The sequence below is a fragment of the Salvelinus fontinalis genome, chromosome 26 (genome assembly GCF_029448725.1).
Source record: "Salvelinus fontinalis isolate EN_2023a chromosome 26, ASM2944872v1, whole genome shotgun sequence".
NCBI lineage: Eukaryota > Metazoa > Chordata > Actinopteri > Salmoniformes > Salmonidae > Salvelinus > Salvelinus fontinalis.
This window is the reverse complement of record NC_074690.1, coordinates 45,958,620-46,178,562: the sequence shown is the minus strand read 5'-3', so window position 1 is coordinate 46,178,562 and position 219,943 is coordinate 45,958,620. Positions and strand designations below refer to the sequence as shown.

General features: G+C 44.8%; 3 protein-coding genes across 7 annotated transcripts; 2 read left to right on the top strand and 1 right to left on the bottom strand.

Moving 5' to 3' along the window:
• Positions 1-8,611: 8,611 nt before the first annotated feature.
• LOC129824453 (G protein-activated inward rectifier potassium channel 3-like) lies at positions 8,612-38,729 on the bottom strand. 5 transcript variants are annotated; one of them, XM_055884137.1, is made up of 8 exons: positions 38,595-38,729; positions 36,085-36,487; positions 35,433-35,643; positions 34,528-34,729; positions 28,545-28,737; positions 11,282-11,479; positions 10,576-10,706; positions 8,612-10,012 (listed from the first exon to the last, which is right to left on the bottom strand). In XM_055884137.1, the coding sequence occupies exons 2-8, from the start codon at positions 36,371-36,373 to the stop codon at positions 9,836-9,838; spliced, it is 1,401 nt and encodes a 466-aa protein (XP_055740112.1). In that variant the 5' UTR covers positions 36,374-36,487; positions 38,595-38,729; the 3' UTR covers positions 8,612-9,835. The 5 variants fall into 5 exon arrangements, with proteins under 5 accessions (XP_055740112.1, XP_055740108.1, XP_055740109.1 ...); XM_055884133.1 differs by lacking the exon at positions 38,595-38,729 and adding an exon at positions 38,218-38,582; XM_055884134.1 differs by lacking the exon at positions 38,595-38,729 and adding an exon at positions 38,292-38,582.
• A 252-nt stretch (positions 38,730-38,981) lies between these two features.
• Positions 38,982-42,211, top strand: LOC129824454 (eukaryotic translation initiation factor 3 subunit F-like). Its single transcript, XM_055884139.1, has 8 exons — positions 38,982-39,119; positions 39,499-39,569; positions 39,675-39,754; positions 39,943-40,080; positions 41,011-41,102; positions 41,270-41,406; positions 41,658-41,771; positions 42,029-42,211. The coding sequence occupies exons 1-8, from the start codon at positions 39,008-39,010 to the stop codon at positions 42,104-42,106; spliced, it is 822 nt and encodes a 273-aa protein (XP_055740114.1). The 5' UTR covers positions 38,982-39,007; the 3' UTR covers positions 42,107-42,211.
• A 5,976-nt stretch (positions 42,212-48,187) lies between these two features.
• Positions 48,188-193,252, top strand: LOC129824452 (uncharacterized). Its single transcript, XM_055884132.1, has 45 exons — positions 48,188-48,293; positions 65,009-65,500; positions 66,746-71,079; positions 140,001-140,064; positions 142,220-142,311; positions 142,509-142,566; positions 143,529-143,683; positions 144,151-145,018; positions 159,562-160,800; positions 161,294-161,473; positions 161,818-161,855; positions 162,234-162,298; positions 162,528-162,661; positions 163,006-163,101; positions 165,612-165,785; positions 166,170-166,323; positions 166,901-166,966; positions 168,355-168,578; positions 168,797-169,416; positions 170,496-170,982; positions 172,925-173,069; positions 174,518-174,574; positions 176,932-177,009; positions 177,925-178,078; positions 180,577-180,669; positions 180,911-180,997; positions 181,335-181,512; positions 183,653-183,825; positions 183,924-184,079; positions 185,131-185,267; positions 185,716-185,863; positions 186,123-186,268; positions 187,068-187,243; positions 187,406-187,553; positions 187,768-187,964; positions 188,187-188,421; positions 188,689-188,794; positions 189,172-189,379; positions 189,686-189,819; positions 189,916-190,071; positions 190,348-190,491; positions 190,832-190,953; positions 191,191-191,346; positions 192,470-192,490; positions 193,166-193,252. Exons 2-44 carry the CDS (start codon positions 65,118-65,120, stop codon positions 192,479-192,481), a joined length of 12,777 nt encoding a protein of 4,258 aa, XP_055740107.1. The 5' UTR covers positions 48,188-48,293; positions 65,009-65,117; the 3' UTR covers positions 192,482-192,490; positions 193,166-193,252.
• Positions 193,253-219,943: the final 26,691 nt, after the last annotated feature.

Below are 219,943 nucleotides of genomic sequence, written 5' to 3'. Positions count from 1 at the left end.
TTACTGTCGAAGGGTGAAGAAAGGATTTAATGAGTTGGGAGGGGAAAAGAGAGTGAGACAGAGAAATGGTTTGTTTGTGTCAAACAGACAGTCAGACAGAACATTTTGTATTTTTATTTAACCAGGCAAGTCGGTAAAGAACAAATTGTTATTGACAACGACGGCTAACCCTGCCAAACCACAACCCGGACCACGCTGGGCCAATTGTGCCCAGTGGGACTCCCAATAACGGCTAGTTGTGATACCGCCTGGAATCGAACCAGGGTCTGTAGTGATACCTCTAGCACTGAGATACAGTGCTTTAGACCGCTGCGCCACTCGGGAGCCCAAAACTTTCAAACGAAACAACAAGAGCAGACGTGTAGTTTCAACAAGAGTAGCTATTTATTTCCAAGAGCACTATTACAAATGTTTTTGTTGTTTTAGCGTAGGACATCTATGAGCGAATTCCTATGCATATTATAAGGGGATCAAAGTCTATACATTTGAGCGCTTAGAATTTACGCCCGAAGGGTGGAATTGAACCACTCTGCCGCTAAGCAGCTACCGGTTTGAAGCCTACACCTCGGACCTGCTCATCTGGACAAAAGGAGAGGAAAAGAGGGGATTTTCAGTCATGGCTGAGATGACAGATGTTTTAGATAGATATAAAACACTTCTCTCCTTATGAAGAAAAAAGGAGCATGAGAGGAGGTCAGCAAATCGTGGCAAAGAGTTTTCTGGCTGTGGATTGATATCCTGGAACTCTTTGCAGAACGATGACAGGCAAGCAACTTAGAAGTATGGTGTTCGCAGAACAAGGACTTTCTCCTTCACATCCATCCAGGACTATATCTGTTGCTTTGGTGTCTGGCAGTTGGATTTTCACCTGAGGATGGGGAAAAAGTTAATATACAGTACTAGTCAAAAGTTTGGACACATCTACTCATTCAAGGGTTTTTCTTTATTTTTTACTATTTTCTACATTGTAGAATAATAGTGAATCAAATCAAATGTTATTTGTCACATGCTCTGAATACAACATGTGTGGACCTTACAGTGAAATGCTTACTTACAAGCCCTTAACCAACAATGCAGTTTTAAGAAAAATATGTGTTAAGTAAAAAAAAAAAATAGATAAGTAAAAAATAGAAAATAAAAGTAACAAATAATTAAACAGCAGCAGTAAAATAACAATAGCGAGGCTATATACAGGGGGTACCGTTACAGAATCAATGTGCGGTGCACCGATTAGTCGAGGTAATTGAGGTAATATGTACACTTAGGTAGAGTTAAAGTGACTATGCATAGATAATAAACAGAAAGTAGCAGAAGCATAAAAGAGGGGTCTGGGTAGCCCTTTGATTTGCTGTTCAGGAGTCTTATGGCTTGGGAGTAGAAGCTATTTAGAAGCCTCTTGGACCTAGACTTAGGCACTCCGGTACCGCTTGCCGTTCGGTAGCAGAGAGAAGAGTCTATGACTAGGGTGGCTAGAGTCTTTGACAATTTTTAGGGCCTTCCTCTGACACCGCCTGGTATAGAGGTCCTGGATGGCAGGACGCTTGGCCCCAGTGATGTACTGGGCCGTACGTACTACCCTCTGTAGTACCTTGCGTTCGGAGGCCGAGCAGTTGCCATACCAGGCAGTGATGCAACAAGTCAGGATGCTCTCGATGGTGCAGCTGTACAACCTTTTGACTATGGTGGTCTACTTGAAACATGTTGGTATTACAGACTCAGTCAGGGATAGGTTGAAAATGCCAGTGAAGACACTTGCCAGTTGGTCAGCGCATGCTCGGAATACATGTCCTGGTAATCCGTCTGACCCTGCAGCCTTGAGAATGTTGACCTGTTTAAAGGTGTTACTCACATCGGCAACAGAGAGCGTGATCACACAGTCGTCCGTAACAGCTGATGCCCTCATGCATGTTTCAGTGTTACTTTCCTCGAAGCGAGCATAGAAGTCATTTAGCTCATCTGGTAGGCTCGTGTCACTGGGCAGCTCGTGGCTGTGCTTCCCTTTGTAGTCTGTAATAGTTTGCAAGCCCTGCCACATCCAACGAGCATCGGAGCCGGTGTAGTACGATTCAGTGTTAGTCCTGTTTTGATGCTTTGTCTGTTTGATGTTTCGTCGGAAGGCATAGCGGGATTTCTTATAAGCTTCCGGGTTAGAGTTCCGCTCCTTGAAAGCGACAACTCTACCCTTTAGCTTAGTGCGGATGTTGCCTGTAATCCATGGCTTCTGGTTTGGGTATGTACATACACCTTAGCCAAATACATTTAAACTCAGTTTTTCACTAATCCTGACATTTAATCCAATTAAAAATTCCCTGTCTTGGGTTAGTTAGGATCTCAACTTTATTTTAAGAATGTGAAATGTCAGAATAATAGTAGAGAGAATTATTTATTTCAGCTTTTATTTCTTTCATCATATCCCCAGTGGGTCAGAAGTTTACATACACTCAATTAGTATTTGGTAGCATTGCCTTTAAATTGTTTAACTTGGGTCAAACGTTTCGGGTAGCCTTCCACAAGCTTCCCACAATAAGTTGGGTGAATTTTGGCCCATTTCTCCTGACAGAGCTGGTGTAACTGAGTCAGGTTTGTAGGCCTCCTTGCTCACACACGCTTTTTCAGTTCTGCCCACAAATTTTCTATAGGATTGAGGTCAGGGCTTTGTGATGGCCACTCCAATACCTTGACTTTGTTGTCCTTAAGCCATTTTGCCACAACTTTGGAAGTATGCTTGGGATCATTGTCCATTTGGAAGACCCATTTGCGACCAAGCTTTAACTTCCTGACTGATGTCTTGAGATGTTGCTTCAATATATCCACATAATTTTCCGTCCTCATGATGCCATCTATTTTGTGAAGTGCACCAGTCCCTCCTGCAGCAAAGCACCCCCACAACATGATACTGCCACCCCTGTCCTTCATGGTTGGGATGGTGTTCTTCGGCATGCAAGCCTCCCCCTTTTTCCTCCAAACATAACGATGGTCATTATGGCCAACCAGTTCTGTTTTTGTTTCATCAGACCAGAGGACATTTCTCCAAAAAGTATGATCTTTGTCCCCATGTGCAGTTGCAAACCGTAGTCTGGCTTTTTTATTGCAGTTTTGGAGCAGTGGCTTCTTCCTTGCTGTGCGGCCTTTCAGGTTGTCCATATAGGACTCGTTTTGCTGTGGATATAGATACTTTTGTACTTGTTTCCTCCAGCATCTTCACAAGGTCCTTTGCTGTTGTTCTGGGATTGAGTTGCACTTTTCGCACCAAAGTGCGTTCATCTCTAGGAGACAGAACGCGTCTCTTTCCTGACCGGTATGATGGCTGCGTGGTCCCATGGTGTTTATACTTGCGTACTATTGTTTATACAGATGAACGTGGTACCTTCAGGCGTTTGGAAATTGCTCACAAGGATGAACCAGACTTGTGGAGGTCTACAATTTTTGGGGCTGATTTCTTTTGATTTTCCCATGATGTCAAGCAAATATGCACTGAGTTTGAAGGTAGGCCTTGAAATACATCCACAGGTACACCTCCAATTGACTCAAATTATGTCAATTAGCCTATCAGAAGCTTCTAAAGCCATGACGTCATTTTCTGGAATTTTCCAAACTGTTTAAAGGCACAGTCAACTTAGTGTATGTAAACTTCTGACCCACTTGAATTGTGATACTGTGAATTATAAGTGAAATAATCTGTCCGTAAACAATTGTTGGAAAAATTACTTGTGTCATGCACAAAGTAGATGTCCCAACCGACTTGCCAAAACTATAGTTTGTTAACAAGAAATTTATGGAGTGGTTGAAAAACGAGTTTTAATGACTCCAACTTAAGTGTATGCAAACTTCCGACTTCAACTGTACGTATGGTCACTGTGGGGACGACGTCAACGATGCTCTTATTGATGAAGCCAGTGACTGATGTGGTGTACTCCTCAATGCCATCCAAAGAATCCCGGAACATATTCCAGTCTGTGCTGGCAAAACAGTCCTGTAGTTTAGGATCTGCTTCATCTGAACACTTTTTATTGACCAAGTCACTGGGGCATCCTGCTTTAGTTTTTGCTTGTAAGCAGGAATCAGGATAGAATTATGGTCAGATTTGCCAAATTGTGGGAGAGCTTTGTACATGTCTCTGTGTGTGGAATAGATGTGGTCTAAAGTTTTTTTCCCCTCTGGTTGCACATTTAACATGCTGGTAGAAATGAGGTAAAACTGATGTAAGTTTCCCTGCATTAAAGACATCAAAACTATGAAATAACACATATGGAATCATGTAGTAACCAAAAAAGTTTTAAACAAATTAAATTATTTTTGAGATTTTTCAAAGTAGCCACCCTTTGCCACACACACACAGAAAGTGTACACAAGCAAGCCAACAACAAACACAATGATCAGTGAGACGTGGTAACTGTCTTGTCTTGAATGTTGTTTTATTTTTCTTGACGACTGCAAACTTGTCTCTGTCTCAAATGGCACCTTATTCTCTATATAGTGCACTACTTTTGACGAGGGCCTATAGGGCTCTAGTCAAAAGCAATGCATTATGTAGGGAATAGGATGCCATTTGGGATGTACATACTTAGGCTGTGGCCGGCTGTTCTGTGAGGTCATCAATCTGTCATCCCTCTGTCACCTCCTCATTCCAGATGGCATTACTGTCCTTCTTTGCATAGTCTGTTATACCTCCAAAATGGCACCCTAGTCTCTATGTAGTGGACTACTTTTGACCAGAGCCCTATGGGTCCCAGTCAAAAGTAGTGCCCATAAGGAATGGGGTGCCTTTTTGTCACTTAAGAGGTTGTTATTGCCCTGATATAAGCCATTTTGGTAAGTTGGTCAACCATTGTTTGTAAGTGCTGTGATAAAATACTGTGTAAAACAATGAATTTGAAGAATGAATCTGCACTGTATGTTTGTTAGCTAGCTAGCCAGCCATTCCGTAGATGTTTCAAATTAACTGCCAATATGCCAACATTTCATTCAAACAATGCTGTTTGAATGTTGTTTCATTCAAACAATGGCTGAAATCAGTGATAGGCCATCAGACTGCTAAACAGCAATCACTAACTCAGAGAGGCTGCTGCCTACATTGAGACCCAATCACTGGCCACTTTAATAAATGGATCACTAGTCACTTATACAATGCACTCTAAATAATGCCACTTTAATAATGTTTACATATCTTACATTACTCTTATCACATGTATATTCTGTATTTTATACCATCTATTGCACCTTGCCTATGCCGCTCGGCCATCACTCATCCATATACGTACATGTATATATTCTCATTCACCCTTTTAGATTTGTGTGCATTAGGTAGTTGTTAGGGAATTGTTAGATATTACTGCACTGTTGGAACTAGAAGCACAACCATGTTGCAACACTTGCATTAACATCTGCTAACCATGTGTATGTGACAAATACGTTTTGATTTGACTTAAATTGTAAGCAGCATACCACCCTGCATACCACTACTGGCTTGCTTCTGAAGCTAAGCAGGGTTGGTCCTGGTCAGTCCCTGGATGGGAGGCCAGATGCTGCTGGAAGTGGTGTTGGAGGGCCAGTAGGAGGCACTCTTTCCTCTGGTCTAAAAAATATCCCAATGCCCCAGGGCAGTGATTGGGGACACTGCCCTGTGTAGGGTGCCGTCTTTCGGATGGGACGTTAAACGGGTGTCCTGACTCTCTGAGGTCATTAAAAATCCCATGGCACTTATCGTAAGAGTAGGGGTGTTAACCCCGGTGTCCTGGCTAAATTCCCAATCTGGCCCTCAAACCATCATGGTCACCTAATAATCCCCAGTTTACAATTGGCTCATTCATCCCCCTCCTCTCCCCTGTAACTATTCCCCAGGTCGTTGCTGCAAATGAGAATGTGTTCTCAGTCAATTTACCTGGTAAAATAACGGTAAATAAAAAATAAAATGCAACAAGTACTGATATGCAGCCTAATAACACTCACAGCTCTCCAATAAAACAATCATTGAGAAATGTATGGTCTGTTCACATAGATTTTAGATGCTATTTATACAGACAACTGGCATAAAACCTATTTAACTGTATAAGGATATGACAATATTATAATATTTTTGTTATTATATTGACAATATTTCTATTACACAATTACTGATATAACACATGCCTTACTTTTATTTTCCTGCATAAGTAAAATCAGGAAATGCATCACCTATGCCTCTACTGCCATTAATTCCAAAATTAAACTGGTTTTGAATTTCTCCCAGACCACAATGGCTTCTATATTCCCCGCATTCTGGAACTTTTATGGTTTATGACATAGCCCCTCTAGTAATTGAATAGGATCTCTATGGTTTTGGCAGCTTATCTCAATGATGAACGTTAGCAATGCCTTACCTTACAATCATCTTCATAATCCTCGTCCTGCGTGGATAAGAGGGTAGAGAGGTCTTGTAGATTCTGGAATGATGACCCCCCCCGCCCCCCCCCATTTGTGAAATAATTCACGTACCACTGCTGGCTTGCTTCTGAAGCTAAGCAGGGTTGGTCCTGGTCAGTCCCTGGATGGGAGACCAGATGCTGCTGGAAGTGGTATTGGAGGGCCAGTAGGAGGCACTCTTTCCTCTGGTCTAATAAAATATCCCAATGCCCCAGGGCAGTGATTGGGGACACTGCCCTGTGTGTAGGGTGCCGTCTTTCGGATGGGACGTTAAACGGGTGTCCTGACTCTCTGAGGTCATTAAAGATCCCATGGCACTTATCGTAAGAGTAGGGGTGTTAACCCCGGTGTCCTGGCTAAATTCCCAATCTGGCCCTCAAACCATCACGGTCACCTAATAATCCCCAGTTTACAATTGGCTCATTCATCCCCCTCCTCTCCCCTGTAACTATTCCCCAGGTCGTTGCTGCAAATGAGAAAGTGTTCTCAGTCAACTTACCTGGTAAAATAATGGTAAAATAAAATAAAAAATAAAAAAAAAGTCTCCCTGGCAAAGTCAGTTACTGCTAGCATGTTGCAACAAACAATATCGCTGGATACTTACATTATCAAGCTAAACTTAATGGCTAATATATTTCAGTGTACCTAAAATAGGCGAATCAACTTTGTCTTAACAAAATACGTTCACAGCGACAGCATGATGTGCCAGTCCCAAAAACGGGGAATGTGTTGGTCGTACTGCTGTTTCCTGGGAGACAGTTGCGCGGCTTTTTTCCATGGAGACCGTGACGACGTCATCTCCTTTCAGACGAGTGGGAATGGCGAGAACCATAGAACGATACTATTACGTTCTAATTATATGAGTAAAACAACAACAGAACATGTCAGACTGGCACTCGTACTCAGATCTGAAATGACAGGATAGGTGAAATCCACGAGGTGAAGCAAATACCATATTTTTAAAACGTATTATTTTCAGATATACAGGAGTGCTTAGGAATTCTTGGTAATTCAGCACACCTCTCTTTGACCCTCTGGTCCTCAGAATTCATTTGACTCTGGTCCTCAGAATTCATTTGACTCTGGTCCTCAGAATTCATCCTCTTGTTAGTAAAACGTTTACTGTTGACAGGAGAACAAGAGGAGACAATAGGACGAGGTGGATAATTTTATAATAAGGCCGTTTAATCACATGTAAAGATATCTTAGTAAAATCTTGCAGCAAGGCTCTTTCTGTCTGACTCCTAGTGAATCGTCCGGGAAAGAGGCCAGTTTCCAGAATTGTACAGTACTATATAGACAACAAGCAAAGTAGGTAGATCTGCGAGTCCTGCCTTCCGATTGGTCGATCTGGGTCTTGGGTAGTCCTGATCAGGCCTGGTGTCCACGTTCCATTGGTTCCTGAGAGTTCTTTGTCCTGAGGTCCAACCATGGGTTGGGTGTGTCTGTGTGATTGTCATGGGGGAGGGGAGTTGTGGGTGTCGTGTATATGTCCAATGTGTCCAGCATATGTCCAAGAGAAAGAGGGGGTGTGTATGTTGTGTCAACTATAGCTAATGTTGAGAAGTTGTTAAAACAAGTTACCAATATCTAATACAATTTCTTACACTCTCCTCTCCCATGTTCTTCTCTCTCACTGGGTTGTCACTTGCTACTACAGCCACAATGTCAAAAATGGCTATATCATAAAAATGGATGAAAACAAAAATGAACTTTTTGGACTTAATTTAAGGTTAGTCATAAGGTTAGCAGTGTAGTTAGGGTTAGTTTTCAAATCATATTTTAAGAATAGAAATTGTAACAAATAGGTGGGGTTTTGCCATAAAGCTGTGGTAACTAGTGATGACCTTCTCCCTGAGCATGACCCTGTTGCCTAGGAAACAGCGGGGACCCCTCATTGTGCCAGCCAACAGGCCTGAGCTCTTCAGTTCCATCGTGAGGACAAGATAGGGATTTCATCCTAGGGATTGGTGAACTGGTGCACTAGTCTCTTCTCACAGATGCTGTGCCACATTGAGTGAACTGGCAACTTCTGATTTGTCAAGTATTGTCAATAGACTCTAACCCAGATTGTCTCACACAAAACAAATTGTTGGACAAATGGATTGACCGAAGTGAAATTGTTCAGTGAAACGGTATACCCCAAAGGATTAACAGTGGAAAAAGTACAACAAAGACCACATTGATAAAAGTGAGGGGCAAAGATGAATAAAGTTTGTGTGGAATACAGTTTATTAATTCTTATAGAATTCAATATTAAAAACGCTCACATATGTACACAGCAGCAGAAGCAGGAGTTTGGGCTGAGCTGAGCAGGACATTGGTGTGTTTACATCCTATGAGGCTATCGAAAGAAGATATTTCATTGTGCTACTTATATTCTATGTGAAAGCGCACGGAAACATTCCCAAGAGAGCAAATGCTTGGTTTTATCTCAAAGCTTGTAGGATGAATACTTCCACTACTCACCCTATTGGGATGGGGTCAGTGATAAGCTACAGTACTTGTGATGTGAACATTTTAAGTGAACACAGAAATGATTTTACATCTAAATGAGTCACAAAACAGAGGTTGTTTTAATGTCATCCATTCTTAATGTACACTTCTATATATCTTTTAAAACAATCCTTGTTTTGGTTTTTAGATACAGATGTAGAGATACCATTTCAATCTATTCCTTTATATCCTCTATACACGTTAAAGTGAAAAACATACATGGTCTCTTCTATCACAATCAACCATTATCTGTAATAGAGATTTCCTTTTTAAACATTGACTCTCCCATTCAGCCAACACGACATGCTTCTCTTTCTGTCTCTGAACGTTCCGGAGTGTTCCAAAACAAGCTGCTCTTTCTATGTCTCTGAACATTTCAGTATCTTACCTGGCTGAACATCCTCTTTCCTGACAAAGAATTGTCAATACTTCATTCGTTGAAATAACAGTGTATTAATTAATATCATGTATGTTGCCAGAGGTGATTAGAGCAATAACAATAGAAGATTGAATATAATTCTAGTATAGCACAGACGCTCGTGGTAAGAATGAAATATCATAAAGACAAAATGTAATTGATATAATTTGTCATTTCTAGTCAGTGTTATTAAATAAAGCAATGAAGTAGCAATGAGCCTTTTTAAACCACCCATCTCTCCCTTGGGAACAAATGTTCTATGGCTGTATACTATACATTAGCTAAAAGTAATTTACAGTACTGTAGTTGTGGGTCCTCCTGTCATGACATTGATTGAAAGTATGTCCCAAATGGCAGCCTATTCCCTATATAGTACAGGGCTTTGGTCAAAAGTAGTGCACTGTATAGGGGATAGGGTGCCATTTTGGAACTCTATCAGATCTACTTTAGGCCTCTGATTCTGACTGGTCGGTGGTGACACAACCATTCAACTCTCCTGGTCCTGACTGCTCTTGTATTCTAGTGATCAACGACCCCTCCTTTCCCATTGTCTAGCTGCTTTCCTGATTGGTTGGTCAGAGAAGATCCCTCCCATTTCTCTTCATCCAGTTTACTGGAGATTGACCAATACAGATGAGCCTCCAATCGGGCTGCCGTCAATGAGAGTTCGTGCGCTGAGCAGGAGGGAGTGCCCACCTAAGGGAAAAATAGATATGAGCTGCAGTTATCAGACACAACTTGAAAGAAGACTTTCAAAATCCGGGTAAAATCATTTGTGACACGACAAGAGTAAAAGAGGAAACACACCATTAGGGGTAAACAGTTCAACTGTGTTGTTTTGTTGTAGTGGTAGTGATGCACATAGCCAGGTACATGATTAAAAGCAGCTGTTCATATCCGCATGTTGAATCGCCACCGCTCGGCAACATCCAGCATGTGATTGCTAACACTTTTATTTATTTGTGTTTATTTATCTAACCTTTATTTAACTAGGCAAGTCAGTTAAGAACAAATTCTTATTAACAATGATGGCCTATCCCGGCCAAACCCGGACGACGCTGGGCCAATTGTGCGCCGCCCTATGGAACTCCCAATCACGGCCATATGTGATTCAGCTTGGATACGAATCAGGGACTGTAGTGACGCCTCGTGCACTGAGATGCAGTGCCTTAGACCGCTGCACCACTCGGGAGCCCCAACACACCGCGGCCCTGGCTGCTTTCAGCCTTTCCTCTTTCTGGAGTGTTGTGTGTTCTTACCTCAAAGGTTTGATGGAAGGCGCCATAGTCGATGTCAAAGAACCCTTCGGCCAGTGACATCATAGGGCTGAACCTGTGACCCCACTGGACCTCATCTGCCAGGTAAGAGCTCCGGGCCTGGCACGTCATACCTGGGGGTGCCAACACACACACCCACACATATAGTGAGAACACATACTGTATTAACCTTCCTTGGCAGCTCACCTTCAGCTACTATGATGACTAAGCAAATCTTTTCTCAGTGGGCGGTGAAGTCACTTCCACTTTCAAAGCATGGTGCACCCATAGGTATCATATAATTCACTGTGTGTGTGTGTGTGTGTGCAGGATCTCTGTGTGTGCACCACACTATACAACAGTCTCATAACAGATCATGAGAACAGGCAGAGGCATAGTTCAAATAGAATACAAACTGAATAAATATAGTGTGCGTATGTGAACTTGAAGAAGCTGTACACGAAATGTGTGGTCCGTTGATTCACTGCAAATGAAAAACAAATGAAGTGAAGTCGGTTGCCTGTCTTTTCTAGTGTGCGGTTTTTACACTTGTTTTTTTAATAGTTTGCCATTTGGGATTCAGGATATTGACTAACCAAGGGCCTCCACCATTCTTTCCAGGATGACGGCCCTACTGCCTTTGGGCCCTGGTCAAAAGTTGTGCACTATATAGAATAGGGTGACATTTGAGACGCAGCCATGGACTAACCTGTGGCCTCCACCATTCCCTCCAGGATGACGACCACTTCGAAGTCGTCTTTCTCCAGCTGGCCTTGAGACATGTCCCAGAAGGGCGAGCGGTGGTCAATCTCATGGGAGATGACCAGTGGAGACACCAGGAACAGGCGGTCGTCCCCTGTCTCAAAACCGACACTGATGTCTGTCTGGTCCAGAGGGATAAACTCACCTGGAGAGGGGGAGAGGAGGAAGAGGGCGAGAGGGGGTGAGATGGAGAGGGATGAAGGGGAGGGGGAGAGATGGAGAGGCAGGGCGAGATGAGGAGAGGGGGAGCACGAGAGAGCAGGTGAGAAGTGAGTTATAAGACCTTCGGGACTAGGTTTTTTCAGTCCAGGACTAGGATTAATCTGTGCACAGGAAATATGCCCTTAGTGAGCATATACTGTACCAGTAAATAGTTTGAACACAACTACTCATTCAAAGGTTTTTATTCAATTTGACTATTTTCTACATTGTAGAAAAATAGTGAAGACATCAAAACTATGAAATAACACAAATGTAGCCACCCTTTGCCTTGATGATAGCTTTGCACACACTTGGCATTCTCTCAACCAGCTCAATCATGAGGTAGTCACCTGGAATGCATTTAAATTAACAGGTGTGCCTTGTTAAAAGATAGTTTGTGGAATTTCTTTCCTTGTTGATGCGTTTGAGCCAATCATTTGTGTTGTGACAAGGTAGGGGTGGTATACAGAAGATAGCCCTATTTGGTAAAATACCAAGTCCATATTATGGCAAGAACAGCTCAAATAAGCAGAGAGAAATGACAGTCCATCATTATCTTAAGACATGGAGGTCAGTCAATGCGGAAAATGTCGAGAACTTTGAAAGTTTCTTTAAGTGCAGTCGCAAAAACCATCAACCGCTATGATGAAACTGGCTCTCATGAGGACCGACACAGGAAAGGAAGACCAAGAGTTACTTCTGCTGCAGTGGATAAGTTCATTAGAGTTAACTGCACCTCAGATTGCAGCCCAAATAAATGCTTCACAGAGTTCAAGTAACAGACACATCTCAACATCAACTGTTCAGAGGAGACTGCGTGAATCTGGCCTTCATGGTTGATTTTCTGCAAAGAAACCACTACTAAAAGGACACCAATAAGAAGAAGAGACTTGCTTGGGCCAAGAAACACGAGCAAAGGACATTAGATCGGTGGAAATCTGTCCTTTGGTCTGATGAGTCCAAATTTGAGATTTTTGGTTCCAACCACCATGTCACTGTGAGACGCAGAGTAGGTTAACAAATGATCTCCGCATGTGTGGTTCCCATCGTGACGCATAGAGGAGTGTCACGAATCCCGCAGAAGATGGTGCCTCTTCCTGCTCGGGCGGCGCTCGGCGGTCGTCGTCTCCGGCCTACTAGCTGCCACCGATCCCCTTATCTGTTTCAGTTAGTTTTGTCTGATTAGTATCACCGGTTTCTTGTTTTGGTTTTGTTTTGGGCTATTTAAACCCGGTAGGCCCGCCGGCTTTTGTGCAGGGTTGTTTTTCTGTTCATGGTGTGTGGATTATTGTGGATTCCGTTTTCCTGGACAGTTTCGTCCTATTTGTTGGACTGGGTATTTTATGCGCCCTTGTGTTTAGCGTGACCGTTACTCTGTTCTTGGAATAAAGATCCACGTTTTGAACTACCTTGCTCTCTGCGCCTGACTCCTCCACCCACTACTCCTAGAAGCCATTACAAGGAGGATATGTGATGGTGTGGGTGTGCTTTGCTGGTGACACTGTCAGTGATTTATTTAGAATTTCAAGGCACACTTAAACAGCATGGCTACCACAGAATTCTGCAGCGATAAGCCATACCATCTGGTTTGCGCTTAGTGGGACTATAATTTGTTTTTCAACAGGACAATGACCCAAAACACACCTCCAGGCTTTTACCAAGAAGGAAAGTGATGGAGTGCTGCATCAGATGACCTGGCCTCCACAATCACCAAATTGAGATCATTTGGGATGAGTTTGGGATGAGTTGGACCGCAGAGTGAAGGAAAAGCAGCCAACAAGTGCTCAGCGTATGTGGGAACTCCTTCAAGACTGTTGGAAAAGCATTCCTCATGAAGCTGGTTGAGAGAATGCCAAGAGTTTGCGAAGCTGTCATCAAGGGTTGCTATTTGAAGAATCTATTCAAATCTGCTATTTGGCTATTTGAAGAATCTCAAAATGCATTTTGATTTGTTTAACACTTTTTTGGTTACTATATGATTCCATATGTGCTATTTCATAGTTTTGATGTCTTCACTGTTAGGTTCTAATTCTCAGAGTAAAAACTCGATGGACACTATGAAAGCTTAAACCAAGTTTATTCTTCCCAGAGGATCAATACAGCTGCATTAGACAAGAACCTTTTCACACAAGCAGTGATATTTAACCCTTTCTCCTAGGCTGTCTCCTCCTACACATCTGAACAAACATTTTATCTTTACTGCTCGGCAGGACACAAAGTGATACGGGCCATAAACTTTTATTTCTCCCTTAACGTGAACTGACCTGATCTCGACCTGATCTCACTAATCCATGGCTCACTCCCCTTATCAATGCCTGCCACATGTGATCGCTTTCCCTACGCTCAATACATTCCAAGCTTAATAGCCCTCACCATATACCTTCCTCCTACAGATAGCCGAGGGGCTACACCAGAGGTTAATGGTTTTAGCACCCCTCATTTCTCTATTACAACTAATGATTAAAAAGGATTTAAAGTTCATAAATCCAAACCTAGCATCATTATTATTCTACAATGTAGAAAATAGTAAAAATAAAGAAAAACCCTTGAATGAGTAGGTGTTCTAAAACTTTTGACCGGTAGTATATATCAGTGCCTTCAGAAAGTATTCATACCCCTTGACTTTTTCACATTTTGTTAGGTTACAGCCTTATTCTAAAATGGATTAAATAAATTAAAAAAAACTCAGCAATCTACACAAAATACCCCATAATGACAAAGCGGATCACGGTTCTACAGAGATATCTCTCCCTCCTGCAGAGGGGAGAGGTATAGAGGGATTTATTGGGGGGGGTTATGATACCTCACGCCCATTTTAAATCTTAAAGCAGCAGACGAATCCTTTGTCCTTTAGTGTTTGGGACTGGAATGTCTGTTTGGGCCTTATGGAGAATCTACCTCAGAACTGTAACATGCAATAAATGGACTTTGGGACGTTATATTTCATTAGCCAAAATAGTGGTAAAAATGATAGATGGAATATGAAAATGAATGTCGATTTTGTTATGTTATTAAAAGTTAAATGAAGACGTTATAACAAAAACATTCTAACTTGAAGAGTTTTCATAATGTGTATGTGATGTTTACATACTTTATGTTGTGTAGAAAATATCCAGATGAAAGATAATGTTTTGGTGACAATAAGACTGTGATTTTAGTTGTCTAAACGAGATCATAGTAATTTATAATACCTTGCCTCGTAACTAGCTATGCCCCAGGGAACCCAGAGAGCGTGTCTGGGAACGCCCTTCCTACCCTGGGGTATAAAACATGTGAGTTAAGAATTTACATATCAGGCTAAGTTCACCACGCGATGCTGCTGAGGTTTACAACCAGTCGTGACCCCGAAATGCAACACGAGGTTGAAGACAATTTATTTTTCTGAACAATCAAGTTTCTGCTGGAGTAGCTACTGGATCTAAGAAGGTGAATTCAAGAAGGACCAACCGGTTATTCTCTTCACATCATCAGATGTCTACAAAGCCCTCCTACCCAAGCTGGAAGTGTCGGCACGGCTGATTAGCGTCCTAAGAAGCCCACTCTCACAGAACGAGTACAAGGAAACAGACGAACAAGAGAAAGGACATTGTGACATCTTGTGGACAATCAGAGACTTACACCTGAAGACGAAAGACCAGACCATCAGATATACCCAGCGGAGACCTTCAACACATAAATACATGCATTACAATTGAGCTTGTGCTATCAGTGACCCCAGTAATTGTTTAAATAATTCAGGTATGATATCATTTTACACTTTCTACATTAACTTAGATAAAGCAACGCTTTCAGGTTAATTAAAGTTGAATTCCCAAAGAGCCTAGACAAGTTTGATTTATCATTAAAATTATTTAATCAATCAAATTTGCTTTTGCAAGTTCATTAATAGCCCAACTCCCACATTACTGATCCAGTATTGATGAACGTTTATAAACTGATTTAAATCGTGTTTGCGGCTTCCAACTCAAAACCCAAACTTTACATACATTGAAATAACTGATAATCATAACAATGAGCAAGCTATCAGATGGGTTGCCCCCCATTCCCCCACTAATAAGTGAACCCTCAGCCATGGAAAGATTGATCGCTGACCCCAGCAGCGATACAAATCCTAACTATGCCGAGGGGCTGAAAATGTCAGATTTCGATGCCATAAGCGGAAAAACTGCAGAAATTGCAACAGACACTCTCCAAAATAGACCATCAGGCACATGCCTTGTGAAGGTTCTCTCCAGTTTAGCCCTAAACTATGCCCACCAGCAGAGATAAAGAGTGGTCCAATACCTCAGTGCCCAGCAGAGGTATTAGCAGGAATTTTTTACCTTCATTTAACTAGACAAGTCAGTTAAGAACAAATTATTATTTTCAATGACAGCCTAGAAACAGTGGGTTTCAGGGGCAGAACAACAGATTTGTACCTTGTCAGCTCGGGGATTGGAACTTGCAACCTTTCGATTACTAGCCCAATGCTCTAACCACTAGGCTACTCTGGCGCCTAGGGAAGGGACAGGTGAAGAGAACCAGGAAGTTGACGATAAAAGCCGACAAAGACAAACTGCTGCTAGCTGAGAAACTAGGTCTGAGAACAGATCAATTGAAAGATCTGGCTAACACTTATGACAAAGAACGTGAAAAAACTCTTGACCAAGTCCATATTCTATAGGAACAACTTGTTTTAGACAAAAATAAATACGATGACGTCCACGCAAAACTAGATTAATCTGACGAGCTAGCTAAAAACGGGGGCGAGCAACTTGATGCCCTGCAAACAGTTTGAATGGAACCACTCAAAGCAATAATGTTAAATTCCAAAAGCTGCAGATAAAAGACGATCAGTTAATGAACACAATGACCAAGTTGGATGACAGAACAGCGGAACTCCTTGAAGTCTCTGATTTAATGGATGATGAGAAAGCCCAGGTGAGAAAGTTGGAAAAAGTGACCTCTAAGCAAAAGGAGGACATCGCATCACTTAATCTCTCGCTCCACACTCAAGACCTTTCCCTGCATACCATGAGAGATACAGTTGAAGTTGGAAGTTTTCATACACTTAGGTTGGAGTCATTAAAACTTGTTTTTCAACCACTCCACAAATTTCTTGTTAACGAACTATAGTTTTGGCAAGTCGGTTGGGACATCTACTTTGTGCATGACACAAGTAATTTTTCCAACAATTGTTTACAGACAGATGATTTCACTTATAATTCACAGTATCACAATTCCAGTGGGTCAGAAGTTTACATACACCAAGTTGACTGTCCCTTTAAACAGCTTGGAAAGTTCCAGAAAAAGATGTCATGGCTTTAGAAGCTTCTGATAGGCTAATTGACATCATTTGAGTCAATTGGAGGTGTACCTGTGGATGTATTTCAAGGCCCACTTTCAAACTCAGTGCCTCTTTGCTTGACATGGGAAAATCTAAAGAAATCAGCCAAGACCTCAGAAAAAAAAATTGTAGCCCTCCACAAGTCTGGTTCATCCTTGTGAGCAATTTCCAAACGCCTGAAGGTACCACATTAATCTGTACAAACAATAGTACACAAGTATAAACACCATGGGACCACGCAGTTATCATACCGCTCAGGAAGGAAACACGTTCTGTCTCCTAGAGATTAACGTACTTTGGTGCGAAAAGTGCAAATCAATCCCAGAACAACAGCAAAGGACCTTGTGAAGATGCTGGAGGAAACAGGTACAAAAGTATCTATATCCACAGTAAAACGAGTCCTATATTGACATAACCCTAAAGGCCGCTCAGCAAGGAAGAAGCCACTGCTCCAAAACCACCATAAAAGAGCCAGACCACGGTTGCAACTGCACATGGGGACAAAGATCGTACTTTTTGGAGAAATGTCCTCTGGTATGATGAAACAAAAATACAACTGTTTGGCCATAATGACCATCATTATGTTTGGAGGAAGAAGAGGGAGGCTTGCAAGCCGAAAACACCATCCCAACCGTAAAGCACGGGGGTGGCAGCATCATGTTGTGGGGTTGCTTTGCTGCAGGAGGGACTGGTGCACTTCACAAAATAGATGGCATCATGAAGTAGGAAAATTATGTTGATATATTGAAGCAACACCTCAAGACATCAGTCAGGAAGTTAAAGCTTGGTCGCAAATGGGTCTTCCAAATGAACAATGATCCCAAGCATACTTCCAAAGTTGTGGCAAAATGGCTTAAGGACAACAAAGTCAAGGTATTGAAGTGGCCATCACAAAGCCCTGACCGCAATCCTATAGAAGATTTGTGGGCAGAAGTGAAAAAGCGTGTGCGAGCAAGGAGGCCTACAAACCTGACTCAGTTACACCAGCTCTGTCAGGAGGAATGGGCCAAAATTCACCCAACTTATTGTGGGAAGCTTGTGGAAGCTACCCAAAACGTTTGACCCAGGATAAACAGAACAGGGCTCCGTGCAGCCGAGCGGAAATGGAGGAAAACTCGCCTCCCTGCGGACCTGGCATCCTTTCACTCCCTCCTCTCTACATTCTCCTCTTCTGTCTCTGCTGCTAAAGCCAATTTCTACCACTCTAAATTCCAAGCATCTGCCTCTAACCCTAGGAAGCTCTTTGCCACCTTCTCCTCCCTCCTGAATCCTCCTCCCCCCTCCTCCCTCTCTGCTGATGACTTCGTCAACCATTTTGAAAAGAAGGTCGACGACATCCGATCCTCGTTTGCTAAGTCAAACGACACCGCTGGTTCTGCTCACACTGCCCTACCCTGTGCTTTGACCTCTTTCTCCCCTCTCTCTCCAGATGAAATCTCGCGTCTTGTGACGGCCGGCCGCCCAACAACCTGCCCGCTTGACCCTATCCCCTCCTCTCTTCTCCAGACCATTTCCGAAGACCTTCTCCCTTACCTCACCTCGCTCATCAACTCATCCTTGACCGCTGGCTACGTCCCTTCCGTCTTCAAGAGAGCGAGAGTTGCACCCCTTCTGAAAAAACCTACACTCGATCCCTCCGATGTCAACAACTACAGACCAGTATCCCTTCTTTCGTTTCTCTCCAAAACTCTTGAACGTGCCGTCCTTGGCCAGCTCTCCTGCTATCTCTCTCAGAATGACCTTCTTGATCCAAATCAGTCAGGTTTCAAGACTAGTCATTCAACTGAGACTGCTCTTCTCTGTGTCACGGAGGCGCTCCGCACTGCTAAAGCTAACTCTCTCTCCTCTGCTCTCATCCTTCTAGACCTATCGGCTGCCTTTGATACTGTGAACCATCAGATCCTCCTCTCCACCCTCTCCGAGCTGGGCATCTCCGGCGCGGCCCACGCTTGGATTGCGTCCTACCTGACAGGTCGCTCCTACCAGGTGGCGTGGCGAGAATCTGTCTCCGCACCACGTGCTCTCACCACTGGTGTCCCCCAGGGCTCTGTTCTAGGCCCTCTCCTATTCTCGCTATACACCAAGTCACTTGGCTCTGTCATATCCTCACATGGTCTCTCCTATCATTGCTATGCAGACGACACACAATTAATCTTCTCCTTTCCCCCCTCTGATAACCAGGTGGTGAATCGCATCTCTGCATGTCTGGCAGACATATCAGTGTGGATGACGGATCACCACCTCAAGCTGAACCTCGGCAAGACGGAGCTGCTCTTCCTCCCGGGGAAGGACTGCCCGTTCCATGATCTCGCCATCACGGTTGACAACTCCATTGTGTCCTCCTCCCAGAGTGCTAAGAACCTTGGCGTGATCCTGGACAACACCCTGTCGTTCTCAACTAACATCAAGGCGGTGACCCGTTCCTGTAGGTTCATGCTCTACAACATTCGCAGAGTACGACCCCGCCTCACGCAGGAAGCGGCGCAGGTCCTAATCCAGGCACTTGTCATCTCCCGTCTGGATTACTGCAACTCGCTGTTGGCTGGGCTCCCTGCCTGTGCCATTAAACCCCTACAACTCATCCAGAACGCCGCAGCCCGTCTGGTGTTCAATTTTCCCAAGTTCTCTCACGTCACCCCGCTCCTCCGCTCTCTCCACTGGCTTCCAGTTGAAGCTCGCATCCGCTACAAGACCATGGTGCTTGCCTACGGAGCTGTGAGGGGAACGGCACCTCCGTACCTTCAGGCTCTGATCAGGCCCTACACCCAAACAAGGGCACTGCGTTCATCCACCTCTGGCCTGCTCGCCTCCCTACCTCTGAGAAAGTACAGTTCCCGCTCAGCCCAGTCAAAACTGTTCGCTGCTCTGGCACCCCAATGGTGGAACAAACTCCCTCACGACGCCAGGTCAGCGGAGTCAATCACCACCTTCCGGAGACACCTGAAACCCCACCTCTTTAAGGAATACCTAGGATAGGATAAAGTAATCCTTCTAACCCCCCCCCCTTAAGAGTTAGATGCACTATTGTAAAGTGGTTGTTCCACTGGATATCATAAGGTGAATGCACCAATTTGTAAGTCGCTCTGGATAAGAGCGTCTGCTAAATGACTTAAATGTAAATGTAAATGTAAATGTAAATAAACAATTTAAAAGCAATGCTACAAAATACTAATTGAGTGTATGTAAACTTCTGAGCCACTGGGAATGTGATGAAAGAAATAAAAGCGGAAATAAATCATTCTCTCTACTATTGTTCTGACACTTCACATTCTTAAAATAAAGTGGGGATCCTAACTGACCTAAGACAGGGAATTTCTACTCGGATTAAGTGTCAGGAATTGTGAAAAACTGAGTTTAAATGTATTTGGCTAAGGTGTATGTAAACTTTCGACTTCAACTGTAAGTATGAGGCCGTCCCTGAGCAAGTGCGACACTCAGGTGTCGAAAATAAATACCCTAGGCTCCCAGGTGGACTCTGCGATGCAGCAGAATAACACACTTAGGTACCACCTGGAGGAACTCTAGAACAGTCACACGCTATCGTGGGTCTACCCAACCGAGCAACCTAGCTCGCATCCAGATCTCAGGGAACAAAGGAATGTAGACGACAGGAGATTTCAGACTTCACGTCTCTTAGGGGTCCCTCAGTCTTTTCCTCTTGGCCATTCGGCCCAGAGTAGCATGGCGCGTCCTTGCCTACAAAACCAATGCTTAGCTGTTCCTCTTGGCCTTTTGACCCACACTTCCCCACAGGGGGGTGCAGATGCTCCCTGCGCACTTGGCGGGGATCACCTTGGCAAAATCATCAGAAAGTTCTGCATCGTTCCAGAAAAGCTGACACTGAGACGTTCTTAGCAGACATAGAGGACGCCTTGGATGGCTACCCTAACGCTACAAATACCGACAGGCTTTACCTTTTGAAGTGAACGTTCAACAGACACGTAACAACATTAATCCGTCTACAACAAAAACACGTTCAAAACAACTACGTTAAACTTGCCACGGCTTTGAAAATATAATTCACTGGTTCTGCGACTCGCAAACACGACAGCTCGTTGGCTAACAATGCCAAACAAGCTTAGAATGAACACCCAGAAGCCTAATATCATAGGCTTTGTTCAGCTTACTTTGGCATGCTCACTGAAACAGGAATGGAAGAGCTGTTGCCATTCAAACAAATGTTTCTGTCGAACATGTATCCCAACTCCCTTAACTACTTGGGCCCTACTGCCCACGTTGGTTTGCCAATCTCTGCACTTCGAGAGCTTGCGAGCACAGCTTTTGAAGTCTTGAAAGCAAGCTGGGCTAAGAGCTCGGACAACTCGGTTTTCGAGCTTGGGTGGGAACAATCACTCCAATTGGAAGGTTTGGCATCAGGGACAGGTGCGTTAAAAGATGATGCACAAGGGGCGTGTCTACCAAGTAACCACCACAACGATAACCACCACAGTAACAATAGCTATGAAGAACGTCCCAAACCAAACAGTCCCGAAGAGATCGACCTGGCCGCTACGTCCCTGCACCTAACCCTCACATAGGGTCAGGACACAATGGTAACAAGCAGAACAAGGGCAACAAAGTGTTCAACAACGATCTAAACGTTAACCGAAACAATATAGAAGCTCTGATAAGAAATGTACTGCAGCGGAAGAAATTTGAGAAAGAGGACAAGGATGAGTCACCATGACTAGTAAAATTTGCCGGAGAACGAGTCTGCCGAAATTCACACCATTCACGAGGACGTTAACGTTCCCATTACCCCCGCCCTCACTCAAATCCCTGTCCAGGGACCGCTCAATCTAAACACAAGCCGGCAAGTTTTGTCTACAGACTTTGATACAGATGTGGAGACGCACAAGGTAAGCAGCGTTGCAAATAGATGATTCCTCTCCCATTCCGATAGAGGACCCACTGGGTCACAAAGGTTGGTTATCTGTCTTGAAAATCAACACAGATAACCAACCGCCCTGTTCTTCTAATCCACTCCACTTTGTTGGGGATATGACGAGAAAAACCAACTCGAACAGGCCATACCTTAAAACAGACTTAGAGAACTGATTGACCTGTGAGGCTCTGATAAAATCGGGCTCAACTATTTCTCTCATATCTGAAACTTTACTGGATGAACTCAAAAGGGCAGTGGACCCAGAAAAATGTTGGTTGAAAACGGAACGTTGTGACACGAAACTGAGGTTTCACTCAAGCTACCTCGCCTCTAACCGATCGGCTCCTACTTAAACTGAACTCAACAGTGTGTCACTGATCCTAGTCACCGAATGGATGCTGATTGGGATAGATGTAATTGACCGTTTGGTACCACTAATGGATTGGAAAACCAACAAGTCTGGTCACAAATAAGTATGCCAACTCTGTTGACTAAACCGCATTCTTCAAAGGCTACATTGTTGTGCAACGACGTGAGTTCGACGTCATCAGCTGACGTAACCCCGGTGAACTTGGTCATGAGTTCGCCATTGGTGGCAAATGACAAGGTGACAAGTTCAACTCGGAAATTAACCGAACATGAGATTTTCTTGTGTGGCTTGGGTGATTCACCAGCTGACACATACCGCCCTCCTCTTATTGGTGGCGTGTGCCCAAACGGCACTATGGTTGGGATGCCATACTGACAACCTGGTTGAAGTCATTTGGTCTTTGTTTTTCGACCCGGTGTGAATGGCATCCGGGCCGACTATTCCTGAAGCTTGCAAGGTGATAACTGAGTCCGCCATTGGTGAATCCTGCAAGAACCACAGAGGTTTCTGTAAGATTGAACCTGGCGCCCAGCTACCGGATGGAAGCTATCAATGGTAACCCGCTGTTAGAACTAAACACTAGATCCACTTGGTACAGAATCTAACTCAAATGGATATTTCCATTCCTCAGCACAATCAGCTAGGAACATTGATTGATTACTTCTTCCATGATTTTGAACTTGTTCCCGTGATTGGGACTCTTCTGTCCTCCCTAGACCTATGTGGCGAGGGAGGAACGCTTTTTACTTGTCCCTCAAAAGCAATCGCAAGAACTTCCATATTGCCACTTGATGTTTAGGCTGGATGTCGATTCTGATAACGAGCTGTTGATATACTCCATCATCACGGAGGACGATACCGCATCTCCTCCTGCATGTGAGGTAACAGCCGATGATTCCCTCCCCATTTACATGCCGTCACCACCTGATAGAGACCTGTACGAGGTCGCCTAGCCATATCCTGGTTTCCATGCACAGGTACTACAGCAACTGTCGGAGGCTAACGCACTTGTCAATGACACTGAACAACATCAGTTGAGGGAATTGTTTAACAAACACAATGAGATCTGGTTGACCAGACTCACTGGACTGCGGTGTTACGGCTATTCTTGTGGTGCTCCTACGTTTGTGAAACATTACAACATTCTCTTTGCAGCGTACGCAGCGGTACAAGAGATTATCGACTCCCTATTAGCTAAATGCATAATCAAGGAATGCAACAGCGCTCCCGTGTGGCCCGTTTTGAAACCAACAAGTAAATGGCGTCTTACCATTGACTACAGACAACTCAACAAGCTGGTTCCTTTGTCTTGTTGGCTAATGATACAGCTCGACCAAGAGTTGCCAAAGGTGGCAAACGCCAAGTACTTCTCCACCGTTGGTGTTGCGAATGGTTTCTGGACCATGACAAGTCGACCCTCGTGACCAACACAAGTTGGCTTTGTCTTTCTCGAACAAGCTCTTCACGTTCAATCGTTGCCCGTTGCCCGTATGCGAACTCCCCCTCAGAGTTCAACATCTTCCTGCACAAGGCTATGCCAGACGCAGCCTCCAGGGGGATGATAATCTATGCGGACGACGTTCTCATGAGAAGTGGGACTTGGTCACATCACCTCAACGAGATGGACCACATTCTTACCCAACTCGGGGCGGCAGGGGCTAAGTTGGCCATCATGAAAGGACAATGGTGCAGGACCAAGGTAAACTACGTTCTGGTGGGTGCTGAGGGCATCCTGCCACAGTCTAACAGAATCCAAGCAGTCCACAACATCAAAACATCGAATAGACCGCACCGAATAGACAGAAACCTAGCAAGTCAGAGATACTAAGAAAATTCTCAAGTATCCTCAGCTGATCCCTTCCAGGAGATCAGTACGTTGCACCTAACATATTTTCTTCTCTTCTCGGGCTACAAGATATACGTTTGTTGTCACTGTTGATATTGTCCTGCGCTGTGCTGTTCAAAATAGGAAAATCAGCTAAATTTGTTATGTCAAAACATTTGTTTACAAAAGCAAATAACTGAAATAATCAAACAATGTCTCTGATTTTGCATCTTTGTAGGATGGAGTTCCTTTGGCTGATCCTGACAACTCTGCGCCTTGGTCAAAACCAACCCAGCAGATTTAATCACGAGCGGACCCCCTATGGGAATCGTTCTCCATGATGATCCAGGACTTTTTATAACCAACTGCAGAGTACACACACGCCCACCTAGATGCAAAGAACGTGTACCGCCAACACATTCCACCTGCAGCGCATTTGAGTTGGCCCTGGGATGACTGGACCACGCAGGCAGATAAGCATGCCCAGCTAGACACTGCCCATATGTTGGCCCAACTCCTAAATGTCACAGTCACCCAGTCAGAACTAGCAGAGCCCAGACGAGAAAAACGATTTGTCTGGGCACTATTCATGATAGGTGCAGCCGTAGGGTCACTATTTGCTCTAGGTACCACTGCTGTCAACACAGTCAGTCTAGCCACAGTCAAGAGAAATGTTAGGGAGATGCCACTTATGCTGCAACAGCTGAAAGCATTGCAACATGTGGGGAAGTCTCTCCAGGACACTATTCTGGTGGTAAACACACACGCCACTCTCCTGAACAAAACCCTCCTGTCGGTAGGGAAGCTAGTAGAGGTCATGAACCATGACTATGCCCATGTTCAATTGGTTTGATTGTTATTGGAGGATTTTTTCCGTGAAGTTAGCTCTTCTATGGACCACTTGGCCATGTATAGAATCCCCTCATATCTACTGCCCCACTCAATGGTGCACGACATATTGACCTCAGCTACCACAACCACGATAAGGCCATTACAGTCACATTTGGCCTATAATCTGGGGTCGGCGATCACAATGCACGTTGATGTTGATCGTAATGATGTGGGATTTTTACTGACGCTGCCGGTTGTTGAACTGGAGAAAATCTATAGATTTAGAACCGTTCTAAATGTAGGATTTTGGCGCGACAGTACCCATGTGAAAATTGCCATCTCTGTCTCACCCCTAACCTGTTAATGTGTACTCTAACCAAAGACGTCCACTACCTCTGTCATAGCAAACCGTTCATCAGTGATAACACTGAGTGAAGAATGCTGTAGAGACAAACTAACAGCAAGTGATGGGGTCACTACCACACAAGTGGCGGTTGTAGGGAATCGATGGTTGGTTAACACCCCTTTTGCGTACGCCACTATGACTTACAGATGCCATGACTCAACCACCCAACTGAACCTCCCCAACCAGACTGTTTTTGTTAAGGTACCAGAGGGGGGCGATTATCTACATAGCCGACCTCGCTCTATACCAACTTCCCGACGACAGGATAGACACAGATATTGAAATGCCTGATGCTAAGTGTTCCCTTGAGTTACCACGAGCCATTCAAAACCAAATCCAGTATGAGGGACCAATGACTGTTGGTCTTAGCATACTGAATGAGGCCCTATTAGTTGACCCGACTGACTACAAGCCAAAAGATTGGTCTGTCACCCGCTCTTGGACGGTGCCGGACAGTATCCTGACTGTTACCATGATCCTTGGTCTTATTTCCCTTGGCGTGTGCACCTACTACGTACACAGGCGCACATGTGCAATGGAAGACCTAATGAGCTCTTATACCAGGATCACCCGTGGGACTGAAGCGATCCCAATTTTCGAAAGTTGTCAATAGATCCTGAAACCCCATCAGGGCATCCATCCACAGCATCCCCAGCCTCCTCTCCCGAATTTGCTAGGACAGCACCGTAATGTCCCCAATGTAAGATTTGTCATTCCTTGTAAGATTTGTCAATTTCCTTTGACACTTAGGAAGTGATAGAGCCATAAACAAGTTCCCCATACAACCACCAGTTACTGCCACAACACCACACATTTGGGTCAGAGATGTAATGATGTATTGCCTGAGTGTTGTGCGTTATTAACATCTGCCTAAGTTACTGCCTAGATCCACTAGCCGGGACAACCGAACGACGGGGCGGAATGCAGAGCCACAGCCGGACCTCCCCTGTCCATTCTGTGAACATCTGACTCAGTTGACAGCCTCTATTTCAATAGTAGGCCGCTATTAGCCTACAAAATCGGTGGAGGCTGTGGAGGGGAAATTGCAGAAATCCTACCAGGTTAAACGACCCGGGGGGACTGGTACAATGATCCACAAACCAGGACATCCAATGGTCATTCTTATGGTGGGTTGCAAAATGCAGGATCCTTCCAAGTTGAACCCACCAGAGGGGGACTGTCATGACTGGCCTGTGAGGATCGGGTTACAGTGGATCACGGTTCTACAGAGATATCTCTCCCTCCCGCAGAGGGGAGAGGTATAGAGGGATTGATACCTCACGCCCATTGTAAATCTTAAGGCAGCAGACGAATCCTTTGACCTTTAGTGTTTGGGACTGGAATGTCTGTTTGGGCCTTATGGAGAATCTACCTCAGAACTGTAACATTTGGGCCATTATATTTCATCAGAAAAAATGGTGGGAAATGGAATATGAAAATGAAAGTTGATGTTGTTATGTTATTAAAAGTTAAATGAAGACCTTATAATGACAACATTGTAACTTGAAAGGTTTTCATAATGTGTATGTGATGTTTACATACTTTATGTTGTGTAGAAAATATCCAGATGAAAGAGAATGTTTTGGTGACGATAAGACTGGGATTTTAGTTGTCTAAACGAGACCATAGCAATTTATAATACCTTGCCTCGTAACTAGCTACGCCCCAGGGAACCCAGAGAGCGTGTCTGGGAACGCCCTTCCTACCCTGGGGTATAAAACATGCTGCAGCCAAGGTTTACGACTAGTCGTGACCCCGAAACGCAACACGAGGTTGAAAACAAAGAAAACACTGCATAAGGTCCCAAAGTTGACAGTGCATGTCAAAGCAAAAACCAAACCATGAGGTCGAAGGAATTCCCAGTGGAGCTCCGAGACAGGATTGTAAAAACTTTATAACATTTTGCTAATTTTGCTAATACTTATGTAAATATCACATTTACATAAGTATTCAAACCCTTTACTCAATAATTTGTTGAAGCACCTTTGGCAGCGATTAAAGCCGCGAGTCTTCTTGAGTATGACGCTACAAGCTTGGCACACCTGTATTTGGGGAGTTTCTCCCATTATTCTCAGCAGATTTCCTCTGTCTTGTCCTGAAGCCATTCCTGCCTTGTCTTGGCTGTGTGCTTAGGGTCGATGTCCTGTTGGAAGGTTAACCTTCGCCCCAGTCTGAGGTCCTGAGCGCTCTGGAGCAGATTTTCATCAAGGATCTCTCTTTACTTTTCTCCGTTTCATTTTTCTCTCGATCCTGACTAGTCTCCAAGTCCCTGGCGCTGAAAAACATCCCCACAGAATGATGCTGCCACCACCATGCTTCATGGTGCCAGGTTTCCTCCAGATGTGACGCTTGGCAGATGTGACGCTTGGCAAAGAGTTCAATCTTGGTTTCATCAGACCAGAGAATCTTGTTTCTCATGGTCTGTGAGTCCTTTAGGTGCCTTTTGGCAAACTCCAAGTGGGCTGTCATGTGACTTGTAATGAGGAGTGGCTTCCACCTGGCCACTCTACAATAAAGGCCTGATTGGTGGAGTGCTGCAGTGATGGTTGTCCTTCTGGAAGGTTCTCCCATCTCCACAGAGGAACTCTGGAGCTCTGTCAGAGTGACCATCTGGTTCTTGGTCACCTCCTTAACAAAGTCCCTTCACCCCAGATTGCTCAGTTTGGCCAGGCGGCCAGCTCTAGGAAGAGTCTTTGTGGTTCCAAACTTCATTCATCCATTTAAGAATGATGGAGGCCACTGTGTTCTTGGGGACCTTCAATGCTGCAGACATGTTTTAGTACCCTTCCCCAGATCTGTGCCTCGACATAATCCTGTCTCTGAGCTCTATCAGACAATTCCTTGTCAACCGTGGGAGCTTATATAGACAGGTGGGTGCCTTTCCAAATCATGTCCAATCAATTGAATTGACCACAGGTGGACTCCAATCAAATCGTAGAAACATCTCAAGGATGATCAAAGGAAGCAGGATGCACCTGAGCTCAAATTTGAGTCTTATAGCAAAGGGTTTGAATACTCACTTAAATAAGGTATTTCAGTTTTTTAATTTCAATAAATGTTCAAACATTTCTAAACACCTGTTTTTGCTTTGTCATTATGGGGTATAGTGTGTAGAATGATGAGAAAAAAATATAATTTAATACATTTTAGATGAAGGCTGTAATGTAACAAAATGGAAAAAGTAAAGGGGTCTGAATACTTTCCAAATGCTTCCATAATATACAGAAATAGATTATGTGAAAAGTTATTCTGCATCCCAAATGGTACCCTATTCCCTTTTTGACCAAAACTAGTGCACTATATAGGGAATATGGTGCCATTTGGGATGCAGACCTTGTATGGCGATGGATGGTATGTTAGCCTCACCTTCCTGAGTCTGTTTAGACTTGATGAGTTTGGCCCTCATGTTGGCCCCTACAATGTGGGAGCTGCGCAGGTCCCCCACCCGGAACATCAGACACAGTTTGTCATCTCTCAGAGAGATCACTGCATTCTTAGAAAAAACCAGGGTCTCCGCACGCTTATTGGGCTGAGAGATCTTCACAAACATACAGCCCACCTGATCAAAAGATGAAAAAAAAGATTAGGCCCAGTGCAGTCAAAAAGTGATTTCCTGTGTTTTATATACTGAGTGTACAAAACATTAGGAGCACCTGCTCTTTCCATGACATAGACGGACCAGGTGAATCCAGGTGAAAGCTATGATCCCTTATTGATGTCACCTGTTAAATCCTCTTCAATCAGTGTAGATGAAGGGGAGGAGACAGGTTAAAGAAGGATTTTTAAGCCTCGAGACAATTGAGACATGGATTGTATCGTGTGCCATTCAGAAGGTGAATGGACAAGACAAAATATTTAAGTGCCTTTGAACGGGGTAAACTTTGAAGTGGGAAAACAGGCTACCTAAATATGGTTCTCAATCAGAGCCAACGATAGATAGCTGCCTCTGATTGAGAACCACACACGGCCAAACACAAAGAAATAGACAACATAGAACACCAGACATAGAATGCCCACCCAAACTCACGCCCTGACCAACCAAAATAGAGACATAAAAAGGATCTCTACGGTCAGGGCGTGACCCTCGCAGCGGGCCCCGGACAGGGGGGCGACTCTGGCTGCTCCGTACAGGAGGGAGACTCTGGCTGCTCCGGACAGGAGGGAGACTCTGGCTGCTCCGGACAGGAGGGAGACTCTGGCTGCTCCCGACAGGAGGGAGACTCTGGCTGCTCCTGACTGAAGCCCGTCGCTGGAGGCTCCGGACTAGAGGACGTCGCTGGAGACTCCGGACTAGAGGGCGTCGCTGGAGGCTCCGGACTAGAGGGCATCGCTGGAGGCTCCGGACTAGAGGGCGTCGCTGGAGGCTCCGGACTAGAGGGCGACGCTGGAGGCTCCGGACTAGAGGGCGTCGCTGGAGGCTCCGGACTAGAGGGCGACGCTGGAGGTGCTGGACTAGAGGGCGTCGCTGGAGGCTCCGGACTAGAGGGCGACGCTGGAGGCTCCGGACTAGCGTCCTTCGTTGGAGGCCTCGTGCCATAACTCCTCACTGGAGGCTTCGTGCCATGGACCCTCACTGGAGGCTTCGTGCCATGGTTCATCACTGGAGGCTTCGTGCCATGGATCATCACTGGAGGCTTCGTGCCATGGATCATCACTGGAGGCTTCGTGCCATGGATCATCACTGGAGGCTTCTTGCCATGGGTCATCACTGGAGGCTTCTTGCCATGGATCATCACTGGAGGCTTCGTGCCATGGATCATCACTGGAGGCTTCTTGCCATGGATCATCACTGGAGGCTTCTTGCCATGGATCATCACTGGAGGCTTCTTGCCATGGATCATCACTGGAATGGAGAGACACACAGGAGGCCTTGCTCTAGGTGAAGGCACAGGACTCACAAGGCTGGGGAGACATGCAGGAGGGTTCGGGCTTAGCACAGGCACAGAACTCACCAGGCTAGGGAGACATGCAGGAGGCCTTGTCCTTGGCCGAGGCACCGGATGCACTGGACCGTGTAGGCGTACTGGCGGTCTCGAGCGCAGAGCTAGCACAACTCTTCCTGGCTGGATCCCCTCTGTAGCCCGGCAAGTGCGGGGAGTTGGAACAGGCCGCACTGGGCTGTGCTGGCGAACCGGGAACACCGTGCGTAGGGCTGGTGCAGTATACCCCGGGCCGAGGAGACGCACTGGAGACCAGATGCGCTGAGCCGGCATCATCCCTCCTGGCTCGATGCCCACTCTAGCCAGGCCAATTTGAGGAGCTGCGATGTAACGCACCGGGCTATGCGTGCGCACTGGGGACACCCTGCGCTTCACCGCATAACACGGTGCCTGCCCAGTCACTCTCTCGCCACGGTAAGCACGGGGAGTTGGCTCAGGTCTCCTACCTGAGTCCGCCAATCCCTCCGTGTGCCTCCCCCTCCCCCCCCCAAAAAATCTAGGGCTGCCTCTCGTGCACTTTTCATCGAGCCAACTCCTCATAGCGTCGCCGCTCCGCTCTAGCTGCCTCCAGCTCCTCTTTCGGACGGCGATACTCCCACGGCTGTGCCCAGGGTCCCTTGCCATCCAAAATTTCCTTCCATGTCTAGGAGTCCATTTTCCCACGCTGCTTGGTCCTTTGGTGGTGGGTGATTCTGTAACGATTGTCGTCGGTAGAAGGAGAAGAGGACCAAGGTGCAGCGTGGTAAGTATTCATAATACGTTATTTTAATAAATATGAACACTCTAACAAAACAACAACACGACAAACGAACAGTTCTGTAAGGTGACGAAAAACACTAAACAGAAAATAATCACCCACAACTCAAAGTGGGAAAACAGGGTACCTAAATATGGTTCTCAATCAGAGACAACGATAGACAGCTGCCTCTGATTGAGAACCACACACGGCCAAACACAAAGAAATAGACAACATAGAACACCAGACAGAATGCCCACCCAAACTCACGCCCTGACCAACCAAAATAGAGACATAAAAAGGATCTCTACGGTCCCACAGTCATATATTACACGGTTTTAGTTTTTGTTGTCCTAGGCTACATGCTTGCTCGCTAGCCTAGCTTCCTTTCATGGGCAACGATGAGCCAGCTAGCTAACAGTAGCCTTCTACATCTAGCTACATACTGAAATTCCATCCTCTCACCCCATGGGTAGAATGTATGAATTTATGGTTGGATCAGAACCAATGTTATAATCATTGGCCAGTATGGAGAATTAAGTAAAACTCCACAAGTCATAATCCCTATCTCCATACATGGCTAATTTAGGAAAGGGACAATGTTAGCTAGCTAGCTAGCCACCAGAGGACAGCAACACAACGAGATGCAACAATTCATGTGTTTCTGTCAATGACATTTTGCTTTTGATGTGACTGGTCTGAAGCCAAATCCAAACTGGCTTCCCTTGACACTTTTTTTGTGCCAGGACCATTCACAGTTGAGCTCACTCAGTTTAGCTCAACTCTGATTGGCTATATATATTTTTTTTAATTATCAAGGGATGCCAAATGCTCGCTGGCTTCCCTTGCATACAGTGTTATGCTTTCATGCTTTTGTTATGCTGTCATGCTTTCCACCTGGCTACCCCTACCCCGGCCAACATCTCAACACCCCCTGCAGAAACTTGCCCAAGCCCGCCCCACCGCTTCTCCTTCACCCAAATCCAGACAGCTGATGTTCTGAAAGAGCTGCAAAATCTGGATCCCTACAAATCAGCTGGGCTAGACAATCTGGACCCTCTCTTTCTAAAATGATCCACCGAAATTGTTGCAACCCCTATTACTAGCCGATTCAACCTCTCTTTCGTATCGTCTGAGATCCCCAAAGATTGGGAAGCTGCCGTGGACATCCCCCTCTTCAAAGGGGGTAACACTCTAGACCAAAACTGTTATAGACCTATATCCATCCTGCCCTGCTTTCTAAAATCTTTGAAAGTCAAGTTAACAAACAGATCATGATAAGGGAATTTATATGCTTAAAGGTAATGATTAAAGAATTCCACCCTGAAACGTTAACTATTAGTGATTTATTAGTTTATGTAGCATGTATAATGAATAATTAAAGTACTAAGCGTAAGTCCAATAAGGTTCAGTAGAGACATGTGAGGGAGAGAAAGGTGTGTGTGTGTGTGTGTGTCTAAGAAAATACTGAGAACAATTCAACTGTGTTTGACCCGACCTGGCTAGAACACTGAGAAACTTATGATAGGACAGGGAGTCCTTTCAATGTTCCTCTAATCTCGGGGGGAATGGACCTGGTAGTGATAAACAGTGGATACAACTCACCTACTGTTCGTGTGTATGTATGTGCGTAGGATATCTACTGTTTGTGTGTATGTATGTGCGTAAGTAGGGAGTGAACTATAAAATGGATGTCTTTGTATTATGGACTTCAGAAAGTTCTCTGAATAAACTGTACGGACCTTTTGCATAAGCTGAGTCTTTGCCTAATTATTATTAAACCCAGGGTCTTACAAACCTTGGGGATTGGTCAAAGCTTAAAATAATTGTTAGTTATCATCATTGGGATTGATTTTTTCGAATGACAGATCACCGACCATTTCGATTCCCACCATACCTTCTCCACTATGCAATCTGGTTCACCAACTACTTTTCAGATAGAGTTCAGTGTGTCAAATCGGAGGGCCTGTTGTACGGACCTCTAGCAGTCTCTATGGGGGTGCCACAGGGTTCAATTCTCGGTCCGACTCTTTTCTCTGTATATATCAATGATGTCGCTCTTGCTGCTGGTGATTCTCTGATCCACCGCTACGCAGACGACACCATTCTGTATACATCTGGCCCCTCTTTGGACACTATGCTAACAAACCTCCAAACAAGCTTCAATGCCGTACAACACTCCTTCCGTGGCCTCCAACTGCTTTTAAATGCAAGCAGAATTAAGTGCATGCTCTTCAACCAATTGCTGCCCGCACCCTCCCGCTCGACTAGCATCACTACTCTGGATGGTTCTGACTTAGAATATGTAGACAACTACAAATACCTAGGTGTCTGGTTAGTGTAAACTCTCCATCCAGACTCACATTAAGCATCTCCAATCCAAAATTAAATCTAGAATTGGCTTCCTATTTTGCAACAAAGCCTCCTTCACTCATGCTGCCAAACATACCCTCGTAAAACTGACTATCCAACCAATCATTGACATTGGCGATGTAATTTACAAAATAGCCTCCAACACTCTACTCAGCAAACTGGATGTAGTCTATCACAGTGCCATCCGTTTTGTCACCAACGCCCCATATACTACCCACCACTGCGACCTGTATGCTCTCGTTGGCTGGCCCTCACTACATATTCGTCGCCAAACCCACTGGCTCCAGGTCATCTATAAGTCTATGCTAGGTAAAGCCCCGCCTTACCTCAGCTCACTGGTCACCATAGCAACACCCACCCATAGGACGCGCTCCAGCAGGTATATTTCACTGGTCATCCCCAAAGCCAACACTTACGTTGGCCTCATTTCATTCCAGTTCTCTGCTGCCAATGACTGGAACGAATTGCAAAAATCACTGAAGCTGGAGTCTTATATCTCCCTCTCTAACTTCAAGCATCAGCTGTCATAGCAGCTTACCGAGCACTGTACCTGTACATAGCCAATCTGTAAATAGCACACCCAACTACCTCATCCCCATATTGTTATTTACCCTCTTGCTCTTTTGCACCCCAGTATCTCTACTTGCACATCATCATCTGCACATCTATCACTCCAGTGTTAATGCTAAATTGTAATTATTTCGCCTCTATGGCCTATTTATTGCCTTACCTACCTACTCTTCTACATTTGCACACACTGTACATAGATTTTTCTATCGTGTTATTGACTGTATGTTTGTTTATGTGTAAATCCGTGTTTTTGCACTGCTTTGCTTTATCTTGGCCAGGTCGCAGTTGTAAATGAGAACTTGTTCTCAACTGGCCTTCCTGGTTAAATAAAGGTGAAATAAAAAAATGGGCAGCAACAATGTTCTACTCTTTTTGACCAGACAGCTTCAAATAGATGGGCTACAAATACAGAGACAGAAGGGCGCTGTTTCGCTCGCTCAAATGCTTTATCCGATGAGATACATTCAGCCTCTTGTGAATTGAAGGAAAATCATGAAACAAAGAGAAACGATACATAAATAATTGTTTCTATTTTTCTTCAAATGTTTTGAGGGGAAGCCTGGCTTCCATTGACATCCACGAATAGCCACTGCTATACAGGGATCTAGTCAAAAGTAGTGCACTACATAGGGCGCTTCTCAAAATTATTGTACTATATAGGGCTCTGGTCAAAAGTAGAGCACTATATAGGGAATAGGGTGCCATTTGAGATGCAGATCATGAGTCTCACCATGAAGGCGTTGACCATAGATCCCAGTATGGCCTGGAGCAGGAGCAGCATGGTTCCCACTGGACACTGGTCAGTGATGACACGGTAGCCGTAACCGATGGTGGTCTCTGTCTCAATGGAGAAGAGGAAGGCCGAGATGAATCCGTTCACGTTATTGACGCACGGTGTCCATGTCTCATCCTCCAGATGATCTAGATCCCCTCTGGGTGGGAGGCAGGAGGGAGAGTGAAGGGGAAAGAGGGAGAGAAGCAAAGAGGCGACAAAAATGTAGGATGTGAAAAAACTATCCATTGACTAATATACTTCCACTTGCTTTACAGAGAAGAAATGACATAATCTAGAGCAGGGTTCCCCAATAGGCAGTGATTTTATTTGGCGCCCAAGTTTTCAGAGCAAAATGTATTTATTATTTTTCATAATTTTCATTGTTGGACATAAAAGACTGTATGCCTAAATACATACAGTATGTGATTGTATCCCAATGTAATCAAGTTTTGAAATTATACTGTTTTTGTCAAATACTATATCTGTTTGGGATTCTTGCGGTCAATTTGCAGTGTACAAATGATTTATAATTATGTTCCGGGCTCCAGACCGTCCACTCAAAGACAAATCGGTCCACAAGCTGAATGTAATTGGGGACCCCTGATCTAGAGCGATTCTCTCAGACAGTGATACCATGGATGTGTCTGAAATGGCACCCTCCTCCCTAGTGCCCTACTTTTGATCAGGGCCCATAGGGGAATAGGGTGTATGGAGAATAAGGTGCCATTTGGGACCCATCCTAAAAAGTGCATGGGACTGAGCGGATAATAGGGAATAAGGTGTCATTTGGGACGCACACAAAGTGTCCCCTGTCATGCTCTGTATGAGTGCTGTCCTGGCCTGCTTTCTGTCTCTCTCACCTGAGGTACGCTATCAGGTACCAAATGGCTCCAAAGAAGAGCCAGGTGATGGCGTAGGCCATAACGAAGACGAAGAGAGAGCAGCGCCAGTTGAGGTCCACCAGGGTGGTGAAGATATCTGTCAGATAACGGTACGTTTCCCTCATGTTGCCATGCGACACGTTACATCTGCCATTCTTCTCCACATAGCGCTGCCTCTTACGTCTCTTAGCTGGAGAGAGAGAGAGAGAGAGAGAGAGAGAGAGAGAGAGAGAGAGAGAGAGACTACATTGACATATCGACAGCAGAACTAAAGGGACTTAGTAATAGGAAAACAGAGGGGTTGTTGTGAGAATATCCAAATCACTGAGGGAGAAACCAATGGAACAGCCATTTTACACAGGAGTAGGAGGAAGAGATGCTGGAGGAGGAGGTGAAACTGTGGAAGGAGAAGAGGGAGGGAGAAAGTACACATGTTTTGCCAATAAGCAATGCGTGAGTGTGGAGGGGGGAGGGAGAGAAAATAGTAGAGTGCATAGTCAATAACCCCCTATCTGCAGACTACTGTGGCACCGTATTCCCTATATAGTGCACTACTTTTGACCAGAGCCCTATAGGATGCCAATAGGGTGCCATTTGGGACACACTTAAAGTTAACAGCACCACTACTCACCCCAGCCAAATCGGCCCCTCTCCTTCTCCATCACCCGAGGCAGCTTCTTAACATACTCATCAGATGCTGCATTTGCCTGCCTCTCTGCCAGCTTGGACTTCCACGATCTGTTAGCGGAGGGCTGGGCGGTATCTGTCGTAACCACATGGCCCAGTTCCTCGGACACACGAAACACTCCGGTGGACACCATCACCTCGGTAGCCTCTTCCACCAGCACCTTCCCTTTCTCCACCACGGGGAGAGAGAGGGACTCTGGCCTCAAGGTGAAAACAGCGCTCTCAAGCGCCATCAGGGATGATGGTGTGCGTGTGTGTGTTCGTGTTCCTGGGTCCTCGATTTATTCCTATGGCAGACTCTGTCCGATGGTTATTGCCTGTTTAATTGGGTTCTGTCCATCAAGGTCCTGGGAAACAAAACAAGGATGGGGATATTGATTCCAATTATTATTGTAAGATCCTAGAAGAGTGGGGTATTTAAAGTGCTCTGCTTTCAGTAAATATTTTCTAATGGGACTGTGGGGCTAGTGTTGAGCAGAACTGATGTCCTTCACTATACTGATGAATTGTATCCCAAATGGCACCTTATTCCCTATGAGCCAGGGTAAAAAGTAGTGCACACTATAGTAACCAGGGTGCCATTTGGGGAACAGAATATGTCCCTCACTAAATTGTCCTCAATACCCAACCCATAAGTATTGACCAACGCCGATGTCTTTTGGGCATCTCTGTCTGGTCCTGTCCAGACCGGCCGTCTTTTACAAAATGTTTTTTGTTGTTGGTGCGGTTCAAAGTCCATGGACGTGGATTTTTTGATCGGCACCGGAAAAAAAATGAACCAATCATAGACGTCTACTCTACTGTGCTCAGTACAGCAGAGTATAGTACGGTATAATGTGCTGTATTGTACACTACTTTAGTCGAATGTACTCTTCTGAACTAAATTGTACTGTACTATACTCTACTGAATTAAACTCTACTGTACTGTACTGAATTAAACTCTACTGTCCTGCTGTACTGTGCTCTACTATACTGGATACAACTCTACTTTCCTGTATCGCACTGTGCTCTACTGTACTGAACTGTGCCGTACTGTACTGTGCTGTTCAAACTTGTGAAACACTCGATGTTTATGATTAGGACAGATTTTTTTCTGTTTTCACATTGATATTCGTCATTCAGCAGACAATCCAGAGCGACTTACAGTCAGTGCATTGAACTAACAACATATCACAGTCATAGCAATATTTTTTTGTTAACCGTTACTCAGAATGTTGTTAGTCCGTGGTCTGTTGGTTTATTCGTTAAGTCAGACTCCTTTGAACACAATCGTGGCAAGTTTTAATGCTTTTGAATAAGCTAACATATGTGCATGTGAGTGCATGTGGCAAATGGGAGCAATAATTCATACTTTATGTTACAATCTTCAATTGGCTCCTCTTTCGTCATGGATTTAAAAATTCGTTTTGGGCTATAATGTTTACTTCATTGAGAATGTGTGTGCAGTTGAAATTTGGCCATAGAATCAATGATCAAAAAATAAGTATTTTCAATGTCTGTAAATTACGCCTTTTAAACTTTCATTCTAAACCAAAAATGAACCTTATTTCAACATCCAGAAAATACGTTTTTTCACCTTCCATTCAGAACCTAAAATGACCGTAACTTCTATGTCTGGAAAATATGTATTTTCAACGTCATTTTGCATACTGGGATGTCTGTCCTTGATTGAACGTTATCTACTCAACCCATCCCATTACTTTTAGTCTAATAATCTATATTTATGGAATAGCTAATAATATAATGGGGGAGGGGAGTGTGTGTGTGTATGTGTGTGTGTGTGTCATAGATGTCTGTCTGTCTGTCTGTCTGTCTGTCTGTCTGTCTGTTATGGGACACAATGAATTACAGGAATATTTTAACGGAGTAAGAAGGCTATTCTTACTCAGAAAATGTACAATGTCACTTTTAATGTATTCTGTAATACATAGCTATAAGAACACAAAACAGCAATCAGGCAAATGTCATTCTAATATGAATAATCATCGTGTTTCATGTTAAAATGGATGCCTAAAGCGCTACCTTTAAGGTTATCCTAATATATTTTATCCCATCACTTTATTTATAAGGACCTTACATGAGTCGATGGTCCAGCAGTGAGCCTCGGAGATCGTCCGCTTAGGTTCAATCCTACCCATTTTTTATGTTTACCATCAGCTCTGATGATCGGGTAAGTGTTCGACGAAGCATCAGTTCAGTCTCTCCTCTCTCACCAGTAAACAAAGGCAACCCCAACCAAACGACTGTTTTTTGTTTTTTTAGATGTTATCCTCAATGGGAAGCGGGCTAATTATAGAAAAAAGCCCTTTAGTATTGACAAATAGCATATTATTGTATTTTCCTACTTTGTTTTCAAAGAGTTTAAGATGGTGGCAGTTCAGCTGTACAGATCATTGGGTACAGACAGTGCAAGCAGCACCACCGATCCGCGTCCGATAGAGTTGTATGACTCACTTAAGTTGTGCAGGTGTTAGATCATGGACGTGACGGTCGAGGGGATGCTGTCGTCATCACCGTCACTATTCTTCATTAGGCTTGCAGTAGGCTATACGGGTATTCGTGTTGTGGAGGATGGCGTTTTGGAATGAATGAATTCATATCAATTTCATGTGAAACAAACAATGTTTTTTTCCTGGACAGCCACATTGCCTAACATCATTTAAAATAAACGAATCGATAATATTTGGTCTTCCGATGCACTTAATTGTTAATCACATGTATTATAGTCTACTACTGTAATTATAAGTGTTTTTTAATATCGCGTCGCCTCTGTGTGCAATACGACCTCCAATGCAGCAGGTGACGCAACTTTTAATACTTGCAATATAAAACTACCGTAAGCGTAATTTTTTATTTTATTTCTCAAGATGTCGGTGTACGGACCTGTGGTGAAAATTCACCCTGTCGTTCTCGCCTCCATCGGGGACTCATACGAACGGAGAAATGAGGGAGCGAGTCGTGTGATCGGAACCTTGCTTGGTACTTTAAATTTACTCCGAAAAGTAGCTGTAAAGAAAATGTATTCGAAGCGCAGTGAATCCGGCATGTCTCGCTAGCTAATTGCTAGCTACAGCGGTATGTCTCGCTAGCTAGTTGCTAGTTAGCTAGCTAGCATCACTTCGTTGGGTGCTTGTCAATCTCACATCTTGACAATCATAGCTACTTAACTAGCTACCAAAGCTCTGATTTAACTTACCACTTTACCAAGTATTCTAACGTTTTAGCTTCTCTGCGCTACGAATGGTTTTTAGTTAACGTTGCTAGCTAGTTAGTAATATAGGTTACATGAAGTAGTTGAACGTATTTGTCCCCATAAGCACACTAGTATGACAACTTGTTGCATTCTTGTGTTCCTAAGGTACCATTGACAAGCACTCTGTTGAGGTCACCAACTGTTTCTCTGTCCCCCACAATGAGTCTGAAGATGAGGTGAGTAGAAACTGATGTCACCTATCGACCTCTGTAACGTAGAAATGAGTGAAGTTGGCACATGTGAAACCAGGAGTGACACTGTAGTCTTTGTGACGGCGACAGGTTGCTGTTGACATGGAGTTTGCCAAGAACATGTATGAGCTCCATAAGAGGGTGTCACCCAGCGAGGTCATCGTCGGATGGTGAGTAGGCCAATGTTTTCATATTCCCATCCAGTAAAGCTTTTGTCTCATGCCAGTACTAACAACGAATGACCCGATATTCAATCTAATGGGATAGGTACATTCCCTAAAAAAAAAAGGTGTTGTGACCAAAAGCCTATGCTGTAGATAAAACTCTGCTCTAAAGTGAATTCATTCTCCTTCGTCAGGTATGCCACTGGCTTTGAGATTACGGAGCACTCTGTGCTGATCCATGAGTACTATAGCCGAGAGGCCACAAACCCCATTCACCTGACCGTGGACACCGCCCTGCAGAGTGGCAAGATGAACATCCGCGCCTACCTCAGGTCAGTGACTTCCCTCGCAACCTTTCACTTCAACCAGTCGCACTTCTGTCTCATTACTTGTTTGTCCACCGAGAAGCTATTGCTGACGCAAAGGATTTCTTTAACTCTTGACTTCCTGCCCTCGTCTTTGTTTTTTTGTCTTTTGCTACGTTTGCATTTGCTGTTTCGTTGGTTTGCTTTTTTTCCTCTCGCTTTGAGATTCCTTACGTAGTTAAAAGTGGTTCTATAACAGGGGTTCTCATAGGTTCGCAGGAGGTCCACGACAGAACACATTTTGGCCAAGGATCTCTGGAATAAATTTAGAGGGTGTAATAACATTACATTACATTTAAGTCATTTAGCAGACGCTCTTGTCCAGAGCGATTTACAAATTAATAAAATCCAATAAGTTCTTAACATACTGTATGTAATACTTTATGCTCTTAACCCTGGGCAACATGGGCCTGGGAGGCTCACAAGGATATTGGCATCCACAGTACTCCACCAATTATATATTTTTCAACTCAATAATTAATATATTCCACCATTTAAGCTTTAAAACTGCAATGTTTTCTCTTGTCCTCATGGCAAGATGTGTAGAATTGCTGGATATTAGTTTTAAAAGCTGCAACAACAAAACATCTCTGCCCGTGACAAGATGTGTAGAATTGCTGGATATTAGTTTTAAAAGCTGCAACAACAAAACATCTCTGCCCGTGACAAGATGTGTAGAATTGCAGGAAATTAGTTTGCGGGAAAATGCGCTGCACAAAGTCATAGTAAAACTCCTTTATGATATATTTTTATATCACTCAAGTTGTTCTGATTGAGGGGGTTCCTGGTGAATTTGCTTTCACAAAGGGGGTCCCTGGCCTCAAAAAAGTTTGAGAATCCCTGCTTTATACGTTCAAATGAATCATAATTATTCCGTTGCTTTGTTTCCTCTGACAGTGCCCAGATGGGTGTGCTGGGAAAGACAGTCGGTGTGATGTTCACCCCTCTGAGTGTGAAATACAAGTATTACGACACCGAGAGGATAGGCGGTAAGAATGTTCTCTCTTTGCCATGTTTTCTATCCATTTAACTTTTCTATGTCCCAATTTGTGCCTTTCTTGGACATTGTTTATTTGTTATGTCATATGTTTAATTGGGGGGGGGGGGGGATGTAACACTCCTTGATAAATGGTAAATAATGGTCTTTATATTCCAGTTGACCTTCTCGAGAGGACGAGAGATGCTCCTAACACCACCAATGGGCTGACCTCTGACCTCTGCCAGGTTGGCGGGGCTGCTGGCCGGGTTCAGGACATGCTGGCCACGGTACTGACCTACATAGAGGATGTGTTGGTGAGTACATACACAGAGCCTATAAATGGCGATGCCACATGGCACCCTATTCCCTATGTAGTGCACTACTTTTGACTAGGGCCCGTAGTGCTCGGGTTCTCAGTCAGTCGTCTCTGCTTGCATTGCTATTGGAGTGATCTGTGTGTAGATGCTCGCTGCATGATATGTTATAGACTGCTCTGGGTAGTGTTTACAGCAACGATTACATAGCTTAGTTTTCTGAAACCCTTTTCTCTCTGTGGCTGTTTCAGTCTGGTAAACAGACAGCAGATAACAGTGTTGGACGTTACCTGATGGATCTGGTCAACAAAGTTCCTAAGATCACAGCAGAGGACTTTGAGACCATGCTCAACTCCAACATCAACGTGAGTATGCCTCCGTTGGATTCGGGCCTGTATTTATCAAGTGTCTCCGAGTAGGAGTGCTGATTTAGCATCAGTTTATGCTTTTTCAATGAATGAATACGATTTCATGGACTGCGTGGAGCTGTTCTGAAATCAGCACTCCTACTCTGAGACACTCGGCACGTAGAATTGATTCAGTTGAACAGCTCTAGTACATACTGTGTTTGTCCCTTGTCCTCATGGCGTTTGTGTGAATGTATACCTTTTACTATTTGCAGGACCTGTTGATGGTGACCTATCTATCGAATCTGACTCAAGCCCAGATCGCCTTGAACGAAAAAATCGTGGTACTCTGAGCATTGAGGGATTTGGGGTTGTTTACTACTTTTCTTTTTTTGGAGTTGTATTTAATTTCGTGTGTATATTCTTAAACTCAAATTAATAAAGGTGTTATAACAGTACCTAATTGCTATGGTTGCTTTTAAAACTTAGGTAATGTCTTCTAACTAACAAATTCCACAATGTCCTGAATAGGACAATGCATCCGTAGTTGTAGCATCATTTTAACTTCTGGAAAAAGTGAGGTCAGATACATTTGCTTGAGTGAATTCTATTTCCCCCTATGGGTGTTGTCACAAGAGATACAAATAGGGCTCAATACTGTATTCCGGTGTAGTTGCCACTTCACCAGTCCCCGGGATGAAATCTATCTTGTCCGCAAGGTGGCACTAAAGAGCTCAGGCCTGTTGCCTTGCACGGTGAGGTCCCTGCTGTTTCCTAGGCAACAGGGGGTCATGGTCAGGGAGAGGACAGAATATGGCAGAGGAGAGGATCAATGAATTCTGAGGACTAGATGGTCAAAGAAGGGGTCTGCAGAATTCCCAGTAACTATTTGGGATGCACATTTTGATATAATGGTCATCTTTAGTATCTGTCTGATTTTATGTACATCATATTTATGCCTCAGGCCCACCCTTTTTACGTAAGATTTCTCCCTTTGACTGAGATCAACAACAATGAAACGTCGTTCATGCATGCATGCATTCATTTCTTTGAATCTTGATTTAAAACAGTTTAGTCAAGTACACAAACAGTTCGGTCCTTTCCCCATCGTTACCATGAATACAGTTAGTATCGAGGGGCAACAGGGATACATTTAACAAGTGTTTACATTCTCATCCTAGTGGGATCAATGCTGCTGTGTTGTAAAGAGTAATATAATTATCATATACTGTTTAACAAATTACTTTGAGACTCTTAAATGTCCTTGAGTACCCGGAAAGCCATCCGCCAAATAAAATGTATTATAATAGCTGGCATGCAAACCCTGCTGTCATTATCTAATAAACTATTACAGTATTATGATGAGAGGAAGTGGGTTTCACTAAGTTTGAGTGTGTCCAAAATGCCAAGCGTATTCCCTGTATTGTTGACCAGAACCCTATGGCTCTAGGAAATAGGGTGTCATTTAGAATGTATCCTTAGTTGGAGCTTGAAGGGGATAGATGGTCAGGGTTGTCGGCAGCAGTAGAGTTGTGTAGTTATGGTCACTAAGTAACATACAGAACAGCTAAGAGTTCTGCATCTATCCATGGAGATTGTCCTTTTGTGGAGCTTTGAAAGGAAACTGGACTAACACAAGAATACCAGGGCCATGTGTCTTCATAAGGCTTTAAACTCCTTATACATACTGTATGCATCCAAAATGGCACTCTATGGGCCTTTGTAAAAAGCAGTGCACTATAAAGGGAAAAGGGTGCCATTTTGGATCCTCGGGTCACTGTCTCATTAAGCCTTGAGCACAGACTCATGAAACCCACAAAAAAGCTTATTTGGTAAACCATATTGCAGTTCTAAAGTCAATCTTACCGACAGTAGGCCCTAACTCTGGGTCTTTGCAATTTTCCCTCTTTTAGGGTAGTGGAAGCATCACACAAGTGAGGACTCATAATGTACCCATGAATGATTTTTAGTCTTTCTGCTCTTTAGATAATGCCACAAAAAGAGCTCTCATCCCAATTCCATAAAAAAAAATACTGCCCATCTGCCAGTAGTCTGGTTTCTATTATTTGTCCCCTGTGTGCTCCACAACCCCATATTTTCCATTCACAGGCACTACTTACATTTCATAATGAGAGGCCAATGTGTGTGAACCCTGCCAGGCCAAAGCTATAAGAGCAATGGAAATGTATGCTTCTGTTTGTGGAATGAAGTAAGGAAAGTCTCTGTTTGAATCTGAGATTTGGGGAGATTGTTGCTTTGCTTTAGCTGTGCCGGTTGTGAGAGAAAAATGCAGCACTTCTGGGGACACTTCAACCTCTCACTGGCTGTGTCCCGACCCGAATGGCACCTATGCACTGCACTACTTCTGAACAGGGACCATCGGGCCTGTGGTCAAAAGTAGTGCGTTATGTAGGGAATAGGCTTCCATTTGGGATGCTACTGCTATCTCCCCCTCCCATGGCTTATCTCCAAGGAATGCCAGTGAGTCACAGAATTCCAACTGGTAACAGAACTTTGGTGCTGTTTGGTTGGTGCCCCGTGAGGTGGCGATCTGTACAGTACTCTAGATGGAATTACGTTTGTATGCGTGGGACATTTCTCACCCGAGTGCTCATTCTTTGATTAACTATGTCGTGACAATTTAAAAAGGTCTTGAATACATGACATATATTACTGTGTTATACTTCCGTGTATACAGTACCAGACAGTGGGTGTCCTCAAAAGTATTTACCACGTCAAGGAATAAAACCCCTTGTCTTTTTGTTATGTCTTCATAGTACAAGTTAGTTCTTTGGTAGTTTCCCCATGATTTGGGCAACTGGAGTGTACTTTATTTTGCACGGGACATTTCTCCCAATTTGTAACAACGAGCGCTCATTTGAGAAGGATTTGACCCCATGGTCCATAGGGCTCTGGTCAAAAGTAGTGCACTATATAGGGCATTGTTTCCCAACCCTGGTCCTTGAGTACCCCTGACAGTACACATTTTTGTTGTAGCCCTGGATAAACACACCTCGTTCAGCTCTTTGAGGGCTTGATGATTAGTTGACAAGTTGAATAAGGTGTGCTTGTCCAGGGTTACAACAAAAGTGTGTACTGTTGGGGGTACTCTTGGACCAGGATTGGGAAATAATGATATAGGGAATAGGGTGCCATTTGAGACACAACGATGGTCTCCATATTATATGGTACTTATGTGATGATAGTTTCTAATGTTAGCCTTTCCGGGGTCCAAAACTGTCTATCAACTAGATAAACCACACGGCTCTACCAACTATTTGTAGCAAAAAACAAAATGGCAGCTCTATTTCTGTAGTCTCCTTTACTTCTAGATACACTATCGTTCAAAAGTTTGGGGTCACTTAGAAATGTCCTTGTTTTTGAAGGAAAAGCAATTTTTTTGTCCATTTTTAAAACAACATAACATTTATCAGAAATACTGTGTAGACATTGTAAGTGTTGTAAATTACTATTGTAGCTGGAACCGGCTGATTTTATTTGAATGGAATACCTACATAGGCGTACAGAGGCCCATTATCAGTAACCATCACTCCTGGTTTCCAATGGCACGTTGTGTTAGCTAATCCAAGTTTATAATTTTAAAATGCTAATTGATCATTAGAAAACCCTATTGCAATTATGTTAGCACAGCTGAAAACCGTTGTTCTGATCGAAGAAGCAATAAAACTGGCCGCCTTTAGACTAAAGTACCTGGAGCATCAACATTTGTGGGTTCGATTACAAGTTCAAAATGGCCAGAAACAAAGAACTTTCTTCTGAAACTCATCAGTCTTTTCTTGTTCTGAGAAATGAAGGCTATTCCATGCGAGAATTTGCCAAGAAACTGAAGATCTTGTACAACGCTGTGGACTACTCAATTTACAGAACAGCGCAAACTGGCTCTAACCAGAATAGAAAGAGGAGTGGGAGGCCCCGGTGCGCAACTGAGCAAGAGGACAGGTACATTAGAGTGTCTAGTTTGAGAAACAATCCAATCATAAATCTATACTATCGTTCAAACTGACTGAACTGTCTAGTTTGAGAAATGGACGCCCCACAAGTCCTCAACTGGCAGCTTCATTAAATAGTAGCCACAAAACACCAGTCTCAACGTCAAGAGTGAAGAGGCGACTCCGGGATGCTGGCCTTCTAGGCAGAGTTGCAAAGAAAAAGCCATATCTCAGACTGGCCAATAAAAAGAAAAGATTAAGATGGGCAAAAGAACACAGACAGACACTGGACAGAGGAACTCTGCCTAGAAGGCCAGCATCCCGGAGTCGCCTCTTCACTGTTGACGTTGAGACTGGTGTTTTAGGTTTTTGCCATTTGGGTCACATATTGTGTCTCCAGTCTTATACAACTTCCATAAGACCCAAGTGCTCTTTTGGCTTTGCGTTTCAACATATGAACTTCCCATTAATCAGAAGTGGTAATTTTGCATTGAAAGGATTTTATTACCCTGTAAATCAACCCTCTGTTCTAAAATAGGCCCAACATGGCTTCAGTTAGGGTTAAAGCACCCATGGACCGCCAGACATTGTGCCATGTGGCAGGAAACGGGTAAGGCTGAACGATTTCCCCTCTGTACTTTAATGATATGCTCCTGTTACAGAGTCAAACACTGCTAGCTAGCAGTATAGACCTGAGTTCAAATAATAATTCAAAACATTACAAATACTTTGAGCTGGTTTGAGCTTTACTGGCACAATATAACCAATAGAATAGTTTCAAATCTGTAAACCCTACCTTATCTGGCACTCCAGGCAGGGCAAAGGAAAAACTCAAAGTATTTGAAAGTGCTGGAAGAGATGATGCAGCACTCACTCGGAGCCTGGTGGTTCCTGTGGCGGGAGATACGGCTGCTTGTCATCGCCTAACCCAAATGGCACTCGATTCTCTTTGTAGTGCACTAGTTTTGACCAGGGACCATAGGGTTTAAATTAGTGCATGATATAGGGAATAGGGTACCATTTCAGATACATCCATCATCATGGAGTAAATGAGTCCAAATATACAAGTGAAAGACTAATACGCACTACACTCCAGGCTACTAGACCCTTTCTACAGTAAGAGGAGAGACTAATATTCCCCTCTACAGTAAAAAAAGAAAGAGACTACTAGACCCTTTCTACAGTAAGAGAAGAGACTAATATACCCTCTCTAAAGTAAAAACAAAGACTACTGGACCCTCTACAGTGAGAAGAGACTAACATATCCTCTCTACAGTACATTATATTCCTCTCATCTGAGAACAGTACTGGTACTGTACTACTGACTAGCACTGTACCACTGACAACATTCATAAAAAACCATGTACTATCAGAGCCCAGTTTTCCACAGACAGCACAGCAGCATGTTCCCTCAGTGCTAATTTGTAACTGTATGGCAGTCAGAGAGCTGAAACATGCCCTTGGTGGTGCATGGCGGATGGTGATGACTCGCCAGTGAGTGTCCCCCCCTCCCGTCCAATGCCAAGACAGCTTGGTTAATTAAATGCACTCTGTTCAGACCTTCCTTCCTGTGCCAACTGTGACATACTGCACTTAGAGGGAACCCGTGTGTGCCATGACAGCCTCACCGCTCTCTGAAAGATGTGTTTTTATTACAGACCAGCCAAGTGTTACTGTAAAGCTCTGAAGGCAGATAGAAACAAAGTGTGGATCCCAAATGGAACCCTAGTCCTTATATAGCCCACTACTTTTGTCCAGGGCTCTCGTTAATAGTAGGTCAAAATTGTAGGTCGAAAGTAGTGCACTGTGTAGAGCATATGGTGGTATTTGTGATGCAAGCTAAGACAACGTAGGCCTACAGTAAATAGCAGAGGGAGGGGATGGAGGACTTCCAATCCAGTCATCAGAAAAGAAAAGCTTTCTTTTCCCCACTTTTACGGTGTGCGATCGGAAAGAACATCAGAGAGCAAAAGGACACATTTACACTGCTGATTGGAAGATGAAGTTGCGTTGTATTGTTTTTCAGTGGCAGTATAGTTCATAAATGGCACTTTATTCTTTATACTGTATAGTGTACTACTTTTGACCAGACCTTTTCAAAAGTAGTGTACTATATAGGGAATGGATGTCATTTGGGACAGTAAGACTTGGTGTCATTTGGGACACAGAGATTTGGGATGCACGTTACATGGGCAAGGTGCCCTAGCTGTGGCTAGTATGCGGTGTGCTCCCTGTCTGTATGTGTATGTGCATACCCATGTATACCCACCATGTATACTCATGTATACACAGTACCTGCATGTATTTCAATATAAACACACAATGATATGGGAAACATTTATTGCTGCCTCTGGCAAGAATCAAAAAAGTTATTACACAGTTTGGAAGAAACCATTTTGAAATCCCTTTTTAACGAACAACGAACGCACAGTGTAGCGGCTGGTTTAGCGCGTGAGAAGAACACACTCCACCCTGGCGACGCGTCCTCCCCTATCGTTACGGGCATGCTCAGCAGAAGGGCTGTGCAGTGCTCTCAGCGACTGAAGCTGGGCGCAGGGGAAATGCAACCGCCGCGCCAAACATCTTCCAGGTAGGATGCGTATCTATGCCATTAAGCGTTTATAACGATCTCGCAAATATGTATGCGTTTTTTGTATACTAGGAGTATTCTTTACCATGCAGATGTTGTTTTTTTCAGGGGAGGGGCTGTCTATTTTTGCTTCACGTACAAGGTAGCGCAGGGTGGCTGTTTGAGTCTTGGTAAATACACACACACTCAGCTAAGACGCATCTGCAAAAGCCTTAAAATTAACGGCGCTTTAAATTTGCACTCGGAAAATGTTCACCCTTTGGTGAATTAACATTTAACAACGGTTGATGGCGAGATCTGAATGTGTATTTTATAACATGATGGGTGTATTTCGGGGAGCATGTACAATTGCAATGGGGTTATGATTTTGGCTAACGACTGTTCGCCAATGCACGACCGCTCACATTTTCAACTTGCAAGTATCGATCTTTTTTTCTTTTCATAGGCGCTAGTAGCCTATATAGCCTACCTGCAGTAACCTATAGCCTACAGTCTAAAGCAATGTGTTTTCTGTGGAGTGCAAAGCAGACTTGAGAAATCATTCTTTAACAGGTCAATTTTAAGTATAGGCTGTATCCGTTAACACTGCATTATAGCAAGGTTCTATAGAGTAGGTCATACCGTAGCCTACTGTATCTACCTAGTCTACATAGTAGCAGGATCTGTTATTGATTGGCAGTGGTGGGATATAGTAGGCCTCACCTGTTTCAAATGATAATGCCTCCATAGAGGCATGTGGAATCAAATATCTAGGAAAAGGTCCAAACATAAATACTGGGTTTCAACTTAGATGGCAAAGTTCATAAACCCGCCTACGCCGTAGGTCCGGTATACAGGCCTGTTTGACTTTTAGGTCTCCAATAAAACGGCATGGTAGATTTCCATCATAAGGTAAGAGTTAGGATGCATGGTGTTGCAAGGGCTGCGTCCCCAATGGCACACTATTACCTAGATTGTGCACTATTTTTGACCAGCGCCCATGCCATTCTGGGATGCAAACCTGGCAACAGTGGGGCCTCACTCAACATAGCCAGGTGAGCTGAGGGAAGGGGAGGGGAGGAAGAGGTGTGTGCCAGGTCAACAGCAGACAGTAACTCTGGCAACCTCAGCATTGCCATTTTACCCTGCATGCATTGAATCAGTCAGGGTATCAGTCTGTACCATATGCCATTGCCTTTTCTGCTGGAGTTTGCATGGCGTTCCTCTTCCAGTAGTGACCTTGCTCAACAAGGCACTGCTTAGTGCACTATTTCAGTGCACTATTTTTGACCAGAGCCCTAGGGCCTGGTTAAAAGTAGTGCACTATATAAGGAATAGGGTGCCATCCGGGATGCAGTTACTGAATGGTTTCAATATAGCCACATCTCTCCATCAGCTCCTCAAAACTAGTTTCTCTCTGTAGGCTACACTTTGTTTGGTCTGCTGGCTTGTTTGACCATGGCAGCAGAGAGAGAGAGAGAGAGAGAGAGAGAGAGTAATTGAGCATCTACTTTCCATTGTGTCAATTTAGACTTGCCATATTTACTCTTCTACATTGTGCCTGGTGTGTGTGCTGGTTTCCAATGGAAACCCTTGAGATATTGTGTGTGTTATTGTAGAGAAGCAGGCAGGCAGCAGGTGCTTCAACTGTTTTGACACCACACACAAGGGGCCTGGAGTCATTAAAGGGCATGTAGGCTATTTTAGATGTTGGAGATGTTATTTATTTATTTACTCAAAGTTCTACCTCAAGTGCCACCTTTGGGGTGCTTACTAGAGACTCATAAAGTGAGTCCCAAAATGGCACCCTGTTTCCTGTATAGTGCACTACTTTTGACCAGAGCCGTATGTGCACTATATGCAGTGGTCACAGCAGTGGTCACCAACCTTTTCTGAGTCAAGATCACTTTCGCAGTCAAAAAGCAAGCCGAGCTCTACCGCTCAGATAAAAAACAACAACATGGAAAATGTAAGCCTATACAACATTAATAAAAACAGTCTGTAGGAATGAAATTTGTACAGTAGTGCTAATACATTAGCACAGCATTGTCACGCCCTGGCCTTAGTATTCTTTGTTTTCTTTATTATTTTAGTTAGGTCAGGGTGTGACATGGGGAATGTATGTGTTTTTGGATTGTCTAGGGGTTTGTAGGTTAAATGGGTCAGTGTCTTGTCTAGGGGTTTTGTATGTCTATGGCTGCCTAGATTGGTTCTCAATTAGAGGCAGCTGTGGTTCATTGTCTCTGATTGAGAGCCATATTTAAGGCAGCCATAGGCATTGGGCTTTGTGGGTAATTGTCTATGTAGAACGTTTGTAGCTTTTTTGTATTGCACGTACGTTTGTAGCTTCACAGTCGTTTGTTGTAAGTGTTCGTTTCGTGTTTCACTCCTCTCTAAATAAAAGAGCATGTATTTTTCACACGCTGCGCCTTGGTCCACTCAATATCCTCAAGTCGATCGTGACAAGCATATTGGCTATATTCTAGGCCTGCCAATATTGATCTTCTCATATTCTCATATTATATTTCAAAACTCGAGCTTTGATAACAAAATATATCACTTGTTGTATGACTTGTGAGGCATAGCTGAAAATAAATTGAAATAATTAGCATTTTATTTTATTTTACTGGACTAATGGTACGGTAGCTGCCATCTGTTGGTCAGTCTCAGCGGAGGGGGGGAGAGAGCAGAAGAGGGTCTGCCTCTCATGGTCCCTGTTCTCTTTTCCTCCGGTGAGACTGACCAGAGGGGATACCGTCTTCCCGCTGGTGGCTAAACTCGAGTCGCACTTCATTATTTCTGCCTCATGCACAAATTCATGTTGTTCATATAACCAGAGAAAGTGAACTATTCCTTGACATTAAAATAAACATGAGGAAGTGTTCATAAAAAAACGCAGGCCAATCGATACACTTGGCTACCAATCCAGTGCAGCTTCAGCGCGGGAGTCTGGAGAAGTGCGTTTTATAAAAACAGTGTTGACAGTGCTGACATGAACTTGAACATACAGCTCTTTGCTGTATTCTTTGACAGTTTCTCTCTGATCATGGTTTTAAAAGTTTGATCTAGCCACAGTTCTCCTGGTCCGCCAGGTAGGCGGAGTTGTGTCCCTTCAGACAAATTAAATGGTTCAGAATGCGAACGCTTTGCCTACCCGTTGCGCAGGGTTTCTGAATCAAGTTTTCCCTCCCGGTAAAAGAGCAAGCCTTTATCGTTGGCTTGTCTGCATAAATGTTTGGTGACTGACTAGGAATGCCGAGATGATTGAACAGTCGATCGCAAACGACCGGTTGGTGACCACTGCTTTACAGAAAAAATACATGATTTCACATGTGGAAAATGTGCAAAACAGGTGTTTTTGGAACACCTCACGTCGTCACGCTTTCACATGTAGTTTCACGTCATCACACGTTGCTTTACATGTTACATTATCTTCACATGTGATCGCATGAATGCATGTGTTTTTTTCTGTAAAGGGTAGGGAATAAGGTGCCATTTGGGACATATACAATGTTTTTTAAATTATGAATGTGCCAAGGTCAATTCGAGGTCATGAACATTTGCCCGAATTATAAGTAGACTGAAACTGAAAAAAACGTAATGTAAATAGTGCATAGCAAGTGAGAAATTATGTGGATGTACATAAAATGTACAGTGATATGACCCTTAGTGGTCCCGCTGGTTCAAGATGAAGATAAAGTGAAAGGGTGCATCCCAAATGGCATCCTATTCCCTTTATAGTGCACTACTTTTGACCAGGGCCTATAGCGGTCTTGTCAAAAGTAGTATGCTATATGGGGAATAAGGTGCCATTAGGGATGTATCCACAGATTTATTCCTGCATAATAAATAATTGTAATAACTTGTATCATGAAAATGCAGATAAGAATCAGCCCTGCTAACCACAGTTTGAAGGTTAAATGTTTCTCCATTCTATGACTATATTATGAAACACTAAACCCACACCGTGGCTACCTTTCCCCCCCCCCCCCCACCAACTACGCCACCTAACTAGAGTCTTGTTTAAAATGAGCAACTAGACTTTATTTGTGTCCCATCTGGCACCCGTTTCCTTATATAGTGCACTACTTTTGACCAGGGGAAGGACCCATAGGTCTCTGGTCAAAGTAGTGTAGTGTATAGGGAATAGGGTGCCATTTGGGATGGAAGCTTTGAGTTGTTTTGATGCCCTACCAAAAGTGCTACACGGACATCTGTTGCTGACTTCTCCACTGCTTTGGGTTTGAAATTGTGTGCATTTGTTTATGGCCGAAGCCATCTGTTTCGAACAAGCAGCTTCCATCTGTTTTCGAACACGCAGTTTAAAACGAGCAATCTGGAATCGCTACGTTGATACATTTCTCCGCCGCCATCCCTTATCTTTCAACCAAAAAAGTGGCAGGGTGTACACTTTGGTTTTTGTTTGCATCCCTGATGGCTTTGCAGTGTCGATCTTGTTAGAAAAGTGTTTCTCAATCCATTCCCGTGGGGCCCACAGGGTGTGCACATTTCTGCTCCAGCCCTGCACCAACACACCTGATTGGGGTAATCACCAAACCCGTATTAGTTGAATCAGGTGTCTTAGTCAGTAAATGTGCTACCCTGTATTGAGGAACACAGAATAATGTTCAGTTACCTGTTGCCATGTACGACCGGTTAAAATATCCTTTCATGTTGCTGTCATTGAAAAATGGTGTGTAGTCCTGTTAAAGGGACAGTTCAACTTAATTATCAACATTTTGGTCACCGAAACTATAAAAAATAACATGTTTTCCTGTAAGCAGTCTATGGACAGGCTAAGACAGCAATCCATGATTTGGTTTAGTTTACCTGGAGACTGTCTTCGAAGGCTAACTTAAAGTGAAAGGGGGATACCTAGTCGGTTGTACAACTGAATGCATTCAATTGAAATGTGTCTTCCGATTTTAACCCAACCCCTCTGAATCAGAGAGGTGCAGGGGGGGGGGGCTGCCTTAAGGGGGGGCTGCCTTAATCGACATCCACGTCATCGGCGCCAGGGAACAGTGGGTAAACTGCCTTGCTCAGGGGCAGAACAACATATTTTTACCTTGTCAGCTTGGGGATTCGATACAGCAACCTTTCGGTTTCAACCTTTCGGTTACTGGCCCAACGCTCCTACCTGCCAGGCAACCATTTTGTAATTTGTGTGAACTACCCCTTTAAGTTGCACTTATACATGGGTAGCAATAATGTAATTACACTAGTAACAACATTTAGCATCAATGTTGTCAGTAGTTATCACAGCGCAACAGTGCAACTCTTTTAATCTTCTGGGTACCTAGAAACTATTCTGTCAGCCTGGAGAGTCGCTGGCAAAGAGTTTACCTAGTGTGCATCCCAAAGTGCACCCTATACTTTATTTAGTGCACTACTTTTGATCCAGAGCCCTATGGGATAGATTCAAAGTGGATTGTAATTATTGGCCTGTCCAAGCACTCATATTGCTTTTGACTTGAAATTTGTCCCTTGAGTACTGACTTTTTCATGAAAACTGAATGGCAAGCCACCATTTACATCTAAACCGGATCACAGCATTTTTTGCTTTATAAGCCATGCCACTGACATCTCCAGGCTGGCTGAGTCTGCGACATGCACTAATTAATTCATCAGACAAACGAGGCTGTTTGTAGGGACGTCAAACATTCAACCTGCTGCACAGACCCCGTGGATGCTCTCGTCTAGAGCGCCTGGTGAAATTGTGCTCATGAGCAGTTTTTTTTATGTCTAAATGGGTAAACTAATTAGAAAATATGTGATTCTTAAAAAAAGCTGTGAGTTTGTTTAATTTGCTATCATCCCAAATTAAGATGTTGAATTATTTTGCCATATCTAATTAATGTATATTGCGCCACTTTCCATGATGTGGACAGTATGTGTTACTACATTACACAAGCTGACGTTTTGACCACATCAAATTGGGGTAGAATTGCACATCCTTTTTACCTCAGATTGGGTGTTAGTATAAAAGTTGCATCGCAGTGCTAGAGGCGTCACTATAGACCTGGGTTTGATCCCGGGCTGTATCACAACTGGCCGTGATCGGGAGTCCCATAGGGGCGGTGCACAATTGGCCCAGCGTCGTCTGGGTTAGAGGAGGGTTTGGCCTGGGGGGCTTTACTTGGCTCATTGCGCGCTAGCGACTCCTTGTGGCAGGATGGGCGCCAATAGGCTGACCTCAGTCATCTGGTGACTGGAGCCCGTTGGGGAGATGCAGCGATGAGACAAGTTCGAAATTAGGGTGAAAAAGGGGGTAAAAAAACAAAAAATAAAATAAATAGTTTGTGTTTACTAGACTATATTACACATTCTGTTAAAATCAGACTCCAAAGTGATCTGTTCTTGCAATTTGTATGCTATGACATTTGATATTTAGATATGATCATAGTTTGGATGTAGTGAACTACTTTTTCAAGTTACTTTAGTTAATTAAACTATATTTTTCTTAAGGGGAGCTTTAGCGTAGCTTCACTTCTAATTGGTCAATTATATTTTCAGAGTAGCTTCGAACACTGCTCCCGAGCAATGTTGCAAGTCACTCAACCAGGACAAACACAATGTTTTGGGATGTATTTCAAAAGTTTTCTTACTGTACAATACCCACTTTTCAGTTGATATGTTTCTTTCATGTCAAACATTGAGGCATTTCTTTTATCTGGCAAGACAATTTAATATTATTAAAATGACTGGCACTAAAATTATTCTCAGAAAGAAGAGCAACAAGTATTCAAATCATAAAATATATTTTAAAACTTTTCTTTTGAACGGCATCTGTTTATTACAACCCCTGCTGTGCTAACCTGGAAACAGATTGATTTTGGCTGAGTCAGTCAGAGACAGAGAAAAAATACACAGCCATTCAATAAATACTGAAAGGAATGTGTTACAGGTTTGCGTCTCAAATGGCGCCCTATTCCTTATTTAGTGCACTACTTTTGATGAGAACCCATAGTCTCTGGTTAAAGTAGTGCAGTATGTAGAGAATAGGGTGCCATTTGGGAAACAACACACTGGAAACGCACTAAACTACTATTCATTCTATTCAGTGCTCAATCTATTATAGGAAATACATTTTCACATAATATACTAATTATATTTTTTAGAAGAGACTTCAAGAAAATTACTTCTAGGTTCAAGAAAATGACTGACCTCCGGTAGTTTGATCGCTAGAGGTAGTGCCTGGTGTAACTTGGCCGTAACAGGAACATGTACAAAATACAAATAGTCTACTGTCCGCCATCCAGTGACCTAATCAGACATAACAAGCTCTGAAACTGTGTGTGTCCCAAATGACACATTATACCATAACCAAATTGCACCCTATTCTCTAAGTAGTGGGCGGCAGGTAGCCTAGCGGTTAAAGTGCTGGGCCAGTAACCGAAAGGTTGGACCGTTTGGGACAGGCTTGACAGAATGTTACCTGGTTCCTGTCTCTCTCCCCTGTTTGTTCTCCCCTACATATACAGTGCATTCGGATAGTATTCAGACCCCTTCACTTTTTCCACATTTTGTTAGGTTACAACCTTATTCTAAAATGGATTAAATTCATGTTTTTCTTCATCAATCTACACACAATACCCCATAATGGCGAAGCAAAAACAGGTTTTTAGAAAAGTTTGCAAATATATTAAAAACAGAAATACCTTACAGTATTCAGACCCTTTGCTATGAGACTCAAAATTGAGCTCAGGTGCATCCTGTTTCCATTGATCATTCTTGAGATGTTTCTACAACTTGATTGGAGTCCACCTGGGGTACATTCAATTGATTGGACATGATTTGGAAAGAGACACACCTGTCTATATACAGGTCCCACAGTTAACAGTGCATGTTAGAGCAAAAACCAAGTCATGAAGTCGAAGGAATTGTCCGTAGAGCTCCGAGATGGGATTGTGTCAAGACACAGATCTGGACGTAAAGGTAACGTAAAGGTAATGGCGGACTGAACGAAGCTATGTAGAGCACCTCAAGATAAAACATAATATTCGAAATATCTGCTAAATTAGACTAAAATATTAGCACTAAATAATCTGGTGGGTGATAACCTTCAATCTGGATAATAACACAAAACAAATCCTAAGACTAGAGACATTTATCGACAAATATTACGAAAACAAGCAACACCCAAACATGACGGAGAATAAGACAGGGGAACCGAATCAAAAACGAAAACGTGACTCCTCAACCGACACGGATGATCTAATATTCTCAACACCGGCAATGGTAAAGGTCGAAACCGATCTGTTAAAATCAATAAATGACAAACTGGGTATACTTGAATTAGTTAGTAAAGATATAAAAGAGTTGAAGGCAAGCCTAGAGATGAGTGATGAAAAAGCTGCGACATTGGAGAAGGAAACACACGCGCTAAAAGGGACGGTCAATAAGATTGAAACCGAAATGAAGGAATTTAAAAAGGAGAACAACGTTCTGAAGGAATGCTTACTGGACATACAAACTAGATCCATGAGAGAGAATTTGGTACTTACAGGTATCCAAGAGAAAGAAGGAGAGGTTCCTGAATCTGTAGTTAAAGAGTTCCTTTTTGCAGCGCTTCAGATTCCACGCGAAGTTATCGATAAGATCCAACGTGAACGTGTACACCGCCTCCGACAGAGAGGGCAGAGGTACGAACGCCCAATCGTTGCCAAATTTGCTTAATTTAAAGATAAAATACTGGTTAAAAGCCTGGGTAAAAGACTTGCTGGGACCAAAATTGGCATGAATGATCAGTTTCCGAAAGAAATTGCAGAACGGCGCAAAGTTCTGTATCCAATTTTCAAAGAAAATAGATTAAAAGCGAAACGAGTAGCTCTCGTCGTTGATAAACTATATATTGATAACCAGTTGTTCAGAGACACAAAGATTACTCCATGGTTATTTTAAAAATTACAAAGTTCTCATAGATGAGGAAAATAAACACAATTCAAGCCCGGTTACTGATTGTAACAATACAATACAAAATATAGCTTTTCTATAAATCTTCACATATAACTAATTGAACACAAGCACTATTTCTACATAGTGAAGATAAAAACTAAGTAAACAGAAGGCACAGTATGTGTGGATGGTGTGGTGTGTGTTTATTTTTATTTGTTATGTTTGGAAAGTTGAGTGAGTGAGTAATGAAATAGTTGCATATCCCAGAGCCAGTGTATTGCTGTGGGCCGGGTATGAGAGGGCTTTCAATGTTGTTCAAATGATGGATATACTTTTATAATGAATTATACGTCTTATTTATTTATTGTCCTATCATGGGGAACTACATTTTTAAAATAAATTATATCTAATTATTTATTATCCTATTTTAATGGTACGGTCCATGGCCCTATACCCTAGACACCCACATGAATGGCCCAGATACTAAGGAGAAGTCCCTAACTGTTTTATGTGCATGCTGTAAACGGTCTGTATGCAGCCAAAATGAGGACAGGGACCATGAGCAGCACTGCCCCCTCAAGATTCTGAGCCTGCTTGGCAGGGTTGGTCCTGCAAAGCCAAAGCCCCCTAAAGGGAGAGCATAATAAACAAGGAAATTCTCAAAGCTGCTAATGAGAACCTTGACGACCTTGTACCTAGCCGGTGGGGATTCCGGTGGGGTGCCCCCACCCAGGCAGTGGCAGTGCTGGCAACACTAGCTGCAGTAACCCATGGGGAGGGGGTCACACTCGGACATTCAGAGAGGGGGTATATTATTGTGGTCCTGGTGGCACGAAACCAATCGGACTGCATGGAGATGCTTGGGAACATGGTCAAAATGGATGACTGTATTGTGGGTGTTTCAGGAAGAACATTTACATATGACCTCCATCATCTAGGATGAGACAATGGTTAATATTATCTCTACATTTATGCTCATTTTTTGCGCGGTCTTGCAGGCCTTCTCATGCAGCTGCAACTGCAAGTACATTTGTAAATCATGACCCATCTTGAGTTGGGCTCTGGGATGGTGCAATTGTTGAGAGGGTGAGCTTATGGTTGTGTGGGGGTAAGGGCTGAATGTGTGTGGGTGTATGTGTGTATCCCACAACTGTTGCGAAGGAAGAAGTAAAAGATGTTAGAGGATGATTCACAGCAATATGTAATAAAAATTGAGGTGAGGGCGATGGAAATGCATTTGGCAATGGATCTGCTTCGGTTCGGTGGATGGTGCTGTGTGCACTTTTTGAAGGATGGATCCCAGTCGGTCCGGGGCTGTGCGATGCGGGGGGTCGGGGGTGGTCTGCCGGGCATTGGGATGACAACCCAACTCGAGATGGGGGATTTTGGCGGGTGGAATAGTGGGGACCAATTGGAGGTTTGCTTAGTGGAGATGCAAATGTCATGGTACAACTATATAGACACTCAATCATTATGTTACTTTTTAATATGATGTTTACGAACATATATTTTGATAAAAATAATTGAAAGGTGTGTCTCATTATGGTAAGTGGTGAAATAAGTATAGCCAGTTACAATTGTAATGGCTTAGCAGATAACAAGAAAAGACGATCAGTATTTACCTGGCTAAAAGAGAAGGATTATAATATCTACTGTTTACAGGAAACCCATTCGACAGTTTTAGATGAAGTTTTGTGGAAAAAGAACTGGGGGGGCAAAATATATTTCTCCCATGGGCAAAGAAATTCAAAAGGGGTGATGGTTTTAATTAATAATAACTTTGATCCAAATGTGCAACTTGTCCAAACAGATCCTCAAGGTAGATGGATTATTTTAAATATGTTATTGGACAATAAACATATATGGCTTATTAACCTATACGGTCCGAATAATGATGATCCAAGCTTCTTTGACAATATATATAAGAATGTATCAACTCTACAAGCAACACTAGACTCTATTATTATAGTGGGAGATTTTAATACGGTCTTAAATACCTCTATGGACCGGAAAGGAAATCACACTACAAGCTATCACCCTCAGGCACTTAAGGAAATCAGGAATGTCATGGATATATTGGAATTAGTGGATATATGGAGACTTAAATACCCTGACCTAGTGAGATATACATGGCGGAGGCTTAATCAAGCTAGTCGCCTTGACTACTTTCTTATATCATTCTCTCTGGCACCAAAAGTTAAAAAGTGTTTGATAGGGGACAGAATGCGGTCGGACCATCACATAATTGGCATATATATTACTCTTACAGAATTTCCACGTGGGCGAGGATATTGGAAATTTAATCAAAGCCTACTAGATGATAAATTGTTTAGAACTAGGACAGAAGAATTTATAACTGACTTTTTTTAGACATAACATAGGTACAGCAGATCCCCATATTGTATGGGACACTTTTAAGTGTGCCTTTAGAGGCCATGCAATTCAGTACTCATCTATAAAACAAAAGCAATTTCGATCAAAAGAGTCCATATTAAAAAAGGAAATTGAAGGACTAACAGTACAGTTAGATAACAATAAAAACGGTACCATAGAGGCACAGAATAAGTTAGAGGAAAAACAAAAAGAAATGCAGGAACTTATTCAAGAAAGATCCAGTGTAATATATTACAAAAATAAAGCGAACTGGATGGAATATGGGGAAAAATGCACCAAATTCTTTTTCAATCTTCAATATAGAAATGCTACCAAAAAAAACGTATTAAAACTTGTTACAAATGATGGAGTCACGCATGATTCACCAAATTATATTTTGAAAGAGGAAGTAAAGTACTTTAAGAATATATTTTCGTTTCAGGCTCCTCCATCTCCACTAACTGAAACTAATTGTATGGATTTTTTCCCTAATAATAATGTAAAATTAACATCTGTACAGAAAGACTCATGTGAAGGCCTAATTACAGAGGAGGAACTACTTGATGCAATTGGGGCCTTTAAGGATGGGAAAACTCCAGGACTGGATGGCATACCAGTGGAAGTATACAAACATTTTTTTGATATACTCAAAGGACCATTATTAGCTTGTTTTAACCACTCCTATATAAATGATAGATTATCAGACACGCAACAAGAAGGTGTGATATCATTATTACTGAAACAGGACCCAAGTGGTATATATAATGATCCAGTCCATTTAAAAAATTGGAGACCTCGTGTTGTGATGCAAAAATCCTAGCAAAATGCTTGGCGCATAGAATAAAAAAAGTTTTGTCAGATATTATTCATCCTAATCAGACAGGTTTTTTACATGGACGATACATTGGAGATAATATAAGGCAAGTACTGGAAACAATAGAACACTATGAAATATCGGGGACACCAGGCCTGGTTTTCATAGCTGATTTTGAAAAGGCTTTTGATAAAGTACGACTGGAGTTTATATATAAATGCCTAGAATATTTCAATTTTGGGGAATCTCTTATAAAATGGGTAAAAATTATGTATAGTAACCCTAGGTGTAAAATAGTAAATAATGGCTACATCTCAGAAAGTTTTAAACTATCTAGAGGAGTAACACAAGGTTGTCCACTATCGGCATATCTATTTATTATTGCCATCGAAATGTTAGCTGTTAAAATTAGATCAAACATTAATATTAAGGGATTAGAAATCCAGGGCCTAAAAACTAAGGTGTCATTGTACGCTGATTATTCATGTTTTCTTTTAAAACCACAACTAGAATCTCTCCACGGCCTCTTAGAGGATCTAGATACATGTGCTATCCTCTCTGGATTAAAACCAAATTATGATAAATGTACCATATTACGTATTGGATCACTAAAAAATACACATTTTACATTGCCATGTAGTTTACCAATTAAATGGTCTGACGGTGATGTGGACATACTCGGTATACAAATCCCAAAAGAAAGAAATGATCTCACTCCAATAAATTTTTATAGAAAGTTAGCAAAAATAGATAAGATCTTGCTACCATGGAAAGGAAAATACCTGTCTATTTGTGGGAAAATCACCCTGATTAACTCTTTAATCATATCACAGTTTACCTATTTGCTTATGGTTTTGCCTACACCTAGTGACCTGCTTTTTAAATTATATGAACAAAAAATATTCAATTTTATTTGGAACGGCAAGCCAGATAAAATTAAAAGGGCCTATTTATATAACGAATATGAATTCGGAGGGCATAAATGATTAAATATTAAAGCATTAGACCTCTCACTAAAGGCATCAGTCATACAAAAGTTATACTTAAATCCAAACTGGTTCTCTAGTAGATTGGTACGAATGTCTCATCCTATGTTCAAGAAGGGCCTTTTTCCCTTTATTCAGATTACACCTGCTCACTTTCGGTTGCTTGAAAAGGAATTAATCTCCAAAATATCTTTATTTTTTAAACAAGCCTTAGAAAGTTGGTTGCAATTTCAGTTTAATCCACCTGAAAGGACGGAACAAATAGTACAACAAATCTTGTGGTTAAATTCAAATATAGTAATTGATAAAAAAAACTGTATTTATCAAAGAAATGTTTAAAAAAGGTATAATTTTTGTGAATGATATCATAAATAGGACTGGTGGAGTAATGTCACACATGCAGCTAACACAGACATATAGAAATGTCTGCTCTACCCAAAATTACAACCAATTAATTGCAGCATTACCACAAAAATGGAAGAGGCAGGTGGAAGGGGATAAAAGTAAGGAACTTGTATGTCGGCCTTATATTAAAGAACATAAATGGTTAAAGAAAAGTGTGATAAATAAAAACATATACCAATTTCATTTAAGGACCAAAAAACTTACAGCTGTGCCATATAAATTGCAAAATAGTTGGGAAGAGATTTTCGATGTACCCATTCCATGGCACATGGTTTATGAATTGATACGCAAAACAACGCCGGATTCAAAACTTCGAATTTTTCAATTTAAATGATTGTACAAAATTCTTGCAACTAATAGAATGTTATATATATGGGGGATACAATCTTCCCAGCTCTGTAGATTCTGCTGTGAGGAGGCAGAGTCATTAGACCATTTATTTTGGTATTGTCCGCATGTAGCTCGTTTTTGGTCACAGGTCCAGGAATGGTTGAAGAATTGCAACATTTGCGTAGAACTAACGCTACAGATAGCAATACTGAGGGATTTGAAAAGCCATAGTCAATCAATCAATAATATAATAATTATTTTAGCAAAAATGTTTATTTTTAATTTACAATCCGTGGAAGCTATGAGAATAGGAAGATTCAAATCTTTTGTGAAGCATCACAGCACAGTTGAAAAATATATGGCAAATAAAAATCCTAAATGGATGATGTTGGAAGATAGATGGGAAAGGTTGAGTGGAGCTGAAGGGTGGGACTAATAACAAGATAAACAATGTAGGGCATACGGGATCTGTGAAATGTGTATAGGTGCGGAGCTATTGTGAAATAGCACAGTTACAAGTGGAAATCAAACTGGATGGACAACAGAAATAGAGGAAGGACTAAGAACAAACAAGAGAGAACTATTATAAAGTAGACTGTGTCTGTAAAATGTGTATAAGATGTATAAATAGAAGGTAAAAACAGAAATGTTCATCAGTTTACTCCAATTGGGGGATCGGTGGTAGGGTTTGCGGGGAATAATAATAAAGGTATACTCTTTAAAAAAAGTATGTATGTCTATGTAGGTATGTGCATGTATATATGTGTATATGTATGCATACGTGAATGGATATATATATTTGCCGCAAAAAATATGGGGGGTTGGAAATGATGCAGACAATTACATTGGAAGCAACATTCTTTCCGCAATATTAAGCTGATCCACCCCCCAAAGGAAAAAAAAAAAAAAGACACAGATCTGGGTACTAAAACATTTCTGCAGCGTTGAAGGTCCCCAAGAACACAGTGGCCTCCATCATTCTTAAATGGAAGAAGCTGAGCTGGCCGGCAAGAAGGGCCTTGGTCAGGGAGGTGACCATGAACCCGATGGTCACTATGACAGAGCTCCAGAGTCACGCTGTGGAGATGGGAGAACTTTCCAGAAGACAACCACCTCTGTAGCACTCTACCAATCAGGCATTTATGGTAAAAGGCACATGACTGCCCACTTGGAGTTTGCCGAAAGGCACCTAAAGGACTCTCAGACGTCGAGAAACAAGATTCTCTGGTCTGATGAAACCAAGATTGAATTCTTTGACCTGAATGCCAAGCATCATGTCTGGAGGAAACGAGGCACTGCTCATCACCTGGCCAATGCCATCCCTATGGTGAAGCCTGGTGGTGGCATCATCATGCTGTGGGAATCTTTTTCAGCTGCAGGGACTGGGAGACTAATCAGGGTCGAGGGAAAGATGAACGGAACAAAGTACAAAGTACAGATCCTTGATGAAAACCTGCTCCAGAGCGCTCAGGACTTCAGACTGGGGCGAAGGTTCACCTTCCAACAGGACAACAATCCTAAGCACACAGCCAAGACAACGCAGGAGTGGCGCAGCGGTCTAAGGCACTGTATCTCAGTGCAAGAGGCATCACCACAGTCCCTGGTATGAATCCAGGCTGTATCATATCCGGCCGTGATTGGGAGTCCCATAGTGCGGCACACAATTGGCCCAGCGTCGTCCGGGTTGGGCCGGGGTAGGCCGTCATTGTAAATAAGAATTTGTTCTTAACTGACTTGCCTAGTTAAATAAAAAATAACAGTTCGGGAGAAGTCTCAGAATGCCCTTGAGTGGCCCAGACAGAGCCCGGACTTGAACCCTATCGAACATCTCTGGAGAAACCTGAAAATAGCTGTGCAGCAACGCTCCCTATCCAACCCGACAGAGCTTGAGAGGATCTGCAGAGAAGAATGGGAAAAACTCCCCAAATACAGGTGTGCCAAGCTTGTAGTGTCATACTCAAGAAGACTCAAGGCTGTAATCGCTGCCAAAGGTGTTTCAACAAAGTACTGAGTAAAGGGTCTGAATACTTATGTAAATCTGATATTTCACTTCTTTATTTTTAATACATTTGCAAAATTTAAAAAAAACTGTTTTTGCTTTGTCATTATGGGGTATTGTGTGTACATTGATGAGGGGGGGAAACAAATTAATCCATTTCAGAAGAAGGCTGTAACATAACAAAGTGTGGAAAAATTTGTGATGTCTGAATACATTCCAAATACACTGTAGTGTACATACATTAGTGTTCCATACCATCAGCAAGTAGCTATCAATGATGTATACAAACCCTATTCTACTGATGCTATGTATTGGCCAATGAGAGGCTTTGAAGCTACCAGAAGGCCATATTGGCACTACCCAGAAGGAGCAGTCCTACATAGCAGGGTTTTCCAAACTTTGTCCTGGGGCCTTCCCTGGGTGCACATTTTTGCCCTAGCACTACACAGCTGATTCAAATAATCAGAGCATGACGATGAGTTGGTTGTTTGAATCAGCTGTGTAGAGCTGGGCAATAATCAAAACGTGCACCCAGGTGGGGCCCCGGGACCGAGATTGGGAAACCCTGCTCGATAGGATTAATAAAAGTTTCAAGTACAAAATGGCAGGTATTTAAATATGTTTTTGTTGTAGTGGGGACTGTAACATTATTACTTTCAAAGAAGAATGTTTATATATTTACATTTTTATGTTTAGCTCGCAATAATATTCTAAAAAAAATATGCATTAAGGTGTCTGTAATAGAAAAGACATGGCAAAAAAGAATGTAGACACTAATAAATACATTTCTATAGCTTCACAATGGTGGGGGAGTGTTTTGAAGCGCGGTGGCTTCAAAACAGCGCCCCCTGTCAGACATCTAGTGTAAATATCAATCATTGGTAGTTATGCTATTGAAGCTCGCTAAATGTTACCTCTCTTCTCCCCATAGAGATGGCCTCTGCTGAGCAGTTGTGCTCCGGTTTCTACCACCAGCACTGCGCATAAGGAACAACATAAACACCTTCGCCCTCCTGCTGCCAAGACAGACACACACCACCATGTACAGCGTGGACGACCTCCTCATTTCTCACGGATACAAACTGCCCAAGACAAGCGTCCCCTGCCCCTCTTCAACTTCCTCCGCCACCGCGCCTTACGAGAAGCAGCGCCACGCCGCCGCCGATTGCCACCGCGAAATCCCAGCAGCAGAGAACCAGAGATCTGGTCGTGGTGGATCACTGAACGGGAATGAACAGGCGGGAGACAGGGGGGCCTGCGTCTTCAGCAGCAGCAGGCAGGCACTACTGGCGAAGGGCTACCCCGGCAGCTGTGACAATGAGAGCGGCGGGGAAAGGAACCAAAGGAGAAAAGAAGCTGTCAGCGGTAACCTAGGTGACAGCCTAGCACAGCCCCTGGGCGATTCTCTCGCCACGGATAGCGGGTGAGTTTTTTTTATTTTTCTCTCTCTTTTGAGATCCCCCACCATACCTTCCCTCCCTTTTTTTGTTTTGCCGGGCCCTTCGGCATTGCATGCAAAGCCACGCGACTCAGTCTACATTGCGCAGGAGGATGTTTTTTTCCTTCCCGTTTCCTTCCTTCCAGAGCTGCAGAACGAACACTGAGGCTGCTGCACCTCTGCCTTGTCTTGCCAGATGCTGCGATACAATGAAGTTTGTGCTCCAAATGCCACACTGTTCCCTATATAGTACACTACTTATAGGGATTAGGGTTCCCCACCCCACTGTCCCCAAGCCCCACTGTAGCCAAGTCTCCTGAATTGGATTGAATGGATAAGAAATAGGAATATGGAGTTGTCTGTCACTCTGCATATGGTCACATTACGTGATGGGGAACTGGCATTTATAAACAAGTCAATCATTTCTTGCTCAGACTTGAAGCGCGCTTAGCAGTGGCAGCAGGGGCAGGCAGGCAGTGCCTTTTCCCTACATAGTGCACTACTTTTAACGAGAGAGCCTTATGGGCCTTGGTGAAAAGTAGTGCACTATATAGGGAATAGGGTGCCATTTTGGACATTGCCGTAGGAATCAGACTGTCCATCTCCGACCCAAGAGGGGAGAGCCAGACAGCACACGTATCTGATGGAAGCGTTTGAGTCAGAGGCTCTCAACTCCCTTGAAGATACCATTAAAATGTACGGCGGCTGCAATATGATCTGCATATTAAAACACACGCTGACCTTAATTCAGAAAGCTGGGATTCGTCCCAAATGGCACCCTATTCCCTATACAGTGCACTACTTAGGACCAGAGTCATATAGGCGAATCGGGGGCCATGTGGGATGCAGTACCTCTTCACCCCCAAAGCCAAAACATCAGCTTAGAGATACCAGCCAGAGATACCAGCATTTTAAATGTCACAATTATCAATACTGCATCAAATCATGGCATGCTGGTCATCATTGTATCATCACAGTTAAACAAGCTTCTGCAACCTAAAATACTTTGAGAGTTTCATTCTTTTTGGTGTTACCACTGCAACCTAGCCACAGTTTTGCCATTTATGTTCATGTGCAAGAACCAAATAATCATACATCCAGGTTGTTAGTGTTACAACATGTTTGCGGTTTATAATATCTTTTGATTTATTGTGAATATTACATTTTTTCTATTAATGAACTAATAACTTCAGTACCCTACCGCTGAATTGTGCATTCTTCTCTTTCCAGGTTCTATGACGCGCCCAGCGTAACCTATTTTGAGCAGATCGAGAGAAGAGAGCAGTTGGATGAGAGGGATGTCTCCTACTGGAGGAGGAGAGGCCAGGACTTCAGCGTCCTCCTGGATTACGCAGACGGCCGGGAGCTGAGAGCATCCGCTGGCTTTCTGAAGGCCTCTGAGGCGGCATGGCGACCACAGGCCCTGATCGCAGAGGACCCTAGGGGAGAGAGGGAGAAGCTGCAGAAGCAGCAGAAGCAGCTATGGGAAGACACCTCCATCTCCTGGCTGAGAGAGGCCGATGCGGCTCCTAGACAGTTGAGGGTAGTGACTGGGGTGACTGGGGAGCGGAAGTGCCAGAGCCTGGGCACAGAGGAGTGGAAGCCTGCGGTGGGGCTGGGGAGGCAGCTGTCGGATGGGGAAGGCGAGAGGTGGGCTCAGGAGCAGCAGCACCGCCTGAGGACTCCAGAGAGCACAGGTTCTATCCTCCCCAGAACCAGAGGGATGTCCCAGTCCCTCCCCAGAGTGCTGTCACCTGATGGAGCTACTGAACACACAAACACACAGTCCAGTTTGGTCAGTGTCCAGCTTCGACCAGGCCAGGTTGATAGACAGAGAGTGAACAGCACCGTATTTTCCGGGCCTTATAGTCGGTATTACCACAGTGCCGCAGTCAGCAGGGACCGGTGGGCCAGGAACAGTTGGCAAAGCGTCGGACATGTTGCACTTTTACCAAAGCCCAGGTTCAGCAGGCCTGTCAAGCCTCCATCATACGAAATACACCAGCAGACTAGGGGTAGCCAAGAGATGCTCGCTGTAGCTGTAGTAGATCAGCAGGGAGGGTCCAAACAACCGAAAGACACCAGGCCTGTCTATTACCCACGGGGTGGAGAATTGCAAAGACAAGACTATTTCGCACAACACTCTGCTATCTTTGGCATGGAGCCCCCCGGTTATATCCCGCCCCCGTCTTATAAGAGAGCCCTGCCCCCAATTAGGGGAGGACCAATCAACCGCAACGAAGTGGCAAACTATAAGTGGAGGGGGGAGATGAAGATACAGATGCACATGCCTATGAGCTCAGAGGTGGGAAAGTGGTTTTCCGGACAGACAGGAGGGTCGTGGCTGGAACACTACGGGGATCGAGGTATACCCTACAGGAAACAGGTTAACGCTAACCCAAACCTTAACCCTGGATACACCGAGGAGCATCTGGGTCATGTTCACTATTTACCCTTTGATGATCCGCGAGTGAGACATGTCTCAGGAGGGCCTGGCGGAAATTCTCTTACTGACACTGACAAGTTTATCCGAAACATGAAGAAAGAGACTCCCTGCGCTAAGGTTTTAGGACAATCTACACATGATAGTGCCTTTCCCCCCCCCCAGGGGGTCTCTCTAAGTAACGCCTGCCGCAAGACATCTCTCAATGACAGCGATGGTGGTAGTAGTACTAGATGGTGCAGCAGGGGTTTAATAAACAAAGGAAGTGAAGACAGTGTAGCTCCTGATCAGAGCTGTGGTAACTATCCAACAGCTTTTCACATTAGACCTCCTCAGCAACTGATCAGGCATGTGGACCAAGCTCAAGGTGTGTCAGAAACTGTAACCCAAGTGAAAATGTCAGTCAATGAGCCTGACTCCACAGAGAAAGAGAAACCAAGAAAAAGTGACTCAGAGAAACCAGAAAAAAATGAGAAAAAGAGTGTAAGAAAACAACTTAGTGAGACAATATTCTGTTTGGTGTCTGTTCCCATCCCTCTAACTCCGGGTGGTACGCCCCGTGATCAAAACAACAACGACGACGAGAAGCCACCAAGCCCAGTCCGGCCACCAAGCCCCGTGGACAGTCCGAGTGAGAACAAAACGGGCCACTTAACAAACCAAAGTTTCCAAAGCACATCTTCAGCAGAGGCTGAGCTGCAAGCACTAACCGGTAGCATAGCGAGCAGCAGATCAAGCAGCAAAATAGTGAGAAAACTCCCTATTAAACCCCCCAAAATAAACCATCACAAGGAGCTCAAACTCTCAGGTGCCTGGCCTGGGAACCAATACCGGGACCAGGAGACCCAAACGAGCCCAGAAGCCCGAAAGCCTCAGCATCCCCCTCCTCCAGGCACTGAAAACAAGGAAGCACAAGACCCTCAAGTCCCTGCCCCAGGCTCCTCTGACGTCATCACCCAAGATCCCAGTGGTGTGGGCAATACTGCATTCAGCTGTCCTATAAAAGGGGTGAAGAGCCTGAAACCATCCAGCAACAGCGCCTTTTCCAGGACGGCCACTTTCTCCATTTCCAGCCAGCTGAACAAGAGCACAGCTCAGCCGCCAGCAGCAGCACCAACACCACCCTCAGGAAACACGACGGAGGAGGCCAAACCAGCAGCAACCTGCAGTGGGCAGGAAGCCTTCGGTCAGTTCCTGCTGAAGCCCGTCAGCAGGCGGCCATGGGACGCCATCGAGGAGCTGGAGACTATCAACAAAGAGTTCCAGGATCAGCAGCAGAAGCAGCAGCAGAGCAGCAAGAGACCCAGTGTTGACCAGTGCATTGAGGACCTCAACGAGGCCTACAAAGACATTCTAGAGCTAGGCACTGCCAGCAATAACATTTCCAACAATAGCGGTGCTGTGCAGATCCCTGAGCGGATCAAGATAAGGCTGGCGGGGGAGGCGGGGCTCAGCAAGCCCAGCAGCCTTAGGCGCAGTATCGAGAGCTGGTCTGTGTCCGTCGACCCGGAGTACAGGGAGCTTAAGAGCGCCTTCTCCAGACCCGCTGAAAGAAAATCTGTGACTTTCAGCAAGCAGCTAAGAGAGGATCTCCCTGTCCCACCACGCAAGCCTACAGGATTCAGAGAATACAGGGTTATTTCGAACTTGTCGCAGAGGAGAAGTAGCTGCAGTGGCAGGACAGTGAAGCTAGACCTCCCTTCGCCTTCGGGGACACCACCACCTTGTCACTTCACCGGCCCTAGTGACTTTACTGACTCTCCTAGTGATCCCAGCGAGACCAGAGACTTCAGCCCAATGACTCCAACAACGCACACTGCAGCCGAAGTCCCCTGGGCAGATAGGCAGCCGATGCAGGACGCCTCCACACTTACGAGTCCCCCTGACTATGAGGACATATGTCAGTCTTTGCAAAAGACCCGAGACTCAGAGGTTAACAAAACGTTAACCGCCATATCCAAACCTGGTGGTGGTAGCTGCGATACAGAGCCTCTAGGGGGTGCCTGTTCAGACTCTGCAGAGGAATGCCCCATTTGTAAAAGAGAGAGCGAGAGCCAGATGTCCAGACCAAGTCCAATGTCTCCGCTCCACGAGGAGTCAAGCCCAGACTTATCCGATCAAAGTAGCGCGACGATTGTTGGCGACCGTGACAGTCCACAAGGAGCTGAAACATCTGAAGAACCAGCTGAAGGCGAAGGAGACACGAAGGTATCCTCTGACTCTGGCTCAAATCATTCAGAGGCTCAGACTATATGTTGCGATTGGAGGAAGCAGCTGTCACTCATAGATAAGAAGGTGGAGGCGAGTGTCACTGCTGAGAAGACCAAACAAAACCAAGCTCTGGCAGTGGCAGAGGACATTGGCAATCTATACAAACTTAAATGTGCTGAGGGCATTCCAGAGAACAAATCCATAGAGGAGAGGGCAGCCAGGATATTAAGGATTGATGTACCTGCAGAGTCTTTAGTCACAGGGGAGCAGCGGGTTAGCGAGACGGCAACAGAGAGTAAACCCGCTGCTAGTGAAGATACAGAAAGCAGCAGTGCAAACCAACAGACAGTACAAACACATGTGAGAGATCCAGATTCTGAGGAACTAGACTCTGGAACGGTATCTACAGTCCCTCCTGACGGGCAGCAGGCAAAAGAAAAGGAGCCACCACAGGATAACCCAGAGTACATCAGGAGTGCCAAATGGACCCATCTGGGTCGAGAAACTCCAGGTATGCAGGAGTTTCCGCCAGACAGACTACCGCTTTCGGTCCCCATCAACCCTGACCTTAAGCTGTCCCACAGTCTGGAGGGAGAGATGAGGGGCAGAGGAACCTTGCAGCGCCTAGAGGCCCTGCAGGATAAGCTGGCTGCATCGCCCAGCCACCGGGTGGCGGTAGAGCGCCGGGCACGGATGAAGGAAGTGGACTCAGTGTCGCGCATGAGACGGCTCAGCATCAGGAGCACAGACTCTGGGGAGGAGGGGGCAGAGACGGAGGGGGAGAGCAAGCGTGGCGGTAGGCAAGTGGAAGTGCTCTCCCTACCTGCTTCCTCCCAGAGGGATACTGTGGAAGATAGAGAGGCCTCTGAAGACACAGTGTTGCAAGATGAGGAGGTGTCATCCCTCTCAGGTAGCTACTTCATACATTTGTGTTTTGTTCAAGCATTTCTTCTGTTGAACTGTGTTACATGTTATTCTGAATATAAGAGGGTTTCATCAGGAGTTAATAATGTAATGTTTGTTTCACATTCGTGCATCATTTTCACTGCAAAATACACTACATGACCAAAAGTATGTGGATACCTGCTCGTCGAACATCTAATTTGAAAATCATGGGTATTAATATAGAGTTGAGCCCCCCCTTTGCTGCTATAACAGCCTCCACTCATCTGGGAAGGCTTTCCACTAGATGCTGGATGGAACATTGCTGCGGGGACTTGCTTCCATTCAGCCACAAGAGCACTGATGTTCGGCGATTAGGCCTGCAGGCCTGGCTTGCAGCCGGTATACCAATTCATCCCAAAGGTGTTCGATGGGGTTGAGGTCAGGGCTCTGTGCAGGCCATTCAAGTTCTTCCACACCGATCTCGACAAACCATATCTGTATGGACCTCGCTTTGTGCACAGGGGCACTGTCATGCTGAAACAGGAAATGGTCTTCCACAAACTGTTGCCACAAAGTTGGAAGCACAGAATCGTCTAGAATGTCATTGTTTGCTGTAGCATTTAGATTTCCCTTCACTGGAACTAAGGGGCCTAACCGGAACCATGAAAAACAGCCCCAGAGCATTATTCCTCCTCCACCAAACTTTACAGTTGGCACTATGCATTCGGGCATGAAGCGTTCTCCTGGCACTTGCCAAACCCAGATTAGTTCGTCGGGCTGCCAGATGCTCTGAAGCTTGATTCATCACCCCAGAGAACGCGTTTCCACTGCTCCAGAATTCCATGGCGGCGAGCTTTACACCACTCTAGCCGACGCTTGGCATTGCGCATGGTAATCTTATGCTTGTGTGTGGCTGCTCGGCCATGGAAACCCATTTCATTAAGCTCCTGACAAACAGTTAATTGTGCTGACGTTGCTGCCAGAGGCAGTTTAGAACTCTGTAGTGAGTGTTGCAACCGAGAACAGACAATTTTTTATGCGGTATGCACTTCAGCACTCGCCGGTCCCGTTCGCGGATGAGCCACTTTCCACCTCATAATAACAGCGCTTCAGTTAATCATTGCAGCGCTAGCAGGGCAGAAATTTGACAAACTGACTTGTGGGCAAGGTGACATCCTATGACGGTGCCATGTTGAAAGTCACTGAGATCATTCTACTGCCAATGTTTGTCTATGGAGATTTAATGGCCGTGTGCTCGATTTTATACACCTTTCAGCACCAGGTGTGGCTTCATACACATACATTTGTGTATATAGTGTACAGAAACACAAATATTGTTTGGCAATGACTTAATGTTTTGTTATTATTATTTGAGTGTTAAGTTTTACCTAGTGTTATTTTATGAGGGAAGCATTTCAAGCAGTGAAACTGGCTGTTACTATGGAGTCTTTCCACAAGAGGTGGCTATTGTACTTAGATGTAACACTTCAAACGAGAGTCCTGCACAGGTCAGTTTTTTGGAGCCATCCCCACCCTGTGCCGGCCACATCAATTCTGAGCCCCATCTGACATCAGGACAGATTTTTTCCCGCAATCCGATCCACCCACATAGAATTGTTCTGAGAGCCGATCCGTGACCTGTCAAATAACATGCATTTATTTCATTGTTTTTACGACAACAGTGTAGTAGGCTTTAAGGCTATTCCCATTCCCTTCATGAATTAATTTGTCTGCATGTCTATTCAACATTTGGATAAAAGGAAACCTTGCCATGAATAAAGAATGATAAAATCTTCTTATTTTCACAATGGGATGCTCAAATCGCTTTGAAAAGAGTCCTTCTAATTAGCCTTCTTCTTACCTAATGAAAGCCTATTGCCGACAGAACAAAACAATCCTTTTATATTCAATATTGTTTAGATAATCAAATAGTTTAATTGAAACTAATTAAACAATTCACAGAATTCATAGGCTGCAGATTTATTTAGTAGGGGCATTTGCATGTAAAAGGACCCATGAGCACCAACATGTGAAGTTTATAGGAGCATGTCAAATGAAAGCTAAGAGTCTATATATTTTTTTCAATTAAGTCATATATACATTTCCACCCTAAAAATGAGGAATAAGCAAAGGCTTTGAATTCTGGTCAAACAGGTGAAAAGGGGTCATCTTTTCTTTTTTTTACTGAACTTTGCTTATGAGTTATTAAGTGATTAAAACTCGTAATTCTGTCACCAAATCGGTAGCAGAATGACAGAAAAACATCTGTAACGGAATTACTGCAATTGATTTGGATACAATGGGAAATCATAGCAGTCACAAACCACAGGTTGGTCACCTGCTACGGTCCAACCAAATGTGATATTTTTTTGGTGGCAGAGCTCATTCGAATATTAGCCAGTGTGTGAGGGAATCCCCTCCTATTTGAATGGTCTGTGGCCCACGTAAAACCTTTCCCGGTCAGAGGAATAAGGGAATCTTACAGAGTTAACACACACACACACACACACACACACACACACACACACACACACACACAGGGAACTTTATTGCCAAACAGGGGTATGGACATGGAAATGATCTGAAAGTACAGACAAAGAGAAATAATGAGTACTATACATGTAATAACATGGATATAAACAGTGCAACAGTGCAAAGTCATGAATAGAGTAATGACCACAATAGCTCAAGTAGTGATAATGATAAATAGAACAAAGAACTGTAGAAATGTAAACGTAAGCGTGTTACCTGAACAGTAATAACATTACAGGGAATATATAATAGCCACTGCTACTAACGGTAAGAGTAAACACACACAAATCTCAACCATAACAACAATAAACACTACTCCCTTCTACCCACGCATTCCATTAACACACTGCCGTAAATCCACTTCTTATCTGCGCTGAAGGAAAGACTATCCGGACTGGGTCCACTTATGGGGACGCAGGAGCACGCACCGGGCCTGTTTAGACGGTGCAGGACCAGCTTGATGTCCTTTGCCAATCAGAGGTTGTATGATCAGCTCATGTACAGAGTGCAGGGCAAGTGGTCGCCAGCTGATTGGCTAAGACCACAGGGCTGTACGCTGAACAATGTTTCCTCACGTGAGAGCCAGACTCAGCAGAGTCAAACATAAACAATTGAGCACAAAAAAACGGTAAATTAAAGTGTGCTGCAGCGCCCTCAGCAGGGGGGAATTCTCTACCCAGTGTGTAGAATAATACCCACAAATGCTAAAGAAGGATATTGCATATTTATACCTTTGTGTGCCTATTCAGGATACATCTATATTATCATATCCATAATTATGCATTTCTGTATAGTACAGATAAGGGACCAATGACGTGATTCCGTTACCGGATGTAAATCCACTTCACATCTACTGTAGTTCAATAACCCAAATATTTTTCAAACTCAAGGTGTGATGCCATAGCTGACACCCCATTCTTTCTGCAGACATCTTGGAATCTCCTCCTTGTCCACAATGACTCCAAAATCCTTTCACTCGGACACCACCTGTTTCCACGAAGGTGTATTTCAGCCTTATAACCTTTCTTTTGATTGATTCTGTTACATTAGCCATTTTCGCGTAAGTGAGGAGTCAGGGAAAGCTGCCATGTAGGCTGCCAACATTGGGCCAATGCGCTTTTTCTATTTAATAGGAATTAATTTACTTATAATTTATTAATAACAATTTAATTCAATGCGTAAATTGAATAATTTTCAAGCCCTGAAGGTACTTGGGGAAAGTGATACATTGTATCAGAAAGACAACCAAGTTGTTACTATCATATACATATATTTTTACATGAGAAACTTAAGTTTGTCATATGTCACATGCACTTATTTAGGTATTTTTAAAGACTTCATCATTGGTAGTGTACAAGATTATTTTTTAAATCGGCATCAAACTTTCACACAACAGAACACTTAGCTGCATTATGTTACTTTTTGGGCGACCAGACCAATATAATATAGAAATGTGTGTCATAGATCTGTAATTCTCATTGTAAGCAAGTCTAAGAAGCGGTAGATCTGTTCTGTTCATTTCTTTGCTTCCTATTATTAAGTTTGGTTTTTGCGTCTTTTACTTTGGGTTTTGTCAAACAGCTGAAAATACAACCTTTTTGTTTATGGAAAATATGTTTCACAGCAGTTTAGATGGTACAAGGATTCTCTACACTATACTTGCTTTTTTTTGTTACATAAAATTAAATTAGGCAAACTATTTGAATTTTAGCAACCAGGAAATGGCGGAGTGATTTTATTTTAACTGGAATGACACTTAGTAATGGTTGCAAAAAAGAACTGTGTGCAAACCATACAGAACATTTTTCTAATGAGCCCCCGCCTCTAGCTGGGCTTGGTGTGGGCTAGCCCCTGCTGGGCTTGGTGTGGGCTAGCCCCTGTTGGGCTTGGTGTGGGCTAGTCCCTGTTGGGTGTGGTGTGGGCTAGTCCCTGCTGGGTGTGGTGTGGGCTAGTCCCTGCTGGGCTTGGTGTGGGCTAGTCCCTGTTGGGCTTGGTGTGGGCTAGCCCCTGTTGGGCTTGGTGTGGGCTAGTCCCTGTTGGGCTTGGTGTGGGCTAGTCCCTGTTGGGCTTGGTGTGGGCTAGCCCCTGTTGGGCTTGGTGTGGGCTAGTCCCTGTTGGGCTTGGTGTGGGCTAGTCCCTGTTGGGCTTGGTGTGGGCTAGCCCCTGTTGGCTTGGTGTGGGCTAGTCCCTGTTGGGCTTGGTGTGGGCTAGTCCCTGTTGGGCTTGGTGTGGGCTAGTCCCTGTTGGGCTTGGTGTGGGCTAGTCCCTGTTGGGCTTGGTGTGGGCTAGCCCCTGTTGGGCTTGGTGTGGGCTCGTCCCTGTTTGGCTTGGTGTGGGCTAGCCCCTGTTGGGCTGGTGTGGGCTAGCCCCTGTTGGGCTTGGTGTGGGATTGCGCCTGTTGGGTGTGGTGTGGCATAGTCCCTGTTGGGCTTGGTGTGGCATAGCCCCTGCTGGGCTTGGTGTGGGCTAGCCCCTGTTGGGCTTGGTGTGGGCTAGTCCCTGTTGGGCTTGGTGTGGGATAGCCCCTGTTGGGCTTGGTGTGGGATAGCCCCTGTTGGGCTTGGTGTGGGCTAGTCCCTGTTGGGCTTGGTGTGGGCTAGCCCCTGTTGGGCTTGGTGTGGGCTAGTCCCTGTTGGGCTTGGTGTGGGCTAGCCCCTGTTGGGCTTGGTGTGGGCTAGCCCCTGTTAGGCTTGGTGTGGGCTAGTCCCTGTTGGGCTTGGTGTGGGCTAGCCCCTGTTGGGCTTGGTGTGGGCTAGTCCCTGTTGGGCTTGGTGTGGGCTAGTCCCTGTTGGGCTTGTTGTGGGCTAGCCCCTGTTGGCTTGGTGTGGGCTAGTCCCTGTTGGGCTTGGTGTGGGCTAGCCCCTGTTGGGCTTGGTGTGGGCTAGCCCCTGTTGGGTTGGTGTGGGCTAGCCCCTGTTGGGCTTGGTGTGGGCTAGTCCCTGTTGGGCTTGGTGTGGGCTAGTCCCTGTTGGGCTTGGTGTGGGCTAGCCCCTGCTGGGCTTGGTGTGGGCTAGCCCCTGTTGGGCTTGGTGTGTGCTAGTCCCTGTTGGGCTTGGTGTGGGCTAGCCCCTGTTGGGTTGGTGTGGGCTAGCCCCTGTTGGGCTTGGTGTGGCATAGCCCCTGTTGGGCGTGGTGTGGCATAGTCCCTGTTGGGCTTGGTGTGGTATAGCCCCTGTTGGGCTTGGTGTGGCATAGTCCCTGTTGGGCTTGGTGTGGCATAGTCCCTGTTGGGCTTGGTGTGGCATAGTCCCTGTTGGGCTTGGTGTGGCATAGTCCCATAGTCAAACTTTCACACAACAGAACACTTAGCTGCATTATGTTACTTTTTGGGCGACCAGACCAATATAATATAGAAATGTGTGTCATAGATCTGTAATTCTCATTGTAAGCAAGTCTAAGAAGCGGTAGATCTGTTCTGTTCATTTCTTTGCTTCCTATTATTAAGTTTGGTTTTTGCGTCTTTTACTTTGGGTTTTGTCAAACAGCTGAAAATACAACCTTTTTGTTTATGGAAAATATGTTTCACAGCAGTTTAGATGGTACAAGGATTCTCTACACTATACTTGCTTTTTTTTGTTACATAAAATTAAATTAGGCAAACTATTTGAATTTTAGCAACCAGGAAATGGCGGAGTGATTTTATTTTAACTGGAATGACACTTAGTAATGGTTGCAAAAAAGAACTGTGTGCAAACCATACAGAACATTTTTCTAATGAGCCCCCGCCTCTAGCTGGGCTTGGTGTGGGCTAGCCCCTGCTGGGCTTGGTGTGGGCTAGCCCCTGTTGGGCTTGGTGTGGGCTAGTCCCTGTTGGGTGTGGTGTGGGCTAGTCCCTGCTGGGTGTGGTGTGGGCTAGTCCCTGCTGGGCTTGGTGTGGGCTAGTCCCTGTTGGGCTTGGTGTGGGATAGCCCCTGTTGGGTGTGGTGTGGCATATCCCTTGTTGGGCTTGGTGTGGCATAGTCCCTGCTGGGCTTGGTGTGGTATAGCCCCTGTTGGGCTTGGTGTGGCATATCCCCTGTTGGGCTTGGTGTGGCATAGCCCCTGCTGGGCTTGGTGTGGGATAGTCCCTGTTGGGCTTGGTGTGGCATAGCCCCTGTTGGGCTTGGTGTGGCATAGCCCCTGCTGGGCTTGGTGTGGGCTAGCCCCTGTTGGGCTTGGTGTTTTGGATAGTCCCTGTTGTGCTTGGTGTGGCATAGTCCCTGTTGGGCTTGGTGTGGGATAGTCCCTGTTGGCTTGGTGTGGCATAGCCCCTGTTGGGTGTGGTGTGGCATAGTCCCTGTTGGGCTTGGTGTGGCATAGTCCCTGTTGGGCTTGGTGTGGCATAGTCCCTGTTGGGCTTGGTGTGGGCTAGTCCCTGTTGGGCTTGGTGTGGGCTAGTCCCTTTTGGGCTTGGTGTGGGCTAGTCCCTGTTGGGCTTGGTGTGGGCTAGTCCCTGTTGGGCTTGGTGTGGCATAGTCCCTGTTGGGCTTGGTGTGGCATAGTCCCTTTTGGGCTTGGTGTGGGATAGTCCCTGTTGGGCTTGGTGTGGCATAGTCCCTGTTGGGCTTGGTGTGGGATAGTCCCTGTTGGGCTTAGCGTGGGCTAGTCCCTGTTGGGCTTGGTGTGGCATAGTCCCTGTTGGGCTTGGTGTGGCATAGTCCCTGTTGGGCTTGGTGTGGCATAGTCCCTGTTGGGCTTGGTGTGGGATAGTCCCTGTTGGGCTTGGTGTGGCATAGTCCCTGTTGGGCTTGGTGTGGGCTAGTCCCTGTTGGGCTTGGTGTGGGCTAGTCCCTGTTGGGCTTGGTGTGGGCTAGTCCCTGTTGGGCTTGGTGTGGGATAGCCCCTGTTGGGCTTGGTGTGGGCTAGTCCCTGTTGGGCTTGGTGTGGGATAGCCCCTGTTGGGCTTGGTGTGGGATAGCCCCTGTTGGGCTTGGTGTGGGCTAGTCCCTGTTGGGCTTGGTGTGGGCTAGCCCCTGTTGGGCTTGGTGTGGGCTAGTCCCTGTTGGGCTTGGTGTGGGCTAGCCCCTGTTGGGCTTGGTGTGGGCTAGCCCCTGTTAGGCTTGGTGTGGGCTAGTCCCTGTTGGGCTTGGTGTGGGCTAGCCCCTGTTGGGCTTGGTGTGGGCTAGTCCCTGTTGGGCTTGGTGTGGGCTAGTCCCTGTTGGGCTTGGTGTGGGCTAGCCCCTGTTGGCTTGGTGTGGGCTAGTCCCTGTTGGGCTTGGTGTGGGCTAGCCCCTGTTGGGCTTGGTGTGGGCTAGCCCCTGTTGGGTTGGTGTGGGCTAGCCCCTGTTGGGCTTGGTGTGGGCTAGCCCCTGTTGGGCTTGGTGTGTGCTAGTCCCTGTTGGGCTTGGTGTGGGCTAGCCCCTGTTGGGTTGGTGTGGGCTAGCCCCTGTTGGGCTTGGTGTGGCATAGCCCCTGTTGGGCGTGGTGTGGCATAGTCCCTGTTGGGCTTGGTGTGGTATAGCCCCTGTTGGGCTTGGTGTGGCATAGTCCCTGTTGGGCTTGGTGTGGCATAGTCCCTGTTGGGCTTGGTGTGGCATAGTCCCTGTTGGGCTTGGTGTGGCATAGTCCCTGTTGGGCTTGGTGTGGGATAGCCCCTGTTGGGTGTGGTGTGGCATATCCCTTGTTGGGCTTGGTGTGGCATAGTCCCTGCTGGGCTTGGTGTGGTATAGCCCCTGTTGGGCTTGGTGTGGCATATCCCCTGTTGGGCTTGGTGTGGCATAGCCCCTGCTGGGCTTGGTGTGGGATAGTCCCTGTTGGGCTTGGTGTGGCATAGCCCCTGTTGGGCTTGGTGTGGCATAGCCCCTGCTGGGCTTGGTGTGGGCTAGCCCCTGTTGGGCTTGGTGTGGGATAGTCCCTGTTGGGCTTGGTGTGGCATAGTCCCTGTTGGGCTTGGTGTGGGATAGTCCCTGTTGGCTTGGTGTGGCATAGTCCCTGTTGGGCTTGGTGTGGCATAGTCCCTGTTGGGCTTGGTGTGGCATAGTCCCTGTTGGGCTTGGTGTGGGCTAGTCCCTTTTGGGCTTGGTGTGGGCTAGTCCCTGTTGGGCTTGGTGTGGGCTAGTCCCTGTTGGGCTTGGTGTGGCATAGTCCCTGTTGGGCTTGGTGTGGCATAGTCCCTTTTGGGCTTGGTGTGGGATAGTCCCTGTTGGGCTTGGTGTGGCATAGTCCCTGTTGGGCTTGGTGTGGGATAGTCCCTGTTGGGCTTAGCGTGGGCTAGTCCCTGTTGGGCTTGGTGTGGCATAGTCCCTGTTGGGCTTGGTGTGGCATAGTCCCTGTTGGGCTTGGTGTGGGATAGTCCCTGTTGGGCTTGGTGTGGCATAGTCCCTGTTGGGCTTGGTGTGGGCTAGTCCCTGTTGGGCTTGGTGTGGGCTAGTCCCTGTTGGGCTTGGTGTGGGCTAGTCCCTGTTGGGCTTGGTGTGGGATAGCCCCTGTTGGGCTTGGTGTGGGCTAGTCCCTGTTGGGCTTGGTGTGGGCTAGTCCCTGTTGGGCTTGGTGTGGCAAAGCCCCTGCTGGGCTTGGTGTGGGATAGTCCCTGTTGGGCTTGGTGTGGCATAGCCCCTGTTGGGCTTGGTGTGAGATAGTCCCTGTTGGGCTTGGTGTGGTATAGTCTCTGTTGGGCTTGGTGTGGTATAGTCCCTGTTGGGCTTGGTGTGGTATAGTCTCTGTTGGGCTTGGTGTGGTATAGTCCCTGTTGGGCTTGGTGTGGTATAGCCCCTGTTGGGCTTGGTGTGGGATAGTCCCCGTTGGGCTTGGTGTGGTATAGTCTCTGTTGGGCTTGGTGTGGTATAGTCTCTGTTGGGCTTGGTGTGGCATAGCCCCTGTTGGGCTTGGTGTGGCATAAACCCTGTTGGGCTTGGTGTGGCATAGCCCCTGTTGGCTTGGTGTGGCATAGTCCCTGTTGGGCTTGGTGTGGGATAGTCCCTGTTGGGCTTGGCGTGGGCTAGTCCCTGTTGGGCTTGGTGTGGCATAGTCCCTGTTGGGCTTGGTGTGGCATAGTCCCTGTTGGGCTTGGTGTGGCATAGTCCCTGTTGGGCTTGGTGTGGGATAGTCCCTGTTGGGCTTGGTGTGGCATTGTCCCTGTTGGGCTTGGTGTGGGCTAGTCCCTGTTGGGCTTGGTGTGGGCTAGTCCCTGTTGGGCTTGGTGTGGGATAGCCCCTGTTGGGCTTGGTGTGGGCTAGTCCCTGTTGGGCTTGGTGTGGGCTAGTCCCTGTTGGGCTTGGTGTGGCATAGCCCCTGCTGGGCTTGGTGTGGGATAGTCCCTGTTGGGCTTGGTGTGGCATAGCCCCTGTTGGGCTTGGTGTGAGATAGCCCCTGTTGGGCTTGGTGTGGTATAGTCTCTGTTGGGCTTGGTGTGGTATAGTCTCTGTTGGGCTTGGTGTGGTATAGTCCCTGTTGGGCTTGGTGTGGTATAGCCCCTGTTGGGCTTGGTGTGGGATAGTCCCCGTTGGGCTTGGTGTGGGCTGGCCCGTGTTGGGCTGGTGTTGGCTAGCCCGTGTTGGGCTGGTGTTGGCTAGCCTGTGTTGGGCTGTTGTGGGTTTGGTGTAGGCTAGTCCACATTGAGCTTGGTGTGGCTGGTCCATCATGGGCTGGTGTGGGCTAGCCTGTGTTGGGCTGGTGTGGGCTAGCCCGTGTTGGGCTGGTGTGGCTTGGCGTAGGCTAGCCCATGTTGGGCTGATGTGGGTAGCCTGTGTCGGGCTGGTGTAGGCTAGCCCATGTTGGGATGATATGGGTAGCTTGTGTTGGGCTTGGTGTGGGCTAGCCGTGCCCACCTGAGCCCATGTTTGCCGGTCTACTAATGGCGAGTTCCCTGCTTCCCTCTCTCGCTGCGTGGCTGGTAACCTAAGCCTAGGCTATGTCTGCCTCACCGCTCACATAGCCTCATGGACTACACAACACAATTCAACGCAAAAAATATATTTATTATCTTCATCAGTGGTGAATCGTGACTATAGGACCTAGGCGTTCAGAGGGACCAAAAATCTTCCAATACGTTGTATAAATAAAAAAAATCTAGTAAATAACAGAACAAAATATAATATTATATAATGAATAAACGAAACAAGAAACACGACCAACGCACAGACATGAAACTGAAACAATGACGTCTGGGGAACGAACCAAAGGGAGTGACATATATAGGGCCGGTAATCAGGGAAGTGATAGAGTCCAGGTGAGCTTAACGATGGTGACAGGTGTGCCCTATAACGAGCAACCTAGTGACCTAGAGGCCGGAGAGGGAGCACACGTGACCGTACCCCCTTCCCGACGAGCGGCCCTTGCCGCAGGACGCCGACCAAAATGACAATCCCGGGGATCAGGAGCAGACCGTTCACCTCTGCTGAAGCGCGGGAAACCTGTCAGTCCAGCTGAGACGCGGAAGCAGGGCGAAATAGAGCGCCGGAGAGAGCATAAGTGACGGTACCCCCTCCCCAGCGCGTTCGGCTCCAGCCGCAGGGAACCACCAAAGGGATGATCTTGGGGATTAGGAGCTGACCGGTCACTGCTGCTGATGCGCGGGAACCTGTTCCCGGCTGGGGCGCGCGAACCTGACAGACTGGCTGAGGTAGGGTAGCCTGGCGATCGGCCTGAGGCATGAAAGCCTGATGAGCCGGCTGTAGCAGGGGAGCCCGGAGATCCGCTGAGGCATGAGAGCCTGACTAACCGGCAGAGGCAAGGGAGTCTGGCGATCTGTCTCAGGCATGAGACCCGACGTCATTCCCACCGAAAATGAAAAAAAACCACTCCCTGATGCTTCCCTTAGGTGAGGCGTCATTCTGTAACGTTGTGCGCTGGGAGCTGGGAAGCAAGTTCAGGGAGTGAATAATTTAATGAATAAATTAAACACAATACAAAACAAGAAACACGACCAACGCACAGACATGAAACTAAAAAAGAAACAATGATGCCTCGGGAAGGAACCAAAGGGAGTAGCATATACAGGGAAGGTAATCAGGGAAGCGATAGAGTCCAGGTGAGCATAACGATGGTGACAGGTGTGCACCATAACAAGCAGCCTGGTGAGCTAGAGGCCGGAGAGGGAGCACACGTGACAGGAGCATATACACACGTGGTTAATCGAAAGATGAACTGAGGTCCACAGTCCAGTTGTTGGCGGTAATGCACCTTAAAGTTGGTTGCCAACCGCCATATAAAGTCCAGAGATGAAGAAGAAGACTGAAGGAGGCGAGATTACTAGAAACGAACTAGGTTTCCCCTTTTATCTGTGGATTAATTGCTGGAGTAGAGAATACACTATTTTGTGTGACTCAAAATGGTAGATATTCTACAAAGATCCAGCAAAAAAAAGGACCTTGTAGATTTCAGGTAAAATAACAACAAAATGTTTCTATCCCAGGACAAATGATCTAGCAACAGCAAGCTAGCTAGCTGAATGTCCATGAATGTTTCAGAAGTGTTTCGACCTGTCCCCAAATGAATATAGTTGGTTCAGAATTCGTTTTGGTATTTCAACCTGCATGTCCTGATGGACAAAATCAACATAGGAGATGGCGCAAGCGGGCGCATGTGCGTGCCCGGTGTAGTCAGCATGTTAGTGTGGGAAGACTACTGCTTGCGACACTGATTATTTTCTCCTGCATGCTCTTCCATTTTAACATTTGACATTTTTGTCATTTTACTTACAGTAGGAAGTTTTATGGCCGACTACAGCCTATTAGTGTATTGCCGCCACCTACTGTATTTGCTGTTTATCAGCCTGCTATTCTGTATTATGAATTCATTACCTCTTGCGCCGCTCAGGCTAGTGAGGTGAGAAGTCCTAGACATGTCACAACAACAACAAAAAAACGGTCCCACTCATTGCAAGTATAAATGTGATTGGTTCATTCCACTGTCACTCCAAAATTCTGCTCTAATACAGTTGAATGGCAGAGGCCTTCTGTCCAGCTTCTGAAGGTCTAGTCAATGGCTGGCAGACCTAGCTAGATTTTTCTACCCAGAGACCACCAAAAAAATCCTTATTGGATAATTTTTTCAATTCAGTATTAACCCTTCTCTTCCAACACAAAATGAGGAGATGAAATCAGAAAATGATTACAATTATTGTAAAGATGAAATAGAAATTAAAACGTAATTTGATGAAAAATAAAGGATTTATACATTTTTATAAATCGTTAGGCCTTCTCTGATGTTCTAGACGGTCCTGATGGTTCCCCACTGATCTTCATTGGAAATGTTTTCGACCCACAATAGAATTGTTCTGAACCGCGAGCCGACCCGCGGGTTGAAAGAATGTTTTCATTCCACCCGCGAGCTGATTTTATTGGCGGGTCAACCGCGGGTAACCATGGGTATCCGACCCGATGCAGGACTCTACTTCAAACCTACCATCACACACAACTGATATACAATTATTTTAATTCATTTTCAAGATATTTTTGTATGAAATACATTTTGGATATTTTATGATGACTGTCACATGATCATTGGCGTGTCAAGAGGGTGGCCCAGGGTGGCCACTAACACAACACAGAGGGGTGCTGTTTGCCTCACTCGGATGCTTTCTCCGGTGAAATGGATTCAGCCTCTTGCGAATTGAAAGAAAATTCTGAAACACTGATGGACACAAATGAGAAATCAATTGATAAGTTTGTTTCTTTTTTTATTGCTAACATTTTTGGTTAAGCCTGACTTTGGAATCCATAAATGCACATCACTTTGTAGGCTGAATGTCATTACACAGTGTTTGTAATAGATTCCATTCAAATGGCGGATGCACAGTGCACTGTTCGGATGCTGGACTGATTTTGGAGTAAACTAACGTGCCCAGGTACCTACTTATCCTGCTATTGAAGTGATTGGTTTGGCAATCAGATTAAAACACCACGACATGTCTTTACTATAAAGCCTTGCACACATACTGTAGGAGGTCCCATTAAAAAAAAACAGGGACCCGGGGCCTCCCCTGTGGCACAGCGCTCTAAGGCACTGATCAGTGCTAGAGGCATCACTACAGATCCAGGTTCGATCCCGGGTTGTGTCGCAGCCGGCCGCGACCGGTAGACCCATGAGGCGGCACATAATTAGCCCAGCGTCGTACGGGTTAGGGGAGGATATTCCCGGCTGGGATGTCCATGTTCCATCACGCTCTAGCAGGCACATCTACGCTTGCTTCGGGCGCCAGCTGTACGGTGTTTCCTCCGACACATTGGTGCGGCTGGCTTCCGGGTTAAGCGAGCAGTGTTTCAAGAAGCAGTGCGGCTTGGCGGGGTTGGGTTTTCTGAAGATGCATGGCTCTCGACCTTCGCCTCTCCCGAGTCTGCACGGGAATTGCAGCGATGGGACAAGACTGTAACTACCAATTGGGGAGAAAAAAGGGGGACAAACAAATTAACAGAGACCCTCGAATGTCACAGTTTAATTTGCACATTTTGAATGGACCTTTCGAGTGAATTTTCTGCTGTATGTTAATACCCTTATATACAATTCTGACCTTGAATGCAAATACTGTAACAAGTGTTTTGGAATTGATTTATTTGAACAGGGAAATGTACCAAACCTAAGCTGAAGCATTCAATGCATTGATAATAATAATTAAATAGAACAAATCCACCTTGCATTGATTAAGGTTCAACATTTTATGGCCCCCCCCTAAACTTGGACTGTGCCCCACCTTGGCCACCTCATTCTAAATGTTCTGGACACGCCACTGCACATGATATAAGGTGCATCCAAAATGGCACCCAATTCCCTATGTTGTGTACTATTTTTAACCAGGGCCCTTAGGGCTTTGGTCAAATGTAGTGCACTATATAGGGAATAGGGTGCCATTTTTAACGCACGCATATTTACTCTAAATGATTAAATGTATCCCTTCTTTCTTTGTATTATACCAGAGGCCTACGACCCAAGCGGAGTGGAGAAAGTGTAGAGAGACTGAGACGCCCATCATCTTTTTCCATCGGAGGTTTTAGATCCCTCCAACACTGTGACCTGGCTGCCCACTAGAATGCCTTCATCTTATCCCAACACAGAAATGGCCTTCTTCTCCGACAAGAGCATTGTGTACACCCTCACCCTCGGCGTTGTTGAGTACTAAGAGTACCAAGTGTTCCACTGCCAAAAGGGAGGTGTTCCCCCACCTAGGGGTAGCTTCCAACTAACCCCCCCTCCTCCCCTTTATCTCCCCTCAACCCATCCTCTAATTGGGTTTCTACTAGGGTGTGGTCCAAATGGCACACTACTTCCTATGTAGTGCACAACTTTTGTAACCCTACTTCCAATGTAGTGCACTACTTTTGACCAGGGCCCAGAAAGTAGTGCACTACATAGGGAATAGGGTGCCATTTCGGACTGAATTCCTAGTCTTCTGGTAGCGGCTTGTCCTTTCTCCTTTCTTATTCTACCCTCCCAGATGCTTTTCATTGGCAGACATTATGCAATTCTGTCAAGCGTATAACAACTTCAAATATGTTGAAATCGAATACAGTTAGTTGACTCATCGTTAACATGCTCTATGATTCTGTTTGTTTATGGGCGAGCTGTTTAGATATAAATGTAAGTACTTACGTTTTACACAACAACGATACATAGGGAGAATATTCATCATAAAAGCTGTTCCGTTACATTCAGTGTCGAATACACCAAAATAGTTACATTTTATTGTTATTATGGAGAGTTGAGAAGAAATATATTATATTGGACGTCAATGTCTTTGGCTCGAGAAACTGTTTTCATTTTCAGATTAATCGATCAATCAATCAGTCTATTATTATTTTTGATACACTGTGGCCTGTCTGTCTCGTCGCTTTCCCGCACGCTGTAATCATAACCCATAAAGCTCTTCAATGAAGAGTCACTCTATACCTATTATGTGGCATAATGGTAAATCAGTGATATGTATTCTGAGGCATTGGTTCTTCTACATTATGGGGGGAAGGGAGTTGACTAGCCTGTGTGTCAGTCTGTTTGTGCTATCATGTCAACTCCTTGTCACTCATTGGCTTTCAGGGTTGGGATCAATTCCATCTCAATTCCAGTCTATTCAGAAAGTAAACAACATTTCCTAATTAAAAAGGATTTCAGTGTACTTCCTGAATTGACTGGAATTGAAAAGAAACTGACCCCAACCCTGTTGGATTGACAATGAGCATTGGACTTGTCTAGAGCACAAACAAATCTAGGACCAGGCTAGGAGTTGCCATCTGTATCCAGATGTGCATTTATAAGCTGGGTCAGGATATATAAGATCATCCTGGGTAGTCAACTTAAATGTTGTAAAAAAACTGGTGTATAGCTCGATTTCCCAGGTCGTTTCAGGAAGCAATAATGGCATGGAGTGTGGCAGTTTAAGTTGTAAAAAAGAATTATATGGACAAGATAGAGCAATATTATCATACAAACAGCTGTGGCTTAGTCAGTGGAGCTGGGAACCATTGTCAGGAATCTGGCTGTATACGTACCCAAATGGCACCCTATTCCCTATATAGTGCACTACTTTTGACCAGAGCCCCATGAGTCATGGTCAAAAGTAGTGCACAAAATAGTCAATGGGTTGCCATTTGGGATGTAACAAGTCATTGTTTTAATCTTTCCGCAGCAAAATGGAAATGTGTCAGAATTGACTGGGTGTAGGTGGGTGGTTATTTCATTGGAAATATCAGTGGCCATACTTGTGTATCATGTGAAGAGACTACGGCCGTGTCTGACATGGCACTCTATTCACTATATAGTACACTACCTTCGACCAGGGCCTATAGGGCTCTGGTAAAAAGTAGTGCAATATATAGGGAATAGGGTGCCATTTTAGACGCAGCCTACATTTCACTGAATATGTATTTTTGTTATCATTGAATTGTTAACCAGTTTGCATAATGTACAAAATAAAGTATATTTTAAATATTTTAAGAGATATTTTGTATTTAACCATTATAGTTTATTTCTGCAAACTTTGATCACAAGTTGAAAGTATCATAATGTCTGTACAGTACCATAATGAGAGTATATAATTTTCTAGTGCAAATGTTTTTTTTTTTTAAAGAAAATAGATTGACATAAAGAAGTATGACCTTACAAGCGAAGCTGTCTGCAGTGTGCCTTGATCACACGGTTGTTCTGTGTAGTGACAAGAGGAGGGTTTATCTTCTTTCTGAGTCTTGACTTGATGGGAAAATCTGGTTGTGCCATGAGTTCCTATTTGTAGTGCATTTTCACATGAAAAAAACAGTTGGAACATTTGATGTTGGGCATTCTTTATTATATTTGATCTTATCTCAGCTGTGTTCTTGTGTTTATGGGCAGCTGTGACCTGCGGTGTTGTGGTCAATTCCATTTTAATCCCGGAACATAATGCTCAATGCTGGTGTATGGGCAAAAAAGGTGGAATCAGAATCGTAGATTCAATTCACTTCCGGAATTGACCCCAACCCCGCTGACCTGTCTTATTTTGCAATTTTTATGTCTTCCAAGCCAAGTCACATACTGTTGATTAGTTGCTGGTTCATAGCAGCACGTTTAAATAATTCAAAATGAATCCATTATTTTATTCATGCAACTTCACATTTCTTTATACATTGAGCGACTTTTGAGATTCAGACAGCTGTCGATGACACAATGGTTCGGGAAGGGTGTATAATGCATCGATAAAGGGGCACATTAATGCTGTTTTCCTATTTGTCAAAGGTGAATACATCTACTGTTCAATCACAGTTTTATAACGTATACTGTAATGTAGCATTATTGCGGTTGTAGTATTTCATTGACTTAGAACTTTATGCTACGCTTTATATTTCTGACAAACATATTTAAAAAAATTAAAAAAATTATAATCATGGCACCTAAGGCAATTGTGTGCATTACATTATACTTAAGGCGATGCCAAATAATTACTAATTGCACACTGTCACTGTTACATCATTTTAGGTGTTACAAACAACTTATTCTGGTTCTGCCACTTCTTAAGCCTGAAAGGTAGCAATGTTGACTGCACACTTATATGGTGACTGCCCTTCGCTTTCTTTTCTCTGCCTGAGTCATTCAAAAATGAGGAGAACCGTGCAGTTAGTCCAACATTATGCAGACTTCTTAAATGCACAAACTCTCACACAAAACAACTATAGGCAGAGCAAGAGAACTCAGTAGTTTGTTGATCTATTGAGTCCATTGATAAATATCATTGATCAATATCACATGAAAAGCAACCAGGTGGATAGATTACCCACAGTTGTTGCCGCCCGCATTTGGTCTGAACGAAGTACCATTTTCAAGACTTTTGCTCGGTGATAATGAAGGCCTCAGTCTAAAGAAGTAAACTGCCCCTCGATCATGCCACTAAAATGGCCATTACAGAGCATAGCTAGGCCCGATGAATTGGCATGCCAGATGAAGCTGGAACTTGGTGTCATTTGACGTTTTGTACTGAAGGCTATGTGCAACATGAATAATTATGCACACTTGTTGTAATATTTCTATTTTCATATGAGATTTAATGAAGTGTTTTTTTTGTACTCACTGACATTTGTTTCATACATGAAATGCAAGAGAGAGGAGGATTATTCTTTTTTTGCCTACAGTATATTTGCATTTGGTACTCTCCGGTAGTCAAACGAACCAATGGGCAACCATTATCTTTCAGAATTTTATTTACGAAACTATGCCAAGTATTTAAATGCTATTTTTTGAGTCAAATCCAATGGAAAATCATTCATTTGTTTTTAATTTTAAGGCATAACTTTACCTTTGTATTGATGAATATGAGCATAATACATAGTCAAATGATTGTGCTACTGTTGTATGACACTGCAGTCTGATTCATAAATAAACTCCTTGCATGAAGGTTGTCTTTGTGATCAATCAAACATTTTTATTCTGGAGTGTTAGTTCAGAAATCGGGATGTCCTTTTGCCAAACATCAAAACATTGCACTGTACGCTGTCACGTGCTATTCCCACCCGGAAGTGGGAACTATGGAATTTTCATCCCAAATTGTCCCACTCACTCTTTAACAGTGACGTTACTGCCCCCTCAAGCCAGTGTTAACTCTAGAGACCTAAATTCTTGCGTAAATGGTCAGCTGCTCGATTAAGTTCTGGGTCCATCATACGTGTTAAGAGAAGGGACCAAGAGATGCTAGAACGAGGAGCTCCACCCTCTCTCTTTGCAAGTTACGGGCCAAATGTTCCTCCTCATTTGATATTCGAAAGATACTAACACCTGCGAAATTGTGATCTGTCCAAATAACCAGTGCTAATAAACCCAAACACCGGAACTACTACTGCTCGTTATCCCACACATCACGCTCCTTCCCCACAGATTATACTGTACCATCAGTTATGTTTTACGTAGATTTGTCCACGAGAGATTAACTCGAGGACTTCTGGTTAGTTCGTTTTTTGGGGCTGAGAGAGGAGATAGCTTTTCCTTCTAACGCAATAGTTTATAAAATATAATAATACTATATAAAATACTACTAACTTCCAGAGTAACGTAGCAAATACAGCAGTGCAGTCAATAGTCAAAGATATTCACTTCTAGTAACCTATAATAACAATTAGTCTTGCTATCGGCAGTACACCAACAAACAGTAGCGGCATCGAGCACCTTTAGTAAAGACCGACATACAGTACATTCGGAAAGTATTCAGACCTCTTGACTTTTTCCATATTTTGTTACGTTACGTTACAGCCTTATTCTAAAATGGATTCAATATTTTTTTCCCCCTCATCAATCTACGTACAATACCCCATAATGACAAAGTAAAAACTGATTTTTAGAACTGTTTGATAAATTGAGCTCAGGTGCATCCTGTTTCCATTGATCATTCTTGAGATATTTCTACAACTTGATTGGAGTCCACCTGTGGTAAATTCAATTGACTGGACATGATTTGGAAAGGCACACACCTGTCTATATAAGGTCCCACAGTTGACAGTGCATGTCAGAGCAAAAACCAAGCCATGAGGTCGAAGGAATTGTCTGTAGAGCTCTGAAACAGGATTGCGTCGAGGCACAGATCTGGGGAAGGGTACCAAAACATTTCTGCAGCATTGAAGGTCCCCAAGAACATGGTGGCCTACATAATTATTAAATGGAAGAAGTTTGGAACCACCAAGACCCTTCATAGAGCTGGCCGCCTGGCCAAACTGAGCAATCTGGGGAGAAGGGACTTGGTCAGGGAGGTGACCAAGAACCCGATGGTCCCTATGACAGAGCTCCAGAGTTCCCTATGGTGAAGAGATGGGAGAACCTTCCAGAAGGACAACCATCTCTGCAGCACTACACCAATCAGACCTTTAAGGTAGAGTGGTCAGACAGAAGCCACTCAGTAAAAAGTACATGACAGCCCGCTTGGAGGTTGCCAAAAGGCACCTAAAAGACTCTCAGACCATGAGAAACAATATTCTCTGGTTGATGAAACCAAGATTGAATTCTTTGGCCTGAATGCCAAGCGTCACTTCAGGAGGAAACCCGACACCATCCCTATGGTGAAGCATAGTGGGGGCAGCATTATGCTGTGCGAATGTTTTTCAGTGGCAGGCACTGGGAGTGTCACAATACAGAGGCGGATGCAAGATGCAAGCAACGATGGTTTAATGAAAATAGTTTACAGTATCCACAGGACAGACAGAATATACTCAGACAGAATCCAACCCAGGGCCTAGGGCACATCCTCTGATGATAGCGTGCTGAGAAATCCAAGGGAGTGAGTCCGGCTGGGTAGGAAGGAGCACAGCAGATAATCCCCACAAGGGCTGAGAGAGAATGAGCACTGACACACGACACAACCTCAGGGAAGAAACAACGATCTGACAACAAGAAACACAGGTTACAGAACATATAAAGGGGAAGATAATTAATTCCAGCTGGCGCAGACAATCAGGCCAAGATTGGGAACCACGCCCACACAAACACAGGAGAGAGAGAGAGAGAGAGCGAGAGAGAGAGAGAGAGAGAGAGAGAGAAAAGAGAGAGTGAGGCAGTGGATTCATGAACCGTGACAATACCCCCCCCCCCTAGGAACGCCTCTTGGCGTTCCCAGACAAATTTACCTGTCGATTGAAATCATCGATAAGGGAGTGATCCAGAATGTCCCTAGCGGGTACCCAACTTCTCTCCTCCGGACCGTAACCCTCCCAGTCTACCAGGTACTGGAATCCGCGTCCCCTCCTTCTCGAGTTCAAAATCCGATTGACAGAAAAGGTGGTCTCCCCATCAACAAGTCGTGGCGGCGGGGGAACCGGGACCGGCGGGTTAATGCGTGCCTGAAACACCGGTTTTATCTTGGACACATGGAAGGTAGGATGAATTCTCCTATACGCCGGAGGAAGCTTGAGCCGGACCGCCACCGGACTAATGATCCTGGTGACCCTGAACGGCCCGATAAATTTGGGGGCAAGCTTGTTAGAAACGGATCGGAGTGGAATGTTCTTCGTGGAAAGCCACACTCTTTGTCCAACAACGTATACCGGAGGCTTCGACCGGTGGCGATCGGCCTTAGCCTTGGTGCGCGCCCCCACCCGGAGGAGAGTCTCACGGGCTCTGCTCCATACGTGACGGCACCTCTGGATGAAAGCGTGAGCGGAGGGAACAGTGACCTCGGACTCTGTACTGGGAAAGATAGGTGGCTGGTAACCTAAACTACACTCAAACGGAGAGAGACCCGTGGCTGCCACTGGCAACGAATTGTGAGCGTACTCAACCATAGAGAGTTGTTGACTCCAGGAAGAGGGGTTCTTAGAAACCAAACATCGCAACACTCTCTCCAAATCTTGGTTGGCCCTCTCCGTTTGACCGTTGCTCTGGGGATGAAACCCTGAAGAAAGACTGACACTTGCTCCCAGTAACCTACAAAACTCCTGCCAAAACTTGGACACAAATTGGGGCCCACGGTCAGAAACTACGTCCATCGGCAGGCCATGTAAGCGAAAGACATGATCCACGACCGTTACCGCTGTTTCCTTGGCAGATGGTAATTTAGGCAAGGGAATAAAATGAGCCGCCTTCGAGAACCGGTCCACCACAGTCAAAACAACCGTCTTGCCCTGGGAGGGCGGGAGACCGGTAACAAAATCTAGCGCGATGTGGGACCAGGGTCTCGAAGGGACCGACAGCGGTTGGAGTAACCCATCTGGGGGTCGATTAGAACTCTTCCCAGTGGCACAAACCGAGCAAGCCAAGACAAAACTGTGAATGTCACGAGCCATCAGCGGCCACCAAAAGCGTTGCTTCACTAAAAAGCTAGTACGGCTGACTCCTGGATGACACTCTATGTTGGAGCAATGCCCCCACCGAATAACATCGGACCGACACCCCTCCGGCACAAACAACCGATTAGGCGGACAACCGGGCGGAGGCGTTACCCCTTCTAAGGCCGTTCTGACCCTCGATTCAACCTCCCATATAAGTGTGGAGACCACTAGGGTCCTGGGTAGGATGCACTCGGGAGTGGATGGGCGTTCGGAATGGTCAAAAATACGAGAAAGGGAATCGGGTTTGACATTCTTGGAACCCGGGCGATACGAGAGAGAGAAGTCAAAACGTCCGAAAAAGAGTGCCCACCGCGCCTGCCTGGAGTTGAGTCTCTTGGCTGTTCTGATATATTCCAAATTCTTGTGATCGGTCCAAACTATAAAAGGTACCCCCGAACCCTCTAACCAATGGCGCCACTCCTCCAATGCTAACTTTACTGCCAACAACTCTCTGTTGCCAATGTCGTAGTTGCGTTCCGCAGGTGATAACCGATGGGAAAGGAACGCGCAAGGGTGCATCTTGTTGTCAGATGCGGCACGTTGGGAAAGTACCGCACCTACCCCCACCTCTGAAGCGTCCACCTCCACCACGAACTGACGCGAGGGATCGGGAGCTATGAGGATGGGGGCCGAAACAAAGCGGCTCTTGAGTTTGACGAATGCAGCCTCGGCAGTATCGGTCCACCTGAACGTCACTCTGGGGGAGGTTAAGGCGGTAAGGGAAGCGACTATCTGGCTAAAGTTGCGAACAAAACGCCGGTAGAAATTGGCGAATCCCAGAAACCTCTGTAGGGCCTTACGGGAATCTGGGCTTGGCCACTCCACCACAGCCTTAATCTTGTCAGGATCCATGCGAATACCTTCAGTCGAGACGATGTAACCTAGGAATGGAACGGATTGTGCATGAAAAATGCATTTCTCCGCCTTGACAAAAAGTCCATTCTCCAACAACCTCTGGAGCACTCGTCTGACGTGCTGAACGTGTTCCTGGAGAGAAGAAGAAAAAATCAGTATGTCATCCAGGTAAACATATATGAACTGATCAATCATATCTCTCAGCACGTCATTGACGAGTGCCTGGAAAACCGCTGGGGAGTTGGATAGCCCAAAAGGCATGACCAAATATTCAAAGTGCCCTCTGGGGGTGTTAAACGCGGTCTTCCATTCGTCCCCCCTCCTTATGCGAACCAAATGATATGCATTACGTAAATCCAACTTAGTGAACACGGATGCTCCCTGTAACCTTTCAAAGGCTGAGGACATCAACGGTAAGGGATAGGTATTCTTCACTGTGATGTTATTCAACCCACGGTAATCAATGCAAGGACGCAGTGATCCGTCCTTCTTACCTACAAAGAAGAATCCCGCCCCCGCTGGAGAAGAGGAAGGACGAATGAATCCAGATGCCAGAGAATCAGAGATGTATCTCTCCATAGCCTCCCTCTCAGGAACAGAGAGTGAATATAACTTGCCTTTAGGCGGAGACTCACCTGGCAATAATTCTATTGCACAGTCATAGGGACGATGCGGAGGAAGAGAAGCAGCACGGGACTTACTGAACACCTCCTTCAGGTCGAGGTATTCAACGGGCACGTTAGACAAATCCACTGCCTCCTCTAGAAACACAGAATCAGACACAGATGAACAAGCAGACACTAAACAGGACTCAAGACACTTGTTACTCCACATGGATATAGAGTTATGACCCCAGTCAACTCTGGGGTTGTGTTGGGTGAGCCAAGGGTGGCCGAGAACTAATGGTGCAAGGGGTGAGTCCATGAGTAGAAATGATAGTGTCTCAGTGTGATTGCCAGAAGTGATGAGTATGATAGGTTCAGTGGTGTGAGATATGTTGGGGAGTTCTTGACCATTGAGAGCGTTGACGGATATCTTGTGCGTGAGTGAGGTGATAGGAATCTGGAGCTTGTGAGCGAGCTTGAAGTCCATGAAATTACCCTCTGCTCCTGAGTCCAGTAAAGCTTGGGTGTCGTGCGTGTGGGTGGCCCATCTTAGTCTTACCGGGAGGAGAGTAGATGATGAGGTCTTCTCTGTGGTGACACCACCCGATAGTAGCCTCATACTTACTACCGGGCCTGATCTTTTACCGGGCAGGAGTGGATAAAGTGGCCCGCTCTACCACAGTAGAGACAGAGTCCTTGTGATCTCCGCCTCTCCCTCTCCTCCCGGGAGAGGCGAGCTCTCCCCAGCTGCATGGGTTCGTGAGCGGAGGCTGAACTGACCGTGTTCCCGCCGCTGGTATGCCAGCCCTCCGTGTCGTTATACGGTCTGTTAGGGCATGCTCGGCGGCCAATACGACTCAGACGAGCATCGACCCTCAAGGCTAGTTCCACTAGTCCATTTAAACTCCTGGGAAGGTCCAGAACATAGATCTCCTTCTGGATCCGGTCCCCCAGCCCATGCAGGAACATGTCCCACTGCGCCTCCTCGTTCCACTGACACTCTGCGGCCAGAGTGCGGAATTGGATGGAGTATTCCGATACTGAACGGTCTCCTTGGCGAAGGTCAGCGAGTAGTCTGGCCGCCTCCCTACCAGCCACGGCCCGATCGAAGACCCTTCTCATCTCCTCGGAGAGTGTCTAGAAAGAGGTGCAGCATGGGTCCTGGTTCGCCCACACCGCCGTTCCCCAAAGAGCTGCTTTGCCTGATAGCAGTGTGAGTACGAATGCTACCTTAGACTGTTCACGGTTGAAGGTCCGTGGCTGCAACGAGAAATGCATTGAACATCTCGTAAGAAAAGCTCTACAATAGTCCGGATCACCTGAATAACCCTCTGGTGTCGGTAGTCGTGGCTCTAGCTGAGAATCCAGCTCTGGCGGGGCGTGTGGAACTGCCGGTGGAGGTGGCGCAGCGAGACCCTTCAGATGTTGTAATTGTTGGGTCAGCTGGGATACCTGCGTCGCCATGGCTTGTACTGCCCGACCTGTGCTGGAGATGTTCTCCTCTTGTTGGTCCATTCTCGTGATACTGCGGGAAATGAATTCGGTCAGACTCGTTGAACTCGCTGCATCCATGATATGGTCAGATCGTTCTGTCACAATACAGAGGCGGATGCAAGATGCAAGCAACGATGGTTTAATGAAAATAGTTTACAGTATCCACAGGACAGACAGAATATACTCAGACAGAATCCAACCCAGGGCCTAGGGCACATCCTCTGATGATAGCGTGCTGAGAAATCCAAGGGAGTGAGTCCGGCTGGGTAGGAAGGAGCACAGCAGATAATCCCCACAAGGGCTGAGAGAGAATGAGCACTGACACACGACACAACCTCAGGGAAGAAACAACGATCTGACAACAAGAAACACAGGTTACAGAACATATAAAGGGGAAGATAATTAATTCCAGCTGGCGCAGACAATCAGGCCAAGATTGGGAACCACGCCCACACAAACACAGGAGAGAGAGAGAAAGAGAGCGAGAGAGAGAGAGAGAGAGAGAGAGAGAGAGAGAGAAAAGAGAGAGTGAGGCAGTGGATTCATGAACCGTGACAGGGAGACTAGTCAGGATCGAGGGAAAGATGTACAGAGAGATCCTTGATGTACAGAGAGCAAAGTACAGAGAGATCCTTGATGAAAACCTGCAGACCTGAAAATAGCTGGCAACGACGCTGCCAAGATTGTAGCGTCATACCCAAGAAGACTCGAGGCTGTAATCGCTGCCAAAGGTGTTTCAACAAAGTACTGAGTAAAGGGGTCTGAATACTTATGTAAATGGGATGATTACGTTTTTTTATTTGTAATAAATGTTCTAAAAAATGTCAAAACTTGTTTTGGTTTGTCATTATGTGTAGATTGATGAGTGAAAAAAAACAATTGAATCCAAATGTGGAAAAATTCAAGGGGTCTGAATACTTTCTGAATGCACTATGTATATATATTTTTATTTTTATTTTGAGAGAGACTAACTAAAAAAGTAAGTGAAAATGTCCAAATTATCCAATGGATTATGATAATTTTCTGGTACAAAAAGTGGATGTGCAAAAACAGAAGTTTGCACCCCCTATTCTTATTAGTTCCATGGCTCAGGTGGCCAAGTAAAGGCAAGGCTGTTTGGCTCATCTTACTCACAAAGATAAATAACTTTGCATCTGTTTCTGATTGAACAGCAATGCCATGCTGGGGGGTGGTAACGTTCAAATAAAACTCAGCCCTGTAATGAAACGTAGGCAGAAAACAATTCGTATGTCTTGTCATAGGAAAAGACTGCATTCACACGGATTTGCACGAAGTGGGCAGTTTGGATTTTTCACTTCAAGACCAAATATATCATACTTTGACTAAAACGATGACTTATTGACTTAAATCGTTGCACAATATCATGGGTAAGCTCTGGCCATTGTCTTTCAGCTTGAAAAAGGGAATCTTGCCATATATTTTCAAATAGATTTAAGTCACAACTGTAACTCGGCCACTCAGGAAAATTCACTGTCTTCTTGGTAAGCAACTCCAGTATAGATTTGGCCTTGTGTTTTAGGTTTTAGGTTTAAGGTTATTATCCTGCTGAAAGATGAATTAATCTCCACGTGTCTGGTAGAAAGCAGACTGGACCAGGTTTTACTCTAGGATTTTGTCTGTGCTGTTTCTTTTTTTATCCTGAAAAACTCTGCAGTCCTTAACAATTACAAGCATACTGTCACGCCCTGACCATAGATTGCTTTGTATGTTTTGTTTGGTCAGGGTGTGATGTGGGTGGGCATTCTATGTTGTATGTCTAGGTTGTCTTTTTCTATGTGTTTGGCCTAGTATGGTTCTCAATCAGAGGCAGGTGTCAGTCGTTGTCTCTGATTGGGAGCCATATTTAGGTAGCCTGTTTTCCTTTGTGTTTTGTGGGTGGTTGTTTCCTGTGTCTGTATTTGTTACCATACGGGTCTGTTTCGATTTTCGTTTGTTCTTTCACGTTGTTATTTTTTGTATTTTTGTAGTGTTCAGTTGTATTATTAAAATGGACACTTACCACGCTGCACATTGGTCCGACATTTCATACTCCTCTTCAGACGAGGAGGAAAACTGTTACACATACCCATAACATGTTCAAATCAATCAAACTTTGTCACATGCGCCGAGTACAACCTTACCGTGAAATGCTTACTTACAAGCCCTTAACGAACAATGCAGTTCAAGAAGAGTTAAGAACATATTTACCAATTAGAACTAAAGTAAAAAATAATAAAAAGTAACCCAATGAAATACAGAGTCAATGTGCAGGGTTACAGGTTAGTCAAGGTAATTTGTACATGTAGGTAGGGGTGAAGTGACTATGCATAGATAATAAACAGCGAGTAGCAGCAGTGTAGAAAACAAATGGGGGGGGGGGGGGTCAATGTAAATAGTCTGGTGGCCATTTGATTAATTGTTCAGCAGTCTTATGGATTGGGGGTAGAAGCTGTTAAGGAGCCTTTTGGTCCTAGACTTGGCGCTCCGGTACTGCTTGCCGTGCGGTAGCAGATAAAACAGTCTATGCCGTGGGTGACTGGAATCTTTGACAATTTTGGGGGCTTTCCTCTGACACCGCCTATTATACAGGTCCTGGATGGCAGGAAGCTTGGTCCCAGTGATGTACTGGGCCGTACGCACTACCCTCTGTAGTGCCTTACGGTCAGATGCCGAGCAGTTGCCATACCAGGCGGTGATGCAACCGGTCAGAATGCTCTCTATGGTGTAGCTGTAGAACTTTTTGAGGATCTAGGGACCCATGCCAAATCTTTTCAGTCTCCTGAGGGAGAAAAGGTGTTGCCGTGCCCTCTTCACGACTGTCTTGGTGTGTTTGGACCATGATAGTTTGTTGGTGATGTGGACATCAAGGAACTTGAAACTCTCGACCCGCTCCACTACAGCCCTGTTGATGTTAATGGGGGCCTGTTCGGCCCGCCTTTTCCATGTAGTCCACGATCAGCTCCTTTGTCTTGCTCACATTGAGGGAGAGGTTGTGGTCCTGGCACCACATGGCCAAGTCTCTGACCTCCTCCCTATAGGCTGTCTCATCGTGATCGGTGATCAGGCCTACCACTGTTGTGTCGTCAGCAAACTTAATGATGTTTTTGGAGTCGTGTTTGGCCACGCAGTCGTAGGTGAACAGTGAGTACAGTAGGGGACTAAGTACACACCCCTGAGGGGCCCCATAGTTGAGGATCAGCGTGGCAGACGTGTTGTTGCCTACCCTTACCACATGGGGGGCGGCCCGTCAGTAAGTCCAGGATCCAGTTGCAGAGGGAGGTGTTAAGTTCCAGGGTCCTTAGCTTAGTGATGAGCTTCATGGGCACTATTTAATTTTACCTTTATTTAACTAGGCAAGTCAGTTAAGAACAAATTCTTATTTTCAATAACGGCCTGGGAACAGTGGGTTAACTGCCTTGTTCAGGGGCAGAACGACAGATTTGTACCTTGTCAGCTCGGGGATTCGAACTTGCAACCAATGGTGTTGAACGCTGAGCTGTAGTCAATGAACAGCATTCTCACATAGGTGTTCCTTTTGTCCAGATGGGGAAGAACAGTGTGGAGTGCAATTGAGATTGCTTCATCTGTGGATCTGTTGGGGCGGTATGCGAATTGGTGTGGGTCTAGGGTAATCCGGGAGGATGCTGTTGATGTGAACCATGACCACCCCTTCAAAGCACTTCATGGCTACCGACGTGAGTGCCATGGGGCGGTAATCATTTAGGCAGGTTACCTTCACTTCCTTGGGCACAGGGACTATGGTGGTCTGCTTGAAACATGTAGGTATAACAGACTCGGTCAGGGATAGGTTGAAAATGTCAGTGAAGACACTTGCCAGTTTGTCTGCACATGCTTTGAGTACCCTTCCTGGTAATCCGTTTGGCCCCGCGGCTTTGTGAATGTTGACCTGTTTAAAGGTCTTGCTCACATCGGCTACCGAGAGCGTTATCCAGAACAGCTGGTGCTCTCGTCCATGCTTCAGTGTTGCTTGCCTCGAAGCGATCATGAAAGGCATTTAGCTCGTCTGGTAGGCTTGCGTCACTGGGCAGCTCGCATCTGGGTTTCTCTTTGTTGTCCATATTAGTTTTCAAGCCCTGCCACATCCGTGTCAGAGCCAGTGTAGTAGGATTCAATCTTAAACCTGTATTTACGCTGTGCTTGTTTGATGGTTCGTCTGAGGGCATAGCGGGATTTCTTATAAGTGTCCCGATTAGTTTCCTGCTCTAGCCTTTAGCTCGATGCGGATGTTGCCTGTAATCCATGGCTTCTGGTTGGGAAATGTACGTACGGTCACAGTGGGGACGACGTCGGCGATGCACTTATTAATGAAGCCGATGACTGAGGTGGTATACTCCTCTGTGCCATTGGATGAATCCCAAAACATATTCCAGTCTGTACTTGCAAAACAGTCCTGTAGTGTAGCATCCGCGTCATCTGACCACCTCCGTATTGAGTGAGTCACTGGTACTTCCTGCTTTAGTTTTTGCTTATAAGCAAGAATCAGGAGGATATAATTATGGTCAGATTTTCCAAATGGAGGGCGAGAGAGAGCTTTATATGCATCTCTGTGTGTGGGGTAAAGGTGGTCTGTATTTTTTTTTTCTCTGGTTGCACATGACACATGCTGGTAGAAATGAGGTAAAACCGATTTAAGTTTGCTTGCATAAAATTCCCCGGCCACTAGGAGCGTCGCTTCTGGATGAGCATTTTCTTGTTTGCTTATGGCTTTATAGAGTTGGTTGAGTGCGGTCTTAGTGCCAGCATCAGTCTGTGGTGGTAAATAGACGGTTACGAATAATATAGATGAGAACTCTCTTGGTTGATAGTGTGGTCTACAGCTTATCATAAGGTACTCTACCTCAGGCGAGCAATACCTCAAGACCTCTTTAATATTAGACATCGCGCACCAGCTGTTATTGAGAAATAGACACACACCTCCACCCCTCGTCTTACCTGAAGTAGCTTCTCTGTTCTGCCGGTGAATGGACAATCCTGCCAGCTCTATATGATCTGTGTCGTTGTTCAGCCACGACTCGGTGAAACACAAGATATTACAGTTTTTAATGTCCCCTTGGTAGGATAATCTTGATCGTAGGTCATCGATTTTATTTTCCAATGATTGCACGTTGGCCAATAGAACGGATGGTAGTGGGAGTTTACTCGCTTGCCTACAATTTCTCAAAAGGCAGCCCGACCTCCGCCCCCTTTTTCTCCGTTTTTTTTTTCAAATTGCGGGGATTTGGGCCTGTTCCCGGGAAAGCAGTATATCCTTCCCGTTGGATCAGTGGGTCCCCCATGGGACGGTTGAGCTAACGTAGGCTAATGCGATTAGCATGAGGTTGTGAGTAACCAGAACATTTCCCAGGACATAGACATAAAGCTTAAATTCTTGTTAATCTAACTGCACTGTCCAATTTACAGTAGCTATTACAGTGAAATAATACCATGCTATTGTTTGAGGAGAGTCCACAGCTATGAACTTGAAAAGTTATTAATAAACCAATTAGGCACATTTGGTCAGTCTTGATACAACATTTTGAATAGAAATGCAATGGTTCCTTGGATCAGTCTAATACTTTGCACATACACTTACAAGAAGGTTGTAAGAGTGAGCTTAACTGTATTTTCATTTACTTTATAGTTCTCACAGAAGGTGATAATTCTGACTAAAACTACAGAATAAAGCCGCCAGTTAAAATCAAGAAACGGTTGTGCTCGTGGTTACTGGAGGGAGCTACAGTGAGAACTCAGTGCTCTTCACGAGCAAGAGAGAAAGAAGAATCTCATCCAGCTGTAAAACGTCTACAAGATTCCCAAATCCTGGTAGGCCCTGTCATCTGCCAGTTAAGAGTTTTGCACCTACCTGCAACCTAAGAAGAAAATCTCCACATAAGGAAGCGTGGTGAGGCAACATAAGGTCAAGACTAACAGGAAAGTCAGACACGCAAGTACAAGTCAAGGTGTTTGAAGGTGGTCCTAGCCTTGTGAACAGCTAATAAGAGACTTTAAGATTACAATTCGTAAGGACTGGAGATAGTTGTGTATTTCATCAAGACGCTGGTATTATGCATTTGTTCTTTCTATCTTAATGTATCGCTGGTATGTGTATTACTGGAAAAATATTATTTGATACTTACTAAAATATATATATCTATATATATTTTAGTAAGTATCAAATAATATATAGTTACATTAAGGGTCAGTGTACACCTATTAATTATATTTTCACCTGTAAGTTAATAGTGGAATTGTTTGGTAAGGTGTTTGTTCAAGCCTTTGTTACAAGCATTATACATGTTTATACTGTAACGGCTGTCGTCTTCCTCGTCTGAGGAGGATAAGTTAGTAGGATCGGAGGACCAATGCGCAGCGTGGTAATTGTTCATCTTACTTTAATAAAGGTGAACACTCAAAATACAAAACAACAAAAGTGACAACCGAAACAGTTCTATCTGGTGCAGACACACAAAGACTGAAGACAACCACCCACAAAACCCAACACAAAACAGGCTACCTAAATATGGTTCCCAATCAGGGACAACGAATGACAGCTGCCTCTGATTGAGAACCATATCAGGCCAAACACAGAAATAGCAAAACACAGAAATACAAACATAGACTGCCCACCCCAACTCACGCCCTGACCATACTAAATAAAGACAAAACAAAGGAAATAAAGGTCAGAACGTGACATATACCACATACTAAGGTTTAAATTACAGTGAATTGGAGTATAAATGACCTACTCACTTATCCAAACCTTACCTAGAATTGATTTGATTTGATTTAGAATGTCAGAAAGAGGTAGTTTCACTAAAGGTGATAGAGATGGGGTGGGTCAAGCTGAGCAGCTGCAACAACACCTCGCAAACTTCAAACCTTCATCAGAACAAACAGAGCAGCAGGAAGAGACCCAGACTGGTGTGGAGTCACTGCTGCCAGCGAATGATGATACAGAGGCTGCTAATGATATATCACAACAAGAGCCACGAAAAGGTGAGAGGGTCCGCATTAACTGAAAAGGGCAGAGAACTGCGCGACGAAAGCTGGAGACAGCTCGAACATCGTTTCAGGGTCAGCTATGAGAAGTGGAAGGCTCTCGTAAAGGAAGCAAAACTGTTACTGACAGGCTGTTGCTCTGAAGACCTACTATAATACCTCTTAAACAAGATTACCCATACCTCTACAGAGCTAAACCTTGTCTATGTAAATGTGCGTCAAATCGACATTCCCGACAACGATACACGACGCAGAGTTGATACTTGTGAAGCAGTTACAATGTCTATTATCAAGACGGTAAGGTGTCATTTAAAAGGCAGGGAAGAAGGTCAAAGTAATCAGATAGAGCTGCACCGGAAGGGCAGCAATTCCTTGTGCATGTCCGAACTCTCACATAAGTCAAGTCTCAACTATCAAGCCCTCAAGCGCTTCCTCCCAGTCTCAAAGCAACTCAAAGGTCAATTCCAGACGCTCAAGCGTGTCATCTGTCAAGAGACAAGAGGCTGCGGCAGAAGTTGCTGCTAACCAAGCAGCTTTAGAAGTAAATGTTAAGCAAGAACGCCAACTAGAAGAGCTTCAGAGACTCGAAGATGAAGATAAGAAGAGGACAGCGGAGCAAGAAGCTGAGGCTGTGAAACGCAGCTTAGGAGAAGCTAGGATGCGAGTCAAGTTAGAGATAGAAAATGCTGCCAGACAAAGGATGCTAGAAGACAAGCATAGAGAGTTAGAGCGGCTAGAAGTACTCAAGAAACTAAATGCTGCCAAGGTGCGGTTGCAAGGTGCGGTTGCAAGTGTATGAGCAAGATGAAAACTCAGAGAACGAGAAGAGAGAACTACTCTCTAACTGCAAATCTGTGAAAGAAGTCATGCACAGAAGTGGCTCATTTCCCAGTCTCTCACCACAACACGTTGTGACAAGCACACAACAAGAAGAGAGCGCCAAGACCATGTTCAGGTTACTGGAAGAATCAATCAGTGAAAGCCGCCTCCCCATACCAGAACCAGTGACATTCAATGAAGAACCACTCTCGTTCACTGACTGGATAGTCTCTTTTCAGACTCTGATAGACAGGAAGAACATACCAGCAACTGAGAAGATATATTACTTAAGAAAATATGTCGGTGGGCCTGCCAAGAAAGCCATCGAAAGTTACTTTATGTTAGGAAAAGAGTCAGCCTACCATGCTGCGTGGACAATTCTTGAAGAAAGGTACGGAAACAAATTCCTCATCGCCAAGTCTTTCAGAGATAAACTCAATGCATGGCCTAAGATAGGATCCAAGGATAGTCTTGAACTTAGAGACCTTGTAGACTTTCTTCGCAGCTGTGAGGCTGCTATGTCTCAGAATAAGGGCCTGGAGGGGCTTAATGACGGTAATGAAAACCAAAAGATCCTCGCTAAACTTCCAGATTGGCTAACTTCAAGATGGAATAGAAAGGTCATAGACATCTTAGAAGAAACTGAGACCTTTCCAAGCTTCAGTCAGTTTGTGAAGTTTCTCACGAGAGAAGCAAAGATCACTTGCAATCCTGTAACATCCCTTCATGCTTTGAAACCAAGCGAAGATGGAAAACCTAAGACGCCAAGGATTCAAAGCCCCGGAGCAAGGGTATTAGCAACTAACTTTGATGAGAAAGATACTGTTACTAGTTGTGTCTTTTGTGAGAAGTCAGGTCACAGTCTCCACAAATGGTGGAAGTTCATGGATAAGCCCACTGCAGAGCGACAGAAGTTTGTTCAAGAGAATAAATTGTGCTTTGGCTGTTTAAGGCCTGGGCATCGTTCGAAAGATTGTGATAACAGGAACACCTGTGACACGTGTCAGAGGAGGCATCCATCCTGCCTGCACATAGATCGTACTAAAGAAAGGTTAAGGGATAGGAAGACAGAGCCCCCACAAGATAAGGGGACAAGAGCGTCAAGTGTTGCCATATCTAACAGAGTCGTAAGAGACATTAACAACACTCACACCTCCACAATCATTCCAGTATGGGTGTCAACCACAAGCGAGCCAGATCGTGAAGTTCTTGTGTATGCACTTCTTGACACCCAGAGCGACACCACTTTTATCCTTGAAGAGACAACAAAAGCTCTCAATACAAGGACGGAGCCAGTCCAACTGAAACTCTCTACAATGGCTTCAAGGAATACCATCGTGCCCTGCCAGAAGCTGTCTGGTTTGCAGGTTAGAGGGTTTTACTTGGAGAAGAAAATCCCTCTGCCAACGACCTACTCGAGAGAGTTTATTCCTGCAAACAGAGATCATATTCCTACTCCAGAGACTGCAAGAGCATGGTCTCATCTTGAACACATTGCAGATGAGATTGCTCCTCAACAGAGCTGTGATGTCGGCTACAACTAATTGGCTACAACTGCTCCCAGGCTCTCCTTCCAAGAGAAATTGTGTCTGGTAAGGGAATTCAGCCTTTTGCTCAGAGAACAGTCCTTGGCTGGAGCATAGTCGGCTATGGAAACCCATGTATCGACTATGGCGACGCTATTGGAGTGAGTCATCGGGTTATCGTTAGACAGGTGATGCCAATCTTCTTCCAACCTAACAAATCAAGTACACTATGTTTGTAGAACACACGTAAGAGAGGTAATCACAGCACTGGACATTATCAAGGCGCTTGACTCCGACTTCGACGAGAGAGCTGCAGAAGAGGACCTCATATCTCAAGAGGATATCCGGTTCCTGACAAAAATGAAAGCGGACATCAGACGCAAGGACAATGGACATTAGGAGATGCCGCTGCCGTTTAAGGAAGAAAGACCCAACCTGCCGAACAATAAAACATATGCAGTTCACCGTCTCAAGTGCCTGGAAAGGAGGCTAAGGAGAGACAAGCAGTACTACAAGGACTACACAGCATTCATGGAAGAGACCATAGCTTGTGGAGATGCTGAGAAGGTCTCCAAAGAGGAAATGAACAAGCATCCAGCATGGTACATCCCGCACCATGGGGTTTATCACCCACAAAAGCCTGGGAAGATACGAGTCGTCTTTGACTGCTCAGCTAAGTTTCGAGAGACGTCCTTGAATGACCATCTCCTTACCGGTCCAGAGTTGACAAACACATTGCTGGGTGTCCTTTGTCATTTTCGTAAGGGTCCAGTGGCAATCATGTGTGATGTAGAGCGCATGTTCCACCAGTTTCATGTGAAAGCAGAAGACCAAGATTATCTACGGTTCCTTTGGTGGGAGAACGGAGATCTAGAGTCTCAACCCTCAGTGTATCGTATGAAGGTCCACTTGTTCGGCGCAGCTTCATCTCCTGGTTGCGCCAACTATGTCCTCAAACATCTTGCTGCCGAAGGACGAGGAAGCTTCAGCGAGAGTCTATCCAGTTCATAGAAAGGAATTTTTATGTTGATGATGGGTTGACGAGCGCATCGTCTGAAGCTGAAGTGACCCAGCTGGTGAAAGAAGCAAGAGAGCTTTGCAGCATCGGCAAACTTCGGTTGCACAAGTTTATCTCTAACAGCAAGGAAGTTATAGCCACAATTCCCAAGGAAGAACGTGCCGAGGGTGCCAAAGACCTGGATATGGCTCTGGGTGAACCACACACGGAGAGAGCGCTTGGTGTGGTGTGTCGCATCAGACGAGATCCAGTTTAGAGTAGTTGTCAAGGAATGCCCACTCACAAGAAGAGGAGTGTTGTCTACAGTAGCCTCTGTATATGATCCACTTGGGTTTGTGGCACCCTTTGTCCTGGCAGGGAAGCAGATCTTGCAGCAGATGTGTCAGACAAGATCGACTGGGATGACCCCCTTCCAGATGATCTACGTCCCCAGTGGGAATTCTGGCTCCAAGGTCTACAAAACTTTTCTGAAGTAAGGATCCAACGAGGCTACTTGCCATCAAGTTTCAAGGAGGTGCAGAGTTATGAGCTCCATCACTTCTCCGATGCCAGTACTTCAGGTTATGGAAAGTGCTCATACCTCAGAACAATCAGCACAGCAGGAGAAGTTCATTGCTCCCTAGTTATGGGGAAGTCGAGAGTCGCCCCTTCCAAGGTTACGACCATACCACGGCTGGAACTTTCAGCAGCGGTGGTAGCTTTTCGACCAAGTGACATGCTCAAAAGGGAGCTAGAGATACAAGGTCTACAGGAATACTTCTGGACAGACTCAAAGGTAGTTCTTGGCTACATCAACAATGAAGCCAGAAGATTCCACGTCTTTGTAGCTAACCGTACTCAACGCATTAAGCAAAGCACAGATCCCGAACAATGGATATATGTGACCTCTGAAAAGGATCATGCTTCCAGAGGTCACACATCAGAACAGCTCATGGCCTCCAACTGATTCACAGGTCCAGACTTTCTTTGGCAAGAAGAACTTCCCAAAGGACAAGTCAAGGGGGGGAGAGTTCTCAGACAATGATCCAGAGCTGCAGAAATCCCTGGTCCATGATACCCAGGCAAAGGAAGACAGATCGTTACTAGATCACCTTCACAAGTTCTCAGACTGGGCAAGAGTGGTAAAAGCTATTGCCAGGCTCAAACGACGTTTCAAGGAAGCCATAGGCTTAAAATTGAGGTCCAGTGAAGCTACAAGCATAGAAGAAAGGAGAGAGGCAGAGCTCACCATTATAAAGATGGATCAAGAAGCAGCCTTCTCCCATGAGATACACAACCTTAGGCACCAGAAAGACATCAAGACCAAAGATAAAGCAAGCAAGTTGCATCAATTGAGTCCATTTCTGGATAAGCAAGGTATCCTCAGGGTGGGAGGTCGCTTGGCTCATGCAACTCTTCATTCCCATGTGAAGCATCCTGCCATCCTGCCAAGAGATAGCCACTTGTCAGTGCTGCTCGTCAACCACTATCATGAAAGAGTATGACACCAAGGACGTGGAATGACGATCAATGAGCTGTGATCCAACGGTATATGGATCCTAGGATGCAGCAATGCAGTTTCCTCCCACATCTACAAATCTGTGAAATGCAGGAAATTCAGAAGATGTACAGAAGAGCAAAGGATGGCAGATCTTCCGAAGGAATGCATGGAGACCACGCCTCCCCTCACATACTGCGGGATGGACTGCTTTGGACCTTTGCTTTGGACCACCGATGCCTTTATCAATGCCCTGCATTCATTCATTGCCATACGTGGTAATGTTCGTCAAATCAGATGTGATCAAGGCAGCAACTTCATTGGCGCAAGACGCGAGTTTGTGGACGCCCTGAAAGAAATGGATCAAACACGACTGAAGGAACTTGGATGCGAGTTTATCATGAACACCCCATCTTTAAGTCACATGGGTGGTGTTTGGGAAAGGCAAATCCGCACCATACGAAGTGTCTTAACATCCATTCTTGATCAGTCAGACGGAAGACTCGACAGCCCTTCTCTGCGTACCTTTCTCTATGAAGTCATGGCGATTTTAAATAGTAGGCCCCTAACTACGGAATATCTGAATGATCCATTAGGTCCAGAACCTCTCACAACAAATCACATCCTGACAATGAAGTCCACAATTATCTTACCACCACCTGGACAGTTCATCAAGGAAGATCTTTATCTCCGCAAGAGATGCCGCAGAGTACAATTCTTAGCCAATGAATTCTGGACAAGGTGGAAGAAAGAGTACCTTCTAAACCTCCAACACAGACAGAAATGGAATAAAGACAGAAGAAACGCAAGGATTAATGACATTGTCATCTTGCAAGATGATACTGCACCACGCAACCAGTGGAAATTGGCAAAGGTTACAGAAGTGTACCCGGGACAGGATGGCCGGGTGAGAAGATTCAAGTTACTGATCAGCAACTCAACCCTGGATGAGAGAGGTAAAGCATCACCAAACCCACCTATCTGGAGAGGCCCATCCATAAGACAGTCACCCTCCTGGAAGCCGATCAAGAAACCTGCAGACCCATTTCACAGAAATCCCCGGTGATTGGTGGGAGTGTAACTGACAGTTAGCCTGTAAGTCTATGTCGTTGTTTTTTGTTTGAATTGTTTACGTGTTCGAAATGATAAGACAAGCGGAACTACGTAGCTAATAACTGTTGTAACGGGGATCATTATTGTAGCAACACACCTTTGGAGGGAAGGAAATCCCGCGCTGTGTTAGCTAAGTTTTCATGTCATCGGGTGTAGTTCGTAAAGGTTGAAGTGTGTATGTTAGGATGGTAACGTTATAATAATTAAGGATGAAGTGTGAATTCATGCCAGGAATAATAAGTGTGAAGTTTGATTTCCTCCCTTCTGTAATAAGCAGCCAATGAGGTATTTTTCCTTTATTCATGTGTTTAATCTGATACTGTTATAGCTCCGGCTAAACTGTTTATGTATGTAAGCACTTCAGAGTTATACCAAGCTAATAAGTCACTCGTAAGATAAGAAGGTTGTAAGAGTGTGCTTAACTGTATTTTCATTTACTTTATAGTTCTCACGGAAGGTGATAATTCTGACTAAAACTACAGAATAAAGCCGCCAGTTAAAATCAAGGAACGGTTGTGCTCGTGGTCACTGGAGAGAGCTACATACCCAATGGCAGTTTAATTATTCCTTGTCCTTAATCCCTACAAATCTGATAAATCCTGCTCTGCCTTTCCATTGAGCTAGTATATAGCAAGGGACTGTTCTTCAAACTAAACAGTAAGGGCCTTACAGTAAAGTGGTCTATCCCTGGAGTCTAGTGCCTATGCTCCCTCGCCTCTATAAACCCAGTGCCTTCTCAGGATTGTGCAGGCCAGAGCTTCAACCTTAGACCACTATTAGGCTGACTGACAGAACAGCTATTTCCATATTAAAATGTTATGGGATGGATTTTCTCCATTGATTTTGATGGTAGGCCACTCTGGTAGGCCTACATTATGATCAAATAGCCACAGTGGCCTACTTGACCACTGTCTGACCTCAGTGTTCACAGTAAACACACGCTGGAAGTTGCACAGAAAACAATATTGAGGGAACAATGCATACAAGTGCATGTCGTTGTACTCTAGGGTTCTGAAATTGACTTGATAAATTGAGGATTTTTTGCATCTGGTAAATTATTCTATCGGGGACCCGAGTTGCTGATATTAAGGGACCTGAGACCCGACTATAGGTACTGAGTGCATTGGTAGGAGTCGTAGTCAGGGGCGTCTCCGGGCTAATCCAACCCAGAGGAATGCGGCCCACTCATAGTGGAAAGTAGCAGGCAATGTGTGGTGTTCAATTTAGGCCTACAGTCCATGAGACTTTTGAAAAAAAACATACAGGGCTTGACATTACCTGTTTATCCACTTGTCCTTCAGACAAGGTGACTGAAAATGTAGTCTTGTTGCTTAATGCAAGAAACCACTTTTCAAAATAAAATGCATTATTATTCCCATACCATTATTACAGAGAATCATACAAATTATGCTACCCTCTGCCTATTGGCTACTTAGCTTATTCAAGCCAGTCTCAAAATACAACACTGTCCCATTAATTTAAAAAAAAGCTCTTTACCTGAATCGCTTTTCAAAGATGTCTAGAAATGTACACGTTTATGCTCTTGTAGGAAGCAATCACTCCCCTATTGCTGACTACATTACATTTACATTTAAGTCATTTAGCAGACGCTCTTATCCAGAGCGACTTACAAATTGGAAAGTTCATACATATTCATCCTGGTCCCCCCGTGGGAATTGAACCCACAACCCTGGCGTTGCAAGCGCCATGTTCTACCAACTGAGCCACACGGGACCACATGATCTATAACTGGGCTAATTACTCACTAACTAGCAAAGGATATGAACAAAATGTGCACACGTGGCTACATGCAACTCTCGCTTTGAAGTGCATCTTCATACGACCGCTCATGCTGTAAACACAGTCCAGCTCAAAGTAAATGGCACAGAACATATATGGCAATGGTCTATTTTCATATAGATCTACTGCAGCTCTGATTGTTTATGCTTCACAGGTCTGTGTAGAGTACGGGCTGAGTAGTGTGTCAATGCATTAGAATCCTACTCTGATGCTTTCTGCCTACAACAAAATCTCTTGCATAGTTAGTTTTGTTTCAGCATGTTGCATTGAAAGTTGCTAATATTGCGTTGATTCGATCACAATTGCCACAGTAAAGGGAAACGTTGATAGTGTTAACAGGAAAACAGTGATCACCAACCTTTTCTGAGTCAAGATCACTTTGAGTCAAAATGCAAGCATGATTTAAAAAACGTAAACCTATGCAACATTAACCAATTCAAAACTGTAGCAATAAGGTTTGTGCAGTAAGCAATAGGCTCAATACATTATCACCGCATATTGGCCTGCCAATGCATTGTTGTTCGGGCCATGTTTTAAAATTATATTTCAAAATTTGAGGTAGGCTATATGATCACACCGGTAATAAATCCGTTGTTGTATTACTTGTGAAGCACATCTGAGTGAGCATACATTTAAATAATGTGCTTTTTATTTTCGTTTTACTGGGCTGATGGTGCCTGCATCTGATGGTCAGTCTCAGCGGAGGGTGAGAGCTGCAGACTGAGGGTCCGTCTCTCAACATCCCTCCGCTCTCCCTTTCCTCCACTGACCAAAGAGGGACACCGTCTTCCAGTTGTTGGCGAAACTCGAGTCGCACCGCATTATTTCTGCACAAATCCATGTTGTTACTTCTATGAACAGAGAAAGTTAAATATTCCTTAACTTATAAAAAAAAAAAGATCCAAGCCGCAAATAATAACAACAATGCAAGCCTATAGATACATTTTCCTACTCGTTCATTACTGCTGCAGTGCTTGTTGTAGCGCTGAGTGGAAATAGGAAGGACAAGCATTTTATGGCTTATAAAAGTGTTGAATACAAAGTGTTGACAGTGCAGAGTAAGCATTTCTTTGCTGTATTCATTGACAGTCTCGCTCCAGTCATGGTTTTGAACGTTTTGAAATCTCACAGTATCAACTTTGCTGTAGCTTTCTTTTATGCCTGCTATGTTACAGCAGACACGTTATCTGAGCCATCCGATTGGCCAGCGGTAAGCCTATAGTGCACTTGATTTGCTCTCTGGGCCCACCGGGAAGGCAGAGGTTGTACCTTCAGACACATGAAATGGTTCAAAATGGCAACAGTTTGTCTACCCGGCGCGCAGGGCAGCTGAATTTGTTGGTTACCACTGCTCTAGAAAGTTGAGTGAAGTTCAATCTCGTGCTCTGTGGGCTGCTTTTTCTGTGTGGCAGTCCAGGGGGAGCTGCTCATGCAGTTTAGAGAGAACATTGCTTGCATGACTCTTTGATGACACAGGTTTCCGGAACAATAAAGCAAGTTTATTTTAAATTCCATAAACGGGCATAAAAAAATCCCAGATCAATCAATCAATCACAAATCAATCTTCCTTCAGCAGACAACAGTTTCTTCTAGCAAGCTCAAAGAGAGTCCCGCCTCTCCCAAAAATCATGCCTCTTTTATACCCTAATCCTCATCTTCTGCTAACTCATCGTGGCTAACACCTGGCCAGATTACGCATTCAGTGGTTGACACCTAAATGTGGACATTTCTCAAAAGGTGCTTTTTCAGCACTCACTAGCCCCCACCTTTTCTCGCCTAGACAGGAAGTTTGCCTCAAAAGGATGCCTCCTCCTAGCAACTCTGACCTGGGGATTTCCAGGGCAAGCTAGCACCCTTAGTACACTCCATTTTTAAAACGTTTATTTTTAAACATGAACCTTTCTTGCTCCACTCAATTCCAATCTCACTCCAACCTAATATATTACTTCCAATATATCCTAAACATCTAACATTTTAAACACTTCAACATTATAACATTTCATCATTATAACATATCATTATCAACTACCTAAGGCCTTGTCCTTGAAGCCTAATAAACATAGTCTGTATGCATCACACAGTACCTTAAAGCAAACAACATTATAACATTCTTAACCATTACTGAAATTACTTTAATCACCATTAAATATCTCCCACTGTATACCGACATTTAACATATTTAACCTTTAATTATTATTTTAATAAATTCCAGTCTTCTCATTTTTCTTCTTCTCCTTAATCAATGTCAATTCTCTCTTAATGTTCCTTCTTCTTTGTGCTCCATGTGTGAAAGTGAAACGTCTTTATGAGTGTGTGCATGGGTGTATGCAAGTGGGGCCTTACAACCCATGACCTGTGTCACAGACAACTGGGCCTTGGCCTACTGCTCTTGACACAGGACATAAAGTGAATTGCTTTGCTTAATTTTTTGCAGTATTACTTTAATGCCTTGTCGCAAAAGGATGCATGTTTTTGAATAAGTTTCCTTCTTTTCACTCTGTCAATTAGGTTAGTTGTCACGACTTCCTTCGAAGTCAGTCCCTCTCCTTGTTCTGGTGGTGGTCGATGTCACGAATCTTCTTCCATCGCTGATCCATTTTTCATTTTCCATTGGTTTTGTCTTGTCTTACATCACACCTGGTTCCAATCTCATCAATTACATGTTGTGTATTTAACCCTCTGTTTCCCCTCATGTCCTTGTCGGTGATTGTTTGTTTGTATGTGATGTGCAAGTTATGTTCTGGTGCGCGACGGGTTTTGTACCCACTTTTATTATTTTGTATATTTTGGTTTTCGGAGTTTTGTGAGCACTTATTAAACGACTCCGTTTATACCAAGTTCGTTCTCCTGCGCCTGACTTCCCTGCCACCAGCACGCACCCTTTACATTAGTATTTGGAGTAACTACAATGTTCTTGATCCATCCTCAGTTTTTCCTATCACAGCCATTAAACTCTGTAACTGTTTTAAAGTCACCATTGGCCTCATGGTGAAATCCCTGAGCGGTTTCCTTCCTCTCCGGCAACCGAGTTAGGAAGGACGCCTGTGTCTTTGTAGTGACTGCGTGTATTGATACACCATCCAAAGTGTAATTAATAACGACCATGTTTAAAGGGATATTCAATGTATGTTTTTTTTCTTACTTTTACCTATCTACCAATAGGTACCCTTCTTTGTGAGGCATTGGAAAACCTCCCTGGTCTTTGTGGTTGAATCTGTGTTTGAAATTCGACTGAGGGAACTTACAGATGTATGTGTGTGGTACAGAGATGAGGTAGTCATTCAAAAAATAATTTTGAACAGTGTTAATGCACACAGAGTGAGTCCGTGCAACTTTTTATGTGACTTGTTAAGCACATTTTTACTCCTGAACTTATTTAGTCTTGCCATAACAAAGGGGTTGAATACTTATTGACTCAAGGCATTTCATATTTTCATTTTTAATTCATTTGTAAACATTTCTAAAAACATAATTCCACTATGACATTATGGGGTATTGTGTGTACGCCAGTGACAAAAAAATCGAGATGTAATCCATTTCAAATGTAGGCTGTAACACGACAAAATGTGAAAAAAGTCAAGGTGTGTGAATGCTTTTTGAATGCACTGTAGATTTGCTCACCTCCTGTGTCTTCTCTACTCTGTCCTCTTGCCTCTTTTATAAAAGGGCACAGTTAATCGAGGAGAATCGGCAAGGAGAGTAAACATGGATGGGAAAGCACTTGCTTGAAATGAGACGGTCCTTCTCCACTTGCTCGTCATTAGGAAAATTACGTTTACAGGGGTGGATCCCAAAATAAATGTGTACAGTAATCCAAACTAATGTTAGTTGTGCAAGACATTTCATAGATAAAACATATTGTCTTTAAACTTGTTTTTCTCCTCTGACAAAAAAGCTGATTCAAAGGGGGTGTATTTTGTATTTGTATTTATTATGGATCCCCATACTCTTCCTGGGGTCCAGCAAAATTAAGGCAGTTTATACAATTTTAAAAACATTACAATACAATCACAGATTTCACGACACACTGTATGCCCTCAGGCCCCTACTCCACCACTACCACATATCTACAGTACTAAATCCATGTGTATGTATAGTGCGTATGTTATCGCGTGTGTGTGTGTGTGTGTATGCATGTGTCTGTGCCAATGATCATTACAGTTTACAATCTAGGGTTACTCCAAGCAGTTTAGTCATCTCAACTTGCTCAATTTCCACATGATTTATTACAAGTTTTAGTTGAGGTTTAGGGTTTAGTGAGTGTTTCGTTCCAAATACAATGCATTTAGTTTTAGAAATATTTAGGCCTAACTCATTCCTTGCTACCCACTCTGGGTGTGGCAGATTTCAAAACACTTCCACGGTAGGATACACATAAGTATCAAAAGGGTTTTCTAGTTTAAGTAAAAGTATGTCCTCAGTCCTCTCTCCTCAGTACTCTCTCCTCTGTGACCCGGAAACCAATAAGTGGTGGAGGAGTGTGTCAATTCGTTAGTAGACAAACCGAAGTGTCCTCCCCTCCTCGATAGCCACCTTTCATCGAGAATATTCACGGAGGCGTTTCCACTCTTCCACACCCTCTTTGAATCAGCTTTTGTTTTATCAGAAGAGAGAAACACGCACACGTTAAATGCATTAGGGTATGTTAATTGCTTAATTTACTCAGGAACCACACCTGTGTGGCGCACCTGCTTTCACTATTATTTGTATCCCTCATTTACTTGAGTGTTTCCTTTATTTTGGCAGTTACCTACAAAGTGTTATAAGTTTACATTTCCGTTAGTCAGCACCTCTATATCTATTAAGGGGTGTGAGTCAGCTTATGCTTTGTTTTGTTCTGTCGAGAACAGAGTTGGGGTCAACTCAAATTGAAGGCAGTCAATTTAGGAAGTGATTTGAATTGAAGAACTTCAATAGCTTCTTCTTTTCAGTGTATTGAGAAGTAATTGAAAATACATGTCATTTTTTCAATTATTGAATTATTGCGTTTACTTCCTGAATTGACTGCATTCAATTCAAATTGACCCCAACCCTGGTCGAGCCTTATGTGCATGCTATGCTGCACTCCTTTGTGTTATAGATCAATGGCGTTAGTTAGCTCTGCTCTTCCCAGCATGGTGAAAGTGGAGCCCTGTGTGTGTGGACTGCTAGAGCTGCAGTGGTAGACTAGATTGTTGTTCCAACAGCTGATTCGATCCCTCTCTCCCCCTGAGCTAGCCGTCTCCCTGGCTATTTATGGCAGATTCCCCTCTATCAAAGCTCCTCTCTTCAGCCCATACATGGTTGCTCCTGTATGAAGTTACCACCACGCCGCTTTTGGCACACAGTCTTCCTCAGCACAGTCGTGGAAGCGCGCAAGGCCGGCATCTCACTGCTTCTTGGTGTGAGACTGTCAGAGGCCTAATGTTAGTTGTTAGAATGGACATTTTGAAAATCCGGCAGGCAGGCACAGCGGACCGGTTGATGGATTGCTGGACTAGTTTAGAGTAGAATCGAAGGAAGTTAGAATTGAGAACTTTTGGAATAGTTTGAAGAAGTACCACCTGTGGACTATTGTTTGTTTTTTACCACCCCTGTTTATTTTCTGTCTCCCCTCTCGTCCTCTTTCACTCCCTCCCTAACCCCATTCCCTGCCCACCTCTCCTTACCCCTCTCTTCCCCTCTCGTCTTTTCTCTGCTGTATCTACTTCTTGGACTGATTTATTTGGCCCAGCTTTTTCCAGAGTGGTCTGGAATGCACTGTTCTATATTTATCTGCTGCTGAGGCTGTCTTCTCCATCGTGGATGAGGCTGAATCCCGGTGCTCCTTTGGGAAGGTGTGGACCCTAACCCAAACCCTGTGACACCTGCACCACCTCCAGCCTCCTCACCACTGATAAGACTACTGGCCTCCCAGGACTAATAAGAATATTTTCCTTCCTTGGCTTCAAAACCCTGAATTTGTTTGTTTTTTCAGGACAGGTGGACTTCACTATTGTGGTGTTGCGCCACCCATATCAATCACCTGCTGAGAGTTTGAATGTAGTTGGAACCAAGGGAAAGTAAGTGAATTTACTTCCTTCCTGTTATTGTTTACTTAAGACTTGCTAGTCTGTAACTTTGTGGTATTCATCTTTCAATGTTGATGTGAATATGTATGATTGTAGATATGTATTGAGTCATTCATAGGACCTACGCAATCACATTTCAATCAAATAGTAAAGTACTATCTTGTCGTTTTTAAGTGCTCTCCCATTTAGCCTGGGGTTAAGATAAAAGGGAACCCTACTGTCTACTGCAGACCGCAGATCACACCACTGTAAACCCCAAACCCACTGTATGGGGAGTCTGCCATGCCTCAGTCATGCCTTACCTCAGAAGGCATCAAAATAGATTTTATGTAGGCTAAAATGTCATCAGTCATCTCCTGAATCTCTGGATTATAGTCTCAATATATCCCCTGACTAAGTCTAGATGCACAGCCTGGGGTGTGTTTTAAATCTCAGACTGAAACAGGATTTGCTGTAAATCTATCTGTTGCTGTCGTGTACTAGTAGGGATCTGCATCTTTCCCTTTCAAGGTGATTCGATATATGGGCTCCCAATATGATACAGGAATGATGTGTCATAGTTTGAAATAATTCGGTGCGATTCGGTTTTATTAGAGAACGAATCGATTTGGTTTGATGCGATACGATTCAATGCACTAGCTAACATTTGTTGCATAAACATATTCATTTTTCAATCTGATTGAGCTCATGAGCTGGCTGTGTGTAAATGATGTATGTAAATGATGTATGTCTATGGTGTATGTACTATGTGTGTGTGTAAATTACGTATGTCTATGGCGCATACTATTTAGGTACCTGATTGGAGTAATAAAGGAGACTAGGCATCCCCCCCACGTTGGTTCTGAAATCACCATCATCACCCGCTAATGAATTTGCTATTTTTGCAGATTAAGTGCTTGAGCTAGTAATGTATCAATATTTACCATTTATAAATTAGATGTGATATTTGGATTTCACCCCCATCTCAAAATCAAATGGTTTTGACCATAAACCCCATTCAGCAGGTATAGCCAGAAGAGACTTCTGTCTGATAACCCTAAAACACAATTTTCAACAGCACATAGATAACAATAACCTAGCAAATCACATAGGTTGTCACTCAACTAATAAAGCCTAATATCACGCAAGCCATTTTAGCATTTGAATGCTGAAGGTGCCGCGTAGAAGTGCAAGATCCGTAACGTCGGATTTCCACCACTTCCGAATTAGCCAGACGAAGTACCGCCCCCATACAGAACGCGGAGCAATGCGCAGGAGATCGTTGGAAGGTGAGCGGCGCGAACCCTGCTAGCGGAGCGATAGAGAAAGTTCAGCTCTGCTCTATGCCACCGCTGCGGTTAACCAATCAGTTGTGAAGCAAATGTTTGCTTGAAAATCGTCCTTTCATGGAACGTACTATAGTTTCTGCCTGGCATTAGTTCCAGGCAAGGACAACCAAAAAAGATGGAGGAAAGCCAATCATCGCTGTGTCTGGTTTTTCCAATTCTGTATGATTTTGCTTTGGTACAATATAGAGACAAAATCATAAGGCCAATGGCATGGAAGAGGTTAGCAGAGCTTGTTTGCTTGTGCTGCTAGCTAGCTAGCTATGAACGTCAAGCAGCCTAAAAACTGTGATCAAAGCCACCAAATTGTGAAATTTGCCCACCAAAGGATATAAATCACCAGTAACACGCAGTATAACATAGTAAATTATACACCAATAATTAATTTTACCATATGGTATCTTAGCATCATGGTTCTCAAATATAATAGCTTATGGCTCTTTAATTATACTTGTGTCATGACATTGATCATTATAGCTCACTTCCTGTAAAATACATAGGCCTACATGCACATGAATGGGTACTTTGGGAAAAGGAAATTGTGGCTTTGACTTGCAAACATTGTTGTGCAAGTCTCTCTTTACCCTTCATCAACACGGACATCTCTGCAATCTGCCCCCGTGGCATTGACCTTCTGATTTTGTCTCTGCCCTCTTAAAGTCATTTTCAGCATTTGAACGAGGTATAATTAAAATGCTCCCCAAGCCACATTATTTTCCTTTTTTTCTATTTTTAATTCGCCTACAAGTTGCCAGCTCCTTATTTTCATGTACAGTACTATACCTAGAATACAAGGGTTGGATTTGCACTAAACAATTTAATGTCAGAAAAACAATGTTGAAAATGTGCCTTATGGTTAGCCTAATATAACATGATCTAATAGTATAATTTTAAATTGAGAACATACACAACCAGTCAAAAATGTAGAAAATAATAAAAATAAAGAAATCTTGAAATGAGAATTTGTGACCAAACTTTTGACTGGTACTGTATATGACAGTTATGCCATCATACTGTAGGCCTATGGCTGCATTGGGGATGCCTGCCATTATGACAAGCTGCAAAATGTGTTCACATGGCTGATATCCTGAAACAGAGTGACAATCAAATAAAACCGATTGGAGAGCTCACAACTGGACAAAAAGCTGACGCTAATTTGAGAACGCAACATAGAAACACAGACAAATTAGAGACAGATCCCATTCACATTTTTATTGACGAACTGTGATCTGTGATGAATGAACATTGACACTAGTTCATCTTGAAAAACGTTTTAAAGTTAACACTTAACACAACTTTAAACACTTCACTTCAATGAATCAACATTGAATTAATCAGCATATAATTTCAAAATGTACAAATAATATAACTTGTTTGTAATTGTAAGACATCTTCGTAAGTAGGCTATTATTACTAAAGCATACTTTCGGGTGAACAAAAAAGTCCATACCAGAGGTGGCCAACTTGCTCCACTCCCTGATCTACTGTATGAGTAGACTTCTATTCCTGCCCAGCAATAATACACATTATTATCAACTTAAGTTTTACAAGTTGAATCAGGTGTGTTAGTGCTGGGCTGGAACAGAAACCTGCACACCCAGCATACCTCTAGGAGAAGGATCGGTCTGCTACAGTTTTAATATACATTTTGTAGTTGTATACAACATTTGCTAACATAAGCTCAAGTGCCAGCAGTCACTTGAGACATTCACTGAGACCTCCTCATCTGCAGACAGGCTTTCACAGCTTTCCATATCTGAGGACAGACGTCACAAAGAAACAAACTTCATTATATTACAATTAGACAGACCTGACTATTATCTTTCTGTCTGTCTTCATAGTTTTCCCCTCTAGGTATCAAACTGGAGAATATTTTCAAAATGTCCTCCCACAACCTGCCCTATCTATCTAGTACACATACTCCCTTTTCTGACAGCTGGAGCAGAAGAACATTGCTGTTATCTACAAATGCATATTGGGGCTTGAGTTTTTAATCTACAATCTTAAAAAAGACCTACATCAAGATAGGTTAACTAGCTGATGATATTTCACTGAGCTATAGTATGTAAAGTTGGCTAGTTAGCTAACAAGCAGCTCATTATCCTACACACAGTGGCCTGCTGTAGCTAACTAGCTAGCTAATAATACACTATTTTTTAAAAACATTTTCAAAATGTATTTACTTACTTACTTGAATAGGTTCACGCCTATGCCCACGAAGCGGCCAATCTTTTGGAGCGAAGAGAAGGAGGCATCACTTCTGGTCGAAACTTACAGTAACAGGCCGCATACCTCGCATTTCATTTTTTATTTTTTATTTCACCTTTATTTAACCAGGTAGGCCAGTTGAGAACACGTTCTCATTTACAACTGCGACCTGGCCAAGATAAAGCAAAGCAGTGCGACAAAAAACAACAACACAGAGTTACACATAAACAAAAGTACAGTCAATAACACAATATAAAAATCTATGTACAGTGTGTGCAAATGTAGAAGAGTAGGTAGGTAAGGCAAAAAATAGGCCATAGACGCAAAATAATTACAATTTAAAGTTAGTGAGGGAGAAAAAAGACTCCAGCTTCAGTGATTTGTGCAATTTGTTCCAGTCATTGGCATCAGAGAACTGGAAGGAAAGGCGGCCAAAGCAGGAGTTGGCTTTGGGGATGACCAGTGAAATATACCTAATGGAGCGCGTGCTATGGGTGGGTGTTGCTATGGTGACCAGTGAGCTGAGGTAAGGCGGGGCTTTACCTAGCATAGACTTATAGATGACCTGGAGCCAGTGGGTTTGGTGACGAATATGAAGCGAGGGCCAGCCAACGAGAGCATACAGGTCGCAGTGGTGGGTAGTATATGGGGCTTTGGTGACAAAACGGATGGCACTGTGATAGACTACATCCAATTTGCTGAGTAGAGTGTTGGAGGCGATTTTGTAAATGACATCGCCGAAGTCGAGGATCGGTAGGATAGTCAGTTTTATGAGGGTATGTTTGGCAGCATGAGTGAAGGATGCTTTGGTGCGGAATAGGAAGTCGATTCTAGATTTAATTTTGGATTGGAGATGCTTAATGTGAGTCTGGAAGGAGAGTTTACAGTCTAACCAGACACCTAGGTATTTATAGTTGTCCACATATTCTAAGTCAGAACCGTCCACAGTAGTGATGCTAGACAGGCGGGCACAGGCAGCGATCCGTTGAAGAGCATGCATTTAGTTTTATTTGCATTTAAGAGCAGTTGGAGGCCACGGAAGGAGTGTTGTATGGCATTGAAGCTCGTCTGGAGGTTTGTTAACACAGTATCCAAAGAAGGGCCAGAAGGATACAGAATGGTGTCGTCTGTGTAGAGGTGAATCAGAGAATCACCAGAAGCAAGAACGACATCATTGATGTATACAGACAAAAGAGTCAGCCCGAGAATTGAACCCTGAGGTCCGGACAACAGGCCCTCCGATTTGACACACTGAACTCGCATTGTCAGCTAGCGAAACTGGACAGTTTGACTAGGCTACCGATATTCCCTAGGTTTGTTCGGCATGCAAAATTACTTCAAATCAAATTGTATTGGTCACGTACACATACTGTACAGTATTTTTCAGATGTTATTGTAGGTGCAGCAAAGTGCTCATGTTTCTAGCTCCAACAGTGCAGTAATACCTGACTCTACAATACAATAAAACACAAATCCCCCAAATAAAAAGAAAGAAATGAAGAAATATCAGAATCAGCTATGTCAGAGTCTGGACTATAAATAGAGCCTACATAAACTGAGTGTACAAAAAATGAGTAACACCTGACTAATTCAGTTTCTTGACACACACAGGAAACTGTTAAGTGTAAAATAACGAGCAGCGTTGCAGTTCTTGACACAAACCGGTGTGCCTGGCACCATCTCCCATACCCCGTTCAAAAGCACTTAAATCTTTTGTCTTAACCCATTCACCCTCTGAACGGTACACATACACAATCCATGTCTCAATTGTCAAAAATCCTTCTTTAAGTAGATGACACTCCAGATTCTAACTGCTTTGGAAACAAACAGTAGATATTGCCAAAGCAGTATAGTGGTAAAGCATTTCAGTAAATACAGTAGAATTATTTTAATTGAACCTTTATTTAATTAGGCAAGTCAGTTTAAGAACAAATTCTTATTTACAATGACAGCCTACCAGGGAACTGTGGGTTAACTGCCTTGTTCAGGAGCAGAATGACAGATTTGTACCTTGTCAGCTCGGGGATTCAAACCCAGCAACCTTTCGGTTACTAGGCCAACACTCCAACCACTAGGCTAACTGTTTTGCTGACGGAGTAGAGATATTCTGCACATTTCTGCCAATTTCTATTATCTTTTGAAGGACAAATAGCAATTCAGTTTATTCTGTCTTTTCGTTTCATTTTCTAAATTTGATTTCCCTTTGTGTTTGGACAATAGGGTTGTTTAGTGTTTTTAACAGCTGAGATAAGGGACTCTTTTCAAGGTTCAGTTCTTGGGTTTCCAGTGCTTTGAATTGTAAGGATGTTTTGGGGCTTCATTCAAATGGTGCCAAAACTTAAGTATCCTTTTTTTAATATTTACAATAAAGGGAATATTCCGAGTTCCACTCTGCATGCATTATTTGGTACTTTCTTCTGGATATTTAGGATATATTCGCAGAATTTTGTATGTAGATTTTCTATTGGGTTTTGCTCCCAATGCTTACATACAGTGCAATTGGTAAAATTTGCACCAGATTTGGATAGGAATATTGATTTTTGAGATGACTTTTTCTTTTAGTGCGTTCACTGCCAGACCAAATCTACCAGAGATTTTTTGGTCCCCGGAAGTTGGGCATGTTCAACCATGGTATTTCCTAATTTGAAGGAGTGTCTGGTGCTCTGATTCCTGGCCTTTGTCTTGAAAATCACGACTTAGGTTTTTTGAAAGTTGTTTTTGATTGTCCAGTTGATGCTGTATTTCCAAAGAATGTTCAGTTGTAACTATAGATCTTGCTCTGTTGGTGACAGTAGGACAAGGTAATCTGCGTAGAGCAGGAATCTGACCTCATCTTTGAGGGTAGGTCCAGAGGCTGCAGATCGGTCCAACAACACTGCTAGTTTGTTGATGTAGATTTTGAACGGTGTTGGACTTAAAATGCACCCTTGTCTCACCCCCGGCCCTTGTGCAAAAAAACTCTGTTATTTTATTGTTCAGTTTAATGCTACATGTGTTGTTCAAGTAAATAGATTTTATGATGTCGTACTTTACCGCAACGCTGCTTTGGAGGGTTCTGTAATATAATGTCATGTGGAATCAAAAGCATTCATAAAATCAACAAAACATGTAAATACTTTTGCTTTGCTTTTCTGATGAGCATGCTGGTTTATTAGTGTGTGTGGTTCTGTGTTTGGGTACAAAGCCAATTCGTTTTTTTGCCACCATATGGGACTCCCAATTATGGCCAGTTGTGATACAGCCTGGAATCAAACCAGGGTCTGTAGTGATGCCTCTAGCACTGAGATGCAGTGCCTTAGACCACTGCGCCACTCGGGAGCCCTAAATGTTCAACCATGGTATTTATTAATGTTTTGTACACTCTGTGTATATTGAATATAATAGTGTATATACTGGTGTATATAGACAGTACAGACAGTATATTAATATTAAAAAATATGTACAGCAGTAGTTCTATAGGATGAGCCTTGAAAATAATACAGTATATACGTATGAAGTGGGTAAAACAGTATGCAAACAATTTTAAAGTGACCAGTGTTCTATGACTATGTACATAGGGCAGCAGTCTCTAAGGTGCAGGGTAGTTAGTTGGCTAGTAACAGTGAAGAAACTTCAGTGCATGGTATTGGGGGGAGGCTAGTAACACCTCTGCCACGCTTGTAGATCAATGACTGTCAACACAGTTAAATGGACTAATCAGTTGTCACAAAATATTAGGTATTTTTGGAAAGTAGAAATAAAGTGATATGTAATATGAATTTTCTGACCGACGCTTGCTACATTTGGATCGGTTTGGGGTCCGTGGAACGACGCAGTAGTATCTTTAACATTTGAATCGGGGACCGAATCGTATCGGTTAAATGGTTACATCCCTACGTTTTAGTTAGTTTGTCTGGAAGTAGTCCGTGGGTATTTTTACTCTCTTTTGGACGTGTGTGTGTGTGTATGTCCCATTTTTTTGCTTTCCTCCCAGAAAACACTATTGGTTTTGATTTCAGCTGACTTGAATAAGGCTGATAGGAATGTGTTTGACCAGTTTGTTGTTCCTGTCTGTGTTAGTGTGTGTGTGTGTGTGTGTGTGTGTGTGTGTGTGTGTGTGTGTGTGTGTGTGTGTGTGTGTGTGTGTGTGTGTGTGTGTGTGTGTGTGTGTGTGTGTGTGTGTGTGTGTGTGTGTGTTTCAATGCTGTCCAGTGGGTCCAGCCTTCAGTTTCCCATGTTGTTTTTGTTATTGTGTGTGTGTGTGTGTGTGTGTGTGTGTGTGTGTGTGTGTGTGTGTGTGTGTGTGTGTGTGTGTGTGTGTGTGTCTGTGTGTGTGTGTTTCAATGCTGTCCAGTGGGTCCAGCCTTCAGTTTCCCATGTTGTTTTTGTTATTGTGTGTGTGTGTGTGTGTGTGTGTGTGTGTGTGTGTGTGTGTGTGTGTGTGTGTGTGTGTGTGTGTGTGTGTGTGTGTGTGTGTGTGTGTGTGTGTGTTTCAATGCTGTCCAGTGGGTCCAGCCTTCAGTTTCCCATGTTGTTTTTGTTATTGTGTGTGTGTGTGTGTGTGTGTGTGTGTGTGTGTGTGTGTGTGTGTGTGTGTGTGTGTGTGTTTCAATGCTGTCCAGTGGGTCCAGCCTTCAGTTTCCCATGTTGTTTTTGTTATTGTGTGTGTGTGTGTGTGTGTGTGTGTGTGTGTGTGTGTGTGTGTGTGTGTGTGTGTGTGTGTGTGTGTGTGTGTGTGTGTGTGTGTGTGTGTGTGTGTGTGTGTGTGTGTGTGTGTGTGTAAGGGAGGGCCTGCTGGAAGGAACTAAGTCTGGATATTGCAGCTGTTTAGTGTCCCTTTCTCACACCTGTCACCTCCATCACAATAAACAGACAGGTTTACTGCTACTTCTTCACTAAACTCTCTCCCCCTGTATGAAACACACAGCCCCGCATGCAAGCACACACACACACACACACAAAATATAGATTATTGGGACACCCCCCCCACAGTGTGTGATCACTGAACATATTTCATGCTTTGAAGTTTGACCCTGTGCAGTTAAACTGATTACTGTGGTTAGATACTATGCTTCCGTACATCAGATATGCTTTATACCCGTACTCTTCACTACAAGTTCATGATTTGCTAAAGCTCATATCTGTGTTACCAACACAGATGCATATTTATCTAAAATTGATACTAGGTCATAACAGTGGGTAACAATTGGGGGAAATACTTCACATAGCCTAGGCCCTACACTACATTGAACTCTGTAAAACCAACACCATGGTACAACCATCAATTGATCTGATGTTCTCTCTGTGTGTGTGTGTGTGTGTGTGTGTGTGTGTGTGTGTGTGTGTGTGTGTGTGTGTGTGTGTGTGTGTGTGTGTGTGTGTGTGTGTGTGTGTGTGTGTGTGTGTGTGTGTGTGTGTGTGTGTGTGTGTGTGTGTGTGTGTGTGTGTGTCTGAGATGCTCTGTTGTACTGAGCCAACCGTAAGTAAGCATTTCACGGTGAGGTCTACCCCTGTTGTATTCGGTGCGTGTGCGGTAACATTCGATTTGATTTGAACCACCCACAGGATGACGAGGCGTGGTAAATGTGGTCTACAGACATGCCGTGGTTTCTTGATATAGAGCATCCAAGATGGCGTAGCAGTGTAGGCGTGTTTTGTTTCGCCCTCTCATGTACTTTTGTATTTTTCGTATTTTTTGTATATATTTTTTTTTTAAATTCTATCTCTTTTCGATTTTTAATTCGATTATACCTTCCTCACCCAACCTCACCCAATGTGATACGGAATTGCTATTATTTTTTAACTTTGGAACACATTCAAGAACCTCCAGTAGCTAACCAGCTAATCAGCTACAAGCTATTTAGTCATTTTTAGCCACTGCTAGCAGCGTTTACCTTCTGCACAGACACCAGCCCTGTTATTAGCCTGGATATTACTCACCAATTTACCAGCATCGGACTGTCTCTCCACAACAACGCAGGATTCCTGCCGTAATCCCTGAGCCACTACTTCTGATCCTCACAGCTAGCTTGCAGCTAGCGCCACTGCCACGAAGCTAGCACCAGTTAGCAAACAAATTCTACAATACCTCTTTCGCAATCTGGCTTGGATTCTCTGTCGACACGGCGCCCCGCCGCACCACCACGTCTGGTCTGCCGACGAATACCCCATCCGCTGTGCCCTCAACCGGCCTCCGTCTGAGCAGACCTCCTCCGTCTGAGCAGACCACCCCCGGGCTACTAACTTTAAACGCCGCGTGCTAGCGTAGTGGTGGCTTCCCTGCTCCATCTACGGCTGCCCCCTGGACACTATGATCACTTGGCTACATAGCTGATGCCTGCTGGACTGTCCATTAATTCACGGTACTCCATTCTGTTTATTTGTGTTTTATCTGTCGGCTCTGTGTTTTAACTCAGGCTCTGTGTGTAGTTAATCCGACCCTCTCTGCCTAGTCATCGCCATTTTACCTGCTGTTGCTGTGTTAGCTGACTAGCTGCTGTTATTTCACCTGTTGTTTTAGCTAGCTCTCCCAATCAAGACCTGCAATTACTTTATGCCTTACTGTATGTCTCTCTCAAATATCAATATGCCTTGTATACTGTTGTTCAGGCTAGTTATCATTGTTTTGGTTTGCAATGGAGCCCGTAGTTCCACTCCCCGTACCTCTGATACCTCCTTTGTCCCACCTCCCACACATGCGGTGACCTCACCCATTGTGACCAGCATGTCCAGAGATACAACCTCTCTTATCATCACCCAGTGCCTGGGCTTGCCTCCGCTGTACCCGTGCCCCACCATACCCCTGTCTGCACATTATGCCCAGAATCTATTCTACCACGCTCATAAATCTGCTCCTTTTATTCCTTGTCCCCAAAGCTCTAGGCGACCAGTTTTGATAGCCTTTAGCCGCACCCTCATCCTACTACTCCTCTGTACTACACCTCGGGTGATGTGGAGGTAAACCCAGGCCCTGCATGTCCCCAGGCACCCTCATTTGTTGACTTCTGTGATCGAAAAAGCCTTGGTCTCATGCATGTCAACATCAGAAGCCTCCTCCCTAAGTTTGTCTTACTCACCGCTTTAGCACACTCTGCCAACCCTGATGTCCTTGCCGTGTCTGAATCCTGGCTTAGGAAGGCCACCAAAAATTCTGAGATATCCATACCCAACTATAACACTTTCCGTCAAGATAGAACTGCCAAAGGGGGAGGAGTTGCAATCTACTGCAGAGATAGCCTGCAAAGTTCTGTCATACTTTCCAGGTCTATGCCCAAACAGTTCGAACTTCTAATTTTAAAAATGAATCTCTCCAGAAATAAGTCTCTCACTGCTACCTACTACCGACCCCCCTCAGCTCCCAGCTGTGCCCTGGACACCATCTGTGAATTGATCGCCCCCCATCTAGCTTCAGAGTTTGTTCTGTTAGGTGACCTAAACTGGGATATGCTTAACACCCCGGCAGTCCTACAATCTAAGCTAGATGCCCTCAATCTCACACAAATCATCAAGGAACCCACCAGGTACAACCCTAAATCCGTAAACATGGGCACCCTAATAGACATTATCCTGACCAACTTGCCATCCAAATACACCTCTGCTGTCTTCAATCAAGATCTCAGCGATCACTGCCTCATTGCCTGTATCCGCTACGGGTCCGCGGTCAAACGACCACCCCTCATCACTGTCAAACGCTCCCTAAAACACTTCTGCGATCAGGCCTTTCTAATCGACCTGGCCCGGGTACCCTGGAAGGATATTGACCTCATCCCGTCAGTTGAGGATGCCTGGTCATTCTTTAAAAGTTACTTCCTCACCATCTTAGACAAGCATGCTCCGTTCAAAAAATGCAGAACTAAGAACAGATATAGCCCTTGGTTCACTCCAGACCTGACTGCCCTCGACCAGCACAAAAACATCCTGTGGCGAACTGCAATAGCATCGAAGAGTCCCCGCGATATGCAACTGTTCAGGGAAGTCAGGAACCAATACACGCAGTCAGTCAGGAAAGCAAAGGCCAGCTTTTTCAAGCAGAAATTTGCATCCTGTAGCTCTAACTCCAAAAAGTTCTGGGAAACTGTAAAGTCCATGGAGAACAAGAGCACCTCCTCCCAGCTGCCCACTGCACTGAGGCTAGGTAACACGGTCACCACCGGTAAATCCGTGATAATCGAAAACTTCAACAAGCATTTCTCAACGGCTGGCCATGCCTTCCTCCTGGCGACTCCAACCTTGGCCAACAGCTCCGCCCCCCCCGCTGCTACTCGCCCAAGCCTTCCCCAGCTTCTCCTTTACCCAAATCCAGATAGCAGATGTTCTGAAAGAGCTGCAAAACCTGGACCCATACAAATCAGCTGGGCTTGACAATCTGGACCCCCTATTTCTGAAACTGTCCGCCGCCATTGTCGCACCCCCTATTACCAGCCTGTTCAACCTCTCCTTCGTATCATCTGAGATCCCCAAGGATTGGAAAGCTGCCGCGGTCATCCCCCTCTTCAAAGGGGGAGACACCCTGGACCCAAACTGTTACAGACCTATATCCATCCTGCCCTGCCTATCTAAGGTCTTCGAAAGCCAAGTCAACAAACAGATCACTGACCATCTCGAATCCCACCGTACCTTCTCCGCTGTGCAATCCGGTTTCCGAGCCGGTCACGGGTGCACCTCAGCCACGCTCAAGGTACTAAACGATATCATAACCGCCATCAATAAAAGACAGTACTGTGCAACCGTCTTCATCGACCTGGCCAAGGCTTTCGACTCTGTCAATCACCATATTCTTATCGGCAGACTCAGTAGCCTCGGTTTTTCTAATGACTGCCTTGCCTGGTTCACCAACTACTTTGCAGACAGAGTTCAGTGTGTCAAATCGGAGGGCATGTTGTCCGGTCCTCTGGCAGTCTCTATGGGGGTACCACAGGGTTCAATTCTCGGGCCGACTCTTTTCTCTGTATATATCAATGATGTTGCTCTTGCTGCGGGCGATTCCCTGATCCACCTCTACGCAGACGACACCATTCTGTATACTTCTGGCCCTTCCTTGGACACTGTGCTATCTAACCTCCAAACGAGCTTCAATGCCATACAACACTCCTTCCGTGGCCTCCAACTGCTCTTAAACGCTAGTAAAACCAAATGCATGCTTTTCAACCGTTCGCTGCCTGCACCCGCACGCCCGACTAGCATCACCACCCTGGACGGTTCCGACCTAGAATATGTGGACATCTATAAGTACCTAGGTGTCTGGCTACACTGCAAACTCTCCTTCCAGACTCATATCAAACATCTCCAATCCAAAATCAAATCTAGAGTCGGCTTTCTATTTCGCAACAAAGCCTCCTTCACTCACGCCGCCAAAGTTACCCTAGTAAAACTGACTATCCTACCGATCCTCGACTTCGGCGATGTCATCTACAAAATAGCTTCCAATACTCTACTCAGCAAACTGGATGCAGTTTATCACAGTGCCATCCGTTTTGTTACTAAAGCACCTTATACGACCCACCACTGCGACCTGTATGCCCTAGTCGGCTGGCCCTCGCTACATGTTCGTCGTCAGACCCACTGGCTCCAGGTCATCTACAAGGCTATGCTAGGTAAAGTGCCGCCTTATCTCAGTTCACTGGTCACGATGGCTACACCCACCCGTAGCACGCGCTCCAGCAGGTGTATCTCACTGATCATCCCTAAAGCCAAAACCTCATTTGGCCGCCTTTCCTTCCAGTTCTCTGCTGCCTGCGACTGGAACGAATTGCAAAAATCTCTGAAGTTGGAGACTTTTATCTCCCTCAACAACTTTAAACATCTGCTATCTGAGCAGCTAACCGATCCCTGCAGCTGTACATAGTCCATCGGTATATAGCCCACCCAATTTACCTACCTCACCCCCATACTGTTTTTATTTATTTACTTTTCTGCTCTTTTGCACACCAGTATCTCTACTTGCACATGATCATCTGATGATTTATCACTCCAGTGTTAATCTGCTAAATTGTAATTATTCGATTTATTGCCTACCTCCTCATGCCTTTTGCACACATTGTATATAGATTCTCTTTTTTTCTACCATGTTATTGACTTGTTTATTGTTTACTCCATGTGTAACTCTGTGTTGTTGTCTGTTCACACTGCTATGCTTTATCTTGGCCAGGTCGCAGTTGCAAATGAGAACTTGTTCTCAACTAGCCTACCTGGTTAAATAAAGGTGAAATAAAAAAATTAAAAAATCCTGTATGCCTATAGTAGCAGAATGTTCTTTGGGCCTCAGATGGACCTAGTGTGTGAGGAATCTCTTCTCCCACAATCCCAGTCCCACATGGCACTCTATTCCCTGTACTGCACTACTTCTGACCAGAGCGCTACGGGCAACCCAAGACTCTCCTTAAAGCTCTCTTATCTTTTTAAGTAGCTACCTTACCTGTACCCCCCCCCCCCCCCCGGTGCAGCCGCAGAAGTAGCAGTCGCATGGATTAAGGCCCAACCCTACCCTGCCCTATCCCGCTGTCTCTCCATCCTGCCTTTATTAGGAGACAGTGGCAGCCAGGCAGGCTGTGTGTTTAGGTTAGCAATGTGCTGCTCTGAGCTGAGCCAGGGCCAGGGCCGCTCCACACAGCCAGCCAGAGCCAGATAAGAGGCCCATCCTGCTCCTTCAGAACGTTTACTCTGGCTTCCACATGAGAGCCACGTTCCCGCGTTCATTCCTGGCTTGTGTCATTGGAGCTGACATTTTCGGGGCGTCGGTGCAGAATTCTCCCTGGTCTTATATGGGTATCGATGAGCGGAGGATTGAGTTGAAGAGGTGGAGAGACGCACTGAGTTCTGTGGAACATCAACAGAGAGGACAGACTTTCGGAGCAGAGGGGGGGTGATGTGTTCTGGGAAGCTCCTGTCCTTAAAATGTGTTTAGTCATGACGGATGATGCAGCATTGTGACACAGACACACACGCACGCACACACACACACACACACACACACACACACACACACACACACACACACACCCCCCCACACACACACACACCCACACACAGTGCAATTATATAATCTGACTAAGTCAATTTAGGTTTACTGACCATACCTGTCCTGGTCCAAGTATTGCACTACTATACAAAGATGAATAAATACTGCCTTTGAGGCCAACTCGTAGAGACAGGATGTAAACCATACACACACGGCCGATCTGCTGACGGCTGTCTTAGTAGCCTAACATAAACACATTTCCATTTCACATTTTTTCTCATGTAGCAGATTCTCTCATCCAAAATTGACTTACAATTAATGCATTCAACTTAAGATAGCTAGGTGGGGCAACATACATATCACATGCATAGAAAGTTGTCAGAGCTAGAAGGGGGGTGGTGGTGGTGGTGGGGGGGTCGAGGTTAGAAGGAGGATTATTTAAGATCGTGTTTGAAGGTAGGGGCTTCAGATGTTTTTGGAAGATGGGCCGGGACTTTGCTGTCCTAGCTTCAACTGGTTCCACCATTGGGGTGCCAGGACAGAAAAGAGCTTGGACTGGGCTGAGAGGGAGGGGTCGGAGGGCCACCTTCTTATACAACACCCTCTAACTTTGATCATTAAACACTCAGACATTACCCATCCAAACCCTCTCCCTGGCTCTGTGGCTGAAAATACACACTTTGAAGCCTTTTACTGCTGGGGTAGACTACCTTCCCCTGCCACAGCATGACCCTATTGCTCAGTGGCAGAGGCCAATTCACACCTTTGTGTTCGGGACCAGGTTGCCAGTGAACAGTTGGACATGGCTGCAGAGAGACAAGCGGTTAGAAAAACTCTGCAGCACTTCAACACACTCCACCACTGGACCCTTACTAGGATAAGCCTCCACCCTGGACTTCCAAACCATGTGTTAGTGCGTCACTGACCTGACAACCACTATACACTATTCACTACCACTAGTTCCATCCTCTGTAAAGTCGTGTGTGTCTGTCTTGGGTGTGAAATAAAGTGTGAATTGTACCCCTGTCTCCTGCTGGTCATTATCAGTCCTCTGGCCGGGACACTGGGACAGTTGTACCTATACTACACTGACACAGGTGAATGCCAAGAGTGTGCAAAGCTGTCAAGGCAAAGGTTGGCTACTTTGAAGAATCTCAAATCTCAAATAAATGTTTATATTTTTAACACTTTTTTGCTTACTACATGATTCCATATGTGTTCTTTCATAGTTTTGATGTCTTCACTATTATTCTACAATGTAGAAAATAGTAAAAATAAAGAAAAACCCTTGAATGAGTAGGTGTGTCCAAACTTTTGACTGGTACTATTCATGTACAACGTTTTGTATACATTATTATAATCATCTACTTCGTCACATATACATTTTTTTTTAAATCGAGCTTCGCCAACCAGCAGTGAACAGTGTTTTCCCCAAAAATATCCTGACACGAGGGGGGCTCAAAAGCACGGTTAATGTGCACTGTCATTCTAGAATCAACCACTATTAACAGTGTCTACCACTAGGATCCAATTCTAAGTACATGACAGCTTTCTGACAAGTCAATAAGGCTCTTTGACTTTTTTTTGTTTTGCAATGTACAATAAACTTGTTGTATAGGCCTCCTTTATCTTTTTTTGTAAAAGCACATGTATATGTGTGAAACTGATTAGCAAAAACATGGGATTTTATGTTTGAAGTTGTATGTAATGTTAGTAGTTAGTAGCCTAGTCAAGATACACCATCATGCAATATTGGCACTCTACACTCGAGACAGACCAAGCGGAACAAACGTAAACCTTGAATTTGGAGGTTTAAAATATCCTTCCAAGTTGACCTATTTTAAGAAAAGCAGTTGGTTGGTGAATATAAAGTCTAATATCTTTGATTGGCTGATGCAGAATTTGTTACAGGTAATAATCACTGTCAGCTGGTGAGGTTAGTATAGGACTAACTTGTTCCAGGTTATCTGATGGGACCAAATTCAATGTAGTGTTCTTTCACGTGCAACTAAACTCAGCAAAAAAAAGAAACGTCCCTTTTTCAGGACCCTGTCTTTCAAAGATAATTAGTTAAAATCCAAATAACTTCGCAGATCTTCATTGTAAATGGTTTAAACACTGTTTCCCATGCTTGTTCAATGAACCATAAACAATTAATGAACATGCACCTGTGCAGCTTACAGAGGTCACATTTATGAAAACTTAGGACACTAAAGAGGCATTTCTACTGACTCTGAAAAACACCAAAAGAAAGATGCCCAGGGTCCCTTCTCATCTGCGTGAACGTGCCTTAGGCATGCGGCAAGGAGGCATGAGGACTGCAGCGGCAGGGTGGCCTAGTGGTTAGAGCGTTGGACTAGTAACTGAAAGGTTGCAAGTTCAAATCCCTGAGCTAACAAGGTCCAAATCTGTCGTTTTGCCCCTGAACAGGCAATTAACCCACTGTTAGTCGCATGTCTGTGGAACTTGATCATCAGAGAGGCCGTTTCTTTTTTTGCTGAGTTTATGTCGACGATTGTAATTGGCTGATGAGCATTTTGAGACAGAAGTTCAGGTGAAACGTATACTTTTTCTAATGTTCGTAGGCATGGACCTGCAGTGTTCACACGTCAGCCTGTCCTTCACGTGTGCCCTTGTTCATTTTGGTGCCTAAAGCAGCACTGTGGTCTTGTGAGGAAACATCGTAGCCTGTGCTGGAGGTTACATTCAGTGATTTATTTTGAAGAACAAGCCCCCGTGTGCTGTGTGGACTGGGGTCTGTTTTGGATTGTACGTTTGTGTGATGGGTGTTGTGGCCTTTCGGGCAAAGAGACAGCCAGATGTGCCTGGGGAGGGGCGGTGGTGGGAGATGGGGTGGGGGGGAGGGGTCTACGGGGTGGGTGCGGGGGACTCACAGGGATCATGTTTGTTGCCGTGATGGCTGCCAGGAAGGTGGGTGAGGAGAGGAAGGAGAGGGAAAGCGAGCATACACACACACACACACACACACACACACTGGTGGTAAACACTGGGTGACCTCTCTCTCTCCCTCCATCAGGCAGCCACTCAGCTAACATGTTGCCTTATTAGGGTTGACTACTTGGAGTGGAGGGCGGCAGGTGGACCCGGGAGGGGCAAGGGTGAGGCAGAGTTAAACATGTAAACATTGCCATCTAAGCCCACGTGGTGCCATTCAAGAGAGACAAATCATGCATTTCCAATATCCAAAAAGACACTGACAGTGTTATGTTCGGTGTGTGTGTGTGTGTGTGTGTGTGTGTGTGTGTGTGTGTGTGTGTGTGTGTGTGTGTGTGTGTGTATGTGTGTGTGTGTGTGTGTGTGTGTGTGTGTGTGTGTGTATTGCTACACTTTGGTTCTATTTTCATGTTCACAGTGTAAAGCCTCAGTACAGTGTTGTTCTCTGCAGTGAGTCCAATCTCCATTCACTCTCAGTGGGTACCACAATAGGTTAGCTCTAATTTGTCAGGCATCGACCCTCTGGTATACTGTACATCTCTGCTAATTCAGGAACAAAGACTGCTTCTCAAATGGCACCCTATTCCCTATGTAGTGCACTACTTTTGACCAGGGCCCTATGGGAATATACAGAATATATTCTCTGTACACTGAGTGTACAAAACATTAGGAGCACCTCCCTAATATTGAGTTGGACACCGTTTTGCCCTCAGAACAGCTTCAATTCGTTGGGCATGGGCTACAAGGTGGCGAAAGCGTTCCACAGGGACGCTGGCCCATGTTGACTCCGATGCTTCCCACAGTTGTGACAAGTCGGCTGGATGTCCTTTGAGTGTGGCGGACTATTCTTCACACGCAGGGGAAACTGTTCAGCATTAAAAACCCAGCAGTGTTGCAGTTCTTGACACACAAACCGGTGCGCCGGGCACCTACTACCACCTACTACCAAAGGCACTTAAATAACTTGTCTTGCCCATTCGCCCTCTGAATGGCACACACACACAATCCATGTCTCCATTGTCTCAAGGTTTAAAAATCCTTCTTTAACCCGTCTCCCCTTCATCTACACTGATTGAAGTGGATTGAACAAGTGACATCAACAAGGGATCAAAGCTTTCACCGGGATTCGCCTGGTCTGCCTAGGTCATGGAAAGAGCAGGGGTTCCTAAAATCCCTATATCGGGAACAGGGTGGCATTTGGGACGCAGGCCCACTGTTTGGTACGGCTGCCTATGTCTGTGTATAAGTTATGGTGTTGGTAGTTGACGCTCCAGATTCTAACCACTTTGGAAACAGACAGTAGATATTGCCAGAGCAGTAGTGGTAAAGCATTTCAGTAAATACAGTACAATGCACTGAGGATAATGAAATGCAGTTCATTTCAGTAGTGATTATAATAAGTACATATAGTCGTGTATACAGGTACAACACTACTGCTGTTGTATTGTGTAATCTTCGGTCGATACATTTAATGAAATCAAAATATGATTATAAAAAGAATGGCTAATAAATAAACAAAATGTACACAGATGATGGTTACACTATGTATTATCATTCCTCCCGTGTCCCTTCCCTGTTTGATGTTTTGATGTTTTAAAGATGGAAGTAGATGCGTGAGCTGGGGATGATGGGCTCGGGGTCCCTCTCCTCGTTAGAGACATCGTGTTGGCGAGACAGTGCGTCTGCCTTCTGGTTCTTGGATCCCGGGCGATGGGCTAGTGTGAAATCGAACCTGTTAAAAAAAACAGAGCCCACCTAGCCTGGCGAGCGTTCAACCTCTTGGCTTCTTGAATGGAGACCAAGTTCTAATGGTCCGTCCAGATCACGAAAGGATGAAGTGCCCCCTCCAACTAGTGTCTCCACCCCTCAAGGGCCCACTTGACTACCAAGAGCTCCCGGTTGCCTACATCGTTGTTGCGTTCCGCTGGCGAGAACCGCCATGGTGAGAAAGGTGAATGGGTGCAGTTTCTTGCCCTCCTCGTTTCCGCTGTGAAAGAACCGTCCCTGCTCCGGTGTCCGTGGCGTCCACCTTTACCACAAAGGAATGAGATAGGATCAGGATGAACGAGGATGGGTCAGAGGTGGAACGTCCGTTGAGCTCCACAAATGCCTTGTCAGCCTCGGGAGTCCAGCAAAAATGGGTCTGGGACTTGCGGGTTAGAACCGTGAGAGGCACTTCCACCACACCAAAGTTCCATATAAAATGGATGTAAAAAATTCACGGCTGTAAAAATTGTCAAACCCGAGGAACCACTGGACCTGCTTGAGTGAGGTGGGATGGGGCCAATCGGCGACCGCCTCAACCTTTAAGGGGTTAATTTGGATGCCCTCAGTAGAGATAATGTGATCCAGGAAGGAAACTTGGGATACGTGGAACTCACACTTCTCAATCTTGACATATAGTTACCTCTGCAGGAGGCGTCTCAGGACTTGACGGACGTGCAGTATGTGTTCCGGAAGGGTTTTCAAGAAGATCAGGATGTCGTCGAGGTAAACAAAGACAAACTGATTCAACATATCCCTAAGGGTGTCATTGACCAATGCTTGAAAGACTGCCAGTGAGTTCGGTAATCCAAAGGGCATGACTAAATACTCATAGTGACCACTAGGGGTGTTAAAGGCAGTTTTCCACTCATCTCTCTCCCTGATTCTAACCAGATTGTAAGCCTTGAGGAGGTCCAGTTTGGTGAAGAATTGGGGGTAGCGATTCTTGATCGTAATCTGGTTCAGCCCTCTGTAATCGATGCGAGGACGCAGGCCTCCATCCTTCATACCCATGAAGAAGAAGCCTGCACCAGCTGGTGATGTAGAGGGGCAAATGAAACCTGCCTCCAGCGACTCCCGGATGTAATTGTCCATGACTGCTGCTTAAGGGGTTGAGAGGGAGTACAGACGGCCCCGGGGAAGTGTGGAGCCGGGCGGCTTTCTTTCTCACTGAAGGCCTCCCAGAGGGCGAAGTATTCGGGAGGGAGAGCGGGGAGAAGTCTTGGTCTTCAATGGATGCAGGAGGACACGGCGAGGCTCTGGTGGGGGTCGAAGAAATTTAGTCTGGCAGTCCTTACCCCAGTCTAGTAGGTGTCCCATGGACCAGGAGCCTAGGGGGTTATGTAGCGCTAGCCAGTGGTAACCCTAGCATAAGGCGGTTTTCATTTTGTGAACTATTGGTTGGTGAGCGGACCCCAAACCTCACAACCATAAAGGGCAATGGGTTCTATAACTGATTCAAGTGTTTTTTGCCAGATCCTAACTGGTATGTCAAATTTTGATGGCATAGAAGGCCCTTCTTGCCTTGTCTCTCAGCTTGTTCACAGCTTTGTGGAAGTTACCTGTGGCGCTGATGATTAGGCCGAGGTATGTATCATTTTTTGTGTGCCTCTCTCTCTCACACACACACACTATCTCTTTCTCTCTGCCTCTCTCTCTGCCCCTCTCTCTCTCTTACACTATCTCTTTCCTCCCATGCTATCTCTGCCTCTCTCTCTGCCTCTCTCTCTGCCCTTTCTCTCTTCTGCTTCCCCTCCCTGTAGTCTTACTCTATTTGTGATGACTTAGACAAGTGGTATTTCTTGTCCATTATTGGACACTGTCTGAACTATTTCACCATTGTGCTGCATTATTGAAACCTGTCCAGGTTTCCAACAAGTCTATGCCAGTGTGTGTGTGTGTACATGTGTGAGTGGGTGTGGTTGTATGTATCGGTCTCTCTGTGTATCGGTCTCTCTGTGTATCGGTCTCTCTCTCTTACCTGCTACACTCCTCAGTCCTCCTGGCACCATCCTCCAATCCATTTTCAGCGTTTTTATCATCAGGGCTAATTTCTGTCTGTAATCTGATTAGTGGCTCTGAACAGCTTTAGCACTCTGCCTCCTGCCTCTCATCTCTCTCTCTTTCCCCCTCTCTCTTCCCCCTCTCTCTCATCTCTCTCTCCCCCCCCCCCTCTCTCTCTCTTGCTTACACCTGTCTCTCGCTCTCCTCTCGCTCTCTCTCTTACTCTCTCTTCTCTCTTTGTCTGTCCCTCTATCGGCGCTGATCTCCCTGGCTGAGCTCACACACACACACACACGCACGCACACACACCGTGTCTGTCTGTCTTTCAGACTGCTGGTCTGAGCTGGCGATCCACTCAGTGGGGTCAGGCCTTAATGCTACTTGCCTCGCTGTGTGTGTGTTTGTCTGTGTAGTACATTACTGCCACAGTCTGTCAGTCTGTCTGCATCACTGCTGCTGTGACTGTCTGTAAGCACCGCTAGCTGTGGGACAACAGGGAGCCTGTCAGCAGCGTATGTTCTGTCCGTCTTCAGCCTCCCTACAAACATGTTCCGGAACCCACGGATCACTAATTATCTGAGCCATGTCAAATACAGTGTCGGTGGGCAAGGTAAGGGAAAGGAGGAGGAGGGGACTCTGGAGTGTGTGTGTGTGTGTGTGTGTGTGTGTGTGTGTGTGTGTGTGTGTGTGCGTGTGCGTGTGCGTGTGTGTGTGTAAGGGCTGCTACCGCTGCAGTAGCACCATTTGACTAATGAATCAAGTATATATATATTTGTCCATGTGGACTGAGGAAGTGTACCTGATGTTGTCTCTTTATTACCTTCTCCTCATCTGATACAAACGTCCCTAGTAGTCAACAGGTGCTTTATCCGTGGTACTTTATTACTGTATGCTGCAGATCATTACACCCCTCTCATCCATGCACTTCAGGGCTTGTATGTATCAAGCGTCTCAGGAGTGCTGATCCATTGAGATTTCCGCTAGGATCTGTCAGGTCCTTTATCTTATAGTGAATGAAGAGGGGGGAACTGATCGTAGATCAACCCTCCTACTCTCTCATAGTCCTATCAGACTATGAAAGCTGATAGAGAGGGTGGTTTCCATGACTTTAACTGAGGATGGACACATGGTAAGTCTATTCGCTCTCGTGATTCCTGCCTGCCTTGAGACGAGGTGCGGTTGTTTTAACAGGGTCTATTTTTCACCTTGTGCCTCCCTCTGTGTATTTATAGAAAATCCCCTTCTTCACTGAGCTCACTTTTGACCGACAGTCTCCTAAGCTCGTCTCTGGCGTGTCCTTTTCGCACGGCTGCCCGCGAACCAATTGGACATTGTCATGGGTGGACGACTGACCCTGTCTCTGATTTCGATGACCTGATTGACACATTCGCTCTCAGGCCACCACCCGTGACAACACCTGCACCCACCCATACATACTCGGGCCGGCTCTAGCCCTTTGGGGGGCTGTCACGCAAAATAGTATCCCCCTGCCAAAAAGCCCCGCCCCCCCCCCCCGCGTCACAATGGGATTCGATAAGCTATTAGCGTCCGTTGCTATGTCAATGGTGTGACGGCCGAATGCGTCGATTGTTTGAGATCATTACAGTCTAAATGGCGTTATTTTCATCCCCCACTATGTAAACAAAGCCGATTTTCCACGACAATTTCATTGTTTAAACCAGTTTTGTTTAGCTAATTAGATGAAAACATGACTTCAAACGATCCAACCCCCCCCCCCCCCCCACCTCACAGCAGAACATTTTAGATGACAGTGTAGTTTGATTAAAAGAAAACTATTCTTCAATTCGTGGACCTTGGTTGGAGAGCAAGGTAGCGGCAGTGTTATTAGATATTTTATTGAAAAAGCTGTTGTTTCGCTCTCGTTTTCCAATGATTATTGATTGATATTGAAGAAGTGAGTACCTTATTTAGGCTGGAGTCTAGAGTTAGTCTCTGTAGCTGGTGCTGGTTATCTACAGTGTGTAATTCCATCATGTTTCCGTTTAGGTGATGATGACGACGTAATATGCTTTTTCGTCAGATTGCAATGGAAGATTGAGTCGTAGTAAAATGCGGTGGTATTCCTGTTTTTGGTCCACTCTGACACAGTCTTGATATGTCTTTGTAATATTTATGTAATCAGTCCTTTTTTTATCAGTTAAGTCATTTGGCGAGTTTCACCACACTGTTTCACCGCACTGTGTGACAGGAAAAATCTAACCAATGAACATACACAGAAGTAGGCCATGTTTTTCTAACATATCTTGTCTGTTCTGTTTCTCCAGGCTTTGGAACTGAGGCTCCAGTCAAACTCTGCACGTCAACCCCATTGCCAACAGAAACTCTAAGGTGAAGGAAACCATTTTGTATGCACTTTTCACTTGTCATATTCTGACATATACAAGTAGACCCATTTCACAGTCGCGTTGTGGCACGCACAATTATGCGTCAGAAAGAGAGTATTTTTATCATAGAAAGTGATTGAGCCAACATTAAACTTCAGATGAAAGTGAACAAACGTAAGGTCATTTGATCAGGTTGTTATTGCAAACATTACACACTGTAGTCCTGAAGAACGTGCTTGTCGGGCCCCATGTTGTTATATCTGCTACATCATCAAGATAGGGATAGACAAGGATAAGGGTAGGTTCTTCCGACTGGTTTAAAGACTAATTCAGACTGGTTTAAGACTAGGCTCCTGATGAGATACCCAGGCAGGCAGAGTACCTCCTCTATGAAACCAGAACAGTCCACAGTCCGGATACAACCCCCACTGAAACCACAAAAACACCGTTACCAACAACAGCACAAGGGCAACAAAATACTCCAGCTTTTAATGCTTACTGGGCAAAATTAGCCCAGTAAGCATTAAAAGCTGGACATGCTTGGAGCAGCTTATCCTACGATACTTTGTTCAAATGGCAGAACAGAAGAACTGTAACACCTCCAATCAGTAGGCCCGCCCTCCTATCCTGATGGAATTAGTGTACTTCTGCAACTGACAGCTCATTTTCTGTACCCATTCGAAGCTAGTCTATGTCAACATTCTCCACTCTTTTCCAAAATTGTGCACTTGCACACTTCCTGAAATGGATTTAACAATGTTAAACATTCCTTCCTACCAATGCTCAAACCAATCTAATGTTATTCCATATATCATACTAAAGCAGTTGAACGTGGCATTTCATACTAAAGCAGTCGAATGTAATATATCATACTAAACGAGTCAGAGCAAACTGTTGCGATCAAGACGTAGGATACTATACGCCTTATAATTCCTATTATATTGTATGACCGCTATTACATTGGTAGGCAAATGTAATGTCACCTAACGTAAAGTAACATAATAAATGGAGTGGCACGGATTTTAGTAAAATATAACACGTCTTGCTCTGAGGCCAGTTTGGGGTGGAGAATCAGAGATGCATTAAGTAGAGCTACTACAATTCATTTCATTTGTGAATGATAGGATTTCTATGGTCATGTGGTCATTCATTCATGTTTCATAGAGTTGCACTGTTTCACATCGGACCATTTTGAGATCTTTTGATTGACAAGTAAGTGGGTCAGAACGTTTCATTGTGACGGCGGAGATGTTTAGAAGATACTTGCCTGGCTGTGTGTCCTTTTGATTGCTCTGGATGAAGCCACTAGGGCATGATCCTGATCGTTTCCTGGAGGTGTGCCATGTTAGGGTTAGGGGTTTAACCTAGTTCTTAGCTAGATCCCTCTTCCCTCACGGAAGTCGAAGTGTAACCGATGTGAAAAGGCTAGCTAGTTAGCGGTGGTGCGCGCTAATAGCCTTTCAAACGGTGACGTCACTCGCTTTGAGACCTTGAAGTAGTGGTTCCCCTTGCTCTGCAAAAGCCGTGGCCTTTGTGGAGCGATGGTTAACGATGCTTCGTGGTTGACTGTTGTTGATGTGTGCAGAGGGTCCCTGGTTCGCGCCCGGGGCGAGGGGACGGACTAAAGTTAAAACTGTTACAGAAGCACAGTACAAAATTACCCAAACTGACCCTTGGGACTAACGGTATGTTTATCCACTTAAAGGCAGTGAATACAGTAATAGTAGTAGACATGACGGTGTCTTCACCATCTTAAAATGGTTCCTCAACGTCAGCAACTTAGTGGCCTTGTGGTTAGAGTGTCAGCTCTGAGATTGTAAGATTGGAGGTTCGATCCCAGCTCGGGTCGTACTCGAAGACTAAAAATGGTAATCTATGCTTGGCACTCAGCGTTAAGGAGTTGGATTAGGGGATAGAGCCTAATGTGCTGTCCAGGGGGTGTACTTGTACACCAAGCTGCCTCACGCTACAGAAACATGAGGTAGTATCATTTTTTTTTGTCATTTGACCAATATGTCCAATATGTGAGATGATATATCCAGTACAAATTTGTGCGGGCACCTCACTGAAGACTGGTATACAATTTATATACAGTACATCTTCAATAGCAATAGTCTCATGATAAGATGTTAGATTCTTTGGAACTCTTTTACTTTCAGCTTTCAGAAGGACTTTTCCTTCAGGGACAAGACCGAGCTGGTCAAGAGTGCCACTGATATCGATGCCAATCTTCTGCCAGTCCTACCCAAGGGTGAGCTTCTTCCCAAACACAGACAGCATCCCAAATGGCACCCTATTCTATATGCAGTGCACTACTTTTCACATGTAGTAACCTATGTGTCGGGGATTTTGGGACGCACACATAGTTATTGCGATAGGAATAATGAACTAACTAACAGATTACTGTCGTGCCATGTTTTATAATATTTTATATGTATTTTTTCCCAGTTTCAGAATTAAAGAAACGTTTTGAAAGCGCTGTCTCGAGCGATTTAGAAATGAACAGGTATGTCTGCACATGTCAACATCGTAATCCTTGACAACCCTCCATCTGTCCCTCCTTTTCATACATCCTTCAGTTCTCATCAACTCTCATAGCTACCTCAGACCGTTTCATGTTGTTACTGTGTAGGGCTGTAAAAGTCTGGAAATTTCCGCCAACATTCCCAGGTTTTCCTTATTGTCACGATCGTCTTGATATGAGAGATTGGACCAAGGCGCAGCATGATATGAATACATCTTCTTTTTTATTATACGAAGACGTAACACGAAACACTTATACAAACTAACAAAAACAACAAACGACCGTGAAGCTACAAACGCAAGTGCACACACAAACTACTTACGTTCAACATAGACTAGACATAGAAAATGACCCACAACAGCTAAAGCCTATGGCTGCCTTAAATATGGCTCCCAATCAGAGACAACAGTAACCAGCTGTCTCTAATTGAGAACCCATTCAGGCAACCATAGACTTTCCTAGACAACTACACACAACACCAAACCATCTATTCTACTTAACCCTCTAAACCATAGAACCCCCTAGACAATACAAAAACACATACTTCACCATGTCACACCCTGACCTAACTAAAATAATAATGAACACAAAGATAACTAAGGCCAGGGTGTGACACTTATGTCTTGCTTACTCCATTCTAATTCTGGGAATGTTCCAACTGAGATTTTTGGAAAACCTGGAATTGTGCAAACCTCTCCTGTATAAACAGGAGTCACTGTTGAGGACCTCTTTACTGAGGAATTGTGGTTGTTTTTCATGATTATGTTATATTTTGTTGGTGTATTTCCTATGCTCCTATGCTGCCTTAATTGTGTAATTGTTGTGTATTTGTTGAGATGCAGGGCGCCCTTGCAAAAGAGACTTTCAATTATTTATTTTTTAATTGCAATATATGATATTATAATATATCTATATCCCCCTGTCTGTCTCTGTCTGGTATGAAGCAGGAAGGAAAGGATAGCCAGGCGTCTGGAGGGTATCGAGAGTGAGGCTCCTCTTGCCCTGATACCTAGCTGTGCCGGCTTGGTGGCCAACCGCATGCTGGAGGAGGACCCGCCACGATACACCCGGGCCTCAGACCCCTGTGAGCCAATCATGGGTACGTATACTGACCACACAAGGCAATGCAAGCCCTGTATGAAACATATACTGTAGACTTGGCCTACTGTACTTAGATTTGAAAGCTCCTCGTAAAGAAAAGTTGAAGCCTCATAATGTATGCTAGTGAGGGGGAATGCATACGACACCTAGACCCTTATTCAGAGCATGGGTTGTTAGGTTCGGATTATTTTGGGATGGAGAAAGATTATATTTGGGAGAGAGGCATGGTAGGTCTGCCTGTATGTTTAACTGTGTGTCTGAGTTTCTCCTGGTTCCACAGTGAGACCATGCCATGTTTGAGACATTGTTGTGTTCATATGATTTAGGGTACGTCCCAAATGGCACCCTGTTCCCTATATGGTAGTGCCCATGCGGCTCTGGTCAAAAGTGGTGAACTATAAAGGGAACAGAGTGCCATTTTCGACACATCCTTACTGCGTGCTTGTCTCCCTCCTCGTTCCACAGTGAAACGTTACAGCAGAGAGCAGGTGGAGGTCCCACAGATGCCGGTGTCCTCCCCAGACAGACAGTCTAGGACCCGGGGCAGACCGGGGGACCATCCTGGACCGGCCGCCCACCCCCATGCAGAGCCTGTCCTATCCTCTTCCGGTGGCCCAGTGGACCCAGCCAGCCTCAGTTCCAAGGCCGAGCGGATCGCCCGCTACAAAGCAGAGCGCCGGCGCCAGCTCTCCGAGCGCTACGGCATCCTCTTGGATCAGGAGATAGACATGGACTACAGTCCTCGCTACTCGTGCTCACGTAGAGAGTCTGACGCCTCGGATAGAGGGGCCCCAGCGGTCACAGAGCGTAGGAGAGACAGAGATAGAGAAAGACAGGAGGTGGAGGAAGGAGGAGGAGGAGGGCGGGAGACTTCCCGCAGAACTCCCTACAGCTCTGGAGTGGGCAGGATCTACATGCAGGCTCACCCTGCTGAGCCTACTCCTGGCCACGCTCCTGCCCCAGGTCACGGTCCAGCCCCTGCAGGCCCGACCCATACTCAAGCCCCTCTGACCACCCGGGAGAGGGCCGGCACCTTCTCAGAGCGGGAGAGGATGATGAACCTGGAGAACTACCGGCGGGCCCAGGAGAGGACGATGCCAGGTGGCCTCAGAGGAGCCAGTAACAGGCCCCATGATCATGCCCAGGCCCCCTCCATCCAGCAGCCCAGCCCTCCTCTATCCAGGGCCTCCTCCAGAGAATCCTGCAGCGTGGCGGCCATCCCCAGCTCCCCTCGTACGGCCCGCCGGGCCTCCCTGCCCTCCACACGCTACGGCATCTCCCCCGGGGACCTGTTCATCGAGCAGCAGGCTCAGGCCATCCTCAGCAGACAGGGGTGAGTTCAGATCGGCTTTGATGTCATACTGCACTCTGTCTCCAATGAGTTTGATCTCTGTGCTCAGGTTGCTTTCATTTTGAAATAGGTGCAGGTGCTGAGTACAAAAACCCCGAATGTAAAGATATTGGCACAGTAATGAATGCTCCCACTGTCTCTGGGGTGGGAGCAATGGCTTGGCTAAAAAACAGGTTGCTTTCACCATTGACTGACCACTTTAAGGAGTAGTTGCAGTATTTTGTTGCCCTTGTGCTGTTGTTGGTAACAGTGTTTATGTGGTGCCAGTGAGGGTTGTATCCGGACTGTGGACTGTTCTGGTTTCACAGAGGAGGTACTCTGCCTGCCTGGGTATCTCATCAGGAGCCGCAGAGGGGCTGCAGGGTGTGTTTTTGTGGGGGTAAGGGGGCCATCTATGATGGGGGATTTGTTAAGTTGGTTGGGTTTCACAGCTTGCCCTGTAAGGGCAGACGCATAGAGTTACATAGAGTGCTCATCTTTGCCTCTGAAAACAGGCTTTGTGCCAAGTGTGCCCTCTATCCAACTCCATGGCCAGAGCAGAGATGGTAGAGAAAGCGAGACATCTCACTGGCTAATCTTTTCTTGGCAGGTCAGGTGAGGCGAGCAGGGAGGTGACAATAATTATACCAGTGCCAGCTGTTATTGGGCAGTTTCCCATTGAAAATAAATCCTTTCTGTGTAAGTGGGCCTTAACTCTCTCGCATGAACATGCCAGAGATTATGGAGGAACCGTGAGCTCCCGCAGGAAAGCATGCTCACGCGAGAGAGGGAACGCCCACTTACAAAGACAGGAACCTTGAAAAATGTTTCCAATGGTAAACTGCCTGAGTAAGACATCTTCCTGTATCCACCATCTTTGGTCAGACCAGAGAGAGAGAGAGAGGACAGGGTCTAAATGTCTTCTTATAGCATTGATTAATATTGATATTTCCGACATAGTGCACTGCTTTTGACCAGAGCCCTATGGGCCCTGGTCAAAAGCAGTGCACTATATAGGGAACAGGGTGCAATTTGGGACATAACCACAGTATTATAGTAGTCCTAATGACCCAGCACCATTCTAAGCTATGTCGTCATCTTCACCATATTGGTCCTGTAGCCTGGCAGTGTTGTCTCAGAGTGACTGGTCTCTCCAGACAGACTCAGAAGACGATGCTGCTGGCACTCAGTCTGCCATCAGTTGGCCCTCCAGGTACTGTGGTAGGAACATACTGTAGGGGCAGAACTGGGTTCAACTACTTTTAGTAAATCTTTCAAATACTTTCCGCATTTGCTTTAGCCTGCAGGTCGTTGGGGTTTGTCATTTAGAGACTTTATTATTGGTTCTATTGCAACAGGCAAGTTCACTCGAGCACATATTTGAAATTTATGTCTAATAGTATTTGAACCTAGGTCTGTGTACCGTATGGATGTGTGTGTGTAGACCCCAACACATCTACCTAACATATCCTCCCAACAGATAGACAACCTATATCATTTATATGATAAAATATCCTGTATTATATATTACTATATAATCATAGTAATCATTCCCCGTTTGTCATCTCCAAGTTAACTGGTGTTTTCTAGTTCTCAGTGTGAGGTTTGGATTGCAGTTCTTTAACTCTCCTTCCCAACCCCCTCATTTTTCAAATTAACGTTTGGTCTTCTCATCCATTTTAATTTATCCTTAAAACTTCTAAGGATGTCGTCTCTCAAATGTCACCAAGCCTCCTCACCAGGGAATCAGATGGAAACCCGGATGCACACAAGTAATAGAAGTGAATGCTTTGGTCACACGTTAGTTATTGGTCAGAAATGTAGTGCACAGTAGTAAGACAAACACACACTGTGCTTCCAGTCACAGTGTAGGGTGCTAGATGCAACCGACATTGTGAGGGTGAAAGAGCGAGAAAGGATGGAGGACGCTTGCCTTAAAGCGCTAGGCATCTTGCTATGACATGCATTATCTGAATAAGGCCCCACAGGATATCTCTCCCTAATTTCTGAATTACACTTGTAACGTGGTCAGTAGGCCACAGTAACCTATGCTTCAAAGGGGGGGGGGGGGCAGGTAGCCCATGTGAGTGGAGTCCTGCTCATCACTCATGGAGCGGTTACGCACTGCTGCTGTGGCCATGTCCTTTCCTACAGCTTTGCAAAAAAAAAACTGCTGAGCTCACAATAAAAAAAACTGCTGGTCCAAATTTGCTCCATTCATTAAAATCACAATGTAACCAACACCCATCTATTTTTGTGACTACCTGGACCTACCAATTGGGTTTTTAAGTATTGAAACCCGACACGTAAGGATTTGAATTAAAAGTATTTGAATAAACATGAAAAGGTGAATGTAAGAAGCGAACATTATTTCAAATAGGCTACGTGTCATATTACACAGCATATAAACACTCTAAATAGGTCAGGAGCCAGACGGGGAGCCTAAGAAGGGAATTATTTTGGCTATATTATTTATTATTTCAAGGCTATAGCCTACAAAGAAATACATTGCGAAGCATTTACAAGTACCAGACAATAGGCTGGTAGGGACATAAAGCACCATACTAAGCATCTCCAATCCAAAATTAAATCTAGAATCGGCTTCCTATTTCGCAATAAAGCATCCTTCACTCATGCTGCCAAACATACCCTCGTAAAACGGACTATCCTGCCGATCCTTGACTTCGGCGATGTCATTTACAAAATCGCCGCCAACACTCTACTCAGCAAATTGGATGCAGTCTATCACAGTGCCATCCGTTTTGTCACCAAAGCCCCATATACTACACACCACTGCGACCTGTATGCTCTCGCTGGCTGGTCCTCGCTACCTATTTGTCGGCAAACCCACTGGCTCCAGGTCATCTATAAGTCTTTGCTAGGTAATACTCCAGCTTATCTCAGCTCACTGGTCACCACGCTCCAGCAGGTATATTTTCACTGGTCATCCCCAAAGCCAACACTTACTTTGGCCGCCTTTCCTTCCAGTTCTCTGCTGCCAATGACTGTAAATAATTACAAAAATCACTGAAGTTGGAGACGTATTAGTTGGAGACTTATATCTCCCTCACTAACTTCAAGCATCGGTTGTCAGAGCAGCTTACTGATCGCTGCAGCTGTACACTGCCCATCTGTAAATAGCCATCCAACCAACTACCTATCTCATCCCCATATTTGATTTTTTTTTAATTCTGCTCTTTTGCACACCAGTATTTCTACTTGCACATCCTCATCTGCACATCTATCACTCCAGTGTTAATTTCTAAATTGTAATTACTTCGCCACTATGGCCTATTTATTGGGGGCGGCAGCGTAGCCTAGTGGTTAGAGCGTTGGACTAGTAATAGAATGGTTGCTTGATCAAATCCCCGAGCTGACAAGGTACAAATCTGTCGTTCGCCCCCTGAACAAGGCAGTTAACCCACTGTTCCTAGGCCATCAATGAAAATAAGAATTTGAATTTGTTCTTAACTGACTTGCCTAGTTAAATAAAGGTAAAATAAAAAATAAATAAATTTGCCTTACTTCATTTGCACACACTGTATACAGATTTTCTATTGTGTTATTGACTGTACGTTTGTTTATCCCGTGTGTAACTCTGTGTTGTTGTTTTTTTGTCGCACTGCTTTGCTTTATCTTGGCCAGGTCGCAGTTGTAAATGAGAATGTGTTCTCAACTAGCTTACCTGGTTAAATAAAGGTGAAATAAATCAACAACAAAAAAAAAGCGCTCAGCATTTAAACCACATTTTGTTGTATTAAATCATTAGAGTCTATAAATTGCGCATATAGGCTGTGACTTACTTAGAATTCAATACAAATTCAATGAAAAAGGACTTATTAGTGCCTTTGAATTTATTTTTAGAAACACAAGTTTTGCCAGTCTTTTGCTTCAGGCTCATGCGATGGTGCCTGGAGACCAGGTGTTGTGCCGAAACCCCAGGTGTTGTAGAATAGGTAAAGCCTCTGGAAATAGGCCACGGGCTATTATTGCATGTTTTGACAAATTTAAGCAAAAGGAAATGACGAAGAACATGGGCAGAGAACTCAGAAACACTGATATTGGAATGAATGATCACTTCCCCACCGAGATCAATGAAAGGAGAAAAAAAACTATATCCCTTCATGAAGGAAAAGCGTTGCCTGAATCAACGAGTCTCCATGGTGATGGATAAACTTTATATCAACGGGCAATTGTATCCGGACTCTAGAGTAACTCCCTGGCTATTTTAATTTAATGTTCATATCTGAGTTTGTGTGTTGTAGTGTATCATGACAACTTCAACTATAACTAGTACATGCTCTATTGATCTCCACTTGATAAGGAAAGGGCTGCATATAGCTCAGGTTAATGTATGCAACCTTTCTAACAAAATACATGAGGTTTTTTAACTTGGTCAACATAAATAATATTCATATTTTAGCCTTGACCGAAACGCATGTAGATGCATCTGTAAATGATGGGCAAATGAACATGCAAGGATATAGTCTACTGAGAAGGGACAGGAATCAAGGATATAGTCTACTGAGAAGGGACAGGAATCAAGGATATAGTCTACTGAGAAGAGACAGGAATCATAGATATAGTCTACTTAGAAGAGACAGGAATAGGAATGGTGGGGGTGTAGCACTGTATATTCAGAATCATATACCTTTTAAGAGGAGGGATGACCTTAATGTATGTCAAATAGAGGCACTATGGGCTCAAGTACATCTGCCTCACCAGGCACTCATATAGGATGTGTGTATAGACCTCCTAGCTCTAAGGTGTCCAATCTGGATGACTTATGTACTGGGTTTGACCAGGCCACAGATGGCAACAGAGATGTATTTATCTTGGGTGATTTTAATATAAATTGGAAGGATCACAATAATTCAAATAGAACAAAAATGATGAGATATGCCAAGAACTGTGGTTTGAAACAAATGGTTAATGATACTACTAGATCTTCAATTAATTAAGTTGGGTCATCGTTCACACACATGCATTGATGTGATTTTCTGTAATATACCATTGCAATGCTTAAAAGCCAGATCAATGCCAGTGGGCTGGACAGACCATAATATTGTGACCATAACCATGAACACCAAGGTTCAAAAGAAACCCCCTAGGATTGTGGTCAAGAGACATTTTAAAACGTTTAATCATGAGTTATTTCTAAATGATTTGGCTGCTGTAACCTAAGAGGTGATTTATCTAGAGGATGATTTAAATCACGCTACAGAATGTTTTATTGATTTGCTCACTGAGGTAATGGACCATCATGCCCCAGTAAGAAAGAGTACAGTTGGTGCTCGTCCATTTCCATGGATTGACGATGAACTGGGTGAGGCTTTTTCTAGAAGAAATATGGCAAAAGTCTTAGCAGCTAAGTCAAAATTAGAAATTGATGAACAGAATTATAGAACATTATGTAATTATGCAGTTAAATTGAATCGAAATAAAAAAAGTTATTTTACAACAATGATTTTATTGATTGTAAAAATTATTCTAAAAAGGTATGGAACACAGTTAAGGGCTTACTTGGTACATCTATCTCATCAAGCCCATCTAGTGTGGAGGTTGACGGGAGAATAATAACAAAACCAGTTGATATTGCCAATCATTTAGCAGATTTTTTTTACAAAGAAAATTTAATTGCTCAGCAACAATGTAAACATACATTCTTCCAAACAAGCTATTGTCCAATGAATTGATGATCATATTATGAGCAACAAGATCTGCTCTTTTAGTCTGCAAACGGTGTCAGTGGAGGAGGTGTTAAACCTATTGAAGTCATTACCTGATGGTAAATCTACAGGTTATGGTCTTATGGACAATTTTTTGCTTCACTGTGCTGCTCCCCAGATTGCAGTTCCACTGAGATACATATTTAATTGGTCACTGGAAAAGGGGATGTTTGCAAATGTATGGAAGCATGCAAAACTGTGTCCTATTCCGAAAGACTGCAAAGAACCCATTACTCCTGCCAGTAGTCGACCAATTAGTCTACTCCCTACACTCAGTAAGATATTGGAGGGTATTGTGAGTAGACAAATATGGGAGTACATGGAAAAGAATGATCTGATTACAGCCAATCAGCATGCTTATCGCAAAAACCATTCCACTACCACTGCATTGGTTGACATGACTGACCAGTGGCTCAATGCTATGGATAATGGCAAGTTTGTGGGTATAATATGTTTAGATTTCAGTGCAGAATTTGATTTAGTGGATCATGAAATAATTTTGACCAAATTAATGCATTATGGTTTTAAGGAGGTAGCATTGAATTGGGTACAGTCATATCTAACTGACAGGAAACAGTCCACCTATATCAAGGGTTCATTTTCTTCCCCTCGTGTTAAACTGTGGAATACCGCAGGGCAGCTGCCTTGGGCCACTTCTTTATTTAATATATACCAACGACCTTCCCTATGCCTTAGTTGAAACTCAAGCTATTACATTTGCAGATGATACTACAATTTATGCAGCAAGACAATCGGTTCAACCGGTAAAGCAGGCTTTACAAGGACATTTGCAGAATATCAGGGAGTGTGTTTGCCAAAACCAACTTGTTTTAAAAACCAAGAAAACCAAAGTTATGTTGATCTGTTCCACTAGGAAAAGGCCAAAACAGCATGGGATACAATTAAGTATGGGAGGAGTACAAATTGAAGAAGTGGCAGAAACCAAACTATTGGGAGTGCAGCTAGACAACTGCTTATCATGGTCGTCTCAAATAACTAATCTATGTAAAAAATAAAAATTAAACAGCATGCATAATCAGAAGGATAGCTAAATATTTACCAGGAAAAATTATTCAGCAAATAACACAAGCATTAATTGAGAGTCAGGTGAACTACTGTTCTGTGGTCTGGGGAAATGCATCATCAAGTGAAGTTAGAAGGCTGCAGAATGCACAGAACAAACCAGCAAGGATTGTTTTAAGGTGGAGGTATGGTTCTTCTGTTGCAGTCATGCGCAGTGTTCTTGGTTGGTCATCAATCGACAAGATAATTGAAAAAAATATGCTTATTTTATTTCATAATATACATCATTTAAAACGGCCAAGCTCTATTCACAACGGTTTTCAGTTTGTAAGAGACAGACATTCAGTAAATACTAGGAATAGATTGTCCACCATCTATGTGTTATCCAGACAGAAAAGAGAAATAGGCAAAATAACATTTTCATTTAGAGCAATAAAGAAATGGAATAAATTAACTGAGCAAACCAGAAACCTTTCAATATATACATTTAAACATTTTAAAACGATTTAAATATAATACATAGAAATGTTGTGGGACTATAGTAGATGAAGAATCAATATTTTTTAGATTGAGTATTTATTGGGTCATTCTGTTAGTATGTTATGTATGTTTGTAATAGTGTGTTATATGTGAAAATGTGTTCGTATTATAAATTGTATTTTATAATAAGGACCCTTGGAAGATTAGTCCAAATGAGGACTAAAAGAGATCCAAATAAAATAAAATAAAATCCTTTTGTGACAAGAGTCTAATACTTCCTGTGGCACACATCAGAGGACATGATAGGTCACCAAAAATTATTCAGAAGTGTGCCAGGCCTTGCAGTCTGTAACGGCGTTCCTCTCTCTCTTCATAAGAAGAGGAGGAGTAGTGATCGAGCCAAGGCGCAGCGGGTTGTGAAAACATGATGAGTTTTATTTATAAGACAAAACGAAACAAACTATACTTGAATAAACTAACAAAATAACAAAACGAAAATAGACAGACTAGTACGACGAACTGACATAACACACGCAGAACGAACGAACAAGTACTTACTACAAAAACGCACGAACAAACCGAAACAATCCCGTATGGTGTAACATCGACACAGGAGACAATCACCCACCAACAAACAGTGAGAACACCCTACCTAAATATGACTCTTAATTAGAGGAGAACGCAAAACACCTGCCTCTAATTAAGAGCCATACCAGGCAACCAAAACCAACATAGAAACAGATAACATAGACTGCCCACCCAAAACACATGCCCTGACCTAAACAATATACAAAACAACATAAAACAGGTCAGGACCGTTACAGAACCCCCCCCTCAAGGTGCGAACGCCGGGCGCACCAGCACAAAGTCCAGGGGAGGGTCTGGGTGGGCAGTTGACCACGGTGGTGGCTCCGGCTCTGGACGCTGTCCCCACACCACCATAGTCACTCCCCGTTTCTGTCTTCCCCTCCCAATGACCACCCTAAAACTCACATCCCCTAAATAAACGGCCAGCACCGGGACAAGGGGCAGCACCGGGACAAGGGGCAGCACCGGGACAAGGGGCAGCACCGGGACAAGGGGCAGCACCGGGACAAGGGGCAGCACCGGGACAAGGGGCAGCACCGGGACAAGGGGCAGCACCGGGACAAGGGGCAGGTCCCAGCTGATATACTCTGGCAGATCCTGGCTGAGGGACTCTGGCAGGTCTATGCAGGCTGACGGCTCTCGACGCTCATGGCGGGCTGACGGCTCTCGACGCTCATGGCGGGCTGACGGCTCTCGACGCTCATGGCGGGCTGACGGCTCTCGACGCTCATGGCGGGCTGACGGCTCTCGACGCTCATGGCGGGCTGACGGCTCTCGACGCTCATGGCGGGCTGACGGCTCTCGACGCTCATGGCGGGCTGACGGCTCTCGACGCTCATGGCGGGCTGGCGGCTCTCGACGCTCATGGCGGGCTGACGGATCTGGCTGCTCATGGCTCGCTGGCGGCTCTGGCAGATCCTGTCTGGTTGGCGGCTCTGGCAGATCCTGTCTGGTTGGCGGCTCTGGCAGATCCTGTCTGGTTGGCGGCTCTGGCAGATCCTGTCTGGTTGGCGGCTCTGGCAGATCCTGTCTGGTTGGCGGCTCTGGCAGATCCTGTCTGGCGGGCGGCTCTAGCGGCTCCTGTCTGGTTGGCGGCTCTAGCGGCTCCTGTCTGGCGGACGGCTCTGTAGGCTCATGGCAGACGGGCGGCTTTGCAGGCTCATGGCAGACGGGCGGCTTTGCAGGCTCATGGCAGACGGATGGCTCAGACGGCGCTGGGGAGACGGATGGCTCAGACGGCGCTGGGGAGACGGATGGCTCAGATGGCGCTGGGGAGACGGATGGCTCAGATGGCGCTGGGGAGACGGATGGCTCAGATGGCGCTGGGGAGACGGATGGCTCTGGCCGGATACGGCGCACTGTAGACCTGGTGCGTGGTGCCGGAACTGGAGGCACCGGGCTAAGGATAAGCACCTTCCTAATAGTGCGGGGAGCAGGGACAGGGCACACTGTACTCTCAAAGCCTACTCTATCCCTGATGCGAGGTACCGGCACTGGTGACACCGGGCTGAGGACAAGCACATCAGGATTAGTAGGGGGAGAAGATACAGTGTGTTCAGGGCTCTGGAGACGCACAGGAGGCTTAGTGCGTGGTGCCGGAACTGGAGGCACCGAACTGGATACATGCACTACAGAGAGAGTGCGTGGAGGAGGAACTGGGCTCAGGAGACGCACTGATAGCCTAGTGCGTAGTGTAGGCACTGTAGGTACTAGGCTGGGGCGGGGAGGTGGTGCCGGAAATACCGGACCGTGGAGGCGTACTGGCACTCTTGAGCATTGAGCCTGCCCAACCTTACCTGGTTGAATACTCCCGGTTGCCCGACCAGTGCGGGGAGGTGGAATAACCCGCACCGGGCTATGTAGGCGAACCGGGGAAACCATGCGTAAGGCAGGTGCCATGTATGCCGGCCCGAGGAGACGCACTGGAGACCAGACGCGTTGAGCCGGCCTCATGACACCTGGCTCAATACCCAATCTAGCCCTACCAGTGCGGGGAGGTGGAATAACCCGCACTGGGCTATGCACTCGTACAGGAGACACCGTGCGCTCTACTGCGTAACACGGCGCCTGCCCGTACTCCCGCTCTCCACGGTAAGCCTGGGAAGTGGGCGCAGGTCTCCTACCTGCCCTTGGCCCACTACCTCCTAGCCCCCCCCCAAGAAATTTTTGGGAATTACTTACGGGCTTTTTGGGCTTCCGTGCCAGACGCGTTCCCTCATAGCTCCGATTCCTCTCTCCGGTAGCCTCTGCTCTCCCCAGTGCCTCCAGCTGCTCCCATGGCTTTTCGGGCTTCCAGCCACGTCTCCTTGCTGCCTCCTCAAACCACCGCTCCTGGGCTTTAGCTGCCTCCCTCTCTTCCTGAGAGCGGCGATTCTCTCCTGCCTTAGCCCAGGGACCTTCTCCATTCAATATCTGCTCCCAAGTCCAGAAATCCTTGTTTTCCTGTCCCTTACTCCAATTACTCCGCTGCTTGGCTCTGGAATGGTGGGTGATTCTGTTACCGCGTTCCTCTCTCTCTTCATAAGAAGAGGAGGAGTAGTGATCGAGCCAAGGCGCAGCGGGTTGTGAAAACATGATGAGTTTTATTTATAAGACAAAACGAAACAAACTATACTTGAATAAACTAACAAAATAACAAAACGAAAATAGACAGACTAGTACGACGAACTGACATAACACACGCAGAACGAACGAACAAGTACTTACTACAAAAACGCACGAACAAACCGAAACAATCCCGTATGGTGTAACATCGACACAGGAGACAATCACCCACCAACAAACAGTGAGAACACCCTACCTAAATATGACTCTTAATTAGAGGAGAACGCAAAACACCTGCCTCTAATTAAGAGCCATACCAGGCAACCAAAACCAACATAGAAACAGATAACATAGACTGCCCACCCAAAACACATGCCCTGACCTAAACAATATACAAAACAACATAAAACAGGTCAGGACCGTTACACAGTCCCAAGACAGAAGGGAGGGAAGCAAGAAAATAGCCTTGCCGAAATACTCCCCACCTTCTAATTTCCTTAATTTTGTAATGTAAAATAACGTTATTCACCAGTTCCCATGCTTTTAAAATAACGCTTCTGTTCCAGAATAGTATAGATTACTTTTGTTTTCGGTTCGGGTTATGTCCCTCAAATACTTACATTTTCGGTTCTGTTACCCTGAACCCTCAGGGGAATTCTCTGTATGTACTACGTTGTACGTATATATCTATGTACATATATTCAATTCATAATGACACTGTGACACAGTTCAAGCAGATTCCAACGGTGTCCAAAATGGCACCCTATTCCCTATGTAGTGTACTACTTTTGACCAGGACCAAAGGGCTCTGGTCAAAAGTAATACACTATATTGGGAATAGGGTGCTTTTTGGGACATATACTATGTGTGCCCTGAGTTTGATAGGCAGGGGAGTCGGGCTGTATGTGAGTGAGTACTGAGTACTGTAGGTGTTGGGCTGTGAAAATTAGTCAGATGCTCGGTCTAACTCAGCCTTTGTGGCCGTGTCCACTGAGTCAGAAAATGCCAGCTGAGTGAGTATGTCTACACTCATATATGTCGCCCACTCACTGAGACACAGTCAGAATTACCGTGAAATTACCTGACTGTGTAAACCTGAAAACAAACCCGTATTATTCATGTTGACAAGAGTCAGCTGGATATTGGGGAATTGGGAATTGCTGCTCACGGCATTTCAGCTAATCAGATTGCGCATTTCTCCTAACCCGTTTTCTGTGGTAAATCATGTTTTATTTAGGATTACAATTAGTGCCTTTTTAACTTTCTGTCTAGACATGCAGGCTACACAGTGGATGTCACTAGAGTGACTAGAGTGTTGTGTAGGCTTGGCCGGTCTTAAGATCTGGTTTATTTAAAAAAAATTCTATTTCACCTTTATTTAACCAGGTAGGCTAGTTGAGAACAAGTTCTCATTTGCAACGGCGACCTGGCCAAGATAAAGCAAAGTAGTGTGACACAGACAACAACACAGAGTTACACATGGAGTAAACAATAAACAAGCCAATAACACCGTAAACAAGTCAATGACACAGTAGAAAAAAAGAAAGTCTATATACAGTGTGTGCAAAAGGCATGAGGAAGTAGGCAATAAATAGGCCATAGGAGCGAACAATTATAATTTAGCAGATTAACACTGGAGTGATAAATGAGCAGATGATGATGTACAAGTAGAGATACTGGTGTGCAAAAGAGCAGAAAAGTAAATAAAATAAAAACAGTATGGGGATGAGGTAGGTAGATTGGGTGGGCTATTTACAGATGGACTATGTACAGCTGCAGCGATCGGTTAGCTCCTCAGATAGTTGATGTTTAAAGTTGGTGAGGGAAATAAAAGTCTCCAACTTCAGCGATTTTTGCAATTCGTTCCAGTCACTGGCAGCAGAGAACTGGAAGGAAAGGCGGTATACCTGCTGGAACGTGTGCTACGGGTGGGTGTTGTTATCGTGACCAGTGAACTGAGATAAGGCGGAGCTTTACCTAGCATAAACTTATAGATGACCTGGAGCCAGTGGGCCTGGCGACGAGTATGTAGCGAGGGCCAGCCGACTAGAGTATACAGGTCACAGTGGTGGGTGGTATAAGGTGATTTGGTAACAAAACGGATGGCACTGTGATAGACTGCATCCAGTTTGCTGAGTAGAGTGTTGGAAGCTATTTTGTAGATGACATCGCCGAAGTCAAGGATCGGTAGGATAGTCAGTTTTACTAGGGTAAGTTTGGCGGCGTGAGTGAAGGAGGCTTTGTTTGCGAAAATAGGAAGCCGATTATAGATTTAATTTTGGATTGGAGATGTTTAATATGAGTCTGGAAGGAGAGTTTACAATCTAGCCAGACACCTAGGTATTTATAGTTGTCCACATATTCTAGGTCGGAACCGTCCAGGGTGGTAATGCTAGTTGGGCGGGTGGGTGCGGGCAGCGAACGGTTGAAAAGAATGCATTTGGTTTTACTAGCGTTTAAGAGCCGTCGGAGGCCATGGAAGGAGTGTTGTATGGCGTTGAAGCTCGTTTGGAGGTTAATTAGCACAGTGTCCAAGGAAGGGCCAGAAGTATACCGAATGGTGTCGTCTGCGTAGAGGTGGATCAGGGAGGAAAGTGTTAGCTAGGCTAGTGGGGTATATTTCTGGAGCGGAGTTTGGCCCATATACTCTGCATGACTGGCCAGCTGAAGGCAGGGCTGTAGTGTGAGAGGTGCTGGGCCCATGGCCAGGCCAGCCTTACTTTGAGGAGTATGGACAGGTGAGTGTGGGTCTACCGAGCACAGCCCACTGAGGCCCTGCACCAAGCCAGTAGAAACCTGTCTAGGTTGTGTTCCAAATGGTGTCCTATTCCCTAGATACTGTAATGCACACATTTTGACCGGAGCCCTGTATGAGCCCTGGTCAAAAGTAGTGGACTATATAGAGAATAGGGTGGAATTTTGGACACACAGCTGGGGTGGATTGTAAAAGCTTGGCTGTTCCCTTGTATTTATTAGCAGACAATGCTATCTGGTTCATTTCATAGCCTCTCTGTTTGACAGACACAGCATTTCATTTACAAAGATGTTCTAGCTATGTTAAGCTTACCAACAGGTATATAAGTGGCAATCACTCCAACCAGCATAGGATCTGCAGTGCAGCCTGTGTGGCCTAGCTTGATCCCAGATCTGTTTGTGCTTTTGCCAACTCCATTGTCATTGTCAAGCCCAACATGAGTGACAAGGACTTGGCATGGTAGCACAAACAGACTGGCACTCAGGCTACGTGTGACCTTGTCTACCTAGCAACAATAAGTGAAGTGGTAGATCACAATGGAGATGTGCTGTTGTCTCTATGGAGCGTGTGTATACTATTTAAACTCCTTCCATGCCATGTCAAATGAAGCGTCAGCCCGTCAATTAGGGGTGGCTTAGTGGTGTACAAGGAGATTAGCATGGGCTGCGTCATAAATGGCACCCTATTGCCTATTTGGTGCATTACTTTTGACCAGAGCGCTGCCATTTGGGACGCACCCTAACTTGACCTTTGGCTGCTAAGAGCAAGGGGTCATAGATAAAAATAGTTTAGGCTCGCTCACATTTTGGCATAGAGAAATTTGAGTCAGCTAGAGATGATATAGCAAGGATTAGTCTTGAACCACAACATGGGAACATACGTTTACATATGAGTTATTTAGCAGACACTTTTGTCCAGAGTGACTCACAGGAGCAATTAGGGTTAAGTGCCTTGCTCAAGGGCACATCAACAGATTTTTCACGTATTCAGCTCAGGGATTTGAACCAGCGACCTTCGCCGCTAGGCTACCTACCACCCAAGAATGATGTCGCTACTTAAACTTAACCATTCTGTCAGTCTGTATTTTTTATATAGATAAATGTGATTGCATGTGCTGCAGTCTTTATATATCCCTGTTTGTTGTCCCTAGATTAATGGCATTCTTTAATTAATAATCACTTGACTTGACATTTATAGTCGACTTGGTGTGCATTTCATTCTGCATCCCAAAAGGCACCCTATTCCCGAAATAGTGCACTACTTTTGATCAGGGCACTATACTTTGGACACAGTTTTAGTGACACATATTTCAAATTACTACATCAATTTGACAAGGGCACTGTGGTCGTTTATTTGGGTGTGTCATTGATTGTCTTCAATTTGAAAATGAGTGCTATGGTTCGTTAATCGGTTCTTCCCCCTTTAAGAATCAGAGTAAGAGAGAGAGTATCGAAAGATGAGAGCGGAGTCCAAAGGGCCCCTGCAGAACGGGGTCCAGCTCCAGAGCCCCCAGTGAAGAGACACCGTGATCGTGCTCACACCACCACAGCTCACTACATGCCCCAACGTGGCCACAGCTCTGACCCTGCCACCTACAAAAGGACTGGCCCCTCCTCTCAGCCCTCCCAACCTGCCTTCGCCCACGTCCCATACCCCCACGCCCCAGCACCACGCACCCACACATCAGGCCCTGCCATGGGCCACCAGCATACCCATCAGGGTACCCACCAGGGGACCCACATGGACCCTCAGCCTTACCTAGCCATGCCAGCCCCTGTGGCCACCAAGCTCCCTGGAGCCCCTGTGGTGGAGGTGGATACTCCAAGGAGGAGGGTGAGCACTGACCACATCTACACGACCCAGAAGGAGACCCACAGGGAGGGCAGGCAGGCACTGAGAGAGGAGGTCCACACCGAGGGGCTGCTGAAGAGCCGGAAGGCCGTGCTGCCCTCAGAGATCCGCCGCAGGGAGAAGAGTGTGGACAACCCCCAGAGAGGGGAGCCCCACCTGGGGCCAGTCAGCCGCCAGGACGACTCCACCACCTCAACCGCCATGGAGTATGAGAGCTATAGCTCCGGGGGGAGGAGAACGAGTCGGGCGGACTCGGAGGAGTGGGAGACTAGGCCCAGGGAGCAGCAGGAGCACTGGTCCAGCCACACCCAGGACACAAAGGAGACAGGTCCAGCCAGTTGCATGGAGACCTCCCACTCCCAGCCCAGCCAGCAGCAACAGGCTCCTGAGCCTCTCCACCAGCACCAGCAACTCCAGCGGCATCCGCAGCCCCAGAGTCAGCAGGACCTCCAGGGTCAACACGGCCTTCAGGACCAGCAGCAGGGTGACTCGGCCGTCTACCTCCAGAGGGGTGCCTACCTCCCTCAGGCCAGACACAGGAGCATGGAGCCAGCCGGGCAGGCTGGGCCCCCCAAGCTCAAGGTCCGCACACGCTCCATGTCCGACATCGGCGTAAGTCAGCGCTCGGCTGCCTATAGGAGCATGGAGAGGGCAGCCGCCAGCAGAGAGGCTACCATGGCAGCCCACCTGGCCAGGGAGGGAGGGGTGGCAGTGGGGGTACTGCCCAATGGGGAGGTGGGGACCTTGGATACCAGGGTCTCTGTGGCCCAGCTCCGACACTCATATCTGGAGAACGCCAACAGGAAGCCGGAGCTGTAGGTGGAACAGCATGTTTACTGACTCTTTAATCAGTTTGCTTTGCCTAACACTAATATAGACTCTCATCCTAATATGAGGCTTGAGATGTTTGTGATGAGATGAGTGCTTGTGTGTTTTTTGAGTGCAGTATATTGCATAATCAAACGTGATATCAAGAGATCTTCTAAGCCAGTATGGGTTTGTATTATTTGTTTAGCCAGCTGCTTGGACATATTCTGTTATTGTCAGCCTGTTGGGCAAAGTTGAAGGGTTTGTTGCATGTTGTGCTGTGTGTGGGTTCAGACACAATTGGGCTGGTGACAAAATCCCTCATTTTGGGGACAGTTAATTTTTGCGGTGTGATCGTCTTGTGCGTGACTTCACCACCTCTAACCTGGATGTCTGGATTGCTGTGGAAGAAAACTGACCTTGCCGTTCGTTCTCTCACTATTATCCTCCTTTTCTGTTGCCTTCGTCACTCTCTCCATCCCAACACGTGACCCTACAAAGGGAGACAACTAAAGTAGAGCTTACTGCCATGGAAGTAGATCCGGCTGCTGGGAGCGCTGATCGGGAGCGTGGCACAGCGCGGAGGCCGCGGCGCTACATCACCCCTGGAGACATCCGCAAGTCCTCTGAGAGATTTAGGACGCAACCCATAACCACCGCAGAGCGGCTAGAGTCTGATAGGTGAGAGGTTTAGGACAGTCCATAACCTCTGCAGAGCGGCTGGAGTCTGATAGGTGAGAGAGTTTAGGACAGTCCATAACCTCTGCAGAGTGATAGGTATTGAAGGCCCCGAGGGACAGGTCTCTCAGAAAAGGTACACAGAATACATTTGCTAAGATCACCAGTGGGTGTACTGTGGGCAGTGGCTTTTCTTTTTTCTCCTGGAGTTTGTGGGATACTTGGTGCAGACCATGGGGATTTTATGCTCTCAATAAATGTGTCTCTTGTGCCGTATAGCAAAAGACCATTCCTGAGTCTATTTGGATCAATGTCTTGTTTGTTTTGTCGTTTGTTTTCTCCCTCAGGTCTCGTCTGAGTCCAACCGAGCTACAGAACCCAGAAGGCAAGTAACAGTGGAGATTATTTGCTTTGTTTAGTTACCAACACCACTCTCAATTGAATAACTATTCATTAGCTAGATTGCTCACCATCTGACAACACAATGTATGGATGTGTCTGAGGGATTTGTTGAGGTTAACAAAGATTAGAAAGGTGTTGAACAAAAAATACACCTCCTCCAGATTAATTTACTGTGTCAGGCAGGGTGATTTTAGGTAACATGTGTTTGAGGTCAAGGAAATACATTCACACCAGGGTTGGGGTCAATTCGTAATTTCTGAAATGAATTAAATTCAACCCATTAATTGCACTCCTCAGTGGGTTTACCTTAGTATTGTGGATGTGTTGTGGACTGACAATTGTTCGCCCTTACCTTTTGCAGCTGACGAAGAGAAGCTTGATGAGAGAGCTAAGATGAGTGTGGCTGCTAAGAGGTCACTATTTAGGGTACAGTATCTGCCTTGTGTGTAGTTGTTTACATTGAGGGCCGGTTTCCCAGACACAGATTAAGCCTAGTCCTGAACTAAAAAGATTTCAATTGATATTCTCCATTGAGCATGCTTTCAGTCCAGGACTAAGGGAAACCGTCGCAAATAGTATATTCCCATGGTTTGATGCATGTTGTTGATGAGCAGAGATTTACTATAAGTATGTTTCTCTTCGTTCCACTCCACAGGAGCTGGAGAAAACCACAGATAGCGTCCCCAAACCGCGGTCCCGTAACCCTGCCGTGGAGAGGCGCCTGAGACGAGTCCAGGACCGTGCGCGCACCCAGCCTATCACCAATGAGGAAGTGGACATCGCTCACACGTACGTCTGTCACTCTCCGATCGTTGCTAAGTGCTGCCTTGCCGTCATTTTGTTTACAATGGAAGGGTAAAAAAAATGACGACACTTGGTCAATATAAAGATATTCTTTCCAATCTTTCTTCTTGTGATGCTCTTGTTTGACTCTTTTCCCCTGTCGGCTTCTTCTTTCTCTCCGATTCTCTCGTCTGCCGCTTTGTGACTTCTCTCGCTTTATCTCTCTTTCTCTCCCTCTCGTTATCTCTCTCTCTCTCTTTCTCACTCTCTCTCTCTCTCTCTCTCTCTGTGAATCCTTTCCCTATGTGACTGTCCCTGTCTATGTGGGACACTTTTCTGCACATAAAAAGTGTTTCTGCTCTGTCCTCACAATCGGTGACGGTCCACACCACAGTAGCACGTATCCCCAGCCCCACTGTAGTCAGCACCACCGTGACCAGTTACAGGTGTGTGTGTGTGTGTGTGTGTGAGAGCTCAAGACATGGGCTTACCATGGGTTTACCTAATTGATATACAATTAAACCTTGCATGCCTCCTCCCTTCTCTTGCTCCATGCAAGACTGATGTTTTTCACCTTCCGTTTAGCTTGACATTTTCTTGAGTGGCAATGCATGGATATTAACTTCTACTTCCTCAGAAACCCGGGTCCGGGAGCACCCCCCACCACCCCCACCAGTAAAAAAGCTGACTAGCATAGCCTAGCATAGCGTCACAAGTAAATACTAGCATCTAAATATCATTAAATCACAAGTCCAAGACACCAGATGAAAGATACACATCTTCTGAATCCAGCCATCATTTCTGATTTTTAAAATGTTTTACAGGGAAGACACAATATGTAAATCTATTAGCTAACCACGATAGCAAAAGACACAACTTTTTTTCCCCACCATTTTTTTCCTGCATAGGTAGCTATCACAATTTCGACCAAATAAAGATATAAATAGCCACTAACCAAGAAACAACTTCATCAGATGACAGTCTGATAACATATTTATTGTATAGCATATGTTTTGTTAGAAAAATGTGCATATTTCAGGTATAAATCATAGTTTACCATTGCAGCCACCATCACAACTCTCACCAAAGCAACTAGAATAACTACAGAGACCAACGTGAATTACCTAAATACTCATCATAAAACATTTCTGAAAAATACACAGCGTACAGCAAATGAAAGACAAAGATCTTGTGAATCCAGCCAATATTTCAGATTTTTTAAGTGTTTTACAGCGAAAACACAATATAGCATTATATTAGCTTACTACAATAGCCAACCACACAACAGCATTGATTCAGGCCAACAATAGCGATAACGAATAAACCAGCAAAAGATATATTTTTTTTCACTAACCTTCTCAAACTTCTTCAGATGACAGTCCTATAACATCATATTACACAATACATATAGAGTTTGTTCGAAAATGTGCATATTTAGCGGCACAAATTGTGCTTATACAATGAGAATAGTAGCCAAGCTGCCAACAATATGTCGGGAGAAATCTTGGGAGAGGCACCTAATCTAATCAGTAACTAATCCTAAACATGACTAAAAAAATACAGGTTGGACAGCAAATGAAAGATACATTAGTTCTTAACCACACTGCTATCCTTATGCTTAACGCTAACTTTAAATCACAACCAAAAAGCACATGATTGTTTTCTTGACTTCTTACAATACCCAATTTTGACTTTGTGTTTGGGCTATCTAGTGGAAACAATGAAATGATGACCTCTTCCTAAATATTTGGTCACATGACTCGTTTTGTGTACGGTTTCCTAGAAAGAAAGGGTGACTCAACATACCCCAACTCTCCCCTACTGCTTTCAGTGTTGTTTGTACTCTTTAAGGGATAGTTCACCTAAATTACAAAATGACATATTGGGATTCCTTGTAAACAGTCCGTGGACAAGATAAGACAGCAATCCATGCTGTCTTTGGTTTTGGTTATATTTTTTGCTTTCGTTTACCTAGCCATGTCATTTTGTAATGCGGGTGAGAACTATCCCTTTAAGTTCCTATGTTGAAATGTGTCACACGTCTTCTAAAGCTATGACTGAGGGAGAAAAGGTCAAAGGTGAAGCCAGTTAAAGCTCAGCGTGTCAGGTTCACGTGTGGGGCGAGCGTGTCGCACCCGGTTTGTTTACCGACTGAGGTTAAACTTAACACGCTGAGAGAACCCAACCGTCCATATCCTCTAGTGCAGATGGCCGACTGCGTGAGCACCATGATTATCTCAGTGCGGGCCTCACACATCTACTTATAACTCCTGTTGCTGCCCAATGGCTGCATCTTGATTCTCCACCCTTCTCCAAAAGTATGCACTTGCCAATGCTTACTACCCTTATCCGCCATCCCGCGTGCTCTGCTCTCCTATGCCTTTAAATCCACGACAGGGAGTGTACAACTGCACTCTTTGAGAGAAGGGTGGGGAATCGGGGTGCAGCGTTTCGGTATCATGTTCTGATCAGGAATATCAATGACTTGACTTGATGCTGTTCACAGGATACTGTACGTGCTTTATGGAGATGAGGAGTTCGTTTGATCACAAGTGTCACCAGGACTTAAGCGTTATTGTGTTCATGTGGTTGAGCTCAGTGCAATCTTCGGATTTGTCTGACTATTAACAATGTAGTATTGCTACTTCACAGAATGTGTTTTGATGACCTACTTGATCATCTAGCATGTTGGCATGCTCTTGCTAGATACTGTCCGTCAATTGTACAGTATGGTGCATTATAATACAGTGTTACATATGGCCCTACAGCTGTTAACTCATAGCAGCACAATCTGCACTCATCCCCTGTGTGTGTGTGTGTGTGTGTGTGTGTGTGTGTGTGTGTGTGTGTGTGTGTGTGTGTGTGTGTGTGTGTGTGTGTGTGTGTGTGTGTGTGTGTGTGTGTGTGTGTGTGTGTGTGTGTGTGTGTGTGTGTGTGTATGCTTCCTCCTTCCCAGCCTGCAGGAGGCATCGCAGCACGGCTCTATGGTGCGGAGCAGTGGAGAGCAGGACGGGGAGAAAGAAAGGGAGAGGGAGGCCCAGCCTAAAGGAGATGGAGCAGGGCCTGGGCCTGGCCCTGAGGAGATAATGGAGGACCTGGGTCCAGATGAGCCCGACCTTTCAACTCTCAGGTAAAAAGCGAGAATGTGCTCAACTCTTATCCTCTTATGTAAACACATTAAAGGGTGTTTGGAAGCAAAACTAGATCACATTGGAAAAAAATAGCAAAAAGCCAGCATTCACTTCATAAGTTGCAATTGAAGCTTGGTTTTAATTATTTTTGAACTCATGGCAACATGTCTTACATTTTACAACTTGATTTGAGATGGGTCCTCACCCTGAAAGAAGTCTATGGGCCAGGAGAAACTGTAATCCATGTTTCTTTCAAATATCCACTAAAAACTTCAGCTAACTTTACTTAGCGTTAGCTAACATTCAATGGCAGTGATGGGGACAGAGACCCTATAGTGACAGACCACACACTGACATACAGTATGTTACCTTTCCCCTCACAGCCTTGCAGAGAAGATGGCCCTGTTCAACCAGCTGTCTCAGCAGCCCTCAAAGCCTGCTGCAGAGGGGGCCGGGGCCTCCAGGGGCGACACCCGACAGCGCCGAGCCAACAGCCGCTTCCAGACCCAACCTATTACCCAGGGAGAGGTGGATCAGGTATAGAGTCCTGCCCTTCTCTCAACCCAGATAGACAATGGACATGTTTCACTTATCCGCCCTTGTCCAGAAGTGTGCACATGGATTTTTAAGCGTAGGAATGATTTAAGCAGTGGCTGGAGGGAGGTTCCACCATTGTTAAATCCATGCGAGATAGTGTGCAAATGCACACCTAGGGATAACGGTGGAGAATCGGCACCACAAAATGATGGGCTTCCTTTCTCTTGCTCTTCAAAACTGTAGCCTCTAAGTGTCAAGCCTTACTCCGAGGACCAGTTTCCCTGACCCAAATTAAGCCTCGTCCTGGACTAAAACACCACCGATGGAGATTCTCCATGTTTTTGGAAACTGTTCCTGAGAGTATGTCGTAATGCACAAACTAGTTTCTCTTTGCCCCGATACAACTACAGGTTGATCATTCTGTGTAAACACCAAACAACTTACACAATCACGCAATTAGTAAGTGCTCCAAGTCTCAAGAAAATATTCCAGAAAAGCAGCCTAATATTGAACTGAAACATTCATGTGAACTGGTATAAAACAACCCTCTCAGTGAAGTCATGCTGTGTCCGTACAGGAGATAGATCCTATGGTTACCGCTCTTCCTCCTCCACCTCCTCCTCCGTTGACCAAGAGAGAACAAGTAGGAGCCTGCCTAGCAACCTGCCTGAACATTGCTGCTGACTGGTAGTGGCCTGCTCATAGCATTCTAAAAGCTTGTAAGCGTTCGTTTGGCGAGCCGTGACGCCTATTAACAGTATGCTTGGCGTTACGGCTCGGTTAATGAAGATGTTGAAATGCTCGGCCCTCACAGAGTCCATGGTTTTCATTCAGGCGTTCACTTCGAAGATATGACGTAACCACATAGTGCGTCGTTCATATAGCCGTGAAGGACGACAGTATGTCGTGACATTATGCTGCTACGTCGTGCTTGCTTGCAGAAGACTTTGGCATGGAAGCGCCGTCGTGTTTAGCGAATGCAACGATGTTCTGGGGCAAGATGCTTGAGTATCGTGTTAGCGAGAGAGTTCTGCTCTTCTAAAATGCTTATCCAGTGGCTGAATAAGTATGCATGAACACTTTAGTAATAATGTTTTTAGGAATGTATTAGAGTCAGATGCATGCAATGTTGGTTCTTGTGCGACTGCTGTCTTGCCTTGAAAATAGAGTGTACAGTAAAGGTGAATGCATACAGATTTGGCTGGAATGTTGTAGGTTTAATTCATGTTGATTAAGTCGATAGAGGGCATCGCGTTTCGACCTATCATCAAAGATGGTAGGGAGGTTGTGTTCATGCATGCTGCTTGGTTCACTGTAGGTGAAGGTCATTTTAAGAAGGGCAAAGGGTAAGTGCTCACTTTCAGGTGAACATCACAGAAGAGAATCACTCCTAAAAAGCAGGATGAATTATAATGCGTAACAGTTTAATGCTACGATTATGCACTGCTAAAGACAATGACATCTTACAGTGCCTTCCATTGGTCACTTATTATGAATGGGGTAAATGGGATATGGTCAGAGGCAATGACTTGTGAATTGTGATATTATTTGTATGACAGGTATATATGTTGTCATACTTGAGTAAAAGTAAAGACACCTTGATAGAAAATGACTCAAGTAAAAGTCGAAATCACTCAGTAAAATTCGACTTGAGTAAAAGTCTAAAAGTATTTGGTTTAAAATATACTTAAGTATCAAAAGTAAAAGTATACATCATTTCAAATTCCTTATATTAAGCAAACCAGATACCCCCAAAAAACGACTTAAGTAGTACTTTAAAGTATTTTTACGTAAGTACTTTACACCACTGCCCTGCCTTGTCTAAGGCATGTTTTGTTTAGATTTGGCGATAGTGTTTTTGTATGACCAAATGTGAAGAGCTGCTCTACTTGGTCGGTTTCATCTCTTACTGTATCTGTTCTGACTGCATGTTGTCCTTTCCCTATCCCTTTATCCCTCCGTGTCCCCCGCCACTCATCCGTCCATTCATTTATTCATCCCTCCCTCCATCCCTTCTCGCGCTTCCTGCAGCTGCAGAACAGAGGGGGAGGGGTCAAGCTGGAGCCGCTGTCTGCCTCTCTGGTCCGCTCCGTGGCAGCCGTCACCTCCCAGGTCTCGGTCGCCACGGTAACCGCGGCGACTTCCAGCGGCAGCGACGTCCACCTCGGGAAATCTACGGCCGTTCACTACAACCCCCCCACCACCACCACCCCCACCACCACCACCACCACCACCCAGGAGAGGGGAGGGGTGAGGTGTGTGTGTTTTCTCATGTTATGACATGGTGTCAAATAATTCAGCCTTCACTGGTATTGAAACCATGAACTGTCTGTCTGTCTGTGTCTGTCTGTCTATTTCATTCTCTCTCTGTCTGTCTGTGTCTGTCTGTGTGTGTGTGTGTGTGTGTGTCTGTCTGTCTGTCTGTTTCTCTCTCTCTCTCTCTGCCCCCCCCCCCCCCCCCCTTCTCTCTCAGGTACTTCAGCCTGACCAAGTGCGGTGACTCCTCCAGTTTCCCTGAACCAGATCTGTACTCCCCTGGCCCTCCCCTTTCAGAGCAGCAACCACAGCAGCAGGCTCACAGTAGAGGAGCCGGAGAGAGAGGAGGAGACAGTGGCGTCGCTCCTGGAGCCAGTCGCTCCTCCACTGGCCACAGAGAGAGAGAGGAGGAGGAGGATGTGTGGGGGGGAGGAGGAGGGGCCAGCCGAGAGGAGAGGGAGAGCTGTGGTAGTAGTGGTGCTGGAGGCAGCAGCAGTAAGGGAAGGCGCCACTCCCCCGACAGCAGACAGCAGCGCTATCAGCCCCCAGCCCCAGAGCCCCAGTCCCAGCCGCGGCACGGCAACAGTAGCCAGCGGGAGTCCGTCGAGCTTCCCTCTTCGAGGCACGGGAGGGGTGAGTTGCTGGTGGAGCCCAGGCAGCACAGAGACAGAGAGAGAGACAGAGATAAATACGGCAGTAGCAGCAGCATCACCCTGGAGAGGGAAGAGCACGGGAGCTACCTGGGAGAGACACACAGCTCAGAGAGACACACAGAGCTGCAGCACACAGCAGACAGAGCGAGCACACGGAGCAGCAGGAGCAGGGAACTCCTCTCAGGTAGGAAACACAGACCATTGTATACCTCCCAAAGGGCACCCTATTCCCTACGTAGCGCGTTACTTTAAACAATGCTGAACAAACATGCATGTGGATGAGAGGAATATTTATATGCATTCATTATACGGACGGTTGATGCAGTCAAGACGTTTTTTCCAATTCAGAAGAGTGCACTATATGGGGCATATGGCACCATTTGGGATGCAGACCAGAGACCGAGAGGACAAGGGAAATATCTTATTGTCTCATGGATTATGCAGCATCTTAATTGCATGCCTCTTTCCATTGGCTACACACTGCCTCCGTTGGTTTGATTTGTCTTAACGCCTAAATGCGTCTGTGCCCATCACATCACGGACACGATCTGACAGACAGGAAGACTAGAGACATGGCTTCAGCTGAATCTAATTAGCATATTTCTGCATGCATTTGTCCCGGCGGCTCCCTTTGTCTGCAAATGCAGGACCACTCTCACTGACGGGTCGTCTGTAATTGCGATTCCAAATGGAAATCGAGTATGATTGAGGTGTGGATATGTTTCTGTGGATGCCGTGGATGGGATGTCAGTGTTGCAGGCTTTGGTTTACGCATTGGCATCGTGCTCCGCCGTGCCGGTAGGGTAGATAGACAGTGCAGATAGGCAGTGTAACACGGCTGACCCTATCCGTCTGTGTGTCTGGATGACTGTCAGCATACATCGTGTCCAGAGGACGCAGGGTCGTCTTTTATTAAAGCATGCGAGAGAGAGAGAACGCTCGTAGAGAACAATGGAAAGGAACCCTAAAAGGAACGGGGGAACAATTGCCCGTGCGTGAACGAGCACGGACATTATAGACGACGTCTGAGCATTGGAGACCGCGTGAACTGAACACTGATCCTGACGATTGTATGCACAATCATGGCAGTCGCGAATGTGTGTCTGTACGCGGTGTGCGCACGTGCGTATGTGTGCGTGTGTGCTATGAGGGGCTGCTATTGGGGTCTGCTTCTCCCCCTGTGTGAGTATTGATTACATGGTGGATTTATTACAATGCAATTTCTGTGTGCGTGTGTGTGTGTGGCTGTCTATATGTCCACAGACACCGAGCACACCAGTGTGTCATTGAGAACTGTGACAACAGCGTCAGCGTCCAGGAGTGTGTCTCACACCTCCAGTAACCAGCAGAAACAGCAGCAGATCCAGTCTTTCAGCCAGTCTCCCCCACAAACTGAGCCCCAGCCCTACTCCAAACCTCACCGGCACTTCACCCAGGAACCGCCAGCCCAATCCCAGCCCAAGCCCCAGGAAAGGGAGAGGAGCGTCACCCAGCCACTTCCCAAGTCTTACTCTCAGCTAATCCCACACACTCAACCCAGTCCCCAGTCCTTATCCCAGCCTCCTCCTCCCCAGACCGCCCCCCAGACTCTGCCCAAGCCCGCGTCCTTCCCTCAGCCGCCGGGCAAGTCTCAGTCCCTGCCTCTGGACTACAGTGACGACATCACAGGACACAGTGTCTCCGACCTCCTCTCTCCCGGCGAAACAGAACTCTCAGAGATGTCCTCCAAACAGATGTCCATCAAAGAAAGGTTAGTCTGTGCCGGGGTTTCTGTGATGGGGTAACAATTCCAACTGCGGTTCAAATGGGGGTGCTTACATGGCAGTACTGTACATACGTTTCCAGAAATACTGGTTGGAGGATTCCAAATCTCCTGTTTATTCCCTTCTGATGCCAGAGAATCTTCCATCCATCATTTCTATACTTATGGGAAAGTTACCGGAGTTTTGTAATTGTCTGAATGGGCTCTCTGTAAAGTAGGGCACTATATAGGGAATAGGCAGCCATTTGGGGCACCCTCAGAGTCCCCCTGTGTCCTTGTGGGATCTAAGTTTCTGCCTCTCTTCGAGGTGAAAGTGATTTATTTCTGGTCACTGTGTATTTTCCCTCTTTGTTCCTGGAGAGAGGAGATGTAGGAGACGAAGATCAGGCTGCAGCCTGTAGACATCCTTAGGTTGTGTCCCAAATGGCACCTGTGTCCTGTTCCCTATATATTGCACTACTTATGACCTGACTGCATTCCAAATCCCACTGCGCCAACCCCCTACCCCCCCAAAAAAGTAGTGAACTATAAAGGGAATAGGGTGTCATTTGGGATGGATGCTTAGAGATTAAAAACAGTTTCAGTAGATTTAGCTACTGTTCTACAGTACTGCTCTCATGTTGGCCCTGTCAGACTGTTAGTTACACGGTTTCCATGCAATTGGCGACAGATTTTCATGCGAATATTCCAAAATCCGCAAAAAGAAAATATGCGCATTTTTCCACCAGTGGTGTGTTTCCACCAAACGGACTTGTTGTGTATAAAAGCCAGTGCATGATGATGTAGTTCATGGTGAAGAGGTTAACCTCTCTCTCTCTCTCTCTCTTTCGTTCCTTCTCTCTCCCAGGCTGGCCCTGCTGAAGAAGTGTGGTGAAGAGGTTAACCTCTCTCTCTCTTTCTTTCCTTCCCTCTCCCAGGCTGGCCCTGTTGAAGAAGTGTGGTGAAGAGGTTAACCTCTCTCTCTCTCTCTTTCGTTCCTTCTCTCCCCCAGGCTGGCCCTGCTGAAGAAGTGTGGTGAAGAGGTTAACCTCTCTCTCTCTCTCTTTCTTTCCTTCCCTCTCCCAGGCTGGCCCTGCTGAAGAAGTGTGGTGAAGAGGTTAACCTCTCTCTCTCTCTCTCTCTCTCTCTCTCTCTCTTTCCTTCCCTCTCCCAGGCTGGCCCTGCTGAAGAAGTGTGGTGAAGAGGTTAACCTCTCTCTCTCTTTCTTTCCTTCCCTCTCCCAGGCTGGCCCTGTTGAAGAAGTGTGGTGAAGAGGTTAACCTCTCTCTCTCTCTCTTTCGTTCCTTCTCTCCCCCAGGCTGGCCCTGCTGAAGAAGTGTGGTGAAGAGGTTAACCTCTCTCTCTCTTTCTTTCCTTCCCTCTCCCAGGCTGGCCCTGCTGAAGAAGTGTGGTGAAGAGGTTAACCTCTCTCTCTCTCTCTCTCTCTCTCTCTCTCTCTTTCCTTCCCTCTCCCAGGCTGGCCCTGCTGAAGAAGTGTGGTGAAGAGGTTAACCTCTCTCAACCCTCTCTCTCTTTCTTTCCTTCCCTCTCCCAGGCTGGCCCTGCTGAAGAAGAGTGGTGAAGAGGTTAACCTCTCTCTCTCTCTCTCTTTCTTTCCTTCTCTCTCCCAGGCTGGCCCTGTTGAAGAAGTGTGGTGAAGGGGTTAACCTCTCTCTCCCTCTCTCTCTTTCTTTCCTTCCCTCTCCCAGACTGGCCCTGTTGAAGAAGTGTGGTGAAGAGGTTAACCTCTCTTACTCTCTCTCTCTCTCTCTTTCTTTCCTTCCCTCTCCCAGGCTGGCCCTGCTGAAGAAGAGTGGTGAAGAGGTTAACCTCTCTCTCTCTCTCTTTCTTTCCTTCCCTCTCCCAGGCTGGCCCTGCTGAAGAAGAGTGGTGAAGAGGTTAACCTCTCTCTCTCTCTCTCTCTCTCTCTTTCTTTCCTTCACTCTCCCAGGCTGGCCCTGCTGAAGAAGAGTGGTGAAGAGGACTGGAGGAACAGGATCAATAAGAAGCAGGAAGTGGTGAAGGTGGCTGTGACTGAGAGACACTCCACAGTACAAGGACAGGGATGGGAGGCAGAGCAGACCTACAAGAAGAAGGTGAGACTACACACCTCCAAATTGAATCTAGAAAGAGAAGCCCCATTTTGAGATACACACAAACACACTCTATGGAGATTCCCTGTACTGCACTATAACTACAACAGTACAACAGTACAACACGCAGCATCCCCACACCTCACAAAATGTCTATTGAGATCATGTGATGATGAATGAAATGTGTTTCAACAGCCCAGACTTTGTCCTACTGAACCATCGTTACTCAACCCGTTACCCAGACAGTACTAAATGATTACAGTCAGGTGGATTTAGATGCATTCGCATAAAACGTTCTTGTAATACTTAAAGTTAAAGATGCACTCTCAAACTTTTTGTTCACGAACGTGAGGCTCACCTTCCAAAAGCGGTCCCTGTTTTTTGTGTACTACGTCATCCCGTTTCGTGACACGTTACACATTTGTTGTGCTTACCATCTTTAAGTAGTCTCATTAGGGCACTCTTCCTGGTTGCCATTTTAAAGGGGCCTCTCGTGGTCTTTATGTGAGGGTGCCTTTCATTTCCCCCTTGCCATTCATCAGCCCCATCTGCTCCAGTGTGAGCTCAGCTCAGCTTAGTGGGCTGGTGCCCCCTTTATCCCAATTGGCTCCCTGTTGTGCCCTTCTTTTAACCATAGTTTGACCACAGCCCTATGGGCCTTGATCAAAAGAAGTGCACTGTATAGGGAACAGGGTGCTATTTGGGACCAGTGCCTGGGGCCAACACAGCCCTGCATGGAACATATGGCCCAGTCTCCCTGTGGAATTAGCAATCTGGGGCCTTGGAGAAATCTCTTTTCTACTTTACACTGGGACAAGAGCAAGTCACAATTGCTCACTCTGATTGAAGATTGAGTTCCACTTAAACTAGTGCTAATGCCACCAATATGTCATTTGACAATATGGTTACAGAATGGCATGTGATTATATGTATTGTTTAATGTACAGTATTTTTACTGTACAGTATTACGTTGAATGAATGAATTAGTCTACTCTATGCCACCTCACGGAAATTCTGGTTTAACTGAGCATATTCAGTTCAGATTATATCTAAAACAGAGACACTGACTTCTTGGAATAATTGAGTCGCCCCTCCTTTCTGTTAATGATGCACCCCATTGTGCTGTAATCTGGGTTAAATCCTGTCTGTTTGTGTACTTAATACTTCATGTTAAATCCTCCCGTTGATCACACTTCTAAGCCTCATGTTACAGTAGCAACAGTAATGGGTTGGGGCTAGGGTTGTAATTGAAAGATTTTGGGGAGTGGCCAGTTGGGCTAGTAGACCACAATTTCTACTAGCCAAGGTGACATTCTACTAGCCATTGTACTAGCCAAGATTCCAATATTTGATAAGTCAACATTTCTGTCTTGTTTGGCACATTTTCTACTAGGCTAGCCTGGCACTAGCCTTCTCCCTTTGAACATGTTCTGTGTTTCCCCTGTCTTCAGGAGGAAGTGATGGTCATTGATGAGTTCGCTGCTGTCACTGTGTCTGACCAGCTGTGGGTAAGGCCTGACTGGTGCTGTGCCCCAGTGCCAACGGTGGTCCACTGAGCTCTGTGTGTGACCTGCTGCTTCTTTCAGTCTCTTCTGTTCTGTTGTTCAGTGTTGCTGTGGTCTGATGAGGTTTGCAAAATATTTTGAACTTTCCCTCAATTCCCAGGTTGTTCAGAAATCCCGGTGGAAGAATTCCCCAATTTTCCTAGTTATTCCCTCCTTGGAAAACCTGGAAATTTTGGGAAAATTACCAGAAATTTGCTACTCTAGTTGTTCACTGCTCTTCAGTGTTGCTGTTCACTGCTCTGCAGTGTTGCTGTTCACTGCTCTTCAGTGTTGCCGTTCACTGCTCTTCAGTGTTGCCGTTCACTGCTCTTCAGTGTTGCCGTTCACTGCTCTTCAGTGTTGCCGTTCACTGCTCTTCAGTGTTGCCGTTCACTGCTCTTCAGTGTTGCCGTTCACTGCTCTGCAGTGTTGCCGTTCACTGCTCTGCAGTGTTGCCGTTCACTGCTCTGCAGTGTTGCCGTTCACTGCTCTTCAGTGTTGCCGTTCACTGCTCTGCAGTGTTGCCGTTCACTGCTCTGCAGTGTTGCCGTTCACTGCTCTGCAGTGTTGCCGTTCACTGCTCTGCAGTGTTGCCGTTCACTGCTCTGCAGTGTTGCCGTTCACTGCTCTGCAGTGTTGCCGTTCACTGCTCTTCAGTGTTGCCGTTCACTGCTCTGCAGTGTTGCCGTTCACTGCTCTGCAGTGTTGCCGTTCACTGCTCTTCAGTGTTGCCGTTCACTGCTCTTCAGTGTTGCCGTTCACTGCTCTTCAGTGTTGCCGTTCACTGCTCTGCAGTGTTGCCGTTCACTGCTCTGCAGTGTTGCCGTTCACTGCTCTGCAGTGTTGCCGTTCACTGCTCTGCAGTGTTGCTGTGGTCGGATGCTATCCTACCTCTGACGGTTTGTGGCTGTGTTATGGGATGCCGGTGATGGACTTGACTCTGCTTCTTTTTCCCTAAGCTTCCGATTGAACTTCTTGCACTTTGCTCGGTTTGAAGTCAATATAGCTAGCTACGCTTATAGTGTTCAGAGATAAGATGCGATGTGTTTGTTGCTGCCGGTCACTGCTTGTTTTTTGCTTCAAAATGTTTGCTTTTTGAACTGCACACTGCATAGTAGTGATGGAGAGAGACTTGATTCACACAGGGGTTCTTCCTTTAAACGTTTTGAGCTCATGCTGCAACCGTTTGTGGTAGACGGTGGTAAATTGCGTCGTCTCAGCAACTATGGCGGACGCTTAAATGACGCGCCATAGAATTCTGCGGCACCCCGCAGGCTGTGCTGCGGTACGCCGCGACTTTTAAAGGAAGAACCACTGTCCCAAGTCAGTAGTGACAGAAACAAATGGCCTCTCTTCATGACTGTATCACAGACTGTCACTGAGACAGTCGTCGCTGGCTTGTCTAGACCAGGGTTTCCCTTATTCGGTTCTGGGGTCCCGCCTGTGTGTACGTTTTAGTTTTTGCCCTAGCACTCCACAGCTGATTCAAATAATCAAAGCATGATGATGGTTATTTGAATCAGCTGTGTGGTGGGTGTTAGATACAGCAGCTGCAATGTGCATTGCCCGTTACCGATTAATTCGTATTCAAGCGCCTCTGTATGTGTTCATGATTAAACGTTTAACACTTGCACGCCAGTGGTGGCTGGTGGGACTTTCAATCGGAGAACGGGCTCATAGTAATGGATGGAACGGAATAAATGGAATGGTATCAAACACATCAAAGACATTGTTTCATGAGTTGGATAGTGTTCCATTTTTTTCCATTCCAGCCATTGCTATGTGTCGTCCTCCCCTCACCAGACTCCACTGTTGCATGTCTTTGCATTTCATGTGACGTGTACGGATGTGAGGGGCTCAGGCGATGGTGCTCTGGAGATGTGGTCTCTCTTTTAAAGGGGGAAATGCACTGTGAACCAGATAAAAGTTTGACTGGGGAACGCCGGCTCAGTCTGCTTCAGCCATGGAAACATCATCATGACTTCAGACTTGATTTATCCAAAATAATCTCTGTGAGTTGTCCCTCAGTGGCTCTCAGTATCTCGCTCTGGGTCTCTTAGTCACAATTATCATTTCTGGTTTGGAATGGTGTGGTCTCTCTCCTTTGCATCCTTTCTCCAGTAGTGTTGGGGCGGTATTCAGATTTTCCCCGGTATACCCCGGTATACGGTATGATCATATACCTGGCTGCACAACCACATTCTCTAGCATCCCTCTGTATATGTCTGCCTGATTGTAACTTTCTTCCCCATCCCTCTCCATTGCCTCCCTCCACCATCTCTTCTCCTCTTATCCACGTATCCAATCACCTCTGTCCTTAGGAGCCTGTCTTTTCCTCCACATATTTTCCTCCAATCTCCCTTGGCCATAAGTGCCAAGTTATTGACCTTCATAGTCAGGTAAGAACACGCACCGGACCAGCCACGTTTCACTGTTCTGCTTGGGCTGTGTCTCAAATTGCACCCCATTCCTTATGTAGTGCACTACTTTTGACCAGGGCACATACGGCTCTGGTCACCTATCCCGTATTTAGGGAACTACTTTTGACCAGAATCCTATGGGGCCTGGTCGAAAGTAGGGCATTATATAGGGATTAGGGTGTCATTTAAGAGTCAGCCGGTGGTCTTCCATTGTCCCTTCATGCATGTCATTGAAAGGTTAGGTGATTATGCATCTGTCTTTTCCCTGTCCACTAAAATCTAAGTTGGTTACGTTAATGATTGTGCACACGATTTGAACCCCTCCCCCTATTGCTACTTATCTTACTGTACTCTTGTCTCTTTGTTTTGTGTGTATGAGTAGTAGTACACCTCTATGGGATAGTCCTACAAAGGCAAAGCCACTGTACTGTGCTGCTATCATTTCCAAGGTTTTGTGGTTTTGTCCTCATATAAATCAGAGCAGTTGTGGCTGGTGTCACTAAGTCGGAGGATGGACTCATTGTGATGGCTGGAACAGAATTGTTGCAGCCTAATGGCTATGACTCATCCTCCGTTCACCAGCCACTACTGATTTCCACTTTTATTTTCTCTCATATTATCAGAGTGATACAGTGACCTTCAGTGGTGTAGTGGAGGGTAAACACTATTTATGCACCTTTTTTATTTTGCGTGAGCATTTACCCACCTTTTGCTGAAAACAAATGCATTTAAAGTATAGGGAGCATTACTTTAGTCACAGCGAGCGGCGATCAACGTTTTACAAACCTATTTATTCACTAATACATCACTGGTGACTTCACTGTACAGCATTTAACCCTATGTGAAAACCCTGTACTAACCAGTAGGTAACAGTGTGTAACTGTGTGTGTTCAGAGGATGGGAGAGGAGATGGAGAACCAGGCTCAGATGTCCATAGAGGAGAGGAAGCAGATGATCTCAACACGGGAGGAGTCCTGGGTGTCTAAAGGCAAGGGGGTGGCCAACGACTCCACCCAGTACACTGTGGCTGCACGCATGGTCAAGAAAGGTTAGTACACTGTGGCTGCACACATGGTCAAGAAAGGTTAGTTCACAGGGGCTGCACACATGGTCAAGAAAGGTTAGTACACTGTGGCTGCACACATGGTCAAGAAAGGTTAGTTCACAGGGGCTGCACACATGGTCAAGAAAGGTTAGTACACTGTGGCTGCACACATGGTCAAGAAAGGTTAGTTCACAGGGGCTGCACACATGGTCAAGAAAGGTTAGTTCACAGGGGCTGCACACATGGTCAAGAAAGGTTAGTACACTGTGGCTGCACACATGGTCAAGAAAGGTTAGTACACTGTGGCTGCACACATGGTCAAGAAAGGTTAGTTCACAGGAGCTGCACACATGGTCAAGAAAGGTTAGTACACTGTGGCTGCACACATGGTCAAGAAAGGTTAGTACACTGTGGCTGCACACATGGTCAAGAAAGGTTAGTTCACAGGGGCTGCACACATGGTCAAGAAAGGTTAGTTCACAGGGGCTGCACACATGGTCAAGAAAGGTTAGTACACTGTGGCTGCACACATGGTCAAGAAAGGTTAGTTCACAGGGGCTGCACACATGGTCAAGAAAGGTTAGTACACTGTGGCTGCACACATGGTCGAGAAAGGTTAGTTCACAGGGGCTGCACACATGGTCGAGAAAGGTTAGTACACTGTGGCTGCACACATGGTCAAGAAAGGTTAGTACACTGTGGCTGCACACATGGTCAAGAAAGGTTAGTACACTGTGGCTGCACACATAGTCGAGAAAGGTTAGTACACTGTGGCTGCACACATAGTCGAGAAAGGTTAGTACACCTTGGCATCACACATGGTCAAGAAAGGTTAGTACACTGTGGCTGCACACATGGTCGAGAAAGGTTAGTACACCTTGGCATCACACATGGTCAAGAAAGGTTAGTACACTGTGGCTGCACACATGGTCAAGAAAGGTTAGTACACCGTGGCTGCACGCATGGTCAAGAAAGGTCAGAGCACGGCCCACTGATGGTCAACTTATCCGGTCCGCATGCTTCCCAGCCAAAACATTACATTTTTTTGTTCAGCTGTTCGTTCACACAAAATATGTTCTCGAGGCAGGCCGAAGTTTGTAAGCCAAAGTCTACGCACCTTTGTTGGTGATTGGGCAACAGTAGGGATTCTTCAATTAAGTGTAGGTTGTCATTGTCAACGACAGACGACAGACGACTCGTTTTCATGCAATTGTTTTCACTTGAGAAATACTGCACCAAACATCCTAGTTAGATGTAACATTGCATGTCTAAGATCTCCTGGGCAAAAACTTCTAAATGAATGACAGATTTCTGGAGTTATCTTAGATGAATTCTGACTATTTTGAGGAAGTGTATACTGGCTACGGTGTCTCAAGGTGGACAAACGGTACTATTGCAGCTTTTTTCTCGTTTTTCAAGTGAAGGTCGAAGGTATGCGAGCACACCTGTTCGTTTTGCCTTGCGGAGTTCGGGCTAGGCGCCAGCCAAACCAGAGCATGTGCAAGTCCACTGACGCTACCCAACTACAAATAAATAAAAAAATATATAACATCAAAACACTATTTATTTCACAAGGGGAATGAATAGGCAGGAAGGCAGATATATAACCACCATACATAACAACAGATGAGATGATCACGACAACTACACACCGATAGATATTAAAACAAGACGTTTTCTTTTAGAAAACCAAATCTCTATTTTTTTATGTAAATGGCATGTTCTTGAAGGGTTCAGACACTTCACTTCCTCATCCTCGTTGTGCAGTACGGGGCCACTGAAAAAACACGATCAAAGGTTCCAAAAACATTACTTTTAGAAATGGCAAATCTCTCTGCACGGTGATGCAGATCTTTAAATGTTGTACACGTGGAATTGTGCCATTCCTAACTTTATCCGCAAGGTTCTATTCAATTTTGTTGAAACTCGAGTGATTACCTCTCTCTCCATTCTACAGGTAACTGCCGAAATAAAGGAAACCTTGAAAAAACGAGGGATACAAAGAATATTTGAAAGCAGCTGCTTCCACACAGGAAGTTCCAGACATTTGTACAATATATGCCAAGGTGCATTGAAGCTGTTCTGGCAGTGGCCCAAAGCCCTATTAAGACACTATGTCGGTGTTTCCTTTATTTTGGCAGTTACCTGTAGCGGCAGGCTACACGGAGAAGGGAACAGCTGGATAGGGGAAACGGCTCGAGTGGCACAAAAGTAGTGAACATAACGTTGCGGATCGAGTTCAGAATGACACGGCTTCATTTGTACAACATCTAAAGACCTGCATCGCTATGCTGAGATCTTTGCTGTTTCTAAAAGGACGTATAGGGTGGTTTTTGTTCGTGGTTTTTTCAGGGCCCCCATGTTGCACAACAAGGATGAGAAAGGTATTCGCTGTTTGGGGTAAGTTGATAAAAACAAGTGAAATCACAAGAAAGGTTTCTGGACCCTAGAGGATAGTATGATTTTCTTTCCTCTCAGTGTGTGTGTGGTTGTGTTTGCAGGTCTGGCAGCCTCCTCCTCAGCCATCAGCCCCATCCTGTCTCCTGTCTCCACCAAACTCAAGAGCAACGTGCCTGTCATCAAACCGCAGGAGGGTCAGTCATACACTTAATGAAAGATGCAATGTAGGACTGGAGAATTCCAAGTACTTTCCCCCCAATTTTTCTGAAATCCTGGTTGGAGGACACATGGATTTCCTGCTAATTCCCTCCTGATTCAAGGAACCTTCCAACCGGGATTTGGAGAACGTTACCAGAACTGTTACCACAACATGACCATACTATATCTGTCAGGAGTATTTGTAACTCTGTCTGATCTGGTGTTTTATCCATCCAGAAATCGAAGCCAGACCAGAGATGAACTTGGAGTCAGATGAAAAGCTGGATAAATTGGAGACATTTTTGGGACGTCTGAACAGTAAAGGTTGGTGCTAATCGTTTTTTCAGTTGCCTCGACCCACGCCATCAAATGCTTTTCAGTGACGTAACTGGCTCAAGATGTTTCAAGAGTGTTGTGAGACAGAAGATGAAATATCGAATACCAGTGTGGGCTTGTGAGGAAGGAAGCTATTCTGTTAATCAAGCATCGGGAAGTCTGCTACAGTAGTCATTTACAGTAGTGATTGGACCTTTACTGTGTTTCTATCAGTGGCAGGTCTTCAGGAGACCGCCCTAACAGTGACAGAGAGGGAGTAGATGGGCTCCTGCCGTATGGGCTGCTCTGGCTTGGACAAGGCTTACTTTACTGTGTTCCCCCCTAGTGGCAGCTCTTCAGGAGACCACTCTGACCGTGACAGAGAAGGCTGTGAAGGAGGTGATGAGGATGGACGATGAGATCTTCTCCAAGTTCTACCGTCACGTGGCTGACTTCCCACGCATGCCCAGCAGGATCGAGATCGACGAGGACTTTGATGCCATCTTCGGCACTCAGGCGCCCAAGTAAGCAAATGACTTACCGAATAATGATGTCTTTTCTCTCGGGTTGCAACATTCTGTTAACCTCTACCGAGCACCTACCCCGGGTCCGGGAGCACCCCCCACCCCCCCCCACACTGATTAGCATCGCTAGCATAGCGTCACAATTAAATAGTAGCATCTAAATATCATTAAATCACAAGTCCAAGACACCTAATGAAAGATACAGATCCTGTGAATAAAGCCACCATTTCAGATTTTTAAAATGTTTTACAGGGAAGACACAATATGTAAATCTATTAGCTAAACACGTTAGCAAAAATCACCATTTTTCTTGTCCACCATTTTCTCTCAACACCAGTAGCTATCACCAATTCGGCTAAACTAAGATATTGATAGCCCCTAACCAAGAAAAAACCTCCTCAGATGAGTCTGATAACATATTTATGGTATAGGATAGGTTTTGTTAGAAAAATGTGCATATTTCAGGTAGATGTCATAGGTTACAATTGCACCCACCGTCACAAATGGACTAGAATAACTACATAGAGCAACGTGTTTACCTACTTACTAATCATCAAACATTTCGTAAAAATACACAGCAAACACTAATCGAAAGACACAGATCCTGTGAATACAGACAATATTTCAGATTTTCTAAGTGTCTTACAGCGAAAACACAATAAATCGTTATATTAGCATACCACATATGCAAACGTTACCAGAGCATTGATTCTAGCCAAAGAGAGCGATAACGTAAACATCGCCAAAATATATTAATTTTTTCACTAACCTTCTCAGAATTCTTCCGATGACACTCCTGTAACATCACATTACACAATCCATATAGAGTTTGATCGAAAATGTGCATATTTAGCGGCACAAATCGTGCTTACACAATGGAAATACTGTCCAACTACTCAAGCAATCTGCCCGGCAGCATCATGATAATACAACTATTTTTATCGAAAACTATTCATAAACTTGACTAAAAAAATACAGGTTGGACATGAAATGAAAGATGTATTAGTTATTAATGCAACCGCAGAGTTAGATTTTTAAAATTAACGTTACTAGACATACAGTGTGCGTTACAGCCAGACTAGTGACGCAATAACGGCGTCACTAATCACCATTATTGAGTTTACATTTTTCCACATAAAAACGGAATAACATCATAAATAGCTCTTACTTTTCGACGAGCTTCCATCAGAATCTTGCCATGGTTGTTCTTTGTCCAAAAGAATCGTTGCTTGGTTGTAAAACGTTGCATTCAACTTCTGATATAGCAGCTAACTATAGCTAACAATTGCTAACATTAGCTAACGTGTCCAAATCCTCAATACGCAATACTGAGGAAATTCCGAAAAATAGCAATATACTCGCATAATCTGATATAACTCGGTTTCAAATAGCTTCTTTATGATGTTTCTAACACCTATATCAAATTAAATTACAGACTGATATATCTAAAGTTCATTACTGAGCGCTCAAATGGCATGCCCAGGTCTCTCTCTGCGTAAAGTTCAACGTCGAAAAGATGGCGCACCTCACTCCTTGGTGTTTTATAACCTCTGAGAGCCACCTAGGAAGCCCATTCCACTTCTCATTGGTTACTGACATCCAGGGGAAGGCGGGTGCAGTTCGTGTCGTTCCATAGGATATACACACCCCTTTAAACTGAACTGAGATCAGAGCTTCGCTCTCAGACCTTCGCTCTCAGACCTTCGCAAAACCTGTCATGGGTTTCGCTGTAGAAAAAGTTCTGTTCCACTCAGACATAATTCAAACGGCTATAGAAACTAGATAGTGTTTTCTATCCAATAATAACAATAATATGCATATTGTACGATCAAGAATTGAGTAGGAATCCGTTTCATCTGTAGAGACAATTATGCTAATTTGAAACAGCACCCCCTATAGTCGCAAGAAGTTAACTTTCCCCAACACATTTTCCAGAAATCCTGGTTGGAATATTCCTGGAATCAGGAGAAATTCTGGAGTTACAGGATTTCTGCAAGCCTACTTTGGTCGGAGCAGACGTGTGGCATTGGGTGTAGCTCCATTGCATGGAGTTTCACTCCATCTCTGTCCTCCCTGCCCCTCTTCCTGTCCCTTTCTCCCTCGCCCCCTCTCTTCCTGCCCTCTGTCCCTCCCTGTGCAGGTTGACCTCAGCCATAGCGCAGCACAAACGAGCAATGAGACCATCGAGGAACGTCCGGGCGTCTAAGAACCCTCTGAAGATGCTGGCGGCCAGGGAGGACATCAGACACGAGTACACTGAGCAGAGGCTCAACATCGGCCTCATAGAGAGCAAGAGGATCACGGATGAGAAGAGTGAGTGTGTGTGTGTGCAAGTCAGAGGGAGTGTGTGTGTTCCTGTGTGTCACACATAGTGTCTAGCCCTCACACGCTCCCTGTCCTGTGAGTTTTAGTGAGTAAGACTTCGGAGTACTCGGACGCGGCCCTGGCTGGACTGGCCAGTAAGGAGAACTTCAGTAACGTGAGTCTGAGGAGCGTCAACATCTCCGAGCAGATGTCCAACAACAGCGCCGTGCCGTACAAGAACGTCATGCTGATGCAGGTCAAAGGTGAGATGCCTACTGCATTGCTGTGCTTTATTCATTAGTGCACCGTTGTTTCAAAATGTAGATACAGTACCTCCCTGTTTCTGTCAGTTTTCGTACGTTTCATACCTAATGAATATGACCTCGATGTGTCTTTAGTATCTTTCCCATTCATTTTGGGATTGAGGCCTGTAGCTTGATCCACAGTACAGATAGCATGGGATATATTCTCACTTTTAAGGTCTTAAAACGTCGGACAAACTTTGGTTTTGAGGTGAGCTGTATCAACTCAAGACCCGCATTTATTTTGACATTGACCAATGTCATAGGAAGATATGAACAGGACAGAGAATATTCCATAGCCAGGTTGTTCCTTGAATGAGGACAGGTAAAGAGAACAAATGAAGTTATTTCTGGAGAACTCTGCGTCATTGAAGTAGGATGTTGCCCCCAAAACGGCACCCTATTCCCTTCATAGTTCAGTTCTTTTTTACCAAGGCCCATATGGCTCTGGTCAAAAGTAGTGCACTTTTAGGAAATAGTATGCCATTTGAGACGCGAGCAGGGTCCTGTGTTGTCTGCTAACCTCTCTCTGTGTGTGTGTGTGTGTGTGTGTGTGTGTTCAACCTGCTAGAGAGCACAAGATATTAGGGCCAGTCATGCAAAGGGGAAAGATGAGGAGGAAATAGATTAGAGTTGGAAGGAGAGGGTCACGTTGGGATAGTTAAAACATGTGGTTGACACACACACACACACACACTCACACCAAATCAAGAATGTGATTTCCTGTGCAGATGTGACCGTGTCCACCTTCTAGACTAAAATAATCAAGCCCAGAATAGCAGAGTTGCTCGGATCATGACAGAGAATGAATTGTATCCTGAGCCTCAGGTTGCGTTCAAAATGTCACCCTATTGCCTCTATACTGTAGTGCACTACTTTTGATCAGAGCCCTATGGGCCCTTATTCCCTTGAAGCTTTTGTCAGGGAATATGGTGCCATGTAGTGCACTACTGTATATTGGGAACAGGGTGCCATTTCCGACGCAATCTCACCCTCTCTCTTATCTACCCAGGCCGCCGTCACGTCCAGACCAGACTAGTGGAGCCCAGAGCCTCGGCCCTGAACAGTGGCGACTGCTTCCTCCTGGTTACTCCTCAACACTGCTTTGTTTGGATGGGAGAGTTCTCTAATGTCATCGAGAAAGCCAAAGTGAGTCCCTGTTTCCTGACTGTGCATATGTGTATGTCTATGTGTGTGTGTGTGTATGACTGTGTGAGGTGGGCGAGAAAGGCAAAGTGAGTCCTCGTCTCTCCAACTGTGTCAGTGTTGAAAAAAACGACTTCCAGGATTAAGGAAATGTCTTGTGCGTTAATCCCAGTCCTCTCGGGTTGGGTTAGCTACAATTTGTGATTTAAAAGCTCGGGGGTTATTTTAGGGTGCAGGCAAATGTTTAATAAGGCCTTTTGGATGGACTTTAACGTCTCCCACACAGGCAACAGCTGGTGATGTGTTGTCGTGTTTTTCTGGTTGAAGCAGACGCGTGTTCTGCGGTATTTGGTATTGTACTGTATGTACGGTATTGACATGTACAGTGTATGTATTTCTATTATAGTGACATTTTCTCTGTTGTTGTGTGTGTATCTCTCTCGTACTGTAGGCTTCTGAGCTGGCATTGTTCATCCAGACTAAGAAGGATCTGGGCTGCAGAGCGAGCCAGATCCAGACCATCGAGGAGGGGGTCGACCCCCAGAGCCCTGCGGCCACAGAGTTCTGGAAGATCCTGAGAGGAGAGCAGACCTACCAGTGTAAAGCAACAGCATCAGAGGCCATGGCCGTGTCACAATTCTCCACCTCCCCCAAAAAATGTGTACTTGCACACTTTTGAAAAGCATTGGTGGAGTCACTGGATGGCGGGAGTTTCCACCATTTTGTTAAATCATGACGGGAAGTGTGCAAGTGCACACTTTAGGAAAGAGTGGAGAATTGGGGACTAAGTTCATTGAAACTGTTTAGCTACAAGTCTTTATCTGGATATCTTATGTGTTTGTGTGTGTCCTCCGACAGCGGCGGGGCCACCAGAGGAGGATGAGCTGTTTGAGAGTGCCATAGTGGAGACTAACTGTATTTTCCGTCTGCTGGATGACAAGCTGGTTCCTGATGATGACCAGTGGGGGAAGGTTCCTCACAGCACACTACTGGAGTCCAAAGAGGTACGTGATTGGACTGATCAAGTAAGGCATGTGATATATCAGAGATGATGGAATAGAATGATCGTCAACCGAAGATATTGTCATAGAATTATAATATAGTTTCTATGGGTTTTATACACATTTTCTGTATAAATAGCCTCTAAAATATATGTAAACAGACATGCTTTCATTTTAGTTTCCTTGGAAAACTGTGTGCTCTTGCTCTTGTGTGTGTCTTGTATGACACCATTTCAGTATTTGCTGCATTTACAACTTGTCTAAGTCCCGTAAACCAGCTGATTTCAGCCAGTGTGTGGCTGTGGATTGACTGCATTGTTTTAGTTCATGGAATCCTTCCTCTAAAACTGGCTGGCTAGCTAGATAACAAACATACAGTGCAGGTAAATGATTCAACTTCATTATTTTATACATTATCCTATCACAACACTGGCAAACCATGGTTGACCAACTCCCTGACCAAAATGGCTGCCCTTTATCCCATCATAAAACGGTTAATATCCATGCTACTATTCCAATCCCTTAATCTATGGTCCTAACCATGGAGATCCTATTAAATTAATTCCCAATTCTATGGTCCTCTAAATATATGGCTGTTTTCCGTATGTTGGAAGCAGTTTGATACCGTTCCATTAATTCCATTCCAGCCATTACAATGAGCCCGTCCTCCTATAGCTCATCCCACCAGCCTCCTATGCTATCAATAAATATTATTGCAACCAAATGTTTACCAGAATGGCCATCGCTCTGTGCCCATTCTGATGCCACACTGGCACACTGTTGTTTTTGTGCCCCCCTGCAGGTGTTGGTGTTTGACTTTGGCAGTGAGGTGTATGTGTGGCATGGTAAGGAGGTGACTCTGGCCCAGAGGAAAGTAGCCTTCCAGCTGGCTAAACACCTGTGGAATGGAACCTTTGACTACACCTGCTGCGATATCAACCCTCTGGACCCTGGAGGATGCAATACACTCATACCCAGGCAGGCAACCAACACACACGCACAGTCTCTCTCCCTCTCTCATCACACTCACTCACTCACTCCACCACTTACTCAAATCATCACCTCAGGGACTGTTTGTCCTAGATTTTTTTGTGTATAGGCCTGTGCTCTCACTCTCTTGTTCGGTGTGTGTGTCTACAGGAAGGGCCAGGGCCGTCCTGACTGGGCCATATTCGGCAGGCTGACAGAGCACAATGAGACTACCCTGTTCAAAGAGAAGTTCCTGGACTGGGCAGACACTAAGAAACCCCAATCAAAGAACACCAATGAGCAAGTGAGTGAGCACAAGGTATGTCCTGCTGACTCGCTCCGTCTCTCTCTCTCATTCCTGATCCTTCTCTTTCTCGCTCCCTTTGTCTCTCTCTCTCTCTCTGTCTACCCTTTCATACTTCGTTCATACTTCTTCCGCTATCTGTTTTTTCATCAGACCCCATGACCCAAGAGTTTTTTGAATGACACTCTCTCTCTCTCTACACCCCTCTCTATCTCCCTCTCTCTCTCAGGAGATGCCGGGGCGGGAGTGCAGGCCGTACGATGCAGCATTGATGCTGCCTGTACTCCAGACAGCAGTCAGCACGGTGCTGGACGGGATGAACGTGGGCCGAGGCCACGGCTCTATAGAAGGAGAGGACAGGATGAGGACTCTAGAGATCACCACGGTGTCGGTGGATGTCTGGCACATCCTGGAGTTTGACTACAGGTCAGTCCCCCCCCAAAAAAATGAATGAATTTGACTTGACATTTTAAAATGACGTATAGAGCTACCTCAGCCATTGGAGTACGACAATACATACATTCAAATCTAGGATTAAAAGCGCAATAAAGTCGACCACAATTTCCATTGTGGTCCTTACTATTTAAAAGTGCAACGCACAGTGGGAAAAATGCTATACAAATCAAATGGATATGCTTCTTATCCCAGCCGGCTACCCAAGCAGAGTATAGGCCAGTTCCACGAGGGAGACGCGTACGTTGTGAAGTGGAAGTACATGGTGAGCGCAGCAGTTGGGAGGAGGCAGAACCCGGAGTTGAGGAGTGCGGGCCCTGGCAAAGAAAAGTGCTGCTACTTCTTCTGGCAGGGACGGCACTCCACCGTGAGCGAGAAAGGAACGTCAGCACTGATGACAGTGGAGCTGGATGAGGAGAGAGGGGCACAGGTACTGTCAACCTGTAAATACTAAGGGTGCATCTCAAATGGCACCCTATTCCCTATATACTGCACTCCTTTTAAACTAAGCCTCCATACCAGACCAGAGAGCACTATATAGAAAATGCACTTTTGTACTGCACTATATAGGGAAAAGGGTGTCATTTTGGATGGAGCCTAAATCCATGCATACATGTATCTACTGTCACTGATCTGAGAGCAGCCCTAGATGCATATGACCTGGGTGAGCGTTGTCCCTCTGTCTCTCCCCCAACAGGTCCAGGTACAGCAGGGGAAGGAGCTCCCTTGTTTCCTCCAGTGTTTCAACGGGGGGATGATCATACACTGTGGGAAGAGAGAGGAGGAAGAGGAGAACACACAGAGTAGGGATCTCTTCTGGTTAGCAGTATGACGTCATAGCCCTCAGAGGAGTTGGTTAAGCAGTTCGATGCGGCTCTACTGTATTATCAGGAGCGCTGTTGTGTGAATAAGAGTTACAAAATTCCAGTAACTTTCCCCAAATTCCCAGGTTTCCCAGAAATCCTGGTTGGAAAGTTACAGGGATTGTGCAACCATATTTGTGAATGTGTGCCATGTTTGAGGGGCTTCTGACTGTGTACCTGTGTGTCTGTGATCAGGAGCAGTAGTACCAGTGTATGTGTCATACTGACCCGTACGTGTCCGTCTGTTACCAGCTGATTGGTGTCTGTACTGTGTGAGAGGGGCGGTCTCCTGACTGTTATTTCTAAACGTATTCCAGCTGAGTGGCGTCTGTACTGCGTGCGAGGGGACGTCCCGGTCGAGGGCCACCTCCTGGAGGTCGTGTGTCACTGCAGCAGCCTGCGCTCCAGGAGCTCCATGATCCTCCTGAATGTGAACAAGGCCCTCATTTACCTGTGGCACGGCTGCAAGGCCCAGCAACGCACACGCCTGGTGGGCCTCACCGCCGCGCAGAGGATCAAAGAACAGTGAGTCTGCGTCTCAAGTGGCACCATATTGCCAAAATAGTGCACTACTTTTGACCAGGGCCTATTCTTTTTCTTGATAATTTACTGTGCCAAGTAGTTGACCAGGAAAAACTCTCCTCCCTAGTCATGAAATGGATAATGAAATGTGTAATATGGGATGCTTGCGTCCCAAATGGCACCCTATGCCCAATACAGTGCGCTACTTTTGACAAGGGCCCCGAGGGCACTGTATGGGGAATAGGGTGCAGTTTGGGGGACAACCCGTTCATTGCATGTGGAGGATATGAACCATGTGTTGTCTGTTAGATGTCCGTTGGAGGCGGGGCTTCACAGCAGCAGTAAGGTGACCATCACCGAGTGTGACGAGGGATCAGAGCCCACTGGATTCTGGGATGCGGTCGGTAGGAAAGACAGGAAGGCCTACGACTGTATGCTGCAAGGTACAGTATAGTACTATTACACACACACACACACACACACACACTCCAGTTATTCATCATACTTCTGACTTACTATTATTATTCCTTTTGTTTCAGATCCGGGCAAATTTAACTTCACCCCTCGGCTGTTCCAGCTGAGCAGTTCTTCTGGGGAGTTTGTAGCCGCAGAGTTCTACCACCCCTCCAGAGTTCCAGACCTGGTCAGCTCTCTGCCCTTCCTTCAGGAGGATCTGTACCAGGCCTCCCAGCCGGGTGAGTCCTACAATACAATACAGTACCATACAACACATTGCAATGCAGTGCAACACAACACAAATACTGTATATAAGCCTTGGAAGGGGATTAGGTCTGTTTAAGGTTGATTTACCTGCAATCAAATGTCAGAGGCTGTTTGTTTGATTGTTCCCAGCAGTAGTACCGTAAAGTTAGGTCCACATTCATCTTAAAGAAACCAACCGTCCCTCTGCGCTCACTGTGGCCTTACTACTGGAAATAGCTGATTTGGAATGACTTTCTCTTCCGGTATAGCTCTGTTCCTGGTGGATAACTTCCACGAGGTGTACCTGTGGCAGGGCTGGTGGCCCCAGGACAGCGAGAGCCCCGGCTCCGCCAGGATACGATGGGACATGGACAGGAAGTGCGCCATGGAAACGGTGCTGCGGTACTGCAAAGGTAGACTGTGACGATGTCATCTGTTTGACATCAGTGTGATATTACACTTGAAATATGACGTCCACCTCTGACCTCTTGGTTAAATTTAAAGAGGGGCATACGTGGCGTTTGTCTTTCGTGACCATTTCGTTTCACTGTGCTGTTAACGTGTAAAGCTTTTCACTAAGGGCACGTCTCTCTAGTTAGGATTTGTTACTGACGTGTGTCCTAATTTGCATCCTATTCCGTAAAGTGTGCCCTAGTTTTGTTGTCCTCAGGGCTATGGTCAAAAGTAGTACACTATATAGGGAATAGGGTGCCATTGGGGCCACACCCTAAATGGGTTGACTTCCTCCTATAGAGAAGAATGAGAAGAAGCCTCAGAAGTCGTATCTGATCCATGCTGGTCTGGAGCCTCTCACCTTTACCAACATGTTTCCCAGCTGGGAGCACAGAGAGGACATCGCAGAGATCACTGAGAGGGTGCGTTATACGCCACGCACAGTGATCTGACAGCCCTCTTGTACATTGCACACACATACTCTGGCCACACACACCTTACACACACACACACACACACACACACACACACACACACACACACACACACACACACACACACACACACACACACACACACACACACACACACACACACACGTGCAGTGCTCTTATGTCCTTTTTCTTGGGACCATAACAGTGTGTGTGTGTGTGTGTCAGGAGGCGGAGGTGTGTAACCAAATCATCTTGGTGGAGGATGTGCTGGCCAGGCTGTGCCAGAACACCTATCCCCTGGCTGAGCTGCTGGCACGTCCCCTACCTGGGGGCGTCGACCCCCTCCGCCTGGAGATCTACCTATCAGACCAGGACTTTGAAGTGAGTTTAAGTTCAGCTGCAGTTTGCATTAAATACACAATGTGGTGAGACCACAGCATTCAGCACCAACACACCCTGTGAGAAAAGTAAACCTTGATTTAAGACTGAATGGGCTGGTTTCCCAGACAAAGGTTAGGCCTAGTCCCGGACTAAAAAGCTAAACCTTTGTCTGGGAAATATTTCCAAATGTTGTTTTGTTGAAATCAATGCATTGCAGTATGTCCATGTTAAACATAAACCAGTGTGTGTGTGTGTGCGTTCGTGTGAGGCGTGTGTGATCCCCTCTGTGTGTGATGGATGACAAGGTCAAAGGGATTTCCACAGATAAGAAGCTCAACACAAAAGCAGAACATGTGAGAAGCAGCACCTTGCTTCCTGGCTGCGGCTCGGAATAAGAGCTGTATCTGTCACACTGTGTCCTGTACATGTACCGATAGTGACAGCGGTGCATTCCAAATACCACCCTATTCCCTTTACAGTGCACTACTTTTGACATAGCCCTGGCCAAAAGTAGTGCACCATAATAGGGAATAGGATGCCATTGGCAATGGAGAGAGCGAGAGAGACAGACTGGCCCAGTCAGGTCACCCTCCATTTCACACATTACCTCAATCTGGTTGCACTCCTCTTCTCTCCCACCATTCAACAAGAGAGAGGCCCTCTCCGTTTTGTTTCTCTATTTACAGAATTCAACACACACTGGAGGAGGACAGAGTGGCTCCAGCGTCGGAGCTCACTCTGTGTACTCAGGAAATGAGTTCTCGCTCTCCTTGGGCGTCAACTCCCCTCCTCAAATAGTGTGACCATGGTTACAATGAGGAGAGAGGGCCCGGAGAGATGCTTGGTCTTTGGTCTGTAGCATGCCAATGGCACAGATACCAGGGGCTGTATGTATCAAAGCGTTTCAGAGTGGTGATCTAGGATCAGTTTAGCCTTTTAGATCACCAATGAATACGATTACATGGACAGAGATCCTAGATCAGCACTCCTACTCTGAGATGGTTGACACCTACTGATGTGATTTGTGATTAGAGTTACCGTCATTACTGTCAGCTCCCTGTTGATGTCTAATAGCTCTGTAATACACTCTTAGTCCAGGCTAACTTCTCCTCTCACCTTTCAGGCTGGGTTCTAGGGGATTCAGGTAAGCTGAGTTATTTACCACGTAGACTATGATAAATGAGCACTGGTGATTCTACTTGTCTTCAAGCACACGGCATCTTCACTCACTGTAATAACCACTGACCACGCTTGTTCCCTCTTCCTCTGGGCTGTCCTGCTCGCCTTCTCCACCTGTCTTTTCTTTCTTTCTCCACAGCAAGGTGGAGCACGGTGGATCACTTCACCTCTTTGTAGCATGGGCTCAGGCGGTGTACTACAGTATTGGAAAAAAAGGGTTCTTCGATTATCCCCATAGGAGAACCCTTTATGGTTCCAGGTGGAACTCTTTTCGATCCCATGTAGAACCCTCTGTGGAGAGGGTTTTGCATGGAACCCAAAAGGGATCTAGCTGGAACTAAAAAGGCTTCTACCTAGAACTACCTAGAACCCTACCCTACCTAGAACCCTTTTAGTAACTTCTAATAGATCCTTTTTTTTTACTAAGAGTGTACTTCTGTGTGAAACGTATTTGACTTTGAACTTTGCGGAGGCCAGAGCATGATAATCAATGATGGTTCATTATTTGACATGACATTGTTTTGAATTCGGCCAATATTGACCACCCCTATATATTGACCACCCCTGGTGACATACTGAGTTTCTTCCTCTCTCACTCTGGCAGTGTAATAATTGGAGCTGTTTCTTTCCCCCCATGCAGAAAGCATTGGACATGAAGAGAGAGGAGTACGAAGGATTACCAGGGTGGAAGCAAGTGAACTTAAAGAAAGCGAAAGGACTGTTTTAGTGTAAAGTTAAGCTGATGGTGATTGTGGAGAGAGATTAAACGCAGCACGTCTTGGACGACAGTGGAAGTTGATACAAATGCTGCTTTATTGTTAAAACCAACGTTTCTGGCTCCGGGCCTTCATCAGGTTGGTTGTGGAGAGAGAGGACGCAGAGACTGTTGTCATGATGGAGGCCACCAAGCTGTCCCGCCTCAGCACTTTCCAGCGGCGTGACTGAACCCCAGTAGTGGCTGGTGGTACTTTAACAATCAGTGGATGGGCTCATCATTTCAGTTGAATGGAATCATTGGAAAGGTATCAAACTCATGGTTTCCAGGTGTCTGATACAATTCCATCCACTTCATTCCAGTCACTATTATGAGAGATCCACCCCTCACTAGTTTCCTCTGCTGAACACACTCTCAGGGACAGCTTCTCTGAGTGGGTCACGGGCGGGGGAGGCTGGGGTAGAGAATCTGCTGAGTTGTGCTAGCGTCATGTAGCATATTGTTTTTACCTTTCAGTTATGTAACTATGTAGGAAAATGAAAATTCTGCTTAGCACATTGTATGCGAGTGGGTTTATCAGGTACTGTACAAAGCAGGACCTGCACTCTCTCTCTTTCTGCTTCATACTGTACGACAAGTCTCCTCTTATTATGACACCGCTCATGCCATATGAAGTGAAGAGGAAATTCAGCAACTCTTTGAGGACAGTGGAAGTTGATAAAAAGGCTGGTTTATTGTTAAAAATAAACCAACGTGTTTAAATTGGTCGGTAGCCTTAATCAGGGTTTAACAGATAGAACAATGGAGGGCAGAGTTTCATGCCATGGACATATAAATGACATACACACTGATGTGGTCTCTGGGTGTGATGTTTTAACTGTTGTGTGTGTGTGTTTTGTGAAGTATTTAGAAGAATTTGTATTTATGTAAAAAACAATATTTAAAAAATCTGGTAGAAAGACAACGTATTCAACTTGAAAGTACTGTGTAATGTCAGTAGGAGTGTTTTTTTTTTTTCTTGTCAAAAAGGTGTAAACATGCCAAGTATGTACCTTTTTTTGTTTTGCGTTCTCAAATATGGTACCTGCCTGGGGCTGTCATAATGACATCTAACCTTTACAGGTACCTGAGAAATGACAAACGGCTGTATTTTTTAAAGGCATGGAATTCTTTGTGAAAAACACTTGATGAATGTTGAATGTATAGTGCCTTGCTTTTGTGTACAGTTTATATACAGAAATTCTAGTCTGCATTTCAAAGACTTTCTTTGTGATAAATAGTAAATAAACAACAATAAATCCCAAAATCCAAATAGATGTTAGTTTGTATTCATTTGAGTGAATGTCAATTGTATTTTCTTGAATACTCAGTCTCCCTCCTCGTCACTTTTTCAAAATCACATTTGAGTAGAAGATCTGTGGTTCCTCCCCTCTGACCTTATCCTCCAATGTGTTTTGAGAAAGAGACGAAGAGAGGACGCAAGGAATCTAGGGAAGACTCTCAATTCTCAAACAGTCTGTCCTCGACTCTTCCGTCGTCCTCTCCTCTGTGACCCGGAAACCGATGTGGTCGAGTGGTAGAGGAGAGTGTCAATTCGTTAGTAGGTGAAACTGAGTATGCTTCCTTCCTCTATTACCTAGTTCAGCAGAGGATGCACAAAATAATCCTACCAGGACCTAGCGCGGAAGTGTTGTAAAATCCACCACATCCCTTTTGAATCAGCTGTTGTTTTTTTCTCAGAAGAGAAAAGCATGCACATTTTTTTTTCAAATGATATAAAATGTCTCACACAACTAGCTAACACGTTACATGTTTATTTTGGGATTCCAACCCTGTAAACATAATTTGCCTGATGACATGCAAGAGTCTCATTTTTTGTTTCCACATTTCCTCTCCTCGCCGCCTCTGGAGCAAAACCAACTGAGATTCTCCCTAGGAAATACAATTGAGATTCACTCTAAAACTTGCTTGACTTTGTAGCGGTTTGTCTTATGCCCAGCAGATGGTGCTCTTTGTCCTCTTTGTTCTAACATCCCTTAAAGTCCCATGCAGTCTTTATTTTTAAGTTATGTCTAATACATCCCTGTGTATGTTTATTTTATGAAAATAACCACAAATATATTTATCATTTATTTCTCTGAGCCTCCTTTTGCCATTGAAATAAATGCACAGCCTGATCGTGTTGATAGAAATTGAAATATATTTACATACACAGCCCTGATTGGCGAATAAGATCGTCTACTCTAGTCTAGAGCCTACCCTGCTTACCCCTTCAAAGTAGGAGGATAAATGTGCAAATTAAAGATGACTGGTCAGAATATTTAGATCAGATTGTGATGTCATGCTATGGGCCAAAAACTCCAACACACCTGAACTTCCAGGTGTTTTAATTTTTTTTAATCTCTTACACTAAAAGGCCGTTATCCTCACTTTCACAATTTCAGAGTTTTATTTCATCCTCGTAGTTTGGAAATATATTTTTTTTACATGAAAATCACATTTTTTAAGTTCTAAACCGTTTCCAGTTCTGTGTGTCATGTGTCATGTATACATTTGCCAAGCATATTAAGATTATAGGAGAGATATTATTGTCTTAGTGACTGCTGTGTAGTAGTATGGAGAACTAGTTGTTGTGAATTGTACACGTGTTAATTCATTATCTACCTAGCAACTAATATGCTGTATTTATGTTGGTTAATTGTTGGGAGAGAGCAGGAAGTAGTCGAGTTGGTGCATAGCCGTAGACCCAGCTAACAATTAACGTTCCCACAACTTCAGTGATCGTTCCGTTAAGAGTATAATTAGGTCTTTAACTAATGTTTTCATGGGAATGTTCCTGTGATGTGCAAGGAATGTGGTTTAGGAAAATATTCCATCAACATCCCACCAAATATACACATTACACGATTGCCATGTCCTCAAAACATATGATTTTAATGTTCTAGACACGTTTAATGGGAACTTTGAAAAAATATGTCCCAAAAAATAACACTATTACATCAGTGGAGGCTGCTGGGGGAGGACAGCTCAAAAGAATGGCCAGTACTAAGCAAGTGAAATGGCATCAAACACATGGGAACAGTGTTTTCAATTGACATATTTGACATATGATTGCATTGTGAATGTTCAATTAATCAGGAATTATCATTCAACATTCCTCACCTGGGATTTGCAGCCACAACCTCTTGGTTCACAGTACTCCGATCTTCCTGCTCTGCCACCAGTTAATCTGACTATTCACTCAGCATTGATTTTATGTACGGATTTCAGCAATAAAAGTCCATTCCCCCTATTGCTTACACATATCAAGTTGTTTTAGATTGTTACAGGCTTAGTTTTTTTCAATTATATTTTGAGGTTGACGTTAGCATGTTGGGCGCACCGATTGGCGTCACCTCGTTAGTCAGTATGTGTTACACCTGTGCTGGCTTGGCATCTCGTTAGTCAGAAGGTGTTTCACCTGTGCTGTCAAAGGTGATATTTAACACTGGCTGGCCCAGTGCTCTAGTTTGCTGGAGAGATGTGGAGGGTTAATGCCTTTAGTTGACGCTCCCTATTTGATTTCTGGGAAAAAACTATCCTCTCCCCTGTTTTTGTAACAGAAGGGGGTCTCGTCCGGGATATTGTTTCCCATGAGTATGGCAGTCGCTCTAATCACCTACTCTGAAGTTCTGCTGTGCCCAGATATGAGTTCTCAAAATACTCATTTGTGTTAGTTTGTCACTGACTTCCACCCTAAGGGGTTATAAGATTTAAGTTGGAAGCATTTGTGGAAAACCCTAGATATATGTACGAAGGTGAATCTGTTCATCATTGCGAAGCTTTATGACATCAAAGTTGCACATGACGATTCGAAAGCAGTAGTCAGCTAGTCTATACTGCTGTGGTGGAGGAGGAAATCCTTCCGGAGAGGGAGTATGATACAATGTGGCCTACAGTGTGTAGAATACACCCCATAGATTTGCAACTGCGAGAGGTAAAACTAAAGGTGAAATGGGAACATAAATTAGAGCTTGAGCACAAGGAAAGGGAAAGAGAACATGCAGACGGACAACAAGAACAGGAATGTGAGCATGCCATTTGATTAAGAGAGCTGGATCTGGAAACACTGAATCCAGTCAGGCCGTCCTGCACCCCTCAACAGAGTTTGATCTTGGTCAGAACAGTACTGACCTTTCAACGAAAAAGAGGCGGCCGTATATTTTACTCTGAGCGGATTGCCACATCCCTAAAATGGCCACTAAATATTTGGTCATTGCTCCTCCAAAGTGTTCTTGTGGAAAAAGCTCAAAGTATAAGCCACTTTATGATCTCAGATTATGACACTGTTTAAAGCTCCTATCCTTTGGGTTTATGATTTGGTCTCAGATGCCGACAGACATTTGTAAGCTAAAGTACTAATGTGAAAAGCAATCCTGAGAAGTTACCTACACCTGTACTATGAGGTTTGTCTTTTCTACAGTGCCAAAAGATAAGGATTGGCAGAAAACTGTTTTTTCGTATCCGCAAATTTGTCATTACTACCGTGAGAAAGGACACATGGCCTCTGTGTCCTAAATTGAAACAGAAAAATTTGAGTAGAAGAAGCCATTTCTTCTTGTGGGAGCACTCCAGCCTATTATGTCTCTGGTTGATTTTGGATCAGATATGTATGAACCTTTTGTTTTAGACGGGCTTGTGTCTTGCATGGAAGTTCCTTTGTATAATGTGGAAGCCTGATCGAGCCTGATCTTATTAGTTCCGTTGGAGTGAGGGCTAGCCTACTGGTGAAGGGGGTCTCATTCATTTTGGGAAACGATTTTGGGAACCCAGAGAAAAGGAACCTGGTGGGTTATAAGAAAAGTACCATACAGTGTTCCCAGCATGTGCCGTAACACGTGCTATGTCTAAGAAAGTCGCAGGGAGCAAGTCTAGTGTTGAGGATGTCAGCGATCCCACCATATTCGATCTGTCTGAGACGCTTATGATCCTGATTTTGGTAAACCTACTGAGTTGACCTCTCCTTTAAAAAACTAAAAGGTGAGCGAGTTTCTAGAACCACTGAAGGAAGAGAGGGTCCCTATAGTTGACACTTTGATGTCTAGGAAGCAGCTGATTGCTGAACAGAGTAAAGATTTTTCCCTCTCTCCTCTGTTTGATGCGATATATCCAGGGAGGAGTTTGATGAAGTTCGTACGGGTTACTTTGACAGAGATGGTGTCCTGATGAGGAAATGGCATTCTCGCGCTACTTCTGGGCAAGACGATTGGCCCAGTGTGTCTCAAATTGTTCCAGTTACACTTCAACAAAAGAAACTGAAGGTGGCTCACAATGGTAGTGTGGCCAGCCATCTTGGAGTCATCAAGATGTATGACCGTATCTTGCGTAACTTCTGGTCTGAAATAGGATGCTGTGGCTTACTGTAAATCCTGTTGCGTTTTGACAGTGGACGTGTAAACCGAACCAAGCTGTACTGGTTGCACCTTTGAAGTCTATTCCTGTTTTTGACTAACCTTTCAGCAGGGTTCTAGTGGGTTTTGTTTTTCCTCTGCCCAAATAAAAGTGTTAACCAGTTTCTCTTAACCATCATGTGCGCTGCCACTCGTTTCCCTGAGTCCATTCCACAGAGGAAAATCGCGGCTCCCAGTATTGTTAAGGCCCTGGTGAAATTATTTTCAATGTTTGGACATCTGTGAGTAGTGCAATCAGACCAAGTTTTGAATTTCAGCAATGGCTGCTAAAGTTGGGCATTACCCGTTGCCTCTAGTGCCTACCTCCCAGAGTCTATGTTGAGAGCTTACTGCTTTCAGTTTTATAAAGCTTGGGATGAAGATTTTGTGTTGTTGTTGATGTTTTCAGTGCAGGAGGTTGTTCAGGAATCTCTCGGTTTTTGTCCGTAATTAGCTTGTGTTTGGACATCGCGTTAGAGGTTCTTTGAGCTTCCTGAGAAAGAGGTTGTTGCAGGGCGACACTTTAAACACCAAACAATCTGTTGAAGCACGTTAGCACTTTTCGATACAGATTGCACCGCGCCTGTGAGTTTGCCAGTAAGAATCTGGAGAAGGCGCAAACAAAAATGTGTGACACAATCGACGAACCCGAAGCCGCACTTTTGATGTGGGTGACTACGCCCTGATTTTGTTGCCCATTCTGGGGTCACCGTTGCAAGCTCGCTTTTCAAGTCTTTACCCCATAGTGAAAAAAAATCATCTAGATTACACCGGAGCACAAGAAACCTGGCTGTGTCATGGCAACATGTTGAAACCATACTTCACCCGCTAGCGAAGAAGACGTCAGTGGAAACCGGTGGTGATGTCCTTCCTGTAGCCACTGCTGTCACCATTGACTGTAGTCTTCCTCAAGAAAGCAAAGAAAGCCCAATACTCCCTGTGCCTGTGGGACGGCTGAGTAACTCAGAGATTCTAGAAAACCTTTGTGTTTCTGGCACACTTATCTCCAGAGGAAAAAGGAAACATTTCTGCTTTTAGAATATCAGGGTTTATTCTCAGATGTGCCAACTCAGACAAATGTACTAGAGCATGACATTGACATTGTGGACTCTGCCCCAATCAAACATGCCTATTGTGTGAACCCTGAAAACGCAAAAACGTATATTAGTACCTAAGGCGGATGGGTCTCTGCAGTTTGTTTCCGATTTTCAGAAACTCAATGCTGTTTGTTACTAAGTCGGAGTCGTACCCTTTACCAAGGGTCGACAATTGTGTGGACTACGTTGGCGCTGCTATGTAAGTTAGCAAGTTCGATCTACTGAAGGGATATTGGCAAATCCCTCTAACTGAGCACGCCAATGAGTTGCCTGCTTTTGTAACTCCTGACTATAATCTGTTTCCGTTCAGGTTACGAAATGTTAAGACCCTTTTTGGTCTATGCACTGGTGCTAGCTGCTCCGGATTTCCGTCATCCATTTGCTTGTACACCGATGCCAGCAATGTAGGAGCAGGGGTCGTGCTCCTACAGAAAGACGATAACAATGTTGAGCACTCTGTGGGATACTTTTCAAAGATATTGGCCTCAAAAACCCTACTTGACTATCGAGAAGGAGACTTGCTTTGGTGCTGGCTCTTCAGCACTCTACTCCTCTGGTGGTCTATACCAATCATAACCCCCTCGTTTTCCTGCAAAAGACGTGTTCCACAAATCACAGACTCCTTTGCTGGAGTCTCATTTTGTGGGAGTTTCCCCTTGAAATCAGACATGTCCGTGGTAAGGACAACTTGGTTACTGATTGTCCTTCAATGGTGGACAGTCAAGCCTGTGTGTAGCCCTGGCACAAATTTAGTTTTGTTTTGGTTGTGCTTGTTCCAAGAGGATGAGAGTTATAGAAACATACTTAATTTTACCCATTTCTAAGGGGATTGACTCGGTTGAGGTGTTGGTTACAGTGCACCACTCTGACCCCGCTCCTGAGTACGGTTGCAAAAAATCTGGTAACTTTCACAGAGTTTCCAGAAAACCTGGTTGGAAGATTCACAACATTGGGAAGGAGTAAGGGATGGATTGAAATGTACAAAATGGGTATCTGGAGGAAAATGGGGGAGGGTCGTGCTTTTTCAATTCAGTCAAGCGGAGGGTTTCGTATTTTTTAAATGTAGTCCAAGGGAGGGTCATGTAATTTGTAATTGATGAAATGTCAATATTTTTTGTGTTTTAGAATTAGTTGCCTATTAGGCTATATATATCGATGTGTGCCTGATGCTGTCCCTCATTTCTGACCCAATGTTGTGAATTTCTGATTTCCCGCTGGGCGTGCAATGTCAAATGTGCCTACAGGCTATTTCGTGTGGTCTCAATAAAATTCTCCATATCCTATAGGCTATAAGCTACAAAGTGCATGCTCAAGAAGCACAAAGAAAAGTTATATTTCTAAAATAGCTGCTGGGAGAGTCTAAATTAAACTAGGCCGCATTACACACTGCAAATTGTTATTTCAACCCTGAGCCCTGGCCTGCTCCGCACTTGCTGATCGAAACCTTTTTGTGTGCTGCCTTACCAATGGCTGTGCTGTGGCTGTCCTACTGTGGCAGTTTAGGAGGAGCATCAAAGGCTTCTTCCGAAAATAACTGCATGCGGACTAGCCTTTAGCCCATGTTCTGTTCAGTTTGAATAGAACTTAAAGATGAGAAGGAGGACCGGAGGTCAACTTTGATAGCTTCCTACGACTATAATTGATTTGATCAAAAACAATATGTTTCTTGGCCATGATGTAGTTATTGACCTCACAATAAGCCAGATTTGAGAAGCTTGGGAAGTAATCTTATTCTCACTATCAATTGATTAAGCTATTCACTTTCTGTACAATAGAAGATGTTTCAACCCAGACAGCCTTTATGGAAACACTTGTGTCCTTCTCTCGTTGGGTTAAGCCGCAGAAGAAGCGTAGCCTGCAGTTAAATCTTAAATTATTCTACGTTGGTAAACCTACTCTGTCTTTTGACAGTTAGACAGCCTACTCTGTCTAACTTTTGTACAATGCTCAGATTCCCGGATGATGTCTCAGAAGTAATTATTTGTAGTTTCGTTACAAACAAGACACAGATTTGACATTGAAGAAATATGATGATATGAACACATTCCAGGACTATCTCTCTGTCCCATTCTTAACCTGTAATTTTGGTAGTTTGTGTGGCATAAAAAAATATTTTGCTAATATGTGAATCTTTTCTACCACGCCCAGAAATCTGCTCCTTTTATTCTCTGTTCCCAACGCACTAGACGACCAGTTCTTATAATCCTTATCCTACTCCTCCTCTGTTCCTCTGGTGATGTAGAGGTTAACCCAGGCCCTGCAGCTCCCAGCATCACTCCTATTCTCCAGGCGCTCTCATTTGTTGACTTCTGTAACCGTAAAAGCTTTGGTTTCATCCATGTTAACATCAGAAGCCTCCTCCCTACGTTTGTTTTATTCACTGCTTTAGCACACTCCACCAACCCTGATGTCCTAGCCGTGTCTGAATCCTGGCTTAGGAAGGCCACCAAAAATTCTGAAATTTCCATCCCCAACTACAACATTTTCCATCAAGATAGGACTGCAAAAGGGGGCAGAGTTGCAATCTACTGTAGAGATAGTCTACAGAGATAGTATGTGCCCAAACAATTCGAGCTTCTACTTTTAAAAATCCATTTCTTTCCAGAAATAAGTCTCTCACTGTTGCCACTTCTCCTTCACCCAAATCCAGATAGCTGGTGTTCTGAAAGAGCTGCAAAATCTGGACCACTACAAATCAGCTGGGTTAGACAATCTGGACCCTCTCTTTCTAAAATTATCAGCCACAATTGTTGCACCCCTATTACTAGCCTGTTCAACCTCTCGTTCGTATCATCTGAGATCCCCAAAGATTGGAATGCTGCTGCAGTCATCCCCCTCTTCAAATTGGGAGACACTCTAGACTCAAACTGTTACAGACAGATATCTATCCTGCCCTGCCTTTCTAAAGTCTTCGAAAGCCAAGTTAACAAACAGATCACCGACCATTTGGAATCACACCGTACCTTCTCCACTATGCAATCTCGTTTCTGAGCTGGTCATGGGTGCACCTCAGCCACGCTTAAGGTCCTAAAATATATCATAACCGCCATCGACAGAAGACAGTACTGTGCAGTCGTCTTCATCGACCTGGCCAAGGCTTTCGACTCTGTCAATCACCACATTCTTATCGGCAGACTCAATAGCATTGGTTTCTCAAATGACTGCTCGCCTGGTTCACCAACTACTTCTCAGATAGAGTTTAGTGTGTCAAATTGGAGGGCCTGTTGTCCGGACCTCTGGCAGTCTCTGTGAGGGTGCCACAGGGTTCAATTCTCGGGGCGACTCTTTTCTCTGTAGATTTCAATGATGTCGCTCTTGCTGCTGATGATTCCTTGATCCCCCTCTACGCAGATGACACCATTCTGTATACCTCTGGCCCCTCTTTAGACACTGTGTTAACAAACCTCAATGACATACAACCCTCCTTCCGTGGTCTCCAACTGCTCTTAAACACTAGTAAAACTAAATGCATGCTCTACAACCGATCGCTACCCGCACCCGCCCGCCCAACTAGCATCACTACTCTGGACGGTTCTGACTTAGGATATGTGGACAACTACAAATACCTAGGTGTCTGGCTAGACTGCAAACTCTCCTTTCAGACTCATACTAAGCATCTCCAATCCAACATTAAATCTATAATCGGTTCCTATTTCGCAACAAAGCCTCCTTCACTCACGCTGCCAAAACATACCCTCGTAAAACTGACTATCCTACCGATCCTCGACTTCGGCGATGTAATTTATAAAATAGCCTCCAACACTCTACTCAGCAAACTGGATGTAGTCTATCACAGTGCCATCCATTTTGTAACCAAAGCCCCATGCTTCTACACCTGCATTGCTTGCTGTTTGGGGTTTTAGGCTGGGTTTCTGTACAGCACTTTGAGATATCAGCTGATATCTCCTTAAGAAGGGCTTTATAAATACATTTGATTTGATAAAAATACATTTGATATACCACCCACCACTGCAACCTGTATGCTCTCGTCGGCTGGCTCTCGCCACATATTCGTCGCCAGACCCACTGGCTCCAGGTCATCTATTATAAGTCTATGCTAGGTAAAGCTCCGCCTTATCTCAGCTCACTGGTCACCATAGCAACACCCACCCGTAGCACGCGCTCTAGCAGGTATATCTCACTGGTCATCCCCAAAGCTAACACCCACTTTGGCCGCCTTTCCTTCCAGTTCTCTGCTGGCAATGACTGGAACGAATTGCAAAAATCGCTGAAGTTGGAGACTTATATCTCCCTCATTAACTTTAAGCATCAGCTATCTGAGCAGCTTACCGATCGCTGCAGCTGTACATAGCCCGTCTGTAAATAGCCCACCCAACTACCTACCTCATACCCATGCTCTTTTGCACACCATTATTTCTACTTGCACATGATCATCTGCACATCTATCACTTCAGTGTTCATTTGCAAAATTGTAATTACTTCGCTACTATGGCATTTTTATTGCCTTACCTCCTTACTCAATTTGCACACACTGTATATAGATTTTTCTATTGTGTTATTGACTGTACTTTTGTTTATCCCACATGTAACTCTGTTGTTTTTTGTTGCACTGCTTTGGCCAGCTCGCAGTTGTAAATGACAACTTGTTCTCAACTGTCCTACCCGATTAAATAAAGGTGAAATAAAATTTAAAAAAAACAGAAGAATCGCACTGGCACAGACGTCAATTCAACGTCTATTCCACGTTGGTTCAACATAATTTCATTGACATGACGTGGAAACAACGTTGATTCAACCAGTGTTGGCCTAGTGGGATGTGTTCAACTTATTTGGGGGACATTTGCAAGATACTGGTTCTTAATGACATTTTCCTATTACTAAATTGTGCATTCCTCCTATGTTTCTAAACGTGTTTTTAACGTTGGATACCTGGGGGAGTTGATTGATGAGCATAATTGCTTTCCATAACAAGTCATGACTAAGACATCAATAATCATCAGTCCTGTGACACATGCCATATGCTCTTCTGTGACACATGCCATATGCTCTTCTGTACAGAACCAAACACGGCATCAATGTAGCTGGCCGATGCTAACATGCCTGGCTACTTTCTTGTATCTCTAATGGTCCTCTGATACAGTTCCCTTCTGCTTGATCACATGGCCTGCGCCCCAAACGGCACCCTAATCCCTATATACAATAGTTTACTACGTTTGACGTTTCTCCTCCCTGTGAAATACACTGCAATACAGATCCTTTCCTTCGGGAAAGACCACACAATAGATGATTCATGAGAGAAAAAGACTTGATGAATAGCTTCCCTACTGCCTCCATGTTGGATGGCACTGCAACTATAACGCTGGAGTTATTCACCCACATTTCGACTAGGTCCTTGTTGGGTCAGGCCTCTTCTCTCTTGGTGGTCTCACAACCGTATCCCCATCTGGTCGCATAATGTTAGCCAGCACTAGTGTAAAATGGTCCCAAAATGACCAACTACAGTATTTGTCTACGTGACAGAGTTATAGGAGTAGATTATTGAAGTGATAATGCCCGAGAAGCCGGTGCTCGGAGGATATATTGGCACGGTTGTTGTTAGGCCCGAGACGAAGCAAACCGTGCCAATATATTCACCAAACACTGGCTTCGAAGGCATTATCACTTTTAAACAATGGGTTACCGACATATTCAAATAATGATTGACATATTTTTCCTTAAATTTTTTATTTTGATTGATTTATTCGTGCCATTTCATCCTTCCATGCGTTTGTTTAACCTGTCTAGGATGAGGGTGCCGCTAGCGGCACTCCCCCCCCCACCCCCACTGAAAAACCAGTGCGGCGAAATTCAAAAAAAATATTTTTTTTAAATATTTAACTTTCACACATTAAAGTCCAATACAGCTAATGAAAGACACAGATCTTGTGAATCCAGCCAACATGTCCGATTTTTAAAATGTTTTACAGGGAAGACACAATATGTAAAGATGTACATCTATTACCTAAAAACACATTAGCATAATCCACCATTTTTTATTTGTCCACCAACACCAGTAGCTATCACCAATTCGGCTAAACTAAGATATTTATAGCCCCTAACCAAGAAAAAAACTCATCAGATGACAGTCTGATAACATATTTATGGTATGGGATAGATCAATCAAATAAATCAATCAAAAAGAACAGGGCTCCGGGCAGCCGAGCGGAAATGGAGGAAAACTCGCCTCCCTGCGGACCTGGCATCCTTTCACTCCCTCCTCTCTACATTTTCCTCTTCTGTCTCTGCTGCTAAAGCCACTTTCTACCACTCTAAATTCCAAGCATCTGCCTCTAACCCTAGGAAGCTCTTTGCCACCTTCTCCTCCCTCCTGAATCCTCCTCCCCCTCCCCCCCCCTCCTCCCTCTCTGCAGACGACTTCGTCAACCATTTTGAAAAGAAGGTCGACGACATCCGATCCTCGTTTGCTAAGTCAAACGACACCGCTGGTTCTGCTCACACTGCCCTACCCTGTGCTTTGACCTCTTTCTCTCCCCTCTCTCCAGATGAAATCTCGCGTCTTGTGACGGCCGGCCGCCCAACAACCTGCCCGCTTGACCCTATCCCCTCCTCTCTTCTCCAGACCATTTCCGGAGACCTTCTCCCTTACCTCACCTCGCTCATCAACTCATCCCTGACCGCTGGCTACGTCCCTTCCGTCTTCAAGAGAGCGAGAGTTGCACCCCTTCTGAAAAAACCTACACTCGATCCCTCCGATGTCAACAACTACAGACCAGTATCCCTTCTTTCTTTTCTCTCCAAAACTCTTGAACGTGCCGTCCTTGGCCAGCTCTCCTGCTATCTCTCTCAGAATGACCTTCTTGATCCAAATCAGTCAGGTTTCAAGACTAGTCACTCAACTGAGACTGCTCTTCTCTGTATCACGGAGGCGCTCCGCACTGCTAAAGCTAACTCTCTTTCCTCTGCTCTCATCCTTCTAGACCTATCGGCTGCCTTCGATACTGTGAACCATCAGATCCTCCTCTCCACCCTCTCCGAGTTGGGCATCTCCGGCGCGGCCCACGCTTGGATTGCGTCCTACCTGACAGGTCGCTCCTACCAGGTGGCGTGGCGAGAATCTGTCTCCTCACCACGCGCTCTCACCACTGGTGTCCCCCAGGGCTCTGTTCTAGGCCCTCTCCTATTCTCGCTATACACCAAGTCACTTGGCTCTGTCATAACCTCACATGGTCTCTCCTATCATTGCTATGCAGACGACACACAACTAATCTTCTCCTTTCCCCCTTCTGATGACCAGGTGGCGAATCGCATCTCTGCATGTCTGGCAGACATATCAGTGTGGATGACGGATCACCACCTCAAGCTGAACCTCGGCAAGACGGAGCTGCTCTTCCTCCCGGGGAAGGACTGCCCGTTCCATGATCTCGCCATCACGGTTGACAACTCCATTGTGTCCTCCTCCCAGAGCGCTAAGAACCTTGGCGTGATCCTGGACAACACCCTGTCGTTCTCAACTAACATCAAGGCGGTGGCCCGTTCCTGTAGGTTCATGCTCTACAACATCCGCAGAGTACGACCCTGCCTCACACAGGAAGCGGCGCAGGTCCTAATCCAGGCACTTGTCATCTCCCGTCTGGATTACTGCAACTCGCTGTTGGCTGGGCTCCCTGCCTGTGCCATCAAACCCCTACAACTCATCCAGAACGCCGCAGCCCGTCTGGTGTTCAACCTTCCCAAGTTCTCTCACGTCACCCCGCTCCTCCGCTCTCTCCACTGGCTTCCAGTTGAAGCTCGCATCCGCTACAAGACCATGGTGCTTGCCTACGGAGCTGTGAGGGGAACGGCACCTCAGTACCTTCAGGCTCTGATCAGGCCCTACACCCAAACAAGGGCACTGCGTTCATCCACCTCTGGCCTGCTCGCCTCCCTACCACTGAGGAAGTACAGTTCCCGCTCAGCCCAATCAAAACTGTTCGCTGCTCTGGCACCCCAATGGTGGAACAAACTCCCTCACGACGCCAGGACAGCGGAGTCAATCACCACCTTCCGGAGACACCTGAAACCCCACCTCTTCAAGGAATACCTAGGATAGGATAAAGCAATCCTTCTGCCCCCCCCCCCCCCCCCTTAAAAGATGTAGATGCACTATTGTAAAGTGGCTGTTCCACTGGATGTCATTAGGTGAATGCACCAATTTGTAAGTCGCTCTGGATAAGAGCGTCTGCTAAATGACTTAAATGTAAATGTAAATGTAATGGATAGGTTTTGTTAGAAAAAAGTGCATATTTCAGGTAGATGGCATAGGTTACAATTGCACCCACCGCCACAAATGGACTAGAATAACTACATAGAGCAACGTGTTTACCTACTTACTAATCATCAAACATTTCGTAAAAATACACAGCATACACTAATCGAAAGACACAGATCCTGTGAATACAGACAATATTTCAGATTTTCTAAGTGTCTTACAGCGAAAACACAATAAATCGTTATATTAGCATACCATATACGCAAACGTTACCCGAGCACTGATTCTAGCCAAAGAGAGCGATATCATATCATCGCCAAAATATATTAATCTTTTCACTAACCTTCTCAGAATTCTTCCGATGACACTCCTGTAACATCATATTACACAATCCATATAGAGTTTGATCGAAAATGTTTATATTTAGCCACCAAAATCATGGTTAGACAATGTGAAATGTAGCCCAGCTGGTGAGAAAATGTCCGTGCGCCATATTAGACAGTGATCTACTCTTATACATAAATACTCATAAACGTGACTAAAAAATATAGGGTGGACAGGGATTGATAGACAATTTAATTCTTAATACAATCGCGGAATTACATTTTTTAAATTATCCTTACTTTTCAATACAGTTTGCGCCAAGCGAAGCTACGTCAAAAAACATGGCGTCCTAAGCCACTAACATTTTTCGACAGAAACACGATTTATCATAATAAAAATGTCCTACTTTGAGCTATTCTTCCATCAGTATCTTGGGCAAAGGATCCTTTCTTGGGTCTAATCGTCTTTTGGTGGAAAGCTGTCCTCTTGCCATGTGGAAATGCCAACTGCGTTCGGGATGAACTGGAAGCGTGCCCAGCAATTCACAGCGTTTCAGAAATAAATGTCCCAAAATCGCACTAAACGGATATAAATTGCTATAAAACGCTTTAAATTAACTACCTTATGATGTTTTTAACTCCTATAACGAGTCTTAACATGACCGGAGAAAGATTACTCCCAACACTAATGCTTGGAACAGGTGCGGGTCGGTGTCCTCCACGCGCATGACGCACAAAGAAAAGACTTGCTAGCTACAGGGTTTTTTAATTTATAGTGCCTGTGAACGCGCAATCGACCCCATTCAAATCGTCATCACGTAAAGGCATCCAGGGGAAGACGTAAGCAGTGTCCGTATACTCATAGCAATAACAGTGCCCTTTTAACTGACTCCAGATCAGGGGCCAACATTTCTGAAATCTGACTCCATGTCAGGGAAATTGCTGTAGAATAGGTTCTGTTCCACTTAGAGACAAAATTTCAACTCCTATAGAAACTATAGACTGTTTTCTATCCAATAATAATAATAATATGCATATTGTACGATCAAGAATTTTGTGGGAAGCCGTTTCAAAAATTACACGATTAGCATAAATAGTGACAACAGCGCCCCCATCCTCAACAGGTTAAGCTGTTTTCTAGTGACATTTATTTGGATATATCCATAACAATGAGCTAATGGTGCGCGATTTCACCGGGCATAGAAAAGGTGCTCTCTCAACAGTACACTGTTCTGTTGTTCAGAGGAGCTAGCCAACAACAAAGCTAACACAATGTATTCAAACTGAAACTGGAAAGACTGCAAACTAGCTGCACATTTTAATTTGACATGTTTTCTATTAACATTTCTTTGTATATATATCTGTTGTGTATATACTTATAGAAATGATGACGATTCATGATTTCGACTGACTGAGAAAAGCTGCCTGCCTGTCTGTCTCATCCCGACTCCTACAAGTTCATTACTACGTGAGAGCTGGAGATAGAATTTCAATACTGAAAGAATGTTGCAAATGTCAGAGAGACAAACGGCAAGGTTTATACAAATATCCGCTATTGAAAGCCAATTGCAGCTCTAAAATAAATAGGAGATCATGTCTAGATGATTTTTATGGAAGTCCAGAGAGGACATACGATAACGTTTTTCTTTTAAAACATCAAGATCACAACTTATTTATCTCATGATCACAACAAAACAAAGGTTTCTATTGGACAAACTCAGGTAGGTCTATCCCCATTTCATTCCGTTTGCTTCGATTTAAGACGCGTTTTTCAGCAGAATGTGTGGAATGAATACACCCCTGACCACCTGCATACAAAGTTCACTTTCATTACAGCCACATACAAACAGCATCATCACTTTAATCGTTGTATGATTCCTTCTCGCATCTACGCGCTCCTCCTTTCACCTTTTTCTTTTGGCTTGTGGACTTCAGTGCACAACACAACAGGTGTCTGTGACCAGGTGAAAAAACCTCTCCAAGCCAAACTGTAACCGCTACACACAGCCTACACAGTTGTCACCATATTAGCTAACGTCATAGTCAACATACAGTTGAAGTCGGAAGTTTACATCCACCTGAGCCAAATACATTTAAATTCAGTTTCCCTAATCCTAGTAAAAATTCCCTGTTTAGGTCAGTTAGGATCACCACTTTAATGTAAGAATGTGAAATCTCAGAATAATAGTAGAGAGAATGATTGATTTCAGCTTTTATTTCTTTCATCACATTCCCAGTGGGTCAGAAGTTTGCATACACTCAATTAGTATTTGGTAACATTGCCTTTAAATTGTTTAACTTGGGCCTTCCACAAGCTTCCCACAAGAAGTTGGGTGAATTTTGGCCCATTCCTTCTGTCAGAGCTGGTGTAACTGAGTCAGGTTTTGTAGGCCTCCTTGCTCGCATACACTTTTTCAGTTCTGCCGACAACTTTTCTATAGGATTTAGGTCAGGGCTTTGTGATGGCCACTCCAATGCCTTGACTTTGTTGTCCTTAAGCCATTTTGCCACAACTTTGGAAGTATTCTTGGGGTCATTGTCCATTTGGAAGACCCATTTGCGAACAAGCTTTAACTTCCTGACTGATGTCTTGAGATTTCGCTTTAATATATCCACATCATTTTATTTTTATTTATTTATTTTTTATTTAACCTTTATTTAACCAGGTAGGCAAATTGAGAACACGTTCTCATTTACAATTGCGACCTGGCCAAGATAAAGCAAAGCAGTTCGACACATACAACAACACATAGTTACACATGGAGTAAAAACAAACATATAGTCAATAATACAGTGAAAAAAAATAAGTCTATATACAATGTGAGCAAGTGAGGTGAGATAAGGGAGGTGAAGGCAAACAGATATATGTATAAATAAATAAAAAATATAAAAAGGCCATGGAGGCGAAGTGAGTACAACACAGCAAGTAAAATAAAAACTAAAAAAAACACTGGAATGGTTGGTTTGCATTGGAAGAAAGTGCAAAGTAGAGACAGAAATAATAGGGTGCAAAGGAGCAAAATAAATTAATAAATAAATACAGTAGGTAAAGAGGTAGTTGTTTGGGATAAATTGTAGATGGGTTATGTACAGGTGCAGTAATCTATGAGCTGCTCTGACAGCTGGTGCTTAAAGCTAGTGAGGGAGATAGGTGTTTCCAGTTTCAGAGATTTTTGTAGTTCGTTCCAGTCATTGGCAGCAGAGAACTGGAAGGAGAGGCGTCCAAAGGAAGAATTGGTTTTGGGGGTGACTAGAGAGATATACCTGCTGGAGCGCGTGCTACAGGTAGGTGCTGCTATGGTGACCAGCGAGCTGAGATAAGGGGGGACTTTACCTAGCAGGGTCTTGTAGATGACCTGGAACCAGTGGGTTTGGCGACGAGTATGAAGCGAGGGCCAGCCAACGAGAGTGTACAGGTCGCAGTGGTGGGTAGTATATGGGGCTTTGGTGACAAAACGGATGGCACTGTGATAGACTGCATCCAATTTATTGAGTAGGGTTTTGGAGGCTATTTTGTAAATGACATCACCGAAGTCGAGGATTGGTAGGATGGTCAGTTTTACAAGGGTATGTTTGGCAGCATGAGTAAAGGATGCTTTGTTGCGGAATAGGAAGCCAATTCTAGATTTGACTTTGGATTGGAGATGTTTGATGTGGGTCTGGAAGGAGAGTTTACAGTCTAACCAGACACCTAGGTATGTCCTCATGATGCCATCTATTTTGTGAAGTGCACCAGTCCCTCCTGCAGCAAAGCACCCCCACAACATGATGCTGCCACCCCTGTGCTTCACAGTTGGGATTTTGTTCTTTGGCTTGCAAGTCTCCCCCTTTTTCCTCCAAACATAACAATGGTCATTATGGCCAAACAGTTCTATTTTTGTTTCATCAGACCAGAGGACATTTCTCCAAAAAATATGATCTCTGTCCCCATGTGCAGTTGCAAACCGTAGTCTGGCTTTTTTATGGCGTTTTTGGAGCAGGGGCTTCTCCCTTGCTGAGCGGCCTTTCAGGTTATGTCGATATAGGACTCGTGTTACTGTGGATATAGATACTTTTGTACCTGTTTCCTCCAGCATCTTCACAAGTTCCTTTGCTATTGTTCTGGGATTGATTTGCACTTTTTGCACCAAAGTACGTTCATCTCCAGGATACAGAATGCGTCTGCTTCCTGAGTGGTATGACGGCTGCGTGGTCCCAGGGTGTTTATACTTGCATACTATTGTTTGTACAGATGAACGTGGTACCTTCAGGCGTTTGGAAATTGTTCCCAAGGATGATCCAGACTTGTGGAGGTCTACAATTTTCTTTCTGAGGTCTTGGCTGATTTCTTTCGATTTTCCCATGATGTCAAGCAAAGAGGCACTGAGTTTGAAGGTAGGCCTTGAAAAACATCCACAGGTACACCTCCAATTGACTCAAATGATGTCAATTAGTCTATCAGAAGCTTCTAAAGCCATGACATCATTTTCTGGAATTTTACAAGCGGTTTAAAGGCACAGTCAACTTAGTCTATGTAAACTTCTGTCCCACAGGAATTGTGATACAGTGAGTTATAAGTGAAAAATTGTTGGAAAAATTACTTGTGTCATGCACAAAGTAGATGTCCTAACCGACTTGCCAAAACTATAGTTTGTTAACAAGAATTTTGTGGAGTGATTGAAAAACGAGTTTTAATGACTCCAACCTAAGTGTATGAAATCTTCCGACTTCAACTGTACATATTCAGTTTTGTATACAGTACAGTTGAGAAGCTAAGTTATTAAATCGCTCATTAATTTGTGCATGACATCACAGAGCATACAAGTCATCCATGTTTTTAAATACAGTCCAGCATTTTAGTTATAAAACTAAATAACAAAGGGAGCCTTGATTAATTTTACAATCATGGCTAAAGCGTTTAATTAAAGAATGCATTTGACAGTTTTTAATTTGGGCTGTACTAGACTTTGAAACTTTCTTTGTTAGAACAGACTATATGGGATAGATTTTTTAGAAATGTAGTATAATTAATTTGTTTAATATTATGGTGTTTCTATTCCAAGAGAAACGGAAATGCATTTCTTACTGTAGCCGGTGTACTGTAGGCCTAAGGGTTTCCGTTAGGAAAATATTGTTACACCATGATCTGTTTCACCTGTCTTTGTGATTGTCTCCACCCCCATCCAGGTGTCGCTCATCTTCCCCATTATCCCCTGTGTATTTATACCTGTGTTCTCTGTTTGTCTGTTGCCAGTTCGTCTTGTTTGTAGTCAACCAGCGTTTTTTGCTTTCCTCAGTCTCTTTGTCTCGCCCTCCTGGTTTTGACCCTTGCCTGACCACTCTGCCTGCCCCTGACGCTGAGCCTGCCTGCCGACCTGTACCTTTCCCCCACCTCTGGATTATTGACCTCTGCCTACCCTGACCTGTCTATTGCCTGCCCCTGTTGGATTATTAAACCATTGTTAATTTGACGTTGTCTGTATCTGGGTCTTACCTTCATAGCTGATAAATATGGCACTGTACAATGTGTTTCTATTCCAAAAAAATCTAAAATGCATTTCTTACTGTAGCCGATGTAGGCCTAAAGGTTTACTTACAAGCACTTAACCAACAATGGAGTTAAATAACAACAGCTGGGCTATATATAGGGGGTACCGGTACAGAGTCAATGTGCGGGGGCACTAGTGTCGAGGTAATTGAGGTAATATGTATATGTAGGTAGAGTTATTAAAGTGACTATGCATAGACAATAACAGAGAGTAGCAGCAGCGTAGAAGATTGTTGGGGGGGGGGGGGGGCAATGCAAATAGTCAGGGTTCCCAGTTGATTAGCTGTTCAGGAGTCTTATGGTTGGGGGTAGAAACTGTTTAGAAACCTCTTGGACCTAGACTTGGCGCTCCGGTAATGCTTGCAATGCGGAAGCAGAGAGAACAATCTATGACTAGGGTGGCTGGAGTCTTTGACAATTTTTAGGGCCTTTCTCTGACACCGCCTGGTATACAGGTCCTGGATGGCAGGAAGCTTGGCCCCGGTGATGTACTGTCGTACCTTGCAGTCGGAGGCCGAGCATTTGCCATACCAGACAGTGATGCAACCCGTCAGGATGCTCTCGATGGTGCAGCTGTAAAACCTTTTCAGTCTCCTGAGGGGGAATAGGTTTTGTCATGCCCTCTTCATGACTGTCTTGGTGTGCTTGGACCATGTTGGTTTGTTGGTGGTGTGAACGACAAGGAACTTGAAGCTCTCAACCTGCTCCACTAACGCCCCGTCGATGAGAATTGGGGCATGCTCGGTCATCCATTAATACTGTACATTTAAAGTCCCTAAACTCGGCAAGAGTCTATTGTCTTGCTGGAAGCCCATCAAGGGGACACGTTGTTTGCAGAGTTCACAAATACTTGTGAAAAAATTCCTCCAGCTGTACATAACTACTGTAAATAAAAACACAGCATCTACAGTGGCACAAATATATTATTGATTTCGATATACACTGCTCAAAAAAATAAAGGGAACACTTAAACAACACAATGTAACTCCCAAGTCAATCACACTTCTGTGAAATCAAACTGTCCACTTACGAAGCAACACTAATTGACAATAAATTTCACATGCTGTTGTGCAAATGGAATAGACAAAAGGTGGAAATTATAGGCAATTAGCAAGACACCCCCAATAAAGGAGTGGTTCTGCAGGTGGTGACCACAGACCACTTCTCAGTTCCTATGCTTCCTGGCTGATGTTTTGGTCACTTTTGAATGCTGGCGGTGCTTTCACTCTAGTGGTAGCATGAGACGGAGTCTACAACCCACACAAGTGGCTCAGGTAGTGCAGCTCATCCAGGATGGCACATCAATGCGAGCTGTGGCAAGAAGGTTTGCTGTGTCTGTCAGCGTAGTGTCCAGAGCATGGAGGCGCTACCAGGAGACAGGCCAGTACATCAGGAGACGTGGAGGAGGCCGTAGGAGGGCAACAACCCAGCAGAAGGACCGCTACCTCCGCCTTTGTGCAAGGAGGAGCACTGTCAGAGCCCTGCAAAATGACCTCCAGCAGGCCACAAATTTATTGTCAATCAGTGTTGCTTCCTAAGTGGACAGTTTGATTTCACAGAAGCGTGATTGACTTGGAGTTACATTGTGTTGTTTAAGTGTTCCCTTTATTTTTTTGAGCAGTGTATATATTTATGTTTATTAAGCTACTGTGCAGTCTGACAAGTAAACCTAGCCTACAGTACATGGTAAAGTGCCTAATTCCTTACATAAGGGAGAGCAGGACATGTCCAGCCTTTCTCAGTGACCTCAAGTACTCATTACCTCTTTCTTTAATACTTTTTCGGGTTGCATCAGTCATGGACAGAAACTTCTGAGACAGTATTAATTAATGATGAACACCCGGAGGTTCACTGGTAAGCCACATTTGCCTCGGGGTCCATCCCAGTTGTGTCCACATGTGGTATCTCTCTTCGGTTACACATCCTTGGAATAGCAGAACAGCATAACGGTCCGGATAGCCCTTACTGTGCCTGGTGAGCAGTTCGTCAAGTTCTGTTGTCAGAAGAGGAATGGAAATGTCAGGGTGAACCGACGACCTAACAAACCCGCCATGTGCTGTATGTTGACTCTATCTGTTGGAGGTCACAGGTGTGCCTGGCATGGATTGTGACTCCATTTCGCCCGTATCTCTGCCCTCAGAGAATGTTTCTCTTTCTGCTGGTCGGTCTTCAAAGTATGAATGTGATCCATGTGCACCTTCATCAGATGAGCAGAATGGTACCACCCTGAGCCCCCATCGATTACAGTGGCCTATGATAGAAACGGTAGATAAATTAAGAATTAAAAGTGACTCCAACACACAAATGCTCGTACAGAAAGACATTTTAAGAATCTCGCAAAACTAAACGCTTTCTTTGGGAACCATGCGTTTTTTGGGTGCGGCCCGTTGTCTACCCCTTTAACCACTAATCTCCACGGATGGTAGTCGGCATGGTTGTATGCTCTGCAAAAATACATTCACATTTTTAGTACACAATTAGTGATTTTATTACACAGTATGCATTTATTTTGAAGAAAATTCACTGAAACCAAAATACCTTTAGTTTTGGTGATTCTCTCAGCTCTGGCTCATTTTCAAGTCCTAACCCTGAAACAGACAGCACCATCCCTATGGAAACCTGGCACCATCCCTATGGTGATGGCAGCATCATGCTGTGGCAATGTTTTTCAGCGGCAGGATCTGGGAGACTAGTCAGGATCGAGGGAAAGATGAACGGAGCAATGTATAGAGAGATCCTTGATGAAAGCCTGCTCCAGAGCGCTCAGGACCTCAGAATGGGGGCGAAGGTTCACCTTTCAACAGGACAATGACCCTAAGCACACAGCCAAGGCAACACTTCGGGACAAGTCTCTGAACGTCCTTGAGTGGCCCAGCAAGACCCAGGACTTAAACCCGATCTAACATCTCTGGAGAGACTTGAAAATAGCTGTGCAGCGACGCTCCCTATCCAATCTGACAGAGTTTGAGTGGATCTGCAGAGAAGAATTGGAGAAACTCCCCAAATACAGCTGTGCCAAGCGTGTAGCTTCACATCCAAGAAGACTCGAGGATGTAATCGCTGCCAAATATGCTTCAACAAAATACTGAGTAAAGGGTTTGAATACTAACACAACGTGCCAATGGAACACAGGAGTGATGGTTGCTGATAATGGGCCTCTGTATGCCTATGTAGATATTCCATTCAAAATCAGCCGTTTCCAGCTACAATAGTCACAGACATGACACAGGAACAGAAACAATAACGCCTGGGGATGGAACCAAACTGTCAGAGTCGCGTGTATAGGTGGCAGGGAAGTCAGGCGCAGGAGAGTCAAACGGAGTGTAAAATGGAGTCTTTTAATGAATGTCCCAGTAACATGCTCCATAACACTCATAAGAAAAGAACATAAACAAATATGGGTACGAAGACCCGTCGCGCACCTATACACATAAACACAACACTAACAATAAACAATCTCTGACAAAGTCATGAGGGGAAACAGAGGGTTAAATACACAACAGGTAATGGATGGGATTGAAAACAGGTGTGTGGGAAGACAAGACAAAACCAATGGAAAATGAAAAATGGATCGATGATGGCTAGAAGACCAGTGACGTCGACCGCCGCCCGAACAAGGAGAGGCAACGACTTCGGCAGAAGTCGTGACACAAACTTTAGAACGGTAGTGTAAATACTCACACCCCTGAGTCAATGGCAGCAATTACAGCTCTGAGTCTTTCTAGGTAAGTCTCCAAGAACTTTCCACACCTGGATTGTGCAACATTTGCCCATTATTCTTAAAACAAAATATTCAAGCTCTGTCTAATTGGTTGTCAACCTTTTTCAGGTCTTGCCATAGATTTTCAAATAGATTTTAGTCAAAACTGTACCTCGGCCACTCTGGAACATTCACTGTCTTCTTGGTAAGCAACTCCAGTGTAGATTTGGCCTTGTGTTCTAGGTTATTGTCCTGCTGAAAGGTGAATTCATTTCCCAGTGTCTGGTGGAAAGAAGACTGAACCAGTTTTCCTCTAAGATTTTGCCTTTTCTTAGTTCCATTACGCTCATTTTTTTATCCTGAAACACTCCCCAGTCCTTAACGATTACAAGCATACCCATAACATGATGCAGTCACCACTATGCTTGAAAATATGGAGAGTGGTACTGAGTAATGTGTTGTATTGGATTTGCCCCAAACATAACACTTTGTATTCAGAACAAAAAGTGAATTGCTTTGCCACATTATTTTTGTAGTATTACTTTTATGCCTTGGTGGAAACAGGATGCATGTTTTGGAATATTTGTATTCTGTAAAGATTTCCTTTTCACTCTGTCAATTAGGTTAGTAAACTCAGCAAAAAAAGAAACACCCCTTATTCAGGACACTGTCTTTCAAAGATAATTTGTAAAAATCTAAATAACTTTACAGATCTTCGTTGTAAAGGGTTTAAACACTGTTTCCCATGCTTGTTCAATGAACCATAAACAATTAATGAACATGCACCTGTGGAACGGTCATTAAGACACTAACAGCTTAAGGCAATTAAGGTCACAGTTCTGAAAACTTAGGATACTAAAGAGGCATTTCTACTGACTCTGAAAAACACCAAAATAAATATGCCCAGGGTCCCTGCCCAGCTGCGGAACGTGCCTTAGGCATGCTGCAAGGAGGCATGAGGACTGCAGATATGGCCAGGGCAATAAATTGCAATGTCCGTACTGTGAGCCGCCTAAGACAGCGCTGCAGGGAGACAGGACGGACAGCTGATCGTCCTTGCAGTGACAGACCACGTGTAACAACACCTGCACAGGATCGGTACATCCGAACATCACACCTGCGGGACAGGTGCGGGATGGCAACAACAACTGCCCGAGTTACACTAGGAACGCACAATCCATCCAACAGTGCTGACTGTCCGCAATAGGCTGAGAGAGGGCTTGTAGGCCTGTTGTAAAGGCAGGTCCTCACCAGACATCACCGGCAACAACGTTGCCTATGGGCACAAACCCACCGTCACTGGATCAAACAGGACTGGCAAAAAGTGCTCTTCACTGAGGAGTCGCGGTTTTGGCCTGTACTCTGGAGCGGGATCGATTTGGAGGTGGAGGGTCCGTCATGATCTGGGTCGGTGTGTCAGAGCATCATCGGACTGAGCTTGTTGTCATTGCAGGCAATCTCAATGCTGTGCGTTACAGGAAAGACATCCTCCACCCTCATGTGGTACCCTTCCTGCAGGCTCATCCTGACATGACCCTCCAGCATGACAATGCCACCAGCCATACTGCTCGTTCGGTGCGTGATTTCCTGCAAGACAGGAATGTCAGTGTTCTGCCACGGCCAGCGAAGAGCCCTGATCTCAATCCCATTGAGCACGTCTGTGACCTGTTGGATCGGAGGGTGAGGGCTAGGGGGCCATTCCCCCGAGAAATGTCCTGGAACTTGCAGGTGCCTTGGTGGAAGAGTGGGGTAACATCTCACAGCAAAAACGGGCAAATCTGGTGCAGTCCATGGGGAGGAGATGCACTGCAGTACTTAATGCAGCTGGTGGCCACACCAGATACTGACTGTTACTTTTGATTTTGACCCCCACTTTGTCCAGGGACACCATTATTCAATTTCTGTTAGTCACATGTCTGTGGAACTTGTTCAGTTTGTCTCAGTTGTTGAATCTTGTTGTTCATACAAATATTTACACATGTTAAGTTTGCTGAAAATAAAGCTGTTGACAGTGAGAGGACGTTTATTTTGGAGTAACTACAATGCTTTCAGTTTTCTCCAATGACAGACATTAAACTCTTACTGTTTAAAAGTCACCATTGGCCTCATGGTGAAATCCCTGAGCGGTTTCCTTCGTCTCCGGCAACTGAGTTAGGAAGAACACCTGTATCTTTGCAGTTACTGGGTGCATTGATACATCATCCAAAGTGTAATTAATAACTTACCATGCTCAAAGGGATATTCAATGTCTGTTTTTTTTGTTTTTTTTACCCATCTACAAATAGGTGCCATTCTTTGAGAGGCATTGGAAAACCTCCCTGGTCTTTGTGGTTGAATCTAATGTGTGTGTTGTTTTTTATTGATACTGTGCTTGAAACGTTTCGCTGCACTGGCTATATCATCTGTGTATGCGACCAA

What these genes read in the sequence shown, in the direction of transcription:
- LOC129824453 (XM_055884137.1), bottom strand. Translation starts at nt 36,373, where the DNA reads ATGGCGCTTGAGAGCGCTGTTTTCACCTTGAGGCCAGAGTCCCTCTCT. An exon ending in GAGGGGCCGATTTGGCTGGG is followed by an intron (nt 35,644 to 36,084) that starts GTGAGTAGTGGT and finishes CTCTCTCTCCAG; the next exon opens with CTAAGAGACGTAAGAGGCAG. An exon ending in CCTTCCATCAAACCTTTGAG is followed by an intron (nt 10,013 to 10,575) that starts GTAAGAACACAC and finishes TTTTTCCCTTAG; the next exon opens with GTGGGCACTCCCTCCTGCTC.
- LOC129824454 (XM_055884139.1), top strand. Translation starts at nt 39,008, where the DNA reads ATGTCGGTGTACGGACCTGTGGTGAAAATTCACCCTGTCGTTCTCGCC. An exon ending in TGTGATCGGAACCTTGCTTG is followed by an intron (nt 39,120 to 39,498) that starts GTACTTTAAATT and finishes TGTGTTCCTAAG; the next exon opens with GTACCATTGACAAGCACTCT. An exon ending in ACAATGAGTCTGAAGATGAG is followed by an intron (nt 39,570 to 39,674) that starts GTGAGTAGAAAC and finishes TGACGGCGACAG; the next exon opens with GTTGCTGTTGACATGGAGTT.
- LOC129824452 (XM_055884132.1), top strand. Translation starts at nt 65,118, where the DNA reads ATGTACAGCGTGGACGACCTCCTCATTTCTCACGGATACAAACTGCCC. An exon ending in CCCGACCTTTCAACTCTCAG is followed by an intron (nt 165,786 to 166,169) that starts GTAAAAAGCGAG and finishes TTCCCCTCACAG; the next exon opens with CCTTGCAGAGAAGATGGCCC. An exon ending in TGCACGCATGGTCAAGAAAG is followed by an intron (nt 178,079 to 180,576) that starts GTTAGTACACTG and finishes TTGTGTTTGCAG; the next exon opens with GTCTGGCAGCCTCCTCCTCA.